The sequence below is a fragment of the Schistocerca serialis genome, chromosome 8, assembly GCF_023864345.2.
Source record: "Schistocerca serialis cubense isolate TAMUIC-IGC-003099 chromosome 8, iqSchSeri2.2, whole genome shotgun sequence".
In the NCBI taxonomy this organism is placed as follows: domain Eukaryota; kingdom Metazoa; phylum Arthropoda; class Insecta; order Orthoptera; family Acrididae; genus Schistocerca; species Schistocerca serialis.
In genome coordinates, this window is record NC_064645.1 from 230,072,409 (window position 1) to 230,360,766 (window position 288,358).

The 288,358-nt window shown below is 42.1% G+C and overlaps 1 protein-coding gene across 5 annotated transcripts; it reads left to right on the top strand.

Moving 5' to 3' along the window:
- Nucleotides 1-34,371: 34,371 nt before the first annotated feature.
- LOC126416611 (cuticle protein 7-like) lies at nucleotides 34,372-174,243 on the top strand. 5 transcript variants are annotated; one of them, XM_050084368.1, is made up of 4 exons: nucleotides 34,372-34,422; nucleotides 38,238-38,352; nucleotides 42,665-42,952; nucleotides 173,930-174,243. In XM_050084368.1, the coding sequence occupies exons 1-4, from the start codon at nucleotides 34,411-34,413 to the stop codon at nucleotides 174,133-174,135; spliced, it is 621 nt and encodes a 206-aa protein (XP_049940325.1). In that variant the 5' UTR covers nucleotides 34,372-34,410; the 3' UTR covers nucleotides 174,136-174,243. The 5 variants fall into 5 exon arrangements, with proteins under 5 accessions (XP_049940325.1, XP_049940324.1, XP_049940323.1 ...); XM_050084367.1 differs by lacking the exon at nucleotides 173,930-174,243 and adding an exon at nucleotides 131,204-131,535; XM_050084366.1 differs by lacking the exon at nucleotides 173,930-174,243 and adding an exon at nucleotides 87,979-88,309.
- The last annotated feature ends 114,115 nt before the right edge of the window (nucleotides 174,244-288,358 follow it).

Here is a 288,358-nt window from a genome sequence, read left to right on the forward strand (position 1 = left end):
ATTAATATGAACAAAGAGTTTGCGGATGCGCCTGGTAGAGCTGCATCGAGCAATTATAGCCGATTTAGGTGAATATGTACCATTTTTGAATGAGAGGTTGGAATATGGGATTCGACTGAGAGAAACTGTGCTTTTGGTAATAAATAAATTTAAAGAGACGAAACTAGCGGCAGTATTCTAAAGTTTAAAGAGGCAGTGGATAATTAAGTATATATTTTTATTTGTTTATTTATGTTTAGTATCAAATATCTGAGAAAAGCAAAATCACGCCACAAGAACATTATTTGAAAAAAAAAAAAAAACGATGACAGATTGAAAAAATTGGACCTTACATTGTTATTGCCAGGTGCCCAGAAAATTTCCATATTTTTCAATATGTCATATGTGTTTTTGTGTTTCGTTTTAGAATATTCGTAATTTTTGTCAAAAATTGTGTTGGTTTAGGCAGGCGTTTCGTGGGTGGATAGGGCGACTATCTTTGATGACAGGGGAGTTGGTTCTGAGCGACGCTAGGAGCCGAACGTGCCGCCCATCTTGGGGTAGTAGGGGATTGGTAGCTACGTTCGGCGAAAAGTATGTATATTGCGACGTTCGAAAACGATCAAACTGGGCGCAATATAGTGGATTAGGACAGCAGACAACAGTGTATTTTGTAAACTGTGAACAGGCTGTCGAGTGTCGTGATCGCGACATATGAATTTCATAGTGAACTGTTGTAGTATCAGTTATTAATGGCCGCCCATACGTAAGAGTCCCTCAGACTGCATTTCAAGTCTTTCGTGAATATATTGAAGAAAAATAAACTACTTGTTCAAATCATAAATCAACGTGAGTGACACACTATTTTAAATTTCACCGCAATACCTGTCTGCATTGTTTTGTTATATTTTATTTCAGCTTAAAAATTGAGTTTATGACATGTGTGAGCTGGCACCCTATTACGAAAAACGTAGCCGAACATTGAGATCAGCCATATATATAAATGATACACTCAGCTTAACTGAGTGGCCCAGAGATGTGGCTGGTCTCAATGCACGTGGGGTTCGAGCCACACTATTCAAACTTACAGTCGTAACAAAGAACCTTCGTGATTTTTGCTGTATTACATATGTGAGAACTCATAATTGAGAAAAAAATGATAAACGCCACTTTTTGAGCTAAGTGAATAGATACACCACACATAACATTATTTTTTAATTTAATTTTACATGTCTAGTTCGGTAGGACCAAATTCAGAAGCAAATCTCCAAGGTTATGGAACGTATAAGTACAAATTAAATTACAACATAAAACTGCAATGTCAAAGTAATAACAGATAAAACAAAATGTTTATGAACAAAAAAAGACAAGCCACAAGTTTATGCAAACGGAATCAACAATATAACACAGGAATCAGTTTAATTTTTCAAGGAACCCCTCGACAGAATAGGAAGAGTGATCCATGAGGAAACTCTTCGGTTTCAGTTTGATAGCGCGTGGATTTCTGATAGGATTTTTGAATTCTTGTGGTAGTTTATTGAAAATGAATGCAACAGTATGCTGCACACCTTTCTGCACATGAGTCAAGGTAGTGTGATCCAGCTGCAGATTGGATTTCTGCTTAGTATTAACTGAGTGAAAGCTGCTAATTCTTGGGAATAAGCTGATATTGTTGACAAGAAAAGACATTAAAGAATATGTAAATTGAGAGACCAATGTCAGAATACCCAGACGAATGAACAGGGGTCGACGAGAGGTTCACGAACTTACACCAATAATTCCCCAAACCGCCTTTTTCTGAGCCAGTTCCTTTGAGAATGGGAACAGTTACCGCAAAATATAATACCTTACACCATAAGCAAATGAAAATAAACAAAGTAGCGACTTTTCTTGTCGAACTATGACTTCGTTCAGATACCGTTCGAATAGTAAAAATGGTAGCATTAACTCTTTGAACAAGACCCTGATTGTGGGCTATCTATCTGAACACCTAGAAATTTGAACTGTTCAGTTTCACTAATCATAGGCCCATTGTTTGAAATTGAAACATTTTGTGGAATTGTGTGTTAGAAACTGTAAAAACTGACTCTTTACAGTGATTTAGCTTTAGTTTATTTTCTACAAGCCATGAACTTATGTCGTGAGCTACATTATTTGAAACAGAGACAGTGCTGCACACAGCATCCTTTACTACCAAGCTGGTGTCATCAGCAAACAGAAACATTTTAGAATCACCTGTAATACTAGAGGGTATACCATTTATATAAATAAGGAACAGATGTGACCTAAGCACTGACCCCTGGGGCACCCTCCATTTGACTGTACCCCACTCGGACCCCACATCATAGCCATTCTCAACACTGTGGATAATGACCTTTTGCTATCTGTTGTTAAATAAGTGGTGAAACGATTGTGAGCTATTCCCCGTCTTCCATAATGGTCCAACATCTCTAGCAACATTTTGTTATCAACATAATCAAATGCCTTAGTTGAAGCAGAAAATATGCCTAGCATTTGAAATCTTTTGTTTAATCCATCCAGTAACCTACAGAGAAAAGAGACTATAGCATCTCCAGTTGTTAAACCACTTCTAAACAGAACTGTACCTTTGATATCATACTATGTGAAATAAAATGATGAATTATTTAAGTAGTGCTCTGATATACTAATAATGTCAGAATCATCACATATAAGTAGTTCACTAACTTTATCTCAAATACCTCTTATATTCTGATGAAATATGCTAACTCTTTCACTACATGGATACCTGACTTCCTCTAAAGGTGATTCCTTTGTTAGACGGACTGCCTTTAAGCAGGGATGTCAGCTGGCTTCTGTCCATAAAAGGTGCAGCTCTAACAGCAACTACTACAGAAATTTTCCCATGAGCGATCCCACCACCGCCCACTACACTGTAACCTACAGGCTTTGTCGGCCTCCCCTTCCCATACCTACAGAGGTGGAGGCCATGCCTTAGTGAAACACGACCTAGTGATAGATTCAACTGGCACCGCTGCAATGTGAGTCATGCATTCCGCCATCAGTGCCTTATCCAGCTTCATGTTAACACGCCGAACAGCAGCATTAAGATGAGGCCGATCATGACGTTGAAACAGCTGCGCGAAGTGCACGTTTGTGCCACCAGTTTGAGTAGCTATGTTTACCAGGTTACTCCCGTCCCTATCAAGACTACTTTCAGCTCCACCCACAGTCACCACATGATCCTCTTTCGTAAAGTTCCTACGTAACTCCCCTATGTTAAGAGTCATCTGACCCAACCCTGCACTAGGTTTCACAGCGCTGCTGACCTGTTACTCCCCAACATTTCCTGCAACTGCTGGTCCACTTCTCTGCCATGCGAACTACCTAGCAGCAGAACTTTCTTCTTTCTGTTGGAATTTACAAATGACTTAGGCTCTCTAACTGCTGAGGACTGCTGCATGTTTCCTACACCTACAGCTACAAGAGACTCCTCTCCACACAATCTGACAGTTGGTCATGTCTAATGGTTATACGCAAAGTACAACTTAATACCTCCTCCTCCTAGCTGCTTTCTAGAAAACTATCAATTCCCATTCCCCAGCGCCCTTTACTCTCGGCAACCTATCTAGATCCTCCTTTGCGTCTTGGAATTGCACCTGAAGGGCACAGATCTTACGCTCCTGCTCCTCTACCAACTTATTTCTGCTACAGATTCTGCATTTCCAGGAGAAGATCTCGCTAGAATGTCCACTGGCTTCCCCTCTGCATTCTCCCAATGCAAATACTTTGAACAAATCTCACACCGTAAGCGTTACTCACAAACATACGACAAAGCTCACACTTCTCAGTCATGGAGAAATTTCAAGTTGCTGAAAAAAAACTACGTCTACGTTACCTAAGTTCAGTTACAACAGTAGAACTATATAAACAACTGAAAATAGTGATCTCGAATTTCGCTCTCTACTAAGAAAACAACTACGAGGGTAAGTCAATTATTATCCGTAATTTAGTTATATTTTTGTTTATTTTGGTAGTACCGTCGTTTTGCGATGATGACGCATGCTTTGTTTATTTGTTGTCATATCTTTGCAATTTTCAAGCTGCTAGGTTATCCCTGCCGTGCTGTTAATCATGGCTGCTCCGCTGTCTGTTTGCACCAAACAAGAGCAACGTTCAGTGATCCGTTTTTTGCGGTCGGAAGTCGTATCAAGGGACAAAATTCATCGAAGACTTTCGATACAGTACGGGAACAGTGTTTTGCCACAACGGAGTGTCTACGAATGGATTGCAAAATTACGAAATGGTCGCACGATGAAGTAACCGGACGACCGTTTACCGCCACAAATGAAGAAACCATTGAGCGTTAATGTGAAATGATACTCTTAGACAGATGATTAACTATGGACGAAATGGCTCATCGTCTGCAAATTACTCACAGTTCTACCTACGAAATCATCCACAACAGACTTGGGTTTCATAAAGTTTGTGCAAGATGGGTCCCAAAGCAACACACACAGTTGCATAAGCAAACGCGCTTGGACATCTGAAAAAAAAAAAGATAATGGATCGCTATGGTAACAAAGGGGACAACTTCTTAGGATCATTGCTGGTGACGAAACATGGATCCATCATTACGAGCCGGAGAGTAAACGGCAGAGTATGGAATGGAAAAATCCAAATTCGTCCACAGGAAGACTGATGCTTACGGTTTTTTGGGACGCACAAGGTCCAGTCCTGGAACATTATGGGGAAAGGGGTACAACAATAATCAGTGTACGCTACAGTGAGATGCTTACTGCCAGGCTAAAGCCTGCAATTTGAAGCAAACGCCGAGGATTTCTGTCAAAAAGTGTTGTGTTGTTGCACGACAATGCTCGTCCGCATACTGCTGCCCATACTGCAGAAACTCAAATTTGAAGTACTGGATCATCCTCCATATAGTCCCTAACTTGTCCCTTCTGACTATCACTTGTTTGGTCCACTCAAACAGGCATTAAGGGACCGTAGATTTGCCTCTGACGAAACAGTGAAAGAAGCGGTGCATTCCTGAGTCGCAGCTCAACCGAGAACCTTCTTTTAAGAGGGCATCAGGAAACTTCTTTAACGATGGACCAAGTGCGTTGAAACGCAAGGAGATATGTCAAAAAAAGATGTTCTTGTAAGTTTCCAATTTGATTACAATAAAATTTTATAACTACTTTGTGGATAATAATTGACTTACCCTCGTACTTTTATTAATACTTCTAAACCACAACTAATACCAATATTACAAAAACTTCACGCAATTTCTTATCTAAAACCAAAAAGTCAAGTGACCACTGGAACACTCAATGAAATTAAACACAGTGAGCCAAAGTTTTACTGAAATATTTCACTACAAGCAATAAGAAACGGCAACTGAAAACTACCGAACTAAATTTAATAAATGGCTTCAGCGCACAAACAACTCTAAAGAACACAGTGGGCGAAAGTTTCCGAAAGTTTATTAAACCGTTATTTCGCCGGAAACAGAATGAGACCCGGTGAAAACTACTGAACGTAATACCTAAATAACAGTGCACATGTAACTTTGTCGGAACTTAAGGGGCTCCAGAAAGGCTCAAAATCATGAAAAGTTCAATTTTTACTTTTTTGCGTTTTCTGAATCTGCAGACTATTACCTTTTAATAGATATATAATTTATTCAATTCCGAAGACTACAACTATTTTTAAATTTTTTTTGAAATGTGTTCTACATGGGCGTGACCCACTGTGGCGCTGTTAAACTGCTGTCAAATGGTGTTATTATTAACGTCCGTGTTCATCAGGTACATTTTAGTGATGTGAGATAAAGTATGTGTTGTGGCTAACCTGTGATGGTTCAATATATATCACTGGTGTGATTGTCGATTGTTTCATGTTTATTTACTCTGTCGTTATCTCGAAAATATTCGTAATTAATTCTGTTTCTTGAGTCTCTGTTTTGTTGAAGTATAATAATGAGTAAAAGTAAAGTTATTAGAAATCCTCTGAAGGCTTTTAAGAAAAGGAGAAATACTGGAAAGCCAAAGGTATGTGTTATTACTGTAAACAATAAAGACCTTTTGGAACAGTGTTGCAGTAACTGCAACTGAAGAAAATGGTAGCAAAATCTACGAACACAACAACGAGCGATGCTTGCTTTAGACAAGGAACGGCTTCGGGCTGCAGATAGGGCTGTAAAGAGTCTAGAAATACAATCAAGAGTAAACAGGAGGAGGAACAAGAGGAAGCTGGAGGAGGAGTTTGCAGAGGATGAAGATAATCCATCCTATGGACCTGGAATGCACTAAAAAGTTAATCCAATCGTTGTCGCTCGATTCCCAAAACTTTTATTTTCTCATACTAATTACATGTTTTCTAAGGATCTTCCAAACATATTTGTTTCAAACTTTCAGTAAATGTTACACAGTACCTTCTGCATAATTTAACACAGCCTTTTTCCAAAAAACTGTATATTTTTGAATATATAAATAAAAAATTGCAAAAGAATGTTGTGAATTTTCATTACAATTGAAAAAAAAATCATCTTTAATAACTGAACTAAAATTTTGTAAAATCCCTGTGTTAAGTTGTAGCCCATCTTCCAATAAATAATCTGTAAAAAGTTCAACTTCCTACCTCAAATACTTTGTGAGGGAAGATGTAATTTATAAGCGTTACTTTAACATTGCAAGTATAGGGCGTTCCGGAGCCCCTTAAGGAACGCTGCAGCTGCAACTGCACGCTGCGAAATGTAAACACATTGCTAATATTCGGATGAACGATTGAAAACTACTAAATTTAATTTATTGCTCGTTAATGTCGGAAACTTCGAAATTAATAAACCAAGAGGCAGATGTCGTTTGTTTTCGCAGAATAGGATGCTCTTAGCTTCCATGTATTTACCAGCGTGGCATTTTCAGAAAAGGTGCAGTGCTGCAGGCGACCGACGCGAGTTCCTTTGCTAACAGCACGAAGTCACCTGCAGCGCCTCTTCTGGGCTTGTGACCATTTCGGTTGGGCCCTAGACGACTTTAAGCCGTGACCTGGTAAGATTAATCCCAATTTCATTTGGTAAGAGGTGACAGTAGGTTGCAAGTCTGGTGCAGACCCAAGATCTGTGGACCCAAGTTACCATCAAAGCACTGCGCAAGCTGGTAGTGGCTCCATATTGGTGTGAGGTGTATTTACACGGAATGGACTACGTATCTGTTCCGAATCAACCCATCACGGACTGTAAATGGTTATGTTCGACTACTTGGAGACCGTTTGCAGCCAGTCGTGGACTTCATGTTCCCAAAGAACGACGGAGTTTTTATGAATGACAATGCGCCGTGACACGGAGCCACGATTCTGCGCGGTTGGTTTGAAGAACAGTCTGGACGATTCGAGTGAATGGCCAGACCACGCGTATCGCCCGACATGAATCTCAAACAACTTTTACGGGAGTTAATCGAGAGGTCAATTCGTACACAAAATCCTATACCAGCAAAGCTTTCGCAATTACGCACGGCTATAGGGGCACCGGTGGTCTAAGGGTACCACGAGTGTGGAAATCGATACACCACCACTTTCTACCAGCCGCCGTGCGCACAGCGAGGAGTCAAGTTACCAAGAAAAAAATATGCGACGAGACGCCGGCTCCACGAGAACAGATTAACAGAGTCCCAACTTTGCTCCGACTGCCGCCTTCTGGACAACGATGAATATAGCTTCACATTCGTGTCGTTGTCTGGCGTTTGGCGATTGACGCAGAAGATCTTAGCTTGGTACCTCCGTGTCACACATGACGAGATTAAACGTCGGCTCCTTCTGTGTCCGGCTGACTATTACCTTCCTCTCGCTAGATATCATGCGCTTACAAGGGTCAAAGGAATGACCATCGGCTTAATCTTCGGTGAAGGGAAAAGGGGAGAGAGTTTAGCTTCGTCACTGGTGGTGCCTGCAAAACGCTCGCAACGATCTTGAACGCGCATCGAGGTGCAAACTATTTGCAAAGTTTAATAAAAGAATACGTTGTCCATGTTAGGCTGTATTGTATTTCATTAAAATCATGCTATTAGGTAATTTCGGTCGAGAGCCATTAGCAAGCACATTAACGTAACCAGATATACAGGGCACTGCAATGTGACTGCGTTAATGTGCTTGATAATGGCTCACGGCCAAAATTTACTGAACAGTACGACTTAATAAAGCACAATAAAGTCTACAACGGACAGTGTATTCTTTTATTGAACACTTGGAGGCTGTGGATCCCCACGGAAGCAAAATATTTATTTACGCAGTGTTTTCGTAAAACTTCCCCCTGCTAACTGGCGAGTGCCAGGCTCAGTGTGACGTTTCACGCAGAATCACATCGAAGGCAGAAGAACTGAATTGCAAGAAGCGAGGAAGGAAAGAGATTGGCTGATTCCCGGATCACTGCTTTCATTGAGGAATTAGAAATGTAGTAAGAGTCTGATGCAGATATTTTAGACAGCATTTTTGGAGATAGAAAACGCCAGTTCAATGGAGAAGAAAACTACAGTTAAGGGAAGAACTTTTTCACGGTAGTAACGAAAGTAATATAGAAAGTTATTTTAGTTTATGCTTTGAATCACATTTTTTTGTAACACTCTGATTTTTATAAATTTAAATTGTGCATATTTACTTATTATAATAATACAATAAAAATTAATAAATAAAATAATAAGCAACCAATTGCATATAAGAAATTTAATTTCTTGACCGGTGTCGGGCATTTAGGCCCATTTCATGTGGTGTCACCGCCAGACACCACACTTGCTAGGTGGTAGCTTTAAATCGGCCGCGGTCCATTAGTACATGTCGGACCCGCGTGTCGCCACTGTGTGATCGCAGACCGAGCGCCACCACAAGGCAGGTCTCGAGATACGGACTAGCACTCCCCCAGTTGTACGGACGACGTAGCTAGCGATGCACACTGACGAAGCCTCGCTCATTTGCAGAGCAGATAGTTAGAATAGTCTTCAGCTAAGTCAATGGCTACGACCTAGCAAGGCGCCATTAGTAACATTGCATGTATCTAAAGAGTCTCACTTGTATCGCCACAATCTCCAGATGTACCAAAAGGATGGATTAAAGTGAAGTATTCCAGAAGCTACGTACTTTTCTTTATAGCATTCATTACGTATCCTGTTTCAGACCTCACGCCATCCTGCTTTAACTTAGCGCGTGCCTTTCGGCTTCCTCTCAATGTGTCTAGGCTGTCTTGTCTAGACACAACATTTCAGATTGGAACACTGGTGTCGGTCGCCAGTGACGGTCACCGGTAATTGTGGTGAACACTTCTTGATCACCGATGTCCGACACCGCAGGTACTGCCAACTGATTAGTTAGTAAAATGGACTCGAGCGAGGAGGAACTTTTCTTAGTACTTATAAGCAGGAGAAGGAGGAGGAGAATGAAGACAAAAAGTTCATTACAGATACATCAACTGCTACGTGATTGGCTGGAGAAAGGATTGTTGTATACTCTTTATGTCGATCTGAGACAAGATGAGAAGAAGTTATTTCATTTTTCAGTATTTTCGAATGTCGAAAACTTCATTTGATGAACTGCTAGGAGAAGTGAAAGAAGAAATCACTGGAATAGACACTATACTGCGGAAGGCTGTCCCAGCAGAGGAAAAACTTGCTCTCACATTAAGGTAGGTACTGCAATATTAATTACTTTGTTGAAAGCATATTTCACAGATTTCAGCTGGTATTATCATACATTACAAATTATTGTAAAACTTTCATGGATAGTCTACTTTCATTGTTGCTATGCCTATGCTGTTGAAAAGTATATTAAGGATTCGTCACTATAATCAGAGGCCATTGGCGAACACACAGATAGTAAATGATCGGGCAACCTGGACTGTTGGGCATTAATGATGACATTCATCAAATCAGATTTCACTTTCAGTCTTCCGTGACTGGGAATTTTTTTAAATTCAGGCACTAAAGACTGCATGAACAACCTACCTTCGTCTGCTTCCTGTGTTGAGTTGTGTTTTGTAGCGTACGTTTCCTTCAAAATGTTATACAGCATATCATCCTCTTCTTCAAGACTCTTCTCTTCACGTGGCCTTATTTGCGGTCGCATAGTAGTTTTTTCATGTGCCTCCTGGTCTAAATTTTCTCCTCCATAAAACTCATATCTGTCACTATCATTATCATTCTCGATACTAGAGGTAGTGGTCTTACAGTCAGCTGTTAAGAATCGCAGCTGATCGAAGTAGTGTACTTCTTCCTACAAGTTGCTGCAGAACCACTCTATTCGGTCTTTTGACTTAATAACTCTCTGGTGTAACTGGGCCTTAAGCTCTTCCATTTCCATTGAAGGATTGTACCTGCAACAAATAAAAACCACCGTAGTATTGTAATATTATCCTTAGTGTTTACGTGTGCGTGTGTGTTCAAATGCTTCAAATGGCTCTAAACACTATGGGACTTAACACCTGAGGTCATCAGTCCCCTACACTTATAACTTTTCAAACCTAACTAAGGACATCACGCACAGCCCTGCCCGATGGAGGATTCAAACCTGCGGCCGTAGCAGCAGCGCGGTTCTGGACTGAAGCGCCTAGAACCGCTCGGCCTCAGCGTCAGGCTGTGCGTGTGTGTGAATGCGTGTCTGTAAACCGTGTACTTTTGTAGTTTTGCTTCATACGCTTTATCTTTTAGTTACGGATAATTGGGGGCCGGATCATCCATGATAGACTTACACTTTCAGTACAGAATTGGTGTATCAACTATCTCGTGTATTATACGAGATTTTTGCTTTGTCATAGGGCGTAAAATGAAGTCAAAAAGTTTTCCCCGCCTCTCGCAAGAGCTATGGCTTACCTCAGCTGAAGGATTCCATAAGAGGGTCAACTTTCCTCATTGTGTGGATGCAGTGGACGGAAAGCACATCAGAATTATAAAACCCACTTCCAGTGGTTCACTCTACTATAATTATAAGAACTATTTTTCCATTCTGTTGTTGTTTGATTGTGATTCGACGTACAAATCTTGTTTATTGACGTTGGAGCGTATGGTAAATCGTCAGACTCTACTGTGTTTCGCAATTCAGTGTTAAATAAAAAAATACAAGATGGTACGCTAGATTTCTATACACCCAAACTTTTGAAAGACCTACGCCATCCATGTTAGTAGGTGACGAAGGTTTCGGGTTGTCAAATTTTATTCTACGCCCTTTTGGAGGAAAGTATTTAGACGTTAAAAAACGTGTGTTCAACTACAGAGTGTCCAGAGCAAGAAGGTACATCGAGTGAAGTTTTGGAATTATTGCAAACAAGTGACGCAATTTTCATGGACCACTCTATGTTAGATTTAGCAGTGTCTATTGTAAAGACAGGCTGCCTCCTCCATAACTTTGTGCGTGATCGCGATGGAACAGAGTTTGAGGATACGTTATCTATTCAGGGATTGTAGGACATGTCACCTTCCTTGCTTAGTCTGTGGAGGAAATATTGCGAACGGTATCAGAGATGACTTTGCATACTACTTCATTAGCTCTGAAGGTGAAGTGCCTTGGAAGCTGCAAAAACTCTAATTGCTGGAGATGTTACGTGAACGTTAATGTGGTTAGACCTCATTGCCCATCTGGCATTGTATTTGTCATGTGCACTGTGCAATTATTACTATGTTAACAGTAACAAGTAATATTGTTGCATTCACTGAACTGACTGGAACTTACAATTAAAATTATCGAGTGTCAGGAACTTGTACGTCAATAATATCGTGGTTAATAAATAAAATTAATTATTGTAGTAGCCACATATGCGTAAATAACTGTAATTAAGAATAATATTTTAACTGTATTTTTCGGAACATAAGGCGGAGCGCCTTAAGACGACGATAAGACACATAATTAATTTTGATACGAAAATTTTGAAATACAAGTATTTTTTAGATTTTCTCTTCATTCACGCTGTAGGGGTGAGTTCACGGTTTCCACGCTCATCCATTTTATCCCTTCTTATCACATTAAGACTGCGTAACGGTACACTTGATACTCGTTAACGCAAAAGGAAAGGGGTGAGGGATGCAAATGTGCTTGATTGTTACTACCCTCCTAGTCTCGTACAGGGGTGGCAACTAAATTTCGCTAGTCCTTTATGGTCCGAAAAATAAGGTATTAAATTTGAAAAAAGAGCATACAACTTACCATTGCTCTTCTCATTGAAATCAGGCACAAACTTCGTTATAATTTCTGGCCATGCATTCGTTTTCACCACTTTGTTGCTATACTCATCGCTTTTGACATCCCAAATGGCAGGACGACTTTCTACTTCACTTATAAAATCTTTCGTGTTAATGAACTCCAAACTCATGGCTACAAGGTGTGCAGTAGTATATACAATGAATGTTTCGCAGCACTGACTCAGAAATGACTGATTGGCTGTCTGTTGGCAAATCTGCAGTGCTGTGTCTGTGGTCTGTTTCCCAGTGCGAGCACTCCAATTCAAACTGATGCATGTTCGACGGTGACTGCTGTGAACATAGTGACCGTGTCCGTCACATGTGGCGAGGGTGAGTCACAGCTGCGTCACAGTGGCCCGGTGACGCAGTGTAGTGTGCCAGTGTGAATGCTCCAGTTCAAACGAATGTATCTCTATCGGTGACCGTCGCCAGTGGCCGTCACCTGTGTCTCAGTGTGAAACAGGCCTTACGGCCTTTCTTCAGAAGACTATGTCTATCGCATTACTTGCGAGTGTCAATAATGAAGTGCATATAGCACAATGCCATGGTCCTACCCCATAGCCGGCCGCTGTGGCCGAGAGCGGTTCTAGGTGCTTCAGTGTAGAACCGCGCGACCGCTACGGTGGCAGGTTAAAATCCTGCCTCGGGCACAGATGTGTGTGTTGTCCTTAGGTTAAGGTACGTTGTCCAAGACGCCGCGCACACTATAGTTCAATTCTTTTATCTTGGCGTCTCGCGCATGCCTACCCAGACGCTGGAGATTGCTGCGTTGCCAGTTGCACACGACGCACGCGCCAATAGAAGCAGCGCCATAGTATAGCATAGTTCGCAAGCTTACGTGTAGGGGGGAGCGCGCAGTTCATGAAGTAAAGCCACCACGGCCGCATTAACCCTTTCGCTGCTACAAAGACGTGCTCCCTGCATTCCGCGCTGTGGGCGATTTTGTCACTGCACTGCTCGCCTGTGCAGACACATTGTGTTCCGACTGCTTTGACACTCTTTATCATTCGATTCCACAAAAACTATTTGGCTCAAAAATTAGATTTTTACCTATCTTCTTGACTGATACCTTCCCCCCATAAATGACTTAATTTTGTTTCGATGTTCAACGCAGTTATTATGCAGCATTAAATATAGTAAACCTTTGCACAAAATTCTGAAGAGTTTGCAGAGGTAAAAGTCCATAGAGCATACTTTCTTTATGGTCGATTTTAGTTGCCACAAAGTTGAGAATGAAATGTGGACAAGATACCTATGTATTTCATTTAATTTAAGTACCACATAAGTGTCATATGTAATATTGAGAAATATTCCACCTTTCGCGACTGTAACAAAAGTTTTACTTACACTGGGCACGTTTGGCTTTATTTTAAAGCACTTCAATCAATCAAAAGGAAGTAGACAAAATACATTAAACAAAACTGTGGACTTACAAAAACATTAGGACTTGAATATACCGTCTGTCAGTGAAGTGCTCAGAGCTATGTCAAATATAATTTTGTGTGTGGCACACACAAACAGCATTTATTTGATAAAACACTGATGAGCCAACACAAACGTTGAATATTGTGCTATCGCAGCACAAAACTACGAAAGGTGACTTGGCAATGGAGGACACAAAATACAGTCCTCTTATGATGTTTCAAAAGAGAGAACCGCGTCTGGTCTACATAAGTCGCTTATTACAGTTGCAGAAGAGGGATATATTTCAATACCATTGGTAAAACTGCGACTGTGGAACAAAAACAAGAAATAGAACATGAATACCATTGTGTATGTGCCATACCTTTCACCGATGGAAGTGCTTTAAAATAAAGCCAAACGTGCCGTGTGTATATAAAACTTTTATTACAGTCGCGAAAGATGGAATATTTCTCAATATTACATACGACACCTATGTAGTACTTAAATTAAATGAGATATTGTTATACAGTAAATATTATATGAAATTTAGGTATCTTGTCCACATTGCTTTCTCAACATTGTGGCAACTAAAATCGACCATACGGAAAGTATACGCCATGGACTTTTACCTCTGCAAACTCTTCAAAATTTCGTGCAATGGTTTACTACATTTAATGCTGCACATCAAAACAAAATTAAGTCATTTATGGGGGGAAGGTATCAGGCAAGAAGACGTGTAAAAATCAAATTTTTTGGCCAAATAGTTTTTGTGAAATCGAATGATAAGTGTGTCAAAGCAGTGGGAACACCATGTGTCTGCACAGGCGAGAAGTGCAGTGATGACAAATTCGTGCACAGCGCGGAATGCGGGGAGCACGTGTCTGCAGCAGCGAAAAAGTTAATGAAGAGGCAAAGCACTAGAAATTTCATTCAAACGAATAAAATTCGTAAAGTAAGGCACTCCAATATTGTTTTTAAATAAAGAAAATATTAAGCACCGCACGAGGTTTGAACTCATAACCTTTCACTTGGCAGCCCAACACCTTAACTGTTCCACTACCTCAGCTCATCAAACAGTGTAACTCCACGAGGACTCTAACACCTCACGCAACTACTTATAAACACTGTTGGTATGACTATGAATTACTCACGCTTCGTCGAAGTACAATAGGAAATAAACAATTACCGCTGTTCTTTATTGCTATCGCCTGAATTAGGAGTCTTATTGCTTGTTTGGTTTAATTAATTAATAGAATATGAAGCAATTGGTATAAAGAATGCTATTTCCAAACTTTCTGTAAAAGAAAATCTGCTATCAAGACATTGCTTTTGTTCTATTACTTTATTTATGACTGAACGTTTCTAAAACTGAAGACACTCGTCCGTGCTCTACACTGCTGTCGAGATCTGGCAACGTCATTCTCTGTTCATTGGCTGACTGTGTTTTGTGACGTCATATGCGCAGAACTAACCTAAACTCGGCCGCCAAGATATATGACGCGCACTTTAGCGACTGCGACGGGTCGCTACGTGACGTCAGAAGTTGTCTGCTGGCGAATGCGCAGTTCGAGTTTGGGATGCGACGCGCGACTGTTGCGGCAGCTGCCGCAGCACTGCATCAGTGAGCATTGTTACGACGGAAGTCGGACGACACAAAGACGTACGGCTGCCAGAAAGATGTCGAGCCAGTCAAGGAAAACTGAAATGAGCCACTCACAGGGTGTGAAGCTCTGTGAGCTGGTCTCGCAACATCCTTGCCTTTACGATTTGAAGAATCCTAAATATACGGACACTTTGTTCAGAGACAGAATTCGGGAAGAAATTGATGCATAGCTGAAACTGGCAGGTGAGTGAAATATACATTATTTTCCCATTAAAGCAAATTTTTCAGTCCTATTATGAAAATCAGTATAATCCATGCAGAATGATGAAAATGAACTTGCAGGTCAATTTTCGCGTTACTCTTTTTTTGTGACGATAAAAATTGAAAACGGCAAGTACATTATAAAATGAACAATCTAAAGTACAACGAGAAAGTTACATTTTACAATACCTTCACTTTGAAAGTAAACGGTATATTGGTGTCTTGATGATACCTTCCAGTTGTGAAAAACCACCACCAAATTGTTGTACAGCTTTCTGTAATGAATAGGTGTTCGTTTTTGAGGAAGGAGTTTCTCAGCAGATTGCGCAAACAGTATGCTGCAATAAGTAATTTGTCACATTCACTTCAATTCACTGGTAGAAGATGGTGCTCAAAAAAACTTGTGCCAAAAGTACACACGCCGGCCGAAGTGGCCGTGCGGTTAAAGGCGCTGCAGTCTGGAACCGCAAGCCCGCTACGGTCGCAGGTTCGAATCCTGCCTCGGGCATGGATGTTTGTGATGTCCTTAGGTTAGTTAGGTTTAACTAGTTCTAAGTTCTAGGGGACTAATGACCTCAGCAGTTGAGTCCCATAGTGCTCAGAGCCAGCCAAAAGTACACAACTGTTTTACAAGGCCCTTCTGGTCTGACACAGTCCACAATTGAAATTCGTATTTTGTAAATCCTGGAGTCATCTTTTGAGTTCAGCTTGGCAAGATTAAATGTTCACTTCATCCATAACGATGAAAGACGTAAATTTTTGACATTTGTTGGTTTTGTTAGGGCGTCTACTTCTACTTGGGTGTCCTAGTCCAGGTTCAGAAGAAATTACTAGAGGTGAGTAATTTATCCTCTTCCCAAGAATGAGGAAAAAATATATTGAAGGCAGCATGTCTTTACTTTTAAGAAACCTAAATTTCGTGGCATTTTAAATGAAATTGTCAAGAGCATATGGAGAAATATTAGTAACTCATACCGGAGAAATATATGACATAAAATGGTTTCATTAGGTCCAAATGTGTCAGCGAAACAAAACAAAAGCATTCTCTATCGAGTGATGACTACATGTTGCGCGTCGACAGAACTGGCGGCTAGTCGCGACGCTCACGGAGATATATGAGCCCAAATCTCGGAAACGGAGATCGATATCATTCTGATCTCAACTTTAAAAAAATTTTCGATATGTTAGCTTCTTTTCATCGGCAACGATGTATGACCTAACGTGAACCATACGCAAAGTAGCCAGCGACCACATTTTTCACTGTACACAATTCAAATTTTATGCAGTAGGTTACTTGTAAATTAAGTATCGGAATAACTGTAACGAATATCGGAAAAATAGACACCTAATTACCAAGCTGTTATGTGAAACTGTCAGATACGCAAACATCAATTTTTTGTGCCTTTTACTTTCCTCACAATCGATAGAGAAGTAATATACAGCGAAAAAAACACGCAAAACCGGAAGAGATACTTTTCAATTTTTTAAAGTAAAAGGAGAATCTGTATCGAAAAACTAACTCTGGGAGCCGATGTAACTTTGTTCTATTAACATACAGTATTTTTTACAGCAAGAAAATCGGAATTCGTATTTTTCTTATGTGTTTGAATCCGCCGCCGCCGCCGACCAGAGCTTGGGAAACAGCGACGACTCCTGTCGTGTTGCGGCCGTATCGCCGTCTGCCAGGGTGGGAAAAGAGGAGGGGGCAGCGTCGTAGTCGCAGCCAATTGTCGCGTCTTGCACAACGTAGCTTTAGTTAGGTTTAAGTTGTTCTAGGTTCTAGGGAACTGATGTTCTGCGATGTTAAGTACTATAGTACTCAGAGACATTTGAACCTATCCCACAGTCCATGTTTCACTACTATATAATACTGTGATCTAGACGTACATTCTCGGAAATTTCTTCCTTAAATCAAGGCCTATGTTTGATACTAGCAGACTGCTGTTAGCCAAAAATGACCCTTTTGCCAGTGATACTCTGCTTTTTATGTCCTCCTTATTCCGCCCGTCGCTGGTTATTATGCTGCCTACGTAGCAGACGACCTTAACTTCATGCACTTCGTGACCATCAGTCCTGATGTTTAGTTTCTCTCGGTTCTCATTTGCGCTACTTCTCATTACTTTCGACTTTCTTCGACTTTCTGTCAGTCCATATTCTGCACTCATTAGACTGTTCATTCCGTTCAGCAGCTCATGTAGTTCTTCTTCACTTTCACTCGGGATAGCAACGTTATTAGAGAATCGTATCATTGATATTCTTTCACCTTGAATTTTAATCCCGCTTCTGAACCTTTCCTTTATTTCCATCATTGCTTCTTCGGTATGCAGATCGAACAGCAGTGGCGAAACACTACATCCCTGTCTTACACCCTCTTTAATTTGAGCACTTCGTTCTTGGTCGTGGACTATTCCTATTCCCTGTTGGCTCTTGTACATTTTGTATATTACCCATCTCTCCCTATCGCTCACCCCCATTTTTCTCAGAATTTCGAACATCTTGCACCATTTTACATTGTCGAACGCTTTTCCCCGTTCGACAAATCGTATGAACGTGTCTTGATTTTTCTTTAGTCTTACTTCCTTTATCAACCGCAACGTCACAATTGTCTCTCTGGTGCCTTTACCTTCCCTAAAGCCAAACTGATCTTCAACTAATACGTCCTCAATTTTCTTTTCCATTCTTCTGTATATTATTCTTGTTAACAACTTGGTTGCATGAAATGTTAAGCTGATTGTGCGATAATTCTCGCACTTGTCAGCTCTTACAGTCTCTAGAATCGTGTGGATGATATTTTTCCGAAAGTCAGCTGGTATGTCGCCAGATTCATACATCTTACACACTAACGTGAGTAGTCGTTTTGTTGCCACTTTCCCCAATGATTTTTTAAATTCTAATGGATGTTATCTATTCCTTCTGCCTTATTTGATCTTAAGTCTTCCAAAGTCCTTTTAAATTCTTATTCTAATACTGGATCCCCTATCTCTTCTAAATCGACTCCTGTTTCTTCTTCCATCACATCAGACATATTTTCCCCCTCGCAAAGGCCTTCAGTGTACTATTTCCATCTATCCGCCCTCTCTTCTGCACTTAGCAGTGGAGTTCCCGTTGTACTCTTAATGTTACTATCTTTGGTTTTAATGTCAACGAAGTTTGTTTTGACTTTCCTGTATGCAGAGCCAGTCGTACCGACAACTTTTTCCTTTTCGATTTCCTCACATTTTTCATGCAGCCATTTCGTCTTAGCTACCCTACACACCTGAGTGAGGTAGAAGGAAACCCTACGCGCCGATTCAACAAGGTAAGCCAAGAAATGATCACCATAACAAGCGCAGCCTGCGGGTGGAAGACTTAACAAGTATATCGTATGTGACCTATATCACTTTTAAGGAATCACGATTTTACTGAGAAACTTATATAGAGTTTCATATACGCAAGGGGAGTTTGCGCAGATAAATGTTATGGAATATAATGACTGAACAAAGTTATCCATCTCATCTCCTAAATGCTATTAAGGTTCCAACCACAAACATTGAAATTATTACACATATGGGAAACATAATCACAAAGCCATTGAACACATAAAAAGGGGTGTGGCAAGGATGTTGCATTTGCCAGACACTGTTCAGTATATACTTGGTGAAAGTTACTGAACTATACGAAATAAAATTGTCATAACTTCTGAACCGTTAGCGTTATGACGTTCAAATTGCACGGTTGGCAGCGGGTTAAGATCGGAGTTAGTATGCCCTGTGTGGTTTGGTGTAACGACGAAGGCCACTTTCGTTTGGATGGGTTGGTCAATAAGCAAAATTAGCGCATTTGTGGGACTGAGAATCCGCATTTTGCGACTGAGAAGTCTCTTCACTCTCAACTGGTGGCTGTGTGGTGTGCAATGTCCTGGCACAGAATAATCGGTGCGATATTCCCTGATGGCACGGTGACTGCATAGCAGTACATGAAGGTTTTGGAAGATGATTTCATCCTTTTCATCCAAATTGACCCAGATTTTAACAAGGTATCTTTCATGCAAGGCGGAGCTCGAACCCATCGACGCAGGAGAGTGTTTGATGTCCTGGAGGAGCACTTTGGGGACTGTATTCTGGTTCTGGGGCACCCAGTGGCCAATGGCATGGGCCTGCATTGGCCGCCATATTCTGCGAACCTGAACACATGCGAGTCCTTTTTGTGGGCCTATATTAAAGACAAGGTGTATAGAAATAATCCCAAAACCATTGCTGAGCTGGAAACAGCCATTCAGGAGGTCATCGACAGCATCGATGGTCCACTTCAGCGGGTCAAGCAGAATTTCGTTATTCGTCTGCACCACATCATCGCCAAAGTTGACAGGCATATTGAACATTACATAACATAAATCTGACCATCTTTAGGGACCTTCACATGTTGAATAAAGTGTGGGCATGCCGCAGTTTGTAACATTTTCGTTTTTTCATATAGTTGAATAATTATCACTAAATGCAATCTTATTTCTGTATGACCTAACGCTGATGGAAGAGAATGAAGATGACCGTGAAGTAAAGGCCAATAAACTGCAGCAGATAGCCTCAGAATACATCCTAAAGTTATCTGTAGATAGAACGAATGTGATGGCATTTCAGGAAATACAACCGTTGAAATCAAAAGTAGTTTGAATAATATCTTGAAGCAAGTTAAACATTTTATATATATAACATATAAACACAACTATGATGAGAACAATATGTGGAACGATTGGAAAAAGAAACAGAAAATACAAAACACTAACAGTACCACCCCTTAAGCTGTGGGATGTGAAAGCGTATGTGGACGAGGAGCTGGTGACTTCACAGCTTGGGATTCCATTTTCCGTTACACTGCCTAGCGTGAAATGAAGAATCTGACACGTCAGATTTTTGTCTCGTGAAAAGGAACGTGGCTAGTGAGATGCAAAATCGGTTTACTTCACAAGCAGAACTTAGAAGCCGCCACGTTGTAGAGAGTTTAACTACGTAATTGGTGGGTTTTCTATATCGTACACATGGTATGAGCATATGCTGTTTCAGAGCATAAAAAATCATGTATCTCTCGAAAAGCGTCATTTTATGTACGATTTGTTATAATAAAGTGGCATATAACTACATATTGGTAGATAAAGTCTTCCTTTATTTGATGTTTTTACTGTTATAACTTGTGTGCTATAAAAGTATACCATTTAAGTGCTATTGCACAATGATGCTCTATCAAATGGCTCTGAACACTATGGGACTTAACATCTGAGATCATCAGTCCCCTAGAACTTACAACTACTTAAACCTAACTAACCTAAGGACATCACACACATCCATGCCCGAGGCAGAATTCGAACCTGCGACCGTAGCGGTCGCGCGGTTCCAGACTGAAGCGCCTAGAACCGCTCGGCCATAACGGCCGGCGATGCTTTATCAAAAGCGCGTCGTTTTAATGGAATTTGTCATTGTTAGCTATCAAATAACGACAGTTCAGATACAGACTTTAGCCATTGTATACCACATACGCAGTCCTCGCAACCATGTTGAAGCTGTGGCTAAGTTAACGTTGTCGGGGGCTACCACATTTCTTTTTTTTTTCACCTTTAGTCTTCCGAAAGATTTTGGGTCTTTCTAATTTAATGAAAGTATTATCTGCAACAGACGACGTTATTTACTATAAGTAATGTACACATCAAAAAAAGTTTTGCATTACCTTGGTTCCCAGAACTCCTGAAGATAGATGTTGACTGTGGATATTGTATCACAAACACATTCCCTTTGACTGTTCAGAGATGTCATTAAACCCGCCCAAAGATGTAAACAACCATGCATGAGCAGCGCCTATTAGACGGAGGGGGTCTGATAGCCGATCAGTTCCAGTCATTCCACCAGGAAGGAGGTACACGGCTCGTGTTGTATGTATTTCAACCATGCCTAGACGCTCAATACCGCGGTTCGCTCGAGTCCGCATCGTTATTTTGTACCAGGAATGGCTCTCGACAAGGGAAGTGTCCATGTGTCTTGGGGTGAACCAAAGCGGTGTTCTTCGTACATGGAGGAGATACAGAGAGACAGGAACTGTCGATGGAATGCCTCGTTCAGGCCGCCCAAGGGTACTAGTGCAGTGGACGACCGCTACCTACGGATTATGGATCGGAGGAACCCTGACAGCAACGCCACCATGTTGAATAATGCTTTTCGTGGAGCCACAGGACGTCGTGTTACGACTCAAACTGTGCCCAATAGACTGCACGTTGCGCAACTTTACTCACGACGTCCATGGTGAGGTCCATCTTTGCAACCACGACACCATCGCTGTACAAATGGGCCCAACAACATGCCGAATGGACCGTTCAGTATTGGCATCAAGTTCTCTCCACCCATGAGTGTCGCATATGTCTTCAACCAGACAATCGTAGGAGACGTGTTTGAAGGCAACACGGTCAGGCTGAACGCCTTAGACACACTGTTTAGCGAATGAAGAAAGGTGGAGGTTCCCTGCTGTTTTGGGGTGGCATTATGTGGGGCCGACGTACGCCGCTGGTGGTCATGGAAGTCGCCGTAACGGCTGTACGATACGTGAATGCCATCCTCCGACCGGTAGTGCAACCATATGGGCAACATATTGGCGAGGAATTCGTCTTCGCGCACGACAATTCGCGCCCCCATCGTGCACATTTTTGAATGACTTCCTTCAGGATAACGACGTCGCTCGAATAGAGTGGCCAGCATGTTCTCCAGACATGAACCCTATCGAACATGCCTGGGATGGATTGAATACGGCTATTTATGGACAATGTGACCCACCAACCACTGTGAGGGATCTACGCCGAATCGCCAGTGAGGAGTGGGACAGCCTGACCAACAGTGCCTTGATGAACTTGTGGACAGTATGCCACGACGAATACAGGCATGCATCAATGCAACAAGACGTGCTACTGGGTATTAGAGGTACCGGAGTGTACAGGAATCTGGCCCACCACTTCTGAAGGTCTCGCTGTATGGTGGTGCAACATGCAATGTATGGTTTTCATGAGCAATAAAGAGGGCGGAAATGATATTTATGTTGATCTCTATTCCAATTTTCTGAAGAAGTTCCGGAACTCCCGGAACCGAGGTGATGCAAAACTTTGTTGATGTGTGTGCTTGCTGCAATTGTTGTTGCGAAAGCGAACGACTGGAATGTTTCCCCAGTGGCCAGAACTCTTAATGTAAATGCCAGTCTGTGTCTAAATACACGTTACACTCTCGAATTTTTTCTATTGCGAAACATCGTATAAGATATATTATATACCTATATCTTGGCTATATGGACTGCTTCGTTTGTAGTTCACCAGTAAACATCTTTTTCAATGATGACGAGCAGCTTAGAAATTACTCCTCAGCATGCAAACTAAATTACTAAACGAATTTCAATCTTGAAATCTATATCATGAAGTACATTACACCAGAGTGATGGTAGTCAATGCAATATCGAAAATATGGGTATTAAGGACGCGAAAACTGACATTAGACACTATATTTTAACCGTATTCAGTTTGAAACCGCAATTGGGATGAAGATTCAGTTGAGTTAACGAATAAGTTCTACTAGTAGGTATGTCAGATTGTTGTACAGCATTACTCGAGTCCAGAATCTTCTCCGCAATTTCCTCCGAGTTCTTCGAGAACCGCTACGCAGCTATTTTACGCGTGAAACTGTGTGATCTAATTGCGCTGACTGCCGCTGAAGAGTGCTGAGGTCGCAAATATCGACGAGGAGCACGTTTCGTAAGATGTAGAAGGCAGTTTCAGAGCTTGCAGCAATGATGACGGAAACCGCGTCTTGCTTGCTTCTCTGTAAGGAGCGCGTCACGTGTGAGAACGGCTTTGGTTATGGAAGCCAAGCATGGGTGACACAACAAAGGATGTAGAATATAGGCTTAAGAAGTGACGTTTCTAAGATGAACGGGAAAATGATCTAGAGATCATCGTAAAAGAAATGATAAACATATACGAGAAATCGAATGGACATGTAGACCCTATGAAAGAATAAGGACTCCTGGAGAAGGCTTTCAGTTATAGATGGGTTGGAAGCAGGAATGCAGGAAGGTCATACAAGAGACGGAGTACCGTAACAAGCAACGCACCATATGCATGAAACGAAGAAGTTTGCGCTGACGGCGTGGGGTTGGCCTGTAAACAGGTGGGAACAGCAACTTCCGCGACAGACGGCAGGCTGCTGGCCTAGGTCACTGTGGCACGGCACCCCTGAGACGGCGGTCCGCCCGGCGGCGTCACCTGGGACCTCCGACACTCCTGCCCCAGCCCACGCGCCTGATCTCACTGGCACGTCCGGATCTCAGGTGGATTCGCAGAAGGCGTACGGCACGTCCATCTCGGGGCTGAACTGAGAGTGCGTACCACATGCACGGTCTTAAAAGCAAACACAGCGTGGTTTCAAAAAGATTCCTCCAATTTCACAACACTACAAGTTCATGGATTAATATATAAAATTGGGATGAATTTTAAGTTACACATCGAAAGTAAATAGTTATCTTTGTAACTGCTTTAAAGTTGAAGGATATTTTCTATCGTGATCCACCGACAACGCCTGACAACATGCGTCAGCGCATTGTCAATGCATGTGCGAACATTACGGAATGCGAACTACTCGCTGTTGAGAGGAATGTTGTTACACGTATTGCCAAATGCATTGGGGTTGACGGACATCATTTTGAGCCTTTATTGCATTAATGTGGTATTTACAGGTAATCACTCTGTAACAGCATGCGTTCTCAGAAATGATAAGTTCACAAAGGTACATGTTTCACATTGGAACAACCGAAATAAAATATTCAAACGTACCTACGTTCTGTATTTAAATTTAAAAAAACCTGCCTGTTACCAATTGATCGTCTAAAATTGTGAGCCATATATTTGTGACTATTACAGCGCCATCTATCACAAAGCCAGAAAGTGGTCCAACTAAAACGTTCATATTTCTTTACGTACAACCCGAATATGTAATAAAAAATGGGGGTTCCTATTTTAAAAAAACGCAGTTGATATCCTTTTGACCTATGGCAGTGCCATCTAGCGGGCCAACCATAGCGCCATCTGGTTTTCCTCTTCAAGCTAGACAAATTTCGTTCTTTGTAGTTTTCTCGTTTGACGCTTATTTCGTGAGATATTTGGCCCGGTCACGATCAATGGATCATATACATGCTGACTTCGCAAGCAGAAGGCAAGGGGGTAGAGAACGTATATGAGTATATGGAACGGGAAATTCAGTATATGAAGGGAGGTGAGAAATCTAATAATCACGGGGTTTGGAACACGGTTGTAGGGGAAGGAATAGAAGAAATGGTTACTGCAAAACATGGGATGGGCAGTAGGACTGAGAGAGGAGAGAAACTGAGTTCTGCAAAAAAATTTTAGCTAGTAACAGCGAATACTCCGTTTTAGAATCACAAGAGGAGGACGTATACTTGGAAAACACCAGAGGACAAGGTAATATTGTCGCTAGGTTATATCAGGGTCAGACAGAAATTCAGAAATCAGACACTGGATTGTAAAACGTACCTAGGAGCAGATATAGACTCAGATCATAATTTAATAGTGATGAACAGTAGACTGAAGTTGAAGAGAATCGTACACAAAAATCAGTGTGGAAAAAGTGGAATGCTGATGTTTTGAGGAATGATGAGACGCATTTTAAGTTCGCTAAGATGTGAAAATCGACTAAAGGGATATCCAAATAGGCAGTTGAAGAAGAGTCAGAATCTCTAAAGAAGGCAGCTGCATAGATAGGAATGAAGTAACAGGAAGTACACAGCAGTCAAGGCCAAATAGCTGAATGAAAAATGTGAAGAAATCGAAGAAGGAAAGATCGTCGAATGGACTGGCCCAGGTTGTAGAAAAGTCAAAACAGCCGTCGGTGAAACGAAAAGCAAGGATGGTAACATTAAGGGTGCAAATGGAATACCGCTGCTAAATGCAGAGGAGAGAGCGGGTAGGTGGGAAGAGTTCATGTAAGGCCTCTATGAGGGCTAAGACTTGTCTGATGACGTGACAGAGGGAGAAACTGAAGTAGATGTGAAAGACCTAGGGGATCGTGTATTAATCAGAGTTTAAAAAAGCTCTTGAAGACGAGATCAAGTAAGATAGAAGGGATAGATAATAGTCCATTCGGAGTCCCTAAAATCACGGGGCGAAATGGCATCCAAACGACTATTCAAGTTGGTGTGTAGAATACGTAAGACTGGCGACGTAGGTACCATCAGACTATCGGAAAAATAGTATCCAGACAGTTCCCCAGCTAGCAAGGGCAGATAGACGCAACAAATATCTCACAAACACAACGCTTCAACATCTCATGCATCCAAGCTGCTGACAAGAATCACACGAGTACACGGTATAATGGAAAGAAATTGAGGATGCGTTAGATGACGATCAGTTTGACTTTAAGAAAGATAAAGGCATCAGAGAGGCAGTTATGATTTTGTGTTTAAAATTGGAAGCAAGACTGAAGAAAAATCAAGATGAGCTCATAGATTTTGTAGATATAGAAAACGCATTCGATAATGTGAAATGGCGCATGAAAAATAGGAGTGAACTATGTGAAATATCGAGCGGTATACAATATGTACAAGAACAATGGGGGAACAATAAGACTGGAGGGTCAAGAACGAATTGCCCAGATTAAAAGCATTGTAAGACAGGGATACAGTCTTTCGCCATTTCTTTTCAATCTATACATCGAAGAAGCAATGACGGAAGTAAAAGAAATGTTCAAGACTGGGATGAAAATTCGGAGAGAAAAGACATCAATGATAAATTCGGTGATGAAACTGTTGTCCTCAGCGAAAGTGGAGAAGAAGGGAACGAGCCATCTAATAAGTACAAAATATGGATTGAAAGTAAACGGAAAGAAAGATAAAGATAAAGAGAAGTTGGAGGAATGAGAATACCGAGAAAATTAAGATCAAAACTTAAATCAAATCGAAGTAGACGAAGTTAGGGAAATCTGTTGCCTTGGAAGCAACATACCCCATGAAGGACGGAGTAAGGAGGACATAACAACCGCACTAGCACAAACAGAGAAAGCATTCCTGGCCAAGATAAGTCTGCTGGTATCAAACATAGACCATGATATGAGGAAAAAAATTCTGAGAATGTACTTATGGAAAACTGTATTGTACGGTAGCGAATCATGGATGGTGGAAAAACTACTACAGAAAATTTTGAAAATCATGTTGAGTTACAAGGAATCACGAGGTCATCCGCCGAATCGACGAGGAAAGGAAGAAATGGAAAACATTGACAAAAAGAAGGGACATTTTGACATGACATGTGTTAAAGCATGAAGGATTAACCTCTTTGTTACTAGAGGGAACTGTAGAGGTAAAAAGCTGTAGGGGAAGATAGAAATTGGAATACATCCAGCAAATAACAGAGGAGGTAAGTTGCAAGTGCCACTCCGAAATGAAATACTCTGTACAAGAGAGGATTACAAAAAGAAATAAAGGAAAAAAGGCCGAGGAGTCTCCCTGCCCTGCACATAACTCGCGCTGTTGTGTAGAAACTCCAGTCGCGTGAACACTTGCTGCAGCGCCTCAACCTGCGTCCCAAAGTGTAGATGACCTTACTGCTGCGCAGTTAGTTCAGCACACTCTTCCAAATGTTCACTGGAATCACCGAAAACATCGGCAGTAAATTACTTCATTAGTTCAATCAAGTGCTCTATTAGTAACAACTGGCCCAAATATGATGAACACTGCCTATATTTAACTGAGATGTACACAGTACTTATTGATAAATCAAACTTTTCCATCTTGATAATCTACTCCGCCACCTTTCTGAGGCTCAGTCAAGTAATATTGTTCCGTTGGCTGGAATTGCTCCTGAATGGAGAAAAGAAAGTAGATCTTAGCATATCCATTGCCATTACTTTCGGAAGGAATCTCACAAGGAAATGAAGTAATTCCAATATAAATAGGCCTACATTTGTGTTTGCAGGTCCAAAATATAAAACGAGCAAGGTGATGCAGTGTTCCGTTTGCACTCCGTTTAGAGCAACCATGGCTTCAATGAATTGTCGATGTAATATACCACCGCACGTATATCCTATTGCTTTCCCGCAGCATCCTCTAGTGTATAACTATATAACTGTCATTTCTGTAGATGAGCATGATGAACTTTTGTGCTTGGGAACAGCAAATGAAACGTAAAATACAATAAAATGATACGAAACAAGGTCATTCTCCACGGAGAGCGAAAGGGAATATTTATTTTGCTTCTGACACATCTACTAAATCGCTGATGAAGAAAGTTATCTAGTTCGATTTCACTCATTCTTCTACTGACAGTAATCGTCTATGACAATGTGCAGCTTTCTATCTTTCTAGGTCCGTTTTCCGTAACAGTGGTCTTGCTATTAATCGAACTTATCGACAGTGTTTGATGAAATATGGTATTAACAATAATATGAAAATAATTCTTGTTGTTGTGACACAATTTCTGTTCGTCAATGCGGTAGCAGCACTGGCTATAACATCCATTAATAAAATCCATCGAATAATTAAAATCAAATCAATAATACATCATTTTGTAAGTGACCAACCTACAGAAAATTGTCAGAATCCCATGTGTGGGCAAAGTTTCAGAAATTGGAGCCAAAAAGGGGTCTGAAGGATAAATTACTACAAAGTGCTAACTGAAATATTAGTCCTCAATACGAGCCTAATTAAGCCATCTAAACACATCTCTCCTCTCGACTTAAAACTTTAGTCAATCAATTCTCTAAACTTTACAAGTGTCACATTATGTATCTTGCTGCACTAACCCCTTCGGAAGAAATGATGTGACGCAGAATGACTTAGCATTAGCGAACGCTGTAGAGGAGTCAAGGCTGGAGGGAAGCTTCCTGTATGTCAGCCTGAATTTTTTTGCTGTTGAATTCGTAAGTGAACTTACAAAATTGCCAAATAAAATCTGATTGGCACTGAAAACCGATATGGATTCAAAGATTATTGGCGATACAGTATAAATTGTGTATTTATTCGTAGCAACATATGACATATAATTCATCTTGGGTGGGGTAGAAGAGAACGTTTGAAATGACATCATGGTAGCCGTCAACTGTTACATTTATTACACACTTCTGACATCGTTAGCGTATGGGCCATTTGTAATACGAGGGCTGCTCAGAAAGTATTGTCCCATACACTATATGATCAAACGTATCCGGACACCTGGCTGAAAAATGACTTACAAGTTCGTGGCGCCCTCCAGCGGTAATGCTGGAATTCAGTATGGTGTTGGCCCACCCATAGCCTTGATGACAGCTTCTACTCGTACAGGTATACGACCAATCAGGTGCTGGAAGGTTTCTTGGGGAATCGCAGGCGATTCTTCATGGATTGCTGCACCGAGGAGAGGTATCGGTGTTGGTCGGTGAAGCCTGGCACGAAGTCGACCTTCCAAAACATCCCAAAGGTGTTCAGTAGGATTCAGGTCAGGACTCTCAGCAGGCCACTCCATTTTTTTTTTTTGGTCTACTGACTGGTTTGATGCGGCCCGCCACGAATTCCTTTCCTGTGCTAACCTCTTCATCTCAGAGTAGCACTTGCAACCTACGTCCTCAATTGTTTGCTTGACGTATTCCAATCTCTGTCTTCCTCTACAGTTTTTGCCCTCTATAGCTCCCTCTAGTACCATGGAAGTCAGTCCCTCATGTCTTAGCAGATGTCCTATCATCCTGTCCCTTCTCCTTATCAGTGTTTTCCACATATTCCTTTCCTCTCCGATTCTGCGTAGAACCTCCTCATTCCTTACCTTATCAGTCCACCTAATTTTTCAACATTCGTCTATAGCACCACATCTCAAATGCTTCGATTCTCTTCTGTTCCGGTTTTCCCACAGTCCATGTTTCACTACCATACAATGCTGTATTCCAGACGTACATCCTCAGAAATTTCTTCCTCAAATTAAGGCCGGTATTTAATATTAGTAGACTTCTCTTAGCCAGAAATGCCTTTTTTGCCATAGCGAGTCTGCTTTTGATGTCCTCCTTGCTGCGTCCGTCATTGGTTATTTTACTGCCTAGGTAGCAGAATTCCTTAACTTCATTGACTTCGTGACCATCAATCCTGATGTTAAGTTTCTCGCTGTTCTCATTCCTACTACTTCTCATTACCTTCGTCTTTCTCCGATTTACTCTCAAACCATACTGTGTACTCATTAGACTGTTCATTCCGTTCAGTAGATCATTTAATTCTTCTTCACATTCACTCAGGATACCAATGTCATCAGCGAATCGTATCATTGATATACCTTTCACCTTGTATTTTAATTCCACTCCTGAACCTTTCTTTTATTTCCATCATTGCTTCCTCGATGTCCAGATTGAAGAGTAGGGGCGAAAGGCTGCAGCCTTGTCTTACACCCTTCTTAATACGAGCACATCCTTCTTGATCGTCCACTCTTATTATTCCCTCTTGTTGGTCTCTCCCTATAGCTAGCCGGCCGGAGTGGCCATGCGGTTCTGGGCGCTACAGTCTGGAATCGAGTGACCGCTACGGTCGCAGGTTCGAATCCTGCCTCGGGCATGGATGTGTGTGATGTCCTTAGGTTTAATTAGTTCTAAGTTCTAGGCGACTGATGACCCGAGAATTTAAGTCGCATAGTGCTCAGAGCCATTTGAACCAATCTCCCTATAGCTTACCCCTACTTTTTTTAGAATCTTGAACAGCTTGCACCATTTTATATTGTCGAACGCTTTTTCCAGGTCGACAATTCCTATGAAAGTGTCTTGATTTTTCTTTAGTCTTGCTTCCATTATTAGCCGTAACGTCAGAATTGCCTCTCTCGTCCCTTTACTTTTCCTAAAACCAAACTGATCGTCACCTAGCGCATTCTCAATTTTCTTTTGCATTCTTCTGTATATTATTTTTGTAAGCAGCTTCGATGCATGAGCTATTAAGCTGATTGTGCGATAAATCTCGCACTTGTCAGCTCTTGCCGTCTTCGGAATTGTGTGGATGATGCTTTTCCGGAAGTCAGATGGTATATCGCCAGACTCATATATTCTACACACCAACGTGAATAGTCGTTTTGTTGCCACTTCCCCCAATGATTTTAGAAATTCTGATGGAATGTTATCTATCCCTTCTGCCTTATTTGACCGTAAGTCCTCCAAAGCTCTTTTAAATTCCGATTCTAATACTGGATCCCCTATCTCTTCTAAATCGACTCCTGTTCCTTCTTCTATCACATAACATCAGACAAATCTTCACACTCATAGAGCCTTTCAATGTATTCTTTCCACCTATCAGCTCCCTCCTCTGCATTTAACAGTGGAATTCCCGTTGCACTCTTAATGTTACCACCGTTGCTTTTAATGTCACCAAAGGTTGTTTTGACTTTCCTGTGTGCTGAGTCTGTCCTTCCGACAATCATATCTTTTTCGATGTCTTCACATTTTTCCTGCAGCCATTTCGTCTTAGCTTCCTTGCACCTCCTATTTATTTCATTCCTCAGCGACTTGTATTTCTGTATTCCTGATTTTCCCGGAACATGTTTGTACTTCCCCCTTTCATCAATCAACTGAAGTATTTCTTCTGTTACCCATGGTTTCTTCGCAGCTACCTTCTTTGTACGTATGTTTTCCTTCCCAACTTCTGTGATGGCCCTTTTTAGAGATGTCCATTCCTCTTCAACTGTACTGCCCACTGCGCTATTCCTTATTTCTGTATCTATAGTGTTAGAGAACTTCAAACGTATCTCGTCATTCCTTAGTACTTCCGTATCCCACTTCTTCGCGTATTGATTCTTCCTGACTAATGTCTTGAACTTCATCTTACTCTTCATCACTACTATATTGTGATCTGAGTCTATATCTGCTCCTGGGGACGCCTTACAATCCAGTATCTGATTTCGGAATCTCTGTCTGACCATGATGTAATCTAATTGAAATCTTCCCGTATCTCCCGGCCTTTTCCAAGTATACCTCCTCCTCTTGTGATTCTTGAACAGGGTATTCGCTATTACTAGCTGAAACTTGTTACAGAACTCAATTAGTGTTTCTCCTCTTTCATTCCTTGTCCCAAGCCCATATTCTCCTGTAACCTTTTCTTCTACTCCTTCCCCTACAACTGCATTCCAGTCGCCCATGACTATTAGATTTTCGTCCCCCTTTACATACCTGAACTATCGTTGTCGGTGTTGGTCTGCTGTCGATTCTGATTAGAACAACCCAGTCACTGAACTGTTCACAGTAACACACCCTCTGCCCTATCTTCCTATTCATAACGAATCCTACACCTGATATACCATTTTCTTCTGCTGTTGATATTACCCTATACTCATCTGACCTGAAATCCTTGTCTTCCTTCCACTTCACTTCACTGACCCCTACTATATCTACATTGAGCCTTTGCATTTCCCTTTTCAGATTTTCTAGTTTCCCTACCACGTTCAAGCTTCTGACATTCCACACCCCGACTCGTAGAACGTTATCCTTTCGTGGATTATTCAATCTTTTTCTCATGATAACCTCCCCCTTGGCAGTCTCCTCCCGGAGATCCGAATGGGGGACTATTCCGGAATCTTTTGCCAATGGAGAGATCATCATGACACTTCTTCAATTAGAGACCACATGTCCTGTGGATACACGTTACGTGTCTTTAATGCAGTGGTTCACATTGCCTTCTGCATCCTCATGTCGTTGATCATTGCTGATTCTTCCGCCTTTAGGGGCAATTTACAAGGACGTTATTGTCGTGTAACCACTCCGCCACAGGTCGTGCATTATGAACAGGTGCTCGATCGTGATGAAAGCTGCAATCGCCATCCCCGAATAGATCTTCAACAGTGGGAAGAAATAAGGTGATTAAAACATGAATGTAGGCTTGTGCTGTGATAGTGCCACGCAAAACTACAAAGTGTGGAAGCCCCCTCCATGGAAACCACGTCCACAGGATAACACCACCGCCTCTGTATTTTATTGTTGGCACTACACACGCTGGCAGATGCAGTTCACTGGGCATTCCCCATAGCCACACCCTGCCATCGGATCGCCACATTGTGTACCGTGATTCGTCACTCTACTGTTGAATCGTCCAATGTTTACGCTCCTTAGACCAAGCAAGGTGACGTTTGGCATTTACCGACTTGATGTTTGGTTTATGAGCAGCCGCTCGACCAAGAAATCTAAGTTTTCTCACCTCTCGTCTATCTGGCATAGTACTTGCAGTGGATCCTAAATTATCCTAAGGACAAACACCCACACCCATGCCCGAGGGAGGGCTCGAACCTTCGCTGGGACCAGCCGCACAGTCCGTGACTGCAGCGCCTCAGACCTCTCGGCTAATCCCTCGCGGCTGTGGAGAAGTAGCTGGAGATGTAGCTAACTGCAGTTAATAAAGCATTTTTGATTTTCGCTGTAATTTCCATTTTACTACCGATCGGATCTTACTTTTCGAACAGCCCTCGTATTATCAACAGCGAATACATTTTCAGCTGTCAAGATCGCTAAATTCATTTATTCATATAGATTACCGATTTCGGCAATTGTGTGTTGCCATCTTCTGGTCTATTTTTACATCATTACATAATCATCTTCTTCAGTTCAGTAAGTGGTGCTATACAACGTGGACGTACATTGTATAGTACTACTTGCTGTAATGCAAGAGAAGATTACGTAATGATATAATATTAGCTCCGAAGATGGTAATAGAGAACTGCCAAAAGCGGTGATCTGCAAGAATAATTAATGTTAGCGATCTTGGCAGTTGAAAATTTATTTAATGTTCATGTTACACTTATTTATTTTTAAAGTTTAATGTTGGAATTTCGGCTTTTATCTTTTACGTGCTTCAGAATGTTGTGTCTAGATAAGACAGCCTAGACACAATGAGAGGAAGCCGAAAGGCACGCGCTAAGCAAAAGCAGGGTGCGTGAGGTCTGAAACAGGATACGTAATGAATGCTGTAAAGAAAAGTACGTAGCTTCTAGAATACTTAACTTTAATCCATCCTTTTGGTACATCTGGAGATTGTGGCGATACAAGTGAGACTCTTTAGATACAGGCAATGTTACTAATGGCGCCTTGCTAGGTCGTAGCCATTGACTTAGCTGAAGGCTATTCTAACTATTGGCTCAGCTAATGAGCAATGCTTCGTTCATGTAGTCGCTAGCAAAGTCGTCCGTACAACTGGGGCGAGTGCTATACCGTATCTCGAGACCTGCCTTGTGGTGGCGCTCGGTCTGCGGTCCCACAGTGGCGACACGCGGGTCCTACATGTACTAATGGACCGCGGCCGATATAAAACTACCACCTAGCAAGTGTTGTGCCTGGCGGTGACACGACACAGAATACGTCTAATATTTTAAAATTGTGATGCGCGCTAAGGCACAAAATTATCGCTGTCTTCTACTTGAAAATAGCTAAAAGCTAAAAGTGTAATACTGTGTTTTCAAAACGAAAACTTTTTGTATTCGAAAGTGACCATGATGTCCTTAAAAAAAAAAAAAAAAAAAAAAAAAAAAACAAAAAAAAACTTAATCCAACTTAAGTCTGCAAGTTTTAAACTGTTAACGATTTATTTCACGTTTCAGCATGTTGCTAGTGGCAGAGGCAGATTTTTGTCACAGACTGGCTGCCTGGTTGCCAAAGACTTCGCACTGAATGAAGCAGACATCATATTCTCTTTGATCATTAAGCTGACGTCTTGGCGAAGCAAAGTCGTAATGCAGCGCAGAGGCCGACTTGGGAAGGAAGATTTGGAGGTGCGTCTGATGCTAGTGCCAGAAACTGGACGGGTGGGTTTCGTCATTCTGCGTATTTCTCAAGGTGAGACTGTGCTCCAGAGCGGGCGCTCTCGGATCACATGTGGCAGTGGTCAGTCGCGTGGGAGTGGCTCTGGTGGACTATATAAGGGGCCAGCGCTTCGTCTGGAGTCGTCAGTCCCTCCCATCTCGGTCAACTGAAGAGAACTCGCATCATGGCTTCTCAGGTGAGCGAGGCGCAGCGTTATGAATCTCAACGATAAGATTTCGGTACCAGAATCTTTGGGATAGAAAATAGCTCAGCTGACAACAACGATAGAGAGAGAAATAAGCAGGTTAGGCAACTTTTCGCTGTCTTAGTAACTTGATCACAATTCCTTCGATTAAACAGATTCTTACGAGAGAATGTCCCTTAATACTGAATTGGAGGAAATGCGTACCGTTTGCAGTTTTTAACGGAAGTCTTTTTAGTCATTAGTCTTCTGGCTGGATCGATGTGGCTCACTACGAATTCCTTTCTTGTGCCAACCTCTTCGTCTCAGACAGTACTTGCCCGCTACATTCTCAATTATATGCTGGATGTATTCAGATCTCTCCCTTTCGCTACAAGTCTCTACAGTAACATGGAAGCTATTCCCTGATGTCTTAACGCATATCCTATGATCCTGATCCTTTTTATTCCCTGTATTTCCATGTGATCCTTTCTGCGCCGATTCTGTGGAGAGCTTCCTCATTCCCTATAAGTGCACCTAGTTTGCAATATCCTTCTATAGTATCACATCTCAAACGCTTGGATACCCCTCTTTTCGATTTTTCCCGCAGGCTTTGGTTGACTCCCATACAATTCTGTGGCACAAAACCGGGGTACAAGGGGATATAATAGTTTCTGAAGTCTTTCTCTTCACTAAATGTGTGCTGAAGTCATCACTGTTTTGAAATGAAGACCTCACTGTAGAAACATTAAATAGACATTACCTGTCTACCGTGAGTGTGCGTGGGCCTACAGCTAAGAAAAATGAATATGCGTACGCAACTTCAGATCTCGTTTCTCCAAGATCAATGCTTCAATATAAGGATAAAGTAGTCATCTTGGCTACATTAGGATGCTCATAAAAATGTGCTATATGTCATAGACGAAAATTCGGGCTGAGAAGCACATCAAATTCCCTTGTAAACTGAAATTTTGCGTGAGCGTTATCTCCAGCCACATTAGATTTATCTACTTAAAAATGTAGACTGGATAATTATCAGATTTTGTCTTCTATCCTCATACGTTGTAATACATGCTCTTTCGTTTCATCATCGTCACAGTCTGCGCACTGAAAAGTGATTGGCGACTTTCTGCCTATGTCAGTGGAGACGGTTTATGAACCAAACATGTCCCTACTCTACATTACTTGGAGTTTTCAATACTTAAAACAACGGACTCGCTTTCGGTGAGGTATTCTCTTCGCGTATTACGTACAATTTTTTGTGTAATCTTTGCTGTTTTCCAAGTATTATGTATTAGGTTTATATGTGGAAATGTGCAGGCGATATTCTAATTTCGAAACAGAAGTATCGGGGAGCTATTTTACACTCCATGTCGGGTTATCACGGCCAAGAGAAGGCTACTGATACCAAACACAGGCATTAATTTGAGGAAGAAATTTCTGAGAATGTACGTTTGGAGCACAACATTGTATGATAGTGAAACATGGACTGTGAGACAACCGGACCAGAAGAGAATAGAAGCATTTGAGATGTGGTGCTACAGAATAATGTTGAAAGTTAGAGGGATTGATAAGGTAAACAATGAGTCGAGGAAGCGAGAGTATGGGAAACTCTGAGAAGAAAAAGGGAGAGAATGATAGAACATGTGTTAAGACATAAGGGAATAACTTCCATGCTACATGAGGGAGCTGTTGAGGGTAAAAACAGCAGAGGAAGGCATAGATTGATATACATTCAGGAAATAATCGAGGACACAGGACGTAGGGTGAAAGTGCTACACTGAGAGAAAAGGTTCTTACAGTACAGGATTTCATAGCGGACCGCGTCAAACCAGTCAAAAGGCTGATGACGAAAAAGAAATTTTTTTTTCGAAACTAAAATTACCTTATTATAGATTAAAATATTCTGAATCGGAAAGAATGTACGTGATGTGTGGCACGGTATTTGATCGTTATTAGCTAACAGAATATGCGTAGTAGCGCTTACCGTTTAATAGAGATACTTTACATATGAGATCGAATTTCACTCTCGAAGTACAATTCAGTGCGTTGATTACATATGAAACCTTGAAACTGTGTGCCGGATAGGATATCTAATTTTATCTTTCGCTGTGAGTATCCTCTAAACCCCAATATAGAGTGACCGGAAGCCTAACTCAGTACATGCTTGATATGCGACTGACAATCAGAGAGAAATGCCTTCTATCTTTTTATTTTTATTTTCCAAGAGAAACTGACATCTTATACATAAGGTAAAAGCTACAGCCTTTACGACTGCTTTGTAACTTTTCAATATTATCGCGAACTTTGTCCACAGTTTTGTTGTACCTTGTACACCTGTGTGGTAAAAGTTATGGTCCTGTTTCCTTATCCAGTGGCGCACAGACTATTTCAAGCTCAGTGCGTCTTAAAACTGATGTCCCCGATGACCTTCTTTGAGTTGGCCGAAAAGATGGAAGTCTGATGTCGAAATGGCAGATGATCTCGTCGACACGTTAGATGTGTAAAGTTTCTGCAGTCGCTGGCTGGCTGCCCCTCGGTGCATCAGCCAGTTGTGCCTGCGCTGTAGCTTCTCTAAAGTGATGACCGCATAGTTAAACGGTGCTGACGTCCACTGTAGCATCTCAACATACCTTTCGAGCCCTTTACGAATGCGAATGGACATTTCACCTTATGCGCGAAGGAATTCAATCACAGAACGCTGTCTTATACGTACGTCATTGTCGGCCAGTTTCTAGTCGTATACAGCCGGCATCTGTTGACGTTGGATTCTTGCTGCTGAAATGGGCTGCAAAAGAAGGTTTTCGGAAGTGTGCCAAATTCGTGGTTACTATATTACCAAGTTAACGAAGGAAGGAGAAAAATGGGCTGCATTACTTTCTGACTTGCCCTTGTACATACGTTCCGAACACTCCAGCCCTTTCCCACTGTAACTTAGCGAGGTACTTGGTTAGCACAATACTTTGCACTCGGTCGGCCAGTGGGGCGTTCTGGGTTAATAATTCCTGTTTAGTGTAAATTTTAGAATGCCAATTTCAATCTATCTAAAATACACTGCATCAAAGGCATTAGGCTTATATCTCATGTATATCGCTGGGTCTGCACAGGCTCCTCATTCCTCGCCATATCAGTTATACCTGGCTTACAGCCTCATGAACAATCGTCTGGGCAGTTTTAGAGAAATCTGGAAACACCTCAAACAAGCTGAGTCTCTCTGACGGTCTGTATAGCATGCTAGGGTAGTGATATTTGTACCGCACTGTTCGTGAAAGCTCGCACATAGATTCCCGTCTGGCGAACTATTTTGACCTATCACAAGCGAAGGAATTTCTCCAAGTTTCCTACGAAACTCTGAAGTTTGTAGCGAAGACATTATTTCCGCGGATGAATAACAATATGTGAACAATCGGCAGTAATGAAGATTTGTAGCAGAATAAAGATGTTGCTGAATAGGGGCATGCCTAACTCCTTGTTGCCGACTGCCGACTAGTATATCTGTCCCGTTATCCAAAATCCACAGAGGCTCGAGTGCACACCTTGCTCCACGATGGCACTGAAGGACAGAGAGTGGCCTAATCATTACATTTCATTTGTTTCCTGAGTGTGTCTCGCTTTTTTCAACGGTGTGAACGATGTACCGAAACAGCTAAACTTTCGTCTACTTTATTCTCTGTTAAAACCGGTACGCGACCTGTCACACTGTCAACGCCGCAGAAAGCGCGTGTGCCGTCCATGAAATACCAAGTATAAACTGTAGTGACGATAGAGGTCAGGTTTAGAGCTCTGCTTTTGCGTTGTTCGCATAGTGATAGAAGCTCTGTTCCCCGCAGGCGGCGCTGCTGTGCGTGTGTGCGGTGGTGGGCGTGGCCAGCGCGGGCTTCCTCGGCTCCCCGGCCGTCTCCTACTCGGCGGCTCCGGCTGTCCACGCGGCCCCAGCGCTTCCAGGTAAGGCAGCAGCATTCGCCTGCAAGCTGACACCACTGATAACTACTCTTCTTCACAAGTCCTACAACAAAGTTAACTTTGTCAATAATTAATTGAGGCTCCCATCTGAGCTGCATATAACGATTTTATTATAATAATATTATGATAATAACATAACACAATTCCTTTTTTACATCAGATCAGTGTAGCAAATGTTATTTGACTGTATTACGATTGTCTTGGTACATTCAAAATCCGGTAGGCATCTTTAGTTGTTTACACATAAAATTTTTATGTATAAACAGCTAAAGATGCCCATTGAATGCCGGATGTACCAAGACTATAGTAACACAGTCAAATATGAATTGTTACATTGATCTGATGTAAAAAGGAATGTATTATCTACAGTGAAACATTACAAACAGAGGTAATGATTTGATAATGAAAAAATGTTCGAAAATGGTTACTAATAAAAGTAGCATGTGCAGAGCTGATGGGAACCTTAATTAATGAGTTACAAATATATTCAGTTAATGACCCTGATATCAACAAAATTTCGCCATTACGTAAAGTTTACTTTCGTTTCTTCTTCTTCTTCTTTCTTTTTTCTTTGACTCATCTGTGGGGCTTGTAAAGTAAATTCTTAATGATTTTGTCTTTTTTATGATTTTTAGCCCTTACAGTGTTTCTTCATTAACTCACTCTGTTCTTTCCTTCTTTCCTTCTTTCACTTGTCTACACAGTGATGTGCTTTTTCTCGCCCAAACCCCTGAACTTTCTAATCTTGTTTATAAACGTTGCCCTCTCCAGAATTTCTGCTTTTGTGTCTGTAATTGCTGCTAAGTCGTTTTCCATTTACCTGGACCAATTGATTTGCGTTTTGAGATTTTTGTCGAAGTGGCCAAATATTATTCCTTAGTCAGTCTTCCCCGGTTCCCTCGAACCAAGTACCCACAAAAAGTACTTCGCCTTTCCCTGACATAATGTAGTTTTCCAATTTGAGAGTGGATTTTCTCATTACTTCTTCTCATCCACATACTTCTTCTTTTATTGGACCAAGTATTTTGCAAGGTACCTTCCTTCCCTTTTTGTCCATCTCCATATCTTCTCCCTTTTTTTGAGAAGCACACATTCCGCTTCACTTTTATGAAAGCCAACTGCCCAACACTACAATAGAAAATTGCAACAATGCAAACCAGCCACAGACTGCACATAGCACAGTCAGTGATTTTATAGTGCTACGTGGCGTTACCAACATAAAAACCTAAACAGCCTACTTACACTATTCTACCTTTGATTTTACCGAGAGTGATTTTTGTTGAAAATATCCGTCGTTAACTGATAAAGTAGTTGTATTTTCTGGGGTCTGTCTTTCTTTGCTTCTTTATCTTGATCGTTTCCCTGTATTATTTCCTGTAAGCACACACATTTATTCATTCTCTTGATAGTAACGTATCTTGTGCTACTTGAGATTTCGAGTGTTCGTTATGAATTCTGTGTTCTCGAAAGAAAAACGTGTAAACCACCGTATCCCGTGGTCATTTTCAACAGACTGATTTACTCAGTTTCTGTATCGATCATTTCACGTCAGTAGACGTTACAATGGCCTTGTGACAACCTTCTCCAGCGAGCCAGTACTTGTATCCAGACCAGAAGGAGTGTAACATCAAACTGATAAGTAGGCGCGTACTGCCTACTTCTTCGTAAATTTGGCTCGATTCTACAATCACTGAAATAACACCAGAAAGCCTCTCCACCCACACGGTGTCTAAGCATACGTTTATTGGTGATCGACAGGAACTATGGTTTTATCTACCTGACCGAGACCTTGTACGTGCTAACTGCACTCCTCTTTTTATGGGACTGCATTTTAAGGACACGCGAGTCCGCATTTTAGAGCGTAAATGTATTATAAGACAGCTTTGCGATTTGCTCTCGTTCACTTTATGATTATAATTTACAGTTTAACGACTCGATGACCAAAATTTTAAGAGTGTACGCAATTAATCGGTTTACAAACTGAACTTTGCACCATTGCACATTTTCTCGAGCCTTATCATATGAAAAGCTTTTTCTCCTGAAGATGTGCCTAAAATGATATGAAACTGGCTGTCTTGTTTGATAAGGGACCTCTATACACCTAATACGACCTTGAAAATTTTTTATTCTTTTTCAAAAGAAATTTTAAACGATTTTTTAAGATTATTTTAGAGAATTTTGGGAAAGTTAGTTAGTTACATGTTCCATAGATCATTTGAATGATTCTTTTAACGAAATGATGTGGAATGAGACAGTTTACAGGAGACATTTTACTTTTTTGGGCAAATGATCAAAAATTTTAATTCCGGCCTTTTGAATTCCCCTGTGCCCTTTAAATAATAGCTTTAAGGATGAGTAATGAAGGTACTTCTCCCCTCTCGTGTTGAAGGTATCACACCACTGTTCTTGTCATATTGTGATAGATTATTTATCACGAATTTCAGTAGCAAATATATATACGAGGCCTGTTCAGAAAGTAAGCTCCGATTGATTGCCAAATTGAAACCACAGTGAACATCAGAAATGTTTTACTTCTAACAATTAGCTGCACCTTTCAGCTACTTCTCTACGTAGTCGCCGTTCTGATTTAGACTTCTGTCATAGCGTTGTACCAACTTTTCAATAGCCTCATCATAGAAAGCAGCCGCCAGTGCTTTCCGCCAATTCTCCACGCTGGCCTACACCTCGTTGTCTGTGTCAAAATGTTGTCTTCAAAGACAGCGGTTCATGTGACCAGAGATGAAACTCAGGGGGAGACAATTGCGAACTGTATTGTGGGTAATCTAACATTTCCATTTGAAAACGATGCAGGAGCATCTTCATTGCCCCTGCAGAATGCGGCTGAGAATTGTCTTGAAGAAGAAACAGCACGACAGTTATGTAATGTTAGCTGCATAGCTTCAGGCGAAATTTCTCACCAGGCCCTCGTACTTGGCGGCAGACACTATTTTCTAGACATCTTTATGCACTCACTGCGAGCTCAGAAATGAGAAGAGCGACGTGATGCTAACTGGGGTTATACTAGAGACACTACCCAACACATCTGTGCAAAGCTTTATCGGATTCTCGTAGACGTTTCCATTTCGCGACCGATCGGAGCTTACTTTCTGAACCCTCCTCGTATATATGCAGAGTTAAAATGCCCAGCTCTTGAAGAGGTACCTACATGAAGACCGTGGGTGAAGACCACATACATCTACATCTGCATTTATACTCCACAAGCCACCCAACGGTGTGTGGCGGAGGGCACTTTACGTGCCACTGTCATTACCTCCCTTTCCTGTTCCAGTCGCGTATGGTTCGCGGCAGGAACGACTGCCAGAAAGCCTCCGTGCGCGCTCGAATCTCTCTAATTTTACATTCGCGATCTCCTCGGGAGGTATAAGTAGGGGAAAGCAATATATTCGATACCTCAGCCAGAAACGCACCCTCTCGGAACCAGGGCAGCAAGCTACACCGCGATGCAGAGCGCCTCTCATGCAGTCTGTCACTTGAGTTTGCTAGACATCTCCGTTACGCTACCACGCTTACCAAATAACCCTGTGACGAAACGCGCCGCTCTTCTTTGGATCTTCTCTGTCTCCTCTGTTAACCCGACCTGGTACGGATCCCACACTGATGAGCACTACTCAAGTATAGGTCGAACGAGTGATTTGTAAGCCACCTCCTTTGTTGATGGACTACATTTTCTAAGGACTCTCCCAATGAATCTCAACCTGTCACCCGCCTTACCAACAATTAATTTTATATGATCATTCCACCTCAAATCGTTCTGTACGCATACTTCCAAATATTTTACAGAAGTAACTGCTACCAGTGTTTGTTCCGCTATCATATAATCATACAATAAATTCTTACTGCTCGCTTTATAAAGTCTATCCTACCTTTGTAAGTGATGAGTTATTCAAGGAAATTATTCCGCACGACTTTAATGAATGGAAATATGCAAATATTGTCAGGAAGTTGGTAAGTTTGTTTCCAAGATTAGCAGTTGTACGAAGAGCGAAAGTAGCTAATGTCAATTACTTGAGAAGCTTATCCCGTACAGTTCCATTTCGTTTCCTCCTCCATTTGCGACTGCAACAGTCTTTTGTCAGTCAGTGCATAAAGTGCTCAATTATAGCGAAGTACGTCACAGGCTCAGCTTCCTTCCCTCCTTGTAATAGTTATTTTTTTGATCCGCTGTTGTGTTCTGGAGGGCTGGTCAACAGGCACTTCGGCAGCAACAACAGCGGTAGTTGATTACCGGCACGTGCAGTGAATGGCATCGAATAACCACCGCCGTTGCCGACAGGAGCGCTGGCGGCGGCCAGGGCTGACGCGGACTACGACCCGAACCCGCAGTACAGCTTCAGCTACAGCGTGAGCGACGCGCTGACGGGCGACGCCAAGCAGCAGCAGGAGAGCCGCAGCGGCGACGCCGTGCAGGGCAGCTACAGCGTCGTCGAGCCGGACGGCGCCGTCCGCACCGTGCAGTACTCGGCCGCGCCGGGCGCCGGCTTCAACGCCGTCGTCTCCCGCTCCGGCGGCGCACCACCGCCTCCCGCGCCCGCCAGGGTCGCTGTACCCGCGCCCCTACCCGGTCAGTACCACTCCAGTGTAGCCGTAGTAGCTGAGATGTAAATTCGTCTAATGAACGAAATAACATGCTAAAGAATATCAAACCAATGACCTTGAAATCTTTGGGGTGGTTCGGCAGCGTCATATTTCTGTTGAACGATCGACGTTTCGAACAGTCTGCTGCGATCTTCTTCAGGATCACTTTCACACGCAGAGTGAACTTAATACATACCCTAGCAAAGCGTTAGGGGACCATTATTGTTTAGTATACACGTACACGGTGGCCGAAAACAGTATGGAAAGTTTGTAACCGTGTTGCAGCGTAGTTTATACTGAGAAATAGTTACTAAGAAAAGAATTCGAAAATTTGCCCTCTTTCTCAGTTACTTAGCATCAAAGTTAGTCAATCCGGCCGTTGCGAGCGCAACCCGCCGTAGACCCTGTCGTCAAACGTATTTCCCGTTGGGTTGGGTTGGGTTCTTTGGGGAACGAGACCAGACAGCGAGGTCATCGGTCTCATCGGATTATGGAAGGATGGGGAAGGAAGTCGGCCGTGCCCATTCAAAGGAACCATGGCGGCATTTGCCTGGAGCGATTCAGGGAAATCACGGAAAACCTAAATCAGGATGACCGGACGCGGGATTGAACCGTCGTCCTCCCGAATGCGAGTCCAGTGTGCTAGCCACTGCTCCACCTCGCTCTGTTTTCCCGTTGGTTTTCTAAAACCGAACAAGAGAGAACACAAAATCTGGAATGGAACGGTATTACGGATCGAACCGGAGCCAGAGGCTGAGCAGTCGCGTCTGCTATGATCTTCTCTATGAGAACAACTGACGCTGGTTGCATCTGGTGGGCCTCTTGTATTCGAGATCGCAACGATCACATTGCCGAGATCAAATGCTAATTAACTTTGAAACAGTGCAATGTATCGACTTTTATTCAGAACAATTATTTCTCTGTACATAATATCCTGTAACACCCTTACAAGCTATCTAGAGTGTTCCCGACCACTCTATAGACCTTCAGATCAAATACCGCCAAAACCGTTTAACACATCATAATTATTTTTTCAGTCAGATGAATTGTGAGAAAGTCTTCACCAAACTACGAATTGTCTCTTTTCATAGCAATAATAGACACTGCAGGTAGCATGCAAATGGGAGTGTTAAGGTGCTGAACTCAAGTAATTGATTAGGAAAGGAATGTGGTCAGTAAAAGTCAAATAAGTGAGAAAGGCAAGCTGTTGATAGTGCCGGTTACACAATTTGTTCAATATGAGCACCAAAGACGTAGACCAGATGCTGTACAGCACCAGATTTTCACCTAGTGGCCAAAATTTGAACTAATTTTTTTTTCATTCAACCAATTCTGTTGGAGGAACATCCGCAACTGAGCATTATACCAGAGGTTGAAAATACCGCATCAGTTGTAAATTTCTTTTATGATCACGACCTATTTCGGGCTGTCATACACCCATCCTCAGGTGTCGCAAGTGTGCTGTGGCCCCCGAGCGCCGCGTTGGACGTGTAGTAGGCGCGGTGTGCTACCTACGAGCGCAGCAGAACAGGGAGGTAGCACAGAATAGGTACCACACCCCGCCTAGTACACGTCCATCGCGGCGCTCGGGGGCCACAGTACACTTGCGACGCCTGAGGATGGACTTACGTGAGCCCGAAACAGGTCGTGATCATAAAATAAATTTACAACTGATGCGGTATTTTCAACCTCTGGTAATTTTTTCAGCTTTAATCGTTTCCGAATCGGTTTGCATTGACGCATTAGCATATCTGCCAAGTTTTTCTGACATCCGACGATTCCATGATTATCTTTACTTTTATGTCTTTCTCTTGGTCACATGTTACTTCACTAAAACTGATAACCGGTTTCGACTCGATTACAAGAGACTGGTGATGGCTGCAAAGCCGAAATCGATTGGCAATTTCAATAATTTAACGTATAATCAAGACATAAACTTTTGTTATCTAATCCGATATATAGGTCGCCGGCGTCTTAGGAAGGTCAAAACGGCCTCATGTCGCGCATTTGTCTTACATCCGCCGTGGTTGTGGTGTTGCAGGCCGCCTGGTGCCGCTGGCCGCCGCCCTGCCGCGGTTGGCGCCTCTGCCGCCCCCCGCCGCCCCCGCGGTCGTCATCGCCAAGGCTCCCGCACTGTTCGCCGCCCCCGCAGTAGTCGCTGCCCCCGCCAAGGCCGCCCCACCGCCCCCAGCCGCGCTGTATGGCGCGCCACTCAAGAGCTCGCACACCGCCGTCACCACGTCACACGCCAGCTACCAGTACTGAGGAGCACCGTCCCGTCTTGTCTGTAAATACATCGTAGCAGCCGTTAAGCTGTAACATATTGTGCAAACTATTTAAAAGCTCAAATAAAAACACGGAATTTCCTTTGAATATATGTGTCTTATTCTTCTAACAAACTAAAAATCAACCAATTTCCTTGCAGGCTTATTAATATATATCACACAAGCTTTACAGTGGGTATAAAAAGTTTCAGTTCGAAACCCGTACAATCGAGAATCGGTGTGCCAAGTAAGCAAAATATCGGTGAGAACAGAGGCAATTACCCCACCTGCATATCAGGCTGACGCTACCCATTTTGTAAAGCACCGTGTCCTGCTGCGTAAAGAAGTCAGTGCTGCCTCTTTATTCGACAAGACTCGCCGACCCTTGAAGGCCTTTTAAGGGACCATACGCATTATAATCGCATGGGAAGACATCAGGATTACAGGACGGGTGTTTTCGTGTGTCCCACTTTAGTTGGCGTAATATCAGCGTTATGAAGTTTGCGATGTGAGGACGTGCGTTACGATGACACACTAACTGCCTTTGGCACACCATTCCTTAACGGTGGTTGTAAACAGGTGTCTTGCCCCTTACACATTCTTCATTGTCCGATGGAAGTCTACCAGTGTTTCTCCTTCAGCAGCAACGAAAACTATAACAGCAAGTTCGTCCTATTTGGACGCATTTGGTAATGACGTAGCCACATTAGCCTCACGCACATCGGAAATGTACACTACCGGCCATTAAAATTACTAAACCAAGAAGAAATGCAGATAATAAACGGGTATTCATTGGACAAATATATTACACTAAACTGACATGTGATTACATTTTCACGCAATTTGGGTGCATAGATACTGAGAAAACAATATCCAGAACAACCACCTCTGGCCGTAATAACGGCTTGCTACGCCTGGGAATTGAGTCAAACAGAGCTTGGATGGAGTGTACAGGTACAGCTGCCCATGCAGCTTCAACACGATACCACAGTTCATCAAGAGCAGTGACTGGCGTATTGTGACGAGACAGTTGCTCCACCACCATTGACCAAATTGGTGCTGGCCAGAGCAGCAGTCGAACATTTTCTGTGTCCAGAAAGGCCCGTACAGGACCTACAACATCGGTCGTGCATTATCCTGCTGAAATGTAGGGTTTTGCAGGGATCGAATGAAGGGTAGAGCCACGGGTCGTAACACATCTGAAATGTAACGCCCACTGTTCGAAGTGCCGTCAATGCGAACAAGAGGTGACCGAGACGTGTAACCAGTGGTAGGCCACACCATTACGCCGGGTGATACGCCAGTATGGCGATGACGAATACACGCCTTCAATGTGCGTTCACCGCGATGTCGCCAAAAACGGATGCGACCATCAGGATGCTGTAAGCAGAACCTGGATGCATCCGGAACAATGAGATTTTGACATTCGTGCACCCAAGTTCGTTGTTGAGTACATCATCGCAGGCGCTCTTGCCTGTGATGCAGCGTCAAGGGTAAACGCAGCCATGGTCTCCGAGCTGATAGTCCATGCTACTGCAAACGTCGTCGAACTGTTCTTGCAGATGGTTGTTGTCTTGCAAACGTCCCCATCTATTGACTCAGGGATCGAGACGTGGCTACAAGATCCGTTACAGCCATGTGGATGAGATGCCTGTCATCTCGACTGCTAGTGATACAAGGCCGTTGGAGTCCAGCACGGAGTTCCGTATTACCCTTCTGGACCCACCGATTCCATATTCTGCTAACAGTCATTGGATATCGACCAACGCGAGCAGAAATGTCTCGATACGATAAACCGCAATCGCGATATGCTACAATCCGACCTTTATCAAAGTCGGAAACGTGATGGTACGCATTTCTCCTCCTTACACGAGGCATCACAACAACGTTTCATCAGGCAACGCCGGTCAACTGCTGTTTGTGTATGAGAAATGGGCTGGAAACTTTCCTCATGTCAGCACGTTGTATTTGTCGCCACCGGCGCCAACCTTGTGTCAATGCTCTGAAAAGCTAATCATTCGCATATCACAGCATATTCTTCCTGTCGGTTAAATTTCGCGTCTGTAGCACGTCACCTTCGTGGTATAGCAATTTTAATGGCCAGTGGTGTGGAATATACCGATTCGACACATGTGTTCCATATCTCTGACACATTGATGGCCCTTCCTGCCGTAAGAGAAAAGCATATGCTAATGGCCAATGTTCCCTTCTGTGCCTTGCAAGGGCTACTTCTTCAGCTCGTTGTAGTCAGAGCGAGGTCTTACTGACAGCAGCCTGATGTTCCTCAGTTTAAGTCCCTGACGGCTGCAGGAAGTCACCTCACTAAAATATTACTGTTCCTTAATTGCTTCCACTGAGCCAACAACACTTTGCCTTTCAGGGCCCCATAAGGGCTGATTACCAGCAGGGATACAGTGCAGCGAGCATGTCGAAGGAATCAAGCGTTCTTTGAAGCTACGTCGACGAGTTTATTTCCCCGTGTCGCTATGAGCTCTGGAATCCAACAGAAAATTTTCTCTCTCTTACCTTTCTAATAAAAAGAGAGCGTCGAGGACATCTTGCACCCTCCCATCTGCTTGACACATATGATCAATAGTAAGAAGTATACTTGGAGACCATAGCACGTTGTGAATTTCTTGCCATGACGTCATCTCGTCTGATCAATTGGTCTCAGCGTAGCAATCAATTCCACATAATAAAAGGGTGACAGGATATCGATGATAAGACTAGCCGGTGATATTGCCATCTACAGTGAATGTGAAGAAGAATTAGAGTACAAAATAAGGACTGATAGTATAGAATATAGAGTACAGATTACAGACTGAGAGTACAGAATATAGATTGAGAGTAAAGCGGGAAGAAGACAAATGTAATGAGATGCAGCAGAAATTAAAATAGCCAGATACTAACTTTTTGGAAACTGATGATCACGAAGTAGTCTAAGTTTAGAAGTGACGAACGGAGCAAGGAGGACGTGAAGAGTAGACTAGGACATGTAAGAAAAGTCGACTGGTAGCAAACATGAGCTAAAATTTGTGGAAGTAATTTCTAAGAAGGTACGTCTGAAGCCGAGCATTGTATGGTTTACTTGTGTCTTTAATTAACTTGATGATGATGTCACCAATGGTCAGTTGTTTGAGGGTAATATTTCTCATTTTTGGGAAGTCCTCTCGAAAATTTGGGATGCCGGGGTGACTGTTAAGCCGTCCAAGATTAGATCCAAGATTAGACTTGCTAAGAAATAAGTGTCCTTTCGGAGCCATTTAATTTCCGGGGAGGGCCTTAGGATTGATCAGGAACGAATTGAGGTGTTGAAGATATTTCCTCAGTCTCGAAGTAGGGAGGAGATTGCCATATTTATTGGGCTGGCAAATTATTTTCCCAGTTTTGTCCTTGGTTTTGCCTAATTGGTCGATCCCCTGAGTAAACTACGTAGGAAGCGGAAGATATTTGTCTGGGTGAGAAGTTGTCTGGTCCTGAGGTGAATTACTCCGTTTATGAGTGCGAGGCGCTGGCTGTGCTTCTCGCCTTAGAGAAGTTTCAGTTCTATCTTAAGCATAGGGAGTTTGATGTCGAGGCGGGCAATCAGGCCCTAAGTTCGGTGTTGGCTCAACCCAGGAAAACTGATACGATTTCCAGGTAGGCGGTCCGCATCTTCACGTTTCATTTGGAGGTGCGACACATAAAAGGATGTGACAACCAAGTCGCTGACGCCCTCAGTCTTATGTTTCAGGAGGAGGGGCTGTGTAGAATAGGGGCTTTAGTGAGTTTCACCCGGTTGTGTCTACTGTTTCAGCCGAAGTTTCCCAGTTGTCTGTCGATAGCTAGTATGAAAATCCAATCCGATAAGATGTTGAAAATAGGTAGATTGATAAAAGAAACATCAGAAAAATCTGTTGTGTGTGTGTGTGTGTGTGTGTCTACGTGCACTTTGACGGAGACATCTGCTTGCTGTATCTAAAAGTCGGTTAAGATTGATATCCGCCAATAATTTCAGTGTAGGGCTAAACAGAACAGAAATAATTGTAGTCATCATCGTAATTAGCCCCTTTCAGTAGAATCTACACAGATAGTGAGCTAACATTCGACTGCAATTTGTTAACCTTCATTACTGGAACACAGTTGCTGAAATGGTTATTTTATATGTCGTTTCCTGTGTGTTTCATCAGACAACGTGCTGTCGTTTCCTATGAGTCGAAAATGTTCTCGTTGTATTGGTGGCACGTATGCATGTTAATTAAAATTTTCGGAATGTATGTAAACCAATGCTCATGAACATATCACTGACGTACAGGTTTGTACGATTCTCTTTGTTACGAGGTTACTTCTGCTAAATTCTAGGCATGATGATGACAACAAGAGTCTGTTGAAACCGGTCTTTGTGAAATAAAATAAGTATACCAAGCTATATTGTCTGCAAAAGATTTTCCTATTGACAAAAGAAATTCACTTTATATAAATTTAAATTAGAGCCACAGAGATTGTTGCAAGTAGTCGCAATATTCTTTACTTCAATAATTGATAATCGGTTGTGGATTACATTACAAACGCACGCACAGTTCGTAATGTAAGTCATCGTTCACGGAACCCTATGATTTGAAACTGGTCAGAAAATCTAAACTAGTGGTTCCTTAGAAATTCTGACGTTGTCCGATGTTTGATGTAGATTACTTAATCTGCGTTGTAGGATGTGGAATTGTAGGGTTCTTCCTGGATATGCGCACACGGGAAGCTACTCGGGTAGCAGAGTATCAGCGCTGATCATAATGCTTTAACTATTAAAGTGGCAAAAGCAAGTTGCGATCTTGATACTTGGTGAACGTTTTGGTCTTTCGCTAATATTCACCCTTCAATGGCACACATTTTCCCCTATTGTGGATGACTCAGTGGAGACCTTGATTGTCGAATTCTGCATTTCGGCTGTACAGAGGTCGTTCCACATCAAACACCACCTCGTCGTATTTCTAGGAATGGCTACCACGCGGCGGTTTCTTCATGAGGGAAGGAGGGAAACTTATGGGTGCCGTGACAAGAGAATACGGCAGTCAACTCAAATTTGGCAGCCCAAGGAGGCAGCGTCTCTGACTGCGTCTTGTGCCGAATGACTAGGAGCGTTGTCGTGAAGCAAAAACCCTCGCTTGGACACCTTCCTAAGATACTGCTTGATAAAGTGCAGTGGCGTTGCAGAAGATCTAGATGGTATGTTCCCATGAGGATAGCCTTTTGTAGCTTTTCGGCGGTGGTGAATCTACAAGATTTAACAGTTTGATTTGCTCCTTCGCCTCACGGTCATAGTGACACACCCAGCTGCTTCTTCGGTTCGGAGGGCTTTCTTAATGTGAGTGGGCAGTCGTGGCACCCACGGATGGCGACTTTTGTCATCTACATCTGTATCTATATCTACATCTATATCTACATCTACATCTATATCTATATCTACATCTATATGATGCAATTCAAAATTAAAAAAGTGCCTGGCAAAGGGTTCTACGAACTATCATCATAATATTTCTCTAAAATATTTTCAAGTTGAGGGGAGAGTTTGAGATTGAAATTCTGTGAAAAGGTATCGCCGCAATGAAAAACTCCTTTGTTTGAATGACTGCCATCCCAAATCGTTTACCGTATCTGTGATACTCTCTCCCCTATTTCAGGATAAGCCAAAGCGAGCTGCCCATCATTGGACTTTTTCTATGTGCTCCGTCAATCCTATCTGTTAAGGATCACATCGCGCACAAGATTTCAATGAATACCAAAGCTGCAGATGTGCTCCTGCAAATAAACGAGAAGGATAATAATGCAAATAAATTTTTTCGAGGTGATAATTGAAGGTTTGTAAGTAACTCTCGTAACTGCAGTGTCCTTCTAACGGTATTTAGAGTCACAGGAAACCCTCTCTTTGTCCGATGAGACACGAAGGAGAAATGGGATGCACTGTCTTGCAAAACAAAAAGAGGAAATGTAAACACGATAGTAAACTGCAACAGCACGTGAAGGAAGAGCCTAGAATTTTTCTCGCTTATTTTAAGTAGCAGCATTCAAGACGCAAACAAGGGAGGGAAGAAGTTGAGATAGCCGGTGGTAGGAATGCAAAGTGATTTATACATATACATTCAAATTAACAGCACATGTTATACGTAAAAAGAAAAGAAAGACAACTTAACTTGCTTCCTGTGCTCTTCTCTATGCAGTTACATTTCCCTATTACTATTCTCAGAACGCAAGCTAAGTAACCTCTTCTTATCACTTAGTACTGTTGCTCTTGAAGTCTGCGACCGAAATGTGGCCGACCAGCGATGGATAGCTGGTTAAGATAGCTTTGACAGAGGGCACTGAACTCTTGTCTTCTTTAGAGAGCCTGTATACAGAGAGAGTGGCCATGGGTGAAGTTGCCCGTGATTGGTTGATTAGCTTTGGCGCCATTTTTCTGCCAAACGTCTCTCCCGCTTCCTATGTTTGCCGTGCTTTTTCAGTTGGATTGGAGTTCAGAGGACTTTTGGAAACGATTAAATTTATTTAAATTATTGAGGTACTTGTTATGCGTTGTGCATGCATGTTCGATTTGGTTGTATATCGTTTTTAGTAAGTAATTTGCGTTTGCGATCTTAAATACGAGTTGATTTTAAGGTGTCAGTTTTTAAAATATTTTTAGTGACGCAAAACAGGTAGGTCTATTACAATTTACTGTATTTTTAAGCTCTTATTTCTTTAACAGTTCGTGCATACTGGTAGCATCACAAGCTTTTCTGAAGCCAATATCTGACAGTCCTTGCTGCAAACGGAAAGTTCCTGTAATTGTTGTGCCGTACTCATTCGACTTTATAGCGTCAAACTTTATTTCGTTCCGAATCAGAACACTAGACATTATTTTCGTTTCAGTATTATTGCCTGACTGTTGACGCACGCAAGTTGTAAGCACGTTTTCCGCAGTTGTCGTGGTTGCTGAAACATTATTCGTGGTAAATAATTGTAGGTACTCTTGAAGACAGTTTTTAATAGGCCTACTTACTGTGGGGTAGAAGGGATACGGTAGTTTTCTTGTTATATTTGGTCGTTATTACAGTAGCCTACATTTAACATTACCTGATTTTTGTAATCTTTTTCGTTTGTTATCTACGAGAGTTATTCAGTATATATATATATATATATATATATATATATATATATATATATATATATATATATATATATATATATATATAATGTGTGAAAAGCTTGTAGGGATGTTACAGGGCAGGTTGTACTGAGACATAAATGTCTATGCTAAATAACTCGGAAATGGAGCAACGTATCGAATTTCTTTCTTAACAGTTATGTCTCAGTACAACCTGCCCTGTGACATTCATACAAGCATTTCACACATTTCCTGACCACCCTGTCACGACTTTCATTCATCTGACGTAATACAGGTACGTTAAATCTTTAGTGGTATGTAGTTCCGATACAAAACAAATGCTATACACTATATTTTTTTTATTTACGTTACTTTCATTGCAATATGTCTAGTAAACGAACTTTAAAGAAGATAAGGGCAAGTAACGAATAATTTTTACGGCCACTGTATCAAATTTTCCTGTGTTGTACGTAGTAGGCTACTATGAATATATTATAGCTGTAAAGAAAGGCATTTAACGAATGATTTCACAATATTGTCTTGTGATTTTGATTCGGTGAGTGTGTACTCCACTACTCCACTACTGGCCATTCAAAAATCCCGCCCGCAGTTTGGCAGAAGAATGGCCGCCGTATCGTCCGGTTGGCCACTCCCTCCCTATACAGGCTCTCTAGTCTTCCTGAAGATGTGGCGGTGCCCGCTGTTTCCATTGGCGCTCGAGTCAGCGCCTTCTTGATGCTGTTAAGCGGCTCTGCGCTGGCCGGTTTGTAGTCGATGCTTTAGGACTGCACACACGTGGTGCTTGGATCCGTAGGACAAAGCTGGAAATAAGTAACAGTAACATGTTACTTAGCGGCCCACTCCATGTAGAGGGATGCCTCATTCGTGTTGCTGTTTCTGCATCTTGATGGTGACAGAAGCCCGCCGCTTTTTAGTCGTTGACTAGCCTGGTTGCCAACGTTCGCATTATTTTGAAGGCTCAGTCTAACCATATGATTAAAAATCTATCATGTTCCATGTACAAGTTAGAAACTGTAATTTCTCTGTGTGTCACAGATAATAGACAAAGTGCGCTGTGTGGGCGACTATCTATATGGTGGCAGATGCCTTGCAGGCATGGAATGGCTTAAAGTATGGAGCCGTGACAGTAGTTGCGGTGAAATTGTTTGTCGCTGTTCTATTTGATAGACTGTTAGAATACTAGTTTTGCAAACATCTGCGACCGTTCGACATAGAATACTGTGCTCCAGAGCTTTAGACATGTTAGCTACAATCACACCCAAACTTTTGGATCTAATGTTTGTAGAGGCAGGATCCATAAAGCTGTTATTACATCACTGACTGGTGGAGTTGACAGAAGTGCTTAAAAAGATTGAAAATAATTTCAGGAAATTTTTCTGCCTCAAATATGAAGGTAATCTAATGCTTTCGAGTTGCTCTGTCGCTATCGCCAGAATACGTGTACATCGCGTGTAGTATATACAGTTTATCGAATTGTGTCACGGAGACGTCAAGAAGTCACGGTTCCTCCATACGCTACCAGAAATTACGTCGCTGTCTGTGATGGGGCTCCATTAGTGGAGGTCCATTAGTGGCGATGCTGATTTCGACAGATGGTGATCAACTCACTAAAATCGTGAAGCTTTCCACATTTTTAACTAAGTTTAATTGTCCGTTGTATAACAGTAAATAATTCCTGACGATGGCGACGTAGAAAGGAGGCTAAAGCTTGAGATTACATAACAAATCTGACGAGAGGAAATCTGTGAATACCTAATTCAAAATGTTACCACGAAAAACTACGTTCCCAACGTAGAAAATTATTTCTGGTTCGTAAGTTTGACGATATTAATATAATAAGATAATACATAATAATATTTAGAGTTAACTGAGTAGTCGGCAAAAAGCGTTTGGCTCTAGGAAGAAAACTGTGAAGGATTCGGTACCACAAACTCAACAGTAATGTGAGAAACCATTTTCTTCGTAAATATGTGGAATGCAACAGAGTGAGCACTAGGAAAGAACCTCCATAGTTCACGATTAAAGTTAGGAAATTTCTTTGAAAGCTAACAGAGATTCACAAGAGTTTCATACGAACCCATCGTTTCTAACAAACAAACGATGAATGGCACGAGATCGCGTGTAAGAACACGTTATGTTTGAAGTGATCTGATAGTGTGAAAACGAAACCTTATCCGGTGAAATACTGAGATAATTTCAAACTGCGTCAGTGTAGCCAAAACATCTAATCATCTACAGTGATTACAATGACGCTAAAACGATCACTGAATTCTGTCCTCCGAAATAATTTCACAGAACCAGAATGTAATACTGTATCTCCCTTCATCATCGGATACAAGAATAAATGGTAGAAATTGATATCTATTGAAGACAGGAATAGTAATGGAGTTTTATCCAATGAAATTGGTTCGGAAGATGGAATTTTTTACTTGGTACTTGCATTCATCATTTATTTTAGTGTCAGTGTAATCAGTGAATGAGAATATGGGTGATCGCATGATTTAGGTACATTGACAGAGATAGATTGAAAATATCTCAGGATGTTGTCGGGTGATATAGGTCGCTCTTGGTTAACAGAGGCCTTGGTGGCGAATAACCATGTAACTATACCGTACAACAAAATTAAACAACCACTTTTTGGAAACCACGTAATTGTCTCCTCTTGCGACGCATAAGTCTAAATTTTTGTTGGAAGGTGCCTACAAACTTCTTGTCCAATGGAGCAAAAACTTGGCGTCCTGCAACGTCACGGGGGGGTCGACGACTGATCGACAACGTTTTGATTATTAGTCAAAGACGCTATTCCTAGACAACGCGAAAAATTTAGTAAGCATAAAAAGAGATTACAGTATAAGAAACTTTGTGCAGTGTGTTGGGCGTAGTCAGTATTCACAGATTGAAAGATCAACACTTCGTGATGAAAGACGTCAAAAAAATAGTCACATTTCAAGTGACATGGCGGTTTTATCATTTTGAAATTTATTGTAGCTTCATTTCGTCTTCACGTTGCAAATGAACTGTATTCTGTCACCGGTTCCGACGGGCACTGTGTGAGAGATAATAATCGGGTCTGGTCTTTGATAATTTTTGCATTAAATACGGCTTACAGAGAAGAAGTTATATAATTTGAGACACTCAAAGAGTATTATGTATCCCGTTTAGAGACATTCCGACCACTCCATGAGCTAAGACACTACATCTTTACTGTTACTGAAATAGTCTACAAAAGTTGACAGCTCCTGAGGTCCCAGCTATTCGGCAACATTCCAAGTAATGTTCGTGGTAGATATCTCTGGATGAGCATAACAGTATTCTCCCTTCCTGTGGCTTTCTAAGTCACCCATGTAGGATGGACCAGCCAAGTATTTGGATTGTTGATGTTGTTGTTGTTGTGGTCTTCAGTCCTGAGACTGGTTTGATGCAGCTCTCCATGCTACTCTGTCCTGTGCAAGCTTGTTCATCTCCCAGTACTTACTGCAACCTACATCCTTCTGAATCTGCTTAGTGTATTCATCTCTTGGTCTCCCTCTACAATTTTTACCCTCCACGCTGCCCTCCAATGCTAAATTTGTGATCCCTTGATGCCTCACAACATGTCCTAACAACCGGTCCCTTCTTTTTGTCAAGTTGTGCCACAAACTCCTCTTCTCCCCAATTCTATTCAATACCTCCTCATTAGTTATGTGATCTACCCATCTAATCTTCAGCATTCTTCTGTAGCACCACATTTCGAAAGCTTCTATTCTCTTCTTGTACAAAGTATTTATCGTCCATGTTTCACTTCCATACATGGCTATACTCCATAAAAAATGTTTTTAGAAACGACTTCCTGACACTTAAATATATACTCGATGTTTACAAATTTCTCTTCTTCAGAAACTCTTTCCTTGCCATTGCCAGTCTACATCCTCTCTACTTCGAGCATCATCAGTTATTTTGCTCCCCAAATAGCAAAACTCTTTTACTACTTTAAGTGTCTCGTTTCCTAATCTAATTCCCTCATCATCACCCGACTTAATTCGGCTACATTCCATTATCCTCGTTCAACTTTTGTTGATGTTCGTCTTATATCCTCCTTTCAAGACACTGTCCATTCCGTTCAACTGCTCTTCCAAGTCCTTTGCTGTCTCTGACAGAATTACAATGTCATCGGCGAACCTCAAAGTTTTTATTTCTTCTCCATGGATTTTAATACCTACTCCGATTTTTTCTTTTGTTTCCGTGGATTGGTGTGTGGTATTCTTCTGTTGGAGGTTATAGATCATGCACGAAGGCTTATTCTTAACAGCGATAAGCACTGTTTACCCTTCCTTTCTTAGAGAAGACGCAAAGTGTTCGCAGTCAGATGAGAATGATGCTAAATTCGTGTCAGAGCCACTAACGAGGCAATGTACGGTGCTCCATGTGGCAACCACGAACAAGAGCGCGGGGAACCCAGTCCTTACAAAGTCCACGAGCTTCCTCATCGAGACTATTAGAGGCAGGATAGAGTGAAGATTGAAATTTAACGGAGTAGGGTAGCAAGCCTGGGTAACGCTAGGCGTCACACAAAGAGCGCGCATTGGGAGTCAATTTTTTGGTCAATATGCCGCAAGGTTCCCCTATGAACCAATGGCTGTACTCGTGGAACTTACTTCAGGCGCTTGTTCTGATGACCTAGGATATGATAATGACATTGTAAGACACTTCAAGGTGAAACAAGCCGGAACTGAAAATCGGGTACATAAACAAGGGAAACACTCACTGGGAATTGGCTTTGATGCCTGACGTTTTTGACAAACGGTTCACCAACTTCTTCCACTTTGTTTGGAGTCTATTCCACAGGATTTACAGGATTGGAAATGTATCTTTTCCGAAATTTGTAATGCTCAAACATCAACTGGAAGTGAGAAAAAACCAGGTGTCTTTCTGAGGTGGGTTTTGTTTAAATTTCATACAAAAATAACTGAAAGTAATAACTTACTTAGTCACTTACCTCAACAGTCAGAAATAAAGGTACACTCAAACAGCTTTAGAAAATTTAACTACAAAAATTTATGAGATTGTTTATGAGTTGAGCATGAGATCTAGCAGTTGAACTTGAGTTAATAAGAAGTTTCAAGCAACAACTGCCATCTTGTGAAGAGTAACAACGAATTGTAGTGTCACAAGGTCAACTTTTGCACCCGGGTTGTAGGTGTAGCGTGTATGGTTAGTAAACAAAACGTCATGTATTCTGGGTTGGAACAAGCGGAAAAAATATTGACAAATGTTTCGTAACTTCCTGCAGATCTCGCTGGACACAGTCTTAAGGGCGTCGTCCACAACACGTGACGTGACTGCCGCCGCTCCCACAACAGCCTGGGCCCCTCGTCGCTGCCGCCTCCCTCACACCTCTCCCACACCCGCATAAGTGTGGTGTCGAAGTGAAAAGTGGAAGTGCAGATCTCATGTGCTTAAGTGCTCCGTTTCATTTACGGCGTGTGACAAAAGAAGTACGAAAATCAATCATCATCGACAATTAAATGAATGTCTGTATATAAATTTTGTGTTTTAGTTTTTGTTATGTATAGAAGTACAGTGAACATTGTTCAGTATTTTATATGTTTTCAGTCTGTCTTGTATTTTGTGTGTCTGAGCGTGTTGGTTGCAAAGAAAATTTGCAAACACAAAATTCTGTCATTAGAGAGATCTGACGTATACCAGTTTTGTGTCTTTTGTAATGTATAATTTAAATAATGTCTTTATAAAGAAACACGCTACGTCTCCCTCAACCCCTCTCTTCTCGTCTCCCTCCCTTTTCCTCTTCCTCTCTCTGTCACCCCTCTTTTTAAACAAAAATTTACTTTGTTAAAACACACTGCGCCTCTTCCGTCTGTCTAAATGTGTCTAAATGTGATTTGCTTATTTCTTTTTCATTAATATTCATAGGCATGTTTCTGATTCGCGTATTTCACCTTCTGTCTTTGCTCCTTCAACTACATGTACATATATGTGGATACTCTGCAAATCAGACTTAAGTGCCTGGCAAAGAATTCATCGAACTACCTTCCCAATAATTCACTATTATTCCATTCTCGAACAGCCCACGGCTGAAACGAACACCCATATCTTTCCGTGCGAACTTTGATTTCCCTTATTATCGTTTCTCCCTATGTTACAAAATATCATCGCATTCGGAGCAAAAAATTGGTGATTTAAATTTCATGGGAAGAACTCAGTGCAAAGAGAAACGCCTTTGTTTTACTGATGCACCCCCAAGTCCCATGTCATATCCCAGGCACTCTCTCCCCTATTTGCCCATAATAGCCTGTAAATTGTAATTTACTTATATTTCTATTATCCATATATATATATGTGTATCATTGTGCTCAAAAGCAAGTCACTCAATTTAAAATCAATAACGGATAGCACAAGATAAGTAGAACTGCAATATGTAAAAACTTAAATATTTTCTCATGACAAAAACTGAACTGAAATATAAACAATGCCATTGAAAAAATGGGGTGAATCTTTACGAAACTTAAAAGAATATCAAAAAACATATGACTTTCAACCCAACAAATTATGAAATCATATAAAACGATAAATCTGTGACTATTCTTTGAAATATGCATAAAAATCAAATCTTCTGTGAACAATTGTAGCTGTAACAGTGTGTAAATAAAAGGCTTCCGGCATAAGAAATCACCCTCACTCTGCCAACGCCCTCCTCAAAGACGGTGGAGTAGCGGAGAGAGGTTCAAGGCAGTCTCTTACCCTTGGGGTGAGAGACTGCACCCAAAAGGCGGAAGAATCAGCTATGATCAATGGCATGAGGATGCAGAACGCAATGGAAACGACTGCATTAAAGACAAGTGGCGTGCATCCACAGGACATCTGTCCTGTAATTGAAGAAGTGTAACGATAATCTCACTAATGGCAAAAGATTCCGCACTAGTGTCCTATTCGTATCTCCGGGAGAGACTGACAAGGGAAAGGTGGTCATGAGATAAAGATGGAATAGCCAACGAAAGAATAATGACCCACCAGTCTGAGCGTGGAATATCAGAGGTTTGAACGTAGTAAGAATTCTAGAAAATGTGAAAAAGTAAACACAAAAACTTAGCGTAGATATAGTAGGCGCTCGTGAAGTGAAATGGAAAGAAGACGAAGATTGATTATCAGGCGAATAAAGGGCAATATCAATAGCAGCAGAAAATTACTGGAGTGGTATTTGTAACGAATAGGAAAGTAGGGCAGAGAGTGAGCTACTGTGAACATTTCAGTGATGGGATTGTTGTTCTCATCAGACAGGACAGCAAACCAAAGCAGACGACTTGTAGTGCAGGTATATATGCTGACTTCACAAGCTGAAAATAGAGAGTGGGTAATTCAGTATGTGAAGGGAGATGAGAAATCTAATAATCATGGGGGTTTGGAACGCGGTTATTCGGGAAGAAATAGAAGAAATGATTATGAGAATATGGGCTATTCAGTAGGATTGAGAGAGGAGAGAGATTGACTTCTGCAATAAATTTCAGCGATTAAAAGCGAATACTCCGTTCAAGAATCACAAGAGCAGGAGGTTTACTTGGAAACGATCTGGGGACATGGGAGTATTGTAGATAGGTTATGTCAGGCTCAGATAGAGACTCAGGAACCAGACATTGGATTGTAAGGCGTACCTAGGAGCAGATATAGCCTCAGATCATAATTTAGTAATGATGAAGAGTAGACTTAAGTTGAAGAGAATCACGCAGAAGAATGTGTGGAAGAAGTGATATGCTGATGTATTAAGGAACGATGAGACGTGTTTGAAGTTCACTAAGGATGTGAAAACTGAAGTAAATGGCTCTGAGCACTATGGGACTTAACTTCTAAGGTCATCAGTCCGCTAGAACTTAGAACTACTTAAACCTAACTAACCTAAAGACATCACACACATCCATGCCCGAGGCAGGATTCGAACCTGCGACCGTAGCGGCCGCGCGGTTCCAGACTGTAGCGCCTTTAACCGCTTGGCCACGCCGGCCAGCAACTGAAGTAAAGAAAACACGAGCAGGTAGTTCAATTGAAGAGGAGTCAACATCTCCAAAGAGGGCAGTTAGAAAGGTTGGACAGTCAGACAGAGGTAGGAATGAAGTAAACAGGAAGTACACAGCAGTCAAGGCGAAACAGCTGAAGGAAAATGTGAATAGATAGAACAAGAGATGATTGTCGGATGGACTGGCCCAGTAAAAGAAAAATCAAAACAGCCTTTGGTGAAATGAAAAGCAAGGACGGTAACATTAAGAGAGCAAATGGAATTCCTCTGTTACACGCAGAGGAAAGAGTGAGTAGGTGGGAAGAGCGCATTTAAGGCTTCTATGAGGGTTAAGACTTGTCTGATGACGTGATAGAGGAAGCAACTGAAGTCGATGAGAAAGACATAAGCGATCTTGTATTAATCAGAGTTTGAAAGAGCTCATGAAGACGAGACCAAGAAAGTCAGAAGGGATGAATAATATGCCATTCTGAGTCCCTAAAATCATTGAGGGAAGTGACATCCAAATAACTATACAAGTTGGTTTGTAGAACATATAAGACTGGCGACGTACCATCTGACTTTCGGAAAAATATCATCCAGACAGTTCCCAAGAGAGCAAGGTCAGACCGCGGGGCTGCTACGGTCGCAGGTTCGAATCCTGCCTCGGGCATGGATGTGTGTGATGTCCTTAGGTTAGTTAGGTTTAAGTAGTTCTAAGTTCTAGGGGACTGATGACCGCATTTTATACCGTGATGCAAGGGCAGAAGCACAAGTTGATGGTGATCTGCCCTGTGTTTTAGCTAATGATGAGACGTGTGTGTCTAGGGTTTTTAAGTTTTGTGATGTGTCTGGACTCTGGCCTAAACTTTTAGGCTGGAGGTTTTAGTGTATTGCAGAGTGGCTGACTCCTCCCTTTTTTCCTTGCGGTCAGCCAGCCACTTCCATCTGCTACATTGTTTTAGCCCCCTCTCTCGTTTTCTTCCTGTGTTGTCCATGTTTTACTGCTGACGCCCTGCTTCATCCCACGCTTCGGTGTGGGTGAGCACATCTTTTCCGATGATTGTTTCCCGTGTTTTATGTTCCGTTTCATGTAAATATTCTGAGCTTTTTTTTTTTCCTTGACACCCGTCTCACTATGATACTGAACGGGCGCTGAAGACCTTGCTGTCGTGCGCCCACAAAACCCCTCTACAACAACAACAACTGATGACCACAGAAGTTAAGTCCCATAGTGCTCAGAGCCATTTTTTAGCAAGGTCAGATGGACGCAACAAATATGCACAAACACCTTTACATCTCATGCATTGAAGTTGTTGACAAGAATCATACTAGTATACAGAATAATGGAAAAGGAACTGAGGATGTGTTAGATAACGATCAGTTTGGCTTTAAGAAAGATAAAGGCACCAGAGAGTCAGTTGTGACCTTGTGCTTGAAACTGGAAGCAAAACTGAAGAAATGTGATTTTGTCAACATAGAAAAAGCGTTCGACAATGTGAATGGGAGCAAGATGTTCGAAATTGTGAGAAAAATTGGACTAAGCTATACGGAAAAACGGGTGGTATAAAACATGTTCAAGAAGAAAGAGGGAACAATAAGACTGGAGAAGCAAGAACGAAATCCTCGGATTAAAAGTGGTGTAAGACATAAATACAGTCTATCGCCCTTTTTGTTCAATCTATACATCAAAGAAGCAATGATGGCAGTAAAAGAAATGTTCAAGAGTAGGATGAAAATTCAGGGAGGAAGGGCATTAATGATAAATTCGGTAACGAAATTGCCATTCTTAGTGAAAGTGAAGAAGGATTGCGGGATTTGTTGAAGGGAACGAACCATATAGTAAATACAGAATATGCGCAGAGAGTAAACCGAAAAAAAAGACAAAGGTAATGAGAAGTTTCAGGGATGTGAATAGCGAGAAAATTATCAAAACTTGAATCAAATCGAAGGAGAAGAAATTAAGGAAATCTCCAGCCTTGGAAGCAACATAGCCCATGACGGAAGGAGCAACGAGATCATAAAAACCCCGCTAGTACAGGCAAAGAGGACATTCCTGGACAAGAGATGTCTGCAGGTATCAAACATAAACTATGATTTGAGAAAAAAATTTCTGTGGAGAACTGGTATTGCATGGTAGCGAATCATGGATAGTGGAAAAAACTACTACAGAAAGTTTTTAAAATCACGTTGAGTTATGAGGAAGTAGGAAATCGTCCGCAGAATCGGCGAGGAAAGGAAGAAATGGAAAACACTGACACAAAGGACGTGTTGATGGGACATGTGTTAAGGCATGAAGGATTAACGTCTTTATTACTAGAGGCAACTGTAGAGGTAAAAATCTCTAAGGGAAGAAAGAAATTGGAATACAACCAGCAAGTAACAGAGGAGGTAAGTTGCAAGTGCCACTCTGAAATGAAGAATTTTGTACAACAGAGAATTTCATGGCTATCCGCTTCAAACCAGTCAGAGCACTGATTACAAAAGGGAAGTCGGAAAGAAAGAAAGGAAAACGGCCAAGGCGTCTCCCTGCCCTGAGCATAGCTCGCGCTGTTGTGTAGAAACTCCAGTCGCGAAAACACTTACTGCGCCGCCTCACCCTGCGTCCGAAAGTATAGATGATCTTATTGCTGCGCAGTTACGTCAGGGCACTCCTCCTGATGTTCACTGGAATCACTAAAAACATCGGCAGTAAATTACTGCGTTAGTTCAATCAGATGCTCTGTTAGTGGCAACTGGCCCAAATATGATAAACGCTGCCTGCATTGAACTGTGATAAATCAAACTTTTCCATCTCGATAGTGTACTCCGCCAACTTTCTGAGGCTCAAACAGGTAATATGATTCCGTTGGCTGGAACCATTCCTTTATGGCAAAAAGAAACTAGATTTTACCATATCTTGTGCCATTACTTTCGGAAAAATCTCACAAGGGAATTAAGTAATCCCGGTATAAATAGTCCTACATTTACGTTTACAGGTCCAAAATACAAGACGACCAATGTGATGCAGTGTTCTGTTTGCAGTCCGTTTTGGAGCGACCATGGCTTCAAGCAGATTGACACAGTTGTTGATGTGATATAGCACCGCATGTGTATCCTGTTACGTCCCCCAGCATCCTCTACCGTATAACTATACGAATATCGTTTTTGTAGATGAGCATGATGAACCTTTGTGCTTGCACACACCAAATGAAACGTGGCCTACCTTGACATGATACGAAACAAGATCACTCTCGACAGAGAGCGAAAGGGAATATTTATTTTAGTTCTGACACCTACGAAATCGTTGATGAAGAAAGTGATCATAATGGACACTATCAAGCAGTTATCTAGTTCGATTTCGCTCGTTCGTCTACTGACAGTAATATTCTAGGACAATGCGCAGCTCTCTGTCTTTCTAGGCCCACGACAACGTACAGCTTTCTTTCTAGGCCCGTTTTCCGTAACAGTGCACTTGCTATTATTCGAATTTTCGTCGGTGCTTGGCAGAATACGATATTGAGAATAACATGAAAATAATTCATGTTGTGAAACAATTATTGGTCGTCAATGCGGTCCGAGAACTGGCTATAACAACCATTAATAAAATTCTGCGAGTAATGAAAGCCAAAGGAATAATAAATTTATAATACATTCGTGTGTGACCAAGCGACAAGAAATGTCAGAAACCCATGTGTGGGCAAAGTTTCGGAAATTGGAGCTTAAAAGGCATTTGGAAGATCAATTACTTCAAAGTGTTAACTGAAATATTACTCTTGTATACGAGCATAATTGAGCCATCTAAACACACCTCTCGACATACAGATTTAATCAGTCAACTCTCTAAACTTGCTGCACTAGCGCCTTCAGAAGAAAGAGTGTGACGGAGAACGGTGTAGAGGAGTCAACGCTGCTGTGAAGCTTCCTGTATGTCAGCCTGAATTTTTTGCTGTTGAATTCGTAACTGAACTTATCAAATTGACATATAAAATTTGATTGGCACTGAAAGCTGGTATGGATTCAGAGACTATAAGTGATACAGTGTAAATCGTTTATTTATTCGTAGCAACATATAACATCCAATTTTTGTTGACTGGGGTGGAAAAAAACTTTTGAAATGACACCAGGGTAGTCATCAACTCTTACACATATTATAAACTTCTGATATCGTTAGCGTGAGGATCATCTGTAATACGAGGGACATTGACAACGTAAGGTCTGATAGGTCGCGAAATGGAAACGAAAGTGAAAATCCGATGAAGCTTTGAAAAGATGTGCTGGGCAGTATTCCAGTCGATTGCGTCACGTCGCTTTTTACGTTCTGTGCACACAGTGAGCAAGTGAGCGCGTAAAGATACTTAGAACAATAGTCTCTCTCGCCAACCACGGGTGTCCGCTGAGAGGGTTTGGCTGATTTCATGCAACACCATATAACGTAAGAGACATAAACTTCCTTCTTCGTGGCAATTTTCGACCGAAACTGCTGGGGCAAACAGGACGCGCCTGCAGCGTTTTCGATGGGAAGTGTTTGGTCACCCATCATACATCCCGGACTTGGCTCCCTCTGATGTTCATCATTGCTCACATGAACCGCTGGCTATGAAGAAAACATTTTGATACAGACAACGAACTGCAGACCTGAGTAGAAAAGTGGCGGAAAGCACAGGTATTTCTGTGACGAGAGTATTGGGAAGTTGGTGCAACGCTACGACAAATGGCTTTGAGAGTCGACTCTGTAGAAAACGTGTAGCTAACTGCTGCAAATACAACATTTTTGATTTTCACTGTGGTTTCCATTTTGTGACCGATCGTGCATTACTTTCCGTATAGCCCTCGTATTGCGAACAGCGAATAAATTTTCAACTGCAAGAGCGCTAAAATCATTTATTCATATAGATTACCGGATTCGGTATTTCTCTGTTGCCATCTTCTGGTCTATTTTTACACCGTTACACGATCTTACACAACCATCTTCGTCAGTATAGTAAGTGCTGCTATACATCATTGACATACGTTGTGCAGCACCAGTTACTGTAATGCAAGAGAAGATTACGTAATGATATAAACATAATCCGAAGGTGGTAACAGAGAACTGCCGAAATCGGTGATCTGCAAGAATAATTGATTTTAGCAATCTTGGGAGGTGAACATTTATTTAGTGTTCATGTTACAGTTATTTATGTTTGAAATTTAATGTTCGAATTTCGGCTTTAACCTGTTACATGCTTCCGAATACGCCTGATATTTTACAATTACGATGCGTGCTAAGGCACAAAATTATTGCTGTCTTCTATTTCCAAATGGCAAAAAGCTATAAATGTAATATTGTGTTTTCGAAATAAAGAATTTTAATATTCGCACGTGTCCATGATGTCCTTTTTTTTTAAAAAAAAGCTTAGTCTAACTTTAGTCAGCCAGTTTTAAACTATTTATGATTTATTTCACATTTCAGCATGTTGCTTGTGGATGATTTTTGACAGTGACTGCCTGCCTGCTTCTGAAAGAGGTCTCAGTTAATGAGACAGACATCACACTCTCTTTGATCATTAAGCTGAAGTCTGGACGATGTAAAGTCGTAATGCAGCGCAGTGACCAACTTGGGAAAGAAGATTTGGAGGTGCGTCTGAAGCCACTGCCAGAAACTGGACGGGTGGGTTTCGTCATTCCGCGTATTTCTCAAGGTGAGACTATGCTCCGGAGCGAACGCTCACAGGTCGTATGTGGCAGTGGTCAGTCTCGTGGGAGGGGCTCTAGTGGACTATATAAGGGGCCAGCGCTTCGTGTGGAGTCGTCAGTCCTTCCCATCTCGGTCAACTGAAGAGAACTCGCATCATGGCTTCTCAGGTGAGCGAGGCGCTGCGATACGAATCTCAGCGATAAGATTTCGACACCATAATCTTTAGGATAGAAAATAGCTCATCTCACAGCAACGATAGATTGGGCAATAGGCAGGTTACATTACTTTAGTAACTTCAGTACTATCCCTTCGACTAAACATATTCTTATAAGAGAATATTATGGTGTCGAAAGACACTGTGGGATATTGAGTTAAAGGTAATTCGTACTATTTGCAGTTTTAAATTGAAGTCTTTTTAGTCATTAGTCTTCTGGCTGGATCGATGTGGCTCACCACGAATTCCTTTCTTGTGCCAACCTCTTCATCTCAGAGTATTACTTGCACCCTACATAGTAAATTATTTGGCTAATATATTATAGTCTGAAAGGTGGCTACACTGAGTCACAGCGCCAGAGATTGCGCCTCCACTGGCAGAGCTTGCTGAGATGTGGTGGTGGAGAGTACTTGTTGAGATGTGGTAGTGGAGAGTGTTTGTCGAGAAGTCGTCGTGGAGAGTGCATATTGAGAAGTGGGCAGGAGGAGTTCCGATGTAGCCGTGACTAGTTGTGAGCATGTTGTATGCAGTTGTTCTGATGGGCTAGACAGCCGATGCTGTTCGATTGCGGATGTTGTAATGATCAGAGTGTATGTTTCGTCAATATATATGAAGGTAATAATTTTTTTTAATTTTTATTTCAAATGTCTTAAACAATAATGCCTCTTGGTCACAGGTTCAGTCAACAAAGCATCTGGCTTGTGTTCAGGTATTAGAGTGTAATTCTGGTTTCTATGTGCAAGTATAGTATTTCAGTTTTATTTAATTAATTCAGTGTAAATGGTATTTAAAATATCTTGTCATTTTGAGGAAGAACCGTGCCAGATGTGTACGTTGAATCACACTTCCACACACAGAACAGTTACACTTGTGTTTTGTTGTTCCGTAGTTTTTGTTTCGTAGCTTTTATAGTTGCTGGGGACTTAATTAATTAATTGTGTTAACGGAAGTTTTCTTTCATTGTTTGTTGTTATTCTATGCAGTCAGATTGCGTACTAATACTGGTCAGGGCCAACCGGTTACGAGACTGCGTAATCGGACAGACAGCGACTAAAAATTAAAAATATTTGCATTATATATAATTAAGCCCCCATGCAAGTCTCTGCCTTCCTCTGTAGCTTTTACCTCTACAGGTCACTATAAAAACATGGAAGTTATTCCCTGAAGTCTTAACGCATGTCCTATCGTCCTGTTCCTTACTCTTGCTTGTATTTCCGTATGATCCTTTCTGTGCCGATTCTGTGGACAGATTCCTCATTTCTTATCAGTGCACCTAGTTTTCAACATCCTTCTATAGCATCACATCTCAGCCGGTTGGATTCTCCTCTTTTCGGATTTTTCCGCGACCTTTGGTTCACTCCCATACAATGCAGTGGAACAAACCCGAGGTACAAGGGGGTATAATAGCTTCTGAAGTCTTTCTCTACACTAAATGTGGGCTGAAGCCATCACTGTTGCGAAGTGGAGAGTTCACCGTAGAAACATTCGATAGCCATTACCTCTCTGCAGTAACGCAGCTACGAAAAGCGATCAACCGTACATAACTACAGATTTTGTTTCTCCAACATCCATGCTTCAACGTAAGGATAACGTAGTCTTCTTAGCTAAATTAGGAAGTTCATAAAAAATGCTATATTTCACCGATGAAAAATCTGGCTGAGAAGCACTTCAGATTCCCTTGTAAACCGAAGTCTTTCGTGAGCGATACCTCCAGCAAATTAGAGTTATCTCCTTAAAAATGTAGATTGGATAAGTATCAGATTTTGTCTTTTTTCCCCAGACATTTGTAATACATATCTCTGTAGAATTATCGTCGTCACAACTTTCGTACGGAAAAGTTTACCACCTATATTTTGACGATAATGTCATTGGTGAATTTCAGCTCACGTCAGTGGAGATGGTTTATTAACCAAGCATGACGCTATCTTATATTACTTGGAGTTAGATTGCTCAATACTCAAAACAATGGGCCCGCTACTGGTGACGTGGGTGGAGGTGGGAGGGTGAACACGGTCTGCACGGAGTCTGGTGTAAGTGGTGCAGGCGGAAGGTGTCTTGTTCAGGTCTCCAGGCTATCATTTATTCTTTCAGCTGCTTGCCTGAAAGGCTTAATGCGAACTTTGGTTTCATACCTTCATCGAGGGCACGACCAATTCATTTTATCACCCTTGGCAAGAAAGGAATGTTGAAACCATACCGGAGGCCTTCAAGTTTTCTGCTAAAGCGGTTTACTACCCCTTATAAGAAGCGGTTGTCTGGTCTCCTCCTGCGTAACTGTTACAAAGAGAAACATCAGATTAGTCAGCGGGTAAAAATTCAAAATATTTTCACATACAAGGAGTCTTAGAAATGTTGCGGCAATCTTCGAGGGGTTATAGAGGGCGTCTTGAGGGAAAAAATCGAGAATAGGGGCCTGTGTCAGGAAACGTCATCCAGCGACACAACAGAGCGTCGAAGTTAGAGGCCCCGGCGCCGCTAATAGGCCACTTCTTCGGTAGCAGACGTGATTTTGTACGCAGACGGAACGACTCGCAATGTTGTTTGTTATTCAGTGATCGCGACTGATTCCCACGACTGCCTGTGAAGAAGATTGAGTTAGTTGCTTGGTAAATAGACCGTGTCACTTATGAATACGGTGCTCTGTTGCCTTAGTGGGTAACTGTTCAGACAAGGACTTCTATCTGCAGTATATTCTTCTCCTGTATACCGAGAAACACTGACCTGTTACAGGATAAGAAGAGAAAAATAAACCGCCGATGGAAAACCGTGGCCGTACCCTTACATTATGCTACTGAGTAAACTGTACATTACCTTTGCTGAAAGCCGGCCGGAGTGGCCGAGCGGTTCTAGGTGCTACAGTCTGGAACCGCGCGACCGCTACGTCGCAGGTTCGAATCTTGCCTCGGGCATGGATGTGTGTGATGTCCTTAGTTAGGTTTAAGTAGTTCTAAGTTCTATGGGACTGATGACCTCAGAAGTTAAGTCCCATAGTGCTCAGAGCCATTTGAGCCTTTTTTGAACCTTTGCTGAATTTATAGTGTGTCTGTATTGATTTTATAGTTGTTCTTGAAATTCCAGGGCTTTCACTACCTTAGGATTACTTCCAAGACCAAAGTTCCTATTCTAAAATTGTTGTATTTCAACTCCCATATCGAATCCTTTATTTTGTGCGAATCCTTTTGAAACCACCCTGCGTATAATCTGATAGTCACTGTTCAATACATGGTGGAAGTTACTTAGACCTAATATTAACCATTTGTATTCTGTTCTATTTGCATATGAAGCAAGAGGAAAAATGACTGTATTTTTAAGTATGGTTGGTGAAAAAGCAAGCTACAGTAAAGTGGAGAGTATTTGTTTCCAGTGTTAAAGTTTTCTCTCCATTTTACTTGCTTATTGAGCAAGTAAAAATGGCTATCTCTGCAGTCTCTCACTCTAACTGTCCCTTTGCAAGACGTACGATATGTCAATTGTTCCACACTATTCCTCGAAAATGTGTCCCCGAAACTCACCCAACAGATTTTCATGATATAATTTCCCCTTTAATCCACAGTTGCCTATTTACATTCCTCAAACATATGTGCGCTGGCATAAGCCGACACCGGTCGGCAAAGATGAAGCAAACGTCGATTAGTAGGGGCAGGATCAAGAACGCCTATCATGAGAGAGGCTGGAGACACACTGACAAGCAACATGCCGCCAACGCCCTCTCAAAAACATGTGATTAGACCGCCGCCACTGACTGGAACGCATCACTGGCCCACTCTTCCAGGTTGGCGTGTGTCAGTATCGTCACAAGCTACGACAGTACATAGAGACCACATTAGTGATTATTGTGGGACTGGCAGTGAGACTAAAGTTTGTAATAGCAAGATTACCGACATTTTTGGAAGAGGATTATTACTGATGAGCTTGTACCACAGAATATGGACTCTACTACAGCTAAGTAAATGTTCATGTAAATAAAGAATCGTGTTAATCCACGTGTAAATTTGTTGTGTAGAAAGACGATATCGGCCACCCACAACAATGTTCCCTCCTTTGCCTCCTTGCGGTACAAGACTCTAGAATATGTTTTACTTTCGTATGATCTATACCTATCTATTGATATCCCAGGAGCGCAATACGAATTTGAAATCTGCTTTCATGCCTAACTTACGAGGTCTCCAAAAATTGCCGGCAAGGGTGGCCGAGTGGTTCTAGGCGCTTCAGTCCGGAACCGCGCGACTTCTACAGTCGCAGGCTCAAACCCTTTCTCCGGCATGGATGTGTGTGATGTCCTTGGGTTAGTTAGGTTTAAGTAGTTCTAAGTTCTAGGGGACTGATGACCACAGATGTTAAGTCCCATAGTGCTCAGAGTCATTTTGATCTCCAAATACTGGAGCAATACTGTACAATTGTTGTACAAGCGTCTGTAAGCAATTTCCATGCACCGTAATTTCCCAGTACCCTTCCCAGAAATTGAAGGTTCTATTCTAGTAGATTAGGTGGGAATTTAATGAGATGGGGCCTGAAGGACCAGAGGTTGTACAGAGTTTCAGGGAGAGCGTCAAGGAACAATTGACAAGAATGGGGGGAAAGAAATACAGTAGAAGAAGAATGGGTAGCTTTGAGGGATGAAGTAGTGAAGGCAGCAGAGGATCAAGTAGGTAAAAAGGCGAGGGCTAGTAGAAATCCTAGGGTGACAGAAGAAATATTGAATTTAAATGACGAAAGGAGAAAATATAAAAATGCAGTAAATGAAGCAGGCAAAAAGGAATACAAACGTCTCAAAAATGAGATCGACAGAAAGCGCAAAATGGCTCAGCAGGGATGGCTAGAGGACAAATGTAAGGATGTAGAGGCTTATCTCACTAGGGGTAAGATAGATACTGAATATAGGAAAATTAAAGAGACCTTTGGAAAAAAGAGAACGACTTGTATGAATATCAAGAGCTCAGATGGAAATCCAGTTCTAAACAAAGAAGGGAAAGCAGAAAGGTGGAAGGAGTATATAGAGGGTCTATACAAGGGCTATGTATTTGAGGACAATGTTATAGAAATGGAAGACGATGTAGATGAAGATGAAATGGGATACATGATACTGCGAGAAGAGTTTGAGAGAGCACTGAAAGATCTAAGTCGAAACAAGGCCCCGGGAGTAGACAACATTCCATTAGAAATACTGACAGCCTTGGGAGAGCCAGTCCTGACAAAACTCTACCATCTGGTGAGTAAAATGTATGAGACAGGCAAAATACCCTCAGACTTCAAGAAGAATATAATAATTCCAGTCCCAAAGAAAGCAGGTGTTGATAGATGTGAAAATTACCGAACCATCAGTTTAATAAGTCACGGCTGCAAAATACTAACGCGAATTCCTTACAGACGAGTGGAAAAACTGGTAGAAGCCGACCTCGGGGAAGATCAGTTTGGATTCCGTGAAAATGTTGGAACACATGAGGCAATTCTGACCCTACGGCTAGATTAAGAAAAAGCAAACCTACATTTCTAGCATTTGTAGACTTAGAGAAAGCTTTTGACAATGTTGACTGGAATACTCTCTTTCAAATGCTGAAGGTGGCAGGGGTAAAATACAGGGAGCGAAAGGCTATTTACAATTTGTACAGAAACCAGATGGCAGTTATAAGAGTCGAGGGACATGAAAGGGAAGCAGTAATTGGGAAGGGAGTGAGACAGGATTGTAGTCTCTCCTCGATGTTATTCAATCTGTATATTGAGCAAGCAGTGAAGGAAACAAAAGAAAAATTCGGAGTAGGTATTAAAAACCATGGAGAAGAAATAAAAACTTTGAGGTTCGCCGATGAAATTGTAATTCTGTCAGAGACAGCAAAGGACTTGGAAGAGTAGTTGAACGGAATGAACAGTGTCTTAAAAGGAGGATATAAGATGAACATCAACAAAAGCAAAACGAGGCTAATGGAATATAGTCGAATTAAGTCGGGTGATGCTGAGGGAATTACATTAGGAAATGAGACACTTAAAGTAGTAAAGGAGTTTTGTTAGTTGGGGAGCAAAATAACTGATGATGGTCGAAGTAGAGAGGAAATGAAATGTAGACTGGCAATAGCAAGGAAAGCGTTTCTGAAGAAGAGAAATTTGTTAACATCGAGTATAGATTTAAACGTCAGGAAGTCGTTTCTGAAAGTGTTTGTATGGAGTGTAGCCATGTATGGGAGTGAAACGTGGACGATAAATAGCTTAGATAAGAAGAGAATAGAAGCTTTCGAAATGTGGTATTATAGAAGAATGCTGAAGATTAGATGGGTAGATCACATAACTAATGAGGAGGTACTGAATAGGATTGGGGAGAAGAGGAGTTTGTGGCGCAACTTGACTAGAAGAAGGGATCGGTTGGTAGGACATGTTGTGAGGCATCAAGGGATCACGAATTTAGTATTGGAGGGCAGCGTGGAGGGTAAAAATCGTAGAGGGAGACCAAGAGATGAATAAACTAAGCAAATTGAGAGGGATGTAGGCTGCAGTACTGGGAGATGAAGAAGCTTGCACAAGATAGAGTAGCGTGGACAGATGCATCAAACCAGTCCCAGGACTGAAGACCACAACAACAACATTCTAGTAGAAATTCCACGTTGTATCCATTTTTAGTATTTCTCCCAAATACTTAAACGATGTAACGGACTAGAGTAGTTTAGTACTAATACATTCTCTCTTCTCGTATATAGTGTAAGTTTTTGCATAATCTTAGTCATTTCCAAGTATTATGTATTACCTCATATGTGGACAAGTGCAGGTGATACTCCCATTTCGAATCAAGATATCAGGGAAGTAGCGATTTTTCTCTGTGCTTGGGGTTATACTAGTCAAGATAATTCTTTTATCAGACATAATCCTTCATTTGAGGAAGAAATTTCTGATGATTTTCGTTCGAAACGCAGCACTGTATAGTCGTGAATCATGAATAGGGGGACAAAAGGGACAAAGAGAATCGAAGCATTTGAGATGTGATGTTACAGACGAATGTTGAAAATTAGATAAGGAATGACGAGGTTCTCCGTAGAATCGATGATGAGGAAAGGAATGTATGGAAAACACTGGAAAGAAGAAGGGACAGAATGATAGTGTCGTTGTTGGCAGGAGAGCCAACACCATGTTACTAGAGGAGGCCGAGAGGCACGCGTTTTAGCTCACGCAGGCTGGCGTGAGGTCTGGAACAGGACAAGGAAATTAGAATTTAGAAAAACGGACGTAGCTGGTGGAATACTTAACTTTAATCCATTAATGGTGAGCGTCGCTCTTGACGGTGCATGATTCACAATATCAATAGTAACTGATAATGGCGCCTTGCTAGGTCGTAGCAAATGACGTAGCTGAAGGCTATGCTAAACTATCGTCTCGGCAAATGAGAACGTAAGTAGGCAGTGAACCATCGCTAGCAAAGTCGGTTGTACAACTGGGGCGAGTGCTAGGAAGTCTCTCTAGACCTGCCTTGTGGCGGCGCTCGGTCTGCAATCACTGATAGTGGCGATACGCGGGTCCAACGTATACTAACGGACCGCGGCCGATTTAAAGGCTACCACCTAGCAAGTGTGGTGTCTGGTGGTGACACCACATTCCTCCCCCGCAAATCGGCGTACGGTTGTGGCATAAGGCTTCCACCCGCCGTGGGAAGGACCCCATGTTAACGTATGCGACGATGTGGGGAGCCTAACAACAGGCAAGGCTGTGCCACCCGCACCCTGCCATTCGGACCGCGGGGAGCGGGGAGCGCCCGTAGAGAGACAGGAGGGGCCGAAGGGTCGACCTCCATCGGGCCGAGGGCACCCGACGGACGAAGACGACACATGGTCCGGAGCGGGCAAGAGTTCCATGTCGGAGGATAACTGGTTACGGGAAGCGATCGGCGGCGCGTGACCCAGGGAGGTACCCGGTGGTTGCAGCGACGCGTCCACTGCGGGCGTCGCCGGCGGAAGAACAGGCGGCGGCGGCGGCGCGTCGCCATGGGGCAAAATGGAAGGCAGCGTCGGTAACACCTGGGGCTGAGGCGAGCCAGTAGATGGGTCCCCAGGGCGCTGACCGGACGGCACCGTCGCTGAAAGCAGACGGCGAGCGGCAGATCCCGTGCGACGACAGAGGCGCAGCTGGTTGAGATGCCGGCGCATCTCACCAGAGGCGCCCAAAACCAGATACATAGCGCGGCCGAGGCAGCGAAGAATGCGCCCTTCGAGCCAACGCCGTGAACCTCGATAGTGGCTATAGTAGACAACGTCGCCTGGAGCAAAAGGAGGTGTCTGCCGCTGCCCAGGAACCTGATGCGGCGGATGTACCAAAGACACCAAGGTTCGATGATGACGACCGTGGAGCAACTCAGCCGGCGAGCGACCATCTCGGGGCTGAGAGCGATACGAAGACAAAAAGAGCAACAATGCGTCCTCCCGAGAATGCGACTCTTTCAATTTCAACATCTGTGACCAATCGTTCAGCAGCACCGTTTGACTGTGGCGAAAACGGCGCGGACGTCAGATGTTGAATGCCATTGGCCTTGCAGAATGACTGAAATCCTGCAGACATGAATAGTGGGCCATTGTCGGAAACTATAGTCTGTGGAAGACCTTCAATGCAAAAGATAGCAGATAATGCTTGGATGGTGGCAGATGACGTCGTGGAAGACATCCGGACAACAAAAGGAAAATTATGGAATGAATCTACCACAACCAACCATCGAGCATTCCAGAATGAACCAGCAAAATCGATGTGTAGGCGTTGCCAAGGGGAAGTGGCTTTTGGCCATGCAAAGAATTTCTGCGGTGGTGCTGATTGTTGTTCGGCACACACCATGCAAGAAGAGCACATATTCGTAACCGCGGCATCGATTCCAAACCAAGTACAGTGCTGACGAGCAAGTTGTTTCGTTCTCACTATACCCCAATATCCTTGGTGGAGAAGCTGTAAGACTGTGGACTGTAACGAAAGTGATACCACGACCCTGGACTGATCATTATCATAACGCAACAACAAAACACCACGTCGTACAAAAAGTCTCTCCTTGTGAGCAAAAAATCGGCGAACCAACGGATCCCCGATCCGTGACTTTGACAAGGGCCATCGCGTAGCAACAAAACACAGAACGGTAGCAAGTGCAGGGTCGGCAGCTGTGGCTGTAGCTACACGACGAAAATAAATCGGAAACGATTCGACCACGTCATCGGTTTCCGCATCAATTAACATGCAAGCAAGTTCGGAGGAATCGAATGCTCTATCCTCAGCAACAGGCAAACGGGACAACGCATCGGCGTTTCCGAGCTTAGCAGTGGACCGATACAAGATAGCGGTACTGCGAGAGGAAAATAGACCAGCGAATGAATTTCTGCGCTGTACGTGGAGGTACAGGCTTGTTCGGATGAAAAGCGATGTCAAAGGTTTGTGGTCTGTGATGATGGTAAAGTGACGACCATACAAGAAATCATGAAACTTTTTAACACCAAATACGAGAGCCACTGCTTCTTTCTCGATCTGTGAATAATTTCTTTGCGCAGACGAGAGCAATTTGGACACAAAGGCAATAGGGCGATCGTGCGATCCATCTTTGTGCGCAAGCACAGCACCGATTCCGAAATCCGATGCATCCACCATCAACAAAAGGGTCTTCTGGGGATCGAATGGCGTAAGGCAAGCATTGGAAAGCAACGCCGATTTCAACTGGCGAAAGGCGCGTTCGCATTCCGTCGTCCAGACGAACAGAACACCTTTACGGCGTAAGCGATGAAGCGAAGCTGAAATGGAAGAGGCATGTGGCACATATCTGTTATAGTAATTTATTTTTTTCCAGCACACTCTGTAGCTGCTTCAAATTATCCGGCGAAGGCAAGTCTTGTATGGCAGGAAGGTGCGTTGGACTGGGATGCATGCCTTGGGCGTTGAGTACATGTCCCAGGTAGGGTAAGTCACGAGAAAAAAAAAAACACATTTGTCCTTCCGCAAGCGAAGACCATTTTGTCGCAAGACCTGAAATAATGTTCTGAGATGGGCTAAATGTCCTTCTTCCGTCTTTCCGGAGATCACAATATCGTCCAGATAGTTTGCTGCAGTAGGGACCGACGCACAAACAGATTGCAGATATTGCTGAAACAATGCAGGGGCGGATGCACACCCAAATGGCAGTCGTTTGAATCGATACAAACCAAGATGCGTGTTAACCACCAAAACTCGCTGGGATTCTTCGTCCACCGGTATTTGCAAGTACGCATCTGCGAGGTCCAACTCCGAAAAATATTTACCCGGGCACAGTTTGTCAAAAAGATCTTCCGGGCGGGGTAAGGGAAAAGTTGCAATCACTAGTTGTGGATTCACTGTTGCCTTGAGTCCACACAAAGTCTCAATTTTCCCGAAGGTTTTGGCAAAATTGCTAAGGGTGATGCCCAGAGAGAAGCCTGCACACGTTCAATTACACCTTGTGATTCCAAATCGTGTAATGTTTTTGCGACCTCGTCACGCAATGCGTGGGGAACATTGCGCGCTCTAAAAAATTTCAGTTGCGCGTTTACTTTCAGTTCCAAAAGTGCTTTATAGTTCTTAGCGCAACCTAGGACCAGTGCAAAAATGTCTGCAAATTCTTCACATAGACGAGAAACACTGTCTGAAGGCACAGTCTGGTTCACTGATAGGACCTGATTTACTATAGACAAGTTAAACAACTGAAATAAATCGAACCCAAACAAGTTGACTGCAGAAGAAGAACGAAGGACGTAAAATGACACAAGTTTTGTTTGTCCTTTGTATGTTGCAAGAAGGCTGCACTGCCCTAACACAGGGATATCTTGACCTGAATAACTAGTTAACTTAACATTTACGGCACGCAACGGAGGTGTGCCCAGCTGTTTGTACGTGTACGTCAGCTGTTTACTGCTCCGTGCCGCTCGCCCGGCGGGCCGGTTAACCTGACACACGGCTGGTGAAGTTTCAAATGATTCCTGAGCAAAGTCAAGTGTGTCCTGCCGATCCAATATGTCCATCACTTGTTGAAGGGAGGAATTGACTAGTTTCAAAATCTGTTCCCTTATACGAACATCAGAAACGTTCTGTGCAATTGCATCACGTACCATAGTATCTGAATAAGGGAGTCCACATTGACACTAAAGAGCACAATCCCTAGTAAGGCCTTGCAAGGTTGCAGCCCACTCCCGATTAGTCTGGCCTGCCGTACGTTTTGTACGAAAGAAGGTATACCTTTTCGCAACTACATTGACTGATTCTTTGGCTACCACCTAGCAAGTGTGGTGTCTGGCGGTGACACCACAGATAGGACATGTGTCAAGGTATCACGGAATAACTTCCTTGGTGTTACAGGGCGCTGTAGAGGATAAAAGCTGTAGACAGAGGCTGAAATACATTCAGCAAGTATATGAGGACGCAGGACTTAGGTTGCAAGTGGTACACTGCATGAAACGGTTTCCACAGGAGAGGCTGTGCCGCATCAAACCACTCAAAAGACTGATGACTAAGAGAAAAGTTTGTCTTCGATACTGCAATTACCTTATCATAGATTAAATCATTCTGCACTGGAACGAATGTTCAAGTTATGCGGCACAGCATCTGGTCGAAAGTTCTGTAGAGCTCGTTTATTAGGCTCGCTTATTAGCTAACAGAGCATGTATCGTAGCGCTTACAATTTAGTACAGATACTTTTCTAATGAGATCGAATTCCAATCTTTAATTAGAATTCAGTGCGTTGATGACATACAAAAATTTGAAATTGTCTGCCGGACAGGGTGTCTAATTTTGTCTTTCGCTGTGTCTTCTAAACCCCAAGACCAGAAGCCGTCGTAAGTTAGCACAGGACTGATACGCAACTGTCAATCATAGAGAAATGCCTCCTAACTTTTTACTTTTATTTTGCAGAAAAATAGGCACCATATACATATGGTAACAGCTACAGCATTCACGATTGCTTCGTAAGATTTCAATATCATCATGAACTTTGTCCACAGTTTTGTTGCGCCTTGTACACCGCTGCAGTAAACGTTATGGCCCCGCTTCCTCAGCCAGTGGCACACAGAATATTTCAAGGTCGCTGCATCTTAAAATTAATGCACCCGATGACCTCTTCTGAGTAGACTGAAAAGATGGAAGTCTGATATTGTAATGGCAGGTGATGTGGTCGACACGTTAGATGTTTTGTGAAGTTTCTGCAGTAGCTGGCTGGTTGCTCCTCGGCGCATTAGCCAGTTGTGTCTGCCCTTCAGATTCTCTACAGCGATGACCCCATCGTTTAATGCTGCTGACGTCCACTGTAGCATCTCCACATATCTTTCGAGCCTTTTATGAAAACGAAAGGGTCTCTCACCTAATGCGGGGAGGAATTCAATCACAGAAGGCTGTGTTTAATGTACGTCAGTATCGGTCAGTTTCTAGTTATCAGTTGATGTTGGACTCTTGCTGCTGGAATGGGCTGTAGAAGAACGTTTTCGGAATAGCCCCGAATTTGTGATTACTATATTACAAAGTTAACGAAGGATGAAAAGAAATGGGCTGCATTACTTTCTGACTTGCCCTTGTACATACGTTCCGAAAACTCCAGCCCTCTGCCACTGTAACTTAGCCACGTAGGCGTGCTTGGACAGCGCAATACTTCGGACTGTGTCGGCCAGTTGGAAGTATCTAGGTTAGATAATTCCTGTTCACTGTAAGTTTGAGACAGCCAAATACAATAGATGTAAAATAGACTCTATCAAAGGCATTATGCTTATGTCTCACGTAACTGCTTGAGCTGCTTAGGGTCCTCATTCCTCGCCACATCGATTATACCTCATGAAGAAGCGCCAGGAAACCCCTGTAGCAAGCTGATTCTCTCTGACGGTCTGTGGAGTATGTTAGGGTAGTGAAATTTGTTCCGCAGTGTTCACGAAATCTCGCACATAGACTCCAGTCTGGCGAACTATTTTGACCTGTCACAAGTGAACAAATTTCTCCAAGTTACCAACGAAACTCTGGAGTTTGCAGCGAAGAGATTATTTCCGCGGATGAATAACAGTATGTGGACACTCGGCAGTAATGAAGATTTGTAGCAGAATAAAAAAATGTTGCTGAATAGGGGCATGCCTAACATCTTACTGCCGACTGCCTAACATCATATTGCCGACTGCCGACAAGCATGTCTCTCCCGTTACCCAAAAGCTACAGAGGCTCGAGTACACACCTTGCTGGATAATGGCACTGAAGGACAGAGAGTAGTCTAGTCAGAACATTTCACTTGTTTCCTGAGTGTGTCTCGCTTTGTTCAACAGTGCGTGCGATGTAATAAAACAGCTAATCTCTCGTCTACTTTATTCTCTGTTAAAGACTGTAGCGAACTGACACTGTAAACGCCGCAGAAAGCGCGTGTGCCGTACATGAAATACCAAATATAAATTGTAGTGAAGACTGGGGGTCAGTTTGAGAGCTCTACGTTTGCATTGTTCACATAGTGACGGAAGCTCTGTTTCCCGCAGGCGGTGCTGCTGTGTGTGTGTGTGTGTGTGCGGCGGTGGGCGTGGCCAGCGCGGGCTTCCTCGGCTCCCCGGCCGTCTCCTACTCGGCGGGTCCCGCTGTCCACTCGGCCCCGGCGCTTCCAGGTAAGAGAAAAGCGCTCGTCTGCAAGCTGCCAGTCCCGAATCGTGACTATTCTTCTTCACAAGCCCTACAACAAAGTTAACTTTGTAAATAATTAAGTAAGTTTCCCATTTGAGTTGCATATAACGTTTTTATTATGATAATGATATAATACATTTCTTTTTACATCGGATGAGTGCGACAAATATTCTTTGACTGTATTACGATTTTCTTGGTACATTCAAAATCCGGTAGGCATCTTTAGTTGTTTACACATAAAATTTTTATGTATAAACAGCTAAAGATGCCCATTGAATGTTGAATGTACCAAGACAACAGTAACAGGCTCAAATATGATTTGTTACATTGATCTGATGTGAAAAGAAATATATTATCTACAGCGAAACATCACAAACGGAGGTAATTCTTTGATAATGAACTAAAATTGTCGAAAGAGGACACTAATAAAAAGTAGAATCCGCAACGCTGACGGGAATTTTAATTAATGAATTATAAATATATTCAGTTACTGACCCTGATTTCAAAATAATGTTGCCATTACGAAAAGTTTACTTTTGTTTCTTCTTCTCCTTTCTTTTTTCTTCGATTTTGGTCATCTGTGCCTTTTTATGATTTGTAGCCCTTACACTGTTTCTTTATTAATTCACTGTGTTCTTTCCTTCTTTCATGTGTCTACTCAGTGATGTTTTTTTCTCGCCCAAACCCCCGAACTTTCTAGTCTTGTTTATAAAAGCTGCCCTCTCTAGAATTTCTGCTTTTGTAATTGCTGCTAAGTCCTGGTCCATTTACCTGGATCAATTGATTTGCGTTTTGTGATTTTTGTCGAAATGGCCAAACAGTGTTTTTTAGTCAGTCTTCCCGAGTTCCCTTGAACCAAGTGACCATAAAAAGTAATTCTTCTTTCCCTGAGAATGATAGAATTTTCAAGTTTTAGAGTGGATTTTCTCATTACTTCTTCTCATCCACGTACTCATTCATCTCTTGGACTAAGCATTTTCCGTAGTACCTTCCTTCCCTTTATCTCCACCTCCATTTCTTCTCCCTTTTTGCTAAGGAGCACACATTCCGCTTTATAAACACACTTCAGTTTTATGAAACTGGTGTAGTATTGTACATTTGTTCTTAGCGAGAGTGATTTTTGTTGTAGATATGCTTCGTTAACTGGTAAGCTATTTGTATTTTATGGGCTCTGTTTTTCTTTACTTCTTTATCTTGATCGTTTCCCTGTATTATTTCTTGTGAGCACTCACATTTATTCATTCTGTTGATAGTAAAGTATCATGTGCTACTGGAGTATGTTGAGTGTTCGTTATAAATTCTGTGTTCTCGAAAGAAAAACGTGTAAACCGCCTTTCCCGTTCCCATTTCCAACACACTGATTTACTCAGTTGCTGTAGCGATCTTTTCACGTCAAGAGAGGTTACAATGGCTTTATGACAACCTTCTTCAGCGAGTCAGTACTTGTATCCAGACCTCTATACACCTAATACGACCTTGAACAATTTTAATTGATTTTCAAAGGAAATTTTAAAGGATTTTTTAAGATAGTTTTAGAGATTTTTTGGAATGTTAGGTAGTTACATGTTATGTAGTTGCATGTTCCATAGATCATTTGAAGAATTCTTTTATCGAAATGATCTGGAATGAGACAGTTTACAGGAGATATTTTACATTTTTGGACAAATGATGAAGTTGTCAAGTTGTGATATATATATTGTGATGGTTCAGTTAAAATACCTAGCTCTTGAAGAGTTACTTACACGAAGAACATGGTGAAGACCACATACTATTCTTATTGCTCCGTTTTGTGCAATCTATGCTGCCTTTCTAAGTGATGAGTTACTCAAGAAAATTATACCGCACGACATTAATGAATGGAAATACGCAAAAAATGTCAGGAGGTCGATAAGTTCGTTTGCAAGATTAGCAGTTATACGAAGAGCAAAAGTAGCTGAACTCAATTATTTAAGAAGCTCAGTAACACGGTTCTCAAACAATTAATTTCCTTACAGTTACCCTATAGTTCCATTTCTTTTCCTCATCCCTTTCCGACTGCATCAATCCTTTTGTCAGTCGGTGCACAAAGGGCTCATTTATAGCGAAGTACATCACAGGCTCAGCTTCCTTCCCTCCTTGTAATAGTTACTTTTATGGTCCACTGATGTGTTCTGGAGGGCTGGTCAACAGGCACTGAGGCAGCGACAATAACGGTAGTCGATCACCGGCAAGCGCAGTAACTAGCGTCGAATAACCGCCGTTGTTGCCGACAGGAGCGCTGGCGGCGAGGGCTGACGCGGACTACGACCCGAACCCGCAGTACAGCTTCAGCTACAGCGTGAGCGACGCGCTGACGGGCGACGCCAAGCAGCAGCAGGAGAGCCGCAGCGGCGACGCCGTGCAGGGCAGCTACAGCGTCGTCGAGCCGGACGGCGCCGTCCGCACCGTGCAGTACTCGGCCGCGCCCGGCGCCGGCTTCAACGCCGTCGTCTCCCGCTCCGGCGGCGCACCACCGCCTCCCGCGCCCGCCAGGGTCGCCGCACCCGCGCCCCTGCCCGGTGGGTACCACTCCGGTGTAGTCGTAGTAGCTGAGATGTAAAGTCGCCTAATGAACGAAATAATATCTTAAAGAATATCAAACCACTGACCTTGAAATCTTCTGGGTTGTTAGAGCGCTTAATATTTTTTCTAAACGATCGAAGTTTCGACCTCTCTGCTGGATTCCCTTTCAGGATCTTGTGCCCATTGAAGATTGAGCACTCAACTGACAATGGCCACGAAAGCCTGCAGACTTACACAATATCAAACCAGATTAAAGAGTTGCTAGAACATAAAAAACATTGCTTGTCAATCTCAATGGAGAGAAATTTTCGTACGTAAAATGGACCTCGGACATACCCCAACAGAGTGTTGTAGGACCATTGCTGTTCAATACATGGTAGTCAGAAACAGTCTGTAAAGCCTACAAAGGTATTTCAGGGTGGGCTGTGCTGAGAAATAATTGATAAGAAAAAAGTTCGATACCACGCGCCGTTTTCAAACTAATTAACATTGAAATTGGCCAATCAGGTCACTCAGCGAGCAAATTCAAGCAATCCGCCAGATTCGGTGTCGTCAAATGTGTTCTCCCTTAGGTTTCCTAAAATCAAACAAGACAGCGATTCAAAAATTGGACATGGGACGGCAGCGAGGCTCCAGGCAAAGGCTCTGCAGTGTCGCATGCTATCATCTGCGCTATGAGAGCGCCTGACATTAATTATATCTGGCGGACCGATTGAATTTGAACTCACAATGGCCATATTGGCCAGATTAAATGCTAATTAACTCGGTGCAAGGTTGCGAGTGTTACTCTAAACAATTATTTCTCTGTGCAACATACCCTGCAACAGCCTTACAGGCTCTCTAGAACGTTTCCGGACACCATGTGTACCTTCAAATCGAATGCCTTCAAACATGTTTAAGACAAGGTAATTCTTCCTTTACTCAGACGAATTGTGTGAATGTCTTCATAAAACTATGAACAGTCTTATTTCATAGCAATATTAACTACAGTGATATGACAGGTTGAATACAACTGAGAATATGTAGATGCTTAAGTCAGTATGTCAGAGAAGAAGAAATAACTTCACAACATTTATTCGCCTGAGAGACATTCCAACAATATTCACAGAATGAACCATTCCAGCACTAAGAAAGATGATAATTAACAGAAAATAGTTTACCTTCTCCCAAACAGGGCATTTAAGAGACACCATAATGTTATTAATGAATCACACGATCAGAATGACACTTCAAGTTATTCTTTTAAACATTTATGGAAAATTAAATGCCATAAACAGAGCGATAGTCAATAGCAAAAGAATTTACAAGTGTCGCAACAAATTTCCGTTGTTCTACATATGAATTAATAGAATGCAGACATCGCTCGGTCCCTTCGTTCAGCTCAGATGACGTGGTATAAAACATGTATACGGTAAAAACTGAAACCATTGAGCCGCAGTGTGACAACAGAAATGAATTATAAATGTCACACCCTTTCAGATCTTAGCTGTGAACAATCCGTTCTTATATTTTGAGTCAGATATCTTCAATTAAAAAAATACTTGTGACATTTTAACAATGAGTATTTAAAACAAAACTAAGAATTAAGAGATTAAACTTTCGGGGAACTTTTAAGGCATGCGTTCTTAAGAAGGAAACACAATATAAAAATGTTTGATTCTTTGCACATGGACTTCATTCCACCAAATTGTAAAAGTGTTTCATTTTGCCAATGTGTTGCTTATCACAAGCAGTTTTAGCAATAATTCAGTGCCGGCCGTTGTGGTCGTGCGGTTCTAGGCGCTTCAGTCTGGAGTCGCGCTATTGCCATGGTCGCAGGTTCGAATCCTGCCTCGGGCATGGATGTGTGTGATGTACTTAAGTTAGTTAGGTTTAAGTAGTTCTAAGTCTAAGGGACTGATGCCCTTAGATGTTAAGTCCCATAGTGCTCAGAGCCATTTTTGAATAATTCAGGTACGTCCTGTTAACTCGGAATGCTGATCCAAATTGAGGACTAAGATAAATAGACAAGTCACTAGTCAAAGCTAGAACCTGAATTAAATTCCTGTAACAAGGGCTAGCTCGAATAAAAGTGGTTTTCGCTAATCACAACCAGTAGCATAATCACAAGTAACAAAAGGTTCTTACCGTTTCCTTTCTACACCGGTCCTTAGCTGTGTGGTAAACACTGGCAGCCAGGCATCCACAAAGGAAAGTAAGTGAAGAGTGTGCACGAAATCAGTAGCAAGCATAAAATTTTTGTTTCGTTTGCATACCTTTCACAGTTATGGATCATTATCGATAACATAGAGAATCGAACCTCAGATCTCAGTGAACAACCCTAGTTACCACGCGGAACAAGAAGAAGAGAATCCTCAGCGGAGAGGACGTGTGCAGCTAAATCTGCGCTGCCTCTGTCGGGATGTTTGCGAAACCTTCGCAGTGATATGAAGTACAGAGATGTTTAATAAGCAGCATACATCTATACTAACGTACGAGCGGCTCAAATCTCGGAATCAAATTCCCTTTTTCAGAATGATTAATCATAATTACTGCTGTTAGTTTCGTCGTCCTAAAAGACTACATCTACATCTACATCTACATCTATACTCCGCGAGCCACCTTACGGTGTGTGGCGGAGGGTACTTATTGTACCACTATCTGATCCCCCCTTCCCTGTTCCATTCACGAATTGTGCGTGGGAAGAACGACTGCTTGTAAGTCTCCGTGTTTGCTCTAATTTCTCGGATCTTTTCGTTGTGATCATTACGCGAGATATATGTGGGCGGTAGTAATATGTTGCCCATCTCTTCCCGGAATGTGCTCTCTCGTAATTTCGATAATAAACCTCTCCGTATTGCGTAACGCCTTTCTTGAAGTGTCCGCCACTGGAGCTTGTTCAGCATCTCCGTAACGCTCTCGCGCTGACTAAATGTCCCCATGACGAATCGCGCTGCTTTTCGCTGGATCATGTCTATCTCTTCTATTAATCTAACCTGGTAAGGGTCCCATACTGATGAGCAATACTCAAGAATCGGACGAACAAGCGTTTTGTAAGCTACTTCTTTCGTCGATGAGTCACATTTTCTTAGAATTCTTCCTATGAATCTCAACCTGGCGCCTGCTTTTCCCACTATTTGTTTTATGTGATCATTCCACTTCAGATCGCTCCGGATAGTAACTCCTAAGTATTTTACGGTCGTTACCGCTTCCAATGATTTACCACCTATGGCATAATCGTACTGGAATGGATTTCTGCCCCTATGTATGCGCATTATATTACATTTATCTACGTTTAGGGAAAGCTGCCAACTGTCGCACCATGCATTAATCCTCTGCAGGTCCTCCTGGAGTACGTACGAGTCTTCTGATGTTGCTACTTTCTTGTAGACAACCGTGTCTTCTGCAAATAGCCTCACGGAGCTACCGATGTTGTCAACTAAGTCATTTATGTATATTGTAAACAATAAAGGTCCTATCACGCTTCCCTGCGGTACTCCCGAAATTACCTCTACATCTGCAGATTTTGAACCGTTAAGAATGACATGTTGTGTTCTTTCTTCTAGGAAATCCTGAATCCAATCACAAACCTGGTCCGATATTCCGTAAGCTCGTATTTTTTTCACTAAACGTAAGTGCGGAACCGTATCAAATGCCTTCCTGAAGTCCAGGAATACGGCATCAATCTGCTCGCCAGTGTCTACGGCACTGTGAATTTCTTGGGCAAATAGGGCGAGCTGAGTTTCACATGATCTCTGTTTGCGGAATCCATGTTGGTTATGATGAAGGAGATTTGTATTATCTAAGTACGTCATAATACGAGAACACAAAACATGTTCCATTATTCTACAACAGATTGACGTAAGCGAAATAGGCCTATAATTATTCGCATCTGATTTATGACCCTTCTTGAAAATGGGAACGACCTGCGCTTTCTTCCAGTCGCTAGGTACTTTACGTTCTTCCAGCGATCTACGATAAATTGCTGATAGAAAGGGGGCAAGTTCTTTAGCATAATCACTGTAGAATCTTAAGGGTATCTCGTCTGGTCCGGATGCTTTTCCGCTACTAAGTGATAGCAGTTGTTTTTCAATTCCGATATCGTTTATTTCAATATTTTCCATTTTGGCGTCCGTGCGACGGCTGAAGTCAGGGACCGTGTTACGATTTTCCGCAGTGAAACAGTTTCGGAACACTGAATTCAGTATTTCTGCCTTTCTTCGGTCGTCCTCTGTTTCGGTGCCATCGTGGTCAACGAGTGACTGAATAGGGGATTTAGATCCGCTTACCGATTTTACATATGACCAAAACTTTTTAGGGTTCTTGTTTAGATTGTTTGCCAATGTTTTATGTTCGAATTCGTTGAATGCTTCTCTCATTGCTCTCTTTACGCTCTTTTTCGCTTCGTTCAGCTTTTCCTTATCAGCTATGATTCGACTACTCTTAAACCTATGATGAAGCTTCAGCGTAAATGCACGGATTTCAATGTTTGTTTCGAACATGAAGAAGTTTTCCTTTCAAATCAATATTCGATTCGAAAAATTAATGTTGATACTAATATCTGTCCGACTAATGCTGCTGTCAAAACAGATTATACGTCTTTTAGTGAGGAAGTTTTCAGATTTCATTTCGGTGAACATAACATTAAGGCATCTTAAGTGGTTTAGGAAATGTATGAGTTGCACAATTTACACGTAGGTCAATCATGCTATATTCTTTAAAATCAGTAAAGGGGCTGTACATAAGATACTGTACGGGAGATAAAGAAAGAAAGGACTCGTCACTGGTAATGTTTCGCCGCTCCTTCTACGGTTTGCAGTGATAATATTTCGCATCTTTGTATTAAATCCATCGTGTTTGTTGTGAATGGCGGCGGCACCTTTGTGTTGCTTTATACCGGAAGACTACAATTAAAACCCAGATGATGACAGAGGTGCTGAGTGGGCTGCGATTATAGTATGGCAGCGAAACTCGGTAGATATTCTAATGTGTTAATGCGGAACCAATTTACGGTGGTAAAAAGTTAATCCCACATCTGGAGGGCATTTGTATATCTGGCGCTAAGAATTCGAGAAAGACGTATAGAAATTTTTGCATATGTAATGGATTAGGAAAGACATGTGATCATAAAATATCAACTAAGTGAGAACGGCATAGCGTTAATTTGATTAATACCGTCGGTTACACAGTTTGTTCACTATGATTACCGGAGATGTCGACGAAATGCTGTACGGCGCTAGAGTTGCAGCTGGTGGCCAAAATTGTAACAAATTTTTTTCAGTTTCGATAGGTTCTGCATTAACGCTTTAGCATGTCTACCAAGTTTTTCTGCCGTACGATGATCACAGCCCACACTGGACATCCGTGTGTAGCTTCCCTTTCATTATAACTACTCGGTATATCTATGTCTTGGTCCATGGCTTCGACTTTACAGCCATCATGACATGTAAAATTTAAAGGAGGCCCGTAATCAGCACTGGTGATGGCTGCAAGGCCAAAACGGGTTGGCAATGGTGATAAAGTAACATGTGGCCAAGACATAGAATTTTATAATCTAATCTGGTGGACAGATCGCCGTCGTGTTAGAGAGGTCAAAACGGCGTCATTCTGCGCCTTTGTCTTACATCTGCCATGCTTGTTGTGTTGTTGCAGGCCGCCTGGTGCCGCTGCCCGCCGCCCTGCCGCGGTTGGCGCCTCTGCCGCCCCCCGCCGCCCCCGCCGTCGTCATCGCCAAGGCTCCCGTAGTGTTCGCCGCCCCCGCAGTAGTCGCTGCCCCCGCCAAGGCCGCCCCGCCACCCCCACCAGCGCTGTACGGCGCGCCACTCAAGAGCTCGCACACCGCCGTCACCACGTCACACGCCAGCTACCAGTACTGAGGAGCACCGTCCCGTCTTGTCTGTAAATACATCGTAGCAGCTGTTCTTTTGTAACATATTGTGCAAACTATTTAAAAACTCAAATAAAAACAACGAATTTCTTTTAATATATGTGTGTTTTTTTGGCAATCTCCTTGCTTTCTAATTAATTGTTGTTGTTGTTGTGGTCTTCAGTGCTGAGACTGGTTTGATGCAGCTCTCCATGCTACTCTATCCTGTGCTAGCTGCTTCATCTCCCAGTACGTATTGCAGCCCACATTCTTCTGAATCTGCTTAGTGTATTCATCTCTTGGTCTCCCTCTACGATTCCTACCCTCCACGCTGTCCTCCAATACTAAACTGGTGATCCCTAGATGCCTCAGAACATGTCCTACCAACCGATCTCTTCTTCTAGTCAAGTTGTGCCACAAGCTCCTCTTCTCCTCAATACTATTCAGTACCTCCTCATTAGTTATGTGTTCTACCCATCTAATCTTCAGCATTCTTCTGTAGCACCACAGTTCGAAAGCTTCTATTCTCTTCTTGTCCAAACTATTTATCGTCCACGCTTCAGTTCCATACATGGCTACACTCCATACAAATACTTTCATGAACGACTTCGTGACACTTAACGACTTCCTGACGTTTAAATCTATACTCGATGTTGACAAATTTCTCTTCTTCAGAAACGCTTTCCTTACCATTGCCAGTCTTCATTTTATATCCTCTCTATTTCGACCATCATCAGTTATTTGGCTCTCCAAATAGCAAAACTCCTTTACTACTTTAAGTGTCTCGTTTCCTAATCTAATTCCCTCAGCATCACCCGACTTAATTCGACTACATTCCATTATCCTCGTTTTGCTTTTGTTGATGTTCATCTTATATCCTCCTTTCAAGACACTGTTCATTCCGTTCAGCTGCTCTTCCAGCTAATGTGGTGTCTCTGACAGCATTACAATGTCATCGGCGAACCTCAAAGTTTTTATTTCTTCTCCATGGAGTTTAATTCCTACTCCGAATTTTTCTTATGTTTCCTTTACTGCTTGCTCAATATACACATTGAATAACATCAGGGACAGGCTACAACACTGTCTCACTCAGTTCCAAACCATTGCCTCCCTTTTATGTCTCTCGACTCTTATAACTGCCATCTGGTTTCTGTACAAATTGTAAATAGCCTTTCGCTACGTGTATTCTACCATTGATACCCTCAGAATTTGAAAGAGAGTATTTTGGTCAACATTGTTGAAAGCTTTCTCTAAGTCTACAAATGCTAGAAAAGTAGGTTTGCCTTTTCTTAATCTATCTTCTAAGACAGGTCGTAGGGTCAGTATTGCCTCGCGTGTTCAAGTATTTCTACGGAATCCAAACTGATCTTCCCCGAGGTCACCTTCTAACAGTTTTTCCATTCGTATATAAAGAATTCGCGTTAGTATTTTGCAGCCGTGACTTATTAAACTGATAGTTCGGTAATTTTCACATCTGTTAACACCTGCTTTCTTTGGGATTTGAATTATTATATTTTTCTTGAAGTCTGAGGATATTTCGCCTGTCTCATACACCTTGCTCACCAGAGGGTAGAGTTTTGTCAGGACTGGCTCTCTCAAGGCTGTCAGTATTTCTAATGGAATGTTGTCTACTCCCGGGGCCTTGTTTCGACTTAGGTCTTTCAGTGCCCTCTCAAACTCTTCACGCAGTATCATGTCTCCCACTTCATCTTCATCTACATCCTCTTCCATTTCCATAATATTGTCCTCAAGTACATCGCCCTTGTATAGACCCTCTATGTACACCTTCCGCCATTCTGCTTTCCATTCTTTGCTTAGAACTGGGTTTCCATCTGAGCTCTTGATATTCATGCAAGTGGTTCTCTTTTCTCCAAAGGTCTCTTTAATTTTCCTGTAGGCAGTATCTATCTTACCCCTAGTGAGATAAGCCTCAACATCCTTACATTTGTCCTCTAGCCATCCCTGCTTAGCCATTTCGCACTTCCTGTCGATCTCATTTTTGAGACGTTTGTGTTCCTTTTTGTCTGCTTCATTTATTGCATTTTTATATTTTCTCCTTTCATCAATTAAATTCAATATTTCTTCTGTTGCCCAAGGATTTCTACTAGCCCCCGTCTTTTTACATACTTGATCCCTTGCTGCCTTCACTATTTCATTCCTCAAAGCTACCCATTCTTCTTCTACTGTATTTCTTTCCCCCATTTGGGATAATTGTTCCTTTATGCTCTCCCTGAAACTCTGTACAAGCTCTGGTACTTTCAGTTTATCCAGGTCTCATCTCCTTAAATTCCCAACTTTTAGCAGTTTCTTCAGTTTTAATCTACAGTTCATAACCAATAGATTGTGGTCAGAGTCCATGTCTGCCCCTGGAAATGTCTCACAATTTAAAACCTGATACCTAAATCTCTGTCTCGTCATTATATAATCTATCGGATACCTTCTACTATCTCCAGGCTTCTTCCATGTATACAACCTTCTTTCATGTTTCTTGAAGCCAGTGTTAGATATGATTAAGTTATGCTCTGTGCAAAATTCTACCAGACGGCTTCCTCCTTCATTTCTTAGCCCCAATCCATATTGATGTACTAAGTTTCCGTCTCTTCCGTTTCCTACTGTTGAATTCCAGTCACCCATGACTATTATATTTTCTTCTCCCTTCACTATGTGAATAATTTCTTTTATTTCATCACACATTTCTTCAATTTCTTCGTCAACTGCAGAGCTAGTTGGCATATAAACTTGTACTACTTGAGCCAGATCGCTGGTCGATCAGAGATTGTCTTGTTATCTTTGGCACGTCCCCGGGCATGAGCATCTTTGCTTTTTCGGCTGGGCTTGCGGGACGGCGAGAGGCAGTCGGTTTGGGGCGGCCGGTGAGACTGGCCGAGTGGTGCCTCGGGCGCAAGCACATGTGTGATGCCTGTTACACTCGGGCTGTTTGCTAATTGTGAAACTCCTGCGGCGGTTACTACTATAACTGCCTGCAAGGCATTTAATATAAACTGTGCCATTCCTCGCAGTGAGAGGAGAGTCTGGAGTTGGTGTTGGCCTAGATGTTTGTACAAATTGAGGTGCCTGTGTGAGAAGCACGGCGTGGGCCTGTTGCTTGCTTCGTCCTTCTGGCAGCCACCGCAAGCAGATGTTCGGCCGGAATGTCTACAGTTTGTGGTGAGCATAGTGTGAACAAGTTCCCGTAGGATGTGCTCCCAGCCTGACTCTTAGCCTGTGTTATTTGTTGGTGCTGACCCCTTGTCTGTAACTGCTTCCGGGTGTTTTGTAAGATTTCACAGCAAAACTGTGTTTTTGTGGCAATCTGTGTTTCTGGCTCAGCCTCCGCTAGAAAGGGGAAAAGAATAAGCACCTGTTTCCTTGGGACACTGCAGTTCAAACAGAAGTGGCGTCATGTTAATTGTATGTAAAGTGTATTTAATGTCTTGCAGTTTTCTGGGGCACACAGCTGTGTTATTGAACTCATTTGAAGTGTTCTGTCGGGTGAATGACTGCTCTCCACTTCAGTGTATTCTTTTGAGTTGTATTGTAAGGTTTTTTGGGTATTTGTCAGTAGGGGTGTATTGATTCAATTTTGTTTTTCTCTTTGTTCTAACTAAGAGTATTGTTTAGTTTAACTGGTTATTGACTATGTGACCCGTGGTCTAGGGGTAGCGTCTTTGATTCATAATCAAAACGTCTCCGGTCCCGGGTTCGATGCCCGCCACTGCCTAAATTTTAATAAATAATCAGCATTGGCGGCCGAAGACTTCCGCCATAAGAAGTCAGCCTCATTCTGCCAACGGCCTTTTCAAAGAGGGCGGAGGAGCGGATAGAGGTTCAGGGCACTCTCTTGTCCTAGGGGTGGGAAATTGCCCCTAAAGGCGGAAGAATCAGTAATGATCAACGACATGAGGAGGCAGAAGGCAACGGAAACCACTGCATTAAAGACACGTAACGTGTATCCACAGGACATATGGCCTGTAATTGAAGAAGTGTCATGATGATCTCTCCATTGGCAAAAGATTCCGGAATAGTCCCCCATTCGGATCTCCGGGAGGGGACTGCCAAGGGGAGGTTACCATGAGAAAAAGATTGAATAATCAACGAAAGGATAACGTTCTACGTTTCGGGGCGTGGAATGCCAGAAGCTTGAACATGGTAGGGAGACTAGAAAATCTGAAAAGGGAAATGCAAAGGCTCAATCTGGATATAGTAGGGGTCAGTGAAGTGAAGTGGAAGGAAGACAAGGATTTCTGGTCAGATGAGTATCGGGTAATATCAACAGCAGCAGAAAATGGTATAACAGGTGTAGGATTCGTTATGAATAGGAAGGTAGGGCAGAGGGTGTGTTACTGTGAACAGTTCAGTGACCGGGTTGTTCTAATCAGAATCGACAGCAGACCAACACCGACAACGATAGTTCAGGTATACATGCCGACGTCCCAAGCTGAAGATGAACAGATAGAGAAAGTGTATGAGGATATTGAAAGGGTAATGCAGTATGTAAAGGGGGACGAAAATCTAATAGTCATGGGCGACTGGAATGCAGTTGTAGGGAAGGAGTAGAAGAAAAGGTTACAGGAGAATATGGGCTTGGGACAAGGAATGAAAGAGGAGAAAGACTAATTGAGTTCTGTAACAAGTTTCAGCTAGTAATAGCGAATACCCTGTTCAAGAATCACAAGAGGAGGAGGTATACTTGGAAAAGGCCTGGAGATACGGGAAGATTTCAATTAGATTACATCATGGTCAGACAGAGATTCCGAAATCAGATACCGGATTGTAAGGCGTACCCAGGAGCAGATATAGACTCAGATCACAATATAGTAGTGATGAAGAGTAGGCTGAAGTTCAAGAGATTAGTCAGGAAGAGTCAATATGCAAAGAAGTGGGATACGGAAGTACTAAGGAATGACGAGATATGTTTGAAGTTCTCTAACGCTGTAGATACAGCAATAAGGAATAGCTCAGTAGGCAGTACAGTTGAAGAGGGATGGACATCTCTAAAAAGAGCTATCACAGAAGTTGGGAACGAAAACATAGGTACAAAAAAGGTTGCTGCGAAGAAACCAGGGGTAACAGAAGAAGTACTTCAGTTGATTGATGAAAGGAGGAAGTATAAACATGTTCCGGGAAAATCAGGAATACAGAAATACAAATCGCTGAGGAATGAAATAAATAGGAAGTGCAAGGAAGCTAAGACGAAATGGCTGCAGGAAAAATGTGAAGACACCGAAAAAGATATGATTGTCGGAAGGACAGACTCAGCATACAGGAAAGTCAAAACAACCTTTGGTGACAGTAAAAGCAACGGTGGTAACATTAAGAGTGCAACGGCAATTCCACTGTTAAATGCAGAGGAGAGAGCAGATAGGTGGAAAGAATACATTGAAAGCCTCTATGTGGGTGAAGATTTGTCTGATATGATAGAAGAAGAAACAGGAGTCGATTTAGAAGAGATAGGGGATCCAGTATTAGAATCGGAATTTAAAAGAGCTTTGGAGGACTTGCGGCCAAATAAGGCAGAAGGGATAGATAACATTCCATCAGAATTTCTAATATCATTGGGGGAAGTGGCAACAAAACGCCTATTCACGTTGGTGTGTGTGTAGAATATATGAGTCTGGCGACATACCATCTGACTTTCGGAAAAGCATCATCCACACAATTCCGAAGACGGCAAGAGCTGACAAGTGCGAGAATTATCGCACAATCAGCTTAACAGCTCATGCATCGAAGTTGCTTACAAGAATAATATACAGAAGAATAGAAAAGAAAATTGAGAATGCGCTAGGTGAAGAGAGGGACGAGAGAGGCAATTCTGACGTTACGGCTAATAATGGAAGCAAGGCTAAAGAAAAATCAAGACACTTTCATAGGATTTGTCGACCTGGAAATAGCGTTCGACAATATAAAATGGTGCAAGCTGTTCGTGATTCTCAAAAAAGTAGGGGTAAGCTATAGGGAGAGACGGGTAATATACAATATGTACAACAGCCAAGAGGGAATAATAAGAGTGGACAATCAAGAACGAAGTGCTTGTATTAAGAAGAGTGTAAGACAAGGCTGTAGCCTTCCCCCCTTACTCTTCAATCTGTACATCGAGGAAGCAATGATGGAAATGAAAGAAAGGTTCAGGAGTGGAATTAAAATACAAGGTGAAAGGATATCAATGATACGATTCGCTGATGACATTGGTATCCTGAGTGAAAGTGAAGAAGAATTAAATGATCTACTGAACGCAATGAACAATCTAATGAGTACACAGTACGGTTTGAGAGTAAATCGGAGAAAGACGAAGGTAATGAGAAGTAGTAGAAATGAGAACAGCGAGAAACTTAACATCAGGATTGATGGTCACGAAGTCAGTGAAGTTAAGGAATTCCGCTACCTAGGCAGTAAAATAACCAATGACCGACGGAGCACGGAGGACATCAAAAGCAGACTCGCTATGGCAAAGAAGGCATTTCTGGCCAAGATAAGGCTACTAATATCAAATACCGGCCTTAATTTCAAGAAGAAGTTTCTGAGGATGTACGTCTGGAGTACAGCATTGTATGGTAGTGAAACATGGACTGTGGGAAAACCGGAACAGAAGAGAATCGAAGCATTTGAGATGTGGTGCTATAGACGAATGTTGAAAATTAGGTGGACTGATAAAGTAAGGAATGAGGAGGTTCTACGCAGAATCGGAGAGGAAAGGAATACGTGGGAAACACTGATAAGGAGAAGGGACAGGATGATAGGACATCTGCTAAGACATGAGGGAATGACTTCCATGGTACTAGAGGGAGCTGTAGAGGGCAAAAACTGTAGAGGAAGACAGAGATTGGAATACGTCAAGCAAATAATTCAGGACGTAGGTTGCAATTGCTACTCTGAGATAAAGAGGTTAGCACAGGAAAGGAATTCATGCGGGCCGCATCAAACCAGTCAGTAGACTAAGGACCAAAAAAAAATTGGCTTAACTCGCGCTTCACGCACTAAATCAGCTGATATTGAAATTGTTTTTCTTTTTTTTTTAATTCCTGTTTAATGTTAGACAGATTCAAATATAACTTCATTTATGTTATTTGAAATAAATATGTTGGATTGACCTTAATGAAATACGTGCAATCGAAGTAAGGGACCCAGTTCTTCATTAGTGCTTAACAGTGGCGCGTGGTTCGGGTTGTGAGCCCCGTTCTCGGACCACTACTCTAGTAGGCGTGGGCTTCGTGTCTATCTTGGCCACAATAATGCGTTCACTATGCTGTTTGTAGTAACTTACCCACACTCCTATTTTTTTATTCATTATTAAACCTACTCCTGCACCACCCCTATTTGATTTTGTATTTGTAACCCTGTATTCACCTGACCAAAAGTCTTGTTCCTCCTGCCACCGAACTTCGCTAATTCCCAGTAAATCTAACTTTAACCTATTCATTTCCCTTTTTAAATTTTCTCACCTACCTGCCCGATCAAGGGACCTGACATTCCACGCTCCGATCCATAGAACGCCAATTTTCTTTCTCATGATAACGACGTCCACTTGAGTAGTCCCCGCCGGGAGATCCGAATGGGGGACTATTTTACCTCCGGAATATTTTACCCAAGAGGACGCCATCATCATTTAACCATACAGTAAAGCTGCATGCCCTCGGGAAAATTTACGGCTGTAATTTCGCCTTGCTTTCAGCCGTTCGCAGTTTCAGCACAGCAAGGCCGTTTTGGTTAGTGTTACAAGGCCAGATCAATCAATCATCCAGACTGTTGCCCTTGCAACTACTGAAAAGGCGGCTGCCCCTCTTTAGGAACCACACAGGATCCACAAGCGTAAATATTAATCGTTGTTATTGTTATCATCACCATCTCACTTAAGGGGAGACGGTGGCAGAAATAATGAAAAATTTACAAATTATTATTATTTGCTTATTTGATAGTAAATATAATTGAGATTATTATCCCAAATTTTTTCCTTGAAATTCGAACTACAAATGGCATAAAAAAATTAAAACCCTAAGCAGTGTAATGCGGCAAGCCCGCTTTTCAATGTACCAAATGGAGGAAAAATTTTATTGCAGAATTTGGCCTGTGAACCGAGGAAATATAGCTTTACAAGGCTGTGATTGTTTGTATACATAACAGCAGTGTTGTAAAGAAGGCTGTGGAGTGATTTTCTGGTTCAATCAGTGTGGTATAGAAGGTTGTGGAGTGTTGTAAACAAGTTTTGTTCTGTTGTGTGGAATTCGAGTAATGCTTGATTTATTGTGCCATTCTTCGTGCAAGGTTGAATCTGTTCATCCATTCTTACAGTGCCTAGGCCTGGTGAAGTATTTGAAAAATATAGTAAGTCCCGTATTTCCAATATAAAGCGAAAAACTGACATTGAGGTTAGGGTCGGGCCTGCAGATGCAAACATTAGCTTGTCTCAAAGTGCATCTAAAGTAAAAATTGGGACAGGGATTGTATCAGAAGAAACAAATCATGACAGAAATACAGGTTGTAGAAAAGCCTGCAAGTGCTCTGTTTGTGGAGGAAATGTGGATTTGGTTGATGATGGAAAGATAGAATGTTTGGTATGCACATTGCACATTTTGTGTCAAAACTGTGATGCTGACAGACCATTCAAGACATCAAAGGTCAGTAATAGAATCTATAAAGGCAATATGAGATTTGCTTATGGACTAAGATGTATAGGGATTGGAAGAGATTTTGGAACCGTTTGTGTGGTATTATGAACATGCCTGGTCCTCCCCTAACATTTTCTGCAATGAATACTGCTCTCCGCAATGCAGTTGCAGAAGTAAGTGAAGAGAGCATGAAAATGGCAGTCTTGGGGGCAATTCAAGAAAATTGTGAAGCAACTAATAGCAACGACATAGCAGTTTCCTGTGACAGTTCCCAGATGAAGAGGGGGCATACTTCACTGCATGGAGTTTCAACAATCATTAGTGTTGACACTGGAAAAGTATTAGACTTAGAGGTGATGTCTAAATATGGTTCTGCGTGTTCCTTGCACAAGAAATATATTGATGCAGCTAAAGAAACAGAGTGGCAAGAAGCCCATAAAGCTGTTTGTAGCAGAAATTATGCAGGCTCCAGTAATGGGATGGAAGCTGCAGGTATGTAATTCATTTTCCATAGATCTGTGCAAAAGTATGGAGTAAGATACGTACAGTATTTCGGAGATGTAGACTCTAGAGCTTTCAAGAATGTAGTTGAAAGTCAGCCCTATGGAAAAGATTACAATATTGAGGAACTGGAGTGCTTAGGCCATATTCAGAAGAGGATGGGTGGATGACTCCAAAGACTTGTTGCAGACAATAAAGGCAAGCTACTAGAGTTTTAAAATTTTCCCGGCGAATTGAATGTTTAAACAAATTTCGGGCTTGCAGCCGGTCGTCGTTCAATACTTCACACGATATTTCAACTGGGCACCTGCCAGTCATCTTCAGGTGAGCCGTCACAGACTGGAAAAAACGTCTTTTTTTCCTTTATTGTTTTCTTTGCACCTTTTACATAGGTGGGCTGGCAGCGGATAAGTCTACTCAGCTCTTCAGCCACAAGCATTTCAATAAAAAAGACAATGAAGAGAAAAAGGTAACAGATTGGTGGCTAAAAACAGTAGAGACAAAAATTAAAAAACACAATGCCGTTCACACTCGACGAAAAAAACACGAAAAACTGTTGGCACTACGCACAAACACTGATGACAGAGACAGTACAGGTGAACGAAGGAGCATGATGGCGAAAAACACTAAACACAAACACGATGGCACACACTGAGAAACTGATGGCGATGATCTCCGGCGCGCAAATGTCCACTTAGTGTTTGCGAGTCCGGGGACCTGCCAAGAGGGGAAGAAGGTGGTGGGCGAGGGAGAGGGGAGAGCAAAGATGCCAAGGGCAGAGGAGATGGGGGGGAGGAATGAAGGTATGGGGGTAGGGGAAGCCCAGGGGAAGAGGGGGGAGAGAGGGAGGAGGGAGAAAAGGGGGAGAGAAGGGAGAGAGGGTGGCCATAGGAACAAACACAGGAAGAGAGAGGAAGTATCAAAGTTGGGTATATGGACGGTAGGAGGGCATCATCATGGAGGGGGAACTGGCGGAAGCCACTTTGGGAGAGGGTATGGAGAATGGAGAGATGAAGAGCAGGTGGGAAGTGGAAATACAGGTGCGGCAGCAGACGGGGGCGGGAGAGGATGGGAGAGACAAGTGGGTTAGGCAGATCTAGTTTATGGGAGGTGTATAGGATCCGTATCTGTTCGAGGAAGAGGAGGAGGTGGGGGAACGGAATAAGATCGTACAGGATCTGCATGGGGAGAGGAGACGGATGCGATAGGCGAGGCGAAGAGCATGGCGTTCTAGGGTCTGAAGGGATTTGTAAATTGTAGGGGGATCAGAGATCCAGGCAGCATGGGCATAGCAAAGGATAGGGCAGATGAGGGATTTATAGGTATGGAGGATGGTGGAGGGATGCAGACCCCGTCTACGGCCAGAAAGGAGCTTGAGGAGATGGAGTCGGGAGCGTGCCTTGGCTTGGATTGTCCGGAGATGGGGGTGCAAAAACGTCCTCCGTTCCGCAATATATAGCGTACTGTAACTACTCTGCGCATGCGTTGAAAACTTGATAGATGAACCACACTGCCCGCCGGCAGCGCCCTCGCTGGTGGAATAGCGGAACTCAATCGCCATCTGCGATGCTGTTTGCCAAGGGCATCGACGCATTCTGTCGTCTTCGATTTGAGCAAATCGTGAAGATGATGGGATTCCATGCACTGTCCAGCTGGTAGCCGCTGTCACGGTTTAACAGATTTTCTGCCAGTCATATTTATACGGATTCTTTAATAATGGAGTCCCAGAAAGACGTTTCTGTGGACAAAATCATTGTTTTCTCATACTCCATTGAATGTCCATTAGAAATACAATGTTCAGCAATAGCGGACGTGCTTGGCTGCAAAAGGCGGGTGCAACGTTGATGTTCAGTGTAGCGTTCTTTCACGGTGCGTGCGGTTTGACCTATGTAAGTCATACCCCATTGGCACGGTATCTTGTAAATTCCGGCCTTTCGTAGTAACAGATTGTTCTTAACTGATCCCACAAGGTCCGCAATCTTTGATGGTGGGCGGAAAACCACTTTTACCACAAATTTTCGGAGGATTCTTGCTATTTTAAACGAAATGTTGCCAACGAAAGGAAGAAAAACTGAAGATTGTTCCGGCATGTTCTCCTCTTTATTCACTTCCTGCTTCTTAGTTTTAGCTGTTAGTGCCCTGTTAATCTGCTGGATGGAATACACATTTTCGCTGAATACTGTCTTTAGCTGGGCGAGTTCTTGAGGTAAGCTATCTAGATCTGAGACAGTATGAGCTCTATGAACAAGTGTTTTAAGCAAACTCATGGTTTGCGATGGGTGATGGCAACTCGATGTTTGCAGGTACAAATCAGTATGAGTGGGTTTCCAGTAAACTGAATGCCCTAGAGAACCATCATTCTTCCTTCGAACCAGGACATCCAATAAAGGCAAACAACCATCTTTCTCTATGTCCATGGTGAACCGGATGTTGCTATGAATGGAGTTCAGGTGATGTAGAAACTCCATTAATTTATCTTCTCCATGAGGCCACACTATGAAAGTGTCATCCACATACCGCCAAAAACTGTTGGTTTCAGGGCAGCTCATTCAAGCGCTCTCTCTTCAAAATCTTCCATAAAAAGGTTGGCAACCAAAGGAGACAGGTGGCTACTCATGGTGACATCGTCAGTCTGTTCAAAATATTCTTGGTTAAACATAAAATAAGTTGAGGAAAGAGCGTGCCTGAACAGTGATATCAACAGGAAACATGTTACCAATCAGTGTCAAAGAATCTCCAAGAGGAACTTTTGTAAAAAGTGAGACCACATCAAGGTCTACATTGCTAAGACGAAGAGCCCCCAGTCTATTGATAAAATCAGATGAGTTTCGCGTGTGATGTGAGCACTTACCAACGAAAGGTCTCAGTAAGGAATCGAGAGGTGTTTAGCTAAATCATATGTAGGAGCTCCAATGTTGCCCACTATTGGACGCAGGGGAAGACCCTCTTTATGAATCTTTGGAAGGCCATACAGTCTTGGAGGTACACAACCAAGTGGTCTTAACCTCTTGATAGTCTCCTGCGATAAGGAGGAGGAATTTAATGGTGCTGAAGTTTTCCGTTGCTCACGTCCTGTAGGATCGTAATCAATTCTCCTATAGGTAGAGTCACTTAGCATACCATACATCTTATCTTTATACACACCACGAGGTAACAAAACAGTTGCATTACCTTTGTCAGCTTTCAATACCACTACGTCAGATTTCGTAACGCAGCCCGTTCTGCAGAGGTTAAATTACTGCGTTGAGTAGGAGCCTTCAACAGAGCACGGCAAGTTTCCCTTGTTATTTCGTCTGCAGCATCCAAAGAAAGACGTCGTACAGCTTCTTCAGCACCACTCAGAATACTTATTAATGGCCGTGCTGTAGGTGTAGGTGCAAAATTGAGTCCCTTGGTTAATACAGACAGCGTCGCGTCGTCCAAATTCTTCTCCGTGAGATTGACAACGGAACGTCGTACCATTATCCCTTCTGGCGACGGCTTCTGTGCCAACAGGCGTTCAAATTTTGATGTCTGCCGACAATTAGCATCCTTGTGGATCCACTAGACCTTGGCCAAAGTCACTCCATCAACCCAGTCCCATGATACAGGAGAAAGATACCATGCAACCTTCAGATGTAACTGGTAAAGTTCTGCTGAAATAGCATCTAACCTTCGTCTTGTATAGCAAATCCTCTCTTTGACAATAACATGACTAGCCTCAATGCCATGGTCTCAACATCTCAATAAAAAGGTTAAAGAACTTTAAAGCTTTGCTCTTTTACCACGTAGCTTCTCGAAACTTCGGATATGTGAGTCCCTCTCTTCCCCGTAAAGGCGTCTGATGTGAGTTTTAAAATTTTCCCGGCGAATTGACTGTTCAAACAAATTTCGGGCTTGCAGCCGGTCGTCGTTCAACACTTCACACGATATTTCAACTGGGCACCTGCCAGTCATCTTCAGGTGAGCCGTCGCAGACTGGCGAAAACGTCCTCCGTTCCGAATTATAAGGCGTACTTTCTTGGACTCCATTATTAAAGAATCCGTAGAAATACGACTGGCGGAAAATCTGTTAAACCGTGACAGCGGCTACCAGCTGGACAGTGCATAGAATCCCATCATCTCCACGATTTGCTCAAATCGAAGACGACAGAGTGCGTCGACGGCCGTGGCAAACAGCAACGCAGAGGGCGACTGAGTTCCGCTATTCCACCAGTTAGGGCGCTGCCGGCGGGCAGTGTTGTTCATCTATCAAGTTTTCGATGCATGCGCAGAATGGTTACAGTACGCTATATATTGCGGAACGGAGGACGTTTTCGCCAGTCTGCGACGGCTCACCTGAAGATGACTGGCAGGTGCCCAGTTGAAATATCGTGCGAAGTGTTGAACGACGACCGGCTGCAAGCCCGAAATTTGTTTGAACAAGCTACTAGAGGATGGGAAGCCACTGGGAGGTAAAAACAGACTAACAAAGAAGAGAATTGACAGCCTACAAGTCTGTAATGGTGCTGCAATTAGAAGTAACCTCACAAGCTTGGACAGTATGAGGAAAGCAGTATGGGTCATTTGGTTTCATTACTTGTCGACAGACACTACACCTCAACATGGCCTCTGTTCTAATGAATGGTGCAAATTTTTGAAAAATAAGGAAAGGGGGGAAGCTTATACCCATAAAAATAACCTTCCTTATGAGGTTTCAATGGACTGGGTGTTGTCCTCATCATTATTTCATTATCATCCACAAACAAGTCACCCAGTGTTGCGTCAAATGAAAGGACTTGCAAGTCGGCGGCCGAACTTCCCCATGTGGGGACTCTCGGCTACCCGTGGCATACAATCAGTTCATTTCATTGGCCTGAACAATGATGGTTGTCGTTCGAATCTGTGTCTGTAAATCACAAATTATTATTACAGTCGGCAAGTCTCTTTAAATTAAATATCTGATCAAATCTACGCTACTTATGAGTATAGTTAAAGTCTGGATTACTTTATCAATGCTCAGGATGATGTTTAACATGTTTGTCCCTCTTTCCAGGTATATTCTACAGGGAAATTCGGCCAAAAACTTGGACGGGGCCTTAGAACTTCAACATTATTCATTGTTACAAATATTATCAATCAGGAGCCGCATGCCACATGAAAGTTGGAATTTCCTTCACATACACTAAATTTGAGGTCTTTGGATACTAGTATAAGTAAATTGCTTGAAACAAGATTTCTAAGAGTAGAGATATTCTCGCGAATACAGCATTTAAAGAAATATAAATTTTGTCCTCTATCAGTGAATACACTGCTGTTCAACATATTTTGTGGAACAAATAACTAAATTCTATGGAGTTTGTTAGATTATAATAGTCTTTACAAGTGTCACGCACTTTTGTTTGTCTTGTATCGTTAGAACACTTTGGCTTGAATAGTTTGGACGTTTAGAACGCCAAGTGTCGATGTATGATGTTAACGTTGAAATGAGGTGAAATGGACCCGAGGTAGGAACGAAGTGTCGGTCGTCGATGGCTGGACCCATTGCAGAGAGGTAGAGATCCAGGCAAACATATTGATGAAGTGGTAGGTGGTCATGGGCCTCAGGACAGGTGATTTCATTTCAAGAAGATGTCCGGCAGATTCTCAAATATGGGTAACATTGAAATGTTGTACGTTTGTATCAGTAACACATAAGACTTACATTCTGAAATCAAAGTGTTGTTAACAAATACATAAAATTCACATAAGGGCATAAACAAGTTGTTAGCTATTTGAATATGTTAAACAGATCCATGATTTTTTTCAGTGTTACTAGTCTCTCCATTGTCCATTGAACTGTGCATTTTGTATATTGATGCATTTATTGTCCATTATTCACCACCTGTAGCTTTAATTCACAAGTATGATTAATAAATGTCAGTGCTCAACACATGAACTGGTCGAATGTTTCTGTAGCGTTAAATTTAAAATTTGGCACTGCACAGTTCATGTCACTAACCGTCATGCGCCTGTAGTGGCAGGCACAGAAGTAGAGTCAAAATGGTTCAAAAGGCTGTGAGCACTATGGGACTTAACATCTGAGGTCATCAGTCCCCTAGAACGTAGAACTGCTTAAACCTAACTAACCTAAGGTCATCACACGCATCCATGCGCTAGGCAGGATTAGAGCCTGAAACCGTGGCGGTCGTGCGGTTCCAGACTAAAGCACCTAGAACCGCTCGGCCACACCGCTTGGAAGAGTCCTCAAGGTCACGGCCGCAGTCTGCCACCAACAGGGGCTGCAGGCTGTGACTCATCCGCTTCTCGGCTTTGTTGTCATGTAAGTACTGCTAGCGGTGCGGTAGAGCAGCTGAAAGCTCAGTGTTACCGTGCTATATCGAGTGTTCACTCCTGATCTTAGTCTATTACTGTCTTTAGAAAGGTGCTTCGACATGTGTTCGGTAGTGAACAACAATGCAGGAGCAACGACCTACTTGTACTCCTGTGGTCGGTGTGCACAAAGGGCAGAAAGACATTCGTATACAATCGAAAATTATCATATCAAATGTACTCTAGGTTTTTACTGATCTGGCCGACAATGAAGAAGCGAGGGATAACTTAAATTTTGCGCAAATTCATGAACTTACTGCTAAAGCATGTGGTGTCTTCAAGTCAACTGTAGGCGGTATTAGCAAGTCTGTGTCATTGGCAGAATCTCCGAACATGAACGTTTCGATTCTCCAACAAAGGGATACGAACGTGTGCGGAAATCAACCGACTTTAACAATTTTAATGTCCGCCCCCAGTAGCTGAGTGGTGAGCGCAACAGAATGTCAATCCTATGGGCGCGGGTTCGATTCCGGCTGGGTCGTAGATTTTCTCCACTCAGGGACTTGGTGTTGTCTTAATCATCATCATTTCATCCCCATCGAAGTGCAAGTCGCCGAAGTGTCAAATCGAAAGACTTGCACGTGGCGAACGGTCTACCCGATGGGAGGCTTTAGTCACACAACATTCATTTAACGGTTTTAGCAAAGAGCTCGTGCACAGAAGTGTACTTGGATATTACGACAGAGTAGAGCATCCAACGACTAAAAATATACAGGCTGACCACCGTGAAAAAATTAATTTCTCGGGTTCAGAGACCTCCGAACTTCGTCTTCTCCACTCCCTTGGTTTCCGATTCAAGAAGTGTAATGACGGACGGAAATCCGTAAAGGAACTCAGAGACATTGCAGCAGCAAGAGCGAAGTTTTTGCGTACAATGCACTTCTTGTGTACTGAAGACACCAGGCCTGTAGTGCGCTTGGATGAAACTTGGATTTCACAGAACCACACCGATAAGTATATATGGCACGACTCCAAAGGAAACCACGTTTTGAAAGTGGCTACTGGTAGAGGTAGTGGATTAATCATCTCCCACTCTGGTTCATTAACCACTGGCTTCATACCAGAGGCCAAACATGTTTCTCGTGGTGGGAAAGGTTCTTGCCAGTCCGATTACCATTCAGAAATGAATGGAGAAGTTTTTAAGAATTGGTTTATTCGACTATTGTCTGCGCTGGAAGAAGGGTCAATTATTGTGATGGATACCGCGAGCTACCACTCCATTCAGACAGAAAAGCTGCCACGTTCAAATTGGCGCAAGGAATATATTATGGAGTGGTTAAAGAGAAAGAATGTTTCAATTTCAGTCGATGAAACGAAGGCTGAACTCGTGTCTAAGGGAGAAATCATAGGTGCCAAAAATACTTACGAATTAGATCAACTGGCAAACGAAATGGGGCAACAAGTGATACGTCTACCGCCGTATCATTGCCAGTATAATCCCATTGAATTGATATGGACCTAAGTAAAGGAAGAAGTAGTGAAAAGACCTACTACATTCAAACTTGCTAATCGAGAAGCTAACACACGAAACTCTTGACGATGTTACTAAACAGGACTGGGAGAGTTGCGTAAAACACTCAGAATCAGTTCAAGAAACTGATTTCCTGAACGAGGGTTTAAGGGACACGATAGTGGAATCTGTGATGGTACAACTGGCTGAAACAAGCGACAGTGAATCTGAAGATACAGAGCCAGAAGATCCTTCAGTTTAGGTAAATGCCGTCTGTGTAAAAAGCTGACTTGATTTAAATGTTTGTCTACTCATTTCAGTTGTAGAGAACATACTGCGAAAGTGTTTCCCTTACAGTAGACGTTTGATAAATTTATCACGAGTGGTGGCGATAGTTTACTCGACAGTAACTGTCAATTAAATTAAGATTGTCAATTCTGCAAAAATTAACAACAGTATTTCTTAAAAACCTGTATCGCATGTCATTAGATTCAGATATAATCTTACTGCATTCGATTTACTTTTACATTCGAGATTTAACTCCTTTTCGTCATAGAAGGATTTTGAAGGATTTTCTGGCTGTTCTGTAGTAAGGGTAATGCAGTTCATAAAATGACAAAACGATGTGGTTCTTCTGTATCGTCTGTATATACAGTGTAGAAACATCAGAATAGTCCTAGCAGCTATTCCGATTCTCCGAGAAGAGCATCTATGATATTTGACGACTTTTACAAAAAGCTAGAACGTAGAATTGTATTACTTTAGTATGACGATAGCATCCGATGGCTAGAGACATACTGGGTAATGTCCGCGATAAAATTGATTATTCTGGCCGGTTACTTCAATGCACTGTCTTCTCGGCCCACTCGGTTTTTAATTCAGAAACTGTAATGATGGACGAAATTTGTAACGCAAGACAGGGCCCTGTAGTAGTAAGAACGAAGTTTTTGTGTACCAACACGTATTACGTGCTGAGAATAATAGGCTTACAGCAAATTTAGATAAAACTTGGGTTTCAAAAAACCTTTCGAACAAATATTTTGCTCGACTTCAGTGAAAATATTGGCTTCAAAATAATTGCAATTACTTTTTCGTAGCGTATATTGATGTTTTGAGTGATGGATGCAGCAACGAAGGATATATGTTAGCAGCCAGTAAAATATTTTCGGGAAGTAGGGAATATTCTCAGTCATATTAAAGCGAGCCGTCCGAACAATACTCTCGGCGATGGCCTACGACGACTCGCGCGCTTCTGCGCACGGAACATCGCGGAAGTAATTGCCTATCACTATAAAAAAAAATCTGACAGTGCTGTAAGACGACGACCCTGAAGCCCTATTTTCATGCCTGTTGCCATAACGTCCCATCCCTATAACCCGAAACAGCGCAGACAGCTTTGTGGGTTATAGTTGCGCGGAAGTTTAGTGTACTGTAGCTCAAATTGATGCCGTGCAAGTGCTGTTCTGCACTGCAGCATAGTAAACAAAATATATGTTTCCAGAATGTGAGGCAAGCTATACAATCAGATCCTTACAGATGGAATTCAGGCTTAGTTCTTGGCGGGGAGACACCATCAAAAGCGCAAGTGCAATTTGTAAACAAATAGGCGAGGAAACCCAATACTGATATACTTTCTGCAAGCAGTCACGACCACTATATATCTCAAAGAGTATATCCAGAAAAGAAATAGGTCAGTAAGCAGTAGAGGAGAAATTTACAAATAGTAAAAAAAAAAAAAGGACTACAACGTAAGAAATTTTGTAGAGGATGTTGGACGCAGTCAGTACTCACAGGTTAAAAGATCAGCACGAGACAGGAAATGACGAACGACCTCATTAAACTAGTAACGATCACTTTCCATGTGACATGGCAATTTACTCAGTTGGAAATTTATTCGAACTCCATCAGATGTCTTCTTCATGCCTGCAAGACTTATTCAATATGAACTGTTTTCTACCACCGGTTTCGGCAATCTCTATGCGAGAGGTAGTAATCGAGTTTGTTCCTTGATGTTTTCTTGCGTGAAAGAGGGCCTTCAGTCAAGAAATTAGCTATCCCACGTAATGACTCCTCTGTTTCTACAATACCGAAGCTCGGCCTTCGACAGATTTAGACCACCTCTAGTAGCTAAGACGCTACCACTCTACAGTTATCGAAAATTCTATGAAATTGGACATTTCTTGAGGCCACAGCTGTTCAGCAACACCCCAATTTACGTTCCTGAGAGGTATTTCTTGATGAACAAAAACAATATTTTATCTCCCTTCCTTTATCTTTCTAAGTTACCCATGTAGGATTATCCCTAAAATCTGACCACCAAATATTTTGGATCAGTTTACGGCATTCTTCTGTTGGAGGTTTTAGATCTTGAACGAAGCATTTTTGTTGACAGCGGAAAACAATTTTTACCCTTCATATCTTACAGAAGTTGGAAACGTCGTAGCAGCCAAAAGATAGTGTCATTAAATTCATGTCAGATTCATTAAAGAGGCAATGTCCGCACTGTGCTCAACGTGGAAATCTCTAACAAGAGTGCGTAAAAGCACAATCCTTACCAAGTCAATAAATGTCTTCATCGCCACTATTAGACTAGGATAGGATCGCGATGGAAATTTAACGCAGTGAGGTAGCAGTACAGCACGGCATATAAAAATTACACGGCACAATCTAAGGGCTCAGATGGGACTGACGGAGTACACCGAAAAAGTTCAAGCAAAGGCAGCACGTTTTGTATTATCGCGAAATATGGGAGAGAGTGTCACAGAAATGATACAGGATTTGGGCTGGACATCATTAAAAGAAAGGCGTTTTTCTTTGCGACGGAATCTTCTCACGAATTCCAATCACAAACTTTCTCCTCCGAATGCGAAAATATTTTGTTGACACCGACCTACATAGGGAGGAACGATCACCAAGATAAAATTAGGGAAATAAGATCTCGTACGGAAAGATATAGGTGTTCATTCTTTTTTACGCGCGCTATACTAGATTGGAATAATAGAGAATTGTGAAGGTGGTTCGATGATTGCTCTTCCAGGTACTTAAATGTGATTTGCAGAGTATCCATGTAGACGTAGATGTTGATTGGGAGACAATTTCTTTGCCGATACGGTGAACTACTTTCCTGTGAAGGAATGGCTAAACTCGTGGAACGAAGTCCAGACTCTTATTCTGATGAGGAAGTGGATAAGTTGATGTTATTGTTTGATACTTAAAGACGGTAGAAATCAGAACGCAAAAACAGGTAAATAAACAAGAGAAAAATTTACAGTGCTTTAGCTTTGACGCCTGAGTTTTCTAAACGGTGGTTGACTAACTTCTTCCATTTGGTTTGCAGCCATATTCCATTTTCATAGGGTTCACAATATTGTAAATCTATCTTTCTTGAACTTTTAAATGTTCAGACATCAATTGGAAGCGATGAAAATCTGACTGTGTTCCTTATGTAATTAATGATTAAATTTCTTGCACAAATACTTTAAGTGTAGTAACTTACTTAGTACTTTACATGAACAACTGTAGAAAATTTAATTCCGGAAGCTGATGCAATGTATATGAGTTGAGCAAAAGGTGCAGGAGTTGAACTAGAATTGTTAAGAAATTTCAAGGTTGAATTGTTGTCTTCTGTGAAGTAACGAGGAATTTTAGCGTGGTCTAGAGGTAGCGTCTCGGTCACGGATTCGAACCCTACCACTGCTTGAATTTTGAGCTAAAATCTTCAGCAATGGCGGCCGAAGAATCCCGGCATAAGAAATGATTCTCATTCAGCCAACGGCCTTGTCAAAGAGGGCGGAGGTTTGGATAGAGTTTCGGGGTACTCTCTCACTCTTTGAGTGGGAAACTGCTCCTAAAAGGTGCAAGAATCAGCGATGATTCTGTACTTTTCTAAGTGCCTTGTATATCTGTATTCCTGAACATTTGTGTATTTCCTTTTTTCATCGATCTTCCGTTACTCACAGCTATTACGAAATTTTATTCTTAGTACTTATTTTTGTCTTTCCAACTTCTGTGACTATCATTTTTAGAGACATCCATTCCTCTTCAACAGTGTACTGAATAATATGCAGAATAATGGAAAAGAAAATTGAGAATCTGTTCGATGGCCATCAGTTTCTTCTTAGGTTAGGTAAAAGCCCTGAACAAAAATCAAGACACGTTCATGGGATATGTAGAAATAGAAAAAAATCTTCAACGAGATGTATGAAATTCTGAGGAAAAAATGGGAGTGAGCTATAGGGAAAGAAGGGTAATATACACTATGTACAAGAACCAAGAGGGAACAATTAGAGTGGAAGACAAAGAACAAAGTACACGAATTGGAAAAGGTATAAGACAGGGATGTAGTCTTTCACCCCTAGTGTTCAATGTTACAAATAAAAGAAAGATTCAAGAATGAAATCAAGGTGCAAGGATGTCAATGATTTGATTTGCTGATGACATTACTATCCTCAGTGAAAGTGAAGAAGAATTACAGTGTCCGTTGAGAGGAATGAACAATATTACGAGTGCATAATACGGACTGAGGGTAAATCGAAGGAAGACGAAAGTAATGAGAAGTAGCAGAAATGAGAACAACCACAGGTAGTTAAGATCTAAATGGATCACCACGAAGTAGATGAAATTAAGCAACTCTGCGAACTAGGCAGAAAAATAACCCATGATGGACTAATCAAGGAGGATATAAAACGCAGACTAACACAAGCAAAAAAGGACATTCCTGGCCAATAGAAGTATCAAACCTAGGCCTTCATTTGAAGAAGCAATTTCTGAGAATGTTCATTTGGAGCTCAGCATTGCAGAACTGACTGGGGGAAAACCATTACAGAAGAGAATCGAAGCATTTGTGATGCTGCAGAAGAATGTTGAAAATTAGGTGGACTGATAAGATAATGAATGAGGAAGTTCTCGACAGTATCGGCAAGAAAAGCAATAATGCCCAACACTGACAAGAGGAAGGGACAGAATGATAGGTCATCTGTTAAGACACAAAATGGCGATGTTAGCACTTGTGATCTAGGGGTAGCAGTTTTCATTAACCAAACGTAATTAATGTCATGATCCTCAGGATCGAACGTAACCTCTGTTTCAATGCCGAATAAAAATCATCAACAACGGCGACCGAAGGCTTGTGTCATAAGAAGTGACCCTTCTTCTGTCAACGGCCTTGACAAAGCGAATCGAGGAGCGGACAGAGGTTCAGAGCATTCTATTGCCGTTGCAGTGGGAAAATGTCCCCAAAAAGTTGGAAGAACCAGCAATGATCAACAGCGTGAGGATGCAGAAGGCAATGGAAACCACTGCATTAGAGACAAGTAAAAGTATCAGCAGGACATATGGCCTGTGGCTGAAAAAGTGTCATTATGGTCTCTCCATTGACAAAGGATTCCTAGTTAGTCTCCAAATTACATCTCCGGGCGGTCACTGCCAAAGGGGAGTGATCTCGAGAAAAGGTTGATTAACCAAAGAAGGGATACTATTCTACGAGTGGGCACGCAGAATAGCAAAAGTATGAACGTTGTAGGAAAGCTGGAAAGTCTGAAAAGGAAAATCAAAGCGTTCAATCTAGATGTAGTGGGGATCAGTGAACTGAAATGGAATGAAGATGAGGATTTATGGTGGGACGAATAAAGGGTAATATCAACAGCAGGAGAAAATGGTATACCTGTAGTATGATTCGTTACGAGTAGGAAATTAGAGCAGAGAGTAAGCTACTATATACCGTTTAGTGACTTGGTTTTCCCAATAAAATTCGCCAAGAAACCAACGCCGAAAACGATACACGCCGACGTAGCAAGAAGTAGATGGAAAGATGAAGAAAGTATATGAGGACATTGAAAGGATGATTCGGTATGTAAAGATAGTTGAAAATCTTATGATCATGGGGGTCTAGAACACGGTTGCAGGGAAAGAATAGTGGAAAGGGTTAAGGAAGAAAACTGGATAGGCAGCTGAAATAAGAGCGAAGAAAGACTAATTGAATTGTGCGATAAATTTCGAATGGTACGCTAATCTTCTGTTCAGATATCGCAAGAGGAGAAGGTATACTTGGAACAGACCAGAGAAACGTGAAGAAATCGAGGAATAATTGATTTTCAGAACGACTGACTCAGCATATGGAAAAGCCAAAACGGCTTACAATGAAATTAAAAGCAAGTGTGGTAATATTAAGATGGAAATGGAATTTTCGTTGCTAAAGGCAGAGGAGAGAGCGGATAAGTGGAAATAGTACTCTGAAGGTCTCAAAGAGGGGGATGACTTGTCTGATGACTTCAGAGAAGAAGAAACTACAGTCAATAAGGAAGACGTAGGGGATCCAGTATTAGTCAGAGTTTAAAAGGGCTCTGGAAGGATTGAGACCAGATAAAGCCAAGGGAAGGATAACATTTCATCGGAATTTCGAAAATCATAAGGGGGAATGACAAGCAAACGCTTATTCAGGTACGTAGAATCTATGAGACTGGGGACTCACCATCAGACACTCAGAGAAATGTCACTCACACAGTTCGAAGATAGAAAGTGCAGATAAGTGCGAGAACTGTCACACAGTCAGCTTAACAGCACATGCATCCAAGCTGCTGCCAAAAATAATATATAGAAGAATGGAATAGAAAACTGAGGATATGCAAGGTGACGACCAGTTTTGCTTTAGGGAAGCTTAAGGCAACAGAGAGCCAGATCTGACTTTGCTCTTAATAATGGAAGCAAGACTGAAGAAGTATAAAGGTACACTTTCAGAATTTGTCGATCTACAAAAAGCGTTCGATAATGTGAAATTCTGCAACACGTTAGAAAATCTGTGAAAAGTGGGAGTGTACTATAAGAGGTAACGATAAGACTAGAGGAACGAGAACGAAGTTCTCGGATTAGAAAGGCTGTAATACAGGGATGTAGTCTTTCGTACCTACTGTTTTACCTGTACATAGAAGAAGCAACGACGGATATAAAAGAAAGGTGCAAGAGTGGGATTCAAATTCAGGGAGAAAGAATTTCAATGATGCTATTGGTAGATGATGTTGTTATCCTCGGTAAAAGTGAAGAAGACTTGCAGGATCTGATGAATGGAATTAACAGTCTAATGTGTACAGAATATCGATTGAGAGAAACCCAGACAAACACAAAATAATGAGAAGAAGCAGAAATAAGAATCGCGAGAGGCTTAACATAAAAACCGGTTATTACAAAGTAGCCGAAGTTAAGGATTTCTGCTACCTTGAAAGCTAAATAACCTATGACAGACGGAACAGTTAGGACATAAAAGCACTCTAGCACAGAAAAAGAGTGCATTTCTAATCAAGGAAAGTCTACCGATATTAAACATTGGCCTCAATTTGAGAAAGAAATTTATCAGAATGTACATTTGTAGCACAGAATTCTATGGTAGTGAATCATGGACACAGGGGAAACAGAACCTTGAGAAAATCGAAATGTTTTAGATCTGATGCTACAGAACACAGAAGTCAGATGGACTGATATTACAGGGTTATTACAAATGATTGAAGCGATTTCACAGCTCTACAATAACTTTATTATTTGAGATATTTTCACAATGCTTTGCACACACATACAAAAACTCAAAAAGTTTTTTTAGGCATTCACAAATGTTCGATATGTGCCCCTTTAGTGATTCGGCAGACATCAAGCCGATAATCAAGTTCCTCCCACACTCGGCGCAGCATGTCCCCATCAATGAGTTCGAAAGCATCGTTGATGCGAGCTCGCAGCTCTGGCACGTTTCTTGGTAGAGGAGGTTTAAACACTGAATCTTTCACATAACCCCACAGAAAGAAATCACATGGGGTTAAGTCGGGAGAGCGTGGGGGCCATGACATGAATTGTTGATCATGATCTCCACCACGACCGATCCATCGGTTTTCCAATCTCCTGTTTAAGAAATGCCGAACATCATGATGGAAGTGCGGTGGAGCACCATCCTGTTGAAAGATGAAGTCGGCGCTGTCGGTCTCCAGTTGTGGCATGAGCCAATTTTCCAGCATGTCCAGATACACGTGTCCTGTAACGTTTTTTTCGCAGAAGAAAAAGGGGCCGTAAACTTTAAACCGTGAGATTGCACAAAACACGTTAACTTTTGGTGAATTGCGAATTTGCTGCACGAATGCGTGAGGATTCTCTACCGCCCAGATTCGCACATTGTGTCTATTCACTTCACCATTAAGAAAAAATGTTGCTTCATCACTGAAAACAAGTTTCACACAGACGCATCCTCTTTCATGAGCTGTTACAATCGCGCCGAAAATTCAAAGCGTTTGACTTTGTCATCGGGTGTCAGGGCTTGTAGCAATTGTAAACGGTAAGGCTTCTGCTTTAGCCTTTTCCGTAAGATTTTCCAAACCGTCGGCTGTGGTACGTTTAGCTCCCTTCTTGCTTTATTCGTCGACTTCCGCGGGCTACGCGTGAAACTTGGCCGCACGCGTTCAACCGTTTCTTCGCTCACTGCAGGCCGACCCGTTGATTTCCTCTTACAGAGGCATCCAGAAGCTTTAAACTGCGCATACCATCGCCGAATGGAGTCAGCAGCTGGTGGATCTTTGTTGAACTTCGTCCTGAAGTGTCGTTGCACTGTTATGACTGACTGATGTGAGTGTATTTCAAGCACGACATACGCTTTCTCGGCTCCTGTCGCCATTTTGTCTCACTGCGCTCTCGAGCGCTTTGGCGGCAGCAACCTGAAGTGCGGCTTCAGCCGAACAACACTTTTTCTACGTATCTGTTGTGTGTCGTGACCATATGTCAATGAATGGAGCTACAGTGAATTTATGAAATCGCTTCAATCATTTGTAATAGCCCTGTATAAGAAATTAGGAGGTTCTCCGCCTAAACTGTGAAGAAAGAAACGTATCTCGTACACTGACAAGAAGGGACAGAATGACAGGACACGTGTTAACCTCCATGGTACTGGAGGGAACTGAGTACTTCCAGTACTACAGGCGAGCAGGAGAGGAATTCATGACGCAAATTCAGTCGCAAAAAATCTTGCAGCGCTGCATCAGCCTGCATCACTGAATCACTGAAAACAAAGGCAGTACGTTACTGTAGTAGCTCGATGAAGTCGTCTATTAGTAGCTTCTGACCCAAATCTGATAAATACTGCTCGCACTCAGTTGACATGCACGCATTCCTTGTTGATAACTGTTCCACCTTGGTAGTGTACTCCGGTCGCTTTATAAGGCCCAAGAGCGTAGTGGTATTCCGTGGGCTGCAACGGTTCCTGTATGGGAAAAAAAGCATAAACTAGATTTTAGAATCCAAGTATAAAAAGTCTTTAATTTTAGGGTGTAGGTCGAAAATACAAAACGAGCAAGGTGTTGTAGCGTTTTATCTGCTATAGATTTCGATGCAACCACGGCTTCGTCTGCAAGCAGTTTAACACTGTTATCGATGTGCCACTCCACACAAAGTATACCCTGTCATTTCCTCCAGCATCCTGTAATGCGACAACTTTATGAATGCCATTTTTGAGGACGAACATGAAGAACAAATGTGCCTGGACACAGAAAATGAAACGTGAAATACAGCTACATGAAACGGAAGCACACCGCTTTCAAATGGCTCTGAGCACTATGGGACTCAGCTGCTGAGGTCATTAGTCCCCTAGAACTTAGAACTAGTTAAACCTAACTAACCTAAGGACATCACAAACATCCATGCCCGAGGTAGGATTCTAACCTGCGACCGTAGCGGTCTTGCGGTTCCAGACTGCAGCGCCTTTAACCGCACGGCCACTTCGGCCGGCTACACCGCTTTCCTTGGAGAGTGAAAGTGAACATTTATTTTATCATGACAGACCTAAAAGATCGTTGATGAAGAAAGTGATCACGAAGGACATTATGAGGCTTTTGTCTATCTTGTTTAATTTCACTCGTTCTTCTAGTGGCAGTGATCATCTAAGACAATGCACTGCTTACTGTCTTTCAAGGCACCTTGTACGTAATAGTACACTGCTCTTACTCGAAATTCTTGACAGTGCTAGGCCGAATACAGACGACAATATAAAAATAATAATTTCTGTTCGTCGTATAACATTGAGGACTAGCTATGACAGAGACTAATAAAATTCTGCGAATAATTAGAACAAAAGAAAAATGTACTGTATACGTTCCGCATTGGGACCAACAAGCATTGATCAAAACCCATAAGAAAAAATTGTTTACCAGCATACGTGTGGGCAAAATTTCACAAATTAGAGCCAAAAAGGTAATATGGAATATCGAATACCTTAAAGCGTTAACTGGAGTATTACTCCAGGATAGTAACTCAACTTAGCCATCCAAAAATAACTGTCAACTAGATTAAAGGTATAATCAGCCAGTCACCTCTCTAAATTTTACAGACGTCGTCCTGTGTATCTCGTTCTACTAGCGCCTTTGGGAGATTAAATGTGTCGGGGAATAATTTAAATACTAGTGAGTAGTGTAGCGAAGACACCCCTGTACGCTAGGCTGAATTTTTTTTGTCGTGGAACCCGTAATTGAGCCTATGAAACGGCAAACAAAATTTGATAGATAAATAAAAACAGATATGTACTAAGAGATTGTGAATGATATAGTATAAAATGTATACCTACCCGTAGGAACAGAGAAGATTTGATTTTTATTGGCTAGGGTAGAAGGAAACTTTTTAAACGACGTCATGGTAGGCATCAACAGGTAAAGATAGTTATTTTTCAAATCCACTATTGCAATTTCGGTCTTTAGATTACATGCTTCTGCATGTCTGACATTTCAAAATTGTGACGTGTGTTAAAGCACAAAATTATCGCTGTCTTCCACATAAAAATAGCTAAAAGTTGTAAATGTAATACTGTGTTTTGAAAATGCATAATTTTAACATTCGAAGACAACCATGATGTACTTTGAGGACAGAAGGCTTAGTCTAGCTTACGTAAGCCAGTTTTTAACTGTTAATGATTTATTTTGCATTTCAGCATATGGTTCGTCGTAGATTTTTACATTCAGTGATTTATCGTCTATAAACGTTGGTTGGTTGTCAAAAAGTTGACGTCGCATTCTCTTTAATCAATAAGTTACTGTCTTGAATCAACACTGAAGACAAATGAGAAAGCAACGATAGAAAATCGTAATGCAGCGCAGTGGCCGTCTTGGGAAAGAAGCTTTTGGAGGTGCGTCGGATGCCACAGCCAGTAACTGGACGGGTGGGTTTCGTCATTCTGCGTATTTCTCAAGGTGAGACTGTGCTCCAGTGCGGGCGTTCTCAGGTCACATGTGGCAGTGGTCAGTGGCGTGGGAGGGGCTACGCTGCTCCTGTGGAGTATATAAGCGGCCGGCGCATCGTCTGGAGGTATCAGTCCCATCTCGTCAACTGAAGAGAACTCGCATCATGGCTTCTCAGGTGAGCAGCACTAAGGTTTCGATGCCAAGATCTTTGGGATAGAAAATAGCTCATCTCGCAGCAACGATAGTGAGAGGAGTAAGCAGCTGCTTATAACTGGCTGCGCTACTTTTCACTATATTAGTAACTTGAACACTATCCCTCCGACTAAGCAGGTTCTTATAAGCGAATATTACGGGGTCGAAAGACACTGTAGGATAATTAATCTTCTAGTATAGAGTTAGAAGAATTTGCCAAACGGTTCCAGTTTTCAGGCGATTTTTTTTTAACCATTAAACTTCTGGCTAGATCAATCGAGTTCTTCTTTTGTACCAACGCCTTCATGTCAGAGTTGTACTTGCACCCTACATTGTAAATTAATTGTCGGATGTATTCTAGTCTCTGCCTTCCCCTCTTGTCGTTACCCTCTACGGATTCCTATAGTACTATGGAAGTTATTCCTTGATTTCTACGATTCTGTTCCTTTTTCATGCCAGTGTTCCCCATATGATCCTTTCTTCACCCATTCTGCGGAGACCCACCTCATTCCTGATCTACACAGCCAGTTTTCAACGTCACATCTCAACCGCTTAGATTCTCTTTTTTTCCCGCAGTCTTCAGTTCTCTACGGTGCAATGCTATGGAACAAAACCGAGGTACAACGGGCTATTATAGCTTCTGGAGTCTGCCTTCCACTAAATGTGGACTGCAGTCACTACAGTTGACTTCATTCTAGAAACGTTAGATAGCCATTACTTTTCTACAATGGGTGCAAATAAGCCCACAGCTACGAAAAGTGATTACCTGTACTTGTTTCAGAGCTTCTTTCTCCCAGTTTCGTGCTTTTAACACATGACTATCGGTAACGTAGTCTCCTTGGCTGGAGGAGGACGTTCATAAAAATGTGCTACGTGTCACAAACGAAATTTCTGGCTTAGAAGCTCATTAAATTACTCTGTGAACCTAAGCCTTCCGTGAACGATACTTCCAGCTCAATCAGAGCTATCTACTTAAAAATGTAGTTGATATAGACATCAGATTTTCTTGCAGAGGATTCTGACACCTATCTCTGTCGTTTTATCGTCGTCATAATCTTCACACTGAAAAGTTTACAACGTTTATATGATAATGATATCATTGACGACTTTGAACCTAAGTCGGTGGAGATGCTTCATGAACCAAACATGCACCTAGCGTATATAACTTGTGGCCAGACTGCTCAGTGTTCCAAACACTGCACTCGTTTTCAGTGACGGGAGAGCGAGTGGGGGCGGGGACAGGAGGGGGGGTTGGTTCTGCACGGAGTCAAGTGGAGGTGGTGGAGGCTGGAGGTTCTGTTCAATTCTCCATGCGATCATTTACGTATTCAGATGCACGCCTAAATAAAATGAATCGAACTTCAATTTCATTTCTGCAACAAGGGCGATAATAATTAATTTTCTCACCACTGACCAGGACGGAATGTTGAACCCATATCGGAGGTATTCTAATTTGCGGCTAACACGATTAACTGCTCCTTGATAGAAGTGGTTGTGTGATATCCCGCTGTGTAACTTTTACAAAGAGTAACATGGCATGATTAAACAATTAAAAATTCAGAATATTTTCATGCGTAACTTGTCCTGCGTCGATTAGCCTATTTACACATAGATCTGTGTACAGAGTGATTCAAAAGCTTACGCCCAAATTGAAGGAACTGATAGACGTATCGACATCGTACCTCTACGATTGTTTTAAAACTGGTACTTACGACCTTGAAAGTATTCCTGACCTACTGAAAATTGTAGAATGTCGGTGACAACAAGGACAATGAATGTACTCGTGCCGTAAGTTCAGCGAAGATAATGTACTGCTTCGGTGTGCGATCAACTGCTTTTTTTTTGGGGGGGGGGGCATATCGAAAGCCTCGTGTCCGTGATACCAATTATCTATGAAGAAACACTTCTAGCCTGGATACTTTCAGCGTCTGATGAGGACCGTGCGATGCCTGGTGTATTCTGCAAAGAGCACCATAATTTTCTATGAAGATGTTATGCCTGAACTGAATGTGGTGGTCGCTATTTTGAACACCTATTGCAATGTACAGCGTTGTTGAGTGAACACAACGTTGTCTGTGTTGAAATTAAAGCGCATAGGCATTGACTGTCCTTGTTTCTTACATCCGATAGCTTTTACTGGCCGAGGCTTGCTTCGTCTCCTGTAGTAGCTCTTTTAGTTTGTGCGCAGTCCTTTTAATCACCCTGCATTTAATTTGCTAGTCGCTGTACAATGCAAGGCTACAATTACATCGAGCTAACACTAGCCACTTTCTGTCCAATTCCATTTGCGTAGGAAGGATCGTTTGTATTTCCAAGTACGTTGAAAGACGGGGAGAGAAACTGGGGGGGGGTCTACTTTCCAAACGAAATATTCCGATATTTGGATTGAACTGTCTAGAGAGAACGGAGAATATAACTCATCATGGCCAGAAAGGTATTATCTCGAATGAGAAACTGGTGGCTAGTTTAAGTCGAACCAATAATATAACGATAGATGAGTAACTTCCAGCCTTTGGTAATCACATCGTTCGGTTACGTACGGTCATATCCACTCTGTAAACCTACATCTGAACGTATGTTTCATAAGCTACTGTATAATGCACAGTGGTGGGTATCTGGTATCAGTATTAGCGATTTACTTTACTAATTCACGTACTTAATGAGCAAGGGAAAATGGCCCTCTTTGCAGTCTCTTATTATAATTATCCTTCTGCAAGATATACGATGCAAGTTTTACGATTGTTTCACACTCTTTCTCAAATATCTTTCCTCTAATTTTCCCAACAGCGTTCCGTGAAACAACTTAATCCTTCTACCAGAGACGCCTGTATACGTTCCCTAAAAACGTCTGTGACACTTCCCTATGATCTATACCGGTCTTCTGCGATCCTAGGAGAGGATATACGAATTCGACATCATGCCCGATTGAGGTCACCTGATGCTACAGTAATGCCCTAGAATTGCTACATTAGCGTCTTTAATCATTTTTCTTTACCCATGCACCGTGCTTTTCCAGACCCTACGCTCAAGTTTACTCTTTTTATTCGCTTACGCTACTATAAATTCAGCGTCATATCCCTTCGTAGTATTACAAATATTTAACCTATGTTTTGGACACTGCTTGTTTAGCACTAACATGTTTTCCGTTGGAGTGTTAACGTATCAGGTTTTACATAATGTGAGCTGTTTTCCAACTATTAAGTATCAGCCTCAAATGTGGATGTGTACACATAAATTCTCATTTCGAATTAAAGTAGCAGGATGGTAGTGATTCTTTTTTCTACGTAGGGTTATATTCGAAACTGCAGTTCCATTTGTCATAGTTTAAAAGGTTCTGGATATGGAAACTGTGTTCCTCTTATGCAGCACATCACTTGATCAAAATTTCTATTTCACTCGGTAGAACGCGGTTATTTCCTCACAGAACGTATGTAAGAGCGCTTACCCTGTAGTACAGATACTTATGAGATCGAATTCTACTCTTGAATTGCAGTTTAGTGTGTTGGTTATATGTGCCAGATAGGGCATCTAATTTTGTTTTTCTCTGTGAGTGTGACCTAAACCCCAAGGCAGACTGATTGAAAGCTCTAACTTACCACAGTCTTGATATTCGAAGGTCAGTCAGAGAATAATGTCTCCTGATTTTTTTATTTTAATTTTAGAAGAAAAGCAAATATCTTGTACGTAGGATGGCAGCTACAACATTCACGCTTTGTTTGTCACGTTTCAATACTATCACGATCTCTGTGCACAGATTTATTCCGCCTTGTATACCTCTCCGATTAAACCTGTGATCCTGCTTACTCAGCCACTGGAGCAAAGAATTTTTCAAGATCATTGTATATTGAAAGTGATGCTCCCGATGAGCTCTTTTGAGTGGGCAGAACAGATGGAACTCTGATGCTGCAATGGCGGGTGATTTGGTCGACATGTTAAGATGTTGTATAAACTCTTTGTCCGCCGTAGCATCTCTACACACTTTTCTCAACCTTTATGAATGCGACTGCGCCCTTCAGCTACCGAAATGACAGAATGCTGAGATGCAAGTAAGTCAATATCGGCCAGTTAGTAAACATATAAAGTGTCGTCATCTCTTGGTGCTTGACGGTGCTACTGGAATAGCAAGTTATCGGAAGTGCACCAGATTCACCATTAACCCTCCGTTACTCGCGCTGAAATTCGTGACATCGTCACTCCCGCGGATGTCTGGTGTCATCCACAAAGCAAGCGGTCTATTTGTATACTTTGTACGGTCTTTGTGACTGGTTTTATGATTTTTTATTAAGTCTACATTTAATATTTTTTATTAAATCTAAATTTAATATTTTTTCACAGTATAATACATTCTAACATTTGAAAAAGTTTGACCATTCGAAGAACAATATGTTCAGCTGAATTACTGGATTACATGGTCCCTCTTGTTGCTTACCGACGTACGGTTCTAAATTCAAAGTCTAAGCTCTGTTTACTTCAACCAAAGCAAACACTTTTAACCCATACTTTGATGGATTGCTAGGAATATACCGCCTGAACGGGTAGTTTATTCTAAATGCCAAAAGCTGTTCGCCAACAGTAAGATATTCACTAGGTGAAAAATATTTTTGGCAATTGTTCGTGAATAGTTCAAGTACCGTTCTGATAGCAGCCAACATGTCAAGCTCTCTGCGAACACCCCTATCACGGATGTTATCAAACCTCGGACATTTTAACAGAAACCTGAATCGGTTTTAACTAATGCATAAATAACATGATTCAAGTCCGTTTCCGTTTGAGTTATCCCACAATTTCGATATACTCTTCCTAGAATATCTCGAAGCTCCACATAGATATAACAAACCAATGAAGGCTCTGATATCTATCACATCTGTTTCTTTATCGTCCCTTCCCTAGAACAGTTAGCACGAACTCAATTTATGTATATAATAGTGCATGTTGCGATAATGCTTATTATGTTTTCATCCAAGAACAAATTCAGAATTTATATTTCTGTGCCGGCCGGAGTGGCCGAGCGGTTCTAGGCGCTTCAGTCTGGAACCGCGCGACCGCTACGGTCGCAGGTTCGAATCCTGCCTCGGGCATGGATGTGTGTGATGTCCCCTGGTTAGTTAGGTTTAAGTAGTTCTAAGTTCTAGGGGACTGATGACCTCAACAGTTAAGTCTCATAGTGCTCAGAGCCATTTGAGCCATATACTGTATTTCTGTCTTTTTTGTACGAGCTTGAATTGTTGGTCCAGGGAAACGCGTAATAAAATTACAAGATCTGCTTCTAACACTGGTAGGATATTATTTTTTTATCCGTTTAGTTATTCCGTCTTTCCCTAAAAAAATGCATCCTCTTGACTTACTGCTTCCTGTGATTCATATTCATCATTTTCTGACACTTCTTGTCCTCTTCCTGAATCATGACCGCTTTCATGAACAGAATCCTCAGTCTCTGAGTCAGCGCAATCACTGTCAGCATTTCATCACTCAGCTCATTTAACCATTCCAACCATACACTAGGATCTCTACTAAACTCTGTCCCAGGTTTTTTGCCTTTGACATTTCTTCTACAATTTAAAAATAAAGATAATACTGGGTAACATGGAAATTAACTGCAACCAGTTTCAATACGTCTACATTTATGCACGTGAAAGATCGATGGACTCTAGGAAAGCAATAAAGCAATACAGACTTACTTTGTTTCAGATTGTGGCAGCAGAGCTTCCGTGGATGACAAGTGTCCTCCAGACTATAACAATGTTTCATAATCCATGCATTTTTCGTAACTGAAAGCCAACAATGATTGGAGCTAACAGCCGGAGAGTTAAGAGGAAGGTAGTGAAAAAAATGGTTCAAATGGCTCTGAGCACTATGGGACTTAACATCTGTGCTCATCAGTCCCCTAGAACTTAGAACTACTTAAACCTAACTAACCTAAGGATATCACACACATCCACGCCCGAGGCAGGATTCGAACTTGCGACCGTAGCAGTCACGCGGTTCCGGACTGAGCGTCTTAACCGCGAGACCACTGCGGCCGGCGAAGGTAGTGAAAATGGTGCAATCTCAATCCAGCCACGTGAGACAAAATTGGGCGGGAAAGTCATGTGGACAGGAGCGAGCAACGGAGGGTTAATATGTTTGAACTTAATGAAGGAGAAGGAAACAAGGTGCATTACTTTATAAGTTGCGTTTGTACATTCCGTCCGAGGTACTCCTACCCTCGCCTACAATAATGTGGTCAGGTAGGCGTGCTTAGATAGCACTCTGTCTATGAAATGGAGGTGACTAGGTTAAATTTCCTGTCCATTGTAATATTTTAGCTGCTAAGCTGAATCGATGTAAAATACACTCTGCAAATGAATAAGTCTTCGATCTCAGATATATCACGGTGGCTGTGCGGGATCCTAATTCCCCGCCAAATCGATTCAATCTGCCTTACACTCTCATGAGGGTGCATCTGTGCAGTTTCATAAAAATCAGGAAAACCCTGCAGTAAGTTGAGTCTCTCTGATGGTCTGTGAAGCGAGCTTGGACAGTGCAGTTGGTACCACACTATTCACAGAAGCCAGCCACCGGGTCACCATCTGCCGAGCTATTTCGACCAGTAACCTGCGAAAAAATTTCTTCAGGCTTCCCATGAAACTGCGAAGTATGTGGGAAGAGATTATTTCTGCGAATTAATAACTAAGTGTCAGATCACACAGTTGTAATAAGGATTTGTAGCAGAATAAAGATGTTATCAAACTGGGACATGACTAAATCTTACTATCGAAGCATCATCCAACTAGTATCTCCCCTGTTATGTAAAATATGTAAAATCCACAGAGGCTCGCCTGCATACCTTCTGGACTGCGACGCTGGAGGACAGAGAGTGGCTTAATCTGAACATCTAACTTGTTTCCTGACTGGCTCCATGTTCAACATTGTGTTTGATGTAGTGAAGCAGCTAAACTCGCTGTCAGACATACTTGAAAGAGAATGTTTGTATTTTACTGTTAGAAGAGATTATATCTGTGAGCCACGTCTTGCGGATATTCTTGCAATCCAGTAGATCAAAATATTTCCGTGGTAGGCACGAATACAGATTTGATTTGAAAAATGAAGCAACGAATTTCTCGGACTTGTTTCCAAGGCCGCTCCTAAATGGTGTAGTTTATTCTCGATTAAAACCGATTCACCACCTGACACACTATCAGATCAACTTGCTAGAACGTCATGCAGTGATTGGCCACGACCTACCTAAAGCCTATGGGGTACTGGTTCGCCCACAACGCCGCAGACGGCGCTTGTGTCGTACATGAAACACCGTATATAAATTGACAGTGGCGAGTGAGAGCTGTGCGTTGTTCACGTGGTGAGGCAGGCTGTGTTTCCCACAGGCGGCGCTGCTGTGCGTGTGTGCGGTGGTGGGAGTGGCTACAGCGGGCTTCCTCGGCTCCCCAGCCGTCTCCTACTCGGCGGCTCCCGCTGTACACGCGGCCCCGGCGATTCCAGGTAAGGCAGCAGCACTCGTCTCCAAGCTGCCAGCACTGTCTGCTTCTCCACAAGCGCTACAACAAAGTTTACTTTATCATTTATTAACTAAGGTTTCCGACGGAATTGCATACAATATTTTTGTCACCGGCTAGTTTCCAACATTTTCGTTCATTATCAGACCTTTCCCTGCATAAAGAATGTTCACTGTAGATAATACATCTTTTTATGTATCATATGAATACAACAAATATTATTTGACTGTGTTACGATTGTCTTGGTACACTCAAAGTTCTATAGCCATCTTTGGTTGTATATACATAAAAATTTTAGTACGTTTATAAATAACTTAAGATGCCAATGGAATTTTGTATGTACCAAGATAATCGCAATACAGTCAAATAACATTTGTTATACTGATTTGTTGTCAAACAATATGTGCGAGGGCTATTTGTTCTTGAAGTCCGTTCGTCACAAAATGGTAACCACAGTGAAAATCAAAAATGTTTCATTTGCAACTTTTCAGCTACTCTAATACATAGTCACAGTGTCGGCTAAGACATTTGTTGTTCCGTTCTTCAAGTCATTATAGAAGGCAGTCGCCCGCACTCTCTGCCAGTTCTCTGCGCTGATCTGCAGCTTGTTGTCTGTGCCAAAACTTTGTCGTCATAGATGAAAATCGGAGGCAGCCATGTCCGCGCTGTATATTGGGTGATCAAACACTTGCCACCGACAACGCCGCACGAGCATCTTCATTTCCCCTGCAGTGTGCGGCCGAGAATGTCATAACGATGGAAATGCGTGATAGTTACATGTTATGTACAGTGAAACATTGCATTACGTTATGTTTACTTTTGTATTTTCACCTTCGTCCTCTTCTTTCTTTATTTCTTCGATTTCGGTCATCTATCGAGCACGTTAAGCAACTTCTCATTGATTTCGTCTTCCTTATTGATTTTTGGTCTTTCCTACATTTCTCCATTGTTTCACTGTGTTCTTTTCTTCTTCTTCTGTGCATAAAATGTTACGTTTTCGTGAGAGTTCCCGTACATTCCAGACCAATCTAGAATTTCCCTTTTCGTAACTTTAATTTCTATGAAGTCCTATCTCATTTCCTGGTCCATTTGGTATTTATTTTGAGAGTTTTGTCACGATAGTCAAATATTGTTTTCTCGGACAGTTTTTTCCAATTTCTTCGAATCTAGTGACCAGAAAACGGTATTATCCTTTGCTCGAGAATATAGTTTTTCAGTATGAGTGTAGGTTTATTACTCTTCTCATCCACGTATTCCAACGTTTCTTGGATAATTTTTCGTAGTACCGTCCTTTTCTGTTCCTCCACCTCTACTGTTTCTCTGTTTCGTCAAGTAGTGAAGATTTCGCTTAATAAAGACACTCTAGTTCTATGACACCGTTGTAGTGTTGTATTTTTACTTAGAGTGGTTTTTATTACAAATGTACTTCGTTATCTGATAAGCCAATTACTTATCCTGGGCTCTGATTTTGTTTACATATCTAGACCGTTTAGCTGTATTGTGTCCCCAAAGAAGTACATTTATTGACTCTGTTGGTAGTAAAGCATCGTGTACGTAGGAATTTGGAGCGTTTTTAATGTTCGCTATAAATTCTGTCTTATGGAAAGAAATTCGTAATCCAGCCGTTCCCGCCGTCTCCTTCGACAGGTTGACTTATTCAGTTGCTGTATCCATGTTTTCGCTTCAGGAGAGGACAGAGCGGCCTTATGACAATCTTCCCCAGCCAGTCAGTACATATTTCCAGACCGGAGGGAGTGTAGTAAAATCATACTGAAATGTTGGCCTATAGTGTCAACCTACTTGTAAATTACATATTAATTTGACCAACCCCCACGCTCAGCGTCAACGCGCAATAACCATTCACAGACGACACTAGCAGAGGAGTGTATATACAGTACGTCGGGGAGACGCGGAAAACAGTGAGTTCGTTGTCGTCACCTGGAAACGGAAAAATTTATCTCACTTCCAGAAGGGCATGCTCATTGGTTTTAGGACGAATGGAGGAAGCATTTCTTAAACAACTTAGTTAGTAAACAGTGGGAATGGTGCCGTGGTTAAAGTATACTGTGCATGGCAAAATGGCAATTTCCAAAACCGGTGTCGATTTAACTGTGGTGCATCACGGTCCAGAGATGAGTGCTGTGAGTGACGCCTGTGGAAATGTGTGTAGGTGATCTGATGTTGAGCAAAGGAGCTACCAACTGTGTTGACTCAACAGCCGTTCTGCGTATGTTGCTGTGTATTGGCCTCCAGAGCATGAGCCAGGTTCATTCATCGGTGACGAGGGTGGGAATTTGCACACCAGTGTTGCGACTGGGGACGTCGACTGAGCGGCGACAGGTGGCCTGTTCAGATGAATTTTTTTATGCTCCATCAGATGGATGGTAGTTTGGAATTTACGGAATGAAACATCTGTAGGGAATCACCCTGTAGCAATCACTGGAAGCGTCTAGACCGGAGGAAAGAATGTTGTTATCTGGCGAAAATTGTCGTGGCTTTCAGTGGATGATTTCGTCATTCTGGAGAGCACAGTTGATCAACATATGTATGCATATATCCTTGGGAAACCGATCCACCTGATTTTGCACGGCACAATGGGTTCTACCTGCAGAGCAATGCAACGTGTCACACAGCTCGTAATGTACGTGTATGGTTCGAACACCAGAATGAGTTTACTACACTCCCTCGGGCACCGAACTCCTTGGATTTTGGGCCAAGTCGAGAATCATTGAGACTACTTCGATCGAGCTGATCGCGTGTTGGATCGTCAGTTGAGAAACCAAGAGCAGCTGACGACGGCACTGGAGTCGGCATACCTCCGCATCCCTGTCGGCACCTTCCAGATGCTGACTTAGTCCTCTCTGCACAATCCACGGAGATCATTGCTGCAAAATGTGGTTACTCAGGCTTTTGACAAATGATCACATTAGTGTGATTGGGAGTGTATAACCACTGAAATTAGACCACATATCCTCTCAGAGCACGTAGTTTTCTCCTACGTTTGTGGCAGCTTCTCTTCTTTTGTTAGGCATGCATAAAGGACCCAACCCTAGCACGATTCAACACTGCCTTACCGTTTTCCTAGCTTGTCGTAATTATTTTTATGGTACACTGTTGTGTTCTGGAGGGCTGTTCAACAGGCACTGCGGGTGAGTGCCAAGTGCAGTGAATAGTCTGGAATAACCACCGGCGTCGCCGACAGGAGCGCTGGCGGCGGCCGGGGCTGACGCGGACTACGACCCGAACCCGCAGTACAGCTTCAGCTACAGCGTGAGCGACGCGCTGACGGGCGACGCCAAGCAGCAGCAGGAGAGCCGCAGCGGCGACGCCGTGCAGGGCAGCTACAGCGTCGTCGAGCCGGACGGCGCCGTCCGCACCGTGCAGTACTCGGCCGCGCCCGGCGCCGGCTTCAACGCCGTCGTCTCCCGCTCCGGCGGCGCACCACCGCCTCCCGCGCCCGCCAGGGTCGCCGCACCCGCGCCCCTGCCTGGTGAGTAACACTCCGGTGTAGTCGTAGTAGCTGAGATGTAAAGTCGCCTAATGAACGAAATAATATCTTAAAGAATATCAACCACTGACCTTGAAATCTTCTGGGTTGTTAGAGCGCTTAATATTTTTTCTAAACGATCGACGTTTCGACCTCTCTGCTGGATTCCCTTTCAGGATCTTGTGCCCATTGAAGATTGAGCACTCAACTGACAATGGTCACGAAAGCCTGCAGACTTAGACTTACACAAATTCAAACCAGCTTTTTGACCAGATTAAAGAGTTGCTAGAACATAAAAAACATTGCTTGTGAATCTCAACGGAAAGAAATTTTCGTACATAAAATGGATCTCGGACATACCCCAACAGAGTGTTGTAGGACCATTGCTGTTCAATACATGGTAGTCAGAAACAGTCTGTAAAGCCTACAAAGGTATTTAAGGGTGGGCTGTGCTGAGAAATAATTGATAAGAAAAAAGTTCGATACCACGCGCCGTTTTCAAACTAATTAACGTTGAAATTGGCCAATCAGGTCACTCAGCGAGCAAATTCAAGCAATCCGCCAGATTCGGTGTCGTCAAATGTGTTCTCCCTTAGGTTTCCTAAAATCAAACAAGACAGCGATTCAAAAATTGGACATGGGACGGTATCAAGGCTCCAACTCCAGTCAAAGGCTCTGCAGTGTTGCATTCCATCATCTGCGCTATGAGAACGCCTGACATTAATTGTATCTGGCGCACCGATTGAATTTGAACTCGCAATGGCCATACTGGCCAGATTAAATGCTAATTAACTCGGTGCAACGTAGCTAGTGTTATTCTAAACAATTATTTCTCTGTACAACATACCCTCCAACAGCCTTACTGGCTTTCTAGAATGTTTCCGGACACCCTGTATACATTCAGATCGAATGCCTTCAAACATGTGTAAGACATCGTAATTCGTTAATTAACTCGGTGCAACGTAGCGAGTGTTATTCTAAACAATTATTTCTCTGTACAACATATCCTCCAACAGCCTTACTGGCTTTCTAGAATGTTTCCGGACACCCTGTATACCTTCAGATCGAATGCCGTCAAACATGTTTAAGACATCGTAATTCGTCTTTCACTTAGATGAATTGTGTGAAAGTCTTCATAAAACTATGAATATTCTTTTTTCATAGCAATATTAACTACAGGGAAGTTGATATGACAGGTTGAATACAACTGTGAATGTTAAGACGCGTAACTCAGCGTGTCAGAGAAGAAGAAATAACTTCACAACATTTATTCGCCTGAGAGACGTTCCAACAGTATTCACAGAATGAACAATTACACCACTGAGAAAGATGATAATTAACAGGAAATAGTTTACTTTCTTCAAAATAGGCCATTGAAGAGACACCATCATGTTATTAATGAATCACACGATCAGAATGACACTTCAAGCTATTTTTTTAAACATTTATGGAAAATTAAATGCCATAAAAAGAGAGAGAATCAATAGCAACAGAATCTACAAGTGTTGTAACAAATTTCTGTTGTTCAACATATGAATTAATAAATCTAGATATCGCTCGGTCCCTTCATTCAGCTCATATGAGGTTCTATAAAACATGTATAGGGTAATAGGGTAAAAACTGAAATCATTTAGCCGCAATGTGACAACGGAAATGAATTACAAATCACACACCCTTTCAGATCTTAGCTGTGAACAAGCCGTTCTTATATTTTGAGTCAGTTAACTTTAACTAAAAAAAATAATTGTGATCCTTTAACAACGAGTGTTTAAAAGAGAACTACCAATTAAAAGATTAATCTTTCACGGTACTTTTAATACATGAGTTCTTAAAAAGGAAACACACAATTTATAAATGATTGATTCTTTTTACACCTGGTCTTGATTGCACCAAATAGAAAAAGTGTTTCATTTTTCCATTGTATTGCCCATCACAAGTAGGTTTAGCATTAATTCAGGTATATCCTGGTAACTCAGAATGCTGACCCACATTGAGTGCTAAGATAAATAGACAAGTCGCTAGTCAAAGCTAGAACCCGAATTAAATTTCGGTAACAAGGGCTAGCTCGAATAAAAGTGGTTTTCGCTAATCACAACCAGTAGCATAATCACAAGTAACAAAACGTTCTTACCGTTTCCTTTCTACACCGGTCCTTGGCTTTGTGGTAAATTCTGGCAGCCAGGCACCCACAAAGCAAAGCAAGAGAACTGAGAAGCGTGCACGAAATCAGTGGCAAGCATTAACTTTTTGTTTCGTTGGTATATTTTTCACAGTTACGGATCATTATCGATAACATAGCGAACCGAACCTCAGATCACGTTGAACAACCGTAGTTACTACACGGAACTGCAACAAAAGAATCGTCGGCGAAGAGGACGTGTGCAGTTAAATCCGCGCTGAGGGTGCCTGCCGGGATGTTGGCGAAACCTTCTCTGTGATATGAAGTACAGATAAGTTTAATAAGCAGCATGCATCGATACTAACGTACGAACGGTTCAAATTTAGGTATCAACTTTCCTTTTTCAGATTGATTAATAATAATTATTGCTGCTAGTTTAGTCGTCCTAAAAGACTAGTTACTAGTTTAGCGTAAATACAATGTTCAGAACTTAGGATTTACCTGTTTTGAACATGAAGAAGATTTGCTGTCAAATATATTCTATTCGAAAAATTTATGTTCATACTAGTATCTGTCCGACTATTACTACTGTCAAAGCAGATTATACGTCACTTAGTAAGGAAGTTTTCAGACTTCATTACGGTGAACATAACATTAAGGCATCTTAAGTGGTTTCGGAAATGTATTTACACGTAGGTGAATCACCCCATATTCTTTAACAACAGGAAAGGGGCAGTACACAATACCGTACGGGAGATAAAGGGAGGAAAGGAATCGTCACTGGTAGTGTTTCGCCGCTCCTGCTCCGGTTTCCAGTGATAATATCTCGTATCTTTGTATTACATCCATCGCGCTTGTTGTGAATACCGGCGGCTCCTTTGTGTTGCATTAAATTATACCGGGTGACTATAATTAAAGTCCAGATGATGACAGAGGTGCTGCGTGAACTGCGATTATAGTATGGCAGCGAAACGTGGTAGATATTCTAATGTGTTAATGCGGAACCAATTTACGCTGGTAAGAAGTTAATCCCACATCTGGCGGGCGTTTGTAAACCTGGCGCTAAGAATGCGAGAGAGATGTATGGAAATGACGGCATATGTAATGGATTAGGAAAGACATGTGGTCAGAAAAGATCAAACTAGTGAGGACCTCATAACGTTCATTTTAGTAGTAACCGCCGGTTACACAGTTTGTTCACTGTGACTACCGGAGATGTCGACGAAATGCTGTACAGCGTCAGATTCGCAGCTGGTTGCCAAAGCTGTAACAAATTTTTTTCAGTGTCGATTGGTTCCGCATTAACGCTTTAGCACATGTACCAAGGTTTTCTGCGGTACGATGATCACATCCGTGTGTAGTTTCAGTCTTATTATAACAACCAGGTATGTCTATGGCTTCATTCAAGCTCGTTTCGACTTTACAGCCATCATGAAACCTAAAAATTACAAGAGGCCCGTAATCAGCACTAATGACAGCTGCAAAGTCGAAACGGGTTAGCAATGATTATAAGGTAACATGTGGCCAAGACGTGGAATTTTACAATCTAATCTGATGAACAGGTCGCCAGCCTCCTCAGGAGGTCAAAACGCCTTCATTCCGCGGCCTTATATTACATCAGCTGTGCTTGTTATGGTGTTGCAGGCCGCCTGGTGCCGCTGCCCGCCGCCCTGCCGCGGTTGGCGCCTCTGCCGCCCCGAGCCGCCCCCGCCGTCGTCTTCGCCAAGGCTCCTGTAGTGTTCGCCGCCCCCGCAGTAGTCGCTGCCCCCGCCAAGGCCGCCCCACCGCCCCCAGCCGCGCTGTACGGCGCGCCACTCAAGAGCTCGCACACCGCCGTCACCACGTCACACGCCAGCTACCAGTACTGAGGAGCACCGTCCCAGTCTTGTCTGTAAATACGTAGTAGCAGCTGTTCTTTTGTAACATATTGTGCAAACTATTTAAAAACTCAAATAAAAACGACGAATTTCTTTTAATATATGAGTGTTTTTTTGGCAAACTATACAATAACAAGTCTCCTTGCTTTCTAATTGTTGTTGTTGTGGTCTTCAGTCCTGAGACTTGTTTGATGCAGCTCTCCATGCTACTGGATCCTGTGCAAGCTGCTTCTTTTCCCAGTACGTACTGCAGCCCACATCCTTCTGAATCTGCTTAGTGTATTCATCTCTTGATCTCCCCCTACGATTTTTGCCCTCCACGATGCCCTCCAATAATAAACTGGTGATCCATAGATGCCTACGAACATGTCCTACCAACCGGTCCCTTCTTCTAGTCAAGTTGTGCCACAAACTCCTCTTCTCCCTCCTCTTCTCCCCAATTCTATTCAATACCTCCTCATTAGTTATGTGATCTACCAATCTAATCTTCAGCATTCTTCTGTAGCACCACATTTCTAAAGCTTCTATTCTCTTCTTGACCAAACTGTTTATCGTCCATGTTTCACTTCCATACATGGCTACACTCCATACAAATAGTTTCGGAAACGACTTCCTGACACTGAAATCTATACTCGATGTTAAATATTTCTCTTCTTCAGAAAAACTTTCCTTGCCGGCCGAAGTGGCCGAGCGGTTCTAGGCGCTACAGTCTGGAGCCGCGCGACCGCTACGGTTGCAGGTTCGTATCCTGCCTCGGGCGTAGATGTGGACTGATGACCTCAGAAGTTAAGTCCCATAGTGCTCAGAGCCATTTGAACCAAACGCTTTCCTTGCCATTGCCAGTGTACATTTTTTATCCTCTCTACTTCGACCATCATCAGTTATTTTGCTCCCCAAATAGCAAAACTCCTTTACTACTTTAAGTGTCTCATTTCCTAATCTAATTCCCTCAGCATCACCCGACTTAATTCGACTACATTCCATTAGCCTCGTTTTGCTTTTGTTGATGATCATCTTATATCCTCCTTTCAAGACACTGTCCATTCCGCTCAACTGCTCTTCCAAGACATTTGTTGTCTCTGACAGAATTACAATGTCATCGGCGAACCTCAAAATTTTTTATTTCTTCTTCGTGGATCTTAATACCTACTCCGAATTTTTCTTTTGTTTCCTTTACTGCTTGCTCAATATACAGATTGAATAACATCGGGTAGAGGCTACAACCCTGTCTCACTCCCTACCAAACCACTTCTTCCCTTTCATCCCCCTCGACTCTTATAACTGCCATCTGGTCTCTGTACAATTTGTAAATAGCCTTTCGCTCCCTGGATTTTACCCCTGCCACCTTCAGAATTTTAAAGAGAGTTTTCAGTCAACATTGTCAAAAGCTTTCTCTAAGTCTACAAATGCTAGAAACGTATGTTTGCCTTTTCTTAATCTAGCTTCTAAGGTAAGTCGTAGGGTCAGTATTGCCTCACGTGTTCCAGTAAGTGTGCGGAGCCCAACCTGATCTTCCACGAGGTCGGCTTCTACCAGTTTTTCCATTCGTCTATAAAGAATTCGCATTAGTATTTTGCAGCCGTGCCTTATTAAACTGATAGTTCGGTAATTTTCATATTTGTCAACATCTGATTTCTTTGGGATTGGAATGATTATATTCTTCTTGAAGTCTGAAGGTATTTCGCCTGTCTCATTCATTCTGCTCACCATATGGTAGAGTATTGCCAGGACTGGCTCTTCCAAGGCTGTCAGTAGTTCTAATGGAATGTTGTCTACTCCCGAGGCCTTGTTTCGACTTAGGTCTTTCAGTGCCTGTCAAACTCTTCACGCAGTATCATGTCTCCTATTTCATCTTCATCTAAAGCTTCTTCCATTTCTATAATATTGTCCTCATGTACATCGTCCTTGTATAGACCCTCTATATACTCCTTCCACCATTTTGCTTTCCCTTCTTTGCTTAGTACTGGGTTTCCATCTGAGCTCATGATATTCATTCAAGTAGTTCTCTTGTCTCCAAAGGCCTCTTTAATTTTCCTGTAGCCAGTATCTATCTTACCCCTAGTGAGATAAGCCTCTACATCCTTACATTTGTCCTCTAGCCATCCCTGCTTAGCCATTTTGCACTTCCTGTCGATATCATTTTTGAGACGTTTGTATTCCTTTTTGCCTGCTTCAATTGTTGCATTTTTTATTTTCTCCTTTCATCAATTAAATTCAATATTTCTCTTGTTACCCAAGGATTTCTACCAGCCCTCGTTCTTTTACCCACTTGATCCTCTGCTGCCTTCACTACTTCATCCATCAAAGCTACCCATTCTTCTTCTACTGTATTTCTTTCCCCCATTCCTGTCAGTTGTTCCCTTATGCTCTCCGGGTGAAACTCTGTACAACCTCTGGTTTCGTCAGTTTATCCAGGTCCCATCTCCTCAAATTCCCACCTTTTTGCAGTTTCTTCAGTTTTAATCTACAGTTCATTACCAAACCTGATTCCTAAATCTCTGTATTACTATTATGTAATCTGTCTGATACCTTCTAGTATCTCCAGGCTTCTTCCATTTATACAACCTTCTTTCATGATTCTTGAAGCAAGTGTTAGCTATGATTAAGTTATGATCTGTGGAAATTCTACGAGACGGCTTCCTCTTTCTTTTCTTACCCCCAATTCGTATTCATCTACTACGTTTCCTTCTCTTCTTTTCCTACTTTCGAATTCCAGTCACCCATGACTATTAAATTTTCGTCTCCCTTCACTACCTGAATAATTTCTTTTATTTCATCATACATTTCTTCAATTTCTTCGTCATCTGTAGTGCTAGTTGGCATATGAACTTGTGCTACTGTAGTAGGCGTGTGCTTCGTGTCTATCTTGGCCACAATAAGGCGTTCACTATGCTGTTTGTATTAGCTTACCCGTACTCCTATCTTTTTATTCATTATTAAACCTACTCCCGCATTACCCCTATTTGATTTTGTTTTTATAATCCTATATTCACCTGACCAGAAGTCTTGTTCCTCCTGCCACTGGACTTCGCTAATTCCCACTAAATCTAACTTTAACCTATCCATTTCCCTTTTTAAATTTTCTAACCTACCTGCCCTATTAAGGGATCTGACAATCCACGCTCCTATCCGTAGAACGCCTGATAACGACGTCCTCTTGAGTTGTCCCCGCCCGGAGATCCGAATGGGGGACTACTTTACCTCCGGAATATTTTACCCAAGAGAACGCCATCATCATTTAACCATACAGTAAAGCTTCACGCCCTCGGAAAAAATTACGACTGTAGTTTCCCCTTGCTTTCAGCCGTTCGCAGTACCAGCACAGCAAGGCCGTTTTGGTTAGTGTTACAAGGCCAGATTAGTCAATCAACCAGACTGTTGCCCCTGCAACTACTGAAAAGGCTGCTGCCCCTCTTCAGGAACCACACGTTTGTCTGCCCTCTCAGCAGATAACCCTCCGTTGAAGTTGCATCTGTATCGCTGAGGCACGCAAGCCTCCCCACCAACGGCAAGGCCCATGGTTCATGGGGGGGGGGGGGGGCGGCCTAATTAATATATGACACAAAAGCTGTACAGTTAAATAAGACACAGTGCTATAAGAGGGGATCAGAAAAGTTTCAGTTCGAAGGCCGTACATCTAAGAATCGGTATGCCAAGCAGGCAAGTTCCTTGGGAGCATTGACGCATCAGGTTGATGATAACCCTTTGGTAGTCTCGTCCTTCACGAATCACCGACCCTTCAAGACCTTTTTGTGGTACCGGACGGATGATAACGCATGAGCAGACATGAGGGCTATCGGACGGGTGCTCGTCGTTCTCTCACTTGAGCTGTCGTATTTCAGCGTTACGATAATTGCAATATGAAGACGTGCGTTATCATGAAACAGCAGCTATTCTTGTCGCACCATTCCACAACGGAATGCTGCCCCAAACAAATTCTTTATTGAACGATGAATGTCTGCCGGTGTTTCTCCTTCTTCATCAACAAACGAATAACAGCACATTGCTTCTGTTTTTAATCATTTCGTAATAACGTTCCCTGGCCTCATGTTTCCGCATTTGCCGTATGCACATCCGAAAGACACAAAAGCCGCACTAATCCCTTGCTATACATCGTAGCGTGTCTTCATTCATCGGAGTGCACTATGTTGCATATACGCTACAGCAGCGTCTCCAGACTGGTACTGTCTGTCGCCTCTTATAGTCTCCCGCAATTAGCGTTATAGTGCGCTAAACGCGACTTGAACAGTGCCCTTGCGTGAAATAAATGGAGACGAAGATGGTGGAATATATGAAGACAACAATAAATTTGGAAACCAGGCTACATCAAGAAACAAGAATTGGAAATACAACATTAACTGCGGGAAAATACAACATTAACATAGTTGAAGGACTATTTAAAATCAAGCATAAAATACCAGTAGGGGGGAGATTACTGTGTCCGTATGACTACTCATAAATGATGGGTGATCTATGCACTCTACCCATACTACATTAACGACACACAGATACTTAAAACACGAACCTCATTCGTCTCGTGATTCAAAATAGACGTCAGATCCTATGGGAGACCCTTGTCGTCACACAAAATACAATTAACCGATACTGTATCAAGAGCCGTGTTTTAAGACTTTGGCACATTGTTGGCACCTCCTGCCGTAAGAGGGAACCATATGCTAACGGGCAATGTTCCTGTCTGTGCCTTAAAAGGGATACTTCTTCTGATCGTCGTGGTCAGAGCGAGGCCTTCAACAAGATTTTAAATACTATTCTTCAATTGCTTCCACTAAGCCTACAACACAGGGATCAACTGCCCTCAGCGGATAGAGCAGCGAGCAGGTCGAAGGGATGACGCGCTTTTTGAAGCTGTATCGGCAAGTCCATTTGCTCGGGTCCCTATGAGCTCTGGGACTCACCACAAAATTACTTCCTTCTGTTACCTTTGAAAGAAAAGGAGAGCGTCTAAGACATGTACCATCCTATCTGTGGTCTGCTAGGTATATGTGACCAATAGTAAGAAGGATACTTTGGGAAACACAGTACAATAGGAATTTCTTGTCACGATGTCAACTCATCTGATCCATTGGCCTCAGAGTAGCAAACAATTTCGCATAGCAAAAGGGTGAGGGAATACCGATGATAAGGCTAGCTGATAATACTGCTATCTACAGTGAATATGAAGAAGAATTATAATGTATCTAGGACATGTACACTGTAATGAATACAGGATATGGATTGAGAATAAACCGGGAAAAGGACAAATATAATGAGATGCAGCAGAAACTAAAATAGCGAGAGGTTTAATTTTTCAAAATTGATGATCAGGAAGTAGACGAAACTTGGGAATTCTGTTACCTTGTTAGCAAAATTACCCATGGCGCACGAGGCAAGCCGAACATAAAAATCAGACTAGGACATTCAGGGAGGACATTGATGGTGAAAAGAAGTTTACTGGTATCAAACACAAGCTGTAATTTCAGGAAGTAATTGCTAAGAATGTACATTTGAAGCACAGCATTGTATGGTTGTGCGACGTGGATGGTAGAGAAACCGAAGCAGAAGCGAATCGAATTGTTTGAGGTGTGGTGCTCCAGAACAAAGTGTTAATTATGTGGAACTCGTCTCGGTCCGTACAAGACCACTCAGAAATTGATTTTTCTTTTTTTAATAAAGAGCTGAGCAGCGCTTAGGGAGCTCTATCACAAGAACACATGTGGGGAACACGACGGAGCAGTTGGTGATCTTCTCAGCTTAGAACAATAATGTAATAGTCAGAAGTTCAATCGGTGACGCTACTTGCTCCCAGCCCGAGCAGATTCGTGATTAACAACCAGTACAGCCAATAACAAGGGACAATACGTGTACGTGATAACCTGCAACAACCTTGCGTGTGCCCTGCCGTATCCCTGAAACACGACAGACCATTCCCACCACAAACAGACGGCCGGTGTGGCCGAGCGGTTCTAGGCGCCTCAATCTGGAACCCCGTGACCGCTACGGTCACCGGTTCGAATCCTACCTCGGGCATGGATGTGTGTGATGTCCGTAGATTAGTTAGGTTTAAGTAGTTCTAAGTTCTAGGGGACTGATGACCTCAGAAGTCAAGTCCCATACTGCTCAGAGCCATTTGAACCCACCACAAACAACCCCATCTCGTCGAGGTTCATTTCATGGATTCCAGACGGCAGACGTAACGGGCCTCTGTGTTGGCTTCGCTCGCCCTTGATATCACAACATCACGCTAACAGCACAACTTCGTGGGTAGGCGTCATGCTTGTAGCAACGCACCGTTCACACACGAATCCCCGCCTCGTCTAAGCCGAGAGTCACATCACGTCACAGGTGGCGCAAGATGTCGTAGCTGCCAGTTCCGTGTCGCCATCTCGCAAGGTCTCTGGTGACTAAGATCATGCTGCACTTTTTTTTCTGTTGTTATTTCACTGCCCCCCCCCCCTCCCCCCGATCCATATGGGTGGGGGCTGGGCTGTCAGTGTTCCAATACTCTGTAGTTCAGACAATGCTATTTTGTCAAAGATATATCAAGATGAAACAAAACAGAATATGAAGATTGTTTTCATTTTAAACTAAAAAGATTTATGGGATACAGGTAAAAGGACCAAAAATGTATACAATTTTAAAAAACACAATTGCAATGTGGTGATATTCTTCTATGAAAAAGCATTGGCGCAATATACTTTCACTTCACATCTGAAGGACATGCACTAAGTGAGTTGTGGGAGGAGCGAACAAGTTTCAAAGAGGTCGATAGGGTGTGGGTGAAGAGATAGAGTATCTGGTAGTGGATAAACCATGGAGGTGATGAGAGGTGGATAGAGGGAGTACAGACGGTGGAAAAGGCGGAGGGTGAGGAGGAGCATGATATGTGAGGAGGATAGTGGTACAAGAGGAAAGGGATAGGGGTGGATGGAGAGAGAAAAGGAAAGAGAGGATCCCTGATGTGGAGTGGTAGGAGGGATAAATACCGTGAAGGATCTCACTGTGTGGGGGAGTACATGGGCTGCAGTTGTGTTGAGATAGCATATGGAGTTTGTGTAGGTGTAGGGATGAGTATGTGAAGCATAGTGATTAGAGGCGAAGCAGTTGGGTTATAGCGTTATCCGAATCTAGTGCATAGACTAGGAGATGTAGGCGAGAAAGGGTGGAAATTTGATAATATGGTAGAGGATCCAAGTGAGGGAAGGTAAACAGATCCATAAAGCGAGACGGAGTGCATGGTGTTCGAGCGTTTGGAGGGAATTATGGAACTTTGGTGGGGCAGAGGTCCATGCAACATTTGCATAGTAGAGGATAAGTCGGAACGAGATGTTTTAATTGTGGGGAACATGGAAAGGTGTAAACCCCAAGTTTATCCAGTTAGTAGTTTTAGTAGTTTAAGTCTCTTGCGGGCTTTCTGTGGGATGGTTCCCAAGTCAGTTGCAGATCGATGGTTAGTCAAAATATTTTGGCGTGTTATTTAATTGAATAGGATGGTTGTGTATTGCAAGGTAGGTGTTATGGAGGCAGAAGGTGCAGGTGATTCGTCCTATGATTATTGCCGGGATTCTGGAGGCACTGATCTTGAGTAGCCATTGATTACACCAGGAGGTAAACTAACTGAGATGATTTTCGAGGTATCGACTGGATTTCTGGAGTGTAGAGTAGAGGCCGAAGAAAGTGGAGATGGAGTAATTTGGGCATATCAGCAGTCCATAGGAGAAAAGGGAGAGGAAAGAGGACAGAGCTTGGGGCACTCCTACAATCGGGTGTAGGATACGGTAACTGGTGTTGTTAATAGTGACAAGGGACTGTCGATTAAATAAGAAGGTGGAGAAGATAGTGGTATAAAGGGTGATGAGGGGACTTTAAGGTGTCGATAGATGATGAAGTCTGGAGCAGGGCACGTATTCCGTTTTCTGTGAAGTACTGAAGCACTTGCAGAATGAGATTTTCACTCTGCAGCGGAGTGTGCTTGTTTTGTGTCATGTATAGCGACTGGTGTATCTAATCCTGCTTGTGGTATGTCACCAAAGTACCGGAAGCCGGTATTCCGTTTTCTGTGCTCAAGCAGTTGCAGAATGAGATTTTCACTCTGCAGCGGAGTGTGCTTGTTTTGTGTCATGTATTGCGACTGGTGTATCTAATCCTGTTTGTGGTATGTCACCAAAGTACCGGAAGCCGGGAGTCAGGGGACAAACAGCCATGTTAGTACATTCGTGGATCATAGGGAACATGGCTTAACAAAAAGGAGGGTTATCAGGGATGGACAAGGTGATGGAGAAGCTTTGCTGAAGTTGTCAGGTAAGGGATGGTTGTATGGTTGTTGTGGAGGAGCAGGTAGTGAGGTATGGGGTGAACCTGTGAGTCGACGGAATGCTTTCCAGTGCTTGGAAGAGTTTATGAGAAGTGTAGCGTCGAGTCTGGTGAAAGTCTGGTGGCAGCTCCGGCATTTTCGTGCATTTAATTAATTCCTGATGTGCCTCAGTATTTGCTGGTGGCGTGTGAGTGCATCCTGCTCATGAGTCTGCAAGAAGAAGCAGCATAAGCGACGGGATTCAAGAGGAGTAAAGCTAGCTGGGGGAAAGTGAGATAATGAGCATATATGCTCTTCATAGGAATGTGGGTGAATACAGTTTCTGACATCGTCTGCTGCAGGAAGGATGTGGCATAAGGGATAATGTCAGGTTCCTGGAAGGTCAGGGGCGGCTCGCAATCTGTGTTTATATGGATTCCCAGTAGGCATTCCAGTTGGCACAGTCATTGTCTTGAAGAACTCTTGGATGGGGATTGGAATAGAGATGAGGCTGTGGGAGGAGAAAGTGAGAAGTACAGTGGATTGAGGGCCTCTGCAGTGAGGCGTCCAAGGAGACTAGGAAATTCTTGGACGACATCTGGAGTGATGTTGCTTTCAGGATTGGTGTAGTGTGGGATGGGCACTATGTCACCCTGCAGGTAGTCGGTAAGCTGGCGCCACTGATGAAGTTCTGCGAGGTATCTAATATGGATGTTCTGGTCAGCGGCAATAATGAGGTGTTCGGTGGGAGTAGCAAGGATTGTGGTGGAACAGAAATGCTGGTGGCCAATTAAAACTTGCCGCCTCTGTGTTGCATGTGGTGTTTAGGATGTTAGGGAGAAGTTCGGATGGTGTGATGGGGTTAGAGGAACGTTTCATTAAGGATGGAGGTATGGAGGTTCTGTTGGGGCAGGATATCTATTGGCTCAAATGGCTCTGAGCGCTATGGGACTTAACTCCTGAGGTCATCAGTTCCCTTGAACTTAGAACTACTTAAACCGAACTAACCTGCAGACATCACACACATCCATGCCCGAGGCAGGATTCGAACCTGCGACCGTAGTGGTTGCGTGGTTCCAGACTGAAGCCCCTAGAACCGCTCGGCTACATCGGCCGGCAGGATATCTATTAAAAGAGTTTTATTGAGATATAGAGAGCGGATGTTGCGGTGCTGGATTTATAGTGCTGTCGCGTCGTTGTAAGGGATAAGAATGGTTTTCGTCGATGAGGGCTAGAGGAGATTCAGACAAGGGTGTCGAGGCAGGTGTTTGTGATTGCAAGAATCACAAACACATGTGTGTCGATCTGGCTTTTTCCACAATTGCGCGAAATGCCAGAACAAGCGCTTTGTGTTAACAATATGTAGGAGGTAATGCTGAAAAGAAATTTCTCCGAATTTTTATTCTGTTACCGATATCGGTTGAGGTATTACACGTCATACTTGTTACACACTCGAATTTCCAGCATTGTTGAAGCAAGCTGCAATCCTCTGCCACTAGAGGTTTCCGAACTGTAGTGTTTAAATGGCGGAGTCTACCGTAACTGCCGGGTGACAATTATTGAACTATGTGATTAAAAATAGTAAATTAGTTACAAACTACGACGTGCTCACAATTTATTCGACATGTAAAAGTCACTAAAATATTCGTATTTAGGATATGATATATTCGATATGCCTGCCATAATTGGCGATGATGTTGCGCAGACGAATAGCGAAATTCTGCATGACCCGCTGAAGTTTCGAAACATTGATTCTGTCGATGACCTGCTGAATGGCTGTTTTAAGCTCAGTGATGGTTTTGGGATTATTGCTATATACGATGTCTTTAAAATACTCTCAAAAAAGGAGTAGCATGTGTTCAGATCCAGAGAATATGTCGGCCAATCGAGGGCCATGCTAGTGGCCTCTATGTACCCCAGAGTCAGAAAGCAGGCCTCAAAGTGCTCCTCCAGGACACGAAACACTTTCCTGCTTCAATGGGGGCGAGCTCCGTCTCGCATGAACCACATCTTGTCTAAATCTGTGTCACTTTGGATAATGGAGATGAAATCATCTTCCAATACCTTCACGTACCGTTCGGTAGCCACCCTGACATGAAGAAATATCAGACCAGTTATTCCATGACTAGACGTTGCACACCACACAGTCACTCGTTGAGGGCGAAGAGACTTCTCGATTGCAAAATGCAGATTCTCAGGTAGCCAAATGCACCAAATTTGCTTATTGACGAGCCCATCTAAATGAAAGTGTGCCGATAACAACAAGCCATACTATTCCCAAAATGCACCGCGGCCAACCGTGAAGTTTGAACGTCATAACGCAAACTGCCCAGAAACTATGACGGTTTTATCTGATACAGTTCAGTAACTGTCACATTGCATGTCGGTTCGTGAGACAAGGCATTCTGTAATCGAGTTTCTGAAAACATGAATTCGAAGAGTTCGTGCCCACATGGAGCACTTCCTCCTTCAGCGTGTCAGTGCCACATCACACACGAGTGCTACCACATCTGCAACTATATAAGACTTTGGGTTCCCTGTCATCGATAATCCTCCTTACTGTCCTGACTTCACCCCACACGATTTTCATCTGTTTCTAAAATTGAAAGGACACTTTCGAGAACTTCACTTTGATAGAGATGGTTCAAATGGCTCTGAGCACTATGCAACTTAGCTTCTGAGGTCATCAGTCGCCTAGAACTAATTAAACCTAACTAACCAAAAGACATCATACACATCCATGCCCGAGGCAGGATTCGAACCTGCGACCGTAGCGGTCGCTCGGCTCCAGATTGTAGCGCCTAGAACCGCGCTGCCACTCCGGCCGGCTTGATAGAGATTAAGCGGCGGAAGGAGAGATGTAGTTGTGGCTCTGTTAACAAAGTCAACATTCTATAATGATGGTATCAACAAATCGGTCCTTCTTTGAGAGGAAGATGCTGGATGGCAGATTAACCATGTTGAGGAATAAATATGCAGACATGAAGAAGAAGGATGTATAATGTTAATAAAGTTTGTTTTATTGAAAATGCTTTAAGAGTTTTCACATAAACAATTGGGAGACATTAGTTTTCAGCACACCCTCGTATAACAGAGAGTTCACTCAAAGACGATGGTCCCTTAGGGGTTTATGGGTGACGATTTCCATCATTGGCTTCCTAGATCACTTATAAAATCAAATGGTTTTGTTGGAAAAGAAATTACGAGACTGCTGATTTATAGAACTTCCAAAATTGGGCAGGTAAAAGAGCCGCTCAGGTTAACAGCAGTCACACCGAGAAAGAAATCCAGCGTGTGCTCAGCAAGATGGCAAAGAATGTGATAGGAAGGTAGAAGAGACTCTGTCGACGGTTGTTAAAAGCGCTTGGTGCGGCACTCCAGAAGTAATGGTTTGTGTTGAAAACAAATTACATCACTATCAGTTGGATTACTAATGATTCCATGACCGTGGATGAACATAAACGTGCGTTCAACGGGTTACTTTCTACGACAGTATTTGTCCGAAACATAGATGTGATTTGACTGCAACACAAGGCAATTTTGAGGTGTCGTGGGCCAATACTTTTGATGTTCTAGGCTGCCGTAAGCAGCTGCCTACGCTGTGCTGTGGGGTTGCTTGTGTTGTCCATCAAGGATGGAGAATAGTTGGTATTGCGGGATAGTAGGTACATTGCTCCTCATCTGTAAATGCTTCCCTCTGGCTGTCACCATTGTTTCCTGCTTCTCTCACTGACGGCGCTGCGGTCACGTATCTGAGTGAAAACAATATCTTTTCACCTTTGTTTGAAATTTTGCGCCTTTTAATACAGTCACCTATTTTGTTAGTGTTTTGTTATTGTGTCTGTAGTGCACAATAATGGAGAAACGGCAAACGAGGAAACCACAAATTTCATAAATGCAATTCATCCACGACGAGGGCTGTGGGACGTCGAAGTAATGTAAACAAACACCACAACCTAAAAAAGGACAAAGAAAATTTGAACGACAGAATTTGTTCTGCAGATGCGGTAAGTAAAGTCAAAAGTAGAATCTTCTACCGTATGAACTCTAAATGCCAGTGTATTTTGTTAATAAGACTAGCCTGAGGGCTTACACATTATCTACAGTACTTTGTTTCAGCCAACAGATATCTGTAAGTTCGGTTTCCTGTTCTGTAATTATTTATCTTTTTCTATGAAAATATAGCAGGAGAACCATCAACGTGTAATTTAATACTTGCTTAAACACGTCAATTTAAAATTTAACCATCCAGATTTGTTTATTCAACACCATCAGATGAAATACAACATATTGGATTATATATAATATCTATATTTTTCAGAGGCATTCACCAAAAGGATTGGAGCTAGATTCTTCATTGACTAAACTATATCTAGATTCACTTTGATCGTTTGTCAACTATTCTCTTAATAGGGAAAGAAACTCTCTTTGTTAGTATAAAAGTCAGTATATCTTAATTGCTACACATTTTTAGTGTAAGTAAAGTGAACTATCCTTAGTGTATCATGCAGTGAAACACAGCCACGGTTACCATAGTTTGGTCTACAGAAATAAGCTCGTTTCATACATTTTCTAAGATTCTGCGACGGCTTCAAAGATTTATTGTCGATGGACAAAAGCGGAAATTTTGGTGAGGAACATGCTGGCTCCTAAAAGTGTGCGTGACTTTTTAGACATTTTAAGAGGCTCAAAAGAACTCATTTTCTTTTCATTATCGGCAGGCACATCGAATAAGGACAACAGAAAGATGTTTCCTGCTTGAATTCGCTGTTTTGACCCACTCAAAGAATTAAAAAACAAACTTTTAAGTTTCATTGAAGATGGCGATCAAACCTCTGCTGGAGTGACTGATTTTCTGCTGTGAAGTTTAGATATGCACAAGTTGAATGTAAATAAGGTTTCGTCTTCTCAGTGAGAATAAGAAATATTACAAAGGCGAATTGCACTAATCTTATACTCCACAATGCAATTAATAATGAGACTGATAAATTATATGTCGATGTGGAAAACATAGTTATAAAATTTATGATCATTTCACTGATCCTGCAAAAAGAAGAGAGGAACAGAATTGTTTTTGCCAGGTCGTGGAACTGAGATGGACACACCGAGACCTGTGCCCACAAGATAGCTGTCTTTGACTACAGCTGTAAACAGGATTCATCTGAACTGGGATGCCATCACAAGATATTTCCAAACTATTTCTGAGTGTAAAAAATTAATGGGGTCAATTTTTCTGAACGAAAACCTCGAGCAAGGCATCATACCAAGAATACACGTCCATTTTGTGAGCAATGTTGGAAATTTGGTGGATACAGTTAACTGTACATTAGGAACTTGTGAATTGAGTGTCTTGGATATCTTTAAACAAACGTGTCTTCTAACTGATAAACTTAAACAGAGGCAGAAGGATGGTTCTCGAGGCTGCAAGGCAAATGAACTATTGGATGGCTTACCTCCTTAGTAATAAAAAAAATGTTTCTGCAGCTTTCAATGGATTTTACTGTATTTTACTTCAGTATCTGGAAAAAAGATATGACATTAGAGCCCGTATTCGATATGAATGCTTACCTAGTTTTTCCTTGGAGAATGAAATTGAATTTACAGAATTTGAGACTGCAGTGGAAGTTCTTAACATGACAGATCATGTTTTTATTGACCGATTATGTGAAGAATTTTCTATATTCAAGCCCAACTTACATGAAAGTGTGAACAATGTTGGTAGTGAAGTAACAGAGTGGTTATGTTTCTTTTCAGCTGTGCCAGAGGTAACGTGCCAAATATTTCTAAGACAGTGGGATTCTTGCTCACTATACCTGGATCTAATGCTTTTGTGGAATGAGTTTTCTCATTAATAAATAACAAATGGAGTGAAGCAATAAATAGGTGTAGTATAGAACTGATCGAGGGAAAGCTCCAAATTGTGATGAATTGTATAAAACTAGATCTTACATTATTGAAAGATGTGAAAACATCTACAAAATATCAGTAAAATCATTATAAATGCTTCTAGTGTTTTTAAATAAATTTCATTATTATAAAATGTGGAAACATTGAGTATGTACTCATTTATATGTTTCAATAAAATCTAAAATATTTGAGAAGACACGAGTTTTTCTCCTCCAGAAACGGAGTAGCTTCCAAAATGCTCCGTTCTTTCCCCTCAAAAAGTCTGGCAACCCAGTGTTGTATAACTCTGTGTGTGTGTGTGTGTGTGTGTGTGTGTGTGTGTGTGTATGGCTGAGTGCAGTATATTTCTTACAAACGTCTGTACATTGCTTCATTCATTTAGTATACAGCAGATCGTTCTTCGAACCATTTTCATACAGTTTCTCTACCATTCCACTCTCTAACAGCACGTGGGAAAAAATCTTCAGTCTTCCTGTACGAGTTTGATTTCTCTTATTTTATGATGATGATAATTTCTCCTATGCAGGTTGGCGACAGTAGAATTTCACGTTCAGAGAATGGTAATGATAATGCATGTTGATAGGCTGGGAAATATATGTGCGGGAAGCTCGGCCATCTGCTGTAATTCTTTTCAGTTGACGTCACATTGGCGACTTGTAGGATCGAATGATAATCAAGACAGTACAACATCCAGTCCACAAGCGAGGAAACCTCCGACCTGGCCGGAAATCGAACCTTGGTCTCTCGAATGGCATTCTGTCACTGACCACTCAGCTGTGTAGGTGGACACACTCAGAGAAGGACGCTGGACTTTTCAATTTTGTGAAAAGATTCCCTGCAACGATAAAAGCCTTTCTCTTAATGATTCCTACCACAAGCCGTGTATGACATCCACGAGACTCTCTCCCACATTTCGCGATAATAAGGAAAGAGCTGTCCTTCTTTGGAATTTTTCGATATCCTCCGTCAATGCTATCTGATGTTGATCTCACACTGCACAGCAGTACCCCAGAAGAGGGCAGTGAAAAAAATTGCAATTTTAAAAGCCAAATTCAAGGCAATTTGGCCCCAAATTAAATATCTTGCATATAAATGCAGAAGAAATCTCCAGAGACAAATGCGAATGTCTAAGCAGATAGGCAACTGATAATACCATCGACATAATAGCTCTTCAAGAAACTCACCAGCCAAAAAAAGCTCCTGAAGTGAGGATTAATATTAAATGATGTAAGCTGATAGCACAAATACCATGTGCTAACCATAGGTCAGCTGTATGCACTAGGTATGCTCTCAGTCACTAGAGAATAATTAAAGAAGAACACCAACATGAAGTTGAAACAATAGCCACTGAAGTTAACGCTGTAACTATCATGAATAATTACAAATCACCCAAAACAACCTGGGTAAATTCTGTCTTCCCACCTTTCCTCATCCTTGTATATATTTAGGGGACTTTAACAGCCGTCACCTTAATTGAAACTACAGCAACACTGATGAAAACGGTAAAAAACTCACATAGTTGACAGGAATAGAAGATCTATACATGAGCTACGATGCCAAGGACCTGAAAACTTTCCGATCTGCAAGATGGAACACAAACACCAACCCAGACTCGTGTACGGATAGCAAGAAAACTAATAATATCCGTCTACCCCATGCAAAGAAAGTATTAAAGAACTTCCCAAACAGTCAACACAGGCCGTGTGTACAAAGTTCCCCCTAGTAAACTCCATCAGGAAGCTATGATGGAACTTTAACAAAGCAAAATGGCCGCAGTATACCAAAAAAATCGGAGAAATATCCGATGGATCAAACCTAAAGTAGAAAAGTATAAACGATTTATCGGAATGATAATCAGTACTGCTAAGAGAAACGTACCCCGAGGCTATCGTAAGGAATATATTCCTTCCTGGGACGAAGTCACTGGAAAGATATACCAAGAGCACAACGAGAGCGGTGATAATGGAAAGGGAAAACAAATACTAGGATCAATAAACCAAAAATGGAAACAAAACTGAAATACATTAACATCAGAGTTGAACTTTACCCACTCCAGCAGAAAGGCATGGTCACTACTAAGGAAATTGGTGTCTACTTCTGAAACAATTAGTGAACCAACCTTACGCACTTCACAGATAGCACAGCACATTAAACAACGAGCTGAAAATGCTCCTCTGTACCGAACAGCTGCAGCTGAAGTAAAGAAAGAGTTAGACGAAATGGCCAAAAGTCAGCAACCTTATCCCTATTACACGAACACCTTCACAAAGTTAGAAATAAAAGAAGCCATTAGGATCCTCAGAAACAGGAAAGCCGTTGGCATGGAGGCTATCTTCCCAGAAATCATCAAGCACCTAGGGAAGAACGGCACAACTTGGTTAAGAGGTTTCTACAACCACATTCTCAGCACTGGGAAGATTCCACAACAGTTTAAAATAGCTCACGCTATATCAATACTCAAACCAGATAAACCACACAGAGATCCAGCAAGCTTTCTTCCAATAGCATTACTGAGCGTAATCTACAAATTGTTGGTACGACTCACATACAACCGCATCTATAAGGCTATAGATGAAGTGATACCACCGTTCCGGGCAGGCTTCCGCAATAATCGTAGCTACTGCGAGCAAGTACTGGCTTTCATGTCACACATAGCAGCTGGGTTTCAGAGAAGACTGAAAACATCACTGGCATTCGTAGAGTTAACAGCTGCCTACGATACTCTTTTACTGGACGGAATCATGCTGAAATTGAAGAAAGCGATCCCATGCCTTCGGCTCACGACTCTCCTGAAGATCATGCTCACCAATCGCAACCTTGAAATGACAAGTGAAATGGACGTCAGTAACTCTTTTAAGATCAAGAATTGACTACCTCAGGGCTCAGTATTAGCAACACTACTATTCAACCTCTACACCAGCGCACAGTGAGCAAAAAATTCGGATACGCTGACGACCTGGCCATAGCAGTGCAAAGCAAATCTCTCGGACAAGGGCCAAAAACTTTAATGGATGAATATGAAGTTCTTAGAAAATACTATAGAAGATGGCGTATGTACCGAAATCCTACTAAGAGAGAAGTCTGCGCTTTTCACCTCAACAATAAAGCCGCCAATGAATGCTGACTGTGAAACTTCCTGGCAGAATAAAACTGTGCGCCTGACCGAGACTCGAACTCGGGACTTTGCCTTTCGCGGGTAAGTGCTCTACCAACTGAGCTACCGAAGCACGACTCACACCCGGCACTCACAGCTTTACTTCTGCCAGTACCTCGTCTCCTACCTTCCAAACTTTACAGAAGCTCTCCTGCGAACCTTGCAGAACTAGACTCCTGAAAGAAAGGATATTGCGGAGACATGGCTTAGCCACAGCCTGGGGGATGTTTCCAGAATGAGATTTTCACTCTGCAGTGGAGTGTGCGCTGAAATGAAACTTCCTGGCAGATTAAAACTGTGTGTCTCGGTCAGGCACACAGTTTTAATCTGCCAGGAAGTTTCATATCAGCGCACACTCCGCTGCAGAGTGAAAATCTCATTCTGGAATGCTGACTGTGTTTACCAACAGAGGGTGAATCACAACATACATCCTAAATATTTAAGCGTAACACTGGACAGGACGATAACTTGCAAAGAACACCTTAAAATGGTGATCAGAAGCTCAAAAACGGAATGCTATTACTAGGAATTTGGTGGGTAGTTCCCGTGCACATGCATCAACTCTAATAACAGAAGCAACAACAATAGTCTACACCACTGCAGAATACTCTGCTCCTGTCTGGCAGAGAAGTCACCATACTAACATGGTAGATGTGCAGCTCCACAAAATCACACCATACGTATTATCACTGGGACATTAAAATCTACCCCAATACCATGGCTCTCCGTTCTAGTTAACATAGCTAAAACTAAGACGGCAAAAAAACATCTATTAAAGAATGGGAAAAAATAACACAAATAGATGACGCAAGATGCCTACCCATTAAAGACGTCATTAGAAATTTACCAAATCACAGACTGAAGTCACGAAACCCGATATGGAATAACAGCTGCGTAAGAGGAGAGGATAGCTTCAAACTTACAGACATTTGGAAAAAGGAATGGGGAAAGTCAGAGTGTAATTATCACCTTATAATTGACCCCGCAAAAGCACTAAAAGGGTTCTACTATGCTAGGAAAGACAGGGTTAAGCTCAACCGTATCGAAGTGACCACACTAGAGGCAACGCGACGTTATATAAATGGGGATTCGTAGATAACCCAAGCTGTGACTGTGGAGCACCCGAGCAAACTCTGGACCGCATCACAAAAGTGTGCCCTACTAGGAAATTCAGTGGATCAGAAGAGGACCATAGAAGCACCACCTTGAGCTGTGAAGTGGATCCAAGACCTGGACATCGGTGAGTAACCTATAGCTTCTAGTCTCGCATTCCAGCGCACGGCTTGGAGGAACTGCATTGCAAATAATAATATTCCTTTTTTTCTGTGATTTTACTGAAATTTTTCTTCAAAAGAAGTGGAATGAAATGGGAAGTGCAACGAAATCTTTAGTTCAATAAAAAATAAAAGTTTTGAAAAAATGCTTTTGAAATAAAAATTATTATTGGGGCATTTGTTGGAGATTAATTACAATAAATAAACTTTACATTATCTGTTGATTACCTTAATTTAATAATATACCTCATTTAGCCTCTTGACCAGAATGCCATGTCGACGCTACCCGACTCCTTACACACACAACTCCACTCGACTGCTATTACCGACATACTGCACGCAACTGAACTGAGCTACTGCTCGCAACAACTACTGACAGAGTACTGCACTCAACTAAACAAAGCTACAGACTGAGAACCGCTCGCAACACTCGCGCGGTCAAGCGCCTACTCTCTGGTCAGAGACGCTGCAATGCCTCGCCAACGCTGCTGCGTTACATACGTGTTTCATAACCCTCCACTGGGGGGGGCAAAAATTTGGCAGCGATGGTGAGTCATTTGGACTTGCCAATCGCGGCAAAAATTTTTTCTAATTAATAAACTTCTACAATTTACAGAATATTTAGATGTAGTACATGAATTAAATGTTGTGCACACGCACTAAGTACAAAATATATCAGACAAAGACAAAAATGTGAGTACAAAACATAGTAGCAAATCAGAAAAATGTATATACAAATTATTTGACGGATAACAAAGTGCACACGCACTGAAAAAATTCTTTGGCATATTCAGAACAAATAAACAGACTGGCAAAAAATATTATGTTGACAAGTGACATGAGTGCAGATGCACTGCAGTTGAGAACATATCAGTAAATGATGAAACGTATATACAATGAGTAACAAATGACATAAGTGCATACGCATTGAAGTATTGAATATACAGAATGAGTACATGCACTGCAGTTGAGAACATATCAGTAAATGATGAAACGTATATACAATGAGTAACAAATGACATAAGTGCATATGCATTGAAGTATTGAATATACAGAATGAGTACAAATCATATTGAAAAATGAGAAAAGTGCACAGGCACTGAAGTTCAGTGGAAAACATATTAACACCTAACATAAGTGCACATGCACTGTAATTCAGAACATATTATTAAAATAAAAAATGTATATACAATATAAAAGACAAGAGTGTACATATACTGTACTTCAGAACAAATCGAAAAATGTCGTTAGCATTTTCGCAATAAATAAACATAATGGCAAAAAAATCACGTCCAAAGTTCACACGCACTGAAAAAATGTCTTTAGCATTTTCACAACAAATAAACATAATGGCAAAACATCATGTCGACCAGTGACATAAGTGTACTCGCACTGGAGTTCAGCGAATCGAAAAAAAATGTATAACCCACGAACATAAATGATGTTACCAAAAAATGATTTTCATTATGTGACAAAAATTAGGATAGGAAAGGGAAGGATTGCATCATGGTTGTAGCACTTTAGATTGCACACAGCTGTTCTGAAAGTCCATATCTTTCCACAGAAGTACAACACCAAGTGACACAATTTGAAGTTCTTTTCCCATCAGAATTTATCAGTGTAGCCAAGACACTGAACTGTCGTAGTAATGTTCTATGTTTTCATTTTGGCAGTACATTAGGTATACCAAACAGTGGGACCATAATAACGTCTTCATCGCTCACGGTGGTGGACAGCATGTCGTGTCAACACCACGCTCTTACAAGGCACACCAATGTAGAATTAGTGCAAAACCAAATATAGTGCTCCATGATCACTGGGATAAACAGGACATATGGACATTGCAGTAATTCAGGGTAGTTAAATCATGAGGTGAAGGACATCAAGTCACATAATATTGACAATTACAGACTTAATTACTAGTTTGTGGCATTCATACCCCAGTTATTGAACATTTCTGTACCAAGTATGTAGTATTACAGAAAAATGTTCATTAATTGTTTTACATGGAATCAGTAGCCTTCTTTTCCTAGTTACAAAGCATTATGAAATATTCGCATTCTTTTCCAGTTACAAAATACAGCATAATTAATTAATCATTTGTCTTCCAATAGTAATAATCATTAGCTTTTTCCTAACCACAAAGCAGTATGAAACAATAGCATAGTTAATTAATTATGTGTCATTCCAATCTAGTAAGAATCATTAGCCTTCTTCTAATTACAAAGCATTATTAAACAGTCACATTCATTTCCAATAACAAAGTATGGCATCGTTAATTAATCATTTGTCATTTCAATAGTAATAATCATTAGCCTTCTCCTGATTACAAAGCATTATGAAACAATCACATTCTTTTCCAGTTACAGAGTATAATTAAGAATCATTAACCTTCTCCTAATTACAGTTAATTAATCATTTGTCATTCCAATATAGTAAGAATCATTAGCCTTCTCCTAATTACAAAGCATTATTAAAGAGTCACATTCATTTCTAATTACAAAGTATGAACATTGAAAACAAGAGCTAATTAATGGCATAATTAATAACAATTCATCAAGTGACATTAATTATTGGCACTCAGTGGCCAGCAAGTATTGAATAGAATAAAAACATAGTTCATCATTCAGTAGTATTCAGGTCATTATGAAGTCATTATTAAAAATCAGCTAATTACAATCAAAGCATTAATAATCACGGGCATTATAAGTAGTCTCATTACAATAAACAGTGGCAGTTATTAGCCAGTTACAAAGCATTATTTTATATATATATATATATATATATTTTTGTGTCATTAAGAACTCATTACTGAAGTGACATACTATTCAGAGCTAATCAGTATTACTCAGAATTTTCTCAAATTGGTATCACTATTTGGGACTGGTAATACATTTTTTTTTTTTTTAGCAATGCATTGCGTTGGGATCGCTGAGGCATAACACTACTTGCTTTTGACCTATTGCTGCAACTGAGGATAGGTAACGTCATTCGTCATGAGTCAGCTGTAGCAAGGTTATGTAACAAGGCAGTATATGTGATCACATTTATAAATGATAGACACAGATGGGTAAAAAAAATGCAAGTACTAGAACAGGTATAATAAGTAACAGGTTTAGTAAGTATCATGAAAAGCTTCTCCTGGAAAAATATACAAAATGGATTATTGACCTGAAAGAAGAAACGCACACTATGCTGAAAAGTAGTGAACTTCGAATTAACAGGTAGTGAAATGTGTATAAAAAATGTGTTCCATAGCTGTCCTTTCCAAAACTTTCCGTCATCCTACTATGCAATATAACACCCGCTGTCAAAACAAACTGCAACAAATACTTAAATAACTACATAGCCTAAATATATAACTTCACCATTATCCTCATCTGTAAAGAAAAAACTTCATTATTCATTATCCATATTATCATAACTTCATTATTATCATCACCTGTAAAGAAAAACTTCATTATTCATAACAGCATATTCTTCATCATTATTCGTCAGCATTCATTATCATCTGCAAAAATCACTTCATTACTCATTATACAACTATCCCTTATCTCTAGCATATTTCATCACTAAAACTAAGATGTGTAGTTCTGTCTGACAGCCTGCATCAATCACCTTGTATTCTGAAAGAAAAAATTAGTTAAGACTGCTATTCCACGATGAGTATAGTATATTCTTGTTAATGCTTGTTAATCCTGATCCATTTACTCTTCCTCATAAAGTTATCGCATCTTCTTTCGTTTATTCCGTAGGTGAAATTCCATTTCTGTTGAATTTATTTCTTACACGCATCATTTCTTTCTGAAATTGATGACAGAGATTAATGTCTTGCATTTAAATCATATACCCACTAAATAACGACTGGTTTGTGGTAACATAATTAACCATACAGCATAACATGACAGAAAACGTAATATGTCCAAGACATTGACAGTGTTCAAAGCCAAAATGTACAGAGAATAATACAATGCAGCAGCAAAAAATGTAAAACAGTCACGATGTTGAGATGTCATAAGGCAAAAAATGTCAAAGTCAACTGGTGTGTGTTATATCTTAACTATTTCACAGTGCATACTAACAAAACTGGAATACAATCGTACATAAAAAAGACAAAATGTGACGTTCGTTGTGTTCAGCTTGTATGTAGTGTAGTTAATAGAGGCGAGAATTAAAGACTTTAATGAAAAAAAAAATGTAATGAAATTAACATGTCATTAGCTAACATTGCATAATTAGTCATAAAATACGTAAGTTCGTCTGGAAAAGTATGCACGGTCTGATGTGTAACGACAAGAAAAGCGACCTGCTAACCTTACCTTGTCGGGCACTTGCCAAGAAAAAATACGATAATCATCAGTAATTAGTCAGGTGAAATAATTGCATTAGTAAATGGCATCATAGTGTGTTGAATCATACAGTGGTTTCACTCAATAAACGGTTTAATGTTTGAGATATGGTGATTGCCTTTCGATTTTCTGGTTCTCAAAGTTTCGACGTGTACAACATTGGGGTGAGGGATGCTGCGAATCCGATATGGACCTGCGTATAGAAGTTCAAATTTACTGCACTTACCTTTTAATTTACTGGATAAATAGTGTGTACGTATTAATATCTTCTGTCCAACGTGAAAGTCGCGGCGTGTACAAACCTGTTTTTGCTGTCTTCTCCGGCGCTCTGCGGCACGTTTGATGTTGTTCAGCGCAATGTCAATTATTTCGTGGTGTCTTAGTCGCCGACATTTGGGGAATTTTACTAATTCTTTAATTTTGTTTGGTGGTTCAACGTTTTTCAGTATAACAGACGGAGATAGCATAGTGGATTCATTTGGAATGGAATTAATTACATCTTGGAATGAGAGTATGTGTGTATCTCAATCAATATGTCTTTTGTGGCAGTATATTCTACACAGTTTACCAATTTCTTTCATTAATCTTTCACAGGGGTTCGAAGAAGCATGGTACTTGGATATATAAATCGGAGAAATGTTTCTGGCTCGTAACATGCGTGTCCATACACTACTACGAAATTGAGATCCATTGTCAGAAATTACTTTCATTACATGCCCTACATGAAATAGAAAATGTTTTACAAATGCTTTCGAAATAGTTTTAGCAGTAGCTTTGCGTAATGGAGTGAAAGTAACAAATTTTGAAGTGAGCTCAACAGCGACAAAAATGTAGCAAAAACCTCTGTTAGTTCTCGGAATCGGACCAAAAATGTCTACAGCGGCCATGTGTCTTAATTTAACATGTATAATGGGATATAATGGAGGAATATGTGAAGTGCTGTCTGATTTAGCTTTCTGGCAAATTTTACAAGACGCTAAAACTCGTCGTATACGTTTCTCCATGTTGGTAAAGTAACAGTTCTGTCTCAGTATAAGAAAACATTTTCTTGCTCCGTAATGTGCGTAACTTAAATGAGTGTACCAAATTAATTTGTTAACCAGTTCGTCAGGAATGCATAATAACCAATTGTTGCTGTCAGGATGAGAGCGGCGAAACAGAATGTCATTGCGTACAATGTAATGGTTTCTAATCGTAACATTATTCCTATCTTCCCAAAGGTGTTTAATTTCTTTCCACACGTTGTCTTTATTTTGCTCTTGTGCTATGTCCTGTAATGACGATGAAATAAAGTTTTCAAATGCAACTTGCTGAATGTACATGACACTGAAATTTGCTTTGCAGAAGTTGGTTGCTACGTCTTGCTGATTGTTGCCGAGAGAACGCGATAGTGCGTCTGCTATAACATTTTGTGTGCCGGGAATGTGAACTATTGTAAAATTAAATTCCTGTAAATATAGTTTCCATCTGCTTAATCTATCGTGCGTGAATTTGGCCGAAAGTAAAAATTGTATCGCTCTGTGGTCTGTGTACACGGTGGTATGTCTGCCATAAAGAAAGTGCCTAAATCTCGTGAAAGCCCATATAACACATAATGTTTCCAATTCTGTAACGGAGTAATTTCGTTCAGCAGGTGACAAAACGCGGCTTGCAAATGCGATGTTTTTAATTACTATTGAACCATCTTCTTCAATTTCCTGGAAAATATGTACGCCTAAAGCGGTGTTGGAACTGTCGGTGGCAATGGAAAAATTTCTACTAAGATCTGGGTGCGATAAAAGTGGAGCATTCAACAAAGCATGTTTCAGGTTCACAAATTCAGAATGTGCTTGCTTATCCCAAGACCAAATAGTGTTTTTACCTGTCAGTTGGCATAATCTAGGCGTGTCTAAAGCGGAGTGATGAATAAATTTACGAAAAAAGTTAATTAAGCCCAAAAAACTGCGTAATTGTTTCTTCGTCGTAGGAACAGTAATGTCACGTAGAGCTTGAAGTTTTTCTGGATCAGGCGCAATGCCTTCTGCTGAAATTACGTGTCCAAGAAATTTTACGGAAGTTTTGCCAAAATGCGATTTACTGAGGTTAACTGTGAGTCCTTGTGCATGAAAAGTTTGTAACAGTTGTTCAAGAATCAGATTGTGTTCAGACCAGTTAGCTTCTGCGATAAGAATATCGTCTACGTACGTCGTAATTCTGTCCTTAAGTTCTGTCGGATGGCGTCAAAATTAATAACATTTTCGTGAAGAAGATTCTGCGTGTCAAAATTATTGCTTACGTTACTGGAATATGAAACCTGTACTGTATATGGTCAAATTCTATCGTACGTGCTGTTATTTACGGGAGAATATTGTGGCATATCCTCTATATGAACTGTTCTGTTATTTCTTACTGACGTGTTACGCTATGGATGACACCTATTGTCTGTTCCATTCATGATTATTTGCTGTTGCTGATGTTGTTGCTGCTCATAAGATCGACTGTTATTAAATGTACGCTGAAAATTGTGCTCATCATTTTTACGTCTGTCATGATAGTAATTTCTATACGGCGCATTGCGATAAGAGTTGAAATAGTGTGTTGTCTGTACGTAGTTATTTCTTTGCTGCCATGCGTTACTATTTGTTGGAGCTGGGACTATACGTGCACGCGGCGAAACATTAAAGTTTGGTTGACCTTGCAGACTGCATTGTTAGTTAGGTATGCTAAGCGGCTTACTTTCATGCTGTTGTGGTGAAAAACATCTATTGTTACAAAAATATGGTTCCTATTGCTGATAATTATACACATACTGATGATTACGATTTTATCCGTTATTAAAATTACGCTGGTTCTGAAGTGCCTACTGAAAATTGTCACATTCGGTAAAAGATTTGTCATATCCGGTTTTCATTACATACGTTTCTTAATTCTACAAAGAGCTATAGTTAAAGAGCAGTTTTGATAGATATAAAGGATAGTAGAAGAAAAGGCAGCAGTGCAGAAAACTAAAGATGAAACAGCACTACTACAGCTCGGGGCCCTATGCTCGCTACGGCACATATTCATTAAAGCGTAATGAATCCCCTGAGGTCAATTACGCACTGCAAATAAATTTTGGCTTTTGCGTTGCAAGCAATAGCGGTAAAATTCCAAAAGTAAAACGCTGTATTCTTGCTAATTCCAGTTTCTGCATAATACGTAATGCTGATGAAAATACAACAGCAAATTGTCGCCTCTGGTTCAAAGCTAGTTTCTGCATTACAGCTAATAGCGGTGAATGTACAAAGATAAATTGTCGTATACAGTGTAAATCGTTTATCTGTGTTCTGTCATTATTAAATTCTTTACATTTTCTTACAAATGCAAACTGCTTATTATCAACGTTCTCGTCACTGAATTTGAAACACGTTCGGGTTTGTGTGTGAATCTGTTTGTCTGTGTCGTTTCGTACTTCAAGTTGCGTAGCTTTTCAGATTTTAAGTCGCGTGGCTTTTCGGATTTTACGTCTCGTAGTCTCTGTAAATTGCTCACATGATACGCGCTGCGTGAGTCTGACAAATGCTCGTAACGTGGCGTCTGCTGTGATGCGTTATTAACTGAAATACTTTTCATCTCTGTTACTTCTTGTTGTAAACTCGACAATTTTCTATGCAACGTGTTATTAGACGAATCGATCTCATTAATTGTCTGCTGTAAATTTTGAAATTCAGGTGTTTGGTTAAATGAAATCGGTGCAGTATCGTCTGATTTATTATCATTATTACTTTCGATAGCATCAATACGACTGGCCAATTCATCATATTTTTCAGTCAGTATTTTTGCCTGATCATCGGTTTTAGTGTCAGTGGCGTTAATCTGTTTTTGCAATTTACGCGTAGTTTCATTCAGTTTTTTAACGTCAGTGTTGACGACATCTGAATCATGTGCTAGTTCTAATTGTTCTAGTCTGTCGGTCACTGTTTGAAAAACGGTTGTGTATGTATCTGTTTTTGATTTAAGATCAGAAATTTCATCCCGTAATTCCGTGTTTAACTGTTCTATGGTATTAATTTTGTCGGACACTGTAGTAATACTATTGTCTACATACGTCTTCGCTTTCGCGAACATTTTACGTTTGTCCTCTTGTCTTTGTGCAGTGATTGTTTCCATAACCTGACGTTTGACTTTATTTTGATCCTGAATAAATTTGCGGAAACGCGTATCACTGTTTTGTATGTGTTGATTAAAGCGCTCGTTAATCTGAATGTTCTGCTGTTCGAATTTCGCGTCTATCTTTGCGTCCACTGTGCGCGAAAGTTCTACCGTCATTGCTTTAAACTCGTCCCGTAATTGTGTAGCTTTTTCAGAGCATTGTTTAGCGACTCCGCTAATTTCGTCTCTGAGTGTTTCTGTTGCGGCTGTTTGCATTTCCCTTAATTCTTGCGCAACAGACTTAATTTCTTCGCTATTTTTTTGTGAACAAGCCTCAATTTCCATGCGCAACTGTTCCTTAGTGTCATGGCACTGCGCGGCAACGGCTCTAATTTGTTCACAAAGCTGTCTGGAATTGTCGTCTAATTTTTCATTAAGCTGTTTGTTCTGTTCCCTAAGTTGTATGAGATCTTCGGCATTATTGTCAAGTTTTTCGTTCTGTTGTTTGACCTGTTCACTGAGTTGTTTAAAATCTTCACTTTGTTTGTCTAATTTTTTATTCTGTTCACTAAATTGTTGTTTGAGATCTTTACTATTGTTGTCTATTTTCTCACTTTGCTGTTGTAGCAAACTTCTCATAATTCGTACCAAGTCAAAACTAGCGTTTATATTCTCTGTGCTGTTTAGTGGTGGATCTGGAATTTTCTCGTTTTGCGTGACCATTTGGTCATTCTGTAATTTACAGAAAGGTTTATCAGTCGGACCTACACTGTCAGTCACTATTTCGGAATTAAATAAATCCGTCGTACTTTGAGTATCCTGTTCATTTTCATTAGACAAATTTGTCTGTACGTTATCTGAATTTTCCAAATCGGGTATGTGAAGCTGGGTAGCGCGCATTACAATAGAGCGTTCCGCGTCATCAATTGTCGTTAAATTAACAGACGAGACAATTGGGTTCGTTTGTTCATCATTAAGGTAAAAGTCATCATTAGTGGTTGTAATGCACTGATTGTTGGTGAACGCAGGATTGTCATCATTACACTGCGTGTCACAATTACTATCGGTCACGCTGTTTAAGTCGGTAATTTCATTCAAAATACCTCGCGATACACTATTCATAGTCTTTTGCGGCATTTTCACAATAGTCACAAATATTCACAAAACAATTAAGCACATATGCAAAAGCAACACACAAATACAATAGAGCAAACGAATTGTCGTTGATCTGTGGAAAGAAAGTCACAAGATTAGTAAAAGCGTTGCGCCAAATCCTAATTATATCTAAGCAGATAAGAGCAGATATCTGACTGTTATTCAAAAGACTCTCAACGAAATTCGATCCTGGACTGGGTGTCGCCAAGTGTAACCTCCCCACAAAAATTTAAAAGAAAGAAATATGACAATATTTAATTATGAATGCTAATGGACATTGCGCTAAGTGTAACCTCTCCACTGAAATTTTAATGACAGAAATAATAAATGAATGGGAGCCAAACGTAACCTCCCTAGCAAATAAATTTAATGACAATAAAAATGAGAACCGCAATCTGACTCAAATATAAATTCCTCACAAAAAATTAAAGTCAATTCAGTGACAACAAAATCTCACCGATAATGTTAATTCAATTAAACCGAAATATCGGTCTTTGGCCCTGTGTAAAACAATCAGAATTAAAGTCTTACCTCATTGTAACTGGTAGTCAAATTTCTGCTCTTATTCCAGCGCACGGCTTGGAGGAACTGCATTGCAAATAATAATATTCCTTTTTTTCTGTGATTTTACTGAAATTTTTCTTCAAAAGAAGTGGAATGAAATGGGAAGTGCAACGAAATCTTTAGTTCAATAAAAAATAAAAGTTTTGAAAAAATGCTTTTGAAATAAAAATTATTATTGGGGCATTTGTTGGAGATTAATTACAATAAATAAACTTTACATTATCTGTTGATTACCTTAATTTAATAATATACCTCATTTAGCCTCTTGACCAGAATGCCATGTCGACGCTACCCGACTCCTTACACACACAACTCCACTCGACTGCTATTACCGACATACTGCACGCAACTGAACTGAGCTACTGCCCGCAACAACTACTGACAGAGTACTGCACTCAACTAAACAAAGCTACAGACTGAGAACCGCTCGCAACACTCGCGCGGTCAAGCGCCTACTCTCTGGTCAGAGACGCTGCAATGCCTCGCCATCGCTGCTGCTTTACATACGTGTTTCAATGTTTACGTCATTACACAATTTTCTTCATCGATACAGTAAGTGCTGCTACGTAACCAACACGGGCATACATTGTATAGTATCACTTACTGTACTGAAGTCGAAGATTGTGTAATTATGTAAACATAGATTCGAAGATGCAAACACAGAACAGCCGAAACCTGTAATCTGTATGAATAAATGATGTAAGCGATCTTGGAAGTAGTAAAATTATTCCGTGTTTGCGGTATAGTTATTTTTTCTTAAGATTTAATGTTGGAATTTTGGTCTTTAGCTATTACATGCTTCTGTACATGTCTGATGTTCTAAAATTGTGACATGCGCTAATGCACAAAATTATTGTGGTCTTCTACTTGAAAATGACTAAAAGCTGAAAACGCAGTACTGTCTTTTTGAAAATAAAGAATATTAACATCCGAAGGGGACCATGAAATCTTCGGAAAATGACTAACTCTACCTTTAATCAGCCAGTCTTAAACCATTAATGATTTATTTCACACATCAGCATGTGGCTTGTCGCAAAGTTTCGTTCAAAAGTGGTTCAAATGGCTCTGAGCACTATGCGACTTAACTTCTGATATCATCAGTCGCCTAGAACTTAGAACTACTTAAACGTAACTAACCTAACGACATCAAACACATCCATGCCCGAGGCGCAAAGTTTCGTCTTTCACTGGTTTATCGTTTGTAAATGTTGGCTTGTTGTCAAAAAGTTCTCAGTAAATGAGGCAGGCATGACATTCTCTTTAATCATTAAGTTTCCGTCTTGTATCATAATTAAAGATAAATGAGAAGGCAATGATATAAAGTCGCAACACTGCGCAGTGGCCAGCTTGGGAAAGAAGATTTGGAGGTGCGTCGGATGCCACTGCCAGAAACTGGACGGGTGGGTTTCGTCATTCCGCGTATTTCTCAAGGCGAGACTGTGCTCCAGAGCGGGCGCTCTCGGGTCACAGGTGGCAGTGGTCAGTCGCGTGGGAGGGGCAGAGCGGCTCCGGTGCACTATATAAGCGCCGAGCGTATCGTCTGTAGCTATCAGTCCCATCTCGGTCAACTGAAGAGAACTCGCATCATGGCTTCTCAGGTGAGCGAGGCGCTGTTGTAGGATCTCAGCGATAAGTTTTCGATATCAGAGCCTTTAGGGTAGGATACAGCTCATCTCACAGCAGCCATAGAGAAATAGGCACCTGCTTACACTTGGTTACGTCACTTTTTATCACCTTTGTAACTTGAACTCTATCACTCCGATTGAGCAGGTTCTTATAAGCAAATAATATGATATCGAAAGATACTGTATGGTATTTACTCTTTTAATGTAGATTTAGGGGAATTGCATAAGTTTGTACTTTTTATCCGAAGTTTTTTTTAGTCATTAGTCTACTGACTGGATGTTCGTGGGCTACCACGGATTCCTATTTTGCGCCAAGAGTAGCACTTGCATCCTACATCCTAAATTATTTGTCGGATGTACTCCAATATCTACTATCCCCTATAGTTTTTACTCACTACAGCTTCCGGTAGTACCATAGAATGTATTCCTTGATGTCATAACACATGTTCTGTAACCCAGTTCGTTTTCCGTATGATCCTTCTCCACCGATTCTGAGGAGAACCTCTTCATTCCTTATCAGTGCACCTAGTTTTCAACATCCTCCTATAGCATCACATTTAAATCGCTAGATTCTCTTCTTTTCGGGTTTTTCCGTAACCTCTGGTTCACTGCCGTACGGTGCTGTGGATCACAGCCAAGGTACAGGGGATATCTTCCTCTTCACTAAATCTGAACTGCAGTCACCATAGTTATGAAATGAAGACTTCTCTCTAGAAACATTAGGTAACTGTAAAATTTTGTCCGTTTGCAACCTGCACCGCTCAAGTAACGAGCAGCCCCTAGTGGCTCGCCATCACAGCTTTTTTATCTTGAATATCTTTCTGACTAATGCCCTTTTGGCATATTTATTATTTTATAAATGACGTATAAGTACTGCCAGTCTTTCACGATGATTCCGTACTTATATTCAGTATCATACGTTTTTATTCATAATTCTGTGACCATGTTATAGAACATTCTTTGATTTAAATTCTGAGGAAGACGTTCCCAGCAGTATTGAAACCCTGTTAATTCGTTAAAAATAGTGACCGAGGGCTGTTTTTCTTTCAACTGTTAGGTAACTATCATTCTATTTTGAGTGTGCATAAGTGTACAGTTGTGAAAAGTGATTAGCTGTACATATTTGAGATATCTTTTCTCCAAGTTGCGTGCTTCACACGTACGTAAGTAAGCGGGGTCTCCTCGGCTGGAGTAGAACGTTCATAAAAATGTGTTATGCGCCACAAACGAAATTTCTGGCTTAGAAACTCATCAAATTCCTGTGTAAACCTAAGCCTTTAGTGACCCATATCTCCGGCAACATCAGAGCTACCAACTTAAAAATGTGGTCGGTATATCCATCAGATCTTGTCTTTTTTTTTCAGAGGATTCTAAGACATGTGTATGTCGTTTTTTGTCGTCATAACCTTCGTACTGAAAGGTTTACATGATGTTATTTCCGACTTGTAGTCCATGTCAGTGGAGATGCTTCTTTAACCAAATATGTCCTCAGCTTATAGTACTTGGAGCCTTTTGCTCAAGGGCTTAAAACATGGAGACGGGTGGAGGTGATGGAGGAGCCAGAAGTCCTGTTAGGATCTCCATGCGAACATTTACGTATTCAGCTGCTGGCCTAGATGACCTAATGCGAACTACGATTCCATTTCTTCAACAACGGCGCGACACATTAATTTTCTCACCATTGGCCAGTACGGAACGTTGTTAACTGCTCCTTGATAGACGCGGTTGAGTGATATTCTGCTGCATAACTGCTTAAAAGAGTAACATGGCATAATTCAGAGACTAAAAATTCAGAATGTTTTCTTATAAAACCTGTAAGGCGTCGATAAGTATATTTACACATAGATCTGTATACAGAGTAATTCAAAAGGTTGCCCAGAAATTAAAGGAACTTGTAGAGAAATCGAAATACGAGTATGATAACATTCAAACTGCGACTTACGGTATTGAAAGTAATCATGAGCCAGTGAAAGCTTTAGAACGTCAGTGACAACAAGGACGATGAATGTACACGCGCCACAAGTTCAGCGAAGCTAATATACTGCTTCTGTGTGCGTACAACTACTTTTGGGGGAACATATCGAAAGCCTCGTGTACGTGACACCAGTTCCCTACGAAGAACACTTATAGATACGCAGCGTTTGATGAGGTGCGTGCCATGCCTCGTGCAGTCGGCAGATATTATGTCTGAACTGAATGTTGTGGTCACTATTTTGAACAACATTGTTGAGTGAACTTTACGTTTTCTGCGCTGAACTTAAGGCGCAAATGAATCGAATATCGTTCTTCCTTACGTCCAATAGCTCTCACTGGGTCAGGATTACTTCCAAAAACGTAAGTTCCTAGTTCCATGCTAGTGTATCTCATCTCCTGTATTAGCTCCCTTAGTTATGCACAGCTTTTTGGATCTCCCTGCAAATAATTTCGTAGTCGTTGTTCAATGCTTGGTGGAAATTACTTCGAGCTAATACTAACCACTTTCTGTCCAATTACATTTTCGTGTGAAACAAGGGGAGAAAGGGTCATCTTTATTTTTATGTGTGTACAAAGTCGGTCATGGAAACTACGAGTTTACTTTTCAAATGAAATATCGCGTGGCAAGTTTCAGTCAGCCCTTGGCAATTGTATCGTTCCTTTACACTGGGTCATCTCTAGTCTGTAAACCTTCATCTGAAAAAATTCTTCACAAGCTGCTGCAAAGTACACAGCGGTGGGTATTTCGTTTCAGTATTAGCAATTTCTCTTTCCTATTTAACATACTTATTGAGCAAGGGAAAACGGCCGTCTTTGTAGTTTCGTATTCTAATAATCCGTCCGCAAGATATACGACGCAAGTAATACAATTGTTCCACACTCTTCCTCGAATGTCTGTGTCCTAAAATTACCCAACATGATTCCGTGAAACAACTTCCTCTTTCTTCCAGGGAGGCCTATTTATCTTACCCAAATACTTCAGTTACACTTCCCTATGGTCTGTACCAATGTGTTGTCAATACTGATATACGAATGCCACATCTGCTTTCACACGTAAATGATGGGGTGGTCAAACACTAATGATCTAGAATTGCTGTCTAGCGTCTTAAAGCAATTTCCCTTACATATGCACATTAATTTGCCAGAACCCTATGCTCAAGTCGAAGCTTTCCATATGCATACACTATTACAAATTCCGCATCGTGTCTCTTCGCAATATTGCTCACAAATATTCATACAATGTGATGGACACTACTGGTTTGGCATTAGTATACTTTCTCTTCGCGTGTAACGTATCAAGCTATGCAGACTGTGAGCTGTTTTCAAAATATTAAGTATCAGCATCACATGTGGATACTCACAGATAACATTCTCATTTCGAATCGAAGTATCAGGGAGGTAGCGATTTTTTTCTGTAGTTAGGGTTATTTTCGAAAGTGTAGTTACCTTTATCACAGATTAAAATATTCTGAATATGGAAAACGTGTTCGTGTTGTACGGCAAAGCAGTTGATCGTAATTGCTATTTCACTGTGTACAGCTCGGTTATTAGCTCACAGAACCTGTGTAGATGCGCTTGTTGTCGAGTAGTCGAGTAGTTCAGATCTTAAGAGAACGAATTCTACTTTTGCATTAGAGTTAAATGCGTTATATATATATATATATATATATATATATATATATATATATATATATATATGTGTGTGTGTGTGTGTGTGTGTGTGTGTGTGTCAAATTGAACTTGTGTGCTGGATAGGATACCTAATTTTGTTTTCCTCTGTGAGTATGTTCTAAGCCCCAAGGCAGACTGACAGAAAGCCCTAACTTAGCACAGGCTTGATATGCAAAGATCAGTCAGTGACTAATGCCTTCTGATTTTTAATCTTATTTTACAAGAAGAGCAAATGTCATATACATAGGGTAACACCTACAGCATTCACGATTAATTTGTTATTTTTCAGTATTATTACGATCTCTGTGCACAGATTTATTCCACCTTGTATACCTCTCCGATTAAAATTGTGATCCTGCTTACTCAGCGACTGACACAAACAATTCTTCAAGATCACTGCATATTACAAGTGATGCTCCCAATGAGCTTCTTTGAGTGGGACGAACAGATGGAAGACTGATGCTGCAGTGGTGGGCGGTTCGGTCAACATGTTAAGATGCTGTATAAAGTCTATGAAGTCGTTGCCTTTCATCTTCCGTACAGCGATGAACCCATCGTGTAAAGTTGCTCACGTCCACCGTAGCATCTCCACATTTTTGAGGCTTTATGATTACGACTGGGTTTAACGCAGAAAGAAATTAAACGGCTGAATGGTGTGTTGAACGTAAGGCAATGTCGGCCAGTTTATAAACATTTACAGTGCCGGCATCTCTCGATGGTGGACTCTGTTACTGAAGTAGGAGATTTTCGGAGAGCGCAGAATTCGCGATTAATACGTTATCAACTTAATGTTGGAGAAAGAAATAAGATGCATAACCTTCTGAGTTGCCCTTGTACATTCCTTTCGAAATGCCGGCCGGAATGGCCGTGCGGTTCTAGGCGCTACAGTCTGGAACCGCGAGACCGCTACGGTCGCAGGTTCGAATCCTGCCTCGGGCATAGATGTGTGTGATGTCCTTAGGTTAGTTAGGTTTAAGTAGTTCTAAGTTCTAGGGACTGATGACCTCCGAAGTTGAGTCCCACAGTGCTCAGAGCCATTTGAACCATTTGCACCTTTCGAAATACTCCGACCCTCTACCACGATAATATGGTCACGTAGCTTGGATAGCACTCTGTCCATCAAATGGAGCTGACAAAGTTCAATTTTTTGTTCATTGTAAATGAATCGATTGCAAATACAATCTGTCAAAGGTAAAGGCTTCGATCTCACATACATCACTTTCACTGTAAGGGATGCTAATTCCTCGCCAGATCGATTATGCCTTCCTTGCAGTGTTATGAAGAAGCGTCTGTGCAGTTTTAGAGGAATCGGGAAACCCCCATAGGAAGCTCTCTCTGACGATCTGTGAAGCGAGCAACGACAGTGGAGATAGTACCACACTGCTAGCGAAAGCCTACGTGCAGGTTCCCATCCGGCGAACTGTTTTGACCTGTAAAAAGTGAACGAATTTCTCCAAGCATCTAATGAAACTGAAGTTTATAAAGAAGAGATTATTTCCGCGAATGAATAATAATTCGTGTCGGATCGCACGGCAGTAATGAAGATTTGTAGCAGAATAAAGATGTTGCTGAATAGGGGCACGCTAACATCTTATTGTCGAATCATCAACCGATCAATATTTCTATCCTATTATCTAAAATTCTGTCATCTAAAATCCACAGTGGTTCGCCTGCGCACCTTTCTGGACTGCGACACTGGAGGATTCAGGGAAGCTTAATCAGAACATTTGACTTTTTTCCTGAATGAGCCTCTATTTGTTCAATATTGTGTATGATATAGTGAAACAGCTAAATTCACTAGTAGATCGGTACTTTAATCAGAAACACTGTATTTAATGCTTAGAAGAGATTAAATCTGTAAGTCACGTCTTATGACTATGGTTACAACTCAGTAGATCAAAACATTTCCTTGGTAGACAAGAATACAGATTTCATTAAAAAAAAATGAAGTAACGACTTCCCCGGACTTCTTTCCAGGGATGCTCCTAAACAATCTAGTTTATTCTCGACTAAAACCGGTGCGCCGCCTGAGGCACTGTCTGGCTAATGTGCCGCAGGGTCATGCAGTGATTGGAGCCTATGGGGGTGCTTGTGCGCCCACAACGTCGCAGACAGGGCTTGTGCTGGACTCGAAACACCACGTATAGACGACAGTGACGAGTGAGAGCTGTGCGTTGTTCACATAGTGATAGAAGCTGTGTTTCCCACAGGTGGTGCTGCTGTGCGTATGTGTGGCGGTGGGCGTGGCCAGCGCGGGCTTCCTCGGCTCCCCGGCCGTCTCCTACTCGGCGGCTCCCGCTGTCCACGCGGCCCCGGCGCTTCCAGGTAAGGCAGCAGCACTCGTCTGCAAGCTCCACAATTCATACAACGAAGTTTTTTTTGTAATTTATTGATTAATGTTTCACTGAAAGTAGTACATATGTTTACATATCAGATGAATATAACAGATGCTATTTGACCGTATTACGATTGTCTTGGTACATTCGAAGTTTGATAGGCATCTTTGTTTGATTACACACAAAATTTTTATTTACGAGTATAAACAACTAAAGATGCCTATCGAATTTTTAGTCTACCAAAATAATCGTAATACAGTCAAATAATATTTCTTATATTAATCTGATGTCAGTGCATATGTGTCATAAAATGGAAACCACAGTGAAAATAGACATGTTTTATTTGCAACAGACAGCAACATCTTCCAGCTAATCTGCCGCACAGTCACAGTGCCGTCATTTGTCTCACCGTAGTTCAACTTTCCATTATCCTCGTCGTAGAATCGTAGAAGGCAGCCGCCTGTGCTATCCGCAAATTCTCTATGCTACTCGTTGCTTGCACCGGCGTCTTCATAGCCAGCCGTTCATGAGGTTGGAGATGAAAATCAAAGAGAGCCAAGTCCGTGCTGTGTGGTGGGTGATCAAACACTTCCCATCGAAAACGCCGCAGGAGCGTCTTCGTTACCCCTGCAGCGTGCTGTCGAGATTCGTCATGAAGAAGGAAATGCATGACAGTCACGTTATGTGGGCTGCTTGAAGTCAGGCGAAATATCTCATCAGGCGTCATACTCGGTGGGAGACACTGTTTCTAGGCATTCTTACGTGCTCAGTGTGCTCTCAGAACTGAAAAGAGTGAAGTGATGCGATCGACTAACATACTAGAGGCATTGTCCAACACATCTGCGCAAAGCTTCATCGGATTTTCACTGTGGTTTCTGTTTTGTGACTGATAGGACATTGATAAATGAATGGGGCCCCTAATGTGAACAGTAAAACATTAGAAACTGAGGTAATGGATCGAGAACTGTCGAGAATGTCGAAACTAGTCAGTAATGAAAATATTATATGCAACTCTGAAGGAAACCTTAATTAATACATTTCAAATATATTGAGTTTCTTTTCCCAAGTCCAACACAACATTCGAATTAAGTAACGTTTACTTTTGCAGTTCACTTCGCCTTCTTTCTTTTTTTTTTCGATTTCGGTCATCTATTGCATCTATTGAGTACGTGAAGTAACTTCGTATGATTTTTGTCTTCTTTCACTGGTTCCTTTCCTCTCTCGCCTGTCTACACACTGATATGGTAACTGAAATTTCCGGGCAAACCCCCAAACTTCATAACTTTTTTTAGGAAAGTTGGCGTGTCTAGAATTTCTTCTTTCGTAACTAATTTTTTGCTACTCCCTGTTTGATATACCTGGATCAGTTCATTTCTGTTCTTGGGTTTTTGTCGAAATGGTCGAATATTTTTTTAGTCATTCTTTCCCAGTTTCTTCGAACAAAATGACCGTAAAATGATAGTTTCATTTTCCCGAGTGAATGAGATTTACTGAAATATCTTCCTTTCCTTTTTCTGCGCTTCTACTGGTTCTCCCTTTTTTTCTGAGGATTAAACGTTCCACTTCATAAAGTGAGTGTTGTTCATGTTGTTTAGTATTCTATATTTGTCTTTACTGAGAGTGCTTTTCATTATAAGTATCCTTCGTTAATCGATAAGCCATTTACATTTTTATGGGATCTATTTTTTTTATCTTGTTTATCTAGAGCGTTTCGGTGAATTATTTCCCCATCACTCATTTTTAGCCACTCGGCTTGTAGTAACATATCTTGTGCGTGGGAATTTTACGAGCTTTTTAATGATCGTTATGAATTTTGATTTTTCGAAAGAAATTTGTAATGCAGTCTTGCTCGCCTTCTCTTTCAAAAAGTTTATTTAGTCAGCTCCTGTAATTATGGTTTCGCCCCGGCAGCGCTTACAACGGCTTTATGAAAGCCTTCACCTGCGAATCAGAACGTGCATCAAGATGACAGACACGGTAAATACTAATGAGCGGGCCTCATACTGCCAAGTTATTTTCAAACTACGTTCGATTCTATAATGACTGAAATAACATCACATGCCCTCTCAACCCATGCAGTAGCAATATGTTTCCTCCTCCCTTTTTGATTGCATCACTACTTTTGTCAGACGGTGTACAAAGTGCACAATTATAGGAAGATACGTCTCGGCCTCATCTTCCTCCTTCCTTGTAATAATTATTACTTATTTGTATTTGATGACAAAAATTTCCGACTTTTGCTGCTTTGGGGCATTGAAAAAACTTAAGGGTGAAAGATGAAGATTTGTGCCAGACACGGACTCGAGCTCGGATTTCTTACTTTACGTGAGCGGTCCCTTCCACCGTTTCGTCTGTCCGAGGACGTCTCCCGTCTGATCCAAATCTCCATGCCCGCATCTCGTGGTCGTGCGGTAGCGTTCTCGCTTCCCACGCCCGGGTTCCCGGGTTCGATTCCCGGCGGGGTCAGGGATTTTCTCTGCCTCGTGATGGCTGGGTGTTGTGTGCTGTCCTTAGGTTAGTTAGGTTTAAGTAGTTCTAAGTTCTAGGGGACTGATGACCTTAGATGTTAAGTCCCATAGTGCTCAGAGCCATTTGAACCATCAAATCTCCATATGGCGCACAGTACAGCATAGTGTCTCTTTCCATTATTCCTCTTCGCTCGCAATCCTACTAAACTCCCTCGAGAGGTCGGACATTATTGTGCAATTGCGTTGAGAAATTCTTACGCTGTCAGGCGTAGATATTATAAGGTGAGGTATTTATTCTTTCGGACATGCATATGCGAAAGAACAGACACCATAGCTACATAATAGTTATTTTTGTGGCCTGCTGATCAGCGGGCACTGCGGCAGTAACAACAAGTCTAATGTACGACCGGCAAGCGCAGTGAGTAGTCTGGCGTAACGGCACCCATTGCCGACAGGAGCGCTGGCGGCCAGGGCTGACGCAGACTACGACCCGAACCCGCAGTACAGCTTCAGCTACAGCGTGAGCGACGCGCTGACGGGCGACGCCAAGCAGCAGCAGGAGAGCCGCAGCGGCGACGCCGTGCAGGGCAGCTACAGCGTCGTCGAGCCGGACGGCGCCGTCCGCACCGTGCAGTACTCGGCCGCGCCCGGCGCCGGCTTCAACGCCGTCGTCTCCCGCTCCGGCGGCGCACCACCGCCTCCCGCGCCCGCCAGGGTCGCCGCGCCCGCTCCCCTGCCTGGTGAGCACAACTCCGGTGTAGTCGTAGTAGCTGAGATGTACTGTCACCTAATGAACGAAGTCGTATCTTAGATAATATCGAACCAGTGAAGTTAAAGTATTCTGCGTTGTTAGACCGCTTCATATTTCTTCTAAGCGATCAACGTTTCTACCACTCTGCTGGAACCGTCTTCAGGATTTTATTGTGTCCACAATAGATTGAGCACTCAATGTGCACTTAATCTACAGTGGACACAACAAGATCCTGAAGATGATCCCAGCAGAGGGGTCGGAACGTCTACCGTTTAGAAGAAATATGATGCTGTCTAACAGCCTAGAATATTTTAACTTCAGTAACAACGGCCACAAAAGCCTGCAGACTGTTTGACTGGGTTAAAGAGTTTCTAAAAAAGCTTGTAAAATGAACTTCCGATGTACACTAACAGAGTGCTGGAGGACCATTACTGCCCAGTGTAGATGAACAGGGTGGTCAGAAACAGTCTGAAAATCTTTTAATGGTGTTTCGGAATAGGCTACACTGAGAAATAACCGTTAAGAAAAAATTCTTTATGTTGCGCCGTTTACGAATTAATTGTCACTACATTTAGCCATGTGAGAAAAGGAGCTCATTGTTTCTTCATAATCCGGTCCTTCAATGTATAGGAAATATTGGCAGCTAGGCATCCACACAGGGAAGCAAGAAAAATTAGAACCATGTCGACTGTGAAGACGCAAACTCGGGATCACAAAAGAAGAGAGAAACAATAATTTTTGAGTATCGTAGGATCTTCATCCATAACATGACGAACCGAACTTCCGTCCATGGTGAACAGTCCTAGTTACTACGCTGAACAGCAGCAAACGAATCCTTAGGATAGAACATGCGTGTGGCTAAATCCGCACGGCAGAGTGCCTGTCCTGCCCCTGGCGGGATGCTGGTGAACCTATCGCTGTGCAATGAGCAGCAGGTATCGCTACTAACGTACACACTGCTCACCCGTCGATATCAACCCCCTTTTTCAAATGGATTCATAGTGATTTTGGGCGCTAGATTCATGGTTCTAAATGAGATCAATTCGGTGGCGCCGGCCGCGGTGGCCGTGCGGTTCTGGCGCTGCAGTCCGGAACCGCGGGACTGCTACGGTCGCAGGTTCGAATCCTGCCTCGGGCATGGATGTGTGTGATGTCCTTAGGTTAGTTAGGTTTAAGTAGTTCTAAGTTCTAGGGGACTGATGACCTAAGATGTTAAGTCCCATAGTGCTCAGAGCCATTTGAATTCGGTGGCGTTTCACTCTTCAAAGCATAGTTACTAGTTTCAGAGTAAATACAGTGTTTGGAACTAAAGACTTATCTGTTTTGAACATGAAACCAATTTCTGTTTTATCAAATTTCCGATATGACACCTCTGCAAATAATAAATCTGAGCCGGCCGGGGTGGCCGAGCGGTTGTTGGCGATACAGTCTGGAACCGCGTGACCGCTACGGTCCCAGGTTCGAATCCTGCCTCGGGCATGGATGTGTGTGATGTCTTTAGGTTAGTTGGGTTTAAGTAGTTCTAAGTTCTAGGGGACTGATGACCTCAGAAGTTAAGTCCCATAGTGTTCAGAGCCATTTAACCCATTTAACCCTTTAAATCTGAAGGAAAGGAATATATGTCATTTAACGACGATTTTTTTCAGAATTTAGTACAGTGAAAAAAAAAATTAAGCTAACTTAAAAGATTCAGGAAATCTATAAGGTCAATAGTTTACGCTTAGATGAATCACTCTACAGTCCTTAAAATTAGGAAAGGGCAGTACACCAGATAGTGTAATGGAGGTAGAGGGAGAAATTGGACCTTCACTGGTAGTGTTTTGCCGTCCCTGCTCCGGTTTGTAGTGACATTATTCAGCGCCTTTTTATTAGATTCGTTGTGTTTGCTGAGAGTTTCGGTGGTTACTTCGTATTAGATTAAATATATAAAGGATGTTCAAATGAAAAGATACGAAACGTTGTAACAGCCAATCCAGTTGAATTTTGTATATGCTTCTTTGGGATATAATATTGAGACATCGAGGCAAGTGGCTGTAGTGTCGTCACCTACATCAGTAAAAATCAAAGCTATGCCTTCAGCAGTCAAGGCCTTTTTCGACGTCAGAGATCCGATACTCATTGAAATGCTATATCAAGGAAGAACCATTAACAGTTACGTGTGCTGTGGGGTACTCCGTAGTCTACTCAAGACCTTCAGGATCAGACGGTCTGGGCTGCTCGCGGAGGGGTGACTCTGTTTCACGATAACGCGCGTCCATTCGTCTCCGTGGTCATACAAAGTGTAATGGCCAAGTTAAAGCGCAAGCTGCTTGAGCCTTACAGCCTGGACATGTCGCCCTTCGACTACGAAGTGTCTGGACCGCTAAAATAACATAGGAAGGGGAAACGCTTCAACTCGACGACGACAAACTGAAGGATACATTGGAGGACGGCTCCCGTCACAGCCATGGGAATTCTGGGATCAGGAAATCCTTCGACTTGTGAAAACGTTGAGATAGTTATGCTGAAGCCTCTGGGAATTACTTTTTAACAAAGACATCACTTACACCCATGGTTCTGTTTCGTACTGTTTCTTTTGAACGCCCCTCTTAGGTCTATCCCTTGCTATGCCTTGATCACATGCTACTTTATTAAAACTGACAATCAGTTTCGAATTTGCAGCCACGATCGTAATTCAAAGTTACAGAGCAACACATAGCGTAGGCAGCATTGATGATGGCTGGAAGTCTGAAACTTAACTTGTGATCAACACATACATTTGTATAGCCTAATATGGTAGAGAGGCCGTCTGTGTCGTGAGGAGGTGAAAACGTACTCATACAGCGCCTTTGTCTTACATCCGCCGTGCTTGTTGTGGTGTTGCAGGCCGCCTGGTGCCGCTGCCCGCCGCCCTGCCGCGGTTGGCGCCTCTGCCGCCCCCAGCCGCCCCCGCCGCTGTCATCGTCAAGGCTCCCGCAGTGATCGCCGCCCCCGCTAAGATAGCGCTGGCGCCCCCAGCCGCTCTGCACGGCGCGCCGCTCAAGAGCTCGCACACCGCCGTCACCACGTCACACGCCAGCTACCAGTACTGAGGAGCACCGTCCCGTCTTGTCTGTACATATCTTCGTAGTAGCCAATCACTTGTCACCTATTGTGCAAACTATTTAAAAACTCAAATAAAAACAACGAGTTTCACTTAATGTACGTATCAGTTTCTTGTAGTAAAACTAAACAGTAACCAATTTGCTTCCGGCCTAATTAAAATATCACACAAAAGCTACTATGGTAACTTAAGTTCAGCACTATTCGATGTGGATAATGTGACTTCTCTACGTTGACAACAAACTACAAAGTGCCTCTGAAATGTCTGTGCGAACAGGAGCGCTACTCCAAAGAGTACCAGAGACAGTTACACGTAAATATTACAATTACTGATGTATTAAGTCTTCAACTTTGCTGCCGCCGTTTTGCAATAAATGGCAACAGCGGCAAGTGGTGGTGCAGGTGGTGGTGCAGCTCGTAAGTGTCATACAGAAGCTTAGGCATTTGTAAACATAACGCCATCAAAATATTAGTCGATTTATGATTGCATCATAAAGTTATTCTCGACTGAATATGTTAACTTACGAGCCAATTTCCCGTCATTTCCGGTACGTTTTTAGTTTCTGCTTTAACATCAAGAAATCTGCGGCTGGGTGAGACATACGGTGAGACCACTATTACTGAAAGAACGTGCAGAAAATGGTTTTAACTTTTCAAGAACTGTGATTTTGACGTCGAAGACTGGATGGCGGAGAAAGAGAGAAGACTGTCGAAGCTGCTGAAATCGACAGACAGTAACAGGGGATAGTTATCTAAAGTGTGCGTTGCGTATGAGCGGAGCACTGAGAGACAAACGAAGACATACAGCCATTGAAATGTAAAGGTCATTTTACAGCCTAGCCATAATAATGCTCAACTTATTTAGAAAAGTAGAAATGGGAAGTCCTACCTGACACGTCGTATTCTTCAGATATTGGTCCTTCTGACTACCACCTCGTTCGATCAATTGCACACGGCCTGGATGACCAACACTTCCAGTCATACGAGCATGTGTAAAATTGGATCACTTTACAGATCTCCACAAAAGATGCCCAGTTCTTACGCCGCGGGATCGGTATTCTGCCCGAAAGATGGGACAAAGTAGTTGCCAGTGACAACAAATACTTTGAATCGAAACGTTTTTGCACGTTTCTTACGATAATGTCTCGAACATCGAGAAAAAACAGTGGAAGCTAAGATGTAGACCTAATTATTACAAATTGTGCCAAAAACACTGATTTATTCACTAACACAGATACCCAACATCCATGTGATCGTTGCACAGATTGTCCTAGTCTGTACCAGGTCTCTTTCAGGGATGAAGTCCAAATCGGAGAAATCTCCTTCCCGACTTATTCTCATCCATTGCTACGTCTTGTCGCTGGGCTGTTCATATCACGTCGGAATTGCCATCGGCGAGTGTGGCGATTCCTGCAACGAACGGATCGATGCTCCTCTGTGACGGAACCGCTAAGCACGATGAAACTGGAATTGTCCGTAAGGGCACCGACCGCTGCTTGTATCCTGGTTTGCCCAGCGATGTGAAACTGTGCATTACTTGTTCCACGTGATTACTGACGTGCAGAATACATCCCATTATGCTAGCGGGTCTCCGTTGTAGGGCGCTCGAATTGCTAGCATTCTAATTCCGCCAAGCGAATAGGCTACCACGTACAACTTGCCTTGCTAGAGGGAAGGCTAGCTTGCACTGGAGTTGCGAACAGGTGGCTCACAGTCACAATAGGTACGCAATTAAATTAGGAAAATTTGTGGAAATTTGTGGTAAGTTCCTATGGGACCAAACTGCTGAGGTCTCGGTTCCTAGGCTTACACACTACTTAATCTAACTTAAACTAACGTATGCTAAGGACAACACATACACCCATGCCCGAGGGAGGACTCGAACCTCCGACGGGGGGAGCCGCGCGAACCGTGACAAGACGCCCCGGACTTCGCGGCTACCCGCGCGGCAATTAAATTACGCACAACACAAAGTTGTGCTACAAAGTCTTCTCAATTCAGAATAGTAATGTAACAGTAATAAGTTATCTTGGCGCCAGTTGTCACCAGTCCGAGCAGAGAAGTAACTAGCAACCAGCAGTCAATAATAACAAGAAGCAACATGTGAACAGCTTGACCTACAAAATCCTTGCGCTTGCCTCCCATATTGATGAAAGGCTCCGCTGCGTCCGCCTCCATAGCGCAGAGGTAGCGTCACCGCCTACCATGCAAGGGGGCCCAGGTTCGATTCCCGGAAGGGGAGTGGGTGTTGTGTCACTTTCATCGTCATTGACACGCAAGTAGCCGAAGTGGCGTCAACTAAAAAGACTTACAATACGGCAGCCGAACCCATAAGGGGATATCCCAGCCAGTAAATGCCATCCGATCATTTTTTTTTCACTCTGCTGCATTGTCACTGCAAGCAATCCCGTATCATCGAAGTTTATTTGATGGATTTCACACCGCAGACGTAGTGGGGCTCGTCTTGTCGCCTTCCCCTGTTGCCACTAAAGCACGCTAACAGCGCGGCTTCGTGGGTAAGCGCTTTGTGTAGCGGTTCACCTTTGGCACACGACTCCCCGTCTCAACGTCGTGCGTCACATAGCAACACAGGTGGCGGTATCCGTCATAGCCTCCAGTTCCGTATCGTCACCTCGCAGGTTCTCGGGAGACGAAGTCTGTGCAGCACTATTGACGGGTGCAGCTAAATACATTAGAAGTGAAAAGTTGCTAAACATATTTCACGTTAATCTGTAATCTCTTCATCCCTGACACATTCAGTATTCTCCATAAACTGTTTTGAATAACCTAGTGTTTCTGTGCTTCTAATGCTGTTCCGCTCTGCTTTTTAATTTAGCGCCAATTTAATTATTCCTAGACGCCGTAAGAGAGATTCTTCTAAATTCTCCCTTGTTTCCGGAAATATCTTTCGTGGGCCTCTTTTTACACGTATTCTTTCTAGTAGTTCTTCGTTTCGTACTCCATCAGTCTACACAATTTTTAACATTCTTCGACAGCATGGAGTTTCAAATGTTTCCAGTTGCCTCTTGCCTTGTTTTCCAATGATTTACGCACCACTCCCGTACAATATTGGGGTCGATATGTTTTCTTTCAAGTACTTCTCTCTCATTTCCAAGTCAATATCTTGTATCAGTGCAGCTTTCTTCACCGAAGCCAATCTACTTCTGAAAAAAATTAGAAGGAAGGAAGGAAGAGTAACGTCCCATCGACATCGAGGTCATCAGAGACGGAACTCAAGCTTGGGTTTAGGAGATATGGGGAAGGAAATGGACCGTCCCTTAAGCGGAAAAAACAAATCAGAATGGTTATACGTGGATTTCAACCTTCTTGCTTCCGATGCGAGTCCTTTGCGCTAAAAGAAAGAGAAAGTATTTAGCGGTGTGGAAGGTGGTGAAATGAGAGTGCCCACTGTCGTAGGTCGGATAATAACGTTTTAAAAGAAGAAGAATTTGATTAATTGCTGTGGCTGCCTTACTTCAAGTTTGATTCTTCTGATAATTTATTTTCCTTAAACAAGTTTTCTTTTGTTAGTTTTACTGAGTAATCTTATTTTCTAAATATGAGGACCATCATGTCTTCTGTTACTGTGTCGTGCCCAATCTTGACTATAAGAAAGTCCTTATTCTCATTTATGTTAAACATCTCATCTCTGATTTGTTTGTATTTAAGTAACATTCTGTGCTAAGAGTTCTATCCATTCCATTCAAGAGATCTTAAAGTTTTCTTTACATTTGACCGGAGGAGCTATATCACCTGCGGACTTTAGCACTAGTATCTAATGCTCTTTACTCCTTTCAATTTATTCATCACTTCTTCGACTTTCAAGTAGAACAATACGGGTGATGAGCTGCAAACCTATCTACATTTTCTTAATCTCACAACAACCAAGCCAATGAATCACTTGATAAATAAGTCACTGTTCGTAGTACAACCTAGATAAATAATAGGTGTGAGTACATATAGCATAGCATTTTGACTGGAGGTTGAAATGAAACCACACGTTCTTACTCTTACACTCAATTATTTCTTCCTCATTCTTTCCTTTCTGTCTCCTTCACATGTTACTGTTAACCTTATCTATCCTCGCAATGATACGCAGGTATTCCAAGCTATTCACACTACTGTATCCCTACATATGTATCAAACTACTTCCTTCAAACCAATTTCTGAAATATTCCATTTACAAAGTAGGTGTCTGAAGATAAATTGACTTATACAGTGGAGGAATAGTTAACACTCAGCGATAAGACGGGAATGAACATTCGAAGCAAAATAGGCTAGCTGGCTCTAAAATGCATACCTTAGGAGTTATGAGCAATTCACCTACGACATTCTGAACCAAATCTCTTCTACTACAAGATAGCTTCTTTCTATATCTTGGTATGGATCAAAACAAGAAAAAATGTACAGTAAACAGTATGCATTAGGAGCTATGAGCACTTTTTCATCTTCGCTACTGCGATAGAGATCACATTATTTGTAACGTTTTTCAAAGCACCACCTACAGCTAACAAATGGTTCCATTTATTTCGTTAAAATGAAATGTCTATCGTATAGATGTTTTCATCTAGCTGCATTTACGAATTTGAATTTCACCTGCATACAACACAAAATGAAATGTCGCTCTTCTGGATTAGCACTTTCGATGAGTGCTTCTTTCATATCTTCTTCATTAATAACACTCCCATCTCAGTCCCATCTAAGGTCGTAATACTCTAAGGTGCAGATTCAAGAGTGAAAACAGCACTAAAAGCCCTTTCAGTTTCTCTGAAAGCCCAGAATTGAAAACTACTGCTTAGTATAACCTGGGAAATATGAGCTGAAACATTATGATCGCTACCAAATACATAGTACAGTGTGTTGTGGGAACATGGCACAATGAGGAAAATGTAGTGAGGATAGTGTACAGGGTGCAATAGGTGCATATACAGTTATTTCTATTGGTGACTGAGGACGGTGTATTGAAAAAATTACAACAGTATTTACGTCATTTGCAGGCTAGTAATCATATCTATTCAAAGCCGTATATTTTTAGGTTGGTTAGTACCTGGAAGTATATGTGACAAGAGCAAACTATTAACGATTATTTTCCCCTGAGAAGCAGCTCAGGCGTTGAAGCATGAACGAGTGGACAAAAACGGTTAGTTCATACTGACAGGCGCCACTTTCTGGTGCTGTTACGACCATGCAGAAAACATCAGGTAGTGGAGTTTGTGACATGTTTGTGACAGGACTGTTCAGTGCAGAGAAAAAACAGGCAGCACACTGATACGCTCGACAAACAAATCTATCCTCATTTAAACCCGTTATACCCTGCTTAACTGGTGCAGAGCCAAATAGAAAATCATTCTAGTGACGATATGGCGAAATCAACTGATGTAAGCGATTTCGACAAGGCTCAGATTTTTACGAACCGGTACGTGGGTTGTTCATGTGCTCCTTTCGTGGACATAAATGTAATCAATTAAACGAATTTTTGCTTGCACTCCTCAAAAATATACGTGGGGTTAGCGCTGCAAAGAATCTACATTTTCCGGTTACACAGTATAACAAAATACAGGGTGATTCAAAAAGAATACCACAACTTTAAAAATGTGTATTTAATGAAAGAAACATAATATAACCTTCTGTTGTACATCATTACAAAGAGTATTTAAAAAGGTTTTTTTTCACTCAAAAACAAGTTCAGAGATGTTCAATATGGCCCCCTCCAGACACTAGAGCAATATCAACCCCACACTCCAACTCGTTCCACACTCTCTGTAGCATATCAGGCGTAACAGTTTGGATAGCTGCTGTTATTTCTCGTTTCAAATCATCAATGGTGGCTGGGAAAGGTGGCCGAAACACCATATCCTTAACATACCCCCATAAGAAAAAATCGCGAACAAATGCTTGCTGGATGCGTGCTACATTTTCATCACTCGTTCTCGGCCGTCCAGAACTTTTCCCTTTGCACAAACACCCATACTCTGTAAACTGTTTACACCAACGTTTAATACACCACCTATCAGGAGGTTTAACACCATTCTTTGTTCGAAATGCACGCTGAACAACTGTCGTCGATTCACTTCTGCCGTACTCAATAACAAAAAAAGCTTTCTGTTGAGCGGTCGCCATCTTAGCATCAACTGACGCTGACACCTAGTCAACAGCACCTCAAGCAAACAAATGTACAACTAAATGAAACTTTATAGCTCCCCTAATTCGCCGACAGATAGTGCTTAGCTCTGCCTTTTGTCGTTGCAGAGTTTTAAATTCCTAAAGTTGTGGTATTATTTTTGAATCACCCTGTATATCGACAGATTTAGAGGAATCCGCAGCTCGTGGTCTAATGGCTAGCCTTGCTGCCTCTGGATCATGGGGTCCCGGGTACGATTCCTTGCCGGGTTCGGGATTTTCTCCGCCCGGGCACTGGGTGTTTGTGGTGTCCTCATCAGTTCATCGTTATTCGTGAAAGTAGCTAGACTGGGCTGTGGAAAGATTTAGACTGTGTACGGGCGCAATTGAGCGACCCACAAACCAAACATCAACAGTCTTAGAGAAGTTGTAGACGCAGGCTGTTCTGTCACTGTGGACCTGACAGTATTCAGGAAGTCAGATGGCGTCTACTGCGTCCGCACTTGTCGTAACAACACCGCTGAAACGCTAAGCGCCTTGACTCAAAATGCGTCAGCACTACGACTCACATAACCTATTAAGCGGGTGGTCCAGAGCTAGGCGTTATGCCTTGCAACTTCGATGCCTTGCGGTTAGACAAACACAGGGATTGAACAAAAATGTGGAAACACCGCGAGAAATGCATGCTTCAGCATGACTGCAGTTGATAGCCAAGCCTGAAGGTCGCACTTTTGTATTTGACAACGAATGGCACGAGTGCAACGTCGTCAGTACGTTGCTAGTGTTCTGTGTACTTTAGAGTGCGCTATGTCAGAGTTAACTCAATTCGAACGTGAACAAATTGTTGGTGGTAGTGTGATAGGTGCTTCCGTAACCAAGGTAGCAGAAATATTTGGTGTTTCTAGTGGTACAGTATCGAAGGTTTATATCGCAGCAAGGAAAGCTGGAAAACATCTTCTGCTAAGTCTGAACGCGGAAGAAGGGTATACTGAATGATCGTGAAGGATGGTCACTGAAGAGAATCGTGACGAAAAATACGACACCTGCAAAAGCCACTGCAGAACTGAATGTCACACTCGCGAACCCTGTCAGCATTGAAAGAACATGATGTGAGCTCCGTAAGCAGGGAATTGCAGAGAGAGCTGAATTACAAAACTAATCATCAGTGATGTAAATGCCCGTAACAGGAAAATGTATGCCGAAGCCATAAAATCTCAACCATGGAGCAATGGAAGAATCTTAATTGGTCGGATTTGTTTCATACTGTTTCCAACCTCAGGTCGAGTTCTCGTTCCAGGAGTGGAACAAGGCGAGAATTCGGCGATGTTCTGGGCACCCATATCGAGCTATTCCATGATCCCATGGTTATTCTGCAACATCGCATTATTTTCAAGGATTATGTGGAATTTTGACTGATCGGATCCACCCTACGGTACAATATTTGTGCCGTAACGATCTTGCTGTATTCCAGGACGGCAGGGCCCCTCTTCACATAGCTAGCACCGTCCAGGACTGCTTTTATAAGCATGAGGACAAGTTATCACATCTCCCCTGTCCAGTATAATCTCCAGACACCAATATCATTAAGCCTGTGTGGTCTACTACGGACAGAATGATGTATGATCGGTTAATATATCCATTATCGTTACTTAAACCTGTTATTATTTGGCAGGAAGAATGATATTCCCTCGAAAGCACATAGGACCCGTGTTTATCCATTTCAAAATACGGAAGTTGTTTTGAATCCCAGAGGTTTTCGAACACCATATTAGGCACAGTAATGTGCTGTGTTTTCGCTGTTCCCAAAATTTTGTTCAACACCATTACTCCTTAAGGCAATGCGTGACGCAGGGTACATAGGACCTATATCAATTCCGTTTGCGTATTGAAAGAAGGAAAAAAAATGTCTATATATCTCTTTACGGGCTGTGTCTTTTTTCTTTCTTTTACAGCCTGTATGGAAAGTTCTTCTTGGTGCTTGAAAGCCGATGCTTCTTCTGCACGTGTGCGCAGTTTAGAACAATTCCGAAGAATTGCAGTTCCGTAGTGAACCATCAAAGTGGTGTCTGCGCAAGATTCATCTCACGAGGAACCCGCTACAGTGAAAATGTTGTTGCGGAAAAGGAAACCGTGTTGAACATCCATAAACGTTTGTGTGTAAAATGGCACACATAACAAATGTTAATGTTGTCATCAAATTATAACCGTGAAAATAAATATGTTCTGAGAAATTTTTTCTGGATTGTTTAATGAACGACACTCGTACGTTGATGGCAGCATAATGATCTCTAAGTCCGTTCGATTTTGCTGTAGCTCCTACTCGATAAAGACGCTCTTGTTGCACGTTTCACATGAGGGGTGCTATGATTGTTTCCTTCATGGAAACACCATAAACAAACAATATTTTTGTTACAACCTGTATGTAAGGTGAACTCGAACCACTCCGACGAAATTTCGAAGGCAGTTCTCTGATACATCCTGTATGTTTTGGCAAAATTGGTCTTTGGTGCTCGTTACAGAGAAATGGCATTTCATTTGATTTATCACTCTGCTTCTCTTTGTATCTGTTCTGAACTGAAAATATCTGCACACGTGTGTAAATGTCGACGGTATGTACTGCGTGCATAATTGTAAAATTACTGTAGGCTACAATAGACTGTCATACGTAAGCGTAAACTACAGTAGTTTACCTAGAGCCTTTCGTCAGTTACGGTCGTATACTTAGTACGTGTCTTGCATACCATCGGGCATTACCTCAAAACGATCGCTTTCTTTATATACGCGATAGATGCCCTACTAGATTCCCCTTCAAATCGGAAGGAGTGAACCATTAGAAACTGACGATATATACAGGGCCACGTAACCGTTGGTACATTTTTGTTCTACATAGTTATCCACCTGTTTCTTAAGTAAAATAAACAGTATTTGTAGCAAAACTGAAACTGTCAATGTGCAATTCAGGTTTTGTTCGAAAATGCTGCCAATACTAGAGACAATCTTACCATTTACTACGTCGTTATATACTTTACCAAACCTACCGAACTGTTGTCTTGGTAGAGCGCAACTCTAACTGTATGTCTTTGCTGTAAACAAAGTTGTTCCGTTGAATCACGGTATGTATTGTTGACGACAATAACACTCACATTACTCGACGCCCTCGAGCTTGCATTCAGAACTTCCTCAATCTGTCTAATGCACTGCTGCACCATATTCACTAAATGTAGTGCAAGAGCGTTGGAATGATGCAATGCCTAGCTGTTCCTAAAGCGACGTCTAGCATATTGCAGTACTGACAGTGAGGATTTTTCCGTTGCTTCTGGAGACTGGATGTTACACGCTTTTTCTCTGCTGTGAAACTATTTTTGCGGAAACAAACATAACTCGTGTAACAAACCGGATAAGTTATACGAGTAAATACATTATTACTCTGTAACGGGACATAAGGCAACGGATCACTTAAACTAAAATACTTCTGAACAGCCTCCAAAATTTTCTCGTTGGAGCTCGGGTTTATGTTGTATAAATGACTGCGGAGTGTGTAAATGGACAGTAAACATTAAAAAACTTCTAAAGTCTGGAAGTGATAATCAGGTCACACAGTCAAAGACAGCAAAGATAATTTTCACCACGGAGTTTCCGCTTCACAGATCACGCAATGGAAAACAACCGCAAGACCTTCCTAGATTTATGCCTCAGAGTTGCCTAAGGTCGCCATAGAGCTCCGAATTCGCAACAAAGGTCACAAAGGATCTAGTCGTATTTCTTAATCAGGCAAAGAGAAAGGTGTCCGGACTGGAAGCAATATTTGCACAGCCACTACAGAATGGAGGCGAAGTTTTTTTATAGCGGGACCATTTGGCGTCAGGCAGTGATATAGGAGCTCTATAGGCTCTCTTCCCGTCGTTTCGCAGAGGAATGGCGGCAGGATGGCAGAACGAGGATCGTCCGGTGCAGCTGTGACTGCCGCAAAAGCGACGCGACGCCAGCGTAAAGTTCGTCACGTTTTACAGCCCGCGCTGCTCTGCGATCGTAAATCTGCGACGGCGATCGTTAAGGCCGAGGGGGGGCTGTGCCTCGCTTTTGTAAAACGCTATTCATCTCGCAAGGCTGCAGGCCACGTTACGAGGAAGCGAATGTCCTCATTGTATCCAAGAAAGCTTGCCAGTATGCATCTGCGTTATGGTGTAGCTTGTATAGTAAGTCTGAGAGGAGGTTAATGATGTGGGAAACGGTGCTGGAACTTTCAACGTGATCCGCAGCAACAAAGAGAGTTTACGCATTTTCAGCCCTTCCGTTTCGCATCCTTCTGTGGCCTGATCACCAGGGAGGGGTAGGTTGAGTGGACGTGGGGGGGAGCGGGGGGGGGGGGGGGTGTGAATGGGGGGCATGTGCGATATGTGACATTGAGACATGCTTGAATAAAGTGGTAGAGGGTTCCTCACCCACGCACCTTTGTTAAGCTCCTTAAAAATGTACCTGTGCAGACATTACTGTCGCTTCGATCTCGATGCACTTTCAGGCAGGCAACCTTTTTGACATCCCTCCACTATTGCGCACTTGCTAACAGGCGTTAGAGCAGCAGTGTGTCGAGACGTTGGCTGCCTCCTGTCACCTGGAGACCTAGGAGATGGCAGTCTCCGTGCTGAACAGAGGAACGCAGGTGGCATGAGGGTGTCACCGAACTCAGGGGTCTTAGAAGAACCCTTTGTTGTTTTATTCCGCATGTGTCAATGTCGAAATCCACTGTGATCACGCTTCTGACGGGCGCGAAACAGGAAAACTGAGGAAGCATAAACACCATTTGCTGCTTCGGGTCACATTCAGATGTCGTCGAATGGTTTTGAACTTTCTACAGTGGTTCCACCTTGTGTATCAGAGCACACATTGCGGCCGCGCTACGCTGCAAAGCAGTCAGATAACGTTCAATGGGTTAGCAACACCACGATGTTCTCAGAGAAGCGTTGAATCGTCCGCAACGTGTCAGCAGTGTCAAAAATTGTTAATAACGCCGTCCTGTTGCACATTGCTCGTTTCCGGCCGCGAGTTTCTTCTAAATGAACACAACGCAAACACATTTCCTTAAAAAAAGAAGGTTACATCCGGTAAAGTGGAAGAATGCGACTTTTGTAAATGTTAGGGTAGTAATTTGTTATATCATGATCACACCACGCGGGGGCGCGAAACACGAGGGCTGAAAACGCATAAGCAGCCTTTCGTACTTAGGATCACATTCAAATTTTGTCGAATAATTTTGAACGGTTCCTAGCTGTCCACCCTGTTTTTTTTTTTAGTCATCGGTCTTCTGACTGGTTTGATGCAGCCCGCCACGAATTCCTCTCATCTCATCCTTCATCTCAAAGTAGCACTTGCAACTTACGTCCTCAATTATTTGCTGGATGTTTTCCAATCTCTGTCTTCCTCTACAGTTTTTGCCCTCTACAGCTCCCTTTATTACCATGGAAGTCATTCCCACAAGTCTTAACAGATGTACTATCATCGAGTCCCTTCTCCTCATTAGTGTTTTCCACATATTCCATTTCCACATATTCCTTCCCCCCATGAACCATGGACCTTGCCGTTGGTGGGGAGGCTTGCGTGCCTCAGCGATACAGATAGCCGTACCGTAGGTGCAACCACAACGGAGGGGTATCTGTTGAGAGGCCAGACAAACGTGTGGTTCCTGAAGAGGGGCAGCAGCCTTTTCAGTAGTTGCAAGGGCAACAGTCTGGATGATGGACTGATCTGGCCTTGTAACAATAACCAAAACGGCCTTGCTGTGCTGGTACTGCGAACGGCTGAAAGCAAGGGGAAACTACAGCCGTAATTTTTCCCGAGGGCATGCAGCTTTACTGTATGATTACATGATGATGGCGTCCTCTTGGGTAAAATATTCCGGAGGTAAAATAGTCCCCCATTCGGATCTCCGGGCGGGGACTACTCAAGAGGATGTCGTTATCAGGAGAAAGAAAACTGGCGTACTACGGATCGGAGCGTGGAATGTCAGATCCCATAATCGGACAGGTAGGTTAGAAAATTTAAAAAGGGAAATGGATAAGTTAAAGTTAGATATAGTGGGAATTAGTGAAGTTCGGTGGCAGGAGGAACAAGACTTCTGGTCACGTGACTACAGGGTTATAAACACAAAATCAAATAGGGGTAATGCAGGAGTAGGTTTAATAATGAATAGGAAAATAGGAATGCGGGTAAGCTACTACAAACAGCATAGTGAACGCATTATTGTGGCCAAGATAGATACGAAGCCCACACCTACTACAGTAGTACAAGTTTATATGCCAACCAGCTCTGCAGATGACGAAGAAATTGAAGAAATGTATGATGAAATAAAAGAAATTATTCAGATGTGAAGGGAGACGAAAATTTAATAGTCATGGGTGACTGGAATTCGAGTGTAGGAAAAGGGAGAGAAGGAAACATAGTAGGTGAATATGGATTGGGGCTAAGAAATGAAAGAGGAAGCCGCCTGGTAGAATTTTGCACAGAGCACAACATAATCATAACTAACACTTGGTTTAAGAATCATGAAAGAAGGTTGTATACATGGAAGAACCCTGGAGATACTAAAAGGTATCAGATAGATTATATAATGGTAAGACAGAGATTTAGGAACCAGGTTTTAAATTGTAAGACATTTCCAGGGGCAGATGTGGACTCTGCCCACAATCTATTGGTTATGACCTGTAGATTAAAACTGAAGAAACTGCAAAAAGGTGGGAATTTAAGGAGATGGGACCTGGATAAACTAAAAGAACCAGAGGTTGTACAGACATTCAGGGAGGGCATAAGGGAGCAATTGACAGGAATGGGGGAAATAAATACAGTAGAAGAAGAATGGGTAGCTTTGAGGGATGAAGTAGTGAAGGCAGCAGAGGATCAAGTAGGTAAAAAGACGAGGGCTAGTAGAAATCCTTGGGTAACAGAAGAAATATTGAATTTAATTGATGAAAGGAGAAAATATAAAAATGCAGTAAATGAAGCAGGCAAAAAGGAATACAAACGTCTCAAAAATGAGATCGACAGGAAGTGCAAAATGGCTAAGCAGGGATGGCTAGAGGACAAAGGTAAGGATGTAGAGGCCTATCTCACTAGGGGTAAGATAGATACTGCCTACAGGAAAATTAAAGAGACCTTTGGAGATAAGAGAACGACTTGTATGAATATCAAGAGCTCAGATGGAAACCCAGTTCTAAGCAAAGAAGGGAAAGCAGAAAGGTGGAAGGAGTATATAGAGGGTCTATACAAGGGCGATGTACTTGAGGACAATATTATGGAAATGGAAGAGGATGTAGATCAAGATGAAATGGGAGATATGATACTGCGTGAAGAGTTTGACAGAGCACTGAAAGACCTGAGTCGAAACAAGGCCCCCGGAGTAGACAACATTTCATTGGAACTACTGACGGCCTTGGGAGAGCCAGTCCTGACAAAAATCTACCATCTGGTGAGCAAGATGTATGAAACAGGCGAAATACCCTCAGACTTCAAGATGAATATAATAATTCCAATCCCAAAGAAAGCAGGTGTTGACAGATGTGAAAATTACCGAACTATCAGTTTAATAAGTCACAGCTGCAAAATACTAACACGAATTCTTTACAGACGAATGGAAAAACTAGTAGAAGCCAACCTCGGGTTAAGATCAGTTTGGATTCCGTAGAAACACTGGAACACGTGAGGCAATACTGACCTTACGACTCATCTTAGAAGAAAGATTAAGGAATGGCAAACCTACGTTTCTAGCATTTGTAGACGTAGAGAAAGCTTTTGACAATGTTGACTGGAATACTCTCTTTCGAATTCTGAGGGTATCAAGAGTAGAATACAGGGAGCGAAAGGCTATTTACAATTTGTACAGAAACCAGATGGCAGTTATAACAGTCGAGGGACATGAAAGGGAAGCAGTGGTTCGGAAGGGAGTAAGACAGGGTTGTAGCCTCTCCCCAATGTTATTCAATCTGGATACTGAGCAAGCAGTAAAGGAAACAAAAGAAAAATTCGGAGTAGGTATTAAAATCCATGGAGAAGAAATAAAAACTTTGAGGTTCGCCGATGACATTGTAATTCTGTCAGAGACAGCAAAGGACTTGGAAGAGCAGTTGAACGGAATGGATGGGGTCTTGAAGGGAGGATATAAGATGAACATCAACAAAAGCAAAACGAGGATAATGGAATGTAGTCGAATTAAGTCGGGTGATGTTGAGGGTATTAGATTAGGAAATGAGACACTTAAAGTAGTAAAGGAGTTTTGCTATTTAGGGAGTAAAATAACTGATGATGGTCGAAGTAGAGAGGATATAAAATGTAGACTGGCAATGGCAAGGAAAGCGTTTCTGAAGAAGAGAAATTTGTTAACATCGAGTATAGATTTAAGTGTCAGGAAGTCATTTCTGAAAGTATTTGTATGGAGTGTAGCCATGTATGGAAGTGAAACATGGACGATAAATAGTTTGGACAAGAAGAGAATAGAAGCTTTCGAAATGTGGTGCTACAGAAGAATGCTGAAGATTAGATGGGTAGATCACATAACTAATGAGGAAGTATTGAATAGGATTGGGGAGAAGAGAAGTTTGTGGCACAACTTGACCAGAAGATTGGATCGGTTGGTAGGACATGTTCTGAGGCATCAAGGGATCACCAAGTTAGTGTTGGAGGGCAGCGTGGAGGGTAAAAATCGTAGAGGGAGACCAAGAGATGAATACACTAAGCAGATTCAGAGGGATGTGGGTTGCAGTGGGTACTGGGAGATGAAAAAGCTTGCACAGGATAGAGTAGCATGGAGAGCTGCATCGAACCAATCTCAGGACTGAGGACCACAACTACAACAACACATATTCCTTTCCTCTCCGATTCTGTGCAGAACCAACCAGAATGACAACACAACTATACATATTATAGAGAAACTTTCTGAATAGCTAATACAGTATGCCACAATGAAATGAATCGTTAACCGCTCCCCAGAACGACTATGTACTTAAACCGAATGATTGGTATATTTCATCATCATAACTGTTATAAACGTTAATACGTTAAGTTTGTGGCTCGTGCTCTTGCGGTAGCGTTCTCTCTTCCCGCGCACGGGGTCCCGGGTTCGATTCCCGGCGGGGTCAGGGATTTTCTCTGCCTCGGCTGAGACTGGGTGTTGTGTGTCTTTCATCATCATTTCATCTTCATTCACTCGCAAGTCGCCGTAGTGGCATAAAGAACTTGTGGAGCGGCGGCCGAACCGCCCCGCGAGGGGTCTCCCGGCCACCAATGCCATACGCTCATTATTATTACTGCCTGAAAAAATTAGTGAAAAACACAGGAGGAGGACACGAAATGAAACTTCAGTGCTTGAGAGAGTACGTGATTTTATTTCACTTATCACTAAATCGTGTCAAATTCACAAAGAACTTGCCAATGTCACCCTACTTTTCAGTACAATGTTGACCTGAATGCACACACTGACTCGGTCGGGAACGGTTCATAAAGCTGTTGTAGCTCCACAACTGTTGTAATTGGAGCTGGATATTCTGTATACTGGCACTGGTATGGAGTTCACATCCGATCTCGTCGCACACATGGTTCTATCGTGGACGGATCTTAGGATCTTGCTAGCCATAGTAGCTCCTCACGTAAAAATATTCGATTGCAGGCTTTCTCGGCGTATTTCTGAAGGTAAGTCGCCTAAAGATGATGGATACGCAATCCATTGAAACGTTGCGACTAGAAGACAACGTCACTCGGCTGATAACCCGTGAAGATTTCATAACGTAAACATATTTCTTTTTAAAAAAAAGAAAGAGTGACATCTGGTCAACTGAAAGTATACGATCTTCGTAGATGTTGTATAGTAATTTATTACATCAAGATAGCTTTAATATGTATAAAATATTCACATTACTGGTTTTGGCAAGTACCTGCAATAATTAGATGTGATAAAATCCACCACAAAGGTTCGTGCAGATGAACAGGGTGATTCAGTTGCTCCTATCGCTGGCATTTATGCACCATGCAGTGACTTCAAATACCACACGCAAGAATTTTATATTCTCTCGCTCACTATACCCTGTCTATTAGTCCTACAGAATAAATGAACAGGATATTTCTGTAAGAAATACAACGTCATTAAATTTTTTTACTGGGATACGTTTTCGGTAGAGGCCAGTGTTCCAATTATGTGATAAAGCCCGCCGGCCGGTGTGGCCGTGTGGTTATAGGCGCTTCAGTCTGGAACCGCGTGACCGCTACGGTCGCAGGTTCGAATCCTGCCTCGGGCATGGATGTGTGTGATCTCCTTAGGTTGGTTAGGTTTAATTAGTTCTAAGTTCTAGGCGACTGATGACCTCAGAAGTTAAGTCGCATAGTGCTCAGAGCCCATTTGATAAAGCCGATCCGAAGGGGCAACTCAGTCACTCTGTATAATACAAATAGTCAGCCTCTTCGAACATCATGCAGTCAACTATAATATTTCAAAGAATGTACATCACATCGTCAAATGGTAAAAAATATTATTTTTGCCATGTAAAGATATGCATAACATTCAAGAATTACGAGGACCTACTTCAAAAAGTGCACATTATATGACGAGCGTCATGCATGAGATGATGACTCAGTGTAACTAGAGGTTGTCATGGTAACGAGAGTAATGTTTGCTTTAGCCCTTGCCCTTTCACGCTGACGGCATAATATTTTATAGCGACTAAACGACCCGTTGCCATCCGAGAGTACAGCTTCGCACCACTGTATGTGACCTCTAGCACACTGCGGATCCTCTGACGTCACTAGGTGTTTGTTGCTGCTAGTGCGGTGGCGCGGCCGCGGCGAGTGAGGTTCGGCCCCCAGCCGCAGTCGTCAAATATTAGCAATGCTGAGCGACGGTGGCGCTGTTTGACTTTGGCATTTCGCTGTTTGAAGGCTGAGGGGCTTAAAGCGGAGAGCCTCGGTGTCACCGTTAGGCGGACGGCACTGTCCGATTCAGAACCAGGGCGGCCTCTTGCCTGCTTATAACGTGTATGCACCAGCACTGCGGAAGCAGGCCGACGTGTGTGTGCAACTCTAGTCACTTCACGTCACGTGTGCTGCACTGAACATGTCCGCTCAGCGGGAAGTTATAGACGTCACTGACAGCCATATTAATCGTAAGAGAAAAATAGACACGTCTTACCGAATATGAGGAATGAGCAACAATTTTCATGAACATCTGGCTCCTTTGTAAAAGCACAACGTAGAAAATAACAATACTGCGGTACTACAGCCACATTGTCCATTGCATATAAGACGTGTAGTCATGAAGGTTTAGAACTGAAGTCATTAAGGTTTATATAACACCTAGAAAGAGTTTGGAAGATGGAGTTTTTGGAGCAAACGGGCACTTTTCATGTATGGTATAATTGCCCCACACTATGCGTAAGTGACTACTTGACCACATAAAATTCTCAGCCTAAGACGCACTTTATTTCTTCTAATTATTCGCTTCGGCGAAGAGCCATCGTCAAGTCTGTCGTAAGACAGAAAGGTATAAAAATGTAATACAGATTATCCATGTAAATGAAAATGTTAACGTCCACATGTAAAAATCGTATATCTCCGAAAGTTCTTAGCTGATTGAAATTTTGACACAACATTCCATTCTGGTAAGAGGGGGTTTGAGGTATTTGAGTCTTTTGTAACGAGCTTACTCTATTATTAAATTTATACAAATTTATGTATTACACATACGGAAAAAGTACGTAAAAACCAGCTTATACTAGTGGAACATTGAGTCAAACTTCAAACTAGTCTGCCAAAAAAATTCGTTGTTTTGCGATTAGGATGATCCACATATTCTATCTAAGTAAAAACGTATACGTTCGTTTCTTCAAAATCTCAAATCTCAAGTCTCTTCGTGGATTATAATTGAAAATCTCAAAATATACCTTTCCAATTTATTTCAAATACTGTGGTAAACGGTTGGACACATAGACCTAGAAAACGGGATGGAGGATATGTACAAAGAGAGGGGGCAGGAGGACATAGAGGAGAAGAAGAAAATGGACAGAGGAAGGGGGGAGGAGGTGATGGACTGAGACAGGGGGGAGAGCGGGGGCAGAAGAAAATAGAGAGGGGGAAGGAGAACATGCACAGAGAGACGTGGAAAAGGTGATACAGAAAAGGGAAAGAAAGAGGTGTTGGACAAAGAAAGGAGAAGAGGATGTGGATAGAGATAAGGGAGAGAAGGAGATTTGGACGTATTTCCATTTCCCATACAAATTAAAGATGTGTGCTTTTCCTTTTCTTTCTTTTCCATTGAAGCAGATTGAGCCACAGCAAAGAGTGGCCGGATGCAGCTAGTTTTAAATGTAGCGAGAAAGATTTGTCGTAAGGGAAAAAGGATAAACATGGGATACACTGTATTTCAACATATTACAAGAAAGAAAATGGGTTCACAAATCGGCGGTTGACAAAAATAATATGTAAATATGAATAACACACACCAAATATCTCGAAGAATCAATACAACTATTACGTCAAACAGTAAACGATCATACCGATTATCAGCGAATTATTCAAAAGCCACAAAGTGGCGGTCTAAGTACAAGAAAATTCTCGTTTGGTCTCACCGGGATTCGAACCTGGACTATTACCGTTGTTTTCTATCCATTAACAGGCGTTAAATTTCGGTTTATTTTACCAGTTGCAAGATATCACATGTATGAGCTAGAAATAATGTAAACGAAATGTTCTGTGTGACTGGGAGTCGAACCCCACACAAATCGTAGTTGTCGACTTCACACAAAGAGACGTTAAGTAACTAATTCATTTCCATCAGCAGCTAGGAATGGCATTTCTGAAACTGAAATGATATGATGAAAAGTTCAGTGAGTGTCTTGGTGTCGAAACCGGTACCTATAGTTGTTGATGACAATGCCTCCATATTAAAACATACACTTTTCTGTTTATACAGAATAATTCTTCGTGTTTGTAATTGTTTGATTTACGTGACACTGAATTACACTACTATATTACTTTTTGAATGTCAAATCGTTATACTTTCGTGGTAATCCCGAAATGCCTCTTAGTTGTGACAAGACTTTACGTACACCCAGAACTTAATAATTTAAGAATTCACGATATCTTACTAATGCGCGAAGGTCTGGGCAGTTTCGTTTTACGGATACTTTTTGTTTTGTTAAAGTAGTCGTTCACCGTAAAATTATCACGGTAAGCTGTAATTCATTTGTATTAGATCAGTGCGTATTTATATAAGGGTTTATCGTTGGTTCTTTTGAATCTAACACAGAATCGTAAGAGGTAAAAACATAAATCATCAACAATATATTCTCTGGCATTATCTAAAACAGTTTTATGGTGCTCGGGCAGCTGTAGAAACCTAGCGGATCGGATATAGAGCTGTCGTCAATTCATCTTCAGCCCACATTTTTGCCCACAAAGAAATTTTCTTGACGGCTGTTAGATAAGGAACAACAGGGTAAAAGTTTGAGGAGCAAGATTAGAATAAATGTAGCAGGTATGGGTTTCTAACCAATCTTCTGTATAAGTTCTTTTGCGAAATCAGCGGAGTGCAGACGGGCGTTCTCGAACAGTAGCAAAACTTGATGAAGTTTCCTTCGCCATTTCTCTAAAACATGTTAGTCCACAAATATGTTACCACTCATAAAGTAGTATAAAATTTTCAATTTTCTTTTGTTGCAGACTAGAGATGACCACACGACTCACTCTGGAAGAGAGAAGCAAAATATCAGTTTGGATGGAAGTGTTTGGACCACAGTTAATAACCAGAAAAACATTGCAGCAGCGGTTTCACAAGGAACCTCCAAGCTCTTTGTTTATGCATCGACCGCATAACAAATTTCTGCATACCAGGTGAAAGACTGTAAAGGAAACGTTGGACGTCTAAGAAGTATGCGAATGGAAGATACCATAGCAAATGTTCAAGAAACAATGTTCAGGAGGCGAGGAAATTCAAGTACGAATCAGCACAGGAAACCAGAAAGCGTCTTAGGAATTCTCCATTTCTGTGTGGGAATGAAGTCGTACCACATTCAAACGATAAAGCCTTACCTGACGCTAAAAAAATTGTTCGTTTTCGAGACTCCGATGTGTTGCTAGAAATGACTCACTTAGAACCAAATGTGGTCTTCATGTGAGCGACAGCGTGAATGAGCACAACAACGTTACCTGGAGTGCGAGGAGTCCTCATAAACTAAGTGAGCACACTCGATACTCTCAGAAAGTTAACGCAGGTTTTGAGGTTTGTAGTACTCGGTAGAAGTTTTTTTTTTGTTTTTTGTTTTTTTTGTTTTTTTTTGTTTTTAGTGGTCGGACTATAACTGCCGATCCTTACCTGGACGTGTTACAAACTTTTGTTAATGATAATCTTCCCCCGGAATCGTAACATCAGGTTACCTCCAGCCGGATGGTGCACCACCGCATTATTCCTTAAAGGTTCGACGCTACCTGCATGAAACATTTGTTAGACGCTGTACTGGGGAAGGTGGACTTTTGGCGCGTCCACCACAGTCCCATCTTGTCACTCTACTTGATTTCTGGTGGTGGAAGACCGCATGTATGATACAAGACCTGCTGTCGTTAGTGACCTTCAAGTACACATAACACAAGTTTTGCGCTTTATGCCTATGGAAATACTGAAATACGTGAACGAACTATGGCCTATATGGGGAAAAGGCTTTGCACATACAATGAGAACCAAGCAGTACAGAGCGAAGAAATGCACTAATATCATTAGGACTAGTACATATAGACTGTGTTTTTTATTAAAATAAATAAGATTGTTTAGGAATAAAAATACAAATATAAAATGATAGTAAAAAATACTAAATAAAATAAAAGTCAATCCCGTATAGGTCATAAACATCCTTCAGCACAACACTGCATTCTGACTACAAGGCGTCTCATATGTTACCAAGACCGCCAACTGCGATGTATACGGCCCTGGGATACAATTCGTAACACAAAATATTTTCTTTGTACCACCATATCCGTAGCATTACGTTCTGTAGGCTCACACTGATCCTTGTTCTAGATATTTTTTCTAGGAACGACCGTCTTTTTGTGAAGTGGTGGTAGAAATGCCCACCTAGTCATCTTGATTTAGGTTTTTTGTTATTTTCCTAAAATCGACGTAGGTAAATGTTTGGATGTTTCCTTTGAAAGGGCTCAACTAGTCTCCTTCCACATCTTTCCCTGTCCTAGCTTCTGCTTCGTCCCTAATAAGATTTTAATCGATGGGACATTAATCCTAATCATCCTTCCTTCCTTTTTTCGCCAGCGTGTCTCACGTAGACTAAACAGTCGCCATTCATCATCTTCGCCAGTAATCGAGTTGACCATAGTGGTAAATCGTAAAAACATCCTTCTTGAATGTGCTGAATAATCTGCGCAAGAACGATCCTACCTGAAACTAGATCAGTATTTCTTGACGTTATTTATTCGATGTAGTTGCCCCTTACACGGCACATATGATTACAACTGCCTCCGTTGCCTGCACTCATCTGTTACACGCTCCAGTCACATAAATGGGACCACCTGTCAAAAGCCTTATGCAGCGCAGTCCTGCAGGAAGAGCGTGAATGAGGTTCCAGAAGGTTCCGACAGGGGTGTAAAGCCATGCCGACTCAGTGCCGTGGACAGCTGTGCCTTGTTTCATGGTTGAGGACCAATTCCGCAAGCTGCCCGATCGAGGTGGTCCCACAGATTTTCCACTGGGTTTAAATCGGGGGTGTCTGATGGCTGGAGGACTACGGTAAACTTCTCCTGGTGCTCTTCGAGCCACGCACGTAAACTGCGACCTGGGTTACACGTTGCATTGTCATGCTGATAGATGTCATCAAGCCGAGGATAAACAGAACTGTATTGAAGGATAGATGTGCTTTCCAACTATGAAAACATACTTACGTTGATCCATTGGACAGGCTTGTTCTCCAATTATGAATACATACTTATGTAGATCCACTGTGCCTCACAGACTGACGAGATCACCCAGGGAATTTCACGAAAACATTCCACAGACCATAAGGTTCCCTTCTCGCTTGCTTTCAGGCGTTTCACGCGGTACAGGCGAATAACGCATTTAACCAACCGGATTGCGGATTCAGGGGAGTTAAGGTTGGAGGATCGTCATAAGCAATCATCCTCCGAATTTGGGTCCTTGGTTAATGGATTGCAGTTTAAGCTTACATGTTTAGAAGCTGTTGGGAAAAGGACTGAGGAGCGGGACTTGCTATCTCCACGGGGGGGCGGGGGGGGGGGGGGGGGGGGGCGCGGTAGCCAGCCCGGGAGTGATGCTCATGTCTTTTGCGGGAAGTTAGATGCAATGTTTGCTAAATTGCCTAATCCCTTGGTGCACCTTCTTCGAGACATCACAGAATTAGTTACAGATCGACTAGAGCAAATTGAAAGCTTATTATGGTTGTTAATTCGCCTTGAGCAACACGCTGCTGCCTTTGGCATTTCGCATCAAGTAGTTTTGTCGCTATTGTATCCATTAGCTAGAGGCGAATTGAGGACTCTCGTATCCCGTGCCATGGCAGAGGGGTTTTCGTTGCAGCACTTGAGGGAGCTCACAATTAAAGAAGATTGACCTTGGGGGTTAGTAAACAGCTCGAGTGTCGGTATATTTGGCAGCTGCAACAAGATAAAGAGGAGTGACACCAGTATGTCGACAGACATAAGACAGCCTGCTTGGCCTTGTTGGTCGATTTGCCAGAACGGGATTTGGTGTCTATTGTCCTGAGGGGATAAGTCCCACTTTGTTCTTCGTGATCGTCCTTCAACCTGGGAAGAACTTAGTGCCCCCGTTGTAGCGATATCTGCGTTACCGCTCTCCGACTATGCATGCCGTAAGGTTAAGGTTCAGCACGTGGGAATTGTCAGGGAAAACTCCGCATTATCTACTTCGGCTGAGGCTGCTAAAAGGGAACCTCGGCGTCGTCCAGGTATGGTCAGACAGGTCATTTAGTTCGATCTTGCGTTCAGCCGTGTGCGCCCAGGGCCAATTAGTGACGCCGGGCTGGACAGCGACTTCGGGATTGAGTCTGTAAACATGTGTGCACCCGTGACGCCGCCCTATCATCACCGCCTTGGCGTTACATTAATTCTCGAGTAGGTGGCCCATCTATTTGTGCCCTTTTGGATTCTGGAAGCTCCTTTTCGTTGTTGAGACTGGAATGGTTTCTTGAATTTTCTCATCTTGCGAGACTTCGGTCGGTCCCTTCTCCGGTGCAGAGATGTCGGGTTGCCGATGGCCAGGTGTTGCCTCTGCATGGTTGGGTCCGAGGAAGTATCTCGATTGGGGATTTCTCTTGGCCTTTGTCTTTGGCCTTGATTAAGAAGCTCCCGGTTGATTTTATTTTGGGATGTGATTTTATCGATAAAACTGGTCTTCTTTTGGATTATTCTGGGCACACCTTCTTCTTTCAGTTCGCTTTTGCGCAGACGTTTGTGTTTTGTGAATGTGTTAAATTTACCGTGCATCGAAATAATAATATACTGGCTGTTGATATTAAAGTTAATAAGTTTGATCCCACCTATCTGTCGTAACAGCAGGCCACTGAATTAAGCGATTTGTTGGGGAGATTCCCTGAGCTTCTCTGTGATAGACTGCGGGTTACTAATGTTCTTAACTACCATATTCGTCTATCTGACGATATTCAAGTCCGGCAGTCCCCATATCGTCTTTCGCCGTCTAAGATGAAGATAGTAAGAGTAAAGATATCTAAAATGCTTGAGCAAGGAGTTATTAGGCCTACCACATCTGCTTATGCCTACCCCATCTTCCTTGTTCCTAAGGATAAAGGGCGGAATTTTGGGCCTGTTGTTGACTACTGGCACCTGAACACCAAGCTTGTCCTTGAATCAGTTCCTCTACCTGATCTTCATAATTCTTTCACTTGGTTCGCCGGCGCTTATTGGTTCACTGTGCTCGATTTGAATCAAGCCTGTTATCAAATTCCCTTAGCCGAAGAATGTAAGCACGTTACTACATTCTGTACTGATTGGAATCTGTTTGCGTTTAACATGGTTCCGTTTGGTTTGGCCACTGGCGCAGTCGTTCCTACTCGTTTACTGGGGACTTGAAATTAGTCTGTGTTTATAATTATGTGGACGACTTAGTAATTTATAGCCGTTCGATCCGGGGCCATACGAAACACATTCAGCAAGTTTTTGCTAGATTGGAGGCAGCCGGTTTAATTGTTAAACCCAGTAAGTTGACATTAGCCAGGCAGCAGGTATCTTTCTTAGGTCACCTAGTATCAGGCCAGAATATTCGCATTGACCAGGAGCGGACTAAGGCATTGACAGCTCTCGAGCCGCCTACTGATAAACGTGGGATTTCTAGGTTCATAGGCATGGCTAATTATTTTAGGCGTTTTGTTCCTAATTTTGCTTAGTTGGCGGCTCCTTTAAATGAACTGTGCCGGAAAGAGGTGCTTTTTGAATGGGGACCTGCCCAAGAAGCCGCGTTTGAGCAAATTAAGACAGCTACAGCCAGTCCTCCGGTTCTCGGAGTGCCGGATTTCAATAAAAAATTCATTGTACGAATAGACGCATCTATTTCGGGAATTTCCACCGTCTTCCTCCAGGAGTTCGAGGGTCAAAGGCAGCCATTAGCGTACGCGTGTCATCGGTTAACCAGTGCCGAACTCAAATATTATGTTTACAAGTGTGAGTCATTGGCCGTCTTGTTTGCACTGGAGAAGTATCGCTTTTATCTTGAGCGTAGAGTGTTTCAGCTAGAAACCGACAATCAAACATTAAGCTGGGTATTAGCTAGGCAGCGTGAAACTGGCCGTATCGCCAGGTGGGCAGTACGCATTTCAGTGTTTCAATTCGGGTTTAAACAAATAAAGGGGACTGAGAATGTGCTCGCGGATATCGTCAGCCGTACGTTCACATCCACCTAGTGAGCGCGTCCAAGAAACGGAGGAAGGCGATCTTAGTGGTGTTGTGTTAGGAGAGATTCCTCATTTGTTTGGTGATGTTGCCGAGCATCAGGATCAGGACCCCACTTCGGAACCGGTTACGGAACGTCTATCGGCTGGGGAACGTTTGGATGGATACATTATCAGGAAGAGCATTTTGTGTAGAAGTGTGGGACGCGGCAAGGAGTTGAAAATATGTCTACCAGCCACCCTGGTACGCCCCGTTTTCCATTACTTTCACAATTCGTTGATTGGCGGGCACTTAGGAACCTATAAGACCTTGCAGAAAATTAAGGAACGACCGAGACGTTAGAGAGATGGTTTCTAGCTGTCGGTTATGTCGTGTGGCCAAACCTAAGAATGCTGTTCAGCAGGGTTTCTTGAGTTATGAGCGTGAATCCTGCCCCATGCACAAACTCTATATCGATTATGTGGGACCCTTACCTCGCATCAAGAGAGAGCATCGGTATGTACTGGTTATTATTGACGCGTTTTCGAGGTTTACCTGGCTTCTTCCGAGTCGTAACGTGACTGCTGCAACCACTATCTCGGATTTAACGTTTTTAGTGTTTTTGGACCCCGTAAGCAAGTCGTTAGTGATAAAGCTCCGTCCTTTCTTTCGGCTCCCTTCAAAGCCTTCTGTTTATAAAACGGTGTCAATCAAGTGACTACCACGCTGTACTACTCGCAGGGCTCCTTTGCGGAGAGGGTCAATCGCAATCTCAAATCCGCATTGATTATTTTCCATCAGAAGACGCAAGTGAGATTCTGGTCTCCCTTGGCTTAACTTCGCCTTCAATACTGCCAGCCATGACGTTTTGAAGGCTACTCTAGTCTCCTTAATTTTTGCTTACCCTGTTAATTCCCTCCTTTCAAACTTATGGGGAATTCAAGATCTAATTCCTGAGGATAATACCCCGCAGATCATCAAAGAAAACTGAAATCGTGCCAGGGGCAATATTCTCAGGGCCCACAACAAGCTGAGCCCTATAACCGTAATCGACGGGTCTTTAGGGGTAAGCCAGGAGACCAGGTGTATGTTCGTAATTTTCCCGGGAGGGAGGTGCGTGTTAGATACCTTGGGGAATTCACTCCCCGTTTCCTGGGTCCCTGTACTATTACGCGTATTTTGGACCCAGTTAATCTTCTGGTTAAGGACAACCACACCGGTAAGCAATACTGGGTCCATCTTAGTCAAGTTTGGTTAGGCTACTAGTTGGGTTCCCCCCCCCCCCCCTCCCCCTCCCACCCCACAGGTTGATGTTTAAGGGGGGAAGGTTGAGCCGTGTGCGCCTTGCGTTCTTGCCATTCAAAACTTTGCGTCTTGTAATAGCGGTAGTGGCGTCTCGTTAACTTCTTCTGTTAATGACGCCACTATATTTTCTAGTATTGTTTGTCCGCAAGTGGCAGCAGCAGCGGTTATCGATAGCCAGTACTGTGGTACTATCTTTGGTGCGACCGCTTGTATTTCCGATTCGTCGTGTGTCTCGAGAGTTTGGTTGGGACGGAGCAGTGAAGATGTCCGCAGCACTAGGACAGGCCGGGACTGCTGGCGGCGTGCAGGCACTGTCTGATCCAGAGGCTGTAGCCAACGACCGCACCCAGGATGTTTGAAGTTGAGTGAACCTTATCCAGTAGTGAAACCTCCACTGTTTGAGATCATGCTGTTGTTTGCGTGTTGCTGCTCCCAGGGTCGGAGAGACCAACCGCATCCAGTGGAGTCCGTCATGCTGGCGGAAACTATTAGCCGCCTTCTACTGCTTGATATTACTTTGAATTTGGTGTTGTTACTGGTGAAGTGCAACCAGCGGTATTTTACTGCTAGTGGCCGCTAACGCCCCAGTTACCTGCCCTGGAGGTTAGCGTAATTTGCGGCAATGTACTTCTCCTCGTCTTGCCGATGCTGTCCGGCATGGCGTGTAATTTGACAGCTTCCTTGATTGGGATATGTATAATTGTTATCCTTCTTTACGTTGGTTATAGCGATTCCTTCTGCCTTGCGGTGTTTTGAACATCTGATTCTGGAGATGCTGTGCTATCTATCACTTCGCCCTCGCTTGAATTACTCCATCGTTGTAATGGTTATCTGGCTTTAGGTAAATTTGGTAAGAGGGTTGATCGGCGTTTACACTGTCTCTAGTTTGAGTTGCCCTCCTTAGGTAAACATTACTCTTGGCTACCAGTGTCACCGCTTGCACAGATGTAGTGACCTTCCTCAGGTCTGTCCGTGGAGCACTGTCTGTGGATCACTCCGTCTTACTTGCTCAAGTTCTCATAACAGTTCAAAATTTACCTTACCAGCCGACAAATAATTTTCAATTCTGTCTTGATAAGGCCTTTAGCCGTCACTATAGCCTATTACAGATTACTGAGATTGTTTAAAAAAGGTTTTAGTATTTTTAACGTATAATTACCTACCTAATTTGTAATTCAGGTCTTCAGTCGTTGAGTATTGTGAAATTGCTTGTGGCCTTCAGCCGACAAATAATTTTGCAATTATTTCTTAATACGGCCTTCAGTCGTTACTGTAGCTTGTAACAGTTTTTTGAATGTTTAAGTAGAAAATATCTTAGTATTTGTTAATGAGGAACTGTCTTCCTTATTGGTAATTCAGGCCGTCGGCTGTTGAGTATTCTGAAGTTGGCCGGCCGCGGTGGCCAAGTGGTTCTAGGTGTTTCAGCCCGGAACCGCGCGACTGCTACGGTCTCAGGTTCGGATCCTGCCTCGGGCATGGATGTGCGTGATGTCCTTAGGTTAGTTAGGTTTAAGTAGTTCTAAGTTATAGGGGACTGATGAGCTCAGATGTTAAGTCCCATAGTGCTCAGAGCCATTTGAACCATTTTATTCTGGAGTTGCTTGTGGCCTTCAGGCGGCAAATAATTTTTACTTCATTCCTAGTAAGGCCTTCAGCCGTCAGTGTAGTAAATTACTTTAAAATGGTTGTTGAAAATGATTTCCTCAAATAATGTGTATGTGTTTCCTGCAGCCAACGGTAGCTGATTACGGCCCCATCCACAATCGTTCCCTTATGCTACCTCTCCCTGACTACCGGTTCACAGTGGGTTTACAAGCGTTGAAGACTATGTCATATCTGCTAATGTATTGCTTTATATTTACATTATCGTAGTATTATTTGCTTCTGGACTAATTTCTGTACAGAGCAGTTTTTTCTAGTGGTCTCTTGTGGCACACATTTGTATTGTCAAACGGCTGTACTCAGAACATTCAAGAGAACATGCAAGAAAGTGACGCAAATCAGGCAGAACTCACTTAACGTAATTCAGATAGCTCTGAATCCGATAGTAGGCTACCTGCTCACTGGCCTGGCTCTCAAAATGCGCTTAGTGCCTCGTTGTTCGTTGTTTTAAACAGTGCTATGCTCATGAAAATGAACAGTGCCATAGAGAGATTTTGTCTCTTTACACTGGTCCGTTAATGGCTTTGGTCTTTCCTGAGAAAAAAAGGCTACATACCTTTACCTTACGTATAGATTTACTTCTGTGCTGTTAGTATCATTGAGAGTGATATGTAGTGTATACCGCTGGAACAACTATTCAAGATATACACAAATCAAAAAATGTTTTGCATCACCCCATTTCCCAGAACTCCTGAAGATAGACGTTGACTGTGGATATTGTATCACAGAACAGTCCCTTTGACTGACCAGATATGTCATTAAACCCGACCGGAGATGTAAACAACCATGCATGAACAGCGCCTATTAGACGGAGGGAGTCGGACAGCCGATCAGTTCCAGTCATTCCACCAGGAAGGAGGAACACGGCTCGTGTTGTCTGTAGTTCCACGATGCCTAGACGGTCAATAGCGCGGTTCGATCTCGTCCGCATTGTTACTTTGTGCCAGGAAGGGCTGCCAACAAGGGAAGTGTCAAGGCGTCTCGGAATGAACCAAAGCGATGTTGTTCGGATATGGAGGAGATACAGAGACACAGGAACCGTCAATGACATGCCTCGCTCAGCACGCCCAGGGGCTACTACTGCAGTGGATGACCGCTACCTACAAGTTATGGCTCGGAGGAACCCTGACAACAATGCCACAATGCTGAATAATGCTTTTTCTGCAGCCGCAGGACGTCGTATTACGACTAAAACTGTGCGCAATGGGCTGCATGATGGTCAACTTCAATCCCGACGTCCACGGTGAAGTCAGTCTTTGCAACCACGACACCATGCAGCGCGGTACAGATGGCCCATCAAGAAGCCAAATGGATCGCTCAGGATTGGCATCACGTTCTCTTCACCGATGAGTGTCGCATATACCTTCAACCAGACAATCGTCGGAGACGTGTTTGGAGGCAACCTGGTCAGGCTGAATGCCTTGGACACACTGTCCAGAGAGGTGGAGGTTCCCTAATGTTTTGCGGTGGCATTATGTGGGGCCGACGTACGCCGCTGGTGGTTGGTCACGGACGGCGACGTAACGCCTGAGTGAAACGTGAATGCCATCCTCTGACCGATAGTGCAGCCGTATCTGCAGTATATTGGCGAGTCATTCGTCTTCGTGGACGATAATTCACGCCCTCATCTTGTGAATGACTTCCTTCAGGATAACGACATCGCTCGACTATAGTGGCCAGCATGTTCTCCAGACATGAAACCTATCGAAGATGCCTGGGATAGATTGAAAAGGGTTGTTTATATACGACGTGACCCACCAACCACTCTGAGGGATCTATGTCGAACTGCCGTTGTGGAGTGAGACAGTCTGGACCAACAGAGCCTTGATGAACTTATGGATAGTATGCCATGACGAATACAGCCATGCATTAACGCAAGAGGACGTGCTACTGGCTATTAGAGGTACCGGTGTGTACAGTAATCTTGACCACCACCTCTGAAGTTCTCGCTGTTTGGTGGTACAACACGCATTGCGTGTTTTTTCATAAGCAATAAAAAGGGTGAAAATGATGTTTATATTGATCTCTATTCCAATTTTCGGCACAGCTTCCGGAACTTTCGGAACCAATGCGATGCAAAAATTTTTTTTGGTGTGTGTGTATTACAATGCAGTACACAGAAAGGTAAGACTAATGCAGTTACATGAGTGATTAAAGCGAAAATTAAATTTTAACACCCGCTACTTGTAAATACGTCGGACTCCTTTGGCTGCATGTTATATCTAACACTTTTCAAAGTAGAATGTGAAGCTAGAAAAGTTTTGCTTCTGTTTACTGCGTCTTTCCTAAACGTACGGAAACGGAGATGTACATATTATTTCCTCGGTTTCAGAATTTTCAGAATTATTGTTGCAGAGTAATACCCGATGCACATTCTATTGCTGCAACCTGTGTTTACCAATAAAAATGACCACGTAAAATGCATATAAAAGATACGAACTCTGGAAAAAGTTATAGCTGTTAGATATCACGAATTCCTTTCCTTGCTCGATTTTGAATCAGCGGGAGATAGAAAGGTTAACGAGAGGTTTATATCAATATTCATCACAAAATATTGGCTACCCCGTACGACCAGCGACGAGAACCGCCGCTGGAATCTCAGTTTGAAATAATCTGAGCAGCTGTCTCTCTTTTGTGGAACGGAATTTAATAACGATGTACTGCGGCTCTGATTCATGGAATTCATTACACTGCGTGTCTACAGATTCATGCTAGGAGCATTGAAACTCTGATCTTTCGAAATTGAGTTTTCTGTGGCCAGAGATTATTGAATGCATCCCAAAACTCATTTTTGTTTTGCTTGTGAGAATATGTGACCACTGTATATGTGTGCTTAGAGGTACTGTGAGCTTTATGGATTCGTTCTGCCCGGAAGAGTTATTATAATAATTAGACGACCAAATATTTATGAAAAACGGATTTCCCTGTCCTGATTGTACTGAAATATATATTTTAAGTACCACAGCAGAAGTAGCAGTTTGCATGTTGCGGGTATAAAAAGAAAACACAACCTGGATTACGAGTCGTATTTATCAGATACACAGCTCAGCTTGCATCAGAGCGTAAAAAATGTCTGATCTGCCTGTGTGTAATGTCTTTCATCTTTGTCTCTTCTGTTGGTTGCTTTCAATTTTTAATTAGCAAATAAGAACGTATTCTTATTTTTAATTTTTAAAAAATGTACGGTGTATGGTGTCCATGAAGTGAGTAGCGTTGTGTTTATTATGAACTGCAGTGCCCTGCGATTGCTTCGCCCCACGTATAGGTTGCCCTCCTTTGGAAAATTAGTAAGACCTACCGAAATTAGTGCAATGTACTCTATGCTGACTACCAGTTCCTCATATACCGATATTTAAATAGCATAAGATTAAATCTAATACCTGAAATATTCTTATATTGCTTGCTGGTTACCTTCCCTTTCCTTAATGCAAATCGAATGTACCTAACAACATTTTTTCGCCTGCTTAGCAAGATATCAATCAAATCTTGTGCATTCATATACAAAGTGGTTATGCAATGAATTTCTATTGCCACATTACCACAAAATATGTAACCAACATAGACTGGATTAGACTTGGGAATATTTAGCTTAGTTATTTCGTCATAAAGCATTCTAGCAAAGCCTTATGGTTGGTCACACCTATTATCTCACAAAATTGAACTTAATTTAACTAAATTTATGGAAAGTGTGACTTCAAAATAAAGATATATGGTCTGAATTATCTTTATAATTATTATTGCGCTTCGAGAAAACAAAAAAAAATCGATTAAAGTACTTGAAACACATGCTTCTCCCAGCACAGCCATACAATGATCATTTCTCCAATTTACTTTTAAAAACCACAAAAATGTAGACCCTACCTAGTGAATGAAATACTGGCTTGGTAAACCTTATAGCGAATTAAATACAGTTCGTAAACAGAATAGAATTTGACCCTTTGAAATGAAATCGCGAAAGCCATTCTGCGACAATATTCACTCTTCGAACCGGATAAATGGTGTCAGGTAACATGATTCACCCCGCACTTAGTAATGCAAACTTTTCGGTTAAGTGTTGTCATATGAGAGGATCTTTATTTTACTTACACACTTCACATGAGATACTTTCAATAGCATACCGTTTCATACAGTAAGAAAGTAGACCTTGTATCTGGCATAACCATTAACAGAACAGGAACAAGGCACCGATATTGCTCTCCTTCAAAACTTGTAAAGCATACCTTAAATTCTGTAGGCCTTCACTCCTCATTGGCTTAGCCACTCATGTCTCAAAGAACTTCAGTAGAGGACGTGCCATAGCAGATGCCACAGCAAAGCTCGATCAGTAAATATAAACATAATAGCAGACATTGTACAAGAATAAAAGACATATAATAAACTGGATCTATAACAAGCACCTTCCATCGGACTCTGCTTGAATTGGAGAGAATACTTGGAATTTTTGCTATGAAATAATCAGCTGGAATTGTTCCAAGCAGGAAACGGTCCTCATCACCAAGCAGAGTCAGAATGTGCATAACTCATGAGGCATGAAACAGTATAAAAGGTCTTGGGCATATAGTCTTGATAAATACAACACTTCACTTAAAAGTTATTATAAATGTTCGTGGGAGTAATGATTTTCTGTGAATATGAGAATAAGTATCAATATCAGTTTAATACATGAAGTGTAAAGGAGTCTTTAAAATATACTCTGAAGTGAGTTATGCATATTGTAGAAAGGATCATAATATGATCACAGTTAATTGCAACTAAGATAAAGGTTGTGCAAAATGATTGTACTGAACCATACGATATAAAAAACAACAATGTGAATCGTCACAAAAGCGAAAAAAGTGTATAATATAAATGTAGACTATGGCCTCGCTACGGACATGTTCTAGCACTTGAAACATCCATAAATAATGTGTGTATACACCATAACATTTATGTAACGGAGTGAAGTATTATTCAGTCAAACTATGGCCTCACTGTGGCTATATACTCCAACAGATTCAGGCTTAGCGGCACTACCAATTACTACTCACAATCATGTTAATTTACATGCACAACCTTAAGTGTCACGTAGACACGAGTGTACATCTAAGTTATGGCCTGTTTCAGTGTTTTAATTTAAATGGCAGAAGAGAATTAGTAAAATTATAGTTTCTGTAAGCTCACATCAAATAGATAAAGTTACTACTTTTATGGAGAGAATCTAGATACAAATACTTGGAACCTGATTACATTTTACCAACCGCAATATGAACATGTGAAATTAGTAAATTTCTGGCATTCTTAGTGTAACGGAGCCTGAACAAAAGAATCTCTGCATTGAATAGTAAGATGATAATGTCATGATGTTACTGCAAAGAACCATGGAATGACTTTTAATTTGTCCTAATGATACAAGAGATTGTCTCAGTAAGCATTTTGAAATATTTAGCTAATGGCATAAGTACACATTGTTCACAGGATAATAGATACAAAAATCTAGGATAAATTACAAAGTCTGTGTGCGACAGTATTAGTTGATCCGTAACGAGTACAATGACAAAAATTAGTGGTTGTCCTGTAATATAATAGCTCTAGAGAGTTTCGTAGGACATGGAGGCCGAATGACGTTTGCTTACAACACTGTTTCTGGTAAAATGGCGATGACTCTTTTTCAACTTAGAGTAGCAGGCACAGTAGCATTATTCACTGAATCGTGGCTCACCCGTAAAGATCACTGTTAGGTAGGTGCCTCGCTTGGGCACTGATATGCAGCCTGTTATTCCTTGGGAACAAAACGAAACTTAACCATGTTCTAGCATGTGGCTTGGTTCACATAACAGATTTGTTTACCTTGTCCCTCTCATGTTGTATACTATATCTTTGTCATCTTCTTCCTCATTAGTACATTTTTACAGGCAACATACTGAAATAACCATAATGGGAGCGGTTGCTATCATCTGTCAATCTTTATAACGCAGTGCCAACTGAAGAGTGCTCTAATCACCTCTTATACAAACAAAATGGCGATGGTATAGCTTCTTAATAACCATAAATATTCTATGTATTTGTAATTCTTTCTTTATAACTCTCGCCAGACGTCTCATTGTTCATTTCATTAGACTACACCCAAATACTCTTGGTACAATACCTGCTACAATGAAATACATATTCTACAGTACCTCTCAATACCAACCACATGTCAACATCATAATAACTTCTCACATCACACACACACATACATACATAGAAATTCAGTCATACTTTCCAGAAATTTATCACTATATTAGTAATCAGATACATCAATATCCAACCTCAGACAACACACTCTTCCCAAGTAAAAACACTGATAACGCAAATGGAAACACACAACTGATTATCATCATCAACAGACATGACAAACTAAAGTTGAAATACAGTGCTGGAAAAAAATTAGTACACCATTCTAGACGTTTCCGATATACTCAAGATTTATTGTAGCAACAGTGCATATGGATTACATGAAATGATTACATTTACAGATCAATAGCACAAGCAGTTCTGAGGTACCAGGTATCGACCCAGGCAGGAACACCCATATTAATACGTAGGGTAGTGTCCACAGGTGGCAATACAGGCGCTGATTCTGGCATTCAGGCGAGTACTCTCCTGCGATACGTTATCCCACGCCTGCTTACCTGTTCACGTAGGTCTGTAGGTCTGTAAGAGTTGTTGGCTGACGAGTCGCACGAGTCACTTATCGTTACATGATATCCCACAGGTGCTCGATTGGAGACAAATGCAGAGACCGTACGGCCCAGAGAAGCTGCTGCACATGTTACAAAACGCTGCCTTTGGGCGAGGATTGTTCTGTTGGAACAACTCGTCGACTTACTGTTTCCAGATCAGCAAACAAACAGATGACGTTCTGGAGGCTATGCCGCTAAACGCTGAAACCATTATCAGTACATCTACCACAGGTGGCATATGCCGTCATCGGTCCAAAATCCACGTCGTTTTTCCAGGTGCACTAATTTTTTCCGGCAGTGTATGATCAGTACACAAGAATAAATGGTTTCTTAACCAAAACAAATTGCCTAGAGATCCCTGGGTACATATGGACACAAAAATATGGTGTAACTAATAAGATAGCGTAATCAGAAAAGAATCTCCACTGTTATATAAACAGGAAATACAGTGTGAGATACCACTTAAGTAATTTAGCATGCTACAGATTCTGTCCCCAATGACTTACAGTCATAGAAAAGTCCCTATAATATCAAGCGAATTACAGGAAAACTAGGTCACACAACGTAGTATGGCTCATATAACGAAATTACCGGGTTTGACGTAATTAAACATTAAGGCACGGTACTGCACCTCCTACGAGTGTATTGATAATGGGATACATTACTACAAAAGGGAACTAACGGCAATTACAGCAGTCGTATTTACTGTTAACTGGCGTGAAAAAGGTCTTATCCACTGAATCAAGAATACAATCAATTATTATGCAAGCAAGAGATTTAAAATATGTGTTATTGCCTGGGCACAAGTAGGTGGATGCCTGATAGAAACGACTAAAAGGCATAAAACAGATTTTATATACTGAATGAAGCATACAGTTAAGTACGAGGCAAACAAACGGTTAAAAATACGTACTACAGCCTTGGCACAGGTGGCTGTAAACCCTGGTAGGAACAATAAAAGAATGAGCCACGGAAATGGCCCATGATTTCGTAAAAAGTTAACAAGTTAATGCAATGTAACCGGGAAAGGATGAAGAAACGACAGTGCTCTCCCAAAAGTGCATGCTGGGTGCTGCTAGCTGGTTGTGAAAGTTAGATTAGCAAAACGAATCCCTGATACAAGATAAATGATTTTGCGCTCACCTTGTCTTGGTGGATTCCAGTACGCCCCGTGCTTCCTATTCTAATGATGAATTAGAGCATGAGACGGCTGCAGTAGTGACTGAGAATTCTTTCAGCTCTGGCATCTGAGTTCTGCTCCAGGTTGAAGACATATCACTCAGCATCTCTAGAAACAAGTGTATTTTCTCAAGCCCAGAAGGGAGCTGCCGTTTATGATGTTCCTAGAGTGAATGCGTTTTATACACCGCTCTAAGGACAAGAGACGGTTGCTCTCCTATACAAAACTCAATTGGATCTAACAGCACTGGAGCAGGCCTCTGATGGCCGTGCGGTTCTAGGCGTTTCAGTCTGGAACCGCGCGACCGCTACGGTCGCAGGTTCGAATCCTGCCTCGGGCATGGATGTGTGTGATGTCCTTAGGTTAGTTAGGTTTAAGTAGTTCTAAGTCCTAGGGGACTGATGACCTGAGATGTTAAGTTCCATAGTGCTCAGAGCCATTTGAACCATTTTTGAACCTAACAGAACTGGCATCTGGTCGGACAATTACAACAGACTTTGCAAATTCCAAACAACGATATTTTAATTAACATGCTAACAATTTCTCTGCCCTTATGGATTTTGCCATCCTTAAGTAGTTACTACACATCTTGCTCGGCATGAGAAAGAACGCAAGAAACCTCCCCACTAGGTAACAGAGTTCTAGTTATGGCCAGTGAGCAGCCGTCCACATGCTCAAATGTTGGACTCTTTCCATTACCAAAATAATTACTACAATCCAATCACAGAACTGCTTATTGAATTTTGAACAAACATTCCATCTGAACTTCTCCAAGTCCAATGGCTGGTCTCTTGATCGTAGCATTGTGCACTCTCGTGTACTCAAGTTCTCTTTCTTTGTTAATAGGGATTCTTTTTAATTTGCTTGCAATAAAGCTTTATCACGTGCTATCCATCTTCGCTGGTCGTCCTTGCTGCACTCGGCCGGCTGAGGTCTCTCCCCTATCTTTGCCTGCACAAGTTTATGGTTCGCAACGGAAACATCTTTACAAACCGTGCAGTACCACCAAGTGATTCTTCCCTTACGCCAGAGAGCTAGGGGCCCCAAGGTTCTTCTAATTAAAAGACTCCTTCACTGTAACGAAAGGAAATGAGATCTTGGAAGCTATTATTATTGCTTGCAGGATTCATGCAGCGTTAGTGATTTGATATACTAGGTAGTTGTGCATATTGGATCATAATCACGTTGTGTGTTCACTAAGCCCATACTTAGCAAAATGATATGTCACTGTGAAGAAAAGGAAAATTACACAATTTTATAGAATTTAGCACTCAACAACTGCATATCATGACTTCCATACCTCGGGTTAAAAAGAATTGCTATGTTCACTCACCAAAATAAGGAATGGAGAAAGCAAAAATATCGTCGTTATTCCTATCCAGGTACTTATCCTGGTGCCAATAATTTACTGTTACACCTCTCCATATTTTTGTTGTTTCAGTCTTCAGTCTGAAAACTGCTTTGATGTAGCACCCTATTTTATTCTACCCTATGAAAACCTCTTCGTATCCGAATAACTATTGCAACCTACATCTTTCTGAATCTGCTTACCGTATTCATCTTTTAGTCTCCCGCAACGACTTTTGCCCCTCCATCCCCCACGCTTCCCTCCAATACTAATTTAATTTGGTAACATTTTGATGTCTCACAACGTGTTCTATCAATCCATTCCATCTTTTAATCAAATTCAGCCGCAAATTTCTTATCTCCCTTATTTTATTCAGTAAATACTCATTAGTTACACAATCTAACCATCTAGTCTCCAGCACTTTTCTCTAGCACTACATTTTCAAAGCTTTCTTGTCTAAATTATTTACCATCCTTGTTTCATTTCCATACATGGTCACACTCCAGACTAATACCTTCAGAAAAAGCTCCCTAACACGTAAATCTGTATTCGATGTTAACAGATTTGTGCCAGCCGGAGTGACCGAGCGGTTCTAGGTGCTACATTCTGGAACCGAGCGGCCGCTACGGTCGCAGGTTCGAATCCTGCCTTGGGCATGGATGTGTGTGATGTCCTTAGGTTAGTTAGGTTTAAGTATTTCTAAGTTCTAGGTGACTGATTACCTCAGAAGTCAAGTCCCATAGTGCTCAGAGCCACTTGAACCATTTTTGAACAAATTTGTCTTCTTCAAACACGCTTTTCTTGCCATTGTCAGTCTACATTTTATATCTTCTCTACTGCGGCCATCATCAGTTATTTTGCTGCCCAAATAACGAAACTCGTCTACTACTTTTAGTGTCTGGTTTCCTAATATAATTGCTTCAGCGTCACCTGATTTACCTCGACAACATTCCATTGTCCTCGTTTTCTTTTCGTTGTTGTTTATCTTGTATCTTCTCTTCAAGACGCTGTCCATTCCATTCAATACTCTTCCAAGTTCTTTACTGTCTCTGACAGAATTAGTACGTCATCAATAAACCTCAAAATTTTCATTTATTCTCCCTGAACTTTAATTGCTACTCGAAGTGTTTCTTCGTGTCGTTTACCACTTGCTCAGAGTACAGACTGAAAAACATCAGGGATAGGACACAACCCTAGCTCACTCCGTTCTCAACCACTGCTTCCATTTCATGCCCCTCGACTTTTGCAACTGCCGTCTGATTTCTGTACAAGTTGTAAATAGTCTTTTGGTCGCTAGATTTTACCCTTGCTACCCTTAGAATTTCAGAGTATTCCAGTCAACGTTGTCAAATCTTTCTCTAAGTCTACAAATGTTACAAAAGTAGGTTTGCCTTACCTTCACCTATCTTCTAAGAGAAGTCGTAGGTTAAGTATTGCCTCGTATGTTCCTAATTTTCCTCCGAAATCCAAACTTATCTTCCCGCAGATCGGCGTCTATCACTTTTCTCATTCGTCTGTAGAGAATTTGTGTTAGTATTTCGCCACTGTGACTTATTAAGGGACGGTTCAGTAATATTCACACCCTCCAGCACCTGCATTCTTTGCAATTGTAGTTATAACATTCTTCAAGAACCCTGAGTGTATTTCGCCTATCTGATACACCTTTCTTACCACACAGATTAGTTTTGTCAGTGTTGACTCTCCCAAGGCTACGCTCTCCCAAGGTTACTAGTAGTTTTGACGGAATGTCATCGACTCCAAGAACCTGTTCTGGACTTAGGTCTCTCAATACTCTGTGTAATTCTTCTCCCACTGCCATATTTCTCATTCCATCTACGTTCTCTTCCCTTTCTATAATGTCGCCTTCGGGTATATTTTCTTTGTTTACACCCTCTACGCCAGGGCTTAACAACTGGCCGGTTTTGAGCGCGAGTACTCGCGTCTGCTCAGGCACGTGCTCGCGAGCAAAAGCAAGGTCGAGGAGTAGGGAGGGAGGGGAGGGAGGGGAAATGCGTGCGCACGTATGAATAGGACCGCAGCGTGCCTATTGAATTCGCGCCGACTGTGTAACGTTAAAAGTACTACGATCAGCTCTAACAGTCACTTCGCTGCTTAAGAATCATGTCAAGTCGCCGTTGTATAACCCCAACCATGCACTCGCAGTTCAACCCCCATTGGGAGGAATTGTATCTGTTTACAGAAAAAGATGGTGTTGAAAAATGTTTAGTATGTCACAAAACGCTGAATTCTTTTACGAAATGTAATTTGCAGCGACATTATATGTCGTACCACGCGAAAGACTGCGGAAGTGGAAAATGTGACGGACCAGATCGTGCACAGGAAGTTATTAAACTTAAAAGGAAGCATCTGAAGATGGTCTGGACGACGAAGAAAAATCAACTGAGGCAGCTCTCAGAGTGAGCTACAAAACTGCTTTGTTTTTAGGAAAATCCCTGCGCCCCTTCACTGATGGCGATTTAATAAAAGATGTTTGGTAGTTGCAGCGGAACATTTGTGTCCATCTCAAGTTGAACAGTTTCGGATTGTGCCATTATCTGACATGACCATTATGTGTCGCATACAGGACATGGCAGACGACATCCAGAGCCAGCTTGCAAATATCTATAAAGATTTTATGGCGTATTCTCTAGCTCTGGACGAAAGTGTTGATATCACTGGAACAGCGCAGCTTTCCATATTTATTAGAGGTGTTAATAGAGCTCCTCGATGTACTTTTAGTATATGCAACCAAATCATGCAAATAAACTTCAGGTACCCCTGGACTGAATATAACAGAACCTACAAACAGCAGCACATGTAGCTACATTCTGCTCTCAAACCGCAAGATACGGCCAAGTTGGACAAATGCTACCCACGTGTAAAACAGAACGGCACTACTTCGATGGTTGGCCACAAGGCTGTTACACACGCATCAAGTTAAGTACTTAAATAAACTAACGGGCCCTTAAAACACTATTAAAATGATAATGACAATTGAACACCCTTTTTAAGAAATCAAAAAACTCGGTACTCAGTTTGTCCAAAGGCTTTCATAACACGCCCACAAGAACGTTACAGTAATAGAAACACTGAGTAAATTACTCCGCCAGAATGACTAAAGCGGAGTCCCTATCCAGTGGCACATCCACCGCAACACAGTATCGAAGGAATGGCAATAAATTGTTCAACTTCAGGCTGGGACGGAAGATATGTAGAAGCCCATGTGACCTGCCAACACCTAGGCCTCGTGCGATGACGAGAAAGCCACCGAAATAGAAGCAAAACGCGTCCCTGCCCCGCACCAGAAAAACAGGCTGTCAACTGTACCAAACAACAAATAAGTTTGATAGGAATTAAAAACACAACAATTCTTAAACGGTACTGGATATCCAGCTGAAATACACTGCCGAATAACTGGCACCACACAGGGAAGCCGTACCGTACACTGCATGCGAACAAGCTCCACACATCCCCCACACAGTGAGATGATCTATGGCCGATCTCCCACTACTGTATAACGATCTTGATTGTTCCAGGAATGTAGCAGCAGCAGCAACTGGGACACATCGCCATCGCTTGTCATGGTAATGATGCATGATACCTATACTAACAAATCCAACCTTGCATGAGCTATCGCAGCTAGTAAGCCACTACTGCTCTCACTACCCATCCCACTGTCGCAGAGGTTTTTTTCCCACGGCACGAGGCATGGCACTTTTTTCCCTCTGCTCTTCAAATCGCTACCCTCACTCGCGTTTCGTCCACTATATATCACCTGATGGACCCATCTCTAATTCTTAAACGGGCAATTAAAGATTACTTTTCAAGGAAACCAACTATTAAAACTTTAGTACAGGAGCCAACCGTTCATAAATATTGCAAGTTAACATTCATAGCAATAACAAGAAACAATGCACAAAGTGATTTAAAATAATAGTTACGTAATAATTCAAACAATATTAAATAAATCAAGATATACCTTTGCTGGGACCTCTTCGGGACTAACAGACAATGTAATTTGGATACGTACCGAATGGCAGATGGTCGGTTAAAATGTACAATTATGGCACGATGGGCTCCTTAATACGGAGTAAGAGAGTGTGCAAATAGAAGCATACACACAGGCACATGACCAACATGTTCATACCTTTAAGCTAAACGCACACAACTTTTCAGGCCAAAACTAGTAACTCGCACCAAGAAGGGCGATAAGGTTTACAACAAACAGAAATTACAATCAATAGTATCAAATGCGCAATGATAAGAAAGAATGATTTCAAGAAGCAGATTAAAATTCCAAAATATTAGCATCGCGCTTACAGAAACCTCCAGACCGACACACACAGACCCCACAAGTGTTCATGTAAAGGCATAAAGGAGCTGGATTTCTGGCTAGCTCACATCAGGGCAGAATTAAGAGTATTTAAGTACAGTAATTACTGGGTAGTCTTCATACGTAATTTGAAATAAATACCAAGGGGGCCGATAGCTTCACAACGCCAGTTAGGCACCGGATAATACAGCCTTCCGGCTCGTTGTTCAAAAAATGGCTCTGAGCACTATGGGACTCAACTTCTCAGATCATCAGTCCCCTGGAACTTAGAACTACTTAAACCTAACTAACCTAAGGACATCACACAAAATGGTTCAAATGGTTCAAATGGCTCTGAGCACTATGCGACTGAACTTCTGAGGTCATCAGTCGCCTAGAACTTAAAACTAATTAAACCTAACTAACCTAAGGACATCACACACATCCATGCCCGAGGCAGGATTCGAACCTGCGGCCGTAGCGGTCACGCGGTTCCAGACTGAAGCGCCTTTAACCGCACGGCCACACCGGCCGGCTGACATCACACACATCCATGCCCGAGGCAGGATTCGAACCTGCGACCGCAGTTGTTCAATACAACACGGCGTATTTAGAACGCCAAAAACGACTGATGGACTTCGTAACCAGGTTGCAAGCGACTAGAGCCGCTCCTAGTCCGCTAAACTCGGCGGTAGCAACGGCCAACGGTACAGGAAAATGCTGACCCCCATAGCCCAACGGTCAACGGTTTCTACTCGGTGCAATCGCCAGAACATCGAGTACTCAGGCATACCCATCGAGCTCAGTGTCCCACTCACCACTCACTACTACACAGCCCCAGAGGGAACACGTAACAAAGCAAAGATGGTACTACGAGGTCGAGAATCGATGGAATTCACAGTCAAGTGGCTCCAGTAAGATCCAGCGCGTGCCGTCACAGAAGCCACCACGGCTCAGTGTCTTCCGGCTGCATGCCCTCAAGAATACTGCCCACAGCATCACTGTCACAAATCTCAACACAGGAGGACAGGATGGCTATCCACACACTGTTAACGTCTTCGTCCAGTGGTTCATTACCCGCTTGTACTCTTAAAACGTGCTGGTCTATCAACTCCTTTCTGCTGCAAGTTCCTAAATATTCCGATATTTCTTACGAAATCTGCTTAAGGTCTCATCGTTTTGTAACATTTCCAAATTTATTCTACTAAGTCGATCAACCGTTAAGAGGAAAATAATTTGAAAAATAACGCTACAAGATACTTGCAGCACCACAGTATGCTCTTGTAGTTAAATCATGGACCACTGATAGGCCGTGCACCCCTGAAAAGCAGCAGTTAACGGGTTAGATAACACAAAACTATTTACCAGGATCAAATCTCCGATTCACATCATCATAGCTTACCTGTCCTCTATCAGCCTCATCCCGCCATTTTAGCGAAGACATTTGCTGTTGAAGAGATAATACTTCCTCTTGCAAACATTTCAATTTCAATTTCTAATGATCGTTATTAATTAAACAGACAACAGGAACCCCACACCCTACTGGCTGGATGGTCTAACATGGTTTGTAGCAGGAAGGAGGGAAACGCACTTCTAAATGACGCAGCATCTTCCTGTACTTCTGCGAGCAACGCCCTACATGCCGAGTACGCTGAACTGATTTCCCCAACACGTAAGGCTCTTATATTCACCAATATGCTGAAACCAGCCTCCAACCACTGGCCTGACTCTGCGACTCTGTCCTTCAGTCTGCTTTCTAATTCATAATTTGTACTAGAGGCACTATTCCCTTAAATTAGTCAAGCCCATCAAAGTCCTTGCTCCATTGGCGTACAATCTGAAATAACACCAGCTTGCAACAGAAAAGATACTTAGGAACTATGATGTACACCAGATGTAGTACACTTCTTGCTTACGTCCAGCGTGCACAATCCCTGCCCACTTGACCAGATAATCACACTCTACTACCACTGAAATGTGATAACGGGAGATAGGGATTCAAGAGAGTAACCATTGAACTAGCAGAAGGAATTACGAGGCCTGTTCAGAAAGTAAGCTCCGATTGATTGCCAAATTGAAACCACAGTGAACATCAGAAATGTTTTACTTGTAACAATTAGCTACACCTTTCAGCTACTTCTCTACGTAGTCGCCGTTCTGACTTAGACTTTTGTCATAGCGTTGTACCAATTTTTCAATAGCCTCATCATAGAAGGCAGCCGCCAGTGCTTTCCGCCAATTCTCCACGCTGGCCTACACCTCGTTGTCTGTGTCAAAATGTTGTCTTCAAAGACAGTGGTTCATGTGACCAGAGATGAAACTCAGGGGGAGACAATTGCGGACTGTATTGTGGGTAATCTCACATTTCCATTTGAAAACGATGCAGGAGCGTCTTCATTGCCCCTGCAGAATGCGGCTGAGAATTGTCTTGAAGAAGAAACAGCACGACAGTTATGTAATGTTAGCTGCATAGCTTCAGGCGAAATTTCTCACCAGGCCCTCGTACTTGGCGGCAGACACTATTTTCTAGACATCTTTACGCACTCACTGCGAGCTCAGAAATGAGAAGAGCGACGTGATGCTAACTGGGGTTATACTAGAGACACTACCCAACACATCTGTGCAAAGCTTTATCGGATTTTCATAGTCGTTTCCATTTCGCGACCGATCGGAGCTTACTTTCTGAACGCCCCTCGTATTATAACAAATTTAATTTCTCACAACAATTATTGCTTAAACGCTAGCAATAGGTGCCCTTGATGAGACAAAGGCGGAACAGGATACATCTCAGAGAAAAAATGCTGGTATAAACATACATATATTAATCACTTCCAATAAAGCAACCCTGATCTTCAGTTACTTAATGTGGCCAATACGAAAATTGTCTACTTAAACCTTTATGCAACTTCAGTATGTTCAACATCCAAACCTTATTCTTTACATTTAAGAATCCAAAAATCGAAAGCATTTTTAAAAATTTACCCACACAAAGAGTACCATGAGTAAATCAGTTTATATGCCACGAACAATGAAAGTGAATCCATTAAACAATTAAAAGAAGACATACAATAACATCAAACATACGTCGGCCCAGAAACCGTCCCGCAATACTCGAACTCACCGTGCAGTTAAAGGCGCTGCAGTCTGGAACCGCAAGACCGCTACGGTCGCAGGTTCGAATCCTGCTTCGGGCATGGATGTTTGTGACGTCCTTAGGTTAGTTAGGTTTAACTAGTTCTAAGTTCTAGGGGACTAATGACCTCAGCAGTTGAGTCCCATAGTGCTCAGAGCCATTTTTACTCGAACTCAGGTGGGCCAAATTACACCTCTGCTAGATACCACTGTACAAACAAGCCATTGGCCCAAATAATGGGCGCTTGATAAGATGCGAATACACTTTGGAAAACAGAGATACACCAATCAGTTTCAAGTCAGATAACGCTATTAAAAGGAACTAGGCTAAAACTCATACGTATTGCCCCCACTGAGCTGTGCACGGTTCGTGTTGGAGCCGTTGTTGCTTGACATCTTGTTTTGGCGGTACTCCCGTCTCGTTTCTTATTCGATTTACTGACGTCAGTAAGTTGCGGTCTTGCCTGTCCGTGAGTGGCAGCAGCAGCAGCAGCGCTAAGAGCACTGTCGTACTATCTTTGGAGCGACCGCTAGTATTTCCGGGTCGTCGTGTGTCGGGGAGTTCAGTGGGGACGGAGCAGCAGTGAGGTCCGGACAGCCACAACTCACCCGACCGTTGCCGGCACACTTGGCTTCAGTGGGGACGACCTCCGTCGGTCGTTCAGTCTGTCGGTCATCGGACGACGTGCATGTGGTCGCCGACCGCTTCAGGTTCCTCTGTGTGTGTCAGCTTATGGTTCCTCCTAGTTGATCTACTGCGAATGGTTTTAGTATTGTTCGAGTTGTTTGTGAAAGTGTTTTCGTGGAACCGTGTGTAGTTTGTGTCATTTTAACTTAGCAGTTATTTTAATGCTGTCCGCGTGGTGGATTGAGTCAGTCGGTTGGGACGGAGTGTAACAACAACAACTGTACATATAATAATTTTTTTCTTCTGATTTTCCGCGGGACTGCTACGGTCGCAGGTTCGAATCCTGCCTCGGGCATGGATGTGTGTGATGTCCTTAGGTTAGTTAGGTTTAAGTAGTTCTAAGTTCTAGGGGACTGATGACCACAGAAGTTAAGTCCCATAGTGCTCAGAGCCATTTGAACCATTTTTGTTCTGATTTTCGATAAATTAGTGTAAGCGAAGTTCTGATTTCATTTCTTTTTTCTTTTCATGTCATTATGTTAAAGAAACTGTAAACAATTTTCGATGTGAATATTAATGTTTATGTCAAATTGCAAGCAATATTATAACAAAATGGAAATGTAAGAAATGTTGAAACTGTTGTAAGACGTTAAAGTTGTAATTGTGCGCCTGGTCCATACGTAGGCAATGTATTAGGATATGTAGAATGCAAAACCTCTGGTGAATACCCTGTCTGTAGGGGAGCGGTAAAAGGTGGATGGCAGGCGAGCGCGGGAAAATGCACACGGGCGCGACACGGCATAACGGGCTCAGCAGTAGTAGTCGGAGTTGGGCATCGGTCTGAGAAACACGCTCTGGATCGAGGAGGCTCTCCTGGAAAACGTGATTTCATTGAGCCTCGGATGTGCCGTTTCCGACGACTATACAGCATGGCTATATTCCATAGGCACTAAATGGAAAAGTATTGCGACGCTAAGAAGAAGCGAAGTGCCGATACATCAAGAGCCAAAGCCGTGATTGTATGTGTGCTTTGCGCCTCGCCATCTCGCCGCCCGCCAACCGCCGCATCGACACGAACAGGTTGAAACTTTTAGTACTGTATTCGTGTGGACCAGTGTTACTTTTGTTCCATACTGTTCAATAACAACTTAAATTTTACCAGAACTGTCCTATCAGTTAATTATCCTCACAACTAACCTAGACAGGGTCCTTTACACATGTTGTGCAATCCGAGTGTCCCGAAATGAAGATTTAAAGTTTATGTTAATAATACTTACCTGCAGACCTATCTATGTTAGAATGATGTTTAAGAAGGCAGATAAAATGGCAATTAAATGAGCAGGAAATAAGCTAAAAAGAGTAGTAACTCACCTATTGGAAATCTTGAGTGCTTAATGAATCCTTTAATCAATTAATCAATATTTTCAATACAGTGATCATAACAGTTCCAGGGTCTCCCCCCCCCCCCCCCCCTCGCCCCCCCCCCCGTTTTTTTCTTTTCTATTCATTTGAATTCTGAAGTGAACTGAACTGATTTGACCAGCAAAGTTAAAGTCGATATAAAACCTAAATTTATCAGTGTTTTACCCTTTTCAAAATTGACATTGTATGTGTGTTTCGAAAGTGCTATTGCTAGGGTAACCTATGCCCGAATTTAATCAGATCAATAGACAGTACGAAGTTTGTAGTAAACATTATAGAGTATTGTTATGTATTTATGGCTCGTCCATATTAGTACAGAAAGTGAAATTATTAGTTCAGTAGATTTTCTGGTTCTAAAAAATTACCATATTATGCAATGTTATTACGTGTTGTTTTGTATGAAAGTACAGCAACTTGTACAGGGAAGAAACTCAGTTAATGCCTAATTAGGCTGGCGACCGTATTATTAACAATTTGGTAGCATCTGCTGTGTCGTTTCTTGTCCGTCCTAACGTGTGGTTGCACTCCGGAATTGCTTGACGTATCATTGTTATTACTGAGTGGGTGTAAGTCTGATTTGCCTCCATTCAGGTACACGCGGTCAAAATCTATACAAAAATCCTTTCTCTTAAGGTGAAGCCCGTCAACTTACCATAGTACAGGCTTTAAAGAGTATCGTGTGCAATAGCGCAGTGTTACAGGAGCAGCGAGGAACTCTCCGCGGCGCGAGACTAGGTCGGCATCGATGGTGGCGTGCACACGCTGTCGGATCGTGAGGCGCTAGCTGCGAGAGCGACAAAGTTCGTTGCCCACCGAACCTGGACGCTGAAGTTGAGTGATCATTTGCGCGTTGTTGCTCCCAGGGCCGTCCGGGCTAGCAGCAACGTATGACTTGCTGGAGTCGGCGAAATCTTGCAGCCTTCTTCCTATACTGTGATTAAGTCTTAAATTGACTCGTACTTACCCGTGAAGTGCACCAGCGGTATTTTTTGCCCTGTGGCCGTTAAAGCCCCAGTTACCTGCCCTGGTCGTTAGCGTACTTTTCCGGCAGTGTGCCTTTCCTCGTCGTGTTGATGCTGTCCGGCTCGGCGTGTAGTTCGACAGCCTATTAAGTTGTTTGGTTCATATTTGCTTAGAGTGGTTGTTGTCCCTCGGCTGTTTTTTTTAAACGCCAATTTCTGAAGACGTAGTGCTTGCTGGTATCCTCGTCCTCGGCTGACATCTTCCATCGTTGGTCGGACGGAACGGAATTGGTTAAATTGTTGGTCGGTCCTTGGGCCGTCTCTAGTTTGGGTTGCCATCCGATTATTTAACTTCAGCTCTTGGCTGCCTGTCTCACCTCACCTTACGTTTGAGCTACCTTCTCAGGCCGACCCTTGGAACACTTCAGAGCACCACTTGTTCTGTTTGTTTTAGATTGTGCTTTTCAATTTAATTAGAAGTATTGTGCGAGGCCTTCGGCCGTGTATTAATGCAGTTCTTTTTAAATTTTACAAAAAGGCCTTCACCTGTGTTAAATTAAAATTTTGAAAAATGATTTTATTTTTGAAAAGGAAAAAAAATTTCCTTAAAATTGGTTCTATTTGAAATTGTTTGTAATCCAGGCCCCAAGCCGTTAGTTGTTAGATGTATTATGTGTGGCCTTCATGTTAGGATTTACGTGAACCCCTTTTAATAAGGCCTTCAGCCGTGTGTGTTCTTTAAAGGATTTTTTTTAAAGAAGGAAGGGGTTTATTTTAATTTGTTTGTCTGACTAGTTGTTCGGGACTTCATCCGTTGTTTCAGATTTGTTTGTGGCCTTCAGCCGTGCAAGAAGTTAATATTTCTTTAATGAGACTTTCGGCCGTTCTGTTGTAAGTTGAAAAAGAAATTTCTTGGTTGGAATAATGGTTTATTAATGTGTTTTAATTATAGTTGTCTTTCAGACGTGTAGTGTAGGCCTTCAGCTGCAAATTGTTTTCAATTGCATGTTTTTTTTTAAAGGAAAAAAAAATTACCTTCTATTTTTAATTGCTTTTGATTTCTATGTTAGACCTTAAGTTATTCTTGTTTTTGGTGTGCTTTTGGGCCTTCAGCCCAGAAAGCATCTCAAGTTCTTTAACTAGGCCTTCGGCCTTAGCGTTTAGTTGTGATCTTTTGAAGCAATGTGTAAATGAGTGGTTCTCAGAAAAAGAAAACTGTGTGTTTGATTGTGCAACTCACAGTAACTGTTTCCGGCCCCATCCACAATCATAACCTTATCCTGTGCGCTCTATGAGTACCTACCAACCTGGTTTCACCTACCACCTTGTATTTTTACCAACAACTATAGTTAACATTCTCTTTTGTCAAATGATGAAAATTACTGGACAGTTACGCTACTAATGCACAGGCTTTTACCTTTGCCTGGAATGAGAACATTAGTTATAGGAGTGCAACTATTCAGTGTAATAAAAAAATGCTTAACAGTTAGTTTTGCTAGTGGTGAGCCTCTTGCCCTTAGAAAACATGACCATTGATTACCCCAAAAGAACACTATTGTTCATGGCACAAAAGATACCACATAATTAAATTGATTTCCAGCAATCAGTTTGCCTTACAGCAGCCACTAAAGTGTATCTAAGATAATGATAGAGGCTGAAGCAATGAATTTCAGTTTATACCAGCGCCGAGATTCGAACCTGGGTCTCCTGCTTACTAGGCAGATGCACTAATTGCTTCAACACACTACACATTACGCTAGTAATGAGTCCCTGGTACAAATCACAATTCATGCCTCAGTCCATTGCTGTTCCCGTGTTAAACTCGCAGCAGTATTGCAGAGGCTCTCCAATATTCGAACAGCATCTTAGCGATGGGTGAGCTAAGGTCATAGGTGATGTACTAATCTTATAGAGTTCATATTCCCGAGACATATCGTCTCGTCTGCCTAGTAAGCAGGAGATATGGGTTCATTACTTCAGCCTAGATCATTATCGTATACAAAACTGAGACAATATGCCTCAGGAACATCAACTTTAGTATGATACACAGCATTAACCTTATTTAAGAAAATCAACACAATATTCAGCGACATAGTGAGAAGCCTGGCATCTTTAAAAGCTTAAGGAACAGCGCCAGTTAATGGACTATGTAACAATGATGCTCGCCATTTCTAAAACTGAAGTTCATATGTGCTGGTGCACTCTTAGGTGAGCAACTGGGAATATAGAGGTACTCTTTCTCGATCGCACCCAGACACAACATCGGCGGCTACAATTATCGTGCGTTCCTCTAGCATCGCTTCCCTGTACACCAAACAACAAGCCGCATTTCACACGTTGCCCTGTCCTGCCCGTTGACCACACGGCGTCCCTCCACTGGTGACCTTGTCCTTACCAGCACTCCCGAGTAAGGCGCCATCCGGTCACGGAAGCCTGAACTCAGCACTGCATAAAGAGACAATGTGTGTCGATACAATGGTTCCACGTGGTATACGATTAACGATATTACCCTCTCCTGTGGAAATCAGATTGTGTGTCTTTCAGTAGTTATTCATTGTTTCCCTTGCGCATATTCTGAGCGGTTGCGACATGTTTCGAGTCTATTCATCGCTGTTTGGTTCGCTGCTACGTCGTGTGACTAGGTGGTGCTCTGGAGCAGAGGAGGTAAGCGAAGAGAGGAAGAGTCGGCATAGCTGCAAAGAGGCGAGTGTGCCGAGCTTGGCAAGACAGTTTACGAGGAAGAGTGGACAGTTGGGAGTGATTCGTGGGCTGAAAGGGGTTGGCAGCATTTTTCAGTGGTTGATATTGTGGTGGTCGTGTCGTATTTTATTTGCACGTTGGCTGACGAGCAAAAGTGATTTTTGGCGACTTTCGAAGCTGATCTTCTGGAAGAGAAGATGTTACTGTTCCGAAAACTGGATCTAAGCATTGTAATTTCTTTCTTCTGCATATGTACTGCTAGCGTGATTGAGAGCTGGTTTGAGATTGTGTTTTAAATGACATCTCTCGTCTGCTTTGGCTCCAGCTATGTGTACGGTGATAATGCTTATGTTTGCGTTTCAGCGATATGTTTTATATTCATGCATTTATTTGTATTGAAAACTGACTCAAATCTCCGTGTGCTCTATTATTTCCCAAGCTACATCTACGTTACTGGACGGTTGTTTCGCTTGTTGTATATGACCTGTTATTTGTTCATATGTTCACTGCTGGAACTGTGGTAAACTGTGAGCTATTGAACATTAATTTTTCTAGTTTTAAGAACTGAAGTTTTACATGTGATTTGCAGCGCCACATTTCTGGTCTTGGTGATATAAATTTCTGACCTCGCAAAATATTTATTTAAGATTTTTGTAAATTTCTTGTGCTGTCTAGTCATAAGATTAAGTGCATTTTATCGTGTTTGTATGCTTGTTCATTACATTGATGTTATTGAGGTTTCAAGGTCGTAAGGCCCAAGTACTCAGGGCAACTGCTTAAATCTGTGTAAGTGCCATGTGTTGCGGAGTGATGAAAGGTTTTGCTAAAGAAAATTTAGTATCTGTACTGCAGTTAAAATTTTTGCTACTCTGTGCAGTTAACGGGAATTTTCCCTCTTGTATCTAGACTAATAAGTTCTTGCATCTTAGGTCTGCCTCCCATCCTAGCTGTCAATCTGCTTGCCTACGCGGAGCTACCCTGCTTGCGATAATGGTCAACGCTTGGGTCGCTGAGTGCCTCATGCTGGCCAGTCCGCACGTCTGCGATCTAGAAGGGACACCTAGACATAAGGTTACACAGCTTGCTGTGTGTAACCATTCCAGAGAGACTCTGTATATTGTGCCTGTTGCACCTAGTCAAGGCAACTTATTGGCAAATTTGGGTTGCTGTTCATTGTGGTTGGAGACTGGCCTTGGGTGTTCAATATTTCTTTTAATACCTGAGACTTATTTGTTTTCCACGTTCCGAGAAGTTGCTTACTGTACTGTCTGATGACGTTGAATGTGGTGTGTTACTTTATTGATTAATAGTTTTATGGCTTAGTTTTTCCTTAATTATACTTTTCATTGACTTATTTCTCTAACGTAGTATTACTTATAAAATGTTAATTTTGATCCAGATAAATTCCTTAAGGGATGTAATTTTTTATTCAACTAGTTGCGCTTAAGGGGATAGTTCCTCATGGTAAATGAATCTGTAACAGAAAAAAAATTAACGTACAGTTTTATTCTCAGTATAAACCTACCTGTGAATCTTGATTTTGATGTTATTAATTAGAGTGACATTACATAGTCTTGAGACTTGTAAGGCAAATTAATCATTAAATAATGGTTTAATGTAACCTTCGTTTAACTGAGTAATTGATTAGTTAAATTATTGTTTTCTGAATGGTAATGATACATATTTATTTGCGTTTGAAATTAAACGGTCAACGATACTGAACAACTTGTGGTCAAGTCCTTCCATGTGAGTGTTTTCCTAGAAACTCCTTTGGGCGTAATTTTCCAATTTCAATTTCCACCAAGTTTCTATGTCCTGATTTCACTCTGTTTTCAATAGGGTCCTCTCGAGTAGAGTATGCAGAGTAAATAGCGTCTTTCTTAGCAATCATACACAACTGTACCTAAAGACTGAAAAGTAGCACAGGTCACACCAATATTCAAGAAAGGAAATAGGAGCAACCCATTGAATTACAGACCCACATCACTGGCCTCAATTGGCGATAGGATTTTGGAGCAATACTGTACTCGAACATTATGAATCTTCTTGATACATAACCAACACGGATTCAAAAAATATCGTTCTTGTGCAACACAGCTACCTCTTTGTTCCCATGAAGTAATGAGTGCTGTCGGCAAGGGACCTCAGATAGATTCCATATTCCTAGATTTCCAGAAGGCTTTTGATACCGTTCCTCAAATTGCGTGCATATGGAGTATCGCCTCAGTTGTGTGACTGGATTCGTGCTTTCCTCTCAGAGAGGTCACAGTTCGAATGATAGACGACAAATCATCGAGTAGGACAGATGTAATATCTGGCGTTCCGGAAGGTAGTGTCATAGGCCCTCTGCTGCCCCTGATTTACATAAATGATCTAGGTGATAATCTAAGCAGCCCCCTTAGATTGTTTGCAGATGGTGCTGTAATTTACCGTCTAGTAAGATCGTCAGACGATCAATTCCAATTACAAAATTAACTAGACAGAATTTCTGAACACTGCGAAAAGTGGCAATTGGCACTAAAGAAAGAAAAGTGCGAGGTCATCCACATGGGTACTACAGGCAATCCGATAACTTTTGGGTATACGATGAATACCAAAATCTAAGGGCTGTCAATTCGACTAAATACTAGGAATTACAATTACGAGCAACTTGTATTGGAAAGGCCACGTAGATAATATTGTGAGGAAGGCGAAACAAAGACTGCGCTTTGTTGGCAGAACACTTAGAAGATGCGACAAACCCACTAAAGAGACAGCCCACATGGCATTTGTCCGTGCTCTGCTGGAATATTGCTGAGCGGTGTGGGATCCTTACCAGGTAGGATTGACAGAGGACACCGAAAAAGTGCAAAGAAGGGCAGCTCGTTTCGTGTTATCGCTCAATAGGGGTGAGAGTGTCACTGAAATGATACGCGAGTTGGGGTGGCAGTCACTGAAACAAAGGCGGTTTTCTTTGCGGCGAGATCTATTTACGAAATTTCAATCACCAACTTTCTCTTCCGAATGCGAAAATATTTTGTTGACACCCACCTACGCAGGGAGAAATGATCATCGTAATAAAATAGAAGCCGACCTCGGGGAAGATCAGTTTGGATTCCGTAGAAATGTTGGAACACGCAAGGCAATACTGGCCCTACGACTTATCTTAGAAGAAAGATTAAGGAAAGGCAAACCTACGTTTCTATCATTTGTAGACATAGAGAAAGCTTTTGACAATGTTGATTGGAATACTCTCTTTCAAATTCTGAAGGTGGCAGGGGTAAAATACAGGGAGCGAAAGGCTATTTACAATTTGTACAGGAACCAGATGGCAGTTATAAGAGTCGAGGGGCATGAAAGGGAAGCAGTGGTTGGGAAGGGAGTGAGACAGGGTTGTAGCCTCTCCCCGATGTTATTCAATCTGTATATTGAGCAAGCAGTAAAGGAAACGAAAGAAAAATTTGTAGTAGGTATTAAAATCCAGGGAGAAGAAATAAAAACTTTGAGGTTCGCCGATAACATTGTAATTCTGTCAGAGACAGCAAAGGACTTAAAAGAGCAGTTGAACGGAATGGACAGTGTCTTGAAAGGAGGATATAAGATGAACATCCACAAAAGCAAAACGATGATAATGGAATGTAGTCGAATTAAGTCGGGTGATGCTGAGGGAATTAGATTAGGTAATGAGAGACTTAAAGTAGAAAAGGAGTTTCGCTATTTGGGGAGCAAAATAATTGATGATGGTCGAAGTGGAGAGGATATAAAATGTAGACTGGCAATGGCAAGGAAAGTGTTTCTGAAGAAGAAAAATTTGTTAACATCGAGTATAGATTTAAATGTCAGGAAGTCGTTTCTGAAAGTATTTGTATGGAGTGTAGCCATGTATGAAAGTGAAACGTGGACGATAAATAGTTTAGACTAGAAGAGAATAGGAGCTTTCGAAATGTGGTGTTACAGAAGAATGCTGATGATTAGATGGGTAGATCACATAACTAATGAGGAGGTATTGAATAGAATTGGGGAGAAGAGGGGTTTGTGGCACAACGTGACTAGAAGAAGGGATCGGTTGGTAGGACATGTTCTGAGACATCGAAGGCTCACCAATTTAGTATTGGAGGGCAGCGTGGAGGGTAAAAATCGTAGAGGGAGACCAAGAGATGAATACACTAAGCAGATTAGAAGGATGTAGGCTGCAGTAGGTACTGGGAGATGAAGAAGCTTTCACAGGATAGAGTAGCATGGAGAGCTGCATCAAACCAGTCTCAGGACTGAAGACCACAACAACAACAACAACAACAACAATAAAACAAGAGAAATCAAAGTTCGAACGGAAAGATTTAGGTGTACCTTTTTCCCACGCGTCATTCGAGAGTGGAATGGTAGAGGCCCTTAAGTGTGAATTGCAGAGTAACCATGTAGATGTAGATGTAGAGTAGACGAACCCTGTATGTTAAGGGGGAGAAAGAGCGGAATCGCGATCAAAACACGTAACGATGTTTGCAGAGGACGACAAAAATTCGTAAGCGGCCCGTGTGCGCCGCCGGTGCTCTGTCCCTCCCCCCGTGGCGGCAGCTGAGCATCTGCAGCGGCGCGCCTCCGGCTCGCCGTATATCCGGCCCGCAGCTATCTGAAGGCTCGGTCCAGCGGCGTCGCACAGTGGCGGGACTCCGGCTGATGGAGTCGCGGCCGCAATTAGTACGGCTGCCGTAATTAACTAGCGGCCTGCCACACTGCGAGCGAGGAGCCCGCGCCGCGCCGCGCCGCGCCGCGCCACGCCGCTGACAGCCGCTTATTCAATTACCGCGGCCGCTGTCCGCACTGGCTGGCCGTCGGTGCCGTTTTAATTAGTGGTCCTCCCAAAACGACGCTCCTGTCCAGATATGTGAGAAAATCAGCGGCACCGCTCCCGACCCGCGGTGACGCGCCCAAATGACCGGAACAGAGTTTGAGGTTATCACTGGAGCTGATTGCGCCTCGTAACAATTCACACAGCGGAAACGTGCAGCTGTAAGAGGAACGCACGGAAATGCAAACCCCCGCAGTTCAAAATTTCTGTGAACCGTGTTTGACGCTTCAGTGAGTCGTACGCTGGCATTCAGTGTATTTCTCGACGTCAATGTGTAACAGCTTAATTCATGCTAAAGCCGTCGGCACACGGACCGTGCTGTCGAACTTTAACCTTGAGCGTGCCAAGTTCAACGTGCTGCTGAAAGCTGAGGAACGATGTGACTTGTGCATACGGTACGTGGACCCTGACGTGGTAAACGCGACCGCAACGAACTCCAGCGGCAGTTGAGGGATGTTTGTAGTTCGTAAATCACACTGTTTGCTCAACAGACGCACATTTCCTCCATCGTCCACGAAACGGAAAGTACCTTGTCCAATCAATAAGGACGCAGGGTTGTAAAGGTTCCATTACAAACAGTGCGGTACAAATTTGGAATACTTCTCCGCATAAGATAAACATTATTTCATCATTCCCACATTTTAGTAAAACCCCAAGGTCAGTCTTACTTGATCACTGTTCCTACCCAATAACTGAATCTTTGCAACATGTGAATTACGAAGCGTAAAAGAAAAAGGAGCAAAATATCTTTATACAAGTAGCGCAAGTTGTCCTGTAAATTAAGCCCATCGAACAAAGTCAGCCCTCAAAAAAAATTGTGAACTTAGATTTACATAACATCAAATATTATATTATATACATATATTAAACTAATAATAAAGTATCAGAACCTAATATAAACGCGGATGTTAGGGAAAAAATAGGTAGTGGCAAGACGCGAACCACCGCCCCAACTCATAGCAGAGTTCACGATAGTAACGCTGCCTATTACGCTAAACCAACAACACAGCGAGACTATCTAATCACAGTATTTTCCCCCTTGATGAAAACATTACTCGTAGCTATGTTACTAATTGAAATTTAATTATGACAAATTGACCAAGAACAATGCGTTTTAGGTGGATCTTCAGTGTGTCGTTGCCTCCAAATAGCCTACTCTCATAACACGCAAGTTACAATAATTCTTTTGCCACAAATGTGTCTCAATATTTTTTGGAACGAATCACACAGTTAAAAACGGGTTTTCCAGTGATTCTCAATTTGCTGGTGCTCAGAAACGGCATATATATATATATAGGCTTGAAAGTAATGCCAATATGGCGCCTTACAACTCTGTACTGAAGGGAGACGGCGTGCGTGTGACGTAGGCGGCGTTGTGCCATCTTATTGGTCAACGCTCAGACGCACACTCAGAATATCTGACACGCCAGATATTGCTCTGCACGTTCGGAAAGACTCCCGAACGTGCTACTCCACGCTATGACGTCAGAAACTCGGCACGCTCAACGCTCAACGTTCGAATGCACGGTCCGTGTGCCGACGGCTTAAGGGAGCAGAGATGACTAGATGACTACCCGCTTATCTATGGCACTGGAATGTATATATGTCAGTATTTAGATGACAGTTTGTAGATGAGCTCAGCATGGAGCAATGCCAAAGCGGGAATGGCAGGTGGACGACGGCAACATTCCTCACACACTGAGGTGACTAAAGTCGCGGATAATTCCTGATATTGTGTCATACCTCCTTTTGCCCTGAGTAATGCAGGAACTTGATGTGGTGTGTACTCAACTAGTCATGGAAGTCTCCAGTGGAAGTATTAAGCCACGTTGCCTCTATAGCCATCCATAACTGCGAAAATCTTGTCGACGCAGGATTTTGTGCACGAGGTGACCCCTCGATTATGTCCCATAAATGTTCGATGAGATTCGTGTCGGGCGATTTGTGTGGCCAAATCATTCGCTCGAAACGTCGAATTGCGAACAATTGTGGCCCGGTGGCATGGCGATTTGTCATCCATAAAAATTCCATTGTTGGTTGAGAACATGAAATTCACGAATAACTGAAAATAGTCTCCAAGCTTACGAACATGATCATTTTCCGTCAATGTGCGTTTCAGTTAGACCATAGTACTCAGTCCATTCCACGTAAAGAAACCGTAAACCATTACGGAGGCACCACCAGCTAGCACAGCGCCTTGTTGACAACTTAAGGGCCGGCGGAAGTAGCCGAGCGGTTCTAGGCGCTGCAGTCTGGAACCGTTCGACCGCTACGGTCGTAGGTTCGAATCCTACCTCGGGCATGGATGTGTGTGATGTCCTTAGGTTAGTTAGGTTTAACTAGTTCTAAGTTCCATTTGAATCATTTTTGACAAGTTAAGGGCATGTCGTCTTGGAGTTTGCGCCACGCACGAACCCCACCACTAGCTCTTGCCAACTGAAATCTGGACTCAACTAACGAGGCCATGGTTTCCCAAGTCTTTTAGGGTCTAACCGATATGGTCACGAGGCCAAGAGAGGCACTGCAGATGTTGTCACGCTGTTAGCATAGTCACCCGATTCAGTCGTCTGCTGCCACAGTCCATTAACGCCAGATTTCGCTCCACTGTTCTAACGGATACGTTCGCGTTACGTCCACATTAATTTCTGATGTTCACGCAGTGTTGCTTATCTGTTAGCCTGACAACGGTAAACAAAGGCTGCTACTCTTGGTCGTTAAGTGAAGGCCGTCGGCCGTTGCGTTGTCCGCGGTCAGGAGTAATGACTGAAATGTGGTAATCTCGGCACATTCTTCAGACTGTGGATCTCGGGATATCGAATTCCCTAACCATATAGTAAAACAAGTGTGCCATGCGTCTGGTTCCAACTACCATTCCGCATTCAAAGTCTATTAATTCCCACCGTGCAACCATAATCACGTCCTAAACCGTTTCACATGAGTCATCTGAGTACAAACGACTGCTCCGCCAATGATCTGGCCTTTTTTACCTTGTATATGCAGGTGTGCATATCGCTATCCAAAGACTTTTGTCACCTCAGTGTACAGCGATTTACTGAGCACCAATGACGTCATAGGCGGTACCACTACTTAATAAGGGCTAGAGCGGTAATCAGTAACAGGCACACTGCACATCTCGAATAGCTCATCGACCTTAACCCCTGCACACGTAAACAAATACACATTATTATACACCAACATTTAATAATTTTTGTCTGAGACAAAAGTAAGCTAAAAATATTTTAGTTCTTCAGAAGGCTTCCCTTGGTTATAATGCAAATACTGGAGAGAGATTTAACTCCGAAATATTCCCAATATATATATATATATATATATATATATATATATATATATATATATATTGTGGTGTCACCGCCAGACGCCACACTTGCCTTTAGCCTTTAAATCGGCCGCGGTCCGTTAGTATACGTCGGACCCGCGTGTCGCCACTATCAGTGATTGCAGACCGAGCGCCGCCACACGGCAGATCTAGAGAGACTTCCTAGCACTCGCCCCAGTTGTACAACCGACTTTGCTAGCGATGGTCCACTGACAAAATACGCTCTCATTTGCCGAGACGATAGTTAGCATAGCCTTCAGCTACGTCATTTGCTACGACCTAGCAAGGCGCCATTAGCAGTTACTATTGATATTATGAATAATGTACCGTCAAGAGCGACATCCACCATTTATGGTTAAAGTATTCCACCAGCTACGTCCGTTTTTCTAAATTCTAATTTCCTTGACCTGTTCCAGACCTCACGCCAGCCTGCGTGAGCTAAAACGCATGCCTTTCGGCTTCCTCTTGTAACCCGGTGTTGGCTCTCCTGCCAACCCACAATACATATGGGTTGGAACTTTAATAGTGGCAACTATTTATTTACAGCTCATACAAAATAGATAGGTGCTTCGGAGTTTTACTGACTTTCAAAGTCAGCATTGTGTATATCCCGTTGCTAGCGATGTGGAAGTCGCAGGATACAACTGTGTCAGTTGTGTTGACAGTTCGAGAGGCGCGGTCTGTTGCCTTACGAATTTGTAGCAATTCTAAAGCGAATGCCGTGAAGTGTTCCCTTCAGCTTAGAAATCGAGTTGACCTTACAAGGTCTTACGTCTGGGGAGTGCAGTAGGTGGTGTAGCACTTAGCAGTCCCATCAGTCAAACAAATCAGTAACAGCTTGCAAAATGATGGTGAGGTCCTGCAGAAAGTGTCATCACTTCTCCCTCTAAGCTACTCGTAGGTTGTGTACCAAAAATGAACAGCATAGAGACACAAGTGATAACACTTTCTGCAGGACCTGACCACCATTTTGCAGGACATTGGCCAAGCACGTACAGTGCAAACTGTTACTTATTTATTTGACTGATGGAGCTGCTAATGCTATACCACCTGCTGCACTCCCCTGACCTGTTCCATCGAGTTGATGTAGTTTTTAATTGTGTTATGTCTCCTTCAGTTTCCGTAAACCGATTAATTTTCGTTACGCTGTTAAGGAAGAAATCAAAAATTCATTTAGTTAGTCCGTTAGAATGCATTCTTGCTCGTAAAAATTTAGTCATTTTCACATGGTATCTGAGAGTTTTTCAAATTGTTTTGGAGATAGTTATATTGTTGATATATACTGCTTTATTGTTCTGAAATTTTGTTCCTATAATTTTCCTCAAAATTTTTCTTGCTTTTAATTCTAAGTATTCTATCTTTTCTGTTTATTCCTGGTAAGGGTATCTGATATATACAATGCTTCTTGTTTGATCACTATTCAGTAACGCTTAGTTTCTCACCACATGAAAGGGATTTCTTGTTGTATGTCTGTTTCATCAAATATAAGGCCAATTAAAGTTTATTTTTCCTAGATTCAATTGCCTCGCGCTTGTTTTTGCATTCTAGCTAATCAATTTCCGCAGATATTTAAGTTCTTTTTGCATTTCTGCACCCTTTTCTTGGCCTTCTAGGTGTTTATTTGTGAGTCTGGTTTTTGACACAATTTTAGCTTTTTAAAGAAAACATTAAGACCTATGTCAGCTGCTTTTTTCTCTAGTTCAAGGTTTGTCCTTCCATTACTGCAACATACAGGACCACACTATCTGAAACGACAATGTAATTGATTTTGAGATTCTTATTTTTGCAGCCCAGTCTTATTCCACTCTTCGTACTTTTGTTGCATTCTCTGATTACTTTCTCAGGTGCGCATTTAAACAGTAATGGGGAAAGCCCATCCCCTTATCTTAGTTCTTTCTTTTTTTCAAATGGGTCTTATACTTCGACCATGTATGTAACTTATGAAATAGTATTTGCAATAGTGGCTTTTATTATGTTAGTTGTTTTCTTATTTGAACCCAGTTCTTCTGTTACCGATGTTATCGAATCTCTCTCAATCGAATAAAACGCCATCTTGAAATTAATGAAGGAATTTACGTATGTCTTGATATTTGGTATGTCGTTATGTTAGCTGGGCGGGGTGACCGAGCGGTTCTAGGTGCGTCTGGAACAGCGCGACCGCTACGGTCGCAGGTTCCAATCCTGCCTCGGACATGGATGTGTATGATGTCCTTAGGTTAGTTAGGTTTAAGTAGTACTAAGTTCTAGGGGACTAATGGCTCTGAGCACTATGGGACTTAACTTCTGAGGTCATCAGTCCCCTAGAACTTAGAACTACTTAAACCTAACTAACCTAAGGACATCACACACATCCATGCCCGAGGCAGGATTCGAACCTGCGACCGCAGCGGTCGCTCGGTTCCAGATTGCAGCGCCTAGAACCGCTTGGCCACTCCGGTCAGCTCTAGGGGACTGATGATCAGATGTTAAGTCCTATAGTGCTCAGAGCCATTTGAAACATTTTTTGTCGTTAGTTTATGTAGTTCAGTACTTATTAGAGCACAACCTACCCTTCCTGAACCCTTCCTGGTACTCCCCCAGTTGTAGGTCCAGTTGTGACTTCGCACTATTTAAAGTTATTTTTGAAAGACTCTCATAAGTTGCATCTTGCAACGATATTTTTCTGTGATTATGTGGGTCAGTTTTGAAGCTCGATTGGTGAAGAGGGTGGATGAAAGTTGTTTTCAATTTTTCTGGGATCTCTTGTTCTTCCCAAATCTCGTTAAAGACGCACTGACGAGATTTAATGAAATTTTTATTAGCGTTTCCCTAAGTGGGGCTACTATTTGATTTCCAAATTCTGAAACCATTTTTCGTAATTATTTGGTTGTTAGTGGTTATGAATCTGGCTTATCAGAATTGTTTGGAGTGAATTCTAATTCTTCAAGATCGGGTTCAGAATGGAAGAACATCTCAAAGTATTCTGCTAATAATTTACAATTTTATGTGTTGTTGTGAGCAGTGTTTCCATTAAGATCTCAAAATTGAAGTGTTGGTGTTTGTATTTTGGTAGTTTTTGCTTGGAAGTTCTGTTTACCTCTGTTTTCTGTGATTCACGGTGTTGCCAAACAAGTGCGTGGAAGTCGATAACATAATCTGGAATTCTTAGGAGTAATTTTATCACTGAAATTTCGTAAAAAGACCTCCCAAAGACGAAAAGACCTTTGTTTTAAGGATTGCCACTCCACTCTCTTATAGTATCCCTGATCCTCCTTTCCCTTCTTCACAATAATCCAAAATAAACTTCCTTTTTTTCAGCTTCAGTTATATTTGGTAAAGAACAATACTCCAGACGAGGAGGGACAAGCGTTGTATATCCTCCCTGAAAATTTTCTGCATTTTCTATTATGCCTGAGAAACCAAGTCTTATGTTAGCCGTCTACACAATATTATTAATTTTAGTCCTATGTAACTCTAATATGTATTTAGTTCAATAGGAAAGCTTTAAATTTGTCTCAGTTAGCATGTGAACAAAATACAATGGAAATTTTTAGTACGCATTTGGAGGCCCTGATACTGTTTAGAGTTTATGGTGATTTTTTGCACCATCCCGATATCTTGTCTATATAATTTTCCAGATATTTTTCATCTTTTAATAAGTTTACTTGACTATAAACGACAATATCATCTGCGAACAACCTCATAGGGCTGCTGAAATCGTTTAGTGTGTCGTATTTGTGGATTAAGAACACCCGAGGACCTATTCCACTTTAGGGTCTAGCATATATTTATACATGGCTAAAACACACTAACACGTAGATCGTACGGCGTAGTTTTTCTAATACTCTACATCAATGTCAGAAGACGGGCTGGCATGATTCCCAGCGGATTTCAAAAGACAGGCTGGCATGATTCCCAACGAATTTCTACTGTCTGACGACGAACTGCACATAGCGTTTGACATTGGCCGACGTGTATTTCGCCGAAAACTCGTGCTTGTATAACCACTTGATGCGGCTGGAAACCCTAGATGTTTTTATTTACTCATATCGCTGTCATCACGAAACATAATCACCTGCATCGAGCTACACTCAATCTCACGCAATTTATTCCCAGCAGGGATACCGAACCAGTGGGAGAGTTCTCGAAGGTGAGGCCTCAATAGTTCAGATTTTTCGTCGTAGACGGTTCTGAAAAGACCAAAACCATTTTACTCCCACTTTCTGGCATAATAGAACGTTATACATATGAAGACTCGCCGTGAACGGAAGGTCCATCTTTGATCTTTTCAGTACAGAGATCGGTATCTCTACGTTTACGTAACTGGTAACAAATGACGTATCGACATTAATGGTTGTTTCAAGAACGTATCACGATGTAAAAATAATTACGAAACACGCCTCGTATTCGAGGGTAGTGGGATTCAGACTCTAGACAGACTGTCCACAGTTTACATAAATACTTCAAAAAAATTTCAATACGACTTCTTTAACAGAACTACTGCCGATTACCTTCCTTATCAGTTCCACAATAAATTTCTGCTTCGCCTCTGTCGAACTCATTATCGACGGGACATTCTTATTATTTCGTTTTGTGGTACATTGGCTATTTTCGTACTAATGATCCACTTAGCTGCGTTTGTTCTATCCTTTACTTGCAACTGCTCTTTATATGGTTTTATCATCGAGGACGTATATACACAAATAGAAGTTAAATATATCGCAAGTATCTATTTCGATCACTGTGTCTACGTGGCTGGAAATGAAGCTTTAAATCTATTACTGATAAAATAAACTAAAAACGGAACTGATTGGAATATTAGTATGAACAAATCCTTTGTGCCTCAAACCAAACAAATTTACACTTCAAGATGCCACTGTCTAGTGTCATACAAACACCACAAATTTGTTGTTATTATTTGACGTTTATTTACATGTGAGACAGTAACCTCCGTCACAGAATGAATCGCTCTGCACATGTAAGATAAGCAGCACAAAACAGCGAAAGACTTATCAAGCGCGAGGAAGCAAATTACACAATAAAAAGAGTGTACTGGAATTATTAATCTTTAATTTTAAACTCTTGGATGATCATCGATATTTTTCAGTTGGCTGAGAGCCTATCGGAAACGGAATATGCCAAGTTGTGGGCACTTTCCTATGCAGTGACTGAGGAACCGTTATCCAATAATAAGCTGCTTTTCTTCTAGTGATCAACGAGTGAACACTGCAGTTCCTTGTGAATACTGCAGTTCCTAGTGAATGAGTTAATGTTACTGCTAACAAATCCAGTAAGTAGATCTATGTGCAGCACAGCAGAGTTTGAAGAACGTTTGACCCACGACCCTAACTATATTCACGAACTTGTTCTCTTTCTCTCAGCTGAGAATTATCTTTGAGATTGCATGGAGACGTCCTGAAAAATAACAAACAAGGCTAGAGTGGTTATAAGACAAGTGAACAAACTTTGCCATACCGGCCTCAGTGTCACTGAAAATTAATTTTATAGAAATGATAACGTCACTAATTTCCCTTATAAGATTCTGAACTTATAACCATATTTTTCATCTGTCCTTGGTCTTAAGCATTCAAAGTTTTCGATTTTACTAGTTATTTGACAATCTGGTGATGAAAAAATGTCGCATTTACAAATGTTTTGTGTCAAGAATTGAATGCTAATTTTGGTTACAGTTGAGCGACAATTTGGTCCCTAGAAGCCGTGAGCTGACGTTGCGTACTAACATACTTTCCAAATCATTTAAGTTACTCAACTTAATGGTTTTCCGAAGACAGCGGTGGAAATGATGATATTCATGACTATATTGTATTTTTCCTTTCTATAAAATATAAGATTGATAAATTTCAGTCTGTATATCCCCTGTAATCGACATGGACGAGGCAAAATATTAGAAGACATTGTCTCCATACGCTGTGTAATACAGTTAGTAAACAGAGCTTTCGTTTAGTACTACACTTGTTACATACTGAAGACAGTGTGATTGTAATCGACGATATAAATAGTTTTGGTAGCTAATGAATTATGGAAGTCTATGGATTATGCGAAGTAAGCAATAGAGCATAACAGCATCAATTAAGAGTGTACCTTTGTTCTGTTGACTGTTGTGTGAAGCGGAAGCTACGCTGGTAAAATGTTTGTAATGTAAGAAGTATATAGAAAACAAAAAGATCAAAAAGTTTTCCACTTTCCGTAGCATCATAATTAAAGCTTTTACGCACTTCGCATTAAGCTATATCTGTCGTAGTAACAGCTAGCAGCAGTTGGCAGCAGCTTAAGCGTACGTTTTCCACTGGATGCAGCAATTTCGCTTCTTTCCTGTTTCGAGATGATAATTGGCTCAACATGCGCCAGATGCTTCTGCGCCGCAATTTGCTACAGAAGTTACGAAGCCCGACATGAATGATACATGCAGGAACCAGATCGCTTCGAAATTTAAATAACTGAATTTGAAAGTCAAATTCAGTTTTCCCTCTTGCTGCTTGCTGAGGAGAGTCGAAGTAGAAAAAAAAGACATTCGCTTTAATGCGAGTATCCGCATTTTAGGCGGAATTTCATCTGTCATAAGGTCTTCACACTGTGGGACGTAGTTGTGAGTGATTGATACACACTGTGAGAAGTTACATCTACAGATACCGAATACTATTAAAACTTTCCATATTCCAACCTTCTGGAATTAAATCTGGAAACGCATTTACAAAAGAAATCATACGGCAGTTAAATAGTGTTGGTTCTATGTAATGAATAACAACTACCATTAACAACAAATAACGATATCCTAGTCTACTGCATAAGGGACCTGCTTCCAAAACACATTGACAAACGTTTGATAGACTTTCTATGCAGAACTGAGTCACTCTTTCTTCGAGCTTAATTCCACTCATGAATGTTATTAATATGAGCTCTGATTGATTTCCCACCTGTACGGTATTGAAACTGGCTGAGAAATAAATAATTTTGCTAAAATAAAGGATGTAAGTACTACTTAGAGCTGATTTTAGTTACGTGGCGTTGCATGGATGTATTAAAGTAACGCATCTACGAATTCAGTCCGAGTACCATACTAATAAAATGGTTTACTGAGATCAAACACAAATTTATCAATACTTGTCAATACCAAATTCTTTTTCAAAGACGGAAAAAACCCTTGACCCCTTGAAAATTATGACCAGGCAGTAAAACATCTACGCAAGTTATTCAGAACATGGAATAAAGAAAAATAAACAGAAAATGCTCGTGACATGTTCCAAGAAATTAGAAAATAAACTTCAAAACTAATTAGACAAACAAAAGGGCAATATGGAAACAGTCACCGTCGTGATATTGAAGAATATGTCCAAAAAACAACACCAGGAATTTTTCTAGATATTTTAATACAAAGCTGAATGAGTAGCTGTGAGTCGCATCATACGACGAGTAACAGGCATATTTGAGGGAGTGCGGCAATACTGAATAAACAAATGTCAAGGCTGTATTCGGTCTGGTGATGGCGAGGAACTACCACTATTCTTCGACGTGTCTTTATGTTTCCTTACGGTGTGCTGAACGCTGACAAGCTATGAGCCTCTACTGAAAATTAAATAAAAAGAAGTTATAATTTTGCGTCCCGTTGATTTTTCTTTTATCGTTTTTAATGAATGTGGAGAGACAGACTCTCATGTTTGTACAATTTAGTTTCATGGACGCTGCATGACACGTCTCTAGCCTGCGAACTTCTATATTAGAGACTGTGCCTCTGACATAGACCAAGAATGGAATCAATTGCAGTTGGTGAGAAGAGTGAGTACATTGAAAACTAATAGATGGCGGCACGTTAGCAAGATGCAAACTATTGAAAGAACTGTAATTACTTAAAGGTATTTGCATGAGTAAGCGAGAACCCCAAACGTGAAAATCAAAATGTTTCACTTTTATTGCGAAATCGAAATATAATAGCGGATATTACACACTGTCTCGTGGTTGTTCTGTTTGGTACGTCGAAGAAAAATGTATATGAGCAATAACATGTCGTTGTAATTATGTGCACTAATTGAAGTTTGGAAGTAATAACGTCTGTAATAGACTCTCAATTACGGACCTAAACGTTGCCTATACTGAAAAATTTTGGAAGTACCGTTCAACATGAAATTTTTGCCAACTCTTTAATGTTGCAAAAATATTTTGTGCAGTTAAGGAAGTTTTGAACCTAGGTTGAGAAACGAATGTACATCTATTTCGGTTTTACGATGCAGAAAGCCTTTCTTAAATTTCATAGGTTTTCATGGTAATAACGAGGCTCGCAAGGAAAGTAACTGCAATCTAAGAAATATAGTTTCTCATCACCATAGTGTACAGTTATGTTACTTTAATTTTTCCAGACTGCCATTATTCATTTAAAGTGCGAAACAAATAAAATTGAATCAGACTTTTCTTTATAGTGAATGCACAGTAGAGGACTGCTTTTAAGTCAGATATTAATTCACTTAGAAATTAATATAAAACACAGTTTTTTTTAAAAAATAACATTTTTCCATGTCGCTGGCCACCGATGTGCGCCTGAACTATTGCGAACAAAGGTTTTTTATGCAGTTTGTTTACGTTGTACGGTACTCGGTGATGTATGGGACAATTTTTAGAGTGCTACGGCTAAGTATTACCATATGTTACTCGTTGTACGCACCTGGTTACAACTGTCAATGAATAAAGAGTAATTAGATAGTAATACAGTGTGATTATAATTAAGGTTCCAGCTTCAAAACGCTCTATAAACAGAGCCACCTCTATAAACAGAGCCACTGTTCGGTGTGACGTCAAATTTTAACATGAATATTGTCGAAGAAAGGGGAAACTTACGGAAAAAATGAAAATTTTACGACTAGACGACACTGTAAGCGGGCGTAATATGGGAAATAAAAGATGCCGCTGTTCCTTAGTTTGCATCTGAGACACACGGCATGACAGTCTCAATGCTGGATCGCGCACTGCTGGTAAAGTTCTTTTGCAAGACCAGTAGCTCTGCAGAAGTATGAAAAACGCGTTGGTCCGACGTCTTCGGAGGAATTTGGAGAAAATGATTACTGAATTAAAAAACAAAAAGCTGCCTCTTTTGCAGCAGTGGCAGACAAAGAAAAGCAACTGATCCTACGTCAGTGGAGGATATGGCCACAGAATCACAGAAACGCTGGTGTGCTAACATGTAGTGCATGAGAATTGCTCGAACTCTTGACATACCTGTGAGCACCCCGCATATAATACTACCAAACATCCCGCATTGCTATCCGTACAACATTACCCAAGTCCAGGAGTTTCTTCATGCTGATCTCCCAGGAGGCTAAACGACTGCTCTACAATTTCTTGCTGGTATGGAAGTGGACAGTGAATGGCCATGGAATATTCTGTACACAGACTAATCCCATTTCCATCTACAAGAACACGCCAATACACAGAATTACTGAAAATCGTCTCGCACGTAAACCGGTGCCGCTTGATTCTAAAAAGATAACTATGAGGTGCTAATTGACGGCATCGTTTACCGTAGAGCCAAATTTTTCGAGGGGATGGATCATGCAGGTCCTGTTATCTGTACCATAACTATGAGAATATTTTGCCCTAGACCTTTCTTCAAACACTTCAGCAGGGTTCATGTGTGGGTAGGATCATTTTTGCGCAAAATGGCGCCCTTCTGTTCATTACGCAGCCAGCGAAGGAGCTGCTACCGAGAAATTTCGGAAATGCTAAGAGTTTTCAGGCTTCATTTCGCTACAGCCGTGGGGTTTTTGAAAGATGCTGTGTTCACTGGTGTGATACATAGCTAAATTGAAGGTACAAATTGTGCAATGAGTTCTCAACGTGAATCCTACGACTCTACCGGTGTGTTGTGAAACACGCAGTTTCTTGGTTTCAGTATGTAGCAGGAAACGGTGGACAGTATAGTGCACATCTCATGCCACTTTTATGCGGTTTTTCACCTCAGGACAGTTAAAAACAGATTTTTTCCACCCCATGTTGCATGACCATGGCTTGGTGGTGGGTTTACCTATCTAACAGTGCCACGGCTGTTAGCAGCCAAAGCCGGCCGGTGTGGCCGTGTGGTTCTAGGCGCTTCAGTCCGGAACCCCGCGGCTGCTACGGTGCCAGGTTCGAATCCTGCCTCGGGAATGGATGTGTGTGATGTCCTTAGGTTAATTAGGTTTAAGTAGTTTTCTAAGTTCTAGGGGACTGATGACCATAGATGTTAAGTCCCATAGTGCTCAGAGCCATTTGAACCATTTTGTTGGGAGCCAAACTTTTGCCGTCATGCACGCTGCACTGTAAGGTTGGTTTAAGATACACCTCACATTATATCCGCCGTACTGCCAGCATCTGTCATTTGTAGCCGAACCCATTTAAGTTATGGCACTTACAGCGCCATTTTTGTAAAATTTTTGTTAGTTCCGAAAGTTTCCCCCTTCTTAGACAACTTTCCATTCAAACATGACGTTATTCTAAGTAGCACTTTTTTTCAGCGTTACTCTTTTAATATAAAGGCCGCCGTTGCGCTCTCTACATGACGATCACGTTATTCTGCAGCTTGTTGCCTAGATGACAAGTTTAAAACAAGTATTACATCTGCACTGCGAGTTACTGCAATTGTACTGTGGTGTGGGCCATAAGGACGCGCCGAAATCACAATACTAATCCGTTGTAGTTGCAACACACTTCTTTATTCAGTCATAAAGCATTATCAAATGACAATCACAATAATAGAGACGACTGCCTTATGAAGCCAGATCGCTTGGATAAATGACGAACAAATTTCTTTAACTAGAACAAGACCCATAAAAACTAGAAAACTGAATATAACTAGTTAAACTAACTCAGATAAACTTCATTACTCGGATGGAACCAATATCCACACGATTCCTATCGGAACTCTGATTATTTCCAATCAGCTAAAGAATACATTAAGTGCCAGAACACAGAAGATTTGGCTAGCCAACTTTCCTAAATAAAACACTATTCCTAAAAGCTTTATTACAATAAAAATCACTTCCACGACCAAGGAGGTGCTTTAATTTGACCAAACAAAATATTCTAGTTTACTTAACTCAGCTGATTAATCAACAATGTTGTTAAAATCATTACTACTAGAACATGACCATATGACAATAGCCCCTAAAATGAGGCCGCTTCAATACTGCGTGTGAATTAGTGATAGACGCGAGCACACCAAAGGATTTTAATCAATACAAGAGATCCACGAGACAGCAAATGAAATAGAAATGTACTCACCTTTGCATTGTAGTTGAACACCATAACTCTTCACGGGAGTGATGGAATCTGAAGACAGTAACAACATAATCCGAGAAGTAAAAGGGGGGCAGGGCCTTAACTATCGCTCTGCCACCGTGGTACTCTGCTCCCAGTTTGCTCGCGTCGACCACTGCCAATTATCTGCAACACAAAACACATCAGCGGCGAACAATATTCTGAGGCATGTGATACACAATCTGTCTAGAGAACAGGTGATCAATACTTACAATGAAATCAGCCTCCGTGAGTTACTTGGCCAGTCACGGAGCTTAAAATTCGATTAACCAATACGCAAAAGGACCACTAATATAATGACATAAAGTTAAAATGACAAAAATTATCTCGGCACAAATTTAAACGCCAAACTACAATAATAAACTACAAGGCAGAATGGAAGAAATCTCGGCATGGCGTGGAACGCCAGACACCGACTTAAACACTACTCGTTGCACTTCTAGCTACGTATTTAGCCATGCTTCATGCCGGTTTGCTGGACGTAGCCACACTTCCTTAACTGCCGTCAACTATCAAGTCACGACATGGAGTTGCGTGATAAACAACTGGAACAATTCCAAATAGTTTTAGTACACTGGCATGTTCAGTTAAGATGCAAGCAACCCACCGAAGCAACTCGACGACTCCAAATCATTCGGACTGTGTAGTTTGTAAAGAACTCGAAGGAACTTGTCATTCCTACCTCTATGGAAACCAAATAACCACGGGCAATGGATCGGCTGGCTACTTTCCTTCGTCGTGCCGACTCGGCCTTTCCTCGTGCTGCCAACGTCCACAGTCCCACGTCACTGCACCTCACACCGCGGATCCACACACAAGAGTCCTAGCAGAACGCACGTGCTGCAGTTAAATACCTGCCGCCAAACATATAAAATGAGAATCGATGGCAACTGGAGGCAGAAACGCACCAGCTCAGGTACCATCAGAGTCGTCACTTTAAACAGTTTATGTAAGTTTAAGTTGTTGTAGTAAGATGTAGGTTATTACTTAAAGAAAAACCTAATCCATTTCAGACTATCAGTACCCCCTCTCATTCTTAGGACGCTCGATCATCAATATAACATTTAAATATTTCGACACAAAGCGGGATGACGTGTGGCGGATAGGCCGTAGAAGCCAGTGGCTAGCTGCTAATGTCACACGGAAATATTCACTGGCCGGTTCATAGTGTGAATGTTAGTGGTAAATTATCACCTTGAAATAAATCGAGCATCGACGGTAAGTAGTGACGATACTGTTTATCCTTCTCTATATGTTACCATTTAGTGGACGACATGATGTCAGTGATGGATGGCTTGGCATATGCCTTAGCTGTAAAATCCGTGATTGTGGAGAATGAACTGAGGCACTGTTGTGGAGCGAGAACAGCGCCTTGCATGTCTTCGACTTGACATTCCCGTAGGCTCCTCCGGAGGTTTGGAGATTTTCAACAAAAAAGTGTGTGAATTCCTAAAGGACCAAACTGCTGACGTCATCGCTTGCAAGACTTACTGACTACTTAAACTAATTTAAACTAACTTATGCTAAGAACATCACACACACCCATGCCCGAGGGAGGACTCGGGCCTCCGGCGGGGGGGGGGGGGCGGTGCAATCAGTGACATGGCGCCTCCAACCGCGCAGACACTCCCTTTGAGATTTTCGCAACATTCTCCTGTGACGGCTTGCCTCTTACTAGGATAATGAGGTCCCATTGCAGATCCTTAAATCTTCATCTACATCAATATACCACATAATACACCACGAGCCATCTAATGGTGAGTGCCGGAGGGTACTTTTGGTCCCATTAACTGATCTCCCTTTCTCTGTTCCGCTCGCGACAGGGTTGTGGGGAGAATAATTGTCGGTAAGCCCCTATATTAGCTCAAGTTCCTCGAATTTTCTCGTGGTGGTCATTTCCCGATATGTATGTGGGAGGAAGTAATAAATTGTCCAACACTTCCCATAATGTGCGCTCTAAACAGTAAACCTCGCTGCGATGCACAACGGCTCTCTTGTAACGTGCGTCACTGCAGTTTATTAAGAATCTCGGCAACTTTCGCGCCGACTAAACGATCCGTGTCGGAAACTTGTAGTCCTTTGTTGGATCTTCTCTATCTCTTGTATCATTCCTTCCTGGCAAGGATCCCATGTTGATGAAAAATACTCAAGAATCGGCCGAAGACACACCTTGTAAGCTAGTTCCTTCGTGGATGAGTTACATTCCCTTCAGATTTTTCCTATGGATCTCAGTCTGGCATCTGCTTCCCCTTCTATTTGTTTTTTTGCATTCATTCCACTTAAGGTCACTCTTTATCAACGTAGCAGATGACAGTTCCTGTACTGAAATGTATTCCTCGGATTCGGATATAGAGGGAGTTCAGAGATTTACCAGACTAAGTGTAAGTAATGCTTTCAATGGCTTCAGTAGTTACTTGTACGGTAAAATTCCTGCTATACGTTTTTAAGTCATGCAGAAAGATTTCCTTGTGATTAAGTTAGGAATTTTCAGCACTCTTTCTTTTAGTGATAATACTGTGTTAGCTCAGAAAGAGAGCACGTTATTTTTCCCGTCTGGTACCCTAAGCAGTACATTGCCGCAATTTTGTCGTACATTATTTCATTGATTAAAAATTAAGCGATATTCGAAGCTATTTGTTTATCTGTTTCTCTCTCTGTCCAGATTAAGTGCACCGGTAAAGCTGTGCTGTGCTTAACGCAAGTATCCTTACTATCGTTGTTGACTGTGCTCGAGACAGATCCAATGAAACTACAGCAAACGCAGAAGAATAAAGAGAGTAACCTTTGCATCAGATTTGGTCTTCTGATGACTGTAGTTCAGTTATTGTGTTCCAAGCGAAACACTCAAGTTCTGCAGCTGATAATGTCAGAGTGCCTCTATTTTTGTTTAACTGAAAAGGATTTCAAGGACAAAATTGCAGAGGCTGCTATGTTTTAAGGTCGGATGATTTTTTTTTTTAGCGTTTCTTACCTTGATAATATTGTTAACAGCGGGATATACAATTCAAATAAGTTATTAATATAAACTCGTTAATACAAATAAAGATTCTCTTTTCTATAATTTGTCTAAAGGGGCGTGAAAGAGAGTGAGAGGGGGAGGGGGGAATAGGTGCTACTGTACGACAAATAGATTGACACTGTCAGCATGAAACCAGTCAGATGAGAGGTGGGAAAAAAGTTACTACTATTCTCTTCCAATAATGTTTCAGAATGTGGAGTATCACAGATGATACCTGGGTTCTGTAGTACAGCTGCACAGGCATGATGGACTGTGGAACAAAACGAAAAGAGGAGAACCGTTGCATTGGAAATGTGGTGGGTCAGAAAAGGGCTCTAGAGAAAGTTGCAGAGGGAAAAATAATAGATATAAACCAAAACTTTACTATTTTCAGCAGTAACTGAGGACGTTGGATCTAAACTCTGCTAGTGATAAGACCATATCAGGGAACCACACAGCCAGAAGTCTGTACTGCTTCCAAGTGGCATGTAAGCAAGGTATGGACAATATTCTGCACAGACACGTTGCTAACCTGAATTTCCCAAAGACTTTCCGACGACATATACCTGGATTATTTTCCAGATATTGTGATACATATTCCTGCATGTCGTTCCATGACGGAATTGACAACTATTCGTATGGACAGGCAGCACTAAGAGATTTTCACGAACACAACGGCACACGGGGGCGAATACCGAAGACAGTCTTTAACTTTTGTTGTTGATAGTAACGCGCTGCTTCACATCAGCTACCAGTTCAATGAGAAAATACGAACAGCAGAGTCCCTTGCTCTTAGTTTGAATTACTAAGCATGACCAGATCCTACTGATTTTAAAGCATCGTTATTTTTGATAATGAAGTCGAGCGTTCCATGATCAGCATCATCTTCTTCGGTAGGCTATGATTGATTTTTGCAGCATGTTTCACACGTGACCTTCTACTTTGTCTGCAGCCTCACTAACTGATCACTACTCAAGCAGAACTGTATCATACCTCTTGTTCGTAGGATACTATTGACTTGAATGTTCACAGGTGCCACTGTCTGTTATGCATTGGAAAAATATGCTTTCGTATTGTACAAATGCATGCTGGAAAGTAATGCCACCAAATTTTTTTACGTGAAATGTCTTAAGCGTTTTTAAATAAAATAAATGTTATTCGCGTTCTAAATCTTTACTCTTTAGGTCAACATGTTTATTTCTTAATACAGCTACCCTGGCGACGAATACATTCCTCAAAACGAGAGGGGAGTTTGTTGATATCGTCACTATTACAGCGCACTATTTCTCACGCACCGTTAATTATGTTACAAACTGGCTTATTACACGCTACAAATTCGAAGTCCTCTAGCAGCAGGAGGTTGTAAATATGTAGACAAGAAGAATAAAGATGCAGAATGTTTATTTTCTTGATAAAGCATTAATAGCTTTCACATAAAAAATTGAGAAACGTTACTTTTCAGCACCTCCTCGTGCATGCTAGGGTGCTAGGCGATTCCATTCCGTTTTGCCGAAGGAGCGGCCGACATGCACACTAGGAGAGCTCCCGTTGCTATTTCTTTACCACATAGCACGGCATGACAGTCCTTGTACAACGGAGGTGCACGGAAATTGCCAGGTATACAGGCAGGAGCACGTGTAGTAATATGCGATGTCATCAATTTCTAGTAGGAAGAGGCAAATAGAGAAAAATTCTTGTTGAAAACTGTGCTAGGAGTGAAGCAGGATTTCAGTTGCTCATTGAAGAGAGTAAAGAATGTGGAGGAAACGTAGCTGTAAGTATTTCCTAGGTCTTCACTGCTTCCAAAGAACGTGTAGAAAGAAGAAAATTTTATTTGTACTTAATGTTGTCGAGATTGTTATCAAGCTACTGAGTCATAATTTCCATGTGACACATATCCGTTGTTTTACAGTGTCAGAATTTTAGCAAGCGGTATTATGGCTAGCTACATTATTATCACTTTTTTGTGAGATATCCTTGTGGAAGCGCATTATTAAACATATGTTGTTTTGGTTAACCATTTGTTTGTGCGCTTACTTCTTTTTCGGTATTCTAGTAATAAACTAGTAACTTTGAATGGTAATGTTTTTGTAGAATTACTGTAGTAATATTTTTTTTTGCACGCTTGCTAGGCTGTAGCTTAGAAGATATGCGAGATACACGTTTTGGTATAGGCTTCAGCTGTCGGAATGTGTCTCCCCTACCACACAGTGGTAATTCAAAGGAATCCTCACCAATACCGATGTCCCCCACCCCTTACCACGATATCTGCAGAGTATGCACAGTCTACATCTGTCTTCCCAATAATTATATTACCATGTAGTACGTTTAGTCTTCCGTCTTCTGGCTGGTTTGATGTGCCCCGCCATAAATTCCTTTCCTGTGCCAACCTCTTCATCTCAGAGTATCACTTACACCCTACGTCCTCAAGTATTTGCTGGATGTATTCCGATCTGTCTCCCCCTACAGTTTTTGTCCTCTAAATTTCCCTTTATCTCTGATTTCTTAACACGTCCTATCACCGAGTCTCTTCTTCTTCTCAGTGTTTTCCATATGTTCTTTTCCTCGCCGTTTCTGTAGAAAACCTTCCAATTCCTTATCTTATCACTCCACCTAATTTTCAGCACTCTTTTGCAGCATGAAACCTCAAATGCTTCGACTCTCTTCTGTTCTGTTTTTCCCACAGTCCATGTTCCACTACCAGGAAATGCTGTGCTCCAAATGTACGTTCTCAGAAATTTGTTCCTCAGATTAAATCTTACCTTTGATGGTAGTAGACTTCTCTTGGTCAGGAATGCCCTCTTTGTCTATGCTACTCTGCTTCTCTATTCATCTTACTGCTTCCATCACGGGTTATTTTGCGTCCAAGGTACCAGAATTTCTTAATTTCGGCTACTTCAGGGCCACAAATTTTTGATGTTAACTTTTTCGCTAGTGTTATTTTTGATGCTTCTCATTACTTTCGTCTTTTTCCTATTTAATCTCAATCTTTATTCTGGATTCATAATATTGTTCATTCTATTCAGAAGAACTTATCATTGACATCGCCCTGATTTTTTACCCCATTCATCTTCATTTCCGTCATTGCTACATCGATATACAGATTAAACAGTATAGATGAAAGATAGCACCCCTGTCTTACACTCTTTTTAATCCAAGTACTTCATTCTCAGTCAGCTAGTCTTATTGTTCCCTCTTCTCTGTGGCTTATTCCTATTTATCTCAGAACCTCGAACCTCTTGTTCGATTTCACAATGTCGCACACTTTTTCTGGATCGGAATATTGTATGAGTGTTTCTCGATTTTTCTTCAGTCTTGTTTCCATTATCAAGTGCAAAGTCAGAACTGCCTCTCTGGCACCTTTATCTTTCCTAAGGCCAAATTGATCGTCATCTAACAGTTTCTCAGTTTCCTTTCCCATTATCTGTATACTCGGATTATTATTGTCAGGAGCTTGAATGCGTAATATGTTAAGCTTTCTGTGGTATAGTTTTCGCACATGCCTCCCTTTGCTATTGTAGTGGATGGGCCAGGAGGTGCCATAGTAAGACTCGTCCGAGCTTTTCAAGTGATTTATTGTTTCCAACTGCAGTGTTCCCGTTCCTCTTGGTCTGTGTCGCAGGACCCTGCAATGCCAAGGAAGCCCAGCGGCCCGTGTAATGCTATGCTGTGTCGAGCCGGCCTTGGCCAGCTGCAGAGCTCCGATGGTGTCAGGCTGCGCCGGTTGCCGATTCAGCTGTCCCCATCCTCGTTACCTCCGCGCCGCTCTGAGGAGCCGCCGAGCGGCCCGCTGCTTCCTTCCTCGCTGGCGAAGCTGCTGAGATCGGTGCGACGTCAAGCTCCCGTGGTCCGGCGTCCAAATCTGCGGCCCTCGCCTTGGGATGCCTCCAGCATGTGTTGGAAGCCAGGATGACTAACTGAGGTAGTGAGCTGTCGAGTGGCTCGCCACTGGCTGACTGCCTGGCTAAGAACCCGGCATCGGCCTCAGGGGGGGGGGGGGGGGGGGGGCGAACCAACGACCCGCCGTGGACTGAAGCGCTGACGCCCCATTTTCTGCTGCATGTAGCTGGTGGTGTCACACGCCCCGCCATCCAGGAGAGCTGCCATACTTCAATGAATCTTGTTAGAAAACGGCACCTATTTATACTCGGCTGTGCGCCTCTGTTTTGACAAGATCTTCGCTTCGCGTCACGGACTCTTAACATGCTATGTTGACCAATGGGCCTCTTTTGCCTACAACTTGCGTCGTATAAAACAGCTATGTATACTCTTTCAGCAATTTGATGGCCCTGTGGCCTCTATTCTACTTCGCAACTGTTGGTATGCGTAACTCACTGCAATCTGGCCTGCACCCGGCTGTAACTCGTTCTCAGAATATCGCACAAAACGACCTTTCCCTATCCTAAACGGTGGTGCCGCTACACTACCTTCGGAATTTTGTGGAAGATATGTTTACGAAAATCTGATTATATGTCGCCAGTCTTATAGAATCTACACACCAATTTCAATAGTCATTTGGTTGCCACTTACAATGGGACAATAAGAATTGAGAAAAATAAATCCATAGCCTCCTAAACTATTATTTACTATGGAAGTTATGACATTATATTCTCTGTAATTTTTCGTGATGTTTTTCGCTAAAACATGTGACATTACGACTTACTTCTTCTTGTATCACGTTTCTCTTGGTGCCTTAGATGTTTGTGTGGATAGCAGCAGGTGATGCTATTGTATAACAAAGACTAATTAAGTTTAATTTATACATGATTTATAGAAGTGTAATACTGTTAATATTTCTTTCCTGATCATAGTCTACCTGCTTAGCTGGATGGTAACGTGCCGGGTTCGAGATTTTCTCCGCACGGGGACTGGATGTGGTGTTGTCCTCATTATCATTTCATCCTCATCACCAGCACGCAATTCGCTCAATGTGGCTTCGAATGAAGTAAGAGTTGCACTTGGCGGCCGACCTTCACTGAATGGGTCGTCTCGGACAAAGATGCCATACACTCATTTCCATTTTTCCTAATCGTACTTTTGAATATATTTTTCAGAGCTGTAATCCAGCTTTGGTATTACTTAGACAATGATTTTGCTCATCGGGAGTTATAGCTGCGCCATTAAATGCATAGTGTATGATCTATAAAAGAACCTGCGTTTCTTCAGAATTTGGTTTCTGCTATCCAATCCATTTAAACGAGTATCGCTCTTCTACGCTAAATACACAGACGAAAAAATGTCACAACACCAAAACAGAGTAATGAAATTTCGGAAATATATTTCTCTAGGTAACATATTTAATTGGTTAACATTACTAGATCACACGTTAATGAAGGATCGAGATAAGCCATTGCAAATGTGAAATGCTGGTACATAAATAACCGCTGATACTGCCATAATGTTGAATACAAGCATGCAAATGTGCTTGCATTATCTTGTACAAGTGCCAGATGTCAGTTTGTGGGATGTAGTTCCATTCTTTTTGCACTTCGTCGGTCAATAAAGGGATGGTTAATGCTCTTTGCGAACGACATTATAGTATTCGTCCTATGATGTCCCATATTTCCGCTATTACAGACAGATCAGGTGATCGAGTAGGCCAAGGTATCACGCTAACAATCTGTAGAGCATGTCAAGTTACAAAAGAGGTATGTGTGCGAGCGTTCTCCTGTTGGAAGAAACCTACTGGAATGCTGTTCATGAAAGGCATTGCTGTTAAGTCTTTCTGTAATATCGTAGAAGGAACACCTAACTTCACACAGCTTTACTGATCTTCGTCGTTCAAACTCAGTGATGTGTTGGTAATGGTATCTTCATCGACTTAAAGGCATTCTTGACTAGTATTAGTTCAACACGTCCAGTCTCAAAGGTAACTAACGCTCATGACCGTTGCAGCGTGTATTAAAGTAAACCTAATTTTCATACTTATATTGGCGCTACTAGCGCTACTACACTGAAGAGCCGAAGAAAACTGGTATATCTGCCTAATATCGTGTAGGGCCCCCACGAGCACGGAGAAGGGCCACAACACGACGTGGCATTCACTCGACTAATGTCTGAAGTATTGCTGGAGGAAACTGACACCATGAATCCTGCAAAGCTGTCCGTAAGTCTGTAAGAGTGCCAGGGGGTGGATATCTCTTCCGAACAGCACGTTGCAAGGCATCCTAGATATGCCCAGTATGCTCAGTAATGTTCGTTTCTGAGGAGTTTGGTAGCCATCGGAAGTGTTTAAACTCAGAAGAGTAATTCTGTAAGAATTCTGGACGTATCGGGTGTCGGATTGTCCAGCTAGAATTGCCCAAGTCTGTCGCAATGCACAATGGACATGAATGGATGCAGGTGACCAGACAGGGTGCTTACGTACGTGTAACCTGTTCGAGTCGTATCTAGGCGTATCAGCGGTCCCATATCACTCCAGCTGCACACGCCCGACACTTTTAAGAGCCTTCACCAGATTTAACAGTCCCCTACTGACATGCAGGATCCATGGATTCATGAGATGGCGCCAAACCTGTACACATCCATCCGCTCGATACAATTTGAAACGAGACTCGTCCGGTCATACAACATGTTTCCAGCTATCAACAGTCAAATGTCGGTTTTGATGGGCCCAGGTGAAGCGAAAAGCTTTATGTCTTGCAGTTATCAAGAGTACACTAGTAGGCCTGCGGCTCCGACAGCCTATATCGATTATGTTTACTTGAATCGTTCGCACGCTGACACTTGTTGATGGCCCAGTATTAAAATCTGCAGCAATTTGCGGAAGGGTTAGATTTCTGTCACGCTGAACGATTCTCTTCAGTCGTCGTTGGTCACGTTCTTGCAGGATCTTTGTCCTGCCGCAACGATGTCGAAGGTTTGATGTTTTACCAGATTCACGATATACTCGTGAAATGGTCGTACAGGAATATCTCCACTTCATCGCTACCTCTGAGATAATGTGTCCCATCGCTCGTGTGTCGACTATAAGGACTATAACACCACGTTCAAACACACTTAAATCTTGATAACCTGCCATTGTAGCAGCAGTAACTAACCTAACAACGGCGCCAGATACTTGTTGTCTTATATAGAGTTTGCCGACCGCAGCGCCTTATGCTGCTTATTTACGTATCTCTCTATTTGAATACGCATGTCTATACCAGTTTCTTTGGCGCTTCAGTTTTTTATGAGACTGGCATGAAACGGGATGTAGAAACACACCTACGAATTTTCGATTGGGTCGCACAACGCCTTCTCGGTGTTGTGATGATTTTTCCGTCGATGTACGTACGTTAGTTTTCACGGTCACCTAGCCCTTTGTTAGCAGCAGACCAACAATTACAGACTTTGCCGATCAGAGAAAATTCGTCGCTATTATTAAGATAGTTGCACCTTCTTTCTTCTTTTCTAATGATGTGTAACAAATAAAAGTTACTCAATTACCTAAGAGGGTGGAGGAATTGTAGACTTCCCACTGTGATTTTAGAAATTCCGATGGAACAATGTGTGTTCTTTCTTTTGTTTGATCTCAGGTCCTGTATAGCTCTTCTACATTCTCACTATAATACTGGATCCCCTGTGTACTCGTTATCGACTCCCGTTACTTCTTATATCATGTCAACGGACAAGTTCGCACTGTCATACAGGCCTCTAAGTGATCTTTTCACCTAGCCGGTCTTTCATCAACGTTTAACAGTAAAATTCCAGTTGCATTCTTAGTACTACCGCCCGTCCTTTTCATGTCATCCAAGTTTATCACTTTTCTATAAACTGTGTCAGTGTTTCCGACAACCATTTCTTTCTCAAATTCTTCACATTTTTGCTGTAGATACTCCGCCTTGGCTTCCCCGCATTTCCGCTTATTTACCTCTGTCACCCCGTAAACATTTTTATACTTCCTCCTTTCGTCAATCAACTGAAGCATTTCTTCGGTCGCCCAAGGTTTCATAGAAATGCCCTGTCTTGGACCTATCTGACTTTGCCGGCCGGCGTGGCCGAGCGGTTCTAGGCGCTTCAGTCTGGAACCGCGCGCCTAGTACTGTCGCAGGTTCGAATCCTGCCTCGGGCATGGATGTGTGTGATGTCCTCAGGTTAGTTAGGTTTAAGTAGTTCTAAATTCTAGGGGACTAATGACCTTATAAGTTAAGTCCCATAGTGCTCAGAGCCATTTGAACCATTTGTACCTATCTGACTTTCAAACATTTGTTATAGCCATTTTTGAAGATGTCTACTCCTCTTGAAGTGAGCTGTCTAGTGTCATATTCCCTATCGCAATAGCCACATCATTAGCGAATTTAAGACGCGTTTCATCATTCCACAGTAATTATTTCATTACTAAATAATGATATGAGTATGTATCTGCTCCTAGTTTCGCCTTACAGTCCAATATCTGATATATGATTCCGTATCTGACCATTATGTAATTTTTCTTCTGACATTCCATGTTCCAAAGAGTAGAATGTTATTCCTCCATTAGTTATTTTCTCTTCACCTCATGGTCACCACTCCCTTGGAGTTCTCTACCGGAGTTTCGAAAAGGGGATTAATACGAAATTTTTTGACATTTGAGAGATTACATGACACTTTTCAATTACAGGCCACATGGCTTGTGGCTAGACATTATGTATCTTTAATTCAGTGTTTTCCATTGCCATGTCCGTTGATCATTGCTGATTATTCCACCTTTTGGGTGCAGTTTCCCACATCAAGGGAAAGAGAGTACCCTTAACATCTTCCTACTTCTCCTTCCCTTTGACAGGGTGGTTGGCAGAGCGGGGGTGACTTCTTATTCTGGAAGTCGTCGGCTGGCAATGCTGAATATTTTACTCAAAATTTAAGCAGCAGATGGATTAGAATCCAGCACCCATGTCGTTTAGATTATTGATCAAAGACGATACCCTGAAACACTCTTCTGTAGTCCTTGTTTGGTATTATTTAGTGTGGAGCCTCTTAACAGTCTTGGTCACAAGATCAGTGGTAGATACTGACTTGTATCCCGATGTTTCCGATGGTGTGAAAATGCATCTTGATGAATGAAGAAACATAACAGGTGTCAAATGATCCATTATTAAAACTACCGGTTTCGCAGCTTGTAGCTGCATCCTCAAGCATAAATAATCCATATAAAATCCAGGGATTAAAGGGACGACCCAGCATTCTCAGTCTAAAACATGAAAACTCCACCTGGAAATGACGGAAGTGCTTGAATTGCGACAGTGATGAAAAATTACTTCTCACACGACATATTACTTTCACGTAATCTCAAGGGATCTATTTTGCGTGCGTTAAAAGTCGCTACTTGTCATTCGAATGTATATTAATCCGCGTGCGTCGCGATGCGGCTGGTATATCCCGGATTGCTTGTGAGTCTTGCAGTTTAATTGTACAATCTCCTCACAACATAGCATGTAAATATGACACAGCTTTTTAAGTTAGCCATAACCTTGGGTCTTTACGATTCGTAGCTGTAATATATTGGCTGGCTTGAGAAACGACTATCGTCATCTCTACTATTATGCTGTTCCGTTGCGCCTGCAGCGAGCATTTTGCGTCACAGGTAGCCATGGCTACATTTCCTGTGGCGATTCCTTTTCTCTCCCGCATCTCCATCTCTGTTTTTATTTCCAGAGTATATTACAGAAACGGTGTTCGTAATGGAGAAACATTCGCAGCTGCTACTGCATTCTGCTATGACCTTTGTGTGGATGTAAAACCACGAGGTGCATCAGTATTTGCGGGCTTAGAAAAACGTAGCAGTCAACAAAAATCTAGAATGAGAAATAAAAGCAGGTAGAATGAATTTATATTTCCGCGAGTGTAAGCTTTATGTACAACTCAGACGCAGTACCTGCGGGTTGTGCAAAAGGCTATCAGCATCAGGAGTGCAGCGACAAGCCTTTGATAGGTTACGCAACACCTCTAAATCAAAATCACAATTTGTGACCCAAGGCGTTTTGTTTTGTTTTTTCACGAAAACCTGTAAGCTTTTGATTCCCAGTCACGAAAATTAAAATTTGGTAAAATGTGAACGTCAGGTTACTGATGATTGCTTTGTGTTTGGCCAGAATGGTTTTCCTGTCATGAAATCCATGCAGGGGAGGTAGGGTGAAGGGGGGGGGGGGATTTAGGGGTTGCGGAGGAGGGTTTAATGTCCCTCTTGGAATAAAATTCTTGTTTCCGCCTTAGCTATATTATGATCGCAGTCATTTATTTCATACGATCACCTGATTTTGGCGATGTGCCATTTTTATGTGCTCATTCATATCCCTGTAATTTTACTGTCCCTGTGTGGGTGTATCCAACGTATATCTTAATTTAAATACATAACTGCTGGCGTAGTTCACTCTAAAGAGGAAAATACGCCAGACTCATCAACGATTTAACTAACAATACTAACGTGGCTCCCGATACGAAAAAGCTTATTGACATTAGTTGCAATGTTGTGTGCTGCTTCGCATAAATGAGTTTACAAATATAGAGTCGAGGTCATGTCGAGAGGGAGAATAAACCTCCCCATTTGTCAAGATAAAGCATCATACATCAATCTTCCTTTGGCATCAAATTCTTTCAAATGGCCGACTTCGGTTCGGTTTGTGAAAAGTTATCAGTTTTATTGAGAGGTCGTCAAATCTTAACTTCGATAAACTTTTCAGCTGGTCACTGAAGCACTTCAAAGTGATAAGTGAGGATAACAGAAGTTGTCAAACTCGTAGAAGGAAGCTGTCTTTTACGAATATTTTCAGGGACATAGTTCAGAGACAGCAAGTAAGGTTAGGTTCGGCAATATAACGTTAACAATCAAGTAAAGCGCTAACGCTCTCGTAGCTGTAAGGTAAGAGTGGAAGGAGACTTCTGATGCACATGGACACCGTAAACATTCAAAGAACACTTGCTGAGGACCACCGACATCCATTTTCATTTTATACAGTTGTGTAAATCAAAACCTGCACAAGAAGCAACATAATATGATGCTATTACTTTGAACAGACTGTACTGGTGTAACATGATACGCTATTTGTAGTCCAGTACCAAAACTGTCGTAAACTGAAACTGTCCTGACATGCTAATTAATGGATCTTACTAAACTTTAATTCTTTTCTGAACAGTGATAATAACTTCAAACACGAATTTGTTAAAATGAATGGGCACATTTCCTGACGGCAGAATTCCTTCCCTGGGCTGAGATCGTGTTGTATCTTGGACGTCAAGGAAAGTGTAAGTGTGAATGGTCCAGTGCACACCTGGAGGCGTCAGTTGTACAGCGTTATTTGTAAATGCATTTAATGGTCAAGAAGAGTTCACAAAAGTTTTCGCTTCTTCATAGGTGCAGGCGATAGCCGGGCGCAGAGCAGACAAGCCACGAAGGAATGTTCAAGTTTAATCTCAATTGCATTCTATGTCCTTTAAGAATCTGTGGAGGGTTTCGATTGACGTCTGTGCTCGCAGTACAACTACTTGAAAGAAATGAAACGACCAGTAGGAAATTTGACGTCTCGGCTGAAGCGGTGGTCTACAAAATGCTAGCTGGAATTTCAAATTCCGGCGTGAATTTATAGCGTCACCACAGGTCTGCCAAGTCTATTCTATAAAGCACTAAAGAATTTCTAAGTTTGTTCTCTTAGCTACTCCAGGATGAAGAAGGAGGAGGAGTGGGTCCACCACGTGATAGGATAGTAACAACAACAGACACCACTACAAAACAACAGACACCAGTACAAAACAGCAATGTACTGAGAAGCCCTAAATTACGATCCTAGTAGTTGACACAGCGAGATGACTGAGATCCCTGAAGACACTTGTATAGACAGCCCACTCACATCCCAGATCTCCAAATGCAGCGTGCCCATCCCCAACGCTCAGAGGCCAGAGAAAACTGCCATTATGACTGCCACTGCAGTTGTGGATGCGCTTGTCTGCCAGGAAGCACAACCCCTGCCTTGGAGGGCATCCAGGGATGACTGGAGTAGTAGGAATACGGATGTTATCAATACGTCCAGGGAAAATACCTGTCAGTGATCGATACTGAATCCCTCAATTCTCCACCGAGAATACGTGCAACGCATGTGATCACAGACAGCCCAACTCATACTTCACAATTCAGCTATCCAGAGGGCCCACAAAGGCCACTGCCAGGGCTTGCCCGCACAGCTGCAGCAAAAACTGACTAGCTGGCTGGCCCAAAATTTTCTTAGTACCCGCTGCTTGCGACAGACTTAAACCGAAAATGTCAATTCATTCTTGTCATTAAGTACCTCCTCTACACACCCGGATGGCTGGCAGAGCCAGCCTAGGAAACCAGCTACATATTTATCATTGTAATTACAATTAAGTATTAGGATTGCAGCCCCAAACAGGTGACATTCGAGAATGTGCAAAGTATCGGAAATACCTCCACCTGACGGCTGTGCTCCTTAGTTGTATCTCACGCTGTAATATCAATATCCATTTTCTCCTTATGCCTGGATGTAATTTTCCATGTAAAATCTCTTATCCCCCTAAGGGTATCGATGTGCTGATATCGCAGTTTTGCACGTCAAATCCATACCTCCCTTACGACTGAACATTGTCATTTTCTTTGCTCATGTCGGAACGCCAAACATAGTAACTTTACACAGCAACACATACTTTATAAGCCTACTCATCAAAGCGAATCCATCACAAAACCACTTCTAAGTGTAATACTCCACCACTAACTGAATGCTGGCGGCACAAAACAATAATGAGTGAAAATCCACGATTGATAGACATGTTTTAATTGGTTTTATTGCGAGTGGTATCAGTGTGTCATAGGAAGAGAGACGGAATCATGTAATAAATGACCAACTATTCAAAACACGACCGCAATGACTCTGTTACTGTCATCCTGCATAAAAAGTGGTCTCGGTTTTACATACACACAAAAGCATAGTTAATGATATCGATGTTAAGTAATGTCAATAAGCTTTTTCGTATCGGGAGCCACGTTAGTATTGTTAGTTAAATCGTTGATGAGTCTGGCGTATTTTCCTCTTTAGAGTGAACTACGCCACCAGTTATGTATTTAAATTAAGATATACGTTGGATACACCCACACAGGGACAGTAAAATTACAGGGATATGAATGAGCACATAAAAATGGCACATCGCCAAAATCAGGTGATCGTATGAAATAAATGACTGCGATCATAATATAGCTAAGGCGGAAACAAGAATTTTATTCCAAGAGGGACATTAAACCCTCCTCCGCAACCCCTCAATCCCCCCCCCTTCACCCTACCTCCCCTGCATGGATGGCGCCACCGCACGTCACGTGGCGTCGATGTGCAGCTATCTCTGGCTATCGTCTGTTCTCTCGATTGCAGGCAATCGATTGTCACGTGATTGATGCAACGTCGACCGCCATATCTTATCCAATTTTAATCCTTCTTAATTTTAACCCTTAAAATCGTAAAGAAGAAGGATTAAATTTGGATAAGATATGGCGGTCGACGTTGCATCAATCACGTGACAATCGATTGCCTGCAATCGAGAGAACAGACGATAGCCAGAGATAGCTGCACATCGACGCCACGTGACGTGCGGTGGCGCCCTCTACGGTATCCATATAAGCGGCGGCCCCAGCTCCTTGCAGCCAGTCGTTGACTCACCTCCGAAGATGTTCTCCGTAGTTGAGAACGAAACGTCAGGGAGAAGAAGTTCTACGGATCGACCACGGAAACTTAGCCCGGAAGTGTTTATTGATGACTGCGTCTGTCGTTTTTATGATTTGCAGTGCATAACTATATGTGGAACAAGGTGATATTCTGCAGGACTGAAATCCATACAGCATGTGTTGTATGCACCATCAGTTGTTAATCACACTGGTGGAGGAAAGGAATGTTTTTTAAACACCATGGCCAGGATGAAAGTACTGTCATCCCTCCACATATTTTGTTGTGCTTTCATCAATTTTCCCTATTTCCCATTAACTTACGTACTTTTACGAAGTTTTGCGTAATTACAACACATTTTACTCAACTACTTGACCTCCAAACCACCACTCACAATGAATTGCCACATCAACAAAACGTCTCATTGCGACGAACTCATGCGACGATTAATTAATGACATTGCAGCATGAATTTCATTTTCTGTGTCACTGATAAACCACACCTTCTATTAATTTGAGAGGGTGGTGTAAATGTAAACAAATCGTGAACCATGTTACACAGTCTGCTTCACATGACACAAACATCGTTTCTTAGTGTAGGAAATAGCCGTCAGCAGAGATGAGGTGCAAAAACTATCTTCCTTAGCCGAAACACTAGACAAATGCGACAAGATTTTATACAATTTGCCATCTCCCCCTATATCGATGAAGTTACAAAGGGTTCTCGCATTCATGGGATAAAGTCAGAGATTCAGAGCTCTAGCATTCTATTTCGAAACGAGCTACCCTTTCGTTAAACCTATAGCCTAAGGACACTGAGAAAATCTATATGGTCTATCTCCATGCATCCCGTAACTGTAGTTCTGTATATAACGAATCCTCCCCGCAACACTGTCTCTGATTTAATTTGAAACTGAAGAGAAGTAGGAGGGTACCATAACCACTATATTTTATGTCTTGTGAAGGAACAGAACAAACTGATATCCACGTGATCAGTACACTTCGATATCTTGCTTTCGCAAACAGTTTGACACCTGCTATAAACATTTACTGGCCATTGCTATTGATATAGTCCAATATTTTCATTCGAGTAGTGTAACTTTCGTTGAGCGAAGACTGTTCTGTGCCACTCTTCCTCACATCACCCATCCAATTATACACGATCTCTGCAGATACTTGCATGCTCATGAGTTTAGCACTCCTAATTGGTGTATAGTAGATAGAAGCCTGATACATTTGATAGTGTTGTGGTGATATAACAGAAGATTAAGAGGAAGAAGAAGAAGAAGAAGAAGAAGAAACGGTTGAGCTATGCAAGATGGAGCTCCAGATGGAAGGTGTTTGAAACAGTTTACGTAAATCACTTGTGATATCAATTCTGTAGAATTTTCGTAGTGTCTTGATTCCATACTAAGAAGGTGCTGGGAAGAGAGATTTGACTGTAGAACATAAACACAAATGCATAGCACTGGTGTATCAAATGTGAAATTACACGTCATGTTGTGCTGTCGCCATGATGTGAACATACTCTCTTCCACAAACACACACACAGACACACACAGACACACACACACACACACACACACACACACACACACACACACACACACGACATTTATCAAGCAGAGATGTACACATGGAGTGCAGTACTTCACAAACCCCTGTCACTAACTTAGAATGACTGCACTTGTGACACTGAAGACTCGATTTATGTCCGAGATATGGCACACAAGTTAAGTAGTTTGTATACATCTTCGTTTTTCTACAGTAGGGTGTTCAAATAGGTTTTCCATCGATGAACATGATTCATCACACATGCATTATAAGTCTTCTGTTAACAGTGGTGTGGAGAGGGGTGCTGTAAACGATTTTAAGTTGATCCTTTAAGCAGATCCATATCAATTTAAGGGCTGATGCTTCTTCTTTCCAGGAAATCATAAACACAGCAGTAAGCCCATATTACCTTAATAGACATACAGCTGAATGCTGTTTAAGACCATCCAGCAACTATTGTGTAAGGTATTTGTTAGCTGAAACCATATGGTTGCGACTGGTAGCAAGTATAGAGAAGCACTGTAAATACTGTTTTGTTGGGCTTAAAACACCTAAGTAGTCTTGCACAGGATCAAACACACAATCTCTTTGTAGTTGTATATTGCAGTCTCCCAGCTGGTCATACAATGCTTTACATAAGGACAGTTAATAAAAATCTGTAAGGTGGTTGCTGATAACTTTGTGGCCACACCTTGGCTTGTAATCTGACATACATAATTTTATTATTCTACATTTAATGGTTATCCTCATTAAACAATCTATTCCAGCCACCTGAACAATGTTCACAAAAATGACTGTTTCCCTGGTTCCCGGTGCTCCCAAGTCAACTTTTTCTCCTATTCCTGTTGCTGTCACTTACTTGTTCCCAAGTAGGAGAAGTTTCCAGCACCAGGCAGAAGACATGCAAGCACTCCCTCATTCCCCCTCAATTTTGGCCTATTTTCCCTTATTTTATACGTATTTTCCGTTAGTTTTCGTAATGTTATAGATTTTATTCCACTTATATCCATGTTATCGTGACATCACTTCTCGCCACATATTCTAAAACTGCTTGTAAATGTGCTGCAGTTGTCAACACCTAGTGCAAATGCACAATTTTTCGGTATGTATGTGTGGGTTTCAGGAGGGGGTGGGGGGTGGGGGGGGGACGGGGAAGAAAACCCCAAACTCAGAGCCTGTCAGTGGTGAATCCAGTTTCAGACACTGCCCTGGACTTATAGCAAGTTAATTCAACTTCGTGCCGCTCGGGATATCCGCGCGGTCTGGGGCGTCTTGTCACGGTCCAGGCGGCTCCCCCCATCGGAGGTTCGAGTCCTCCCTCAGACATGTATGTGTGTGTAGTCCTTAGCGTAAGTTAGTTTAGGTTGGATTAAGTAGTGCGTAAGCTTAGGGACAATGACCTCAGCAGTTTGGTCCCATAAGAGCTTACCACAAATTTCCAATTCAACTTCGAACCATTTCCTGGCTATAATGCATGATGGATCCACCTCTGAACCCTATCAACAACCACAAATCGCGGTGAAACCACCATAAAACCCAGTCACGACCATAGCACATGGTGAACTTGTGAAACTATCCTGGCCGTAACGTGTGGTGGAACCACCTCTGAACACTGTCCCAGGCCAGAACACATGGTGCATCCACCCTCGACCACTATCCATGACGGAACTTATGGTGGATCTACCTACGTGTTCTATCCTCATCCTGTTCCAGATCTACTCTGTGCCATGGGGGCCCTCGCATATTACCAGCTGCGAGGCTGCAATATACAACTACAGAATGGTCCTGTGCAATACTATTTAGGTGTCTTAAACCCAAACAAATATTATTTACAATTTACTTCTCTGTACCTTTTACAAATCACGACCATGCGGTGTCAGCTAACAAATACCTTACAGGACAGTTGCTGCATTCGGCTGTACGCCTATCGAGGTAATAGGGTTACATGCAAGTCCTCTACAGTCTTTGATGATTTCCTGGAAAGGAGAAGTATCTGCCCTTAAACTGACGTGGATCTACATTAAAGGATGATACGAAGTAGATGAAGTGATCGATTGGGAGGGGTTGTAATGATGTATGATTTAATGGTAGACACATTAGAAATTCTAGAGAAAGGTAGACGTCGTGGCTGGTTATATAACAAGCATTTAACCATTTCTTTTTACATTATTCTCTCGGGGCACATAAGTTCTGTGTTATAACTTGCGTTCAACTCATGCAAAACTGCGTGTTCTGTGTTTGACGTAGATCACTGTCCGCCTACAATCGTTACCAGCAGCTTCCAATGCATGTGTGATGAATCATGTCCACCCACGTAAAACCTATTTCAATACCCTCCTCGAGATGAACCAAAATGTATACGAAATGCTCCATTTCTCTGCCACATCTTGGAGAAAAATAGAGTCTTTAATGCCATAACTGTAGTCATTCTAAGTTAGGGGGAAGGGATTGTGAGATATTGCAATCCAGATGTAAATGTTTGCTTCACAAATGATGTGTGTGTGCGTGTGTGTGTGTTTGTGTGTGTGTGTGTGTGTGTGTGTGTGGGTGGGTGGGTGGGTGGGTGTGTGGGTGTGTGCGTGCGTGTGTGTTTGTGTGTGGAAGAAAGAGTTTTCTGTTAATGGAGTTAGCGCAGCATGGTGTGGAATTTCACAAATTATACACCACTGTTATGCATTTGTGTTATGTTTTATGATCATTTCTATCTTACCAACATCTTCTTGGTATTGAATCAAGACACTGCAAAAGTTCCACAGAATTGATACCGCAAATGATTTATGTAAAATGTTTCAGACTCCTCCCCTCTGGAGCTCTATCATGCATAGCTCAAAAGTTTCTTGTTATTCTTCTTCTTAATCATCTGTTATATCACCTCAGCACTCTCAAATTATCAGGCTCGTACCTAACATATGGTAATTAGGAGCGCTAAACTCATCATCATGCAAGCATCTAGAGAGATCGTGTGTAATAGGACGGGTGATGTGAGGAAGACTGATACAGAACAGTCCTCGCAAAACGGAAGTTACAGTATTGGAATGAGAACAGCGGTCTATATCACTAGCACTGGTCAGTACAAGTTCAGAGCAGGTATTTTAATCTTTGTAAATGCAAAATATCGAAGTATATTGTTTACGTGGAAATCAGCTCCTTGTATTCCTTCACGAGATAGAGAATGTAGTGGATACAGTACCCGCCTACTTCCGGTCACTTTCAAATTCTGTCGGAGTTGCAGGGAGGGTTGGTTAAAGACAGCGTTATAGTTACGAGATGGATGAACAGAGTCCATATAGAGTTTTGCTATAGGTTCAACGAGAGGATACCTCGTTTAGAAATAGAGGGCCATGTGCTAGAGATTTGGATCTCCGACTTTTTCCATGAATGCGAGAATACTTTGTGACGTCATCCACATAGGGGGAGATGGCAAACCGTCATAAAATCTTTACAAAGAGTTTCGGCTAAGGAACGTAGTTTTTGCACCTCATATCTAATTATGGATATTTCCTACTCTGAGAAACAGTATTTGTGTATTGTGATGTACGCTTTGTAACAAAGTTCGTAGTTTGACTACATTTCCATGACCCTTGCAAAGTAGTGGAAGGTGTGGTTTAGCAACGATACAGAAAATGAAATCCATGCTGCAATGCCATTGGTTGATAGCATTGTGAGATCGACGTGGTAGGACGTTTCGGTGACAACTCATCGAGAGTGTTGGTTTGGACGTCAAGTGACTGAGTAAAATGTGTTGAAATTACGAAAAACATTGTAAAAGTACGTAAGTCGATGGGAAATAGGGAAAATTGATGAAAGCACAACAAAATAAGTGGAGGGATGATAGTACTTTCATCCTAGCCGGGGGGTGTAAAAATCATTCCTTCACCAGTGTCATTAACAAACTGATGGTGCATACTACAATGCTGTATGGATTTAAGTCCTGCAGAATGCCACCTTTCCACATGTAGTTATGCGCTGTAAATCATAAAAACGATAGACGCAGTGCCGATAGATTTGCAAGTATAGATGACTACCATCTTGGACACCGGAAATAGCGATCATATAGCTGAATGCAATATGTACCACCAATGTGAGCAATCAATGCTCAGGCTCCCTTCGTAAAATGGAACATCGAGACTTCTCTTACCATATTGCTGAGGAAGACGAGATTACATGTAGAGATCGTCACCATTACACAGCTGTTTAGAAACGCTTCACAATGTCACAAGCCCTTCCAATTTCCATATACTGCAATGACGATTCTGAATAGATCATTATCCTCCCACCCCTATAACCACGTTTATATATCACAGAACTTCTGTTACTCTATCTACATCGTGTCAAGATAGAATACGTTGCAGATACTATTAGTTAGCATGGGAAATATCAAACACTTTGATGAGGGAGTTGGAAATATCGACTCATCCCTTAACTACTCTAGTGAATGCTCATACGCTAATACACTAGTGGGATCTCGGAGTACCCCAATAAGTTAAACGAAACTAATATTTAAAGAAATTTTATTTTGAATTGCACTTTTATTACGGAATATTATAAACATTTTTACGCATTTGAGATATGATTACAAACAATTTTCGCACACTGAAAATCTGTAATCGGAACAAACATGTTTTGAGCATATTTCATACATTATTTTGGTTTTCTTGTCCTAATTTCTTGCACACATGTCTCATCTTGCTTTCCTCGTGGGTTTTGGCTCTGAAGATGTTGAGGAAAGATGAGTACCAACAAGTTTAACATCATCATCTCTCAGTTCACGAAAAAGGGGCAGTACATCTCGATGTTGTATATGACGTTTTATTAAATAAATTCAAAGCTTCTGTAGCAATTTTCTTCTTTTTATATCATCATTTTGAGTACGTTGTTTGGTGCATTGAAGAAAACCGCAGAATTGACTCATACTATGTTTTAAATGGCGTAAAATACGGACACTGGCCATCTGTGTGTTCGCCGTAAGACGGAATAGTTGGCGCACATTTAGTCTAGTGCATCCACTCCTCCTTTTGTGGCACTGCAATCAGTGAGTACTGATTTTCTGATCGTGTTGCATAGATGAAAGCAACACAACAGCTCGACCTTTCCGAGGAAAATATGAACAAATTGTCTATCCTTCGTTGTGACGTAATAATGCAGTTCTACCGGACGCCTTCTGTTTGGTTTGAATTCTTCTGGGATCTGCGGCTTATTTATCTTTAGAGATCCTAAGACTATCAACTTTTTGGCTTCCAGTTGATCACAACATTTAAGTGACACGGACCAATTGTCTACTGTCACATTTCTTTTGCTTCCCTCAGCTGGTGATATTACTTTCAAACACTCTGTGTTGTTATAGATAACATCCTTTTATTTGTCCCTTTGCCTGTGTAGACAAATGCATTGCATAAACAGAATGTTCGTGAATCACAAAGGCACATAACTTTGAGACCGTATTTGGCTGGCTTCTTTGGCATATACATGTGGAATTTGCACCTACCGCTAAAGGGTACTGAAATTTCATCGATTGTCACGTTCACGCCTGGAGTATAATGCTTTTGACATTTGTCCGTACAGAGTTCCCATACATCTCTAACAGCTGCAATCCGTCATCAGCCTTCCTCGCGTCTCTTGTAGTTGCGCAATCGAAACGCAAACAAGACAAAATGAATAAAAATCTATGAAGGCTCATAGTGGTTCGAAACACATCACGACCAGTTCCATTATTGGCACAAAGTCCAAGAATATTTTCGTGATTAGATTTCATTACTCCACATAAATAAAGCAGACCTAGATATGGTCTCAGATCTACACTCCTGGAAATTGAAATAAGAACACCGTGAATTCATTGTCCCAGGAAGGGGAAACTTTATTGACACATTCCTGGGGTCAGATACATCACATGATCACACTGACAGAACCACAGGCACATAGACACAGGCAACAGAGCACGCACAATGTCGGCACTAGTACAGTGTATATCCACCTTTCGCAGCAATGCAGGCTGCTATTCTCCCATGGAGACGATCGTAGAGATGCTGGATGTAGTCCTGTGGAACGGCTTGCCATGCCATTTCCACCTGGCGCCTCAGTTGGACCAGCGTTCGTGCTGGACGTGCAGACCGCGTGAGACGACACTTCATCCAGTCCCAAACATGCTCAATGGGGGACAGATCCGGAGATCTTGCTGGCCAGGGTAGTTGACTTACACCTTCTAGAGCACGTTGGGTGGCACGGGATACATGCGGACGTGCATTGTCCTGTTGGAACAGCAAGTTCCCTTGCCGGTCTAGGAATGGTAGAACGATGGGTTCGATGACGGTTTGGATGTACCGTGCACTATTCAGTGTCCCCTCGACAATCACCAGTGGTGTACGGCCAGTGTAGGAGACCGCTCCCCACACCATGATGCCGGGTGTTGGCCCTGTGTGCCTCGGTCGTATGTAGTCCTGATTGTGGCGCTCATCTGCACGGCGCCAAACACGCATACGACCATCATTGGCACCAAGGCAGAAGCGACTCTCATCGCTGAAGACGACACGTCTCCATTCGTCCCTCCATTCACGCCTGTCGCGACACCACTGGAGGCGGGCTGCACGATGTTGGGGTGTGAGCGGAAGACGGCCTAACGGTGTGCGGGACCGTAGCCCAGCTTCATGGAGACGGTTGCGAATGGTCCTCGCCGATACCCCAGGAGCAACAGTGTCCCTAATTTGCTCGGAAGTGGCGGTGCGGTCCCCTACGGCACTGCGCACTGCGTAGGATCCTGCGGTCTTGGCGTGCATCCGTGCGTCGCTGCGGTCCGGTCCCAGGTCGACGGGCACGTGCACCTTCCGCCGACCACTGGCGACAACATCGATGTACTGTGGAGACCTCACGCCCCACGTGTTGAGCAATTCGGCGGTACGTCCACCCAGCCTCCCGCATGCCCACTATACGCCCTCGCTCAAAGTCCATCAACTGCACATACGGTTCACGTCCACGCTGTCGCGGCATGCTACCAGTGTTAAAGACTGCGATGGAGCTCCGTATGCCGCGGCAAACTGGCTGACACTGACGGCGGCGGTGCACAAATGCTGCGCAGCTAGCGCCATTCGTCGGCCAACACCGCGGTTCCTGGTGTGTCCGCTGTGCCGTGCGTGTGATCATTGCTTGTACAGCCCTCTCGCAGTGTCCGGAGCAAGTATGGTGGGTCTGACACACCGGTGTCAATGTGTTCTTTTTTCCATTTCCAGGAGTGTATTATGTCTAGCGGATTTACGAATGCTGGTTGAGTATTGGTGAGTATTAGTTGTAATAAATCTTCAGTAATGAACAATTCCCAAGCAGATAAAATGTGATTTGAATCAAGTGTTTTTGCTTCATGTTTAGTGCCTGCAAGTCGACTAACTATATTGTGAGCACGGGTAAGAGTTGTAGGAGGACCTTCTTTTGACCACTTGTAGCACTGCTTCTTTCCAAAAAAGTATTTGTCAGTGGTAAGCCTAACACACGAATCTTCATCTGATTCTTCACAACTACTTTCTGATGTAACTTCAGACGTGGAATCATGATCACTTAGTATACATTACTCCAGTTTTCTCTGCTGTGCTCCCATAAGATTGCAAAGACGCGGGATCATTCACTATTCTTTGCAACGGGTCCTCTGTTAATGACTTAGATGATGCCACTCTGAAAAATAACGCATACATGCATAACCTTAAAAATTGACGTTATCAATTACATTGTGTTCTTTTCGAAGCCTCAAGACTTCAGTCGCGTAAAAAACTAATTGAGATAATGAAAAACAACTTGCGTTATTACTCTGGTGGAGTATTCTGAGACTTCTTCCTCTTCATCTCACACTCCGCGTTAAATGGCATCACTTCACTGAGGACTACCGGGAACACAGGCGCAATCTGTTGTTCTGTTCACATATTACGTATTGTATTCATATCGCCTGGGGTTCTCCAGAACCCCACTAGAGCAGTTAATACGTCGTTCCTTAGTCGAATCACTTTCTAAATTCGGTGAGAAGAGTGATTTTATTACAAGCTTACAACTATAGCGACGTGCACCCAAGCTTTCGGTCTGTTAATAAACAAACTTGCGATCACGGTCTGTATTCATTGTTGGGTTATCTGTGTGGAAGATCACTTCATCCGGAAGCAATTACCATACCTCGATTTATAAAGCATATATAGTTCTTAAAATGGATATCGTTAGCCATTCTTACGTGTTCATGTAGAACCAAAACAAGACTGCTTTTTGTGGAGGCTGACAGTAACTTCTACATCTAAATCTACATGGATATTCTGCAAATCACATTTAAGTGCCTGGCAGAGGGATCATCGAACCACATTCACAATTCTCTATTATTCCAATCTCGTATAGCGCGCGGAAAGAATGAACACCTATATCTTTCTGTACGAGCTCTGAATTCCCTTATTTTATCGTGGTGATCGTTCAGCCCTACGCAGGTCGGTGTCAACAAAATATTTTCGCAGTCGGAGGAGAAAGTTGGTGATCGCAATTTCGTGAGAAGATTCAGTCGCAACGAAAAACGCCTTTCTTTTAATGATTTTCAGCCCAAATCCTGTATCATTTCTGTGACACTCTCTCCCATATTTCCCGATAATACAAAACGTGCTGCCTTTCTTTCAACTTTTTCGATGTACTCTGTCAGTCCTACCTGGTAAGTATCCCACACCGCGCAGCAGTATTCTAAAAGAGGACGGACAAGCGTAGTGTAGGTAGTCTACTTAGTAGGTCTGTTACATTTTCTAAGTGTCCTGCCAATAAAACGAAGCCTTTGGTTAGCCTTCCCCACATTTCCTGTGTGTTCATTCCAATTTAAGTTGTTCGTAATTGTAATACCTAAGTATTTAGTTGAATTTACGGCTTTTAGATTAGACTGATTTATAGTGTAACCGAAGTTTAACGAGTTCCTTTTAGCACTCATGTGGATGACCTCACACTTTTCGTTATTTAGGGTCAACTTCCACTTTTCGCACAATTCAGATATTTTTTTCTAAATCGTTTTGCAGTTTGTTTTGATCTTCTGATGACTTTATTAGTCGATAAATGACAGCGCCATCTGCAAACAACCGAAGACGGCCGCTCAGATTGTCTCCCAAACCGTTTATATAGATAAGGAACAGCAAAGGGCCTATAACACTAACTTGGGGAACGCCTAAAATTACTTCTGTTTTACTCGATGACTTTCCGTCAGTTACTACGAACTGTCACCTCTCTCACAGGAAATCGCAAATCCAGTCACATAACTGAGACGAAATCCCATAAGCACGAAATTTTACCAGGAGCCTCTTGTGTGGTAAAGTGTCAAAAGCCTTCCGGAAATCCAGGAATACGGAATCGATCTGAAATCTGTTGTCTATAGCACTCAGAACTTCATGTGAATAAAGAGCTAGTTGTGTTTCACAAGAACGATGTTTTCTAAACCCATGTTGACCGTGTGTCAGTAGACCGTTTCCTTCGAGGTAATTCATAATGTTCGAACACAACATCTGTTCTAAAGTCCTGCTGCATATCGACGTTAACGATATGGGCCTGTAATTTAATGGATTACTCCTACCATCTCTCTTGAATATTGGTGGGACCTGTGCTACTTTCCAGTCTTTGGGTACGGATCTTTCGTCGAGTGAACGGTTGTATATGATTGTTAAGCATGGAGCTATTGCATCAGCATACTCCTAAAGGAACCTAATTGGTATACAGTCTGGACCAGAAGACTTGCTTTTATTAAGTGATTTGAGTTGCTTCACTACTCCGTGGATATTTACTTCTACGTTACTCATGTTGACAGCAGTTCTCGATTCGAATTATGGAATTTTTTCTTCGTCTTCTTTTGTGAAGGCATTTCGGAAGGCTGTGTTTAGTAAATCTGCTTTGGCAGCACTGTCTTCTATAGTATCTCCATTGTTATCGCGCAGAGAAGGCATTGATTGTTTCTTGCCGCTAACATACTTCACATACGATCAGAATCTCTTTGCATTTTCTGCCAGATTTCGAGACAAAGTTTCGTTATAGAAACTGTTATAGGCGGCTCGCATTGAACTCCGCTCTAAGTTTCGAACTTCTGTAAAGGATCGCCAATCTTGGGGATTCTGCGTCTGTTTAAATTTGGCATGTTTCATTCGTTGTATCTGCAACAGTATTCTAACCCGATTTGTGTAGCAAAGAGGATCAGCTCCGTCGTTTGTTAGTTTATTTGGTATAAACCTCTCAATTGCTGCCGATACTATTTCTTTGAATTTAAGCCACATCTGGTTCTGCACTTATATTATTAATTTGGAATGAGTGGAGATTGTATCTCAGGAAGGCGTCATGTGAATTATTATCTGCTTTTTTGAATAGGTGTATTTTTCTCTTATTTTTGGAGGATTTGGGGATTACAATATTCAATCTCGCTACGACAACCCTGTGTTCACTAATCCCAATATAGGTTTTGATGCTGGTTATTAACTCAGGATTATTTGTTGCTAACAGGTCAAGTGTGTTTTCACAACCGTTTACTATTCGCGTGGGCTTATGAACTAACTGCTCGAAACAATTTTCAGGGCACAATTTCGGATGATATTTTATGCGTACCTCCGGAATTAAACATGTATTTTCGCCAACATATAGAGGGTAAATTGAAGTCACCACCAACTGTTAATGTATGAGTCGGGTAGGTGTTTGAAATCAAACTCAAGTTTTCTTTGAACCTTTCAGCAAGTGTATTATCTGAAATGGGAGGTCGGTAAAAGGATCCAATTATTATTTTATTCCGGTTGCCCATACTAACTCACAGGAAGTATCTACTTCAATTTCGCTACAAGTTAAACTACTTCTAACAGCAACAAACACGCCACCCATAAACCGTATTTAGCCTATCTTTTCGGAACACCGTTAGGTTCTTCGCAAAAATTTCGGCTGAGCTTATATCCGGCTTTAGTCAGCTTTCAGTGCCTATAACGATTTGAGCATCAGTGCTTTGTATTAGCGCTTGGAGCTCTGGTACTTTCCCAACACAGCTACGACAATTTACAAGTGTTATACCAATGGTTCCTGTATCTATGTTCTTCCTGTGTACAGTTTGCACCCTTTGCGGCTGAAGCCCATCTTGTGTTTTCCCGAGACCCTCTAACCTAAAAAACCGCCCAGTCCACGCCACACAGCCGTTGCTACCCGTGTAGCCGCCTCCTGCGTATAGTGGACACCTGACCTATTCAGCGGAACCCGAAACCCAACCACCCTTTGGCGCAAGTCGAGTAATCTGCAGCCTACACGGTCGCAGAACCGTCTGAGCCTCTGATTCAGACCCTCCACTCGGCTCTGTGCCAGAGATCTGCATCGGTCCTGTCGACTATGCTGCAAATGGTCAGCTCTGCTTTCGTCTTGCAAGCAAGACTGGCAGCCTTTACCACTTCTGTTAGCCGCTCCAAACCAGAGAGAATCTCTTCTGATCCAAAGCGACAAACATCATTGGTACCAACGTGAGCAAGCACCTGCAGTTGGCTGTACCGTGTGCACTCCATGGCATCTGGGAAGACCATTTGCACATCTGGAATGACTCCATCCGGTACGCACACGGAGTGCACATTGGTTTTCTTATCCTCCTTGTCAGCTAAGTCCCTAAGGGGCCCCATTACGCGCCTAACGTTGGAACTCCCAACTACCAATAGTCCCACCCTCTGCGATTTTGCGGATCTTGCAGGCTGAGTGGTTTCCTCTGAAACAGAACAGGCGACAGCATCTGGCTCAGCGATAGTGTGAGCCACAGACAACACCTGGAATCTATTTGTCAGACAAACCGGGGAGGCCTTACGTGCGGCCGCCTGGGAAGTCTTTCGCCCCGGGGCGACCTCCCACTCGACCACAGGTGAGGGGTCAGCCTCAGTGCGAGCAGTCTTTGCGATTGTGTTTTTGAATAGCTGGTCGCTTGTAAGACGATTACGCCTCTTCCTAAATCACACTGGTACACTCGCAAAAAAATAAATGAGACTTGCCCATGTATCGCGGATTTTCGCTCAGTATCGTCTGGTACTTAGAATGGAATGTGTTACAGATTCGCTGTCATCAGCAGGCTTATAAAGTATGTACTGCTGTGTGAAGTTACTGTGATCAGTGTTGTGACATGTGGAAAGAAAGTGACTTTGCCCTGCCATAAGGGAAGTATCTATTTGACATGTAAACCTGCGATTTAAGCGCACCAATAGCCATAAGGGGGATGAAATGATTTACATGTAAAATTATTTACATTCAGAAGGACAATATAGATAATGATATTTCAACGTAAGTTTCATCCCAGAACCACGACCGTCAGGAAGAAGGATTTCCGACACGTCACTCATTGTCTAATGTCACCAGACTGGGGCTGTAATCGTAGTATTTAATCGTAATTACAGTGATAAATATGTGGCTTTCCTTTAGAACGATTCTTGCAGCCACCTAGGTGTGTGGTGGAGGTTGTCAGTGACCAGAACGAATTGACATTTCCGACTAAAGGCTATCGTGAGTGGCGGGCACGAAGAAAAGTTCTGGGAGGTTTGGTAGTCGGTTCTCGCCGCAGCAGTGGGGGCAAGTCCCGGCGGCGGACTTCGCAGCGCACTCTGGACAATCCTTGTATCCATCAGTACGATGCAAGGAAAAACTGTCCCATTAACAGGTTATCGATTTAATTAATTAATCAATCAATCTAATAACATGAGGTAATATTTCCAAAACATCCACAGCTGGTGATTTAACAGGTATCCACCATTTCACTCTGGACAAAAGAGAAGTTCGTTTGACACTTGACACGAAGTAGCTACTAGAGAGAGAGAGAGAGAGAGAGAGAGAGAGAGAGAGAGAGAGAGAGAGAGAGGGAGGGAGGGAGAGAGAGAGGGAGGGAGCCTAGAGCCTGTGTTTCGACAGGAATTTCTCAGGTATCAATATCAAAGTGTGGTGGCAACCAACTGATGCTCTGTTTGGGGTCGTGAGATCAAAGGAAGTTGACATCTGCTCTCTGGTCAGTGGTATTTACTGTCATGATATGTAGTTAGGAAATTGGGTGGTGGGTTTTTGACCTCTGTGGCGGTGCCCAGACGACAGGCGCAAGTGCAGGAGTCCACTAACTGCAGCTACCATACTGCACTTCATTCAGTTCCTTGGTGCTTACAGTTATTACGTCAATGGAAGCGGGGGTGGTGGTGCGTACATGAGATCTACTCAAGTGGAGGAGCCCCGCCTCCCGCAATTTGATTAAATAGACTTTGCAAAAACAGACATAATGTCTTATGGGATAACAGCAATCAGTGATTTTATACTTTAAATCCGTCTTGATTGCAAATTTTTTTTATTATTCATATGACCGGTTTCGGTTCATTCAGAACCATCTTCAGATCTGATATTTAAGTTACAGGAGTAACCCGTCCAATTCAGCAACTTTCACATGTTACGTCACATAAATTTTATGTGACGTAGCATGTGAAAGTTGCTGAATTGGACGGGTTACTCCTGTAACTTAAATATCAGATCTGAAGATGGTTCTGAATGAACCGAAACCGGTCATATGAATAATAAAAAAAAATTTGCAATCAAGACGGATTTAAAGTAACATGATTAAATAGAGAACATGCATCAATATATTATTGACATCGATCTGAATTTCGAGTCAAGAGGTCTTTCCTCTTCAGCACTGAGTCTTTTTCCCACCATGAGGTGGGAAGGGAAGGGGTGAGAGGTGGGGGTGGGATGTCTTCTGGTGGTGGCATTGTGAACTAGCTGAGTCAGTATCTGCACTGTAGCATGAGCACATAGAGCAGTTTCCTTCCACTGACCTAGTGTGGAAGGTGTGCGTCTGGGAACAAAACAAGAAGTCAGTCTGATATCAATCCAAATGGGACGACCGAGCGAGGTGGCGCAGTGGTTAGCACACTGGACTCGCATTCTGGAGGACAACGGTTCAATCCCGTCTCCGGCCATCCTGATTTAGGTTTTCCATGATTTCCCTAAATCGTTTCAGGCAAATGCCGGGATGGTTCCTTTGAAAGGGCACGGCCGATTTCCTTCCCACTCCTTCCCTAGCCCGAGCTTGCGCTCCGTCTCTAATGACCTCGTTGTCGACGGGACGTTAAACACTAACCACCACCAAATGGGACGGAAATCGGTGTCTACAAACACGTCTGTAATCTCATTGACTGGAGTATAGTTGACTTCAGTCCCTGTGAAGAGCAAAGAAGTACCTGGAGACATCCCAGGCAGCGGTGGGATACTGTCTTGATTGTCGCCCCCCATATGGCCCGACAACCAGAATGATGGTATTGGGTGCCTTTTTATTTCATAGTAGGAGGTCTTCAGTTATCATCCGCTGCACCCTTAGAGCAACGCGGTACGTCGGAAAGTGCACACCCGAATACGGCGAGAGTTTCTACTACTTGGTTTCGTGCTCGCCAAACCCTTCCCTCGCCAGCGGGGTCACCGGCTCTCTGACCAACGGAGAACTTTTGGAGCATTAAGGATCGAACACAGCAACCATCTCGGGATTTTGATGATATAACGTTCCAGTCGGCCAGAATTTGGTACTATATGTTTCAGGAGAACATTCAGCAACTCTATCAACTGCTTGCTTTACGGCCAGAGGTGAACCAACACATTACTGAACTGCTCAGTTTGTCAAGTTCTTTCTCTTGAATACTGAAATTGTAATCATTTGTTTGCGTGTACCTGTTCATCACATCTACCGGTTTCCGTTCCATTCGGGTAATTCCTTCGTGGTTTGTCATTTCTTCCTGTCTTGGAATGTATCTCTAAGGGGTCGGTAATCTACAGCACCTTTTTACTTATGTTTTAGTGGAAAACTAGAGAAATAGTAAAAGCAGCGCAACAGAAACTTCAGGACGATGCTTCTATGACCCAATACATCTATTAGGAAAATTCCAAGTTTGTACCTTTAACATCTTGGACCTCTAAAAATTACGAAAAACATCGATTTTTAGAAGATCTATTATATCAAGTACTGCCAAAGACATGATACGATTCATTTACATAGGGTGTGACGGATATAAGTGCAGATGTTTCTACCGGTGACGGAGGGCGGTGTACCGACAAATATTACGTTAGTATTTACATCATTTAGAGACTGATAGTTATGGCTTCTAGAAGTCATATGTTTTTAGGTTGGGTAGCACCTGCAGTTACATGTGACACAAGCAAGCTATTAATGCGTACTTTCTCTGGGCAGAAGGACAGGTGTTGAAGTGCGGACATGTGGACACATAATGGTTGCTCTATACTGACAGGCATAGTCTACTTACAGCGACAGTCACGGCCATGCAGGAAACATTAGGATGTAAAGTTTGTGATGTGTTTGTGGGAAGACTGCTCGATGCAGAGATAAAGTAACCCACACAATGATCTGCGTATATATTAAGGTACCAGGTATAAAAATATCTCCCCTTATAAACATTACACCCTGTGTATGTTCGAATGAGAATTATATTTGAATGTGTATTATATTGTATACAACGTGTATTATATTGACTTTGAATGTTTATTATATTAATTGAATGTGTATTGTATTAATTACTATGATTTTTAAAAATATATTGTGAAGTGATATGTAGATGCTCATACGGTCAGGAGTTCGCGTACCGGGTCTAGCAGAGAAATGGGTGGCGCTGTGTTCTGTTTTGCACCTGTCGTAATCGAACGAAATCACTTTCTTCCCCGAAGGGTCAACTGAGGAAATCGAGACGAGTTAATTATTGGACCGTCAAACGGTGCTAATTTCGTTCGACCTAGTGCACAAGACGAAGAAATACGAGAAAGTAAATTTCGCATCAATAATAAAATAATTTCACACCCGTACAATATTAGCATTGAACATTATGCTAAACTTTACAGCTGCTACCCAGTTTTGCAGCTCGACAACTTGGGAAGGACAGCGGTGGCGTCGGTGGCGGCGTCGGGGGCGACGTCGGGGGCGGCGTCGGGGGCGGCGTCGGGGGCGTCGGGGGCGGCACGTCCACGGCGACAGCCCGCCGGCAGCGGCCACCTGCTGAATAATGCATGCGCGGGCGTGACCCGTGAATTATGTAGCGCTTACCTGCGCTTCTAATAGCCAGCCAGCACTGCGACGTGCGTCTGCCGACTGTGACCGTCCTCAAACTGAGCTCTCCACGAAACTGACGCCACAACTTCTCACAACGGGCACACGTGGCATCCACAGACAAATGATGAAAAAGCGTTGTCACTCATCGAATAACTGCTTCAATAATTACCAATGCCATATATTTTTTTCTGAAAGCAGTGTAAGACGTCGTGATCTCCTGACCTTGATTGCTTACATATTCCGCCATCTCAGTCATATTCCGCACATCAAGAAGCTTCATTCGAACCCAAACTCGATAAGATAAAGTCAATGTTGTATGAATTCATGTAAACGATATGCAAATAACTAATAAATCGCAAGTGCGCACAGTGGTTGAAATACTCTAGGCTGGCGTACACACATACTTTCCAGGCACGACGGTCACAGGAGCTTTTAGTTCGAGAGAGGCAACCGCACGCCAGGAGGCCAGTCCCAACCCATCTACGTCGGCTGGTGGACGCCCGTGGAGCAGACAGCGTTCGCCCGAGGGAAAGGAGGAATGACTGTGTGTTCGGATAAACAGCAAGTTCCGCTAGATTGTGTGGGAGCGGCCAGCCTACGCATTCTTTACACATAGCATACAGTTTCAGAGATTTTCACAAGGAGACAGCAAACGCCAAATGCCGACACTACAGATTTCCGGATTGGTCGCCTTAAACGAAACGTCATTCTCCCGTTTTAGAAGAGCAATGCTGATTGGCAGACGATATTTCTGACGCCTTGAGCTAAAGGAGTAATGGAAGAGACCGAAAGATATTCCCCTTCACGTCTGGCGTGGAGAGGCTCCGTTCCGTTGTCGCTCTTGGAGCAAGGAACAAGTCTCTCCTCAATACTTCACTGGGAGAGCACCTCTGTCGAGAGCGAATCGAAGTGCGACTCTCTATATTGAGTCCCTGCAATCAAGTGTTGTTCACTGTGTTGGTCGACACACTTATTGTGCGGTGTGATTGGACAGTTATAGTTAAACGCTTGCGAGCGAATTTTTGAGTGGCATTGCGGTGGACTGGTTATCTGACCGGTGTACCACGCCAATAGTTAGACTAGGGGCGAATAGGAATCCTTGACTTCATCAAGGCGTAGGGAGAGTTTGATTGGCGAAGGTCAATCCAAATAGAACGAGAGTTATCTTATTTGTCAGCAGCGAGCGGCGCAGGTAGCAGTCATCGCAGCTTACAGTATTGTGCGCTACAGCTATTACGAGCCCCATATTTCCTCCACAACAGTACACTTCACTGCATTTCACATGCGACAGCCTCGACCGTACCTAGCAACATTCTAAAGGATAATTATTCGAGTAGGCGCACCTCTCAACCATTCTGCCAAGTCAACAACAATCTTACAATTTGTATAGAAAGTTCGTTAGCGAATCCTACCCTTGCTTGAGAAGCAGGATATAACTTGTTCAATTCATAACTAAAAGTGCCATTGTGATTTCTCAGAATTTTTGCAAAATAAATAATAACTTTCGTTAGTTTCATGTTTTTCTTACACTAACTAGCACTACTCCAGTACCCAAGTATCCCACTAGTAACATACGACATTTTGTGAGTTTTTTGTGTCATCTCCTTACAGTGGACAACTCCAGAAGATATTTATTGCTGAAAATTTTTCAGGCATTTCTCTTTAGAACGTTAGGAGCGTCTGTCTGACTTCTGTAGTAGTGTGGGAGTGGAAATTGCATCTTCCAGGAGCCACAGGGTAAAGGGTACATCTCAGATTAATCCGTTGCGCAGAATAACAGAATCTCAGATCAATCCCACGCTCACAGCAGATTGATTTTATTTGGGTTTCCAGTACTCTATATTATTCCTCACTCTCTTTGCTATAAAACCTTTTTTTTACGTTATCTCCCTTAAATACGACGGCCTTACTGTGAGGCCTGTATGCCTGCCAGGATACCACACTACTGTTCGAGGCCAGAACCAACGTCTTGTCGCTCCAATAGCCTCCCCATCATCCATTACTGCATCCCGGTGAGTGCATTGCTGGTTGGGCCAAACAGATGGAAGTCGGAAATCGAGGCTGGAGGGTACATGACTCAAGGTTTGCACGACCTTGTTGGGATGACGACAGACGCCTCGGCCAAGACTAGCCGTGCTCTTGTTCACTTCCAGCTCTCTGCAGACATTGTGCAAGCACCTATGAATACCTGTATGCCCACATGGTACCATTCTACCGGTTGACATCAAGATCGACGTTTTCCTGCATCAATAACTTCCCCACCATACATGTACTGCCTCCGGGGGAGTGGGTCCTTCATAGGGCAAAGCAGATGAAAGTCGGAAGGTGCGAGATCCTGGTTATGAGAAGGGTGAGGAATGTTCGCGCGACGTTGTGGCGTTGATGACAGACACGTCGCACAACGACACTCTGTGTTTTTGCTCACTGCCAGCACTCCGTAGATATTCTGCAAGCGCCTGTGAATACCTGCGACGCTCTGGTTTGCCGCAATAATAAAGTTAGTCATAACACTCTAACACCTCCAAAAGACGCCATTTCGAAGGCTGCGTATAGCGTCGCCACATATCGTAGCTTGAGGAAACTACAGCAGCTGAAGCGGGAATATTTCACAACCTACCACAACAAATTCGGCATTTTTCCAGCCGAGAAAGAATGTTTGACTTATTAAACGCCTCTCGTATTATAAGCAGGAAACAGTAGTCTCATTGTTCGGCATATGGAAAATCCAGCAGATGTTAAGGAAATTTCTCATATGATGTCTTGCACCAAGATCACATCTGTAGACTTATGACTGCTTAAAATCAAGGACTGGAAGCAATCCATAAATATAAAAATATGTCTACATCTACATTTATACTCCGCAAGTCACCCAACGGAGTGTGGCGAAGGTCACTTTACGTGTCACTGTCATTACCTCCCTTTCCTGTTCCAGTCGCGTATGGTTCGCGGGAAGAACAGCTGCCGGAAAGCCTCCGTGCGCGCTCGAATCTCTCTAATTTCACGTTCGTGATCTCCTCGGGAGGTATACGTAGAGGGACGCAATATATTCGATACCTCATGCAGAAACGCACGCGCTCGAAACCTGGACAGCAAGCTACACTGCGATGCACAGAGCGCCTCTCTTGCAGATTCTACCACTTGAGTTTGCTAAACATCTCCGTAACGCTATCACGCTTACCAAATAACCCTCTGACGAAACGCTCCGCTCTTCTTTGGATCTTCTCTATCTCCTCTGTCAACCCGACCTGGTACGGATCCCACACTGATGAGGAATACTCAAGTATAGGTCGAACGAGTATTTTGTAAGCCACCTCCTTCGTTGATGGACGACATTTTCTAAGGACTCTCCCAATGAATCTCAACCTGGCACCCGCCTTACCAACAATTAATTTTATATGCTCATTCCACTTCAAATCGTTCCGTTCGCATACTCCCAGATGTTTTACAGAAGTAATTGCTACCAGTGTTTGTTTCGCTATCATATGTTTTCGCAATACATTACATTTGTCTACGTTAAGGGTCAGTTGCCACTCCCTGCACCAAGTGCTTATCCGCTGCAGATCTTCCTGCATTTCGCTGCAATTTGTATGTTTCACGGCTTTTGCTAAACCACCGGACCGATTTCAATGACACTTCATACACATGAATGGCTTGCTTCAATAGTGGTACAAGTCCATTTTTGTTCATATTGAGTTACAGAGTCCTAAAGTTAAATGAGCGCTGAAAAATCTGCAGTTGAGATACCAGAAATATTCAAGCATATAGCTCCTTGCTAGAGATGAACCTTTCTTTCCGTTTGTCTGGCTCATTAATTACAGAATCATTGTAGACGGAAAAGTCTAGGTAATGGACTTATACCACTATTGAAATAAACCCTTCACATATCCATTACTTTCAGGCATAAATCGCTGTAGTTGTAAGAACCGCCTATCGCTTATAATTCAGAGACATGGCATCAGTAACAGTCAGATGCGTGGAAAACTGCTGCTTCGTGCATGATATTTAAATTTATTACTTCTATGTTACTAATTGTATTCATAGCATATTTCGCATGCAGTAACGACATATAACACTGAATGTACCTACAGAAATGCATTATTATACGACACATAGTTCAAGAGATATGACCTCACAAACACTAAGAGGCGTTTATAAAAATGCCTCATTATGCATGAAGTAATATTTATTCTTTACTACTAACACATTCCTACGCTCGAGTCAACTTATGGAAATTCCTAACTGGCAGCACTTTTGACAGCTTTCCACAGCTGTAGGCGAAAAAAATAGTCACCTACAGAGCTACGTGCAGGCATTGCCCTGGAGACGTATGCAAAAGCGCTTTATGGACGCGTGAAGCAGCTGTGCTTATACGTTTGTACATTATACAAGTACCTATGGACGAATGTTTCATAATTTCAACGGTGTTTCCACGAATACGTAGAAATGAAATTTCTTCGATGTTACTCTACAAACACAGTTCTCTTGCGTTTCCATTTCTAATAGAAAATCGGCAACATGAATACCTAAGTAATGCTGAGTGTATGAGCTGATGAATGAATAAACCTTGTCATTGTGATGTGTGTTCCAGTGAGTTTTTTATAGAGTTATCCACGGTAGTACATTCGGTGCAAGCTTCTTCATCTTTTCATAACAGCTGCGAGCTGTATCCGTATAAAATTGCTTTCTGTGGTTAGGTCTCGTCTACTTCTACAGTTTTCAACCACCTCCCGGGCCCCCTCACGCGCTCCATCAAACTTCCCTTCATTACCAAACTGACGACGCTTTGAAGCCTCAAAATCTGTCATATAACGAACCCCACCTTTTAGTCGACTTGTGGCGCAAATTTCTGTTCTTCGCCACTTCCATTTGATACCTCCTCATCACTTACCCGATCTAAAGATCCAATTTTCAGCATTCTGCTGTAGCATTATATTTAAAATGTTTCGATTATCTTCTTATCTGAAATGTTTATGATACAAATTTCACTACCGCGCGAGGCTACACTCCAGAGAAGTACCTACAGAAAAGACTTCTTAACATTCAGCATTTTTGCTAGATCCACTTGCAAGAATTCTAGGAACAGTGTCCGTTTTTGCATGAAATATAAAATCTTTGAATCATTTGACAAGAAAACACCACAGAAATTGAACTTTTAGTAGTGATACATTATTTCTGTTGTTCCTGAATTCTGCTCTCCTTACTGCGGAGGCAACGAATCTCAGGAACTACAAGTACCTACGACATCCCTATGGAGAATAATTCAGAAACGGCTGGAACGAATAGGACGAAGGAAGAAGAATAAGTGTATGACGTATAACTCTGTCAGTTGAACTGAACGCCGTGACTGAACATAAATACATATAGGTAATGGATGGATATAAAGAGGAACCAGATGTGGTATCTTTGATAAGTAACCTTCATCGGATTTATGTTATTTCGTTGAGAGAAATTGGGAGCACCTTAATCCGGTTGATCTGATGACACTTGAACCTGTCTCTGGCAGAAATCGAGTGCATCTGTCTGTTAATTAGATTGCATAAAAGAATAATTCACATAAACACTCTGAACGGCTAAATGTCGCGTAATTTAAATGCGCCCTGTTACAAAAAAGGCATTTGTTGAATTTACATGAAATTTCTCTAATTGAAGATCTTTCATAATATTACATCAAAAATGTTCATTTAGATCGTACAGCAAATTCTTACCTTCTAACTGATAACTTAATCCTGCTCCGGCTGCACGGACAGAATGATGAGCTGAAATAAATTACTACACGGCAGTTTGCTTTTATATTCTCATTTCTTTTAAATTGCTGTTTTAGCAGTTTAGTTCTGATTTTATTTTCAAAATCGTTAATTATTGTTCACGCAAAAGTGTAAGAAATGACAATGCAAATTTTATCAGACACACTTTCTTTGAACATTGAGGATATGCTTTCTGCAATATTTATAAATGACAACAGCAGTACTTTGAAATTATATTCAAACATTTAAATGACACAGAAGTAAACTCAAACTAGTATGAAGAATCAGCACTGTCTTTCTCCACATTGTCAAACACCACATTTTCCGCTTATACAAAATATTTCTGTTACAAAATTTGTTTTCTTGGATACTTAATGTAATACTGTTTAACTAGTATTAGTAGGGGAAGGCAATAACGATTATCGAACAAATGATTAATAGCTCTCTATGATTTTTAAAATTCGGCATTGAAAGATGTTTGAAGTGACTACATTTCAAATAACCGGATAACCTCGATTGTATTTGCATTGAAAGATGCACCAAGTGGTAACGTACCAAACTAACTGTGATCAAACAAACTGTAATTTATTACAATTTAATTTAATGTATAAACATTTCATAACCTCCAGAATGAGATTTTCACTCTGCAGCGGAGTGTGCGCTGATATGAAACTTTCTGGCAGATTAAAACTGTGTGCCCGACCGAGACTCGAACTCGGGACCTTTGCCTTTCGCGGGCAAGTGCTCTACCTACTGAGCTACCGAAGCACGACTCACGCCCGGTACTCACAGCTTTACTTCTGCCAGTACCTCGTCTCCTACCTTCCAAACTTTACAGAAGCTCTCCTGCGAACCTTGCAGAACTAGCACTCCTGAAAGAAAGGATATTGCGGAGACATGGCTTAGCCACAGCCTGGGGGATGTTTCCAGAATGAGATTTTCACTCTGCAGCGGAGTGTGCGCTGATATGAAACTTTCTGGCAGATTAAAACTGTGTGGTTCGCAGGAGAGCTTCTGTAAAGTTTGGAAGGTAGGAGACGAGGTACTGGCAGAAGTAAAGCTGTGAGTACCGGCCGTGAGTCGTACTTCGGTAGCTCAGTTGGTAGATCACTTGCCCGCGAAAGGCAAAGGTCCCGAGGTCGAGTCTCGGTCGGGCACACAGTTTTAATAACCTCGTCCTACCAAAGAAGAATTTTAAAAGAGTCAGGATCGCACTGCCGCAGTCATTTTTAAGTTATCGTTTACTGTTATTGAGAAAGTGTGTCTCGCAAACAAGCCCAGTTTTACCACGGACAAACTGACTGATTTTTTTATTGATGGGTATGTGTATTTTCTTCCCCATTGTATCAATATTCGTTATACTGTTAATACAACATCTTAAACGATTAATCTATATTATTTGTAGTGTTATATTACAACAGAATGTTTTCGTCAAATGTAATTCAATGATGCTTTGAACTGACTTTCCATTATATATTCATAGAAAATGATGTACACCGTTGGACCTTTGAAAAATTGGAGAAACAAACGATGAAGACATACCAAATAGTAGCGTGGACTTAGCATTACACCCTCCTCTACCTTCACCTGATGACGTAAGAGATGAAGATTCGGGTGCCAAAGAAAATCCAAACTAAGATAAATTACCAGCATGTAAACTTAATGCTACTGTGCTTTGCGATTTGGACAGTCCTGCCATTGTAATGTTGTGAATTCAGCAAAAAAAACTTTAATCTCTGATGTCGTATCAGGACCCTCCAGCAGTACAACAATAACAACAGCCATAACAACAACAATAAACAAAGCAACAAGGATATAAAAAAACTTCAAAACCTCAAGAAATATAGTTGGAACAGTGGAGAAGTAGGTAATCCAACACCTGAATAGCCTCTAAAGTGTGCAGTTGACATGAAGAATGGGAGAACACCACTTCAGTATATTCAACAGTTTTTTGATAATGAAGTGCTCTAAATGATGGTCACCTGCACAAGTCAGTAAGCAGCCAAAATAAAAGATTTTTTAGAAGATGAGATGTAGGTGTTTACTGCAGTACTTCTGCGAAGTGGTTAACAGTGTTATTCAGAAGAATGTACTGGCTATCAGATAAAGACAGTCACAATGACCTTGTAGTAAATGCTACGTCCACAGATCAATTTGACTTTATATTTTCCAATATGCATTTATGCGACAACGATAATTTATAGAAATCAGACAGTTTTGGGAAAATGCGCCCATTACTGTGTATGCTAAATGATAGATTCAAACAATTTGCGCCTCACGTGCGGCACCATTCTATTGATGAATTGATGGTCTTATACTTCGGAAGTCGCGGGTGCAAACAATTCATAAAAGTGAAACCAATCCAACGAGGATTCAAATTCTTGAGTGGAGGCAGCAGTTGTGACTACACTGTTTGGCTCCAAGCCTAATAAGGAGCTGGGACGGGTAGCAAGGATTATGAAATCGAAGGTATGGGCTATGACAACCTGTTTACCAGTGTTATTTCTCTTCATGAAAGGAGAGGGACGTAGAAACAACTGAAACAATAAGAGGAAATAGAGCTTTGAACTGTACCCTATCATATGTAGATAAAATGATAAAAGAAAAGGGGGGATCGTATGAAATTTGTTCCCACTCAGCATCAGGGATTTCCATTGTCCGCTAGAATGACAATAATGTTTTTGCTGTGGCCACCAACTTTGACAGAGATAAACCATTACGTTCTGTAGGAAGATTTTCCAGGGAATAAAAGAAAAGGATTAGCGTGTTGATAAGTGATCGGAAGATTAGCGTGCCTCAGCCTAAGCTGTTACATTCCTACAATGCTCATATGGGGTTCACAGATCGAGCTGATCAAAATGTATTCTAGTATAGATGCTCTTTAAGAGGAAAAAGTGTTATTTTCCTATCATTGCACGTTTTATAGACATTGCAGAGCAAAATGCCTGGGATCTTTACAAGCACAGTGAAGAAGCCATAGATCATCTGACATTTCTTCGTCGAATTGTTACTGCAATACTTGAAAGCAGCAACACAAGTTTGTCGATTTGATTCAAGGGACTATTGCCACGTGGATTGGCCACTTGCTTTCAGGCACCATGTCACGGATTGTGCGACCCCTCCCAACGAAGGTTCGAGTCCTCCCTCGAGCATGGGTGTGTGTGTGTTATCCTTAGCATAAGTTAGTTTAAGTAGTGTGTAAGTCTAGGGACCGATTACCTCAGCAGTTTCGTCCGTTAGGAACTCACACACATTTGAACAGTTTGAAGGGAACATTACGTTCCTGAACTACCAACGGACGAGAAGACAACAATGAAGAATCATCTGAAATGTCTAAATTGCCAAAAAAAGACTACTACAATGTGACTAAAATGTGGTGGATCCCTTCATGTTTGTTCCTTTTTATCTTAACGCATAGCTATATAAACCATGTTTTTAAAATTATTTTGTTTATTTATTGCGTCTATTATTTGTTTTGAGCCCGAAATTTAAATTTATTTACGTTTATTTGAAAATAACGACACCTAAACCAGTTGTCTGTAACAAGTCTTAAACTTCATAAAAACTTGCCCAATTGTCGTGACTTCCTTTTGCAAGGTAACCAGTTTTTGTAAAGATTAAAAACAATATATGCTTAAAATTGGTTTCTCTTTCTTCCTTAAAATCTTATCAAATGACGGAGATAACACATAACTCAATTTCTGAGAAGAAGAAATGAAAGCATTGTCATGGATGTAAAGTAATGTAAACATTGTGTACCTATAGGTTGTTATACTACGTAAGCTATGTAGAGATTTCAGTTGGTATATTAGCGCAAAAGAGGAGAAGAAAACTTACTACAGCGTACCCCCCAATGCATCTACTTACAAGGGATTCTAAGCTATAACTTACATGTCACAAGGGTCCCCAGGAGACAGTCCGAAAATTGTCTGATTTTTTGAATTACAATCACACATTCAGATCTAGAATCCGCATAATTACCATAGTTTTTAATATGAACTTATTCATGCAAATTAATTGTTTAGAAATGTGTTTTTAATTAATCTGAAATGCATCTGAATGTGTGTAAATTAGATCGCATAAAAAAATAGTCACAAGAATACCCAAAACGACTAACTATTACGTAATTATTATAAAAACTTGAGAACTGTTCCTAAAATTCCGTCAATAATGTTCAATAAGCCATAAAACAAGTTCTTACCTTGCAGCGGATGAGTTACTCTACTCTGGCTGCGTTGACGGAATGACGAAGTGAAAGAAATCACCGCATGGCAGTTTGCCTTCTTGTTCTTATTTCTTTAGCAGTTCAGTTTCGTGGATGGCTAGAATCCTGAACACATGATTAATAATTCTATCTGATTTTCAACACGAATATATTATTAATCGTAATGAAATCTTTGCACAGCAAGAATTACTGAACTCACGCTTTAGCTAACAAAC

Coding starts and splice junctions, on each gene's coding strand:
- LOC126416611 (XM_050084364.1), top strand. Junction 38,353..42,664: donor CGCGGCCCCAGCGCTTCCAG/GTAAGGCAGCAG, acceptor CGTTGCCGACAG/GAGCGCTGGCGGCGGCCAGG. Junction 42,953..44,928: donor TGTACCCGCGCCCCTACCCG/GTCAGTACCACT, acceptor TCCGATATATAG/GTCGCCGGCGTCTTAGGAAG.